This window comes from Panthera pardus, unplaced genomic scaffold (assembly GCF_024362965.1).
Source record: "Panthera pardus isolate Hobbes unplaced genomic scaffold, ASM2436296v1 HiC_scaffold_15, whole genome shotgun sequence".
Lineage (NCBI taxonomy): Eukaryota > Metazoa > Chordata > Mammalia > Carnivora > Felidae > Panthera > Panthera pardus.
The window spans coordinates 16,208,094-16,493,412 of NW_026526710.1; the positions used below are offsets into that span (position 1 = coordinate 16,208,094).

The 285,319-nt window shown below is 46.2% G+C and overlaps 5 protein-coding genes and 1 non-coding gene across 11 annotated transcripts; 2 read left to right on the top strand and 4 right to left on the bottom strand.

The window, feature by feature from the left end:
• Positions 1–14,472: 14,472 nt before the first annotated feature.
• On the bottom strand, positions 14,473–192,641 carry OSBP2 (oxysterol binding protein 2). Of its 5 annotated transcripts, none has more exons than XM_053902167.1 (14): positions 191,947–192,641; positions 158,838–159,046; positions 47,234–47,490; positions 33,928–34,120; positions 33,185–33,302; positions 30,900–30,951; positions 30,500–30,646; positions 29,163–29,408; positions 26,269–26,389; positions 25,880–25,983; positions 25,712–25,807; positions 25,446–25,630; positions 16,129–16,355; positions 14,473–15,906 (listed from the first exon to the last, which is right to left on the bottom strand). In XM_053902167.1, the coding sequence occupies exons 1-14, from the start codon at positions 192,621–192,623 to the stop codon at positions 15,764–15,766; spliced, it is 2,775 nt and encodes a 924-aa protein (XP_053758142.1). In that variant the 5' UTR covers positions 192,624–192,641; the 3' UTR covers positions 14,473–15,763. The 5 variants fall into 5 exon arrangements, with proteins under 5 accessions (XP_053758142.1, XP_053758145.1, XP_053758144.1 ...); XM_053902170.1 differs by lacking the exons at positions 158,838–159,046; positions 191,947–192,641 and adding exons at positions 96,104–96,200; positions 102,929–103,266; XM_053902169.1 differs by lacking the exons at positions 158,838–159,046; positions 191,947–192,641 and adding an exon at positions 101,977–102,052.
• A 15,074-nt stretch (positions 192,642–207,715) lies between these two features.
• Positions 207,716–213,769, bottom strand: CUNH5orf52 (chromosome unknown C5orf52 homolog). The gene is made up of 3 exons (XM_019426704.2): positions 213,383–213,769; positions 211,136–211,244; positions 207,716–208,035 (listed from the first exon to the last, which is right to left on the bottom strand). Exons 1-3 carry the CDS (start codon positions 213,646–213,648, stop codon positions 207,838–207,840), a joined length of 573 nt encoding a protein of 190 aa, XP_019282249.2. The 5' UTR covers positions 213,649–213,769; the 3' UTR covers positions 207,716–207,837.
• Positions 213,770–213,849: 80 nt separating this feature from the next.
• On the top strand, positions 213,850–217,694 carry DUSP18 (dual specificity phosphatase 18). The gene is made up of 2 exons (XM_019426705.2): positions 213,850–214,175; positions 216,867–217,694. Exon 2 carries the CDS (start codon positions 216,936–216,938, stop codon positions 217,500–217,502), a length of 567 nt encoding a protein of 188 aa, XP_019282250.2. The 5' UTR covers positions 213,850–214,175; positions 216,867–216,935; the 3' UTR covers positions 217,503–217,694.
• A 14,253-nt stretch (positions 217,695–231,947) lies between these two features.
• Positions 231,948–239,604, bottom strand: SLC35E4 (solute carrier family 35 member E4). The gene is made up of 2 exons (XM_019426703.2): positions 237,124–239,604; positions 231,948–232,907 (listed from the first exon to the last, which is right to left on the bottom strand). Exons 1-2 carry the CDS (start codon positions 237,740–237,742, stop codon positions 232,474–232,476), a joined length of 1,053 nt encoding a protein of 350 aa, XP_019282248.2. The 5' UTR covers positions 237,743–239,604; the 3' UTR covers positions 231,948–232,473.
• Positions 239,605–242,956: 3,352 nt separating this feature from the next.
• On the bottom strand, positions 242,957–257,361 carry TCN2 (transcobalamin 2). Of its 2 annotated transcripts, none has more exons than XM_019426701.2 (10): positions 257,249–257,361; positions 256,670–256,883; positions 252,538–252,730; positions 251,584–251,753; positions 250,392–250,553; positions 249,148–249,320; positions 248,824–249,010; positions 247,797–247,962; positions 245,931–246,046; positions 242,957–243,543 (listed from the first exon to the last, which is right to left on the bottom strand). In XM_019426701.2, the coding sequence occupies exons 2-10, from the start codon at positions 256,731–256,733 to the stop codon at positions 243,482–243,484; spliced, it is 1,293 nt and encodes a 430-aa protein (XP_019282246.1). In that variant the 5' UTR covers positions 256,734–256,883; positions 257,249–257,361; the 3' UTR covers positions 242,957–243,481. The 2 variants fall into 2 exon arrangements, with proteins under 2 accessions (XP_019282246.1, XP_019282247.1); XM_019426702.2 differs by having other exon boundaries at positions 256,670–256,880; positions 257,249–257,355.
• On the top strand, positions 245,111–245,183 carry TRNAK-CUU (transfer RNA lysine (anticodon CUU)). The gene has a single exon. It is a non-coding gene; the product is annotated as a tRNA-Lys (tRNA).
• Positions 257,362–285,319: the final 27,958 nt, after the last annotated feature.

Below are 285,319 nucleotides of genomic sequence, written 5' to 3' on the forward strand. Positions count from 1 at the left end.
TGTCTCAGGTCAGGGACGTGAATGTCGGCCCATCCAGCTGTCAGTCATTATGGCTGTGGCATTGTCCAGACAGCTTGGGGAAGAAAGAGCCTCCCATTCACCCTCCCCATCTACCACTCAAGTTCTCCCTGTGGCAGTGATTTCTTCAGTGAACTGTGGACAGTGACATATTCCACTGCAAAAATTTGAGTCCAGGTTGAGTAGTAGACAGATCTGACTCTGGTGGGTTGCACACTGAATGAATGTTTGAATTCCAAAGGATTCTTTTTGAGAAAGCCCCTTGTGACAGAACCCCTGGTGCTGATTTGGTGGTGACCTCCATCTGTGGGTTTGGCAGAGTCCGGAGAAAGCATGCTGCCTTAGATGGTGCTGGCTAATCTGGAGAACCTGCTGCTGCTGCTTTTACTGTTTTTCCCTGTACCTGGCCCCACCAGTCCCTGCTCTGGGCCAGACAGGAGAGGGGGTCACTGAGGCACAGGGACTCCAGAGGCAGCTCTTCAGGAAACACACCATGCCTTCCCTCCCTTCTAGTCAGGGCCTCACACAGCTGTGTCCCTCAGGCAACTTCTCAGGGTCAAAGACAAAGGCAAGAGTTGCTGAGTTTCTCTTTAGTGGTCATTGGAAAAATTTTGGTTTGATTTCCTCCAACTCTCTTCTGTCCTCTCTTTATCTGGGGACTTTGTGTTTTCTAGAGGCACGAGAACTATGACTTGGTACCACTGGTCTGTGATTCAAACCTTTCTTGGTGTGTTTCTGGCATCTACCTATCCCAGGTCAACAGTGGCCCACATGCCGCTCTGTGGAGTCTGCAGAAAACTGGGAGGCACTGGTGAGGGAAGTCTTTACCCATTTGTGTGTGGGTCCAGAAGCACCTGCAACTTGTGGGTTTGAGGCTTCCCCAAACCACATCCCTGGGGGGAGGGTTATTTAGGGAAATACCACTCAGAACCTGGCCTCTTCTTCTGGAAGATTCTCTGAGTCTTGGGGTTTGTTGAGCTGGTGATTCCTCTCCCATCCAGTTCTCTCTCATCATCCCAGGCAGCATGTGGTTCATTTTTGTCCCCAAACTTACTGTTTTAATCTAAAAGGAAGTTGGTTCTGCATTTTTACCATAGGATAATAGATAATACCCAAGTTTTTTATTTACACACCTGTAATCAAAATGCAATACTATAAAACTTGGTGAGACTCCTGAACTCAGTCTGTTTTCTTCTCTTAGTAAAATTCAGCACCTTATTTCCTCTTCATTCTTTCTGCTACTATGGCTTTAAACTGTCTTCACATTCTTCCTCATCACCATCTTCCTTTTTCTGTCTTCACCCTCCTTAACATCCACAGAAACAGAAATGCTGAATTTTTTAAACATTTTAGCATGAAATTCTCGATGTATGCACTTTGCTTTTTTTTTTTTTTTTTTTTTAATTTTAGTACAAGCAGGGGAGAGGGGCAGAGGGAAAGTGAGAAAGGATCAAGCAGACACAGGACTCGATCCCATGACCCTGTGATCGTGACCTGAGCCAAAATCTAGAGTTGGATACGCAAGCTGCTCGACTGACTAAGCCACCCAGGCACACCCCACCCCCTCCACATCCACTTTGGTGTTTATATCCAATCACAGCTGTACTGAATGCAGCCTGTTTCCCAGACGGAGCTCCTGTCATTCTGGGTGGGAAGATAAAATGCAGTGTCTCTCCCCTTTTCTGTCATGGGACCTGCTTGGGATTGTCTGAGGACTTGGGAGGAGGGCGTGGTCTGGATGGTCTGTGGCAGGAAAAGTCCATAGCACACAGCTGCAAAAAGGTGAATGTACAGCATCACTGTTTTTAAGGAATGGGAGCAATGGGGACTTTTAGTTTTTTTAAGTGACACATGCATACAGTAAAACTTCAAATAGTACAAAAATTTCAAACAGTACAAAATGCTACACTATGAAAAGCAAGGCTCCCTTTCACTCTTGATCCCTGAAAAGAATATTCATGCTGAGCATACAAATATACATCCACTCTGTTCTGTTTCTGCATGTTTCCCACTCAATGTATCTTGGAACCTGTTTCAGAATAGCCATATGGGTCTTTTTTCTTTAGAACAACCTCATAGCACTTCATTGTCTTGGATGTACTGTCATTTAAGAGTCTTCTACTTACAAACATTTGGGTTAACATTTATGGAAAATGCTATGATGTGTGTGTGTTCATTAATTCAGATCTGTATGTATGCATGGTAAATTCCAAAGAGAAGTGGCTGTGTCAAATGGTAGATACTAATATTAAAAATATTAAGGTACAGTCCAGAAAAACCCCCAGTTTTAACTCCTACCAACAGTGTATTCCCCACCCACCCTGCCTATACTTATCAGTATGCAGTCTCTTGCATCCTGTACTAATGTGAAAGGTGAAAAGTGAGGTATTTTTGAATTGATTTGGACTAATTTAAGGTTGAGCATCTTCATTGGTCAGTTGTGTCTGATGCAGGGCTGTAGTTCTGAATCTGGGTTAGGGACTCTACAAAAGAGCTTACAAAAAAAGATGAAAAACCAAGGAGTGAAGTCCTCAGGAAAAGGTTCACCTTGTATGATCCCTTCACACCCTAAGTGTCCCATGGATTTAGGATTAAAACCCCCCACTTTAGGATCAATACCATATTACCTACTAATAGTATTACTAGGTCAGGACAAGGGTTTGATATGTTTGTTTACTCAAGGAAGGCATGAGTTAATAGGTTGAGAAAAACTTTTTTATATCTGAGTAATATTTTTTAGCTGTTCTTGTTGGGTCCAGTTCCCCATGTCTACATGACCACTTTTCAGATGTGGTTCAAGCAGTGGTAGCCAAGAGTTCATAGCTCTAAGGGTCAATTAGTGATAAGACTGATAAAGCTCAAATTTCTTTGCCATTTACATATTCTATGTACTCTTGTATCCTACAAGTCTTGACTGGAGTGGGCAGTGCTTCTTCAGTACTTGTCCCTGTTGGAAGGTGGTTCTCTAGCTGGGCCAGACTGTAAGAGACCTGTTGCTGGGTGGTCACCAAGGTGCCTGAAACATCCCTCACAATTCCACTGGAGGGTTCTGGCCTTTTTTGGAGATGGAAGCTTTCTTTGGATGATCACATTGCTTTTGTTTCCCTGAATGGGTCAATGGCCAGCTTGGTTATGAGAGGCAAGAGCTCCAAGGAACATGCTTTCTCTGCTGCCCTGTTTGAGGCTGCAGACTATTCTCTACCTGTTCTCAGCACAAATAGGGTCACCCTCCAGTGAGCAAGAAAAAGACTGGGCAGAGGAAGGGCCTGGCAAGGCACATCTCACTCAGCAATGAGCCAAAATACTGGTCAGTCTGTGGCCTTTTTCATCTGGAAACTTGGCAATGTGCCAGGCCTAATTAGGGCTCCTGGTGGAACCTGTAGAAATTCTACCAGCTCACAAGGCCTGAGACAAATCACTGCCCATCCTGGCTTATTTAGCCTCAAGGCTAGTTCTCTACCTGAAAGTTATTCAGAGGCACATTATAAATAGCCACTTATCTGGTGCTGGTCTGACAAGTTAGAATGGGGGTCCAAAGCCCTTATTGCCCTGACCCCGAGTTTTTGTGTCCAAGATTCACTGGTCCCTACCTGCTACCTACCTCTAGGCATTCCACTGCTTACTCAGTGCCCATAACCCATAGCTATTCTCATGGCCTAAACCATTTGGCCTGTTTCAGTATATCCTAATGGTGAGGAGGGGCAGGGCTTCCATCCAGCTTCCTTTGGGCCTGCCCTTCAGGTTTCGTATGGTATGTTCTGGCGCTTTGATATTCTGGGTAGCTGCCAGCCAAGGCCTCACACCACTGGGGCAAACTTAGACCACTTGATAGATGGGTCTGACAGACCTATCCTTTCCCCTTTGCTCTTTGGACTCGGCTGAGATGCTTCCATGAGACTTGGTGGGTCCACCTCCTTTCCAAGAAAGCTGTGACCAGCTCTAATCCACCACTTTAAATTTACTTTCCTTCCCTTTACATTTATGTTTTCCTCTAGTGAAGCTCTGGGCTCTCACTCCCCTCCCTAATGCCCCCATTTAAGACAGTCTGCCACTAACCGGGTTTGGGGCCCTGCGGTGGGAAGAGAACCCCTATTTGTTAGAAGGGAAAGCGTTTTTTCCTCTAAATCCTCTATCACAATACAACATGGGCTGGAGAGCAGGCTGCAGAACTGGCTGCAAATTCTTAACCTTGTCCAGAAGACGCGGCCGGGACCCAGCCGCAGTCCCAAACAAGCGCCAGCCTTCCAACCCGCCAACGATTGTGGTCCGTCGTCGAGGGCGCCCCTACGCCTGTTCTCCAGACCCTCGAGGCTGGCACGTAACAGCGCCTGAGTGATGCAGCTGTCCAGCACGTGCGGCTGCCCCCCCCACCCCCCGTGCACCCGTCTGAGACAAAACGAGCCTGCCAATGGGGTTGGAGCCCGGAGGCGCTCGGTGGGGGGCGGGGGGCGTGGAGGAAGCGTTGTGACCTTACGCAGATGTTCGAGGCTGGTCTCAGGGTCGAGATGTGGGGACCTCGCTGCACCACCGCAAGTATCCAAACTGGGGGCAAACAGGGTGGGAGGTATCGTCCCCAGGGGTTTCATATCCTAGGGCATGGGGGAAAGGCCTTGGGGATCCAATGGCCTGCCCACAACCCAAGCAGAAAAGTGGTTATTTAATTTATTTTTTTAAATTCTGGCGCCTGCATATTAAGCCCGAGAGTAGATAAAAAAATTTTCCCTCGTTGTTTCTTTAACTTTTTAAAGCCACTGCAGAAAGCATTTTTTGCATAGATGACTTTGTGGTGTGGTGGTTTTATATCTGCAAGACGGAGGACCTGGAAAGGAAGCTGCATGTTTTACGTCTTAAAATAGCCATTTCCAGGTAATTTTCCTTGAAGGTCCAGCCTACTTGCCAGCCTGTTGGCCTCTCCCAGGACCTGAGACCTCTTGCACTTCACAACCTTGGCCCATTTTCTACTGGTTTGTCTTAGCTTGGTAGAAGACTGTTACTTGGAAGGTAAACATTTTTAGGTTTTGGGGTTTCCTATCATGCTTAGGAAAACCTTTCCTCTTCCCTCCATCGCCATCCCTCAAACGTTCTCTTACTCTTTGTTGAAATACTAAAAAAATTTTTTTTGTCAATGGATACATTTTAGTTTAAGCAGTAAGGCAAGAGTCAAGCTTTGCTTCTTTTTCCAAATGGAAATTCACTATGCTCGCCCCATTAAGTGAACCATCTTGGTCATTATTTATATTGCACTACTAGATGGCCTTGAGATGCCCCTTAGACATGTCAGTGAAGACATCCTGTTGGACAGGTGGTTCTGGTGTAAGAGGTGAGGTCCTAGCTGAAACTAGAATTTTGAGCATCATCAACATCTAGATGGATCAGTCTCCCCCCACCCCCCAACCTTTTAAAAAGACTTTTTTCCGGCTATTCTTAGAATTCATTCTGTTAAGTGAAATTTAAAATCATGTTACCCATTTTTTCCCATCCTTGCCAAAGAAAAAGTTCCATTGGGATTTAAATTATAACTGTATTAAATTTAGATGTAAGTTACGAGAAGGTTGACATTTTTATGACCTTAATTAAATATCCCCAGAGGATAAAAACTGGTTTTTCATTTGTCTGACTCTTTAAATTTTTTTTTTTTTTAACGTTTATTTATTTTTGAGACAGAGAGAGAGCATGAACAGGGGAGGAGCAGAGAGAGAGGGAGACACAGAATCGGAAGCAGGCTCCAGGCTCTGGGCCATCAGCCCAGAGCCCGACGCGGGGCTCGAACTCACGGACCGTGAGATCGTGACCTGAGCTGAAGTCAGACGCTTAACCGACTGAGCCACCCAGGCGCCCCTGTTTGACTTTTTAGATCTTACGATAAGATTTTATAATTTCTTCATACAAGTTCTATAACTTTCTCATTTTTCTAAGCATTTTATAACTGTATTTATCAGTATTGTGAATGGGTTATTTTTTCCATCTCTATTCCTGAGTATTAATATAGAGAAGACCAAACAACTTATTTTCTATGTTATGAACTCTAGCAGTTTTAAAAATAAACTGTGTGCGTTTTTTTCTTTTTAATAGATGCAAGGTGCAAATTTGCCAGTGTGTCAGTTTAATTGCCATTTTGCTTTGGCTAGAACCTCTGACGCAATGAAACAGTGTTGAATAATTATCTGGGTCTTGTTTCTGATGGGATGTAAATCTACATTAGGGTTGAACAGAATATATATTGGCTGTTGTTTTTGGTGAATGGCCTTTAAAATGTGGAAAGAATTTCCATCTTGTTTTAACTTGGGGCTTCAGTGGTGGAGCCGTGGCTGCCAGTCTTACCTGAGTGGAGCACCAGGGGGCACTAGTTACATAGACTGCAATGTGGGTTAGGGGCACACAACTGTCAGGCACACAACCTGGACTGTATGTTTTTTGTGTCTCCCCCCCCCCCCCCCTTAAGCTGCTATTTTAATAATTATTTTTATTAGACACTGAGTAGCTACAAAAGAATACTGTATTTATAAAATGTTTATATGGTAAGAATATGCAGTGTACACCTATCATCTTGTTTTTTTTTAAAATACTTTTTTAATGTTTATTTTTGAGAGACAGAGTGTGAGTGGGGATGGGCAGAGAGAGAGAGGGGGAGACACAGAATCTGAATAAGTCTCCAGGCTCTGAGCTGTCAGCACAGAGCCTCATGCAGGGTTTGAATCCATGAACTGTGAGATCATGACCTGAGCTAAAGTCAGACCCTTAACCAACTGAGCCACCCAGGTACCCCTCTGTCTAACTTATTTTAATAAATCCTTCCCTAGAGGCACCTTGGTGGTTCAGTTGGTTAAGTGTCTGACTCTTGATTTTGGCTCAGGTCATGATCTCACACTGATAGCACAGAGCCTGCTTGGGATTTTCTCTCTCCCTCCCTCTCTGCCTCTCCCCTGCTCATGATCTCTCTCAAAATAAATAAATAAACATTGAGAAAAAAAAATCTTGAAGTCATGAAGATACTATTTTATATTATAGAGGCTTTATAGTTTTGTCTTTCACATATAGATCTTTAATCCACCTGGAATTGATTTTTGTTTTTGTTTTGTTTTGTTTTAATTTTTTTTTAACATTTATTCATTTTTGAGAGACAGAGAGAGACAGAGTGTGAGCGGGGTAGGGGGAGAGAGAGAGGGAGACACAGAATCCGAATCGGGCTCCAGGCTCTGAGCTGTCAGCACAGGGCCTGATGCGGGGCTCAAACTCACGAGCTGTGAGATCATGACCTGAGCCGAAGTCAGACACCCAACCGACTGAGCCACCCAGGCGCCCCTGGAATTGATTTTTGTATATGGTCTGAGGTAGAACTCTAATTCCTTCCTTCTTCCTGATTGTCCCTACATCCTTTAATGAAAAGTCTTATCTTTCTCCATTAATCTGCAGTGCTACCTCTCTTATATATCAAATGTTTAGATATGTATAAATCTGTTTCTGGATTTTTATTGTTACATTTGTCTCTTGTTTTTTCTATGCCAGTACCACACTGATTTAATTATTATCATTTTACAGTAAGTTTTTATATTTAGTATAGCCAGTTCTACCACTTTTTATGCTTCAAGAGTGTCTTGACTATTCTTGGCCCTTTGTATTTCCATATAAATTTTAGAATTACTTAGTTAAACTCCATTAGAAAACCTGTAGGGGTTTCATTGGAATTGATTGTATGTGATCAGTTTGAGAAAAATTGATATCTTTTTAAGTCTTCCAAACCATGAAGATGGCATTGGTGTCCATTAATTTAGATCCTCCTTTCTTTGTATCTCTCAAGAAAGTATTATAATTTTCCCTTTAAAAGGTCTTATATTTCCTTGATTAGATATATCCTAGATACCTGTTGGGTTTTGATGCTACTGTAAATGATATTTTTAAAACTTCATTTGCTGATGGTTTGTTGCTAGCATATAAAAATGTAACTGATTTTCATGTTATTCTAATTTATCTTTAGATTCTTTTGAGTTTTCTATTACATATCATCTGTGAGCAATGATAATTTTGTCAATTCTCACATTTCATATATTTTTCTTGCCTTATTGCTTTGGCTAGGGCTGCCAGTACAATGCTGAATGTAAAGGGTAAAAGCAGGTATTTTTTTGTTCTCTATCTCACAGGCAAAGCTGTTTTTTTGTTTTTGTTTTTGTTTTGTTAGATACCATTCATCAGATTAAGGAAGTTTCCCTCTATTTCTATTTTAAAGTATTTTTTTTCCTTTTAAATATCATGGATGTATGTTGGATTCTATAAAGTGTTTTCTGCATCTATTGAGATGACCATGTCGTGTTCTCCTTTACTTTGTTAATGTGGTGAATTATATTTATTACTTTTTCATAGGGTAAACTAACCTTGCATTTCTGGAATAATGATTGTAAGTTTTCTATATTTCTAGACTTGTATATTGTTTTGAATTATAGATCATGTGACACTAGTTTGTAATTTTCCTCTATCCTACTGTCCTTGTTAGGTTTTGGTGACCAGATTATGCTAGTCTCAAGAAATGAGTTGGGGACTATTTCCTCTACTTTTGGGATAGTTTCTGTAAAGCTGGTTATTCCTAGGTCAGCTGTGTGTGGAGAATTTTGTGTATATATGTGAGAGGAGTTTTTTTTTTTTAACTGATTTAACTTTTTTTTAATGATTGTAATACTACTCAGGTTTTTCTAATTTTTGAGTCATTTTTAAGTTATATTTTTCTAGAACCTTATCTCAGTTTTTAAAGTTACTGTTATTTGTAGTGTATTTATGTATTTTTATTTCAAATATTGTTTTTTGGGGTTCATCCATTTCCTCTCTCCTTCCTTCCCTTTCTCTGTCTTCCTTATCAGTAAAGTCTTGTCCATTTTAGTTTTTCAAAGAATCAACCTTAGCTTAAATGGTCCTCTCTGTTTGTTTTTTCTTTAATTTCTGATATTTATTTCCTTTGAGTTTGTCTTAATGTTCATTTTCTTAGTCCGATTGGATGGTTAGCTCATCATTTTTAGTCTTCTTTTACAACATGAGCTTTTAATGCTCTAAGTTTTTCTCTAAGTACTGCTTTACCTCTATCCTAAGTTTTGATATATGGCATTTTAATGTTTAACTATTTTATAATTTCTGTTGTTTTCTTCTTTGGTCCACCAGTTATTTAAAAGTGTATTTCTTTTTTTTTAATTTTTTTTAATGTTTATTTATTTTTGAGACAGAGAGAGACAGAGCATGAACGGGGGAGGGTCAGAGAGAGAGAGGGAGACACAGAATCTGAAACAGGCTCCAGGCTCTGAGCCGTCAGCACAGAGCCTGACGCGGGGCCCAAACTCATGAACCGTGAGATCATGACCTGAGCCAAAGTCGGACGCTTAACCAACTGAGCCACCCAGGTGCCCCTAAAAGTGTATTTCTTAATGCTCAAGAGTTTGGTCTGAGAATGTGGTCTGTATATTAGTCTTTTGAAATTTGCTGAGGCATTATGACTGGCCCAAATATGTGGTTAATATTAATAAATGTTCCATGTGCACTTTAAAACTATATATTCTGCTGTTATGTGTAATACCCCATGTGTGCCCATTACACCAAGTTTGTGAATTGTGTTGTTGGAAACCTTGCTGATATGCTATGTCTGTCTGAGCTCTCACTACGTGGAGAGATATGTTAAAAAATCTTCCATTATGATTGTGGATTTATCTATTTCTCCTTGTGATTGTGTCCATTTATCTTGAGATGTTATTAGGTGTATAGGAGTTTTAGAACTTTATGAATTCTACCTTTTATCATTATAAAGTGACCTTTTTATTTCTAGGAGTTGACATACAGAAATACATTTTTGCCTTAAAGCCTATCTTGTCTGTATATTTATGTTTTTAGTGTATTCTTGTAAATAGCATATGGCCAGATTTTTAAATTCCAGATATTTTTGTTCTTACTTGAAGATTTAATTTACTTAAATTTTGTGTATTATTGTTGCATTGATAATTGACTTATGTTTGTCTTATTTTTAAATTTTTATTCCACCTTATCTGCATTCCTTTTTCTTCTTTCTTCTTGCCTTTAGATTGAAAAAATGTCCCCCCACATACAGTGTTCTCCTTTGTTTCATAAATGTTATTCTTCCTTTAGCCATTACTTTGTATATTTCACATAATAGTTAACTCATCAAAGTCTACTCAAGACTCTCAGTATTGTTTTAATAAGTTTTTATTAAAAGATTTATTTTCCTTTGGTTCCTGAAAGATATTTTCACTGGGAATACTGACATTATCCCCTCTACTTTGGAGATCTCACTTTGTCTTCTTTTTTTGTTTTTTAGAGTTTATTTATTTTGAGAGAGAGTGCATGTAAGTGGGGGAGGGGCAGAGAGAGGAAGAGAGAGAATCCCAAACCACACTGACAGTGCAGAGCCCAATGTGGGGCTCAAACTCATGAACCGTGAGATCGTGACCTGAGCCTAAGTCAGATGCTTAACTGACTGAGCCACCGAGGTGCCCCACTTTGTCTTCTTAACTAGGAAGTCAGCTCTAAGTCTGATTGGTGATCCTTGAAGGTAATTACCACTGCCCACCCCAAATCTGGCTGCTTTTAAGATTTTGTTAAGAGTCTTGCAATTTCACTATATTATACTTAGCTGTGAATGTTTTTTTATTTACCTGACTAGGATGTGTTGAGATTAACTCTGTATGTTGGTGTTTCTCATGATTTCTTGGAAATTTTTTAGGCATTCACTCTTTAAAGATCGCTTCTGCTCCATTTTGATTAGCGACATATGGGACCTTCTCACTTTATTCTCCATGTCTCTTTTATATTTTTCACTTCTTTGTGTCTTTATGTTGCATTCTGAATACTTTTTTTTTTAAAAATATTTGAGAGAGAGCACACATGTGGAAGTGGGGAGGGGGCAGAGAGAGAATACCAAGCAGGCTCTGTGCTGTCAGCTCAGAGTTGGATGCAGGGCTCAAACTCACGAACAGTGAGATCTTCACCTGAGCTGCAATCAAGAGTTGGGCGCTCAACCGACTGAGCCACCCAGGCACCCCAGCATTCTGAATACTTTCTTTAGGTCTTACTTCCATGTCACTAATATGCTCTTCAGTAGTGTAATCTGTTATAAAATTATTTTCAGTGAATTTTTTTCAATTTCTGGAAATTCCTTAGTTTATTTAAAAAAAATTTGAAATGTTTATTCATTTTTTGAGAGAGAAAGAGAGGCTGAGCGTGAGTGGGGGAGGGGCAGAGAAAGAGGGAAACAGAATCCGAAGCAGGCTCCAGGCTCTGAGCTGTCAGCACAGAGCCCGACGTGGGGCTCTAACTCACTAACCTCAAGATCATGACCTAAGCTGAAGTCAGATGCTTAACCAACTGAGGCCACCACAGGTGCCCCTGTAAGTTCCTTTTTTTAAAAAATACCCTTCATTTTTAGGAATGAGAATTCTAGAAACCTATTTCTAGAAATATATTACACATGCTTATTTTATATTGTGTCTGATAATTTCACTACATGGAGGAGTTTTATGTCTTATTCTGCTGTTATTTCTGCTGTCCTGTGCTCACATGCCCACTTGTGTGCTGTTTCCTTGTGTCTTTAGAGATGTCACATTGTTAGCTATTCATTTTCCTTGCAACTTCCCATCTGAGATTCCATAAGGTCTGGAATGAAGGGGAGAGCCTCCAGAGAGGCTTTCTTTGCTTCTCTTGTGGGACTGGGGACATTGCCATTTTGAGACCATGTTATATTCTCTGCTAGATGTTTTATTTGACCATCTGGGTAGTATATATTTGGGCTATAAAACCAAACCAAGTGAGGCCGTGCTCCTGATTACAAATTCTTAGGGGATTCTTTTCTGCTCTGCGTAGGACTGATCTTGTATTTGATTTTCCTGTATTTGATTTTGGATTCATCATTATATTGAAGGTATAGACCTTTGGGAGTCCAGCTTTACAGCAGACACCTCCTATTAGATACCCTACCTTGGTATATGTGCTGCCGAAGCGAGCACTAGATACCCTACCTTGGAAGGGGCATTTGAGGCAGTGAAAACTTAGGCTCGCTGGGTACCGTAAGTGGCTCTGAGGGAAAAACAGACTTCAGAGTTCTTTCCATGTTTCTACAGTCACTTAATATTTGGCCCAAGTATTCCTTATATTCTTTCCAACTCATGGATGCTTTTAGGGTATTTTAAAGTGTTATCTAGCATGCCTAGTTTTACATAAGGGAAGGTTATCCAGGTACCTAGTCTACCATATTGGCAGAAAGATAAGTCCTCCTTGAACTGGTTGATGTAATGAGTGATTTACAATGAGACGCTTCCAACACTGACCCATTCTTGCATTTCTGTGGTAAACCTAACTTGGGCATGGGTTTACCAACTGAGGTATCAGTCTTTTGTATGTGGCTGGATTCTATTTGCTCTTTGGGCTTTTGAAAATTCTAAAAGTGAGATTGAAATATATATTCTATTTTCAAAAATATTTATTTCAAGATAGAGCATGAGTTGGGGAGGGGCAGAGAGAGGGAGAGAGAGAATCCCAAGCAGGCTCCATGCTCAGCACAGAGCCCAATGCAGGGCTTGATCTCATGACTGTGCTGAGCCCCAGCCCAGGGGATAAGGGAACCTCAGGCCTCCTCCCCCACAGTCTGTCAGGAGCAAAGATTTGGACTCTGGAGTTTGTGGGAGGAGTTTCCTGGGACCTGAGGTTCAACTCTTCCCCGTTGCATCTCTGAGGGCCCCTTACAATTTGACACTGCAGTCATACTTCCCAGTGGCCCCAGGGAGTGTCCCCCTGAGCCTTTGCTCTGGTTGGGCCTTCTGGCCTGGAATTAATTCGACACCTATTTACTGAGCATCTCCTATGTGCCAGGCACAGGGGATGCTACAGTGTATAAGACATGATTCCTACTCTCATGAAGCTCACAGTCCACTGGGGGTGGGGGGTGGGGGAGAGAGTCAACAAATGAGTAAAATACATGGTATTACACATGGTGCCAGAATGCAGTGGAGAAAAATGCAATTCTTTTGGTAGCTTTCTAGCATGTTTGGGTATCTGCAGGTCAAGTCCACATCCCCTACCTTCTTCTTAAGAATTGCTCTACTATTTTTTGTTCAATTACTCTCTCATGCAAATTTCACAATCCACTTGTCAAGTGTCTGAAAAATATTGGTAGGATTTTGATTTGGATCATGTTGGATTTGTAGATTTGGAAGAACCCACATAACTGAGTTGGCCACCTATGAAGATGGTGTTTTTCCCTTTAACTCAGGTCTTATTACTCAGTAAAAATTTAAAGTTGTATCTATAAAGGTCTTTTGCATCTTTTTGTCAGATGTATTATGAGGCCCCTTATGGCCTTTGTTGCAGAATCTTTTCTATGACATTTTCAACTCAGTGATGGCTAGTGGATAGACTACTGAGTGTAGGCAGAACTTGTGTGATCTGGTCAGAGCGGTTTCTAGAACATCAACCTGATGTCACTCCCTGTTCAGAACTCTGTCTGGCTTCACTCTAGGCTCTTCCTTTACTTTGCCTAAGTGGACTGGCTTCTGTCACCTCTGGGCCTTGCCCATGCAGCCTATCTTCTCCCCTGGCAGACCTGCTTCCACTGCCCTCCCCCATCTCGGGGTTCAGGTTCATACTGGGGTTGTCTCACCGCCTTGCCTCTTCTAGCCAGTGAGAGCTGCAGGACTCACCAGTGCCTGCCTCCTCACAGATGGGAAAGCAAGGCTTGGGTAAGGAAGGAGTTGTGCAGGGCCAGCCTTGGATCCCACAGTGCTGGGGTTTCAGGGCAGGCAGTTGGAGCCTGGCTCTGATGCCCCTGTGGTGCCCTGCCCCACCACATTCTCTCACCTGGAAGCACTGGCAGTGGGAGGCCCCCACCACAGTGGGCCAGACCAAGCCGTTCTTGGCCAGTCCTGGGAGCTAGTAATCCGAGTTGCTTGGCAACCTGGGACAACAGAAGCAGTCCAGGTCATGGTTGTCCAGTAACCTTAGAATTCACCAAGGTGGGGGTTACCTCAAAGAGAAGAGTGTGGCAGGTGCCATGGCTTGGCTCTAGACAGTCCCAGGCAAAGCTGTGACCCCTCTCCTAGGTGCTGTCTCAGCCCTCCGCAGCCTACCTGGCCCTGACCCTACCAGGTCTTCCACCCCCTTCTCACCCCCACCCCCTCATTTAGACTAGCTTCCCATTGCTGGGCTCAGTGCTGAGCAGAATAAAGCCTGGGGGCTCCTCCCCCATGCTGCCATACAGGTGGTCACCTGTTCTGTGCATCAGCCCCAATCCACCCAGTCACAGACTCAGGGACAAGGCCTTGGAAAACTCCAAATCCAAGGTTTTTATTACCGGTCAGAAGGTGCTCCCTCACAAACAGTGTGGAGAAGAGGTACATTGCACAGCTCTGCTGTGGGCGTGGTGGGGCCACCCTGCCCGCCTGCCTCTTGAGTGGGCACCCTAAGGCATTTCACATGTTGGTGTTTTCACTTTTTTTATTTTTTTATTTTATAAAAACAAACGCAGTCCTGGAATATACAGAAAAAACCCTGTGATGAATTTTCAGGACCAAAGTGAAGTGGGAGGGTTTGGAATGGGGGTTCTGAGGGGCTGGATAATGGCCACTGTGGCCCAGTACCCCCCTACCATTGGCAGGAGCCCTTGGAAGGGGGTCTGAGGAGAGGGTAGGACACAGCTGACAGGAGAGCCAAACTCAGACAGGGGTGCCCTGTCTTCATCATTTTTTAACTTCCACATACCATAGAAATTTAAGCAAAATAGCTATTTTTTATATATTCATATATCATATATATATAAATCAGGCAAATAAAGAGTTCAGGGGGTGCGGAGATGGGCACCCCGGAGGTGCCTGAGGCCGAGGCAGGACACTGGGCCTCTGGTGCCTGGGGGCACCAGCCCAGGCTGAGCCAAGTGTTTGTTCTTATTGCTGATTTGGGGCCTGGTTCTGGGGTGGGGAGCACCTGCAGGCCCTGCCCCCAGCCCTTCCTGACCTCTCTGGGGCTGGGGAGCAGCCCCCGCATGGCCAAAGCTAGGCAAGGGGCTGTTACCCTCAAATCTATCTGGGGACCCTTGGGCATCCCCTCCCCCACAGTGGGTGCTGCTGTAGCTCTGGAGACAACTGACTTGTGCTCTCCTGGGCCAGGTGGCCCTTCCAGTTCCCTTCTCTCTGGAGTCCTGTGCTCCTGGTGACCCTGCTATGTTGAGCTACAAAATGCTCCCTGCTCAAAGGGGTCTAGCTTCCTGATGTCTTAAAAAGAAGGGGCTCTTGCCAGGACACATTTGTGGCAAGAAAGCACACTTAGAAAGTTGTCTGCTAAGTGCTGTACTAAAAATATTTACTAAACATCTTGGCTGGAAAGAAAATGGAGATCGTTTTTTCTAAAAAAGTCAAAAGTGGCTCCCCAGTGGGGGACAGTGCCTCCCTTGGTGGGGCTGGTGACTGGGGCAGCCCAGGGCCCAGGCCAGCCTGCCTGAGTTGTGGTAACTGGGAGCTGGGGTCCCAGTGGGACCCAAGTCCAAAATGATGGGGCTTGGGTGACCCAGGGCACCTGGGGGCTGGAGAGAATGCAGATCAGCACTTGCTCCTTCCAAGGTGGAAGCCCCAAAAAAGTGTTAAAAAAAAAAAAAAAAAAAAAAAGGAAAGGGAAAAGGTGTAAGGGGGAGGGCCACTGAGTACTAAATTGAGTGTATTAAAGAAAAGGTGGACCAGGCTGTACAGGCGCCTGTATTTGCAGGAGGGGATGGAGCTCAGAAGATGTTGGGACACATGTGCCAGTCCTGCCTCTCCTTGGCCTCCCAGTAGCCGCCCTTGTACATGCAGGCCGTCTCCCCGGTCAGTGGGTCCAGCCTCTTCTCGAACCACAGCGGCACGTACACATCGGCTTCCTTCTCTGCTGGGCAGGCACAGTGGGCGTGCGGGTGGGCGGTGGTGTACTCCCAGGCTCTCTCCCACCCTTCCCCCCACGCCATCCCCCCGCCCCTAGGACCCTGCTGCCTTCCACCCTGTCCCTGCGGTACCCCTTCCCTCCCTCCCCCACCCCATCCCTTTCTTGTGGGAACCCGCTCCCCATACCCAGGGTACCTTCTCTCACCGCCTCCCCGCCCAGCCTCACCTTCCTCCGTGCCACAGCCCCGTGAGCAGGCCTCCAGCCGCCGGCGCCGCGACACGCGCTGCTTCTCCTCCAGCCGCTGCTTCTCCGTGTTGGCCTCGTCCCAGTGCCCCTTCTCCATCAGCCGCTGGTCTGGCCGCAGGCGGCTGTCCGTGGGCGCCACGCCCTCCTCGTGCTCGTTGAGGGTCAGGGCCAGCTCCGAGAAGTAGTACATGTTCTCCGCGTTCTCCCTGCGGCGGCACGGCATGGCTGTGTGAGGGCTCCGCACGGCCTCTCCCACCCTGCTGCCCCCAGGGTCCCCGTGTCCACCACCACGAGGAGGTGTCTTTCCTCCTCACACCCTGTGTACTGGCTCCACCGACCCGCATCAGTTTTGCTACCTTCTGCTTCTCTGGGCATTTGCCTATTTCTATCAGTTTTTCAAGTAGATCAGCGTGACGTTGTTTCACCATCCCCTCATTTACTACTGCTTTAATATCTGTGACATGGCGACGTCCTCTTTTGAATTTGTGATGTGGGTTATATATGCCTTCCCTCCATTCCAAACAGTCATGGCAGAGGTTTGTCCGTTCCCTTCCTTCATTGGTTGAAGATGAAACTGTTGATTCTATTTTAGTTTTTTCTGCTTTACTGAGTTTGCTTTTATCCTCTCCTGCTTTGTTGGGGTTTATTTTGCTGTTCTTTTTCTAACTTCATGAGATCGTTGCTTATTAGCTCATGATTTTTCCGCTGTTCTTTTTGAGTATACACATTTTAGGTTACGCATTGCACTCCAAGTACTGCATTAGATGAATCTCACGATTTTTATATGTATTACTTTATCATGCAGTTATATTTTCTAGTATCTAATATCAGTGTATGTTCTTTGATTTGTGGATTAGTTTGGAAGCATATTTCTTGAATTTATAAACATCTGGGTTTTTTTTTAGTCATCTTTATTTCTAGTATAATTGCCATGGAGTCAGACAGTATGCCTGTATAATCTCAGTTCTTTAAAATTTGCTGAAAGGCCCAGTAAATGGCCAGTTTTTGCAGATGCTCCAGGTGTGCCTGAAGAGAATGTGTTTCCTGCAGTTGTTCAGTGTGTTCTACAACTGTCCAGTACATTCTATGGTTCAAACTCTTTTTTTTTTTTTTATTTCTAGCCATTACTAAGAGAGGTATATTAAAATGTCATCTCTTGTAGTTAATCCATTGTAAATCAATCCATTTCTCCTTATAGTTCTACCAGCTTTTGCTGTAAATATTTTGAGGCTCTGTTTTTAGGTACAGGATACATTCAAACTTAAAACTCATCTTCCTAGTGAATTGAACCTTTATCATTATGTCCCTTACCTCTCGTCTTACCTTTTGTTTTAAAATCTGTTTTTGTGACATTAATCTAGCTACAGTAGCTTTTGTTTGTTGTATCTATGGACATCTCTTTTTGTATTCTGTTATTCCAGTCTTTCTTTATTTTCTTACTTAGATGTATCTCTTGTAAATCACATATATTTGGATTTTTAAAACTTATCTGAAATCTTACATTCATAATGGGAGTATTTAATGTAATTACTGATATGTTGGATTTAAATGTGTCTTATTTTGTTTGTTTTTTTTTTTTTTCTCCTTTTTTGGACCTCAAGTGCACAGCTTTGGATTAAACATGATCCTTGCTACATGACACCCTCTTTTTATTGGTCCTTGCATGGTCTGCTTGTATTAATGCAACTCTGCCACCAGAAAATCCTCTAGACAAAAGGTAGAATCCTGACAAAACCTACATATAATCATATGGAAAACTCATCAATCCATCTCCTTCTCAGGTAGCCATCCACAAGACTCCTGGGTTCATCAGTCCCTTGCCTACCATTGAATGTAATTTTATTGCATCTTTAAATAGTCTTAATTGGGCATGTATGTGTGTACGTGTGTGTTCATTTACATATATGTACATACATACTTGTTTTTAACTGTATAAAAAGAATTCCATGATATATGTAACCTTGTGGGACTTTTTTCCCCTTAATATTACATTGCTAAAATTTATATTGTTGCATGTTTCTGTTGTTTGTTAATTTCAACTACTGTGTAATATTCCCTCCTGTGACTAATACCCCAGTTATTCATTCAATAAATCTGGGTTGTTTAAAGTTTTTGCTTTGGAGTAATCTTATGCATGTTTCCTATTGTACATTTGCAGGAATTTCTCTTGTGTATATACCTAGAAGTGGAATTGCTGGGCTATAGAGTCGGTGATGTTCTTCTTTAGGAGGTAAGGCCAACCTGCTTTCCAACATGGTGGCACCAATTCACATTCCCACTAGTGATGCATAAGAGATATTGTGGATCTGTATCATCTTCAACACTTGATACTGTCAGATTTTTTCTTTTTTTTTTTTTTCTAATTAAATGAAGGTAAAATGGTCTCACTGTGGTTTTGATTTGAATTTCCCTAATTACCAACGATGTTGATAACCAGTCCTATGATGACTGGTCATACGTGTTTCTTCTCGAGTGAAATTCTCGATTGTGACTCGCACTTTTTCTGCTGGATGTTTTTGTCTTATTCATGGGTTAGGTGTTCTTGATTTTTTTAATTATTGTTTTTAATTGTGGTCAAATACTCTTTATGTATTCTCCATACTAATCTTTTGTTGGGTGTTAAGTATTGTGATTCTCTTCTGCAAGTTTATATATTCACTTAAAAAAAATTTTTTTAATGTTTATTTATTTTTGAGAGAGAGACAGACTGTGAGTGGGAGAGAGGCAAAGAGAGAGGGAGACACAGAATCTGAAGCAGGCTCCAGGCTCTGAGCTGTCAGAACAGAGCTTGACGCAGGGCTTGAACTCATGAGTTGTGAGATCATGGCCTGAGCTGAAGTCAGGATGCCTGACTGAGCCACCCAGGTGCCCCATATATATTCACTTCCTTTAGACTGTCTTTTAACAAGCAAAGTTTCTTTTTTTTTAATTATTTATTTTATTATTTATTTTTAAAAAATTTATATCCAAGTTAGTTAGCATATAGTGCAATGATTTCAGGAGTAGAATCCTGGGATTCATCCCCTACATATAACACCCAGTGCTCACCCCAACAAGCGTCTTCCTTAATGCCTCTTGCCCATTTAGCCCATCCCCCCACCAACAACCCCTCCAGCAACCCTCAGTTTGTTCTCTGTATTTAAGAGTCTCTTATGGTTTGTCCCCCTCCCTGTTTTTATATTATTTTTGCTTCCCTTACCTTATGTTTATCTATTTTGTATCTTAAATTCCACATATGAGTGAAGTCATATGATATTTGTCTTTTCTCTGATTAATTTCACTTAGCATAATACACTTTAGTTCCATCCACGTTGTTGAAGCAAAATTTAATGAAAAAAATATTTTAATATAGTTGAATGCATAAGTACTGTTCTGTGTCTTAAGATGTATTTCTTTAAGGTCTAAAAGATATTCATCTATATTTTCCCTTAGAGTTTAACCTCTTGCTTAACAGCAAGTTAAGCTTAATACTTTTTGTAAGACCTTTGCCTTGAGTCAATTTCTGTTATAATGTAAGGGAGAGATTCAGTTAATCTTTTTACATAAGGGTAACCATCTCCCCAACCCCCTTCAGTGAACAGTGCCATCTTTCCACACGATGCCATGTTACTTTTGTTATACACCAAAGATATATACATCCATGGGTCCGTTTCCAGGCTCACTGTTCTATTCCAGTTTCAAAATAAGTCTTGATGTCTAGTAGGGCTAGTCCTTATTTCTCTGTTGTTCTTGTTTAGAAATGTTCTGGCCCTTTATTCTTAAGTATAAATTTAAAAATGATAATATCAAGCAGTGAAAAATCACCATTGCGATTTTGTTTGATCTACTCTTTAGATACCGATGTCTTTGTAATACTAAGTCTTTCTATTTATGAACACTGTATCTTTATCCATTGATTTAGCTCTTTTTTGATATCTCAGTAAAGTTTTATAATTTTCCCTATAGAGATCTTGAATATAAGATTCATCACAAGGTCCTTGATGTTCTCTGATATAATTATATTCTTTTTTAAAAAAAAATTTTAATGTTTATTTTTGAGAGAGAGAGAGAGAGAGAGAGAGCACAAGCAAGGGAGAGGCAGAGAGAGAGGGAGACACAGAATCCGAAGCAGGCTCCAGGCTCTGAGCTGTCATTACAGAGCCTGACACGGGGCTCGAACTCACAAACTGTGAGATGTTGGATAGCTGAAGTTGGATACCCAACCAACTGAGCCACCCAGGTGCCCCTATAATTGTCTTCTCTTAAATTGTATTTTCTAGTTGTTTTCTTTTAGTGTATAGAAATGTAATTGACTTTTGCATATTAACCTTATACTAAGATATCTAAAATGCTTTTTCTGAATCTACTGAGATTGGTTTTTTTTTTTTTTTTTTTTTGAGAGAGAGAGAGAGAGAGAGAGAGAGAGAGAGAGAGAGAGAATGAGAATGAGCCCAGGGAGGGGCAGAGGAAGAGGGATAGAGAATATATATTTTTAAAATTTTACTTTTCAATGTTTATTTTTGAGAAAGAGAAACACAAAGTGTGAGTGGGGGAGGGGCAGAGAGAGAGGGAGACAGAATCTGAAGCAGGCTCTAGGCTCTGAGCTGTCAGAACAGAGCCTGACATAAAGCACGAACTCATGAACCATTAGATCATGACCTGCCAAAGTCAGACACTTAACCATCTGAGCCACCCAGGCGCCCAGAGAGAGAGACAGAATCTTAAGCAGGCTCCACACTCAGTGTGGAGGCCAATGTGGGGGTTGATCTCATGACTGTGAGATCATGACCTGAGCCAAAATCAAGAGTCGGACATCTGACCGACTGAGCCACACAGGCGCCCCTTTTTAAAATAAAAAAACATTTTTTTCTTAATGAGATTTGTTAATGTGATGAATTAATTTATAGATTTTCTAATATAAAATCATCCTTGCATGCCTAGGATTAACTCAACAGGACTGATTAGTGTTTTCTTTTTTATACACTGTTGGATTGGATTTTTTTGATGTCTTGTTTTGGAATTTTGCTGATATATTCATGAGTGAAATAGGGCAGAACTTTAATTTTCTTACTACTCTTCTTGCTTAGTTCAACATCAGTGTTATCCTGGCCTCACAGTATAAGAAAGGGGGAACATTTCTTCTTTTCCTTTGATCTGGAAGACTTTTATACAATACTAGGATAATATAGTTCTGGAAAACTTGGTAGAATTCACCTCCAGAATTATCTGGGCTTTGTGTTTTCCTTGTGGGGATTTTTAAATTACTGCTTCAGTTTCTTTAATTATTATAGGACTACTCATGACTTTTTATTTCTTCTAGACTCAGTTCTTATTTTTCTAATTTGTGCTTCTGAATTTTAATGATCTCTTTGTACGTTATATGTCTTATTAAAGTCTTTTTTAATATTTATTTCTAGGAGCACCTGGGTGGCTCAGTAGGTTAAGTGTCCAATTTCAACTCAGGTCATGATCGCACGGTTCTTGAGTTTGAGCTCTGCATCAGGCTCTAGCACTGCGGAGCCCACTTCAGATCCTCTCTCCCCCTCTCTCTCTGCCCCTCCCCTGCTCATGTTCTCTTTCTCAAAAATAAATAAACATTAAAAAATAATATTTATTTCTATACTCTCTCTTGATCAGTCTTGCCAGTAGTTTTCTGTCAGTTTTTCCCCCCAAAGAATCAAATTTTGGCTTTTTAAACTCTATTTTATTTTTTTCTATTTCATTAATCTCTGCTCTTATTTAAAAAAAAGTTTAATGTTTATTTTTGAGAGAGAGAGACAGAGTGTGAACAGGGGAGGGTGAGAGAGAGAGGGAGACACAGAATCTGAAGCAGGCTTCAGGCTCTGAGTTGTCAGCACAGAGCCCAACGTGGGGCTCGAACTCGCGAACCGTGAGATCATGACCTGAGCTGAAGTCAGATGCTTAACTGACTGAGCCACCCAGGCACCCCTCTGCTCTTATTTTTAAAGTCTGTTTTCTTCTTTCTTTGGGTTTGTATGTTGAACTTTCTTTAATTTCTTCAATTAGAAACTCAGAAAAGAAAGTCTCAAAATTAATGCACTTACATGCCTATTTAAGGCAATCCATTTCCTTTGAAGCGTTGCCTTTGTTACATCCAGCCAGTTTTGATATTTCTTCATTCTCAATTATAGGTATTTTAGAATTCCCATTCTAATTTATTATTTTACCCATGCATTATTTAGCAGCGTAACAAGTTTTTCCAAACATGTGGAGAGTTTTTCCAAACACTGTGGGGCTTTTTGTCACCTTGTTCATAACTTCTGACTTACCGTCTTATCATAGATGTGGTCTGTACACTACCTATGATTTTGTTGAGTCTTTCTTTAGGGTTCAGTACATGATTGACTTTTGCCTACACTCCATGTCTACTAGGGTAAAAAGTATGTTCTCTGATTGTTGCACCTGCAAGTATGTTGGCATCCTGTGTTGTTTTGATCTCCTGCAGATCCCTGTTGGCTCCCCCACTGCCGACCGATCAACAAATGAGAGGGGTGTATTGAAATCTCTCTGTCTCCCACCACAGTGATGGATTTATCAATTTCTCCCTTTACTATCAATTCATGCTTGTATATTTTTGAAGCTGTTTCATTGCCTGCATAATGGAACTCTTAGATCTTCTTGAAGAACTCAGACTTTTATCATGCAGCAACTCTTCCATCCCTAATAATGTCTTTTTCTTATTAAAGTCTATTTTGTCTGATTTGAAGATAGTTATTGTAGCTTTTTTGGTGAGTGTTTCCATGATATGTCAATCTTTTACTTTCAACCTTTGCACATTTTTGTCTTTGACATCTCTTAGAAGATGCATGTATCTGGATTTTAAAAATCCACTCAATCAGTATTTTGCTTTTTGACTGGTGAGTGTCATCTATTTATATTTGTTATGCTTGGGCCTATTCCCACTGTGTTGATTTACTGTTCTTATTTGTACTTTTTCTTTTTAGTCTTTTCTTACTATTTGAAACATCTTATATTTGTCTCTTCCTTCCAATAAGAACTCAGCATTCCTTCATATCCCTCAGCCTCCTTTTCAACTCTCCTCAAACCCTGTCATGTCAACATTATCTACATCTTAAGTTCTGGATTATTATGGGAATATTTTCTCTTTTTCTTTGGTCATAGTAATTGTTAAAAAAAAAAAACTCACAGCTTTTACTTCATGTGTCTGTTGCGGCAACGTCTGGACTTTTTTCTCCCCCTTTTAAAGTACTATGTCTAATACCTTTTTTATTGTGGGTTTTGTGTGGCAAACCTTCTGAGGCTGTTTGCTTGATGACTTTTTTTTTATGTCGTCATATTTAAATGATAGCTTGGTTGGTTAAAAATCCTAACTTTTTAATTTTTTCATCTTCATTACCTTGAAAATACTACTCCAAATATTGGTTATTGAAAGATCTGATGTCAGGGCTCCCAGGTGCTCAGTTGGAGAACAGGGTCTAACTATTTCTCTCTCCTTTCCATTTTTCTTTCATTCTTTTCCTTCTGGGATTCCAATTAGACACTATTTTAGTGGTTATTGTAGGAATTACAAATGTAGGAAGTACTTCACATGTGTACTTCACAGAAAGTAATACATGTCTGACTTCAGCTCAGGTCATGATCTCACAGTTTGTGGGTTTGAGTCCCACGTCGAGCTCTGTGCTGACAGCTCAGAGCCTGGAGCCTGTTTTGGATTCTGTGTCTCTCTCTCTCCGCCCTTCCCCTGCTCATGCTCTGTCTCTCTCAAAAAATATTAAAAACATTTTTTTAAAGAAAGATCTGATGTCAGTCTGATTCTTCATCCTTGACTGCAATCTTCTTGTACTCCTCTCTGGGAGCTATGAGAATTTTCTCCTTGGTATTCTTAAATTTCACTATAGTGTGGTCGAGGTGAAAGTTTTTCTTTCTCTCTTCTCTCTGAAACTCTACTAACTCTTCAACCCAAGGTCTCCCATCTCTTTGTTTTTATTCTGGGAAATTTATCTCCACTATTTAACTATTTCTCTCTCCTTTCCATTTTTCTTTCATTCTTTTCCTTCGGGATTCCAAGTAAACATTATTTTAGTGGTTATTGTAGGAATTACAATATGCGTACTTCACACAGCCAAAAGTTCATGTGCATCTTGCCCTCCTTGGGTAACACAAAGGCCTTTGAGAAGTTTCCCTCTTCCTACTTATGCGATCACACAGTTGTATTTTTTTGTTTAGATTCTAAACCCCACAAGACATCGCTGTTCTTATTTACTGACTTAGGTTCACATAGTTTTTGTTCTTCATTCATACATCTCAGATCTTCCCTCGGGGATCACTTTCCTTCTGCAGGAGGCATATCCTTTAATACAGGCCTGCTGGTGGCGAAAGGAGTTTCAGTCATAGTCTGAAAGTGCCTATTTCAGTTTCATTTTGTAAAGGTGTTCTTGCTGGGTGTAGGATTCTAGGCTGGCGGGGAGTCTTCCTGCACGTGGAAGATGTTGTTTGACCGTCTTCAAGCTTCCACTATTGCTGAGGAGGACAGAGCTGTCTGTCTGTCCCTCAGAAAGTAATACATGTCTTCTTCAAATCTGGCTGCTTAATATTTCCTCTTTGATTTAGTGTCAACAGTTCCACTGTGTGGATTTGGTGTGGAAAATTCTCTGATGTTTGCTCTTCAGATATGGTCCCTTTCCTTCCAGACTCTAACTAGAAGGCTGTTAGACCCTGCTCTCCAATGAGACAGGCACACAGCTGCCCTGGGGATCTTCCTGACACTCTGCACTCTTACGGGCTCCTGGGCTGCTGGTGATGCTGCTCCAGTGACTCACTCCGGGTCACGAGGTGGTAAGCTTTCTCTGTTAGCTTCTCGTCTTTCCAGATTGTCTGTCTGAAGTGTTTATTTCTTCTGACCTGGGTTCAGTTGATGGATTCTGTTAAGCCTTCCCAATGGAGTTCTGAAATTCAGTTACTTAATTTTTCCTTTGTAGAGTTTCTGTTTTGTGCTCTTTGGAATCTGCTGTGCCGCTTTTTATAGTTTTCTATTTCTTGTACTTATTTTCACATTTGGTTTTCATTCCTTGGAGTGTGGGGACTCTGTGCTTATCAGTCTGCTTAAGGTCTCTGCATAGGACTCGCTACCACCCGAGACTGTCACGCTTACTTACAGTTGGGTGTCTGGCTCCCACCCTGGGATGCCAGGCACACAACAAGGTCTCTGCCTCCATGCGGACAGAATCTTCCCAACCCCAGGGCCCGCCGCTCACTTCTTGTCTGGCTGAGCAGGGTCCCCTGCCTCCGTCTCCCCCTCCCTCTCTGCTCTTCGCCAGCCCTGCAGCCCCACTCACGGCAGCGGGTACTTCTTCCACAGCAGCTTGGCCGGCAGCGTCTGGTACACTGTCTTCTGCTTCCCATCCGAGCCGGGGCTGCTGGGGCTGCTTTGCACGATCTTGGCGCACTCCATCTGTTCGTCCCACGAACCTGACAGCACGTAGTGGGCTTTGCCTTGGCTGTCACTCACCACTCCTGTTACCTGTGGACATTGGCACTCTGGCATAGGCCTGCACTTCCCCTGCTCCAGACCCCTGGGACCCTGAGAGGCAGCCTTGCTTACCTTCCGGGCGACCTCTTTGGAGAAGTAGCTGTAGGGCAAGAACTTCAGCTGGCACCGGTCCTTGGTCTTATGGTTCACAATCTCGATATCCCCTGTCTGGTGAGTGAGGGTAGTGGTCAGCGGCCCAACTCCGGGCCACACACCCCCTCCCTGAGGGCACCCCCTGACCTGGTCGATCCAGAGCTTGCCCACGATGATGTTATGCACAGTCGAGGTGCTCTTCCTCCACACGTAGTGATTCCCACTGGCCTGGAATTCTAAGTGGATGGCACCTGGAGGCCAGATACAGGGTCAGAGGTCAGGGCTTGTCATGCTAGGCCCCAGCCAGCCTGCCTGCCCACAGTCCCAGGGTCCTGACAAGTGGAAGCAGTATTCATGTAGACTGGGGACAGGACATAGGCCAGGGAGGCATCCAGGAAGCTTGGGGAGGTGGGGAGCAGACTTGCAGAGAGACTAATGTCACTCCTAGAGGCCCGAGATGACTTCTGGGTTGGCAAAACCCTCCCCCTTATCCAGAATGTCTTTCTGTCCTGGGAGAGCACAGGGCTCTAGCTCACCTAGCGGCATGATGGAGAGGTATTTTCCCCGGAACTTGCTGGAGATGGTGATCTCCTGCCAGAGGCTCCAGCCATGCTTGGAGAACACGTAGTGGGCGGCTGATGGTGGGTGGTGGCTCACCTGAGACCAGACCCACAGGACATGAGTGTCTGCTGGACATGGGCCCAGGCCTGCCCCCCAACCAGCCGGCAGGGACAGCCTGCCCTGTGCTCGGCATGAACGGCTCCATGGCCCTGGGAGCAGGCCTGGCTGCTCCTCTACGGGCCACAAACCCATAGCAGCCGCTGGGAAGGATGGTGCTCTGAGTGGAAAAGCAAGGGTGTGGCAGTGGGACCAGCTTGGGTGGCTGTCCTGGCCTTGCTGTGGTCGAGAGAAGAGGGCTGAGGCATCTCTATGCTGGACTCGGGCTATGAAATGGGGTGATGACAAAGCCTGGCCTCAAGGACGCACCTGTGACAGGCTGTGCCGAGGGCTAGGAAGTGAAGTATGATGCTCTCCCGAAGGCTTCTGTGCCCACTTTCTAGTTAGCCTCCCCACTTGCCTGCAAAGGGGAGCCTCTACCAGTGTGCCATGTTACACAGGAGGCCCAGGCTGGGGAAGCCATTTCAACTGAGGGGCAGAGTTGGACCCAGCCTCCCTCCTGGCCAGCATGCTCCGTCATGGGAGTCCATGTCCGTGTCCTGCCCCGGGGCTGGAGGGCAGTGCAGCCAGCTGTGCACACCCACATGGGGCCCCCAGAACCTCCACCTTCCTCTCACAGACACTAGGGTGCCCCTGATGGCTGTCCTACCTGCCAGGACACCCCCATCAACTTCCCCTTGTTTGTTTTTCCTCATTTCTGTGGCTCCTTTGGTCGCAGGCTGCTTGGGCTCAGCCTCTCCCAGGCTTCTCACTTCCTAGGGCACCTTGTCACTGTATCATGGCCTCAGGCTCCTGCCTCGCAGCTCGGCTGCCCGCTGGACACCTCCACTCAGGTGGCTGTTTGGACTGACCAGAGCTCCTGACATGCCCGCCTGCATCTCTCATCGTCTCCTGTCACTGTAAGTGGCACTCACTTCCTTTCTAGTCTCAGAAGCACAGGCCAAACCTGCCAACCACTTCTTGTTGCCTATAGTCAGGGCCCCACATGCCCTAAAGCCTACCCCACTGGCAAACTCAGGGACATGACCCCCAAGGGGCTGGCCCTGGAACTCTGTGTCATGGCTTCCTGCAGGCCAATGATAGAGTCTTTTTTTTAAAATTTAATGTTTATTTTTGAGAGAGAGAGAGAGACAGAGAGAGAGAGAGAGAGAGAGAGAGAGAGAGAGAGAATTAGCAGGGGAGGGGCAGAGAGAGAGGGAGACACAATCTGAAGCAGGCTCCAGGCTCTGAGCTGTCAGCACAGAGCCCGACGTGGGACTTGAACTCACAAACTGCGAGATCATGACCTGAGCCAAAGTCGGGCGCTTAACCAACTGAGCCACCCAGGCACCCCACAATGATCTAGTCTTAACAGCTGCTCACACCAAATTCTCTGGAGTCCTCCCTGGCCCTCTTTCTTGTGTTCCTCCTCTAATTCTTAGCAAATGCATCTAGAATCCATCCCTCCCCCTCACCAGGCCACAGTGGGTGGCACAAAGCCTCTTCGGGCTTCACTCTCTGCTGTACCCAGGGGGACCCCATAAAACAAGTCAGGTGTCATGATTCCTCCACCTGCCACATGGAGTGGAACCAGAGACCTCTGGCTGCCCCCCTGCTTCCTCTCTGACCTGTGTGCCTTTCTCCCTCTGTGCCTCAGCTGGCTTTCTAAAGGAGCCAGAACCATCTGCTGTACACAGTCCTATCCCTCCCTCCCCCCTCATGAGAACAGGTGCCCCATCTGCTCACTTCCCAGCAGCCTATATAGCACCTGGTACACTGTGGGCACTTCGTCAACTCTACTGAGTGAAGAAATGTGTTCACTTAGTAGTTCAGGCCAAGAACGCTGGGGTCATCCTTGCTGCCTTCCCTTGCCTCCCTCCCTTCCATGCCCTGTCTCCCCACATCCAAAGCATGGGCCAATCTCCAGGCTCTACTTTCTAAGCATGCCTGTGCTCTGCCTTCCAGCTTCCCCCTGGTGCGGCCACCACAACCGCCTCCTGTAGGGCTACACTGCAGCCAGAATGCGCATTTTAAACTAGCCACCAGACCGTAATCCCAGAACAGTGCTTGGCACACCACTAACATTCAGCAGCCCAAGCAGGAAGCTCTATTTTGGGTGCCTTTACACAGCACTTGCCTGTGTCCTCCCAGCACCAGGGAGGGACCAAGAGAACCACCCCATCTTCAGACAAGGGTGCCAAAGGCTGAGGTGCTACTGCTGAGGCTCCCAGACTGCAGGGCCCGGTTTTGGCTCTGCTCTGTGGGGAGAATACACATCTCTGCGGGGAAGGCTTGGAGAAGGGATGGAAGCGAGCTGACCTCTGTCTCCCCCCACCCCACCATGCCCAGGACAGGACCCCTGCGCCCCAGAAGCTCCTCACACCCCAGACCTGCACCGTCCCTGACCAGGGACCCCACAGGGTGCAGGCTTCTCTCTGCTTGCCACCTTCCCCACTCTAGCCCACCGGGACTCCCTAAGAGCACCCTCGCACATGTCCCTCGACGGCTGCCACATGGCTCCTGGCTGGGAGGGGGAACGTCCTCTTTCCGGCACACCAGCCCTGACTCTGTCCTTACCAAGGTGTCTCTGGGAGGCCTGTTGGGATGGCACGTTCCTGGACCTGCCCCTGTTGCAGGAGGCCCGCCTTCTGCCTGGACCTTGGTTTGGCCCCGTGGGCACCGGCACATTGGGGTCAGAAGCCGGTCCCATTCGTCTCGCCCTGCCCCCCAGGCCTGGCGGGAGCAGCTCGGGTGGAGTGTGAGTGGGCCTCACCTGCTCGCAGAGGGAGCGCAGGCCCATATCATCGAGGCGGTCCAGCTCAAAAGTCTCCCCCAGCATGGGGTTGAAGGGCTTGGCGATACGGTGCACCGTGGTGGAGTAGGAGGACACGGAGAAGGCGGCCACCAGGCACATCTGCTCCACCGAGCTGGTGCAGTGCACCGCCTTGTCCAGCAGGTGGTGGTACTCCAGGTCCTCTGTCAGCCGCTGGAGCATAGACAGGGGCTCATTAAAGTTGACCTGCGGGCGGGCGGGCGGGCGGTCAGGCCACTGCTTCCGGCACAGACCTGGGGTGGGCACAGCACCCTTGCCTTCCTCAGATGTTCGCAGACTGCTGCTCAGATGGCACCTTCACAGTGAGGTTCCTCTGATGACCCTGTCTACAGCAGCGGCTCCATGCACTCACCTCCCCAGTGCCTCCTGCCTCGGTTTCCTCCACAGCCTCACCACTTTCTGACCTGCTGTACCTCGTACCCTTCATGATGGTTACTGTCACTCTCCCGTCCTAGAATGTAAACGCCATAAAGGCCAGGGTTTCTGACTTGTTGAGCACTGAGTCATAGAATCAGGTAGTGAGTGAGTGAGTGAATGAACGAATGAACAGAGTGGGTTTTCCCTCTTATTCTGAGCTATTATGCAAGTGTTCTGTTGAAAGCTCCTGTGGATGCCCCTGCCCTCCAACCTGGCCTCAGACATGGCAGGGTTGCTCACTCCTTGTGATGCTGGGCTGCGACCTTTGGCCAGCCATTGGGCACAGCCAGTCTTCCCTGTGTTCTCTCCTTTAATCCTCCCAAACACAGTTATGTGGGTGCTGTTATTCTCCCCACTTTGCAGATGTGGACACAGAGGCCAGAGATGTAAGGGGTTTGTCCCGGCGCACACAGTGAAACCAAGTCTGGCCCAGAACCCCCAAACTCTTCCTCCTGGAGATGCCATCACAGCCCGGTGGCACGAGGATGGTGTAGGTGCTGGGGACAGATCCCAGCACAGAGGGGGGCCTACCTGTCCATACACACGGCCCAATCCTGCCACCCCCTTGTCTATGAGGTCAGGACAGCCAGGACATCGTGATGCTCTGTCAGGTGCAGAGGCACTCTGGAGGTCCCCACATCACTCCTTAGCTCCTTCCCTCAGAGCCTGAGACCTCTGCTGTTGGGGGATTTTGGCAATGTCCTTGAACACAATTTGATAATTTGTTACATGCTCCTTGGGTATCATCAAGAAAATGACACCCAGCGCCTCTTGCCCTTCACACAGGCCATTACTTTCCATCCACGCAGAGAAGAGAGCCTACCAGGACCCACTGAGGCTGCCCTGCCCCAGCCCCCTACCGGCATGGGGATCTTGGAGAGCTCCCGGCCGATGCAGTTCTTCATGATGCTCCAGAGATTAAGGCTGTAGTTGGGTTTGTCAGGGATGCGGACACGTCTCTTGACTTTGGGGGGGCCCTTGGGCACAAGTGAGGCACCATCTAGCACCTGCCAGAGAGGCAGAATGTGCCTGTCAGTGGAGGCCAGCATGCCCCTTCAGCCCTCCCGCCCTGGCCCTCACTTCTACCCAGTGCGGTTAGAGGACGGAGCTGGCCACTGGCATATGGTTGGCAAAGGGCCAGGCTGGCTCCACCTGAAGCAGGGGGAAGGCAGCCAGGGCACCGAGCCCACCCCAGCGGCCCTGAGCCCAAAGTGCCAGCCTGCCCTCCAGCCACCCTTGGGGTCTCTCCCTCTCACTCACATTGTCTGATGACGTCCAGTCCACTGAGCCTGTGGTTCCACCCTCGGCTTTTCTGCAGGGAACACAAAAGGGGAGGCAAGTTATTTATAAATCCTGAGGCCTCCTGGGGACATGGCCACCTTCTGTGCAGACACCTCCGGTGAGGTGCCAGGGGCAGCCACCCCAAGGCTGCTTCTCCAGTGGGGCATCTCCAGTTTGGGACATTCAGCTGGGCTGAGGGGCCCAGGGCAGCAATTTGGAGGGGCTCCCACCCACTGATGCCCTGTGGAAGCAGCTGCTCAAGCAAAGTCCCGTGAGGTCCCTGTACACAACCCCCTCCTGGAACTGGCTGACCCAGGACCCAGATGACGCTGGGGATGGCTATATCCTCTGGCAGAGCCTCCTAGGCCCTCTGTCACAGACAAGACCCCACTGTGTCCTCACTCTCTGCTGGTCTGATTCCTGCACTAGACTGGGATTCCAGAAGGGCAGGATGTAGATCAGATGCATCCCTGTGTCTGAGTGCTTGTGGAGGGATGGTTGGCCAGAGCAGCAGGGGGCGCTATGGCCAAGGGGCCCAGGCTCTGAGGGAGCCCCAAGGAGGGGTGACCTGGGCCAACTGGGACAGGGGACAGGCACTTGGCAGTCAGGGCCTCAGGGAATGGGAAGGATTTATTGGTCGCTGGGGGAAGGGGAAGGGGACCAGGGGCCACCTTGGCAGAGGACCTGCCTGATGCCCAGAGTCCTCTGCCTGATGTCCAGAGTAGCTGCACCACCAGGGAAGGGGCTGGTTTGGGCCTCGGGGCCATGTCGGGAACCTCGGGAGCCAATGAAGAGTGTTGAGTATAGGGGTCACCCTGTTGGTCGAGTGGCAGCAGAGGGGCCTGGGGCTGTTGGCTGAGGTGTGGCAGGTGGCCAGGATGGGGGCAGGAAGGAGGAGGCTGAGCCGAGGCCCCTGGGGACTGCAGGTATGGGAGGGGTGGGTGGGGACCTGGAGGGATCCAAGAGGGTGACATGCTAGGTTATAAAGTGAAAGGAAATTCAGAAAGGCTAAGCCAAGCTAATTTTGAGAGCAAATTTTAAAATACTACTGGAAAATGGAACGTGACTGAGTTGGAAATACAATGTTGATAGGACCAGAAACTCCGGAAGGGGTTAGAGAGATCCGAACAGCTCTTCCCCTGGAAGAAACCAGGACAGGGAGGTGGTGACACATGTTGGTCCACAGATACAAAAAAAGAAGCAGCCAGGGGTTTTTACCAGCCTCTGTGACCCCTGGACTGGGCTTCAGGGAGTCCATCCATGGAAGGCAGCGTGGGACGTGGCAGGCAGCAGAAAAGATTTGGGGAGTAAGGTTGCTAGAAAGCCTGCACTTCCTCATCCACAAGGAGCTGAGTACCCTGCCTGAGGGCAGCCTGTGAGTGAGCCCAGGAGACTCCGTGATTCTGATGTGCCCCATGGGGGAAGGTGGCAGTGAGCAGCACAGGCTGTGGTCAGTTAGGTCACCGTTCCAGGACTTGGAGCAGCAGCTCCTCCCCAGGCCATGGGGGTTGGGGGCAGACACCGGTGGGGCTCAGTGGCCTCCTCTCTGGCCCCCAGTGCTGCCAGACTCACGAGCCTTCTATTGTTAGGGCCTGAAGCAATGTAATGAGAATAAAAGATCCTAATGAGGGAACTCCTAATTAGAGCAAAATCTACGTTCAAGCCCCAGGGTGCTGCCCTTTGACTCGGCCTGCCCACCCACATCTCTGCTTGTCTGGCACCAGCACGATCTGACCCATGGGCACTTCCTGAGGACCCCAGAGTCTGACAACAGCATCCCAGTTACTACTGTGCTCTACTGGGTATTCAGAAACATCCTGAATGAGCAGGTTTTTATGAAAAAATGAAACCAAGGCTTGGAAATAGAAAATAAATGGGACTTCCTGCATCTCTGGTCTGTTCTGGAATGCTGATGTACTGGAGGGAGTGGCTGGGACTGTGTGTAGCTCCGGAGGCAAGAATGAGCAGCCACTGCCTTCTAGGCCCCGGCCCTTGGGTCACAGCCTCAACCCCCACCTCCTCCAGCTGGAACTAGATCCAGCCACTGCCTTGTTCTCCGGCTCCACTTAAAATTAAACCCTGATTCAAACTCTATTTGGGCATTTTGGATCAAAGGAAGAACAGAACAAATCTAACCAAAATATAATTTGGAGCAAGGCTCGAAAGAAAGCCCCGAGTACAGAGGGTAGGAAGAACAAGGCAGGGAAGGCTAACCCTGGGAGAGGCTCCTTCCAGGGACAGCCAGCCCTGCCTGGAGAACCCACCTGTCCTCCTTGGCCTCGGTGATCACGGTGATGAAAGATGTAGAGTCTTCCATGGCATCGAAGTACTCGGTATCTTCATCTTCCTCACTGTCCTCTCCTTTGGGAGTTAAGAGGCTTCCTAGAGACACATGTAAAACCACCGCCTCAGTCTGCAACTCTGAAAACTCAACTGCCTGAGGAAGCCCAGAGCCCAAAGGGTAACTTTCACTTTGGACCCTGCTCCTTGACCCCTCCCCTTGCCCCCTCCCCACTCTGGTCACCTGGTCCCCATTAACCTGGCTGTGGCTGCCCTCCCTCCCCTTCCTGGAATGAGTTTCCCTCTCGGTGCTCTGGCTCAGAGGCCTCCCTACTTCTGGAAGCCTCCCCTGATCTCTCAACATGCCATTCAGTCTGTCTAGGGCCAAGCTTCCCTTTGAAGGACCCCCTTCCTGGGGTACCTGTCACCCCCAGGCCAACCCCAGGGCAGCCCTGCCACAGAGGGCCAGTTAGGCTCACTGGACTCTTATGAGAACTAGAACTTAAACACAGGGAGATAATTGCCCTTTGAGGGTGGCTGTGGGACATACAAAGTCACATAGGCACATCCAAATGTGGGCATGTCAAGGGCTATGTGTATTAGTGGCCTGTGTAAGCAGAGCCGGCTGGCAGAGACAGGAGTAGGCGAAGCACCAGTTGGATGGACAGAGGCTGAGCAGCCCCGGAGCAAGGGACCTAGCCAGGCTGGGTGGCCTTCACCCACTCACCTTCGCTGAAGCTCTTGGTGGGGTTGGTGGCCCGGCCGGGGGCACTGCGGAAGGCCCGTTCGAGACTATTGTGCTGCTTGGCTAGCTGCTCAATGGTCTCTTCCAGGTGGATGCGCTGTTCTTGCTCATACTGTAATGCACGCTGCCATTTCCGGCTGTGTGTCTCTGCTAGTTCCAAGAAGTCCTTGCAGGCCTTGGGAGGGAGGAGTGGCGGTGAGCACAGGGCCTGGGGCAGCGGGCCTGTCCACCCCCACACCCCACCTGCCAGCTGCGGGTCAGCGAGGAAGGCCCTGGGGTGCTCTCACCCCTCCCCCTCCCTTAGTTGGGGTGCTCAGAAACACCTTTGCTGCCCCTTTTAGCTGCCATGGGGACATGGGGACCCTGGCTTTCTCAGAGCCAGCCGGGGGACTGGCATCTGCCCTGGCTGGCGTCCCACAGTCAGGATGCCATCTGAGAACACCAAAGCCGGGTGTGACTGGCGGATGCTGCTGCACCAGCAGCAGCTGGGGAGGCTGGGTTTCCATATGGTTGGGGCCCAAGTTCAGCTGCCACATCCTCACTGTGTGCTGGACCTGAGGTCTGTCACAACCTCTGTCCCCACTAGAGCCCAAGACCTGTGGTGCTCAGGCCAGTCCCCACCTTTGGCACAGAAGGAAGGAAAGCCACATTCTGCTGTACTTCCTGGTTTAGAGAGGTGAAGACTTGTCTGGCAGAGGAGCTGAGACTGGACCTTTCCCCAAGGTTGCCTTCAAGTCTGTACCACATAACTCTGCTTTTAAGTGAGGTTCCCCCTTCAAACTTGTGGCCTACATTCACATCCAGATTCTTTTCAGCTTCCAAGATTCATAGTGGTTCTACCACACTCTTATGAAGCAGGGGTTGGGCATTCTGCCCCTCTCATCCCAGCAGAGAGGAGGGCGCTGGGCTCAGTTGTCCCTGGAGGGCATTGAGGTCCGAGCCAGCAGCCTCTGGATTTGTCCCTTCTGGACTCCTTCAATGCAGTAGGAAGGGACATATATCCTCAGTCCCACCTGCATCACTGGTCTCTGGCCACCACTCCCCAGCTCTCCCTTCCCACTCTTGTTGCACCAGCCACAGGGCTCCACACACATTACACGCTGTCTGACCCTGAGGGTTAGAGTCACACTTTTCCGGAGGGACAGAGGTACACAGCCCCTCGTCTGTGACACAGGGACAACGTGGCACTATCTTGAGGGCAGTCGGGAGGAACCATGGAGGTCCTGTGCAGTGACTGGCCAAGTAGCACACCACAGACACTCCCTCGGGGACACCACAGGCATCAGCACCTGCCTACCGGCTACCCAACTGCTGCTCAGACCTCTCTCACGTCTCCCCCAGGAAAGGCTCCTGTGCCAGCTCAGTCAGGTTCCCCCAGACACTCCTACTCCCACCCCCCAATCTCACGTCTGCAAATTAGCTTCTCTAGTGACTGTGCTGGTTTCTCTTGGTCCCGCAGAACCCCCAAACTCAGCAGCGGCTCCGCACATTTGCTGGGTGAGGGAACACCCTCCTAGGGATGGGTGTCGGGGCCTCTCAGGAGAATGGGGAGGGACAGCGCCTCACCAGAGGGGGCAAGCTCCTGTGGGGAAGGGTCCCAGCCTGGGACCCAGAGGGCTGGCCGCCCAGCAGGCCCCAGCAGGCATCTCACTCCTCAAGCCCACCCCCTTGTGCCTTCCCGTCTCTCATCTCCCCTCCCAGCACCCATGTGGAGTGGGCTGGGCCAGGCTTCCTCCCCATACCCCCTCATCCCCACACACCATTCTAAAGATGTGATGGGGGCCCAAGGGAACCAGCAAAGTATAATGAAAAAGGCTTGTTATCAGGAGTGGGAAGGCCTGGGTTCCTGCACAAGCCACTCTGCCCCTCTGAGCCTGTGTCCTGTGATGCAGAACAGTAATATCGGATAGATCCTGTGCTCTCAGGTTCCCTGTCCAGCTTTGCCCAGGAAAATCCTTGAGGTAGGAGGAGTGGGATCATCCCCAATTAACAAATGAGGAAACTGAGGCTCAGTTTCCAGCAGCTGCCCTGCAAGGCTCTGGGGAGGAGGTGTATTCAGTCCGCCTCAGATTCAGGGGCTTCCCCACCCTCCCCAGAATGTTCCCGCCTGGCCATACCTAAGCCACTGTAACCAGCTTCTCCAGAAGGGGCAGGGATTTATACTGGCAGGTGACCTGGCACAGGGTGGGGCGGGAGTTAAATCCTTACAAATTTAACAGGCTCTGGAGACAGTAGAGGCCGCACCCAGGGCAGCCGCAGATCCGGGGCTATTTTGAGTTTGCAAATTAAGGATCTATGAGGTTCCCCCACTGGTGTGGAGCTGCATTCATGGTCTGTCATGCAATTTGGGGATGAGGCCACGCCTGACTGGCCTGCGACTTGGAGCCAAGCTTTCACCACCCAGGGTCCCACAAGGCTTCAGTCCTTGTCCTGGGTCCCTGCTCCTCCCTCACCACTGCAGGCCTCAGGCCACATGGCTACCCATTCCAAAGGCCAAAGTAGAAGACACCTCTTTGCTGGGTCTGCACGAGTGAGTATAAGAAGTAGTGGTAGAGGGGCGCCTGGGTGGCGCAGTCGGTTAAGTGTCCGACTTCAGCCAGGTCACGATCTCGCGGTCCGTGAGTTCGAGCCCCGCGTCAGGCTCTGGGCTGATGGCTCGGAGCCTGGAGCCTGTTTCCCATTCTGTGTCTCCCTCTCTCTCTGCCCCTCCCCCGTTCATGTTCTGTCTCTCTCTGTCCCAAAAATAAATAAAGAAGTAGTGGTAGAGGGTGGGGGGCGGAGTATCCCCTGGAGTCCTATGAAATGGGTGGGTAGGGACCCCCCCCACCCCATTCCAAAGATGGTGAAACCGAGGCTCCGAGGTCCCACAGCAGGAGGTAGCAGACCGAGACCCAGAACTCAGGTCCTCACCCCAGAGTTCAGTCCACCCTGAGCCGTTACTCCCTTGAGACTCCTGTCCCACATCCTCCTTGTCTCCCCACAGCCCTAAGCTCAGCCACGGTGCCCAGTCAAGCTAGTCTCAGTTCCTGCCACCTGTTTGCTGATCAAGTAAGGAGTCCTAACACTGCAGGGGTGCCGGCCGACTCTGCCACTGGCCCTGGCAGCTTGCTAGGCCCTGGCAGCTTGCTAGGCCCTGCTGAGCCGGGTGCACCGTGCATGTCAGAAGGAGGCCCAGTGCTGCTGGAGGAGGAGCACCCTTGTTTCCCTGGGTGGGCATAGGCATGGGGCACACCGCTCCAGGAAAGCCCCTTGCCGGGTCTCCTGTCCCGAGACTGAGGCCCAGGGAGAAGGGGCTGCCCAAGGGACAGGCAGGATGGGCCCCAGAGCCATGCTTCCCCCATAGAGCCAGGCCTGCATGTCTTGGGGTGAGGGTACAGAGGCCCAGGCTGTGCCGTACACACGGCCTTTTTATGGGCAAGACACACAATGGGTGCCTCAAGGTTTTCTGGGTTCTTCTCGGTCTGTGGGTGCTCTGCCCCGTGGCATGTTGCCTGTCCCCCTTCCCCAGATTGGCCTGGCAGTGGCACCACGCCCCTTACCTCCACCCTTGCCCTCCACCAGCACCACTCCTTCATACCTGCCACCATCACTCCCCAGTAGCCCTCTACAGTTCCTGTCGCCATCTCTCTGTCACTGGGCTTTGACACTGATGGGCACTTTGATATCATGTAACTGATGGCATTTAAAACAAGCCTGGTAAAAGAGCCACAGACCACAGTATAAAACAGTAGCCAGAGGTCATGGTAACTACCTCCCACAAATCCACGTCGGAGGACTCTATGTGGCCTTTGGGCTTTCTGGCTACAAAAGCAAAGAGGGAGAGATGATCATAGTGCAGAGATGAATTAGACTGCCTAACTCCCACCCCTGATGTTCTGATGTTCACGCACTCGAAATGCTTTAGAAGCTACCATCTTTTCTTCCAAGAGAAAATGGAATGTTTGGTGTATTTTGTGCAATAGCTGACAGCCTCTTACAGACCTGGCCTCCAATCCTCTCCAGACTCACCCCCCGGAGCCCCATCCTTCCCCACTCACATGTGGCCCATCAGACTCCTAGCTCATCTGCAATAAATGAAATGCCCCAGTCACTGTACGGGCTGTGGGGAGTTCATCCACCCCTTCCACCCTGATGTGCCTACCTGGTGTCCATCCTCAACTCCCAAGGTTTCCTCTGCCGCTGCCCACCTTCTCCAGGCCCCATCCCAGCCACGCCATGGAGGGAGGCAGGTGCTGGCCTGGCCCAGCTGCCCTGGAATGCTGAGCTGGTCTGTGCACTGTGCATTCACTAAGCTGGATTAGGCCTGGGGCCTGCTGGGGGGCCGGCTGGGGGCAGCTTCCAGGGCCCAGGGAGGGGCCTGGCTCACCCACACCCCGAACATGGTCACATTTCCTCTCTGCCACACGACTCTCAGAGAGCTGGGGCCCAGCCTTAAGAGCGGTGCCCTAGGCCACCACGAAGCCCCTTCCCACACTGTACATGCTCTTAAATGATGCAAGAGACGAGGAATGGACAGAACAAGGAGGCTGGCCTCTTGGGCCGTGGTGTCCTCATGGGAAAAATAGAGGGCTGAACCCCAAGACTCCTACAGAGTCCCTGATTCCATGGCCCATTGGGTAATTGCCCTCTGGGTGGAAACAAGGTTCCAGTCTCCAAGCCCTGACCCTTCCTCCTACCCTCAGGGCTATCGAGAGGGTGCCCGAGATGAAGAGGTGCGGGGTCCTGCAGGCAATGCAGTTCTACCTCTGTGTGGAGGGTGGGGAGCCTGCTGAGCTGCCCCAAAGCAGAGTGAGAACCAAAAAGCCCAGGACAAAAAAGGCAGCCTCCCAAACTGGGGCTAGCTCTGCTCAGCAACAGGCTGGGGAGCCGGTAGACCATTCCTTCCCACGAGGGGCTCTCCCTTCTCAGAAGCCTCGCCTTGTTGAAGGGGGCTGTGAGGCCTGCCCATCTGAGCCGTGTGAGCTCCAAGGGGAGCTGCTGCTGGTCCTCCTGACAGGGATCCGGGGGGATGGACGCCGGGTCTCTGAGCTAGAAACCTTTGTCCAGCTGTGGCCAGGAGGAAGGAGGACAAACTCTAATCGCTTTTGTTGTCCCTAATCCTAATCCTGACAACGATCTCACTGCTCCCCAAATATGGGCGGGTGAGCAGGGCGTGGGGTCAGCCAGCCTGGGCCCCGTGCCTGTCCTGCCTGTGGCCCCAGGCAGCCCCTCAAGCTCTCAGAAGGGTCTGCAGAGCCGAGACCCTGCTTAAGCCTGGCCCCTGTGCAGTCACTGCCATCCTAGATATGGGCTTGAGGAAGGAGCCAGGGGACTGCTGGACGCTGGGGCAGGTGGCCCTTGGGCTCATGGAGGAGGTGGGGAGATGGGACAAATGCCCAGAAGTTCTAGGCTGAGTGGGTTCCCTGGGTTGACAGGGGCCAGCTTGGTGACTGGCTCTGTATCTAGCCACCAGCGCACAGCAAATTCTGGTAACCATGGATGCAGGGAGGACAGGAGAAAGGGCCGCATTTCCACCTGCAGCCAGCCAGGACCCGCCAGATGTCTGACTTCCATGTCTGGCCTGCAGGCACCCTCAGGCTTTGGGGCTCCCAGGTATCTGCCCCCCATGCTGCTGGGGCTGAGGCTGCCCACCCACCATCTACCCCACCATACTGGTCCTCACATGGCCAGCATGACTGTAGTCTTGCCTCTAACTGGCCTGTCATCATAAAAGTAGCAAACAGGAGGAAGTCGTGCAGACTCACAGTCTCTCTGAGCCACTCTGCATGTCCAGAAGCTCACACCTGGGGACACACTGAGGTCAACAACATCCCCTCTCCACCCCCGGCCCCCCACCAAGAAGTAGTAGGCTGTCCTCAGTACACACATCCTAAAGGCAGGTAGGGGAAATGTCGAGGTTCACGCTAGGCCTGCACGGCTCAGAGGCCACTATAGCAGGAGACACACAGCCATCTCAGGCCTCCAAGACCAAGAGTGGGGACCTCTGGAGCCAGGACAGTAGTGCTGGGCTAACCTGGGGCTTGGGGGTAGAGTCCCCCTGGGTCAGGACCAGCCAAAATGCCATGCTGGGTGTTCAGCACTGTCCTGGCCCCTGGAAACCAAGCCTCTCAGCGGGGGCTGGGCCAGCCACCTGCCTGTTCCCGCTCCTCATGCAGCACTCAGAATAGACCTCGCGACTCACACAGGGCTGAGCCCTTCCCAGACACCGAGGGGACGGTTATGGCTTCTCCTTGATGTGGCTCACTCATGGCATTGGGGAGGCAGCTTTTCACTTCAATTCAAACTTTAAAATAGTCCTTTCCACATTCAAAATAGTTTACCCCTTGCACACAGGAACCAGAACCATCTGGCCGTCAGTTTGCCAACCGATTTTAAACAGTTATGGAATCTATTTTTATTCATCTCCCCAGGCCTCAAATGAGCAAGCTGTCAGGAGCAGAATAGTGGTCAGCTGGACAGGAACCTACCCACGGGCCCCAGAAGGACAAGGGAAGGCAGCTCCCCTCACCGCTGCTCTGTTTGGGTGGGCGCAAGGACCCCTCTGTGGTCTCCAAACAAGGCTGAGAGAAGCCTCAGAGCATTTCCAGCACAAATAGTTCCGATCTGGGACTTTATTTCTGTGGTGCCCCAAATCTGAGTGCTCTGAGTTGCTGCATCTATATCTGCATACATCTCCCACCTGGCCCTACTTGCCCACCTGTCCCCGTCTGCCCCCACCTGTCCCTGCCTGCCCTGCAGTTTGCTCTTACAGCTCCCTTCAACTGGAGTTGGAGGCCCACTCCCTCCCAGTCTGAATGTGCTGAGTGCCTCCCTCCACAGGCTCTCCTGCGTCCCTGCCGTCAGGATCCGCACCGTCATCCTGCTCAGCCAGCTCACCGGCAGTCAGCAAAGGGTGTCCCTCATGAGCCTCTTCCTTCCTCAGTAAACTGAGAGCCCCAGAGTGTGCTGTCTCGTCAGGCCCTTTGAGGTAGGCCTGATGGGTAACCATCTTCTGTTGGTCAGTACCACTTCCTGTCCCCATTGGGCACTTTTGGTCTTTGGTCTCCCGTGGGGCTCACCACTGCCCGGCTCTGCTCACTCACTGGCCGCACAAAACTTGTTTCTGGGAAAGGCCCTCCTGCATCCTACCTGAATCCATGGGACTGACCACTGAGTCCATGTCTAGCATTGTGAGGGTGGAGGTGGGGGTCAGACAGCAAGGGCCACCCATTCCTCTAGTGGCCCATGCCCACACCTTGCAGTTCCCTGAGAGCACTGATCTCTCCCTTCACATCTGATCTGCTGGCCCTACCGTCAACACACAAAGCAGCCGGGCTAGCCACACTAGCTCCTCGCTGCCCCCTCCAGTCTAAGCCACCACCCCACCACAGGGGACAACAGGGCCTGCTAAAGGGGCTCTAAGCACCTGCCCCTGCCTTGCCTGTAGCTCATTCTCCAAGCAGCAGGGGGCTCTTGCTAAAACATGAGTCAGATCATAGTCCTTGGCTGTGGGCTCATTCAGAGTGGAAAGCACAGTGTTCTCCATGAGCGCACAAAGTCTCCTGTGAGTGGCTCTGTCTCCCCAGGCCTCCCCTCCATGATGGCCAGCACTCACCCCCGCCTCCCATTGCTCCAGGACTGCCTGAAAACCCAGAACTGGCTCTTTCCCCACCTCCTTCCAGGTTCCGCTCCGCTCCCCTCCCCTCCAGCCAGTCAGTGCCTGGGACCTCCCACCCCACCCCACCCGCCCATTCTGAAGATCTTTTCGCCTCGGACATGCCCTATCACCTGCATGGTTACATCTCCCCAAGGGGATACAGGTTCTATGAGGCTGGGCTTTGTTTCCTGTGTGCCCAGGGCCTAGACCAGGGCCTGACTGGATCACGGAGGGATCACGGAGGGCCTCTTGTGCCTCAGTGTCCACCAGCAGCTGCACATCGCCCTGTTGCAAAGTGCTCAGTGGGTGCGAGTCAGGCTGACCTGAACTCATAGCTCCTAAGGGCCATGGGGTGGTCACGTGGTTGGAGGAGCCAAGTCCTGGGCCCCAACACGAGTCATGAACTCTGAGGAGCTTCTCACAACTCGAGGGTGGGGGCTGTGTCAGGAGCAGTCTGCCTTGCTTGGGGGCAGCTTCCGCACTGCGAGGGCCCGGAGGAGCAGCCAGTAGGGAACAGAGGCTGCCAGCCCACCGAGGGGGCTCAGCACTGGAGGAAGTTGACACCGGCACCTGCCACACAGCCCTCAGTGCCTTCCAATTGGACTGTGGCTGCCACGGCCCAGAAGAGGAGCTGTGAGCTGGTGGCATGAGAAGGTTCCCAGGGCTCAATGGCAGGGAAGTGGGCCGCATGCAAGTCACAGAAGCACCACTTCCCCAGCCAGGCTCTATCGTCTGGGACCTGCAGATAGAGTCTGCTTCCACAGGCCGGGGGAGGGGAAACTGGCACTCGCATCACTCCAGGCTGGCCCCCTGGAGGGTCTCTTCTGCCGGGGGCAGGGGCCATGAGGCTGGAACGCAGGGCTCAAGGGCGACCCATGGGAAGCCCAGGTCACCCAGGAAAGCCCAGGTATGCTGGGCCTGGAGACAGGTGATGCACTTCAGCCCTTGCGCACAGACCCCACAGCCAGCACTGGGGACTGCCCAGGGGCCAATGGCTGTGACTCCAAGTGTTCATGTAATAGCCAGGCCTGCCACTCTTGGGCAAAATGACTGTTCTGGGCCTTAGGGTGGCACCTGAATAGTACAAATGACGCTGACGACAAGGAAGCCATGATGACACCAACCTCAGTGGCCACTGTGAGGAGCAAAGTACCGGGAAGAAACTGGGGCAGGCTGCCACCTTCCTGGAGGCCCGCCCTACAAGCCAGGACACTCTGCTTTACAGCAAAGATAAATTTACAGGAAAAGAGAATGAAACTGGAGTTTATTCTTTTCACTTTATGGAAACTAACACCCAAAGCATGAGCTACTAATATGTATTAATTCAATCATTTTCCACCTTAAACCGTGTGACCAGCTCAATGCTAGTACACCAGGCACATCTTGGTTCCCAAGAGGGATGCTGTTACAACAGGTGCACTGAGGTTCAAGACTCCTCCATCTAAGAACCAAAGTCATTTAACAGTGCTGTGAGGCTCCTCTGATGGCAGGCTAATCCAGTTACCCAAACAGTAATCCATGCAGGGGGCTGCTGAGCTGCCTTTGATCAGACTCACAAAATCCCCCACCAGGGAGTGCTGCCAGGAAGACGCCATGCCACCGCGGCTCCTGCATTCTCACTACCTGCTTGCTCTCAGTCATTCGCTGAGGCTCCTGGACTCCGGGCACTGTGCTGGATGGGGAAGGTCCGGGGCTTCTGACAGGGTGCCCAGCCCAGCAGGAGGATGGGCAAGACGCTGCAGCACAAAAGTCCGTCAGATGCTGTGGCCCCACAGACAGATGTGGCCACTATTCACACTTCCCTTCCCTGCCTGTGAGTGACTTTCCTCACATGTACAGGCCCCACTCTGTGGCCACTACATTTCCAGGATGTGCCCTGGCACCCAGGATGTATAATTAGCACCCAAGGGTCACTCTCTTGGTGGGCTGTGGTCAGCTGGGCTTGAGCTCACCTTCCGGCCGACCGTGAACCTCCCCAGCCCTTCGCCAGGCCTTCTACACACTTGGCCTTCAAAAGTGGGCACGTGAGCTGCTATCCCTGCAGCTCCTTGAGAAGGATGCACCCACATGTGACAGGGTGTCACTATGTGAGTCCTCTGGACTGTGAGCTCTGGGGGTAGGGCGGAGTCCCTGCCTGGTCCAAGCCCTGGGAAGGCTCAGTGGGAAGCTGCTCAGGTCTGGGTTCAATTCCCAACAGGCAGGACTTTCCTAACTGCATGAACCATGTGGTCACGGCTTCACTAGGTGATAAGAAGAGTGGAAGGGGTTGCCCTGAGTTCACTGCTGTGCTGCGGGCCAATCTCTGAGTCCTAGCAACCAAACCACAAGTAGAGGGAGGGAGGCTGGGGCTAAGTATAGCCCTCCTGTGAAAAACGCAGTTAGTTATGAATTAATTTCATAAAGCACTGTTCCTATTTCTCTGTGACCAGGCTGGGTCATTTCTCTGCAAGGTGGAGTGACAACGATGGCATGGGGCAGTGACACATGGTTCTGCCTGCCAAGGGCTGGGTACAGGGCCTACTTTCTGACTGACCTTGTTCAAGTGGGGAAATGAAACAAGAATGGCTTTGTAAATGGTGAACAGCAGGCAAACATGAGATGTTGCTACTTAGAATTGCTTTTCTGACATGACACCCACTTTGGTTGGAACATCACATATTTGGTGTTCCCACTGGGCTACTGTTGGGGACACAGGTGACTTGAGATCTGGGGGCACAGGGATGCCTGGGTGGCTCAGTCGGTTAAGTGTCCGACTTGGGCTCAGGTCATGATCTCCTGATCTGTGGGTTTGAGCCACACGTCAGGCTCTGGGCTGACAGCTCAGAGCTTGCAGCCTGCTACGGATCCTGTGTCTCCCTCTCTTTCTGCTCCTCCCCCACTCACATTCTGTCTCTATCTCTCTCAAAAATAAACATTAAAAAAATAAAAAATAAAAGATCTGGGGGCACAAAGCCTGGTGAGGGGGAGATGTAGAATAACAGGGGAAACTCTGCACAGTGGGCTCAGTGAGGCACAGCAGTGCCCCTAGGTTCCAGGGGGTTCAAGCCAGAGGAATGGCTTTCCTGACAGGAAGCTTGGAAAGTCTTCTGGCCATGGTAACATCCATGTGGGGTTCTGAAGGATGAAAAGGGATCTACCAGGCATCTAAAGGGTGGAGAAATTTCTAGAAGGTACAGCATAGGCAAAGGCACAAAGAGGTGGAACACTGTGATACTGTTCAACCTTCCTGATCCAGAAACTTCCTCTGCGTGTCCTGTTCCCTCAAACACTTACAGAAAGGGCCATGCTTGACTCGAGGTGAGTCTCACTGCGCCTGGGAGCAACGGCACAGGAATGGGCTGTGTCACTAACCACAGTTCTTGGGGTCTTAGGAATTGTCCAGGGAGTGCTCTCTCCACCCTGTTAGGAGCTATGCTTGTGATATCAGTACCCTTTCCCAAATTTGAAAGAGATTTAATTGTCCCTCTGACTTTTCTCCTGAAGGCTGAACAACTCCAGATTCCTGGCCACTTTGGGGAAAAGTGAAGGCAACACAGCTGATCCCTCTCTATGTGGGAAGGGAATTTAGACATTTGGTGTCTGACAACCGTGTACTGCGCTCCCAGAGCTGACTCGGTTCCTGCCAGGTGAGGCAGGAAGCATCAGGAAGGGTCCCCAGTAGAAACACGGGCCTCTATACCAGCCTGGGCTATTAGCACAGCCTGTTGGGGCCAACGCCACACTTTTGTGTGCACCCCCCACAATGGAGGTAGATGGGAGAGGTCCTCACATCAGCTTCATGCTAGCAGGTGGGCAGAGCCCAGCCAGGAGTATGGCTCTTGGTCACTTGGATCGACTTTCCTGGTGCCAGAACTGCAGTCTTCTGTAATCAACCCTAGGGGCTTGCTTCCCATCAAACAATTCATTATGCACTTATATGGCAAACTGTTTTTATGGCTTCCTAAATACAGACAAGTCTCTGATGCCTGATAAAAGATTGCTATTAAAGACGCCAGTTGAGAAGTTCATTATCTGGGAAAAGCCAAAACTGCTTACTCAAGACAAAGCGGCTTCAGTCTCAGGAGGCGGAGAGGCAGAGCCAGGGAAGCCTCACGTGAGGATGGCTTCTAGGATGGACGGGAAATACAAATGTACCATCGTGTCATTAAATGCTTAATATCTGTGCCTGTCACTGGAAGAAGTGCGGTGACCCAGACCCGTAGAGTCTGGGGGCTGTAAGGAGGCCAGCTGGCCGAGAGGGTTAACACAGGAAGATGACAGTATGACCAATGATGGGATTAACCCGCAGGGTGGCCTCACGGCTGTGACCCAGCAGCCTCTCAGCAGGCAAGCACCAAATACCCCTGAGTGCTGTGGACAAAGGTCTGCACTTGCTGAGCTCAGGGAGCCAAGCACTGTGGATGCTGTGCCTGGGAAGAGGGGCGCACGTCCTCAGCCCCAGGCCCCAGGGTACAGATTCCTAAGGCTTCCTCCTGCACCAGGGGTGGCTCCAGTGGCAGGGTGGGTGTGGGTGGTGGATGTGGTCTACTCGCCCCAAATGGACTGCCCATTGTCCCAGTGAATCAGGCTCGGGGCAAGTCTCTGATGCCCCGGGGTCTCTTTTGCCCAGGGGTCTTGGCCTGCAGTGGGCTCCAGCCTCCACCTTCCCACCCTGCCCTGGATGTACAGCCTAGTCCCAACTCCTGACCCTGCTCTGGTATGAACCCCTTGACTTGGAGGCTGGATCCCCCATCTGGCGCTTGCTGGGCACCAGTACTGTCCATTGTCTGTGGCCAGCCTGATGGTCTGCCTGAACCACCTTCTCTGGACATGGGCCGCCTTCTCTGAGGTGGCCTCCATTTCTCCACATCTCCCCTTTCTGGTCCCTTTGCCAACATGCCACCCTGGTCCTGATGTGTTCCTCCTGGGGGCCGTCCCTGGGAGGAGGCTATTGCAGTGAGACCTGTGTCTGCATGGGAGAGGCCTAGAAGAGCATACACATCTCGGGGAAAAACTTACCAGGCAGAAGGGAGAAGGTCCCAGAAGCACAGTTAAGCATTATATTCTCTGCCACTATGAAAAGACCCTCCCAGCTCCCAGTCACAGCAATGTGATTTCTAGAAACCCATGGAAAGCAATGACCCCCAAGGCTGTGCCTCTTAATTTACAGACCGTGGCTACTCATTTGGCTACTATCAGGTTGGTATGACCCATGATGGCAGGTTCATCTTTAAGCTCTTCTGGCTAAAGGAACCCCCAATGCCCATCTTCTACCCGCGTACATGCCCCTGTGGTTACTGGGTCCTGATCCTGTTACATCTGAGTGGTGAATTAGGGGAAAGAGCAGTAGCAGTTGTTGTGGGTCAACGTGGCAGCTGTGTCCCTAATGTGTGGGCAGAGCCACCTGCTCAACTCGGGCCCTGGGCTTCCTCAGCTAGGCCCGAATCACCTGCAAGCCTCGAGATTCCAACCCCCACTCTGGTTTCCATCAGACAATCACAAAGAACACAGGAGGGAGCCAGCTTTGGGAAATGACCTGAAGCCACCAAGAAACGGAGTCCTGGTTTGTCAAGCACCCTGGCCACCCATTCAGGGACTGTGGTGCTGGTGTCGGGGAGCCGCTTCCCTTCTGGGGAGCCCTGGGCCAAGGCAGTGATGCAAGTGGGCACTTACATTGATCATAGCATTTGAGGTGATGCGGAAGAGGGTGGCCCGTTCGTTCACAACCTTCAGCTTCTCACTGCTCTCGTATGGGATTTTGAGGCTGTCCAGCTCACTCAGCGAGCGCTGGAGGGCGGCACCGTGCTTGGCGATGAGGTCATTGCACGTGCTGAGGTCGTCCAACTTCAAGGAGAGGCTCTTGATGGTGCTGTGTAGCTCGCTCTTGTCAGCTGGAGAGGCAGTCTCGTCGTCTTCGTCCCCAGAGTCATCTGTGGAAGGAAAACGAGTCGCCATGGTTATTAACCAACCAGCACAGCACCAAGGGGCCTACATGGCCTGGGCCCAGGAGGAAGGAGCAGATAGAGCCACTCAAAAGAGTGCACTGGATGGTGCCAGCTCCTGCTCCTGGCCAGCCTTCCAGGGTAGGCACAGGCCCTCCTGAGTCAGGGGGAGGGGATGCAAGGGGAGACCAGCTTGATGGACAAGGCCCGGCCTGCACTTTGGGGGAGAAGGCCTGCAGGCACCCGCCTGCATGTGGGGCACCAGTCCCCTAAGCTGCACCTTACAGGCCAGGGTGGACTGTGCTGGGTGGAGAGGTGGGGGCTGTTGTGAGGAGCAGCTCTCGTTGCAGACCAGGGACCCCGGATGAAGGCAGGCTCCTTTCCCTACATCACAGGCTCAGCCTAAACTGACCCACACTTTCCTGCCGGCCTCACTTTGCTCTCTGCCCATGCCCAGCCATGCCCAGCTGCCCCCTGTTCCCTGCGACACTTGAGTGCTTATGCTTGGGGCCTGTGTCTTTACAGCCTGAAACCTCCTCACACCTCCCCTACCTTCTCAGAGGTCTCACCCCTACCCAGCCCCAGCCCAATGCCACCCTATCTTCAAAGCCTGCCTGAAGACCCCCCAGGCCGTACTCCCCTGCCCTGTTTCTGCCCCATGTCATCTTCCCACAGGCCCCACCCAACTCCCCTGCAGTAGCCGGGCCCCTCTCATTTATCAAATGTCTTTTTGTCCAGACGCTGGTTGTAGCATCTCCATGGCCTTGTCAGGCGAGGGACTATACCACCCCCCAGGGACAGACAGGTAGCTGAGGACCAGAGAGGTGAAGTCATGCCCCAGGCCACCCAGCTAGTCTGTCTGCCTTTACAGCTACCTTCTTCATGCCAGGCTGCTGGGGCCTCTGTGAGTGGGCCAGGCTGGTGCCCACTCTCCTCTGTGCCAACCCCTCTCACCTCTCACAAAGCTGCCCAGGTGCCCTTCCTGGGAGTCCGGGGTGCCTTGGAGCCCAGCCCACTGCCAGCCCTGGCTGTGTCCAAAGGGAGGCGGGGCTATGGGGACCCCGAGGGGGTGCACTGCAGTGGGTGGGGTAGGTGGGCAGCTCGCCTGGCCCCCGCTGCTGCTTTAATAGACGGCACAGGACAATAAAGAACCCAGAACCTGTAACTCCCAGGGGTTTCTGAAATGTCTTTCTTCAGAAATAATCAGCACAAAACTTTTTTTTTTTGTAAAGGAAATCTGTAACCCAAGATACAAAATTAAAAAAAAAAGGAGTATACTGTGACAGAATAGAGTTCTTCCCACGGCAGGCAGGGTGCGTGGGGGTGGCCACGGCTGAGTTACTGCTCTTAGCATGCCCTGAGCTGGTGGCAGTGCCAGGACAGCCAGCAGCGTGGGGCCTGGGTGGGTTGGAGGCTGGGGGTGCAGTGTCCACTGCAACCCTGTCCCCACTGGTCATGGGGGCTAGTGGCCAGCATCCAGGCTTGGGGCAGAGAGGGCTCTCCCTCTGCCCACCACAGCCAGCCCAACTACAGCGCAGAAATGACCCAGTGTCAGGAGACCACACGTGCTGGGTCAGTGTCTGGGCCCCTCGCTTGATCAGTGTGAATGCTGAGCCTCATGGTGGTCAGCAGACAGTGAGAAATGAGAAAACGCAGGTTCTGAGACACCGAGCCACCAGTTTAGGGCCCTGCTGTCAAGGGGGCAGAGCTGTTTCTGAATCCAGGTCTGTCTGGCTTAGAGCCTGGTCTCTCAGTTACAATGCAATCTCCTGTCACCTTTCCAGGTTCAACATGTCCAACAACCAGATTGGTCAGCCACCGACCTGTCAGAACAGCTGCAGTTGTACGCTGGGAGGGGTGTGTGGGGACACGCTGGCTGCGGGTCAGCCTGAACGGGACCCTCTGTGCTCTAAGCAAGAACTGATGAGAGGCATGACTAGGCTACCTCTGAGCATCTGTCTGTGTGGTGGGCAGAGGTGGGTAACCACACCTCTACTTAACTCGTTGTTATGCAGTACACCTTAGTAAGCAGCTCTTAGGGTCCAAGTTCAGGTCCAGTGGCCGGGGACATGAGGATGTACTTGTTCTGCTCCCAAGCTGTGAGCTGTGTTGTTCAGGCAGGGATGGGAAGATTCTTGGGTCAGCGGTTACTGACCAGCACAGTGTATTCTATGGGGATGGGCAAGGAGAGTCTCTCCCAGAGGGACAGTGAGATCAGGAGAATGAGGGAGGGAGGGCGGGTGTGTGGGCAGGGCAAGAGGGAGGGAGGGAGTGGGTGAGTGACGGAATGAATGATCTTGGGCTTTTCACGAGGCCCATCCACGATTCTCAGTGGCATGCATGGAGATAGCAGGTCACGCACACCAGTGTAGTGTCTGGAGAGAGGCATGAGCAGCAGGAGTGAGGCACCGAGGAATTGACTGGAGAGGGGGGATGGTAAAGGGCCTCTGGCACAGCTAAGGAGCCTGGGCCTTCATCCCTTGGCAAGAGCGAGAGTGTGGGCATTTAAATAGAGGTCCCTGGGAAAGATGAGATGGGTGGTAAGTGGCAGGATGAGCAGACTGAAGGGCCAGAGTAGCCACAGGAGGCCAGGGGTTGGAAAGAACAGGACCCTTGAGCCCAGCCCAGATGTGCTGATGGCAGCACCCACCCAGCACCCACCGAGCCCCAAGGCCATGACCATCTAGTGATGGCCGCACTCCCAGGCAGTGCCCGTCCCCAGCCAGTCCTCTAAGAGGAGCGGGTAGATGTCACTCAGAAGCTGATGTGCGGCCCAGTCTCTCGCTTTCCCACAGGGTCATGGCTGTTCAGACACATTCCTGAGCATAGTGCTGTGAACCCCCACCCAAGCCTGGGTGGAAGCAGAGCTGAACCAGGAAAGGGACTCTGCCTCTAAAATGATGAACCCTGGGGCACCTGGGTGGCTCAGTCGGTTAGGCGTTTGACTTCGGCTCAGGTCATGATCTCACAGTTCATGGGTTTGAGCCCCTACGAGGGGGTTTTGTGCTGATAGCTCAGATTCTGCTTCTGCTTCTGTCTCCCTCTCTCTCTGTCCCTCTCTGTTTGAATTCTGTCCCTTTCTCTCTCAAAAATAAACATTAAAAGAAAATTTTTTTAAATGATGAACCCTGACCATGCTGAGTCCCCAGGTCTCAGTTTGGGGTCAGGGGTCCTTGCAATGAGCAGACTCACACTGGAAAGAGAGATGAAACTCATTATTAGAGATGTAAATAAAACTAATGTGATACTAGTCAAGTTAGAAAAAAGAATGAATGGTGCTGGATTAGCTTAGGCTTTCTGAAGGATAAACTGGCAGATACCCGTCAAGAGTTCTGAAAATGGCTCTTCAGGGGCGCCTGGGTGGCTCAGTCGGTTAAGCAGCTGACTTCGGCTCAGGTCATAATCTCGCGGTCCGTGAGTTCGAGCCCTGCGTCGGGCTCTGTGCTGACAGCTCAGAGCCTGGGGCCTGTTTCAGATTCTGTCTCCCTCTCTCTGACCCTCCCCCGTTTATGCTCTGTCTCTCTCTGTCTCAAAAAAATAAATAAACGTTAAAAAAAAAAATTTGAAAATGGCTCTTCAGCTTCTCCCTTTCAAGTTTTTTTTTTTTTTTTTTTGAGAGACAGAAACAGCAGAGGAGAGACAGAGAGGAGGCAGAGAGAGAGGGAGAGAGAGAGAGGGAGAGAGAGAGAGAGACAGGGAAAATCCCAAGCAGCCTCCATGCTGTCAGTGCAGAGTTGGACATGGGGCTTAATTCCATGAACCATGGAAATCATGACCTGAGCTGAGATCAAGGGTTGGACACTTAACCGACTGAGCCACCCAGATGCCCCCCGCTTCTTCTTTTGATGGGGGGACTCTATTGGTGGGGAATTTGGTCCAAAGGAAGGCAAACACTTGTATGCACAAAGTTGTTCAGACCTATGGCTCTCAAGTTTATGGTCTTGGACTCTCACGCTTTTTATGACCCCACGTATCCCCTCTGTTCAGTCCCCATCTCCACAAAACAGCAAACATGAAACCATCCACAAATGTAAAATCCTATAGAAATTTTGCAGTTTTGTATATTAATACAAGAACAGCAGGAACTGAAATCTAGGGCCAAGTCAAAGCCATGCTCCTGGGCACAGAGGGCCCCCTTGCCTGCCTCAAAGCCCACGTGAAGGCCAGGATTTAGTACGCTGAGCAGTTCTTGGGGGTGGGGGCTGCCAGGTTGTCCTGGGGTGGTATAAAAATGAGGTGGTCAGAGTGAACAGGCATGAATGCTGCTTTGTGTGGCTGTCTTCCTTCTCTGAGCCTTGGGATCCTCGGGTGGACAGCAAAGACACCAACACCCACCTCACAGGTCTGGGATGCAACTGAGTGTCAGGTGGGCCACATCAGGTGGGATTATCCCCAGCGACAGCAGCAGCCACACCGAGGAGATTTCTGTGCATCTGGCCTGGGAAACGAGATGCAACGTTCAGAGAAGCACACCCTGGTTTTCATGTGGTGGCTGAACCCAATGCCCCTCCATGACCTTCTAGAAAATGCTGGTCCTTTAAATGGAGGTCTACCTGAGCACTGGGAGGGTGAAATGTTTTATCAGCCAGGACCCGGTGCCGACCTGGGCTCGGCCCCAGCCGAGTTTCAGTGGAGACTGGGAAGGAGCCAGTGGATCCCTAGCAGGTGGTGTCTCTGCATAAAGCCCAGGGGTTAAGCCAGGAGTGGGGGATTGGGGGTGGGAGAGCTGCACTGCTGAAGTGCTGAGGCAGGGAGGGAGGCCAGCGGGCAAGGATGTGGCCCCAGGCTCAGAGCTGTGGTGGCACCTTCTAGGGCTTCTCAGGGCCACTGTGGAGAGCATCAGAAAATGTCCTACTTTTCTGGGCCCCTCCTCAGCTGCTGCTTTGTCTCCATTCAGAACAACTGGTAGAGCTTCTGGGGAGGCAGACTCTGGCCCTCAGATAAAGGACAAGTGTCTAACGGTGAGGGTGGCTCAACAGGACAAGAGGAGGTGATGGAGGAGCATGGCTCCCAGCCCTCACTGTCTCCTCCACTCACTTCTCCTGTTTTCTTCACAGTTGCTGTCAGCTGATACAAGCATGGCAAGAGCATTCTGGCAGCCTCTTAGGCTGTCGGATGACACAGGATGGTTGTGGCATGGCCAGGATAAACCCAAGAAGGCAGACTGGTCCACAAACTCCCTCCAGAGCATGGATGCTTTTCCGTTGTGCCCACTGCCGTCAGGCCCATGCCTTTGCTTTCAGATGGGAAAACTGAGGCCCAGAAGGAGAGAGGTGCTTGGTCAAGGTCAGACGCTGGAGCAGCAGCAATGGCAGCTGTAATTTGCTTTGACTGAGCCCCCAGTCTGTCAGATATGGCCTAGACCTTGGGCAGGCTCTTTCCAAGTGGCTAAGGTGCATTTGTTGAGGGCTCAGAGCCTGGGTTTTTGGGCAGATGATCCAGATACTTCTCCCAGGAGGGGAGTACCTGGGGAGCACTGCTGCTATCAGAGCCTCCTCCCCAGGCGGTGGGAGGCTGGCCTCTGATCACATGTCACGCACAAGCTGCTGATATCAGGAGCCCACAGCGCTGAGCGCGGGCACTCAGGTCTGCTGGGGCAGAGTGCTGGGGCTCACTTTTTCTCTCAGCACAGCCTGAGGGTGGGGGAAGATAGGAGAGGATGGGGACTGCCTCTACTGGGCAGCAGGTGCGAGCAAAAGGGCCAGTGAAAGGACCCCAAAGTGCACATGGCACCTGCCCTTAGCTTGGTGAGGATCCTTCTGCCCATCCTTCCTGTCAAATCTCTATCCCTTCACGGGGCTCATCTTTCCCCTTCTCTCCGGGACATGCACTGTCATGCTGGCCCTGCAGTGCCCCTCACTGGCTGCCTCCGCCAAGCTCCCTGCAGTCAGTTGCTCTGTCTCACTCATTTGGCTTCAGGCTGGCTCTGCGCCTCACTGGTGCCCTCCGGAAATGCTGCATGAGTTGCACTCAGACCCAGCTTGGGTCTCAGCAGCTCAGGAAGCAAGGTCTGGAAGAGGCAGCTTCCCGCAGCGATGAAGCAGCTGGATGAGATGGCAGCATCCTATCCTTGCACCCTTAGCACACTCATTTTACAGGTGAGGAAACTGAGGCTCAGAGCAGGATGGATCCTATGTGAGTGGCAGAGTTGGGGTGTCACGTCCCCCCTGCCCTGTCATGATGGCCATTTTCCACCCCTCAGTGCTGGCCACACTGCAGGGATCTCTGTGCATCTGGCCTGGGAGATAAGCAGTAAGGCCAGGAGAGACACCCTGGCTTCTGGGAGACCATGCACTATCCTCTAGTCCCGGAGCGAGTGCCCACCCTCACCCTGCACAGTGATTTCTCTTTATTGCAGGACTAATGCATCTCATCTTGCCCTGCTGTTCCCAGCCGAGGTCATCTCATGCTCCCTCCAAAACTGTCAGGTTTGGCAGGAGGAGGACAGAGCCAGAGTGTCTGCACTGGGGGGGCCTGAGGACCCTGCCACTCTGTGCCCTCATCTCCGCGAGACAGCTGAGGCTCAGGGCAGGTGGTGTCTGGGCCAAGGCCACCAGAGTCAGGGCAGGAGCCCACATCCCCACACTGCTGGCCTCCAAGGACACAGCTCACAGAGGACAATGACCCCAGGGAACCTAACTTGAGGAGCAGTGATAGGGAGTACAGGAGAGCTGAAGGGGGCAAGATGAGGGCCTCTGGCAGGATGCAGGCAGCATGGGACTTCTGCACGGGCAATGCTCATGCCCTACTTTGCAAAGGACCGGCTTCTCCCCTTCTGTGCCTCCCAGCAGGGCTGCCAGGGCCATCTTGCTGAACTCCCACCTCGCTTCCCCAGGCCTTTGCTCTATCTGTGTACGGCTGATCCCAGCACGCTAACACTCAGATCAAACCTTCACAGAAAAGCGACTAAGCAGGAATCCTGGTGAGTTGCATTGCCATCTAGAAATATCTAGAGATGTTTCAGAAGGCTGTGGCTTCTGAAACAAGGACGATGGACATGGAAGATGGAGAAGCCGACTCTGCTCTTCATCTTCCCCAGAGAGGGCGCTGGGCCAAAGAGGACCTGCACCTTCTAGCAAAAACAACTTCTCAGTAACTGCTGAGGAGGAGCTTGGCCTGACATTCCTTGGCCAGTGGCACTCCCAAGCCTCCTTCACTAAAGCAACAGAAGCAAATAGCAGCTCCAGACTATGAAACATGAAAGAACAACTGATCTGGCCTCCAAGGCAGACTCAGGACAAGGCACAGGCAGCTCTTGAGACAGCGAGGCCATGTAAAACAAATGTTCCAGCCTATTCTCAGACACCACCATTTCCAGAAAAGTACGGATTCCTAAAATACCCATCAGCTTTCACCAGCTACACACCAGAATGAACTTTTTGTTAGAAGAGAATAAATCCACAAAACTCAGGTTACCAGTGTTATAAAGGCAGCAGTCACAACTTCTCTGTCCAACATGGCCAGGCCAGCAGAGTGTGGCAGTGGCCTCCCATCCACAGCAAGCTCTCTGAGTGTATGAGTTTCCAACACTTAGTTGCTATACTAGCTTGGCTAGTGTTCCCTGACCCCCACCCCAAAATTCATGTCCTTCCTGGAACTTCAGAATGTAAAGTTACATTCCAGTTACAGAGGTAATTGGTTAAGATGAGGTCATACTGGAATAGGGTGGGTCCTTAATCTATGACTGATGTCCTTATAAGAGGAGGAGAAAAGACACAGAAATATACATGATAACAGAGACAGAGACCTAGGGGACGGATGTATTCACAAGCCAAAGATCTATGCCAACTGTTGTCGGCAACACCAGAAGCTGAGAAAAGCCTGGAACAGGTTCTCAGGCCTTTGGAGAGCACGGCTGTGCCAACACCTTGATTTCAGACTTCTGGCATCCAGAATTGTGCAAGAATAAACTTCTGTGGTTTTACGCCACCAGTTTGTGGTGATTTGTGATGGCGACCCTAGGACATGAAAAAGACAGCTTAAAACAACGCTTATTCATTACCTTATAGTTGTTGAGGTCATAAGTTGTAAAATCAAGGTGTTTTAGGGCCCTGATATCAGCCCTAAAATCAGGGCTGAATTCCTCTGGAGGCTCCAGGGGAGACTCTGTTCCTGTGGCTTTTCTGGCTTGTAGAGGCTGCCCCTGTTCCTCGGCCTGTGGCCCCTGCCTCCATCCTCAAAGCCAAGAGAGTAGCATCTCTGCGACTCTCAGACTCCTGCCTCTCTCCTATAAGGATGCTTGTGATTCTACTGGGCCAGGTGGATAATCCAGGAGAGTCTCCCTATCTCAACATTCCTAAATACATCTGCAAAGCCCCTCTGCCATGCACAGGTTCTGGAAACTAGGCCTTGGACATCTTTAGGGGCCACACCAAGTAGCTGTGGCTGAGCTGCACAGCAGGCCACATTCTCACCTGTCCTGCATCATCATGTTTGATTTGCTGCCCTGGGGTGTGGTTCCTGGATGCTCTCTCATTAAATGTGGAGACCTCTACCTGGGCACAGAGGCCTCACAAATTCCTCTGTACCCCCTTAAAGCCCGGCACATATATCTTCCTGACCCAGGGAGGAGCTGGGTTCTGGGCCAGGCAGTCCTGCTTTGACCCCACGTGCTCTGGGTTAAGTGCGCTCATCCATATGCTTGGGGATATCAATACCTACTCTGGAAAAGGATTTAAGCAGCCAGTGTGCAACCAGGGCAGAACTGGGAGTTACTGGTCTGTGGCCCACCAAGATCCCTGTCACCCTTATCAGTATAGCTCACTTTTGCACAGAACCAGTCTTGAGTTTACTTCAAATCGTAGAGGCTGGGAGCTACAGGGAGAGAGTCCCTGTATATTGGCTGTGCCCTGGCCCCTGCTCCCCACTCGGGCTCTCCTCAATGCCTTTAATATCCAGCTCTGGCTGAGGAGCCTGCTGGGGACCCGCACCAGGGCTGGGACCCTCATTCACCCTCTTTCACTGGGGGGCCTCCTGGTAAGGAATGGGTTGCTATGGAAATAGTGCAGTGGAGCCAGGTAGGCTATTTTTAGAAGTAGAGCTTTTTTTTTTTCATCTTTGGAGGAAAATGGATCAGGTTTCTGGGTGGGGAAGCCCTGTCAGGGGCAGCAAACACAAGCTTGGAACTAACAAAAGGCTGTGAAGGCTGGTTTGGAGAGGGCAGGGAGACACGGTGGGGATGCGGGAGTCACAGGCCCTGGGGCCACCCCATATTGTACTACCTCTTGCTTGTTTCTCTGGGAAGCCTGGCTTTGCCCTCACCTGCCCATGAACTCCTTGGGATCAAGGCACGAGATGGCCAGGGGACCCCCCCCTTCCCTCACATGCTATGCTGGAGATATGCTGGAGATGAGGCCCTGGCTGCGAAGGGACCTCAGGACAGGCAAGGCCAAGGCCAGAGGGAGCCAAGCACACACCCCTCCCCCTCTGCACGTGCACCCAGCACTAGACTGGATGAGTTTTATGAGGAGGTGGTGCAGCGATGGGTTCTGACCACATGGAAAGAGGACAGGTCTATGGGGGTGGAGGGACAAGCACAGAGGCCCCAGCAGGGTCCTGGGCAGGGAGGAACATTGAGGAACATTCAGAAGGCTCATCCATCTCTGGGTGCCAAAAAGGCAGGAACTCCCCGGCCCCCACGCTCAGGCCCCAGCTTGGAGCAGCACCTGCCATTGCCCCTCTTTGCTTCTCCTTCCCGGCTCTTCAGCTCACCCTGTGCCTCAGGTGGAGACCTCACAGCCTCGGTGTTTTTCCACTTTGGCCCCATTGCCTGGATTTCTTTCCTCCTCTACTCTGTCTGGCAGATGGCTACTTCCCCGAGGCCTAGGACCCACGTTGTCTCAGTGTCTGTGTGTCCTTGCTCGCCCCAGGCTGGCCCCACTGGCCCTGTCCTGGCCTTCCACAGGGAGAGAGACCCTGCCCCTGCCACATGGCTGGAGCCTGCATTAGTGCAGCATGGGCCCCACTGCACCTGGGGGCTGAGACCCAACTTCCCAGCGGCAGCTGCCGGGCACTTACATCACCAGCAGGACTAACCCTGACCCAGTGGTGCCCCCTTGAGCCAGCAACGCGGTTAATGGGGACAGGCACTGCTCCCTTTCCTCCCTCAGTGGCCACATCTCCCTGGGGCTCCCGGATGCCCCACCAGGAGGACTTTCATCCCCATCCTGAGCCAGAAGGACTCTGCGCAGGGAGCGCATCCTCGTAGTTTGCAGTCTGGCTGTGCAAAGAGACACCCCACTGCAGGGCCTCTGAGGAGACACAAACAAAGCAGGTATCACTTTCAAGTGAGAACCGCGGGGGCACTGCACTCTTGGCAGAAAACAGCCATTTCCAAGCTGCAACGTTAGTGCCCTGAAAATTCAATTACAGCAGGTTTGGTGGCTTTTCTTTAGATTTCGGGAGGTTTGTTAAGCTGCCGGAATTTGATCGCAGAATCTAATCAGCTGGCTGCTGAGAACAGAAACAGGCCTTGAGGCAGGTCTGCGGGATGTCAAGTGACTTCAGTGGGTCTGAGAATGAACAGCCTGGTTGCTCAGTGACTGCCTGCCCTGAGCTTCCATACGTTGTGTCGCTCCCACATCCAACACAGTACTCGGCAAGAATCACACCCAAAGAGGAAAGGATGGCGTGGAAAGCTAAGGATCATGCCCAAGACCCCAAGGCTCCCAAGAGGTGGAGCTGGAATTGGCAGCATGTACAGAGAGCCTGATGGCACCTCCCACTCCATATCCCTGGAGACGGGGGTCCTGCAGCAGCTTGCCTGCACCCAGCCCTGAGATGAGGCCCATGCCTGCCCTGGAGTGGGCAGGCAGGGAGGCGAGACTTACTGGGGCGGGGGGGGGGGGTGGAGGGGTGGCGCTGTGCCTCTGGTCCCCTGCCCTGGAGGAGACACACCAGCACTCTGCCCCACTCAAGCAAGGGGGAGAGGGAGGCTAAGAGGTATTTGGGTGCTCCCGAGTGCACAGGGAGCCTCGGACCTCTGACAGAGAAGGGGCTCAGGAGCCCCGGGGTGAGAGTGTTGGGGAGGGGACTTCAGGCTGGGGTAGGGCCCCGAGAGGCCTTTAGGAGGAGGTGGCTGCCTTACAGATGCATATACTATAGAGGGGTGATGCTACAGCGACAGGAAGGAGCCGGAGCACCAGGCCGGAGCACTGAGTATGAGCACTCCTGACATGCAGTGCATGAGGCAGGTCGGAGGCCTCAGTCCTGGACAGTGAAGCACATGGACCAGGTCACATGTGACAGGGAGCCACCGAGGGCTCATGGGCATGGGAGTGGCTGCCAAGGCACTGCCAGTCCTTCCTGACTGGGGAAGGTCTGCTTTCCCCTAAGTAGGTCCTGTGGGGCATTGGTCCTATAGGGAGTTCTGCAAAAAAGGAATCGATGACAGAAAACAAAAAACTTTGGAAAATAGGATGAATGACATCCCTCCCCAAAGGGGGGCAAGTGTGACTCAATGCTTGGAGAAGCTCGGCCTTTAGGGCACTAGAAGGTGGTCAGGATCTGATTGGACGGAAAAATCAGATAATAATAAATAATAAATTGTGAGATCCTAGCAGGCAGATGGAAAACACAAGCCAGAGTACCATCGTTGTCTTGGCCTTTGGTCTGTGACTCATCTCCCCTCCTCTTTCACTGGTGACCAGCACAGGGTGTGTTGTGGGCATCGGGGTCCCAGTGAGACATCTGGGCTCTCTGGCAACTTCCTCTGGAGTGGGGTACAGGGGTGGAACCCTAACTAGGGACAGCTATCAACAAGGCCAAGGGATGGGGGCTGAGGGATGGGTACCCTAGGCTGACATAGAAACTGGGCTTTCCTTCCATTCTGCTGGAGCTGCAAAGAGGCAGAACCCTCATCCCACAAACACATCTGTGGCAGCCAAATCTCTGATCTTCCCGGGAAAAAACACTCACTGGGACCCCTTGGCAGGCTACAGACTCCAGCAAGCAGAAGGCTGGCAAAAATCCCCAAGGGCAAAGAAACCCGTCTCCTTTCCTCTCACTTGGAGGGGGCTGGGGCACAGGGTCAAAGCCAGGAGTCACAGTGAAGGGTGAAAAATAAGTACACACGACTGACAGGATGCCCACAGAACCTGGTGCCTCCCCTACTCAGCAGAAGGCTGTGATCAGGAGCCACACACACAGTATTCTGAGGATACTGAACAGCTCTGGAAGCAGGGCCCACCTCCTCCAGGGAAATGAATACTGGCACAGAGATGGAACATAAAAATAGAGGCGCATGCTCCAATTATGGCAGCTGCTGTGATGCTGAGGCCAACCTGCCACCCACGGCCTCCTCCGTCCGGCAGAATGCCTAGCCTACCTTGAGCTTCCACTTCTAGGGGGTGTCCTTGAAGGAATAGGGGTGCTGTTCAGGCTCTAGCACTGCAGGGAGCTGACCCCCCTCCCAGGGCTTCTGGTTCACTTGCCTGCCTTGTCTTGCTTGGTTTGAGTCTCGCCCCAGGGTCCCAAGGTGCAGAAGTGGGTTGCTCCCCGGCCAGCTGGAGGCAGTTGCATGGGGGCTGGGCCCCATGCTACTGCAGCCCCCTCCCCCAGTGTAAGCTTACTGGGGCAAGAAGCTGCAGCTTTCACCTGAACCCTTGGTTAATGGGCATGGGACCAGGGAGAATGATCCTTTAATGGACCACAAGGAACCCCATCTGGGGGTTTTGCTCAGCGCAGACATCTGTCTCAAGGCCAAAGCAAGGGGAACTAAACTCTAAAGCAAGGTCTGGCAACCTACACGTGAGAGAGAACCCACTGATCTGTCCCAGACGGCGCCAGTGCTGTTGAGCAGGTCACTGGAAACTACTAGTTTACATTTTCCTGGCCTGTAGACAGCCACAGCTGCTTATCCTTGGAAACCATCTAATGCCCATGTAACCACACTAAAGAACTTTCCACATGCAGCTGCCTCTAGGCGTCAATGACAAGGAGTGAGCTGAGGCAGGGGGCCCCAGGGTGGGGAGAAGGGTCCCATCACTAGGAGCCATGTCTTCCTGGTTGATCCTCACACCCCCAAGCCAGGCACGGAGGAAATGCTAACTAGGAACCCGCTGAATGAATGGATGACACCAGAGACAATGGGTAGAAAAGTGTTTTGCGAGCTGCAGCAGCATGCAGGCATGAGTGGTGGGGAGGATTATGGTGCTCTGGGATTAGGAGAAAGGTCCAGGTTCAGGGTCTTCCTTTATGCTGCCCCTGGCTCTTGAGTTACGGCAGGAATCCAAAGTGAAGTGAATCACAACCCAGGTGCCCTCTGACTCACCCTCTTGGCCAGGCCTCACTACACAGTCCTTGCAAAGATCCTCTTTCCCACCCTGCAGACCTTCTCCGGGCACCCTTCCCCCTCTTCTGGCTGCAGGGGGGCAGGTGGGGCCCCTGGCCCTGGCGGAACTCTGCAGGGAGGGCGAGGAAGAGACCCAGGGTCCCTGTCAAGGTGGAGTCTCATACCATGTTCCACTTTTTGGCAGAGAGGCAAATCCGTGTCTTAAACGAACAAGGGGATACAGTAGCCCCTCTCATTTAATTGCCTGAGTAAGAGATGTTCTCCCCTTTCATGAGTCTAGCAGACCTGGAATTTATTACCACTGTGACCTTGTACAGCTATTTAATATCTTAACCTTCAGTTCGTCATCTGTAAAATGGGTTAATGCCTATAAAGTGGTCAACACAGCGCCACAAATAGCGGCCCTAATTACCTGGCCATAAAAATGATTCACATTTATGGTAGAAAAACTGAAAAGCTCTGTAGAGAAAAGCATAAAGTAGCAAAGAAACAATCCCCGGCAATTCTTAAGATAACCTCATCTGTCTGTTTGATGCCCGTTGTAACTCCTCCCTGCCTCACTCAAACGTGCTGTGCAGAACAGGGGCTGCCTCCCTCGTTTCAATTCCATGCCTGCCAAGTGACCAAGAACACCCAAATAAGAGACCTTTCTGGGGCCAGGAGAGCAGGTGGGAACTCTCATCACTTGAAAGGCATGTGTCCCGGGGGCCTGGAACCAGGTTAACATCGTTACCAGCTCCCCACCAGTCTGTGTCCCTGGAGGCAGACCCTGAGCCCCGGCCAGCCAGGCATGCAGAGACTGAGCGAACAGACGTGCCTGCAGAGCTGAGGACCGGGCTGGCAGAGGTGCCACCTAGGGAAGGCCTGTCTCTGATGGCAACACCAGAAAAGTACCCTTGGCAGGATATGTTTAAAGTAAACGGGCTCAGAGTGAGGCTGAGAGAAAGGGGTGGGGGTGGGGATTACTTTTGTGGAGGCTATTTTGGCTCCTCCAAAGCTCCTTTTATTCCTCTCCTAGTTCTGGGTCACTGTCCGTGCAACTGGGAGCCTGGCATGTGCTCTGTATTTGCCAGCATCTGAACATTCTTCCTGAAGGACACCAAGGACAGTGGACAGCCCTCCCTTGTGGGGGCTTTGGGGAAGCCAAAGGTGCCCTTGGGCTGCTAAGCGGGTGTGAGCCCTGACCCAGAACTGATGGGGAGAGGCCGATGTGAGGGTCAGTGAGGCCAAGAAAAGACCTAGAAGACTTTAAGGCCTTTCCAATTGCCAATGTAGTCCTTTGTTTTCTGTTTTCTATGTTCCTATATCATTAGGGAGGGTGCTGGGTGGGCACGTCCTTAGTTTAAGAGTTGGTTTGGACACCAAAAGACTGTGTGACTTTGAGCCAGTCCCTTTCCTTCCCTGGGCCTCAGTGTTTGCTCCTGTAAGAGGAAGGCCCTCTACTGGGCAGACCCCCTCACCTCTGCAGAGATGCCCTGTCAGCTGTGGTTAGATTCACACAGGCGTGCCCTCAACCCTGGGTCAGGGCCAGGGACCCCTCAGCCAGTTGCACTCTGAGGACGATATGACCATGTACACAACGGCTTCCTCTGGACTTGACGATTCAGCAGAATTGCTCATTTATGAAGAAGCCTTGTGAGCCAGGCCAGAGGCCAGGATCCATGGGCACCCCCCACCACTGTGAGATGGAGCAGAAAGCTGACTGAGGATAACTGCATCCAGCCAGGCAGGCTGAGCCCAGATCTACCAGCTGGGGATTCTGATCTGGGGCTCAAATCCAGAGTGGGGAGAAGGCGGAAGAGCTGAGGAAAGGTCTGCAGCAAGAAAGACTCGAGGGAATCATTCATCAGCACCCTCTCCCCTCTGCTCTGTGCCTTCCTCCATCAGTCAGTGTGGAAGCAGCTCCCAGGGAGGCTGTGTCCCTGCCCAGGTCCACCATTGCCTCCCTGCCCTGTCCTGTACCCGCATCTGCTGTACTGAGAGTGGGTGGTCACCGCCCACAGTTGAGGGACCCTACCAGCAGGACCAGCACAAACACCACTGCGGGAAGGTGGCTTCCAAGACTTGGCTTGGGGGGAAGCTATCCAAGTTGCTGCTAAAGAGGAAAATCAATCTGAAAATAATGAGGTCTCAGAAAAGTCCACATTCAGGAAGAAAGCTGCTTAACAGGAGCTTGGCCAGAGACAAACCACGTGGGATTTAGCCGGCCTTTTCCTCGAGAGGCTGAGAGTGAAGGCCATGAACCCAGGCTCCCCACAGCCCTGACCACCTGCTTGCCCAGCCTCCTTCAGAGGAGAACTGATTTCTACTGGGCCAGCGAGCTTCATTCTCAGGTTCTTGGCAGTTACATTTCTTGCTGTAAAGTAATAAATTGGTTTTTTATTTACTAAAAGAAACGGAAATTAGAAATTCCTACATGTGTGATCGTATTGGTCAAGAAACTAAAGGTGACTATTCCTAAAAACTAAAGGGAGCTATTTCTAACTGCCAAGTCCTGGTGACTAGGAGCTGGTTCCTAGGCAGGAAATACCACCTCAGGAAACCTTGACGGGGGCGGGGGGGGGGGGGGTGTTACACAGTGGAAGTGAGAGCTACTGTGGGGCCAGGGGAGGGAAAAATCTGCTGAAGGAGGTAGGAGTGATAGCCTGCTGAGGTAGAGGTGGGGGTGGTGCGAATGGGAGAGGAAAAACCTCATCTCAGAGCACAGCCTGAGAGGAGGGCCACTTGCCCACACCCCAGTTCTGGGGCCCCCACTACTCAGCAGCTGCTCTGAGTCAGCAGGGGGGCTCCTCACAGCCTAAGCAACATCAGGTCCCCAGAGCTTGGCTGGGACCTTCCCCTCAACTGTGGAGCCACTTTGTGCCTAGGTTCTTCTCGCATAGGCTGTGGGGCTGAGAGAGAAACACGGACACGCCCAGAGATGCACACACCACGCAGTCTGCGAGGTGTCAGAATATGATCCGGCAAAATCCAAAACCCCACAGCCAGGTGCACTTGAATTACAACCATTCTGCAGAGAGCCAACATCTTTGGGCCAAGTTTCCACACAAGACCCATTTCAGATAGGTTCCATGCTGGCCTAGTGGTGTTCCCCTTACACAGGTCATTCTGTGGCTAAGAATTTTCTGGTGTCCTTGCCCTAGGGCTACCCATGCTAGAAGGGGGAAAGAATGATGGAGCGTGTAGTGGGGGGCCAAGAGGCCTTTGGAGGGCTGTGCTGAGGAATATCCAAGGCCATTTAGGACCAGAGGGCCTCGGGGCCTTAGAATGGCCAAGTCCTAAAAAGAGCCCCTTTTCTGGAGCAGGTGAGCCTGAAGCAGAGGTCCCGGCAACAACGGCAGGGGCCACTGCTTGCTGACAACACAAGTTACTTTATAGTTCCTTAAGCACTCTGCTAGACAGTTTCCCCTGGGCTCACCACACTGCCGTGCTGTGGGCTCCACTTCCAGCCCCCTTAAATGTCAGGAGTGCTGAGACGTACCATGAGGTAAGGTTCCTGTCCACAGTCATCTGTGAGCAGTTGTGACTCTGAGCCTTAGCTACTGGGGTCCGAAGAAGGGATGTGCCAGGGCAGTGGGCACATAAGCCAGAAGACAAAGAAGAAACAACTTCTTCACAGTTTGAAAGAAGAAAAGACCCTAGAATTATATAGCTCACAAAAATGTCTTTCAAACTTAAAGGCGAAAGAAAGTTAAATAAAATCTGAGAGAATTTGTGGCTAGTTGACCTGCACTGTAAGAAATGTTAAAGCAAGTTCTTCAAGCTGAGAGAAAATGATACCAAATGGAAACTCAGATCCAGACAAAGGAATGAGGGGTGCTAAAAAGGATAAGTATGTGAGTAAATATAAAAGATTCTGGTTTTATCACTTTTAAGTTTCACTTAGAGATAACTGATTGTACAGAGCAAGAAAAAAGTATATTGTGGGATTTACATCATCTTCAAAAGTAAAACAGGATACAGCAGAGAGGACTGGGGCAATGGAAAAGCATTGTTTTAAGGTTCTTATAGCTGAAACAGTGTATGACCTGAAAGAAGGCTGTGCTACATTAAAGATGTGTGATGTAAACCCTAGAGCAACCTACCAAGGAGAGAGATGTATAGTTATGGGTTAATAAAGGGGGAAAAAATGGAATGCTAAAAATCATACCACAGATGGTAGGCAAAGAGGAAAAAAAAGTGCTTGAAAATAGACGAGACCAAAACATATAGTAAAATGGTAGATTTAAACCCAACCATATCAGTAATTACACTAAATTAAAATGGTCTCAACACTCTAATTAAAAGGTAGAAACTTTATTGGACTGTATAAAAAAACAAAACTCACGATATGCTATCTATAATAAAATCCCTTTAAATTTAAAAGCATAGATAAAATAATCAACCATACGCTTTCTACAAGAAACACACTTTAAATATAAAGATACCAATGGTTTAAAAGAAAAGACTGGAAAAAGAAACACCAGGAAAACAGCAATTATTATAAGACCAACATCCAAAAGGAGGCTTGAGGACAGAGATAAAGAGGAAAATTTCATAATGACAACAGATATCAATTCCTCAAGATGATACAAATTCCTGAATCTGCATGCATCTTAGGGCAGAGTTTGAAAGTACGTGAAACAAAACCAGAAATGAATGGAGAAAGGGACAAACCTACAACTACAGTTAGAGATTTCAGTACTACTTTGGTAGGAATTAATAGAAGTACAGAAAGTGAATGAGGATTTAGAGGACATGAATCTTCAAGTATCCTTTATTGGTCAACTTGACCTAATGGATATTTTTAGAACACTATACCCTACAATGGCAGGATACACATTCTTTTCAACAATTCACGAAACATTTCCCAAGTCAGTGCATATGCTGGGCCACAAATCAAATCTTAAATTTAAATTATAGGATGCATGTTCTCTGGTTGCTACAGAATTAGAAAGCAGTAACAAAAAAGTATCTGGAAAATACCCAAATACGTGGAAATTAAATCACACATGTCTAAATAACTGATGGGTCAAACAAATAACCACACAGGAAATTAGAAAATATTCTGAAATGACTGATGAAGAAAATGCAACACATTGAATCTGCAGGATGCAGTAAAAGCAGTGCTTGGAGGGAAATGCACAGTTTTAAATGCTTATTGTAGAAAAGAAGAAAGGTTTAAAAGATCTATTTATGATAATCTAAGATGATAATAGATCTGTAAGATCTATTTATGATGATCTATTTATGGATGATCTAAGCTTCTACCCTGAGAAACTAGAAAACGAAAAGCAAAATACACTCAAAATTAAGTAGAAGAAATAAAATGGATAACAGCAAAAATCAATGAAATAGAAAACAGAATAACAATGGAAAAATTAAATTAAAAACTTTGAAAAGATTTTCTTTGACATGATCAAGAAATTGATACTCCTCTAGCTAGAACAATCAAAAAAGAAGGAACATGCAAATTACCAATAACAGAAATGAAAGAAGAAACATCACTATAGCTCCTATTGACGTTAAAGGGGTATTAAAAGAATATGATGTAAAATGTTATGCCAATAAGTTTGACACCTTTGATGAAATGGAATATTTCTTGAAAGAACAAATTACCAGAAATGACATGAGAAAAAAAAAAGCCCTTTAGGAAGAAACTGAATTCAAAAATGAAAACCTTTCCCTTAAAGAAAACTCAGGTACAAATGGCCACACTGGTGAATTCTACCAAATATTTAAGGAAGAAATAGTACAATTAGTATACAAACTTTGTCAAAAAATAGAAGAGAGAGAAATAATTCTCATTGATTCTCTCAATGATCTTACGAGGCACTATTACCTCATCTTATGAGGTACCAGTAATATACATACCAAAAGTAGACAAAGACATTATAAGAAAAGAAAACTATAGCCCAAGATCCCTTGTGAATATAGAAGCAAAATTCCTTGACAAAATATTAGCTGATAAAATTCGGCTAAAAAGGATAAAACATCATGAACAAGTGGGGTTTATCTTAGGAATGCAAAGTTTAACATTTGAAATTAATACAATTCGTATTAACAGTATAAAGAAAGTATAAAGAATCAACAGAATCAACTCAATAAATATTTTAAAAGTATCTGACAAGGGGCACCTGGGTGGCTCAGTCCGACTTTGGCTCAGGTCATGATCTCACGGTTTGTGAGTTCGAGCCCTGTGTCGGGCTCTGTGCTGACAGCTCGGAGCCTGGAGCCTGCTTTGGATTCTGTGTCTTCTTCTCTCTCTGCCCCTCCCCCACTTGTGCTCTGTCTCTCTCTATCAAAAATAAATAAATGTAATAAAAAAAATTTTTTTAAAGTACCTGACAAAACTCAATGCCCATTTAAGACAAAAACTCAGAAAAAAAAGGGAGACCTTCTCACCATTACATAAGACATCTATAAAAATCCTACAGTTGTCTTCATACTTAATGATGAAAAGTTGAACTTTTTCCCCTAAGAACAGGAACAAGGCAAATCTGCTCTCACTACTTCTATTCAATATTACACTGGAGGCCCCAGCCAGTGCAATAAGGAAATTAAAAAAAAAAAATTAAATGCATATAAGTTAGAAAGGAAGAGGTAAAAAGTCTTTTAGGTACAGACAACATGATTACATATACAGGAAATCCTGAGGAACCTAAGAAAAGCCACTAGAACTAACAGGTGAATTTAGCACAGGATAGCAGAATAAAAGGTTACATACAACAATTGTATTTCTATAACACTAGCAACAAACAGCTGGAAAATAAAAATTTTAAAATACTATTTATAGGGGTGCCTGCATCGTTCAGTTGGTTGAGAGTCTGACTCTTGATTTTGGCTCAGCTCATGATCTCAGGGTCATGGGATCAAGCCCCACAACGGGTTCCACGCTGGCCTTGTTCTCTCTCCCTCTCCCCTCTCCCCCAGTCTCGTGCGCTTGCTCTCTCTCTAAAATAAAGTTAAAAAAAAAAACTATAAGAGCATCAAAACCAGGTAAATTTAACAAAATATCTGCAAGAAAACACATAGCTTAGAGAAATTAAAGAAAAATAAACAAATATCATATTCATGAATTAGAAACTTCAATCAGTTCTCCACAAATTGATCTATAGATTGAATACAATCCCAATCAACATCCCAGCAGACTTTTTTGTAGGAACTGACATGCCAATTCTAAAATTTATAGAGAAACACAAGAAAGAACAAGAAATAGCCAAAACCATTTGGGAAAAGAGCAAACCTAGAGGACTGACACTACACGATATCATGAATTACTCTACAGCTATAGTCAAGACAGTATAGTATTGGCATCAGTATAGATTTATAATGGAACACAACAGAGTTCAGAAACAGACTTATAAATGTGTGATCAACTGATTTTCAAGTAAAGTGTCAAGGTCAGTCAATGAGAGAAATGTTTTATTAGAAAAAAATGGTGCTTGGGCCGCCTGGGTGGCTCAGTCGGTTAAGCGTCCGACTTCAGCTCAGGTCACGATCTCACGGTCCGTGAGTTCGAGCCCCGCGTCGGGCTCTGGGCTGATGGCTCAGAGCCTGGAGCCTGCTTCCGATTCTGTGTCTCCCTCTCTCTCTGCCTCTCCCCCGTTCATGCTCTGTCTCTCTCTGTCTCAAAAATAAATAAACGTTAAAAAAATTTAAAAAAAAAATGGTGCTTGAATAACTGGACATTCACATGGAGAAAAAAACCAAAACTACTTCACACCATACACAAAATTAACTGAAAGTGGATCTTACACCTAAATGTAAAAGCTAAAACTACAAAACGTGTAGAAGGAAACAAGACTATCTTGAGGAGTCAAAAAATTCTTAGAACACGAAAAGCATTAATCATAAAAGAACTGACAGATCTAGTCAAAATTAAAACCCTGTGCTCCCAGAAAGATATCATTAAAAATGAAAAGGTAAACCCAGAGATTAGAAGAACTTTTTCTAAGTACATATTCCTAAAAAAGAACTTGTATTCAGAATATATAAAGAACTCTTGAAACTTAATAATAAAGCAAACAGCCCCCCTCCCCCACCACCAACAGATTGCTAAAATATTCAAAAAGGCACTTTATGAAAAAATATATACAAATGACTAATAAGTATGTGAAAAGATGCTCAACATCATTAGTAATTCATGAAAAATAAATTAAACCTATAATGAGGGTGCCTGGGTGGCTCAGTCAGTTGAGCATCCGACTCTTGGTTTTGGCTCAGGTCATGATCCCAGAGTGTGGGATAGAACCCTGCGTTGGGCTCCACAGTGAGCATGGAGCCTGCTTAAGATTCTCTCTCTCTCTCTCTCTCTCTCTCTCTCTCTCTCTCTCTCTCTCTCCCCCCCTCTGCCCCCTTCCCCCACTCATACCATCCCTCTTAAAAAAAAACTACAATGAGAAACCACTAAAACCACTAAATTCTCACTAGAGTAGGTGAATTTTAAAAAGACTAACAATAGCAAGTATTGGCATGATGTAGGGTAACTCACATACATTGCTGGTTGATGTAATGTGGTACAAGCATTTGGGAAAATAGACAGTTACTTACAAAGATAAACATACAATATGATCCATAATTCTTCTTGTAGGTATACCCAAGAGAAATAAAAATTTATATCCACAAAATACATGCATTTTAAATGCTCATAGCAGCTTTCTGGCTCATAGCAGCCCCAAAGTGAAAACCACCCAAATGTCCATTAACAGGTGAATACGGGTAATTGTAGTATATTCACACTATGAAAAACCACTCAGCAATAAAAAGGAACAAATTATGTATTCACACAAGAATGAACCCTGAAAACATCATGCTGAATGAAAGAAACCACACATACTATTATTCGATTCCGTTATATAAAACTCTAGAACAAATAAAAAGAGATCAGTGTTTGTATGGGGCTAGGTATGAAAGGCACTGACTGCAAAAGGACATGAGGAAACTTTTGGGGATGATAAAAATGTTCTGTATCTTTTTTTTTTTCTTTTTTGAGTAGGCTCCATGCCAGCACAAAGCCCAGTGCAGGGCTTGACCTCATGACCCTGAGATTAAGACCTGAGTTGAGATCAAGAGTCAGACGCTCAACCAACTGAGCCACCCAAGTGCCCCAAAAATGTTCTATATCTTATTTGGAGTGGTGGCTATATAGTTGTATACATTTTTTAAAACTTGCAGAATGGTTCAAATCAGTTCATTTGATTGTACTTAATACATCAATAAAGTTGATTTAAAAAGAAAAAAGAGAATAATCACCTACTGATCCAGTTGTAGTAACATATCATACGGATATGCAGTTACATGTGCAGATATGTGACCAAAGACTGATGTATAATAAATGTACATTTCAGCATTGTTTGCAGTAGTAATGAGTCTATAAACATCTTAGATGCCTTTCAGAAGGGATTGGTTATTAAACTATGATACATGCATATAAAAGCATATTGTACAGATGTTAAAGAGAATCTATGAGCTTCTGTGTGATGTGAAAAAATGTTGAAGACATAGTCAATGAAAAAGATTAAGGGGCAGAACAGTATAGTATGATTCAGTTTACTTTTTAAAAGGATATCTATAATACATACATTTTTAAAGAGCACATAAGAAAAACAGTAGATAATACCAATGAAACCAAAATCTGATTCTTTGAAAATATCAATAAAATCTATATACTTCTAGCCAGATTGAGGAAGAATAAAAAAAGTATAACCTATTACTAATATCAGCAATGAAAGAGGGAACATCACTACAGACTTTAAAAGATAATAAGGAAGTACTGTGAATGAGTCTGTGCCCACAGATTCAACAACTTAGATGAAATAAACAAATCCTTGAAATACAAAAATACAGCAAGTTACTCAGTTAAAAAAAACAAACAAACACACGAGCAGTCTATTAAAAAAATTGATTTTATAGTTAAACATCTTTAAGGAAACTCAGGGCTCAGAAGGATCTGCTGATAAATTCTACCAAACACTTAAAGAAGAAATGGTATCAATTCTATACAGAGTCTCAGAAAATTAAAGAGGAGGGAATATCAACCGATTCATTTTATAAGGCCAGAATTACCTGATACCAAAACCAGGCAAGGACATTACAAAGCAAACACTGAAAAACCCTATAGGCCAATATTCCTCATGAACAAAGACACAAAGGTCCTCAAAAAAGTATTAAACAAATATAATCTAGCAATATATAAAAAGGGTAATACATCATGGGATGCTTGGGTGGCTCAGTTGGTTAAGCATCGGACTCTTGATTTCATTCAGGTCACGATCTCATGGTTCGTGAATTTGAGCCTTTGCACTGACAGTGCAGAGCCTGCTTGGGATTCTCTCTTTCCTTCTCTCTCTACCCCTACCTCACTCTCTCTCAAAATAAAGAAATACACTTTTAAAAAAGGGTAATTCATCTTGATTAACTGAAGTTTATCCCAGAAATGCAAACTTGGTTTAACATTCAAATATCAATCAGTGAAAGACAATCTAATTAAAAAATGGGATTTGAAAATAATAAATAAAAAAATAAGTAAATAAATAAATAAATGGATCTGAACAGCCATATCTCCAAAGAAGATATACAGATAGCCAATAAGTACATGAAAAAAATGCTCGGTGTCAGTCATCAAAAGAAGAAAATAATAAGCGTTGATAAGGATGCAGAAAAACTGGAACTTTCATCCTAATGGGAATATAAAATAGTACAGCTGCTTTAGAAAACAGTTTTTTGGTAGTTATTACACAACTCAGCAATCCTATCTTAGGTATACACCCAAGAAAAACGAAAACATGTGTCTACATGAAAACTTGCACATGAATGTTTATTGTACAGTAGTGTTAGTCATAATGTCCAAAAAGTGAAAACAACCAAAATGTCCATCAGCTGATAAGGACTACAGAGAAAGGAACCAGGACAGTCTCGGCACCAAGGTTTAGCTCCAGTGACCCCATTGATCAGATTGCTTCCGTCATTCCTTGAGCTTCACTCCCAACCTGAGTCTGCGAAGAACCACATCACAACCTCAGCCTCTGGCTGACAGCAATGTGAGTGAGCAGCTGGAGCGCAAAGTCTGGCCACAAGCTACGCCTATAAACCAGCACACAGCTGGGTGGCATGGCCCACCTCCTTCAAACAGGGGTGTGGGAGGAACTCCCCTACAAGAGAGGTTTTGGTAGTTTCCTTGCTTTTGCATCACTGCAGGAGCACAAAACCACATCCCTAGCCCCCACCCCCCAACATGAAACAGATAAGGAAGCCAAGGTCCTCTGGAGCTAAGGACAAACTATATACATTGGGACTGGGGTGAAAACTCTGTCTCTTGATCCCCAGCACACTGCACCACTCAAAAATACTGACTGATGACAGCTTGGGAACACAGTAATTCAATTTAGCATCTTTAATCTGTTGAATTGGTTCCTTAATCACATTACTCACTTAACATGTGTTGACTGTTGTGTGCCAGCTACCATTTGGGGTGCTGGGGACACAAGCAGCAGTCCCTAAGGATCACTAAGTCCCCAAGCCTCATTCTCCAGCCAACATCAACCTACTTCTTGGGGTGTCTGGTTCTCTCCTGTCCCAACTGCCCACTCTGTCTGCTAACCCCAGGTCATCTGTCCTGCTGAATCTTACCTGCTCTAAGGCAGCTCTTCTCTTGACCACAACTGCATCTCTGCCTAGAAAACTGCCCCAAAATATCAAACTGGTGGTAAATATCTTTGGAAAACTTTCCCTGAAATATCTCAAGAAGGAAAACAGGAGATGATTAAACCTCAAATGAACCAGATCTTGTTACATTTAAATTTTACTTACTTTCCCTTTGCCAGGCAAAGAAGCAGAAAGGGGAAAAGTCTTAAACTTTCAATGGTAATGGTAGAGCAACTGTGATTTGTATGTGATTGTTGTTCAGCGATGCAGAGTTCAGAGGCTAAGAGAGTGAGCTGTGATCCTAACTGCCTGAGTCCAAACAAGCCTGGCTCTGTCAGGGATGTAACCTCTCTAGACTCAGTTTTCTCATATGTAAAATGGGAATAAATATAAAATCACCCTGATATGCTACAGGACTTGATCTACAAGATATCAAAATGTATTATGAAGTGCTTAAGACAGCATGGTACTAGTAAAAGGGAAAAGCTGTCCTATGAAGTGAGAGAAGAGTCCCAAAGAGATCCAAGCATATGTGGAACTCTGATAGTTGCCAGAGGTAATCGAGCAGATCAGTGGGGGGAAAAAGAACTGTTCAATAAACAGTACCAGGCCAAGTAATTGACCACATGGGGAAATATGAAATTAACTACACATTTCACATCTTATCCAGAAATCAATTCTGGATGTATTAAGGACTTCATTGTGAAACTTTAAAACTTACAAGGAGAAAATATAGAAAAATATGTTATCTTTATGTAGAAACCTAAGACTGAATATATCATTAGACTGATAAATTCAACTAAATTAAAATTAAGAGTGTCTCTTGACAGTGTGGTAATGGCATGAGGATATACATATAGATCAAAGGGACAGAACTGAGAATCTAGAAACAAATCCTTACATTTATGGCCAATTGATTTTCTTTAAAAAAATTTTTTTTAGTGTTTATTTATTTTTGAAAGAGAGATTGACAGAATGTGAGTAGGAGAGGGGCAGAGAGAGAGGGAGACACAGAATCTGAAGCAGGCTCCAGGCTCCGAGCTGTCAGCACAGAGCCTGATGCGGGGCTCGAACTCACTAACTGGGAGATCATGACCTGAGCCAAAGTCAGAAGCTCAACCTACTAAGCCACACAGGTGCCCCTATAGCCAATTGATTTTCAATAAGGACGCTAAGACAATTAAGTACAGAAAAAGTAATCTTTTTAAAAAATGCTGGAAAACACGCAAAAGAATGAAGTTGGGCCCCTACCTCACACCACAGACAAAAACTAACTCAAAATGGATCATCCCCCTAAATGTTAAGGGCTAAAAGTATAAAATACTTTGAAGAAACACAGAAGTTAATCTTCATGAGTTTGGATTAGGCAGTGGATACCTAGATATGACACCAAAAGCACACATGACAAAAGAAAAAAAAATAGATCAATCAGACACTAACAAAATTAAAACTTTTGTGCTACAAATGATACCATCAAGAGAGTGAGAAGACATGAGAGGAAACATCTGCAAATGATACAGCTGATAAAAGACATCCAGAAAATATAAAGAACTCATATAATAAAACTCAAACAGTAGTGCCTGGGTGGCTCAGTCAGTTAAGTATCTGAGTCTTGATTTCAGCTCAGATTATGATCTCATGGTTCATGGGATCAAGCCCCACATTGGGCTATGAGCTGACAGTGAGGAGCCTGCTTGAGATTCTCTCTCTCTACTTCTGCCCCTCTCCCCATGCTCTTGCACTCAAAATAAGTAAATAAACATTAAAAAAAAGTAACTTAAATAAAACATGGACAAAGGTTAGAATAGACATTTCTCCAAAGAAGATATATGAATGACCAACAAGTACATGAAAAAATGCCCAACATTCTTAGTCATTAGGAAAATGAAAATCAAAACCACAATGAGATAGCATTTCACACCCACTAGGATGGCAATAATAATAATCATAAAATAACAAGTGTTGGCAAAGAAATGGAGAAATTGCAACCCTAATACACTGCTGCCCGTGGTAATGTGAAATGGTACAGTCGTGGTAATGTGAAATGGTACAGTCGCGGCAAAAAACAGTTTGGTAGTGCCTTTAAAAAGTTAAACTGTATAACCCAGCAATATGATGGTATGACCCAGCAATCCCACTTGTGGGCATCTACCCAAGAGAAATGAAGGCACACATCCACACGGAAACTTATACACCAATGTTCACAGCAGCATTACTCATAATGGCCAAAAAGGAGAAATAGTACAAATGCGTATCAACTGATGAATAGATAAAATGAAATGTTGTATAACCACACAATGAGTCATTACATGGTGACAAAAAGCAGAGAAGTACTGATACATGCTACGACATGGATAAACCTTGAAAACATTATGCTAAATGAAAGAAACCAGACATTAAAAATATATGACATTTATATGAAATATCTAGAATAGGCAAACCTATAGAGACAAAAAGTAGGTCAGTGGTTGCTTGGGGTTGGTAGAGGAGGGACGTGGAATGACTGCTATGGTTTCCTTTAGGAGGGACAAAAATATTCTATAATTTAGATTATGGTTGTACACCCTGTGAATACAATAAAAAACACTGAATTATACACTTTATATTAGTGAGTTTGTGGTATATGAATATTCCAATGAAGCTATTTAAACATTAGTGTGTTTAGGGGCGCCTGGGTGGCTCAGTCAGTTAAGCATCAGACTTTTGGTTTCAGCTCAGGTCATGATCTCATGGTTTCGCGAGTTTGAGAGCCCCGCACCAGGCTTTGCGCAGTCGGTACAGAGCCTGCTTGGGATTCTTTCTCTCCCTCTCTCTCTCTAACCTTCCCCTGCTCACACTGTTTCTGTCTCTCTCAAAATAAATAAATAAAAATTAAAATAAAATTAAAAAAATAAGTATGTTTATCAGAAGACATCATAAATAAAATGATACAAAAATACAAACTAAGGGTGCCTTGGTGGCTCAGTAGGTTGAGTGCCCGACTCTTGGCCTCAGCTCAGGTCATGATTTCATGGTTCATGGGATTAAGCCCCACACTGGGCTCTGTTCCTATGGCATGGAGCCTGCTTGGGATTTTTCTCTCTTTTTGTCTCTCTGCTCCTCCCCTGTTCACACATGCTCTCCATATCAAAATGAATGGATAAACATTAAAAAAAATTTTTAAACAAATTTAAAAAAAAACAAACTAAAAGCTTATCGCTGACAAATGGTAGGTATCAAGATCATATAAAGAGCTCCTACAAAAACATAAAAAAAGACGAACTACCAACAGAAAAGTGCATTTCACATAAGATATATATACTCACCAATAAAATGCTTACACTATTCTGATATGAAGGAAATGCCAATTAAGGTTATACAGAAATACCATTTAAGGGCCATCAGATTTGCAAGAATACATGTCACAAAACCAAGTGTTAAAGAGAATGGCAATCAAAGGGAACTCACCCATATTTACCCAATGAGAAAGTAAATCAGTACAACCATTCTGAAAAACAATCTGGTATTATTTTTCAAAACTCATCCTTTGTATATCCCATGACTGGAAATGGCTTACCCAGGTAACCCCTTGGCAAACTTTTGTACTTGGAGATGTGTACAGTAATGTTCATAGCAGCAAAGCTCATTACTGCCAAGTATCAGAAACATATCTCATGTCCATCAACAGAGAAAGGGTACATGAATTGTGATATAGTCACACAAAAGAATATTAGAAGCTGTGGAAATGAACAATAGCCACACCCAACAATGTAGATTAATCTTAAAAGCATAATGGTGAAAGAGAAAAAAACAAGTCCTAAAAGATGCATAGAGTCTGATTTTTATTTGAGCTAAAATAAAAAAATAAACAGTATACCTTCCAAACAAAATGATGTTAGAAATAAGACTATATTTTTTAAAAAACCAGTCACATGATAAATACAAAATTTAGGATAGTGGTTCACTGCAGGAAGAAGAAGGAAGGTACAGGGGATAGGGTAAGAGGTAAATGGATATACGCAGGTAAGTGGTAATATCCTAGCTAATTCTTGGGCTAAATTCATTCACAGAATTATTCTATGCTTTGCAGGTGACATTCGTTAAATGCACATCATCTCTCTTTTGAATGTGTCCTCTCATGATGAGCCTAGTGTATACTTTTCTACATTCAGTACCATCCCATGGCATTTTTCCTGTTCAGTCAAGTACTTCTCTAAAAATTTACCAATATTTTAAGCTTCAAAACACATGTCAAACTCAAATGCATCTTCCCACGTTAGGGTTTAACAAAATTAAAATTATTTGTGGTTATCTCTGTGCAATAGAATTACAGGTGCTTTTTCTTTTCTTCTAAGTGCTTTTTCTTTACTAAATTTTCTACACTGAGCATGAATTATCTTTGTAATCTGGAAAAAATGTCAAAAATCATTTAAATAGCCAAATGGCAATGATTTGGGACTGCGTCCACTGATCTCACCTAGCAGTGGATGGCTGGCTCCGTGGATTCCCAACTGTGCCAACTGTGTGTTTCCAGGCCTCAGTTTCCTTGTCTGTACCATTAGCGCTAGGTGAATCACCTACAAGATCCCTCTAACTGTGACAGTCATGGATTCTGTGGCTACGTGATTTTCCTTCGTATGGGTAACTGAACCCTTCTCAACTTAATGTGTAATTCACATCGATACCTTCCTGATTCAAACTTTGAAAAATATAAAACATGGAAAACAAACAAACAAACGAACAAAATCCACGACTGTAAGGACACATTTCTCATGACAGTAAGAGCTAAATCAGGTCAAGGACCATTTAAGAAAGCTCCAAATTCTATGTAATTCATGGGGAGAATGCAGGAGGCACATTCCAGGAACTGTCCTCCAGGTCCCCTGCAGAATGCCACTACTGAGAACACACACCAGGGTTCACATACTCTCCTTCTTTGGAAACCCATCTGTTCCATTCAGAATGCCACCATGTTTTGGAGCCCCCTCTGAAGTTAACATTCCCCACCTCCACCCCCAGAACCCCTGCTGTTTGCAGGGGGAACATGGGGACTGGGATCAGGGAGACAGCTTGGCATTTCCAATTAAGAGCAAGTGCAACTAGCTACTGATTATCAGCAGCTATCTGCAGCCACTTGGATTAGCAACTTGTCTCTACAGAAGCAACAACTCCTCCTAGCCCTGGGCTGGCAAGAAGAGGCTCAGGAGGGGGAAGGCAAGACGGAAGTGGGAAAGGCAAAGGTGAAAGTGCACACAGGAAAAACAGCACAGGATGTTATTAAATATTCAGGGCAGTGAGGTACTTCTTGTTCTGCTTGGCAAAGGTAGATGAAGATGAGCAGGAGGGACAGCTCTCTATCAGAAAGAGCCACTAGGGGTCAGGGTGAGGTGTAAGTGGGCACGGAAATGGCCGCTGAGAAAAAGTCCAGGGCGGGGGAGACCTGGGAGGGTAAACAGCCAATGTCAGTCAAGAGCAGCAGGAGCAGGGCCTCATGTCAGAAGGCCATTCATATCTGGATCTGGAATCTCTGCATCTCAACTAGGCCTTAGGAAAGCTGAAGGGTGGATTCGGCACAGTCAGGCAAACCACTTCCAAACTCTCTCCACTGCCAATTAGATGACTCCAAGGAGTGGACGAATGGGGGCCACCACAGGCATGTGACCTGCACAGTCACACAGGGCCCAAAGTCAGAAGGTCCTCATGCTTGGTTTAATGTTCAGCTGCCTCCCTCTTGAAACTCTTTTTTTTTTTTTTTAATGTTTATTTATTTTTGAAAGAGAGAGAGAGACAGAGCATGAGTGGGGGAGGGGCAGAGAGAGACACAGAATCCGAAGCAGGCTCCAGGCTCTGAGCTGTCAGCACAGAGCCCTACGCAGGGCTGGAACCCACAAACCAGGAGATCATGACCTGAGCCCAAGTCGGACGCTTAACTGACTGTGCCACCCAGGTGCCCCTCCCTCTTGAAACTCTTAATAATTTTCAAACAAGGGGCCTCACAAGTTAGGCAGAGGATCCTGCTAGGGGATGACAGTTCCAAGGACCATTTCTCAGAACCTCACCCACCAAGCAAAGTGGAGCAGTGCCAGGGTCCCAGGCAGTTCTGTCTGGCTTGGGTTCGAGCCATGTCCAATGTAAACCAACAACACTCATAATGCTACCCTTTGGGTTTCCACACAGGGCAGGAAAAGATGTAGCTGATGAGCCACGGAAGGGTAACCACAAATAATAATGAAATTCGTGGGTAGGAGGAAATTCATCCTTTCTAGTTAGTTAAATGCAAGTTAAAACACTAATAAGGCACAATCTTATGCCTGGCTAAAAAATACTCTCTCAGAATGATGGAAGGCTAGTGCAGGGCAGGGGGAGAGGACAAGATGTCCACACCCAGCCCCGAGAGCATGATGGACCAGAACACTTTGGGCCCAGGGCCATGGAGTTGCCAGAGGGAAGCAATCACTCTCTTTGACTCAGCAACAGTACTCTTGGGAATTTGTCCGGAAAGAGACACCAAAGAAAAATCTTATGTGCCAAAGATGCTCAGGCAGCAGTTTGGCTCTGGTGACAATCTGGGAAGAAATGAAATGTCTAACAGAAGGAAAAGATGTTCCACAGCCATTCAACAGATACTTCTTAAGCCTGTGATAACGTGGGAAAGTGCTTATGATGTACAAGCCATGAGAAAATGGTATTTTTTTTTTTTTTGGTATCTCAATGATGTAAAAAGGATGTTTGCATAAAGGAAAAACACTGACTAAAAATAGAGACCTAAAAATAGCGATGTGAGTTATGGAAATACCAGGATCTTGAACATCTGGAATTGTTGCTTTAATGGTAAACAACCCTTAAAAATAATGAATATGCAGGATGCAGAAGATTGGCCCAGATGAACCCCAGTTTGGCTAAGAATAAAGTCTGTATGTGTGTCTGTTGGGGGAGGTGAAGAGTGGGTATGGGGAGGGGATTTCATCACACAGAAAAGCAGCTTCTAAATGGTTAATGAGCCAAGAGTCATGCTCTAGGGGCCCCTCCAAACAAACTGCGCTGCTTCTGATGCAGGCAGAGGGTGGGACCCAGGGGGCTTTGCTGGCTGTCAGTTCTAGCCTCTCAGGGAAAACATCTGTCCATGAACCAGCTCCCACCGATAGCCACAAGGACACTGGGACCACCAGGCCAGGACGCAGAGCGCTGCCCACGTGGGGATCCCCCTTCCTTGAGTCCGTGGCCTCCTTTGACCTCACCACACCATCCAGCCTGAGTAGCTACTATTTCTGAAGATGTGCGTCAGGTGTCATTATTCAACACACACGTCAGAGGAAAACAGGACATAAAAGGAAATTTATCTCTGGCAGCCTGAAGCCCATAACCTCATCTTTATTCATATTGTTCATCTATTTGATCAGATGCTGCTGCTGGTCTGTGCTGACTGGCACTTTACAGGAAAACCAGGCAGTCAGGGAACGACTTGTTTCTGCAGAGGGCAGTGCTGCACGCTGTAGGACACTCACTCATGAGGTCAGAGGAATAAGTACCTACTGCAAACCTCTCAGTCCCCATGAAGACTGACTCAGGCTGCCTCTTTCTCCCGTGGCTTGGAGGCCTCTCTCTCTATTTTGCCGGCTTCCCTGAGGCCTCTGCACATAGCTTCACATGGCATCTCTGAGTCCTTCTCCCACTTTGGCCTATGCCAGGCTCCCTGCAGTCATCTCTCTTGGCATGGCACCTGGACAGCCCTCTCTCTCTTTGCCTAGAGACAACAGAGGTCGTTGTGTAATCCTTGGGGCCAAACATTGCTCTTAGGAAGTGTTGATATTAACAGGGCTGTTGCTTATGGTTGAGCTGGTTGCCCACTGCACAACCATAGGGGGCACCTTTCACAACAGACACTGTAGATTTGTTTTTATTACAACAGCAAATGAAGAAAAAAAGAGCACTGCTCTAACAAAATTAGTATACTACAACAGTTTCAGGTTAAGTGGAAGTAAAAGATCTTGAAGGAGGGGTGCCCTTTTCTAAAGATGGGCACCAAGTGGGCTCACTGCAGCCCTGCACACCAACCTGTGAACAATCAGTGAACCAGCTCCCCAGAGAACACATCACACTCTCCAGGCTCCTTGTAGCCACCAATGGCAACAGAACCCTGGCTGGGGCAGCCCAGGGCCCATTACAGTCTTGTCACCTCCATGCTGCCAGTACCCTCCTTACTGGCATGCTGTTGCTCAAGGGCACAGCCATGAATGCACAAGCAGCTTCTATTCTCTACTGTCCTCCAAGTAGAGGCCACTTCTGTTCATGACCCTCTTTTCCCTCTCAGCCCTCAAATCCAGCACAGCGGTCCACTTGCCACCTAGGGGCTCAGAGTTTACACAGGAAGCCTATTTGCAGACAGGGGCTTCTGCACAGCCAGTCCAGAGCACTGGGGGAAGCCCACTCTGCCCACCTTTCTCCACTCTCCCCCCCTGCCATTAACTCTCTGTTCTCCCTACCCGAAGGCCTCCCCCTTACACATGGTGATACCCACATGCTCTCCCACGTGCAGCCCTCCTCAGTATCCCCAACATGTCGTTCTCTCTACCTGCGATGCCCCTGCATGCAGCCCATCCAACCCACCCACCTACTTAGCTGCCTGCCCACAGTGGACCCTCCATGCTGGGCTCCCTGCCTACCTACCTTTCTCATCACTGCCCCCTGGCAGAGCTCATGGACTCCTGAGAGCTTCATGCTGTGTGAATAGGCTCAAATCTTCTCCACAAGGCATGAACTCCTGGGTTCTGAATTTGGCCAGCCAGGGCCATGCTCATCATCCATTCCTTCCCAGGGGAAAAGGGGTGGCAGGAGAGGAACCCATGTGGTGGCTCGGAAGGATGTGGGCAGGGCTCCAGCATGCCCAGCCCCTTTGGGCTAGATTCCTGTCACCTGGCTGTGGATGCTGTGTGTTCCATACAGCTACTGGGACAGTTCTTAGCATAGAGTGAATGACTAACCAGATTTCCTGCTAAAATAGAAAAAGAAAAATTCTACTGTCTTCTCTTACCATTTAATGCTCTTCACTCTGACCCAAAAGCATTGAAACATTTAAAACTTCCCCCTGGCATTTAGCGTTTTCAATAAGGAATCCCCCCCCCAAATCACCACACTTAGCACTTCCCATGTTCTGCCCCAGAAATTGAGGCCCAGGCCTCACCAATGTGGCCTCTAGATAGGCCAGGCTTGTTCAGAGTCCAGCAGATTCTTGGTCTATACCATTCCCTTGCTGGCCTTCCCCTGCCCCTTGACCACCCATTCTACTGACACACGATAAATGCTGGCAGAGCATGCAGGCTCTGGGTCCCACTTAAGCCTGTGATCTTGGGAAAGTCTTTTAGCTTCAGTTTCCCCATCCACAGAACGATACAGTACAATGATACAATAATCATCATATTTGCCACTACTGATTAAGCCCCCTTATGTGTGCCAAGGGCTTCACATTCCCTTTCATTTCAAGCTCCACAAAGTAATAGTAATAAGGATGAGCAGCTACCATGTGCCGGGAAGGTGGGGGGAGGGGCCTCTCATACATATTGATCCCCACCTCCCTCCTACAGGTATGCAGACAGAGGCTCCCACCAGGCAACATGCTTGTGAGAGAATGTCCTCCTTCCATGCATCACACCAAGTAATGGTGACCACTCGTGAGGTCAGATGTCCTTCCCAGGGCGGACATAAATGGGGTCAATGCTACTCTAAAGCCTCCTTTGTATAAGCCATACACTACCTGCAGAGCCAGCAGAGCTCACATCCTTTCCTGCCTACCTGTCCTTTTGGATCCAACCCACCAGTGAGGCTTTGCTCTGCCTCTTGCCTGTCAAGGGCCCTGACAGCTCGCTCAAGCCTAACTGAGCACCTGCCTATCCCCACCCCCTACTTGCCCACTCATCCTCATCCTCCAACACCCATCTGGGCACCACCTCCTCCAGGAAGTTCCTTATGATCTCCTACATTTACCTAAGAGCCCCCCTTCCTCACACCTCTGAGCTTCCCTGGTTGTTCCAGGGGAGCCACTTACCATGGTAGGATGAGAAGAGGCAAAGCAGGACAGATTCCACCCCTTGCTCCAATATTTAAACTTATTTGTATTTTCTTTTAGAGAGTGTTTGTGTGTGTGTGTGTGTGTGTGTGTGTGTGTGTGTGTGTGTGTGTGAGCAGGGGACAGGGGCAGAGGGAGAGAGAGAAAAGAGAGAGAGAGAGAGAGAGAATCTTAAGCAGGTTCCATGTTCAACACAGAGCCTGATATGAGGCTCAAACCACAACGCTGGGATCATGACCTGAGCTGAAATTGAGTTGGATGCCTAACCAATGAGACACCCAGGAGCCTCTATTCCTTCAATCTTGAGTCAGGAGAGTTCCAGTGAACCAGGAGAAACCTGTTTCCCAGAGGGAAAACAGGAGGCTGAGAACCCCGGCTTCAAGGGGAAGACACCAGCCAAGAATGCTCCTGACCACTCAGCCTCAGATGGCCCTTCCCTCCATTCACTTCCATGCTGGTGGGTTGGTTATGGAATAGCAATTTGCAAAGGGCCAAGTACCAGGAGTAGGGGGCACATCACAGACACAGGTGGAACCCAGGCTCCACCTTTGGGAGCTTACAGCCTCTGAGGGGGACATGGCTTGTAGTCAAACAACCCGGGTCCGCTACAGGAGGCAGGCCCAGGAGAGGCCTGAGGGGAGAGGTAACCTTTGAGGGGTTTGGGGAAGCTTCAGGAAGAACTAGGATGGGCACAGGGCCTCCAAGGAAGAATCTGATTAACATGTGAGGGATGAGCAAAGGCATTCGGCTGAGTGGGCAGAGCAGAGTGAGGCTGGACTGGGTGGGCTGTGAGGCCAGGCCCAGTGAGGTCAGAGTTGCTAATCTCCAGGCACTGCACTAGGGGGCCATTCAGTACACACACAGAAAATGATTAGCACAGAGAGCTAGTCTTTCACTTTGTGCCTCAGTCCTTCTTCCCAAGGACCTCAGCAGACACCTGGGAGCACAATGCAGGGAAACACAAGATCAGTTGGCAAGCCCCAAAATGAACACAAAAGAACCCCACCTATGACTTTTTGAAGGACACCATACCCAACAGCAATTCTCAGCTGATGTTCCATGGGAAGCATTCTCTGAGAATGGTACCTGTTCTAGGCCTCAAAGATGCAAAAACAAACAAACAACCTTCATCAAAACAACAGGCCCTCAGAACAGTCAAGTACCTGGCACTATATCATACCTACACTCTAGAAGCTGGAGCATGCTTGCCACTGACTCTGTTGGGAGCCTGTGCAAAGATACCTGACTTGCCTGACCCCATAAACTTGCCCTTGATGATGGCTCATGTTGCTACCATTGCCCTGATCCCCTCCTGTTTCCGTGACACATCACCCAGTCTTCGCCAAGCTCAGTTCAGCCTCTCTCCACTGTGCAAGTGCTCCCAATCAGAGCTGGGCTCAGAAGATGGAGGCTGGCTCATGGGTACACAGGGGCTCTTTGAGGCCACAAATGGGAAAGTGGCAACCTCAGCAGAGCTGCAGACAGGCCAAGGTCACCTGGCTCTGACCTCTGGTGAGTATTCATGGCCAGGGCAAGGGGTCCCTATTTTCTGCTCTTTCAGAACTTCAGTTAAGCATCCAACTCTTGGTTTCAGCTCAGGTCATGATCTCACTGTTCTCAGAGTTCACTGCTGGTGGGGAGTTTGCTTAGGATTCTCTCTCTCTGCTCCTCCCCTTCTCTCTCTCTCTCAAAATAAGGTTTTGTTTTTTTTTTTTAAAAAGAGAACTTTACATTCCAAAAAGATGCAGAAGTTCTATATACAACGGTCCACATGTGCACACACAAACAAATAAGTGAACGGCCAATGGCTGAATTCAGAGCTTACGAGAGACCCTGAATGGGCATCTCCCCATCTGTGGTTCCTGGCTCTGTTTGAAACACAGGGACACACAGATTGATTGATTGACTAATTAGTAGGTGTGGATATATATTATCTTATTTCAACTTCCCAGCAATCTTGCCAGGTAAGTAGGTTTAATGCCATCTTTTAGACAAGAAAATTGCAGATCAGAAAGGTCAAGAAGCTAGCTGAAGGTCAGGCAAGCACTGGAGGTGTGGTTTGAATAGCCCATTGCCCACTGAGGAGCAGCCTCCCATCAACAGACCCCCCAGGGCTCCTTTTCACAAGCCCAGGTCTGAGGGCAGGACAGACACTAGGCCTTCTCAACCCACTCCTCTCTGTCATTTACAGAGGCAGGAGCATCCCCCCTCCACAGAGGGACAGGGACTTGCCCATGGTCACACAGCCCAGCAGCAGAGTCAGGAGAAGTACTCAGGCCCCCTGACACCCTGGATCCATGGTGGGAACCCACCCCACGCAGAGTAATAGCCCATGTGATGAACCTCTACAGGCCCAGATGCCACCCTGCCACCTAAATGATCACTACCTGGATCTCAGCCCCTAGTGCCTAGGGCAGGCTGCTAGCCCAGCTCTCTCTTCAACCTGTACAATTTCACCGGGACCCTTCTCTGAGGGTAGATGTGTCTGGAATGGCCTCTCATTGCAATACCCTTCAATGTCTCTGAAAGGAGAAGGCCAGTCTCACCTCATTTGCAAGCTGGGGATGAGGGCCCCACCTGTGCCTGTTACACCCACACTTGAGGGGCCAAGAGGCTCCCACCTCCCAGAGCTGACCGCTAACCAGGCCCCCCGCAGGGTCCATCTCTACGCTTCTCATTCCGCTCTTTCTAGCTGGCCAGGTTTGCAAGCATTATCCTGCCCACAGAAATGTTCTGTTTGGTCTTACAGAATGTTTACTCACAGGGCACCAGAGGGACACACTCTGCAGTCTGCCCCCAGGGCATCTGACATTGAGGCTGAATCCTGGCTGCTCTTGACCCACTGTGCTGGCTCCTGGGGCTCCTCCCACAGCCGAGCAAGCTCCCTTCCAGGTCCTGTTCTAAGCACCATGCCCACCCAACTACAACTTCCACAGCTCCTCATCCTCAGACCTACTGTGGAGAGTGGGACACAAGAGAGGTAAGAAGGAAGGTCTGGCCTGGAGGGGTCTAGCAGTCAAAGAGGTTACTCTTGGGGCGTGTGGGTGGCCCAGTTGGTTAAGTATCCAACTCCTGATTTCAGTTCAGGTCATGATCTCACAGTTTTTGAGTTCAAGCCCCGCATCAGGCTCTGCGCTGACAGTGCGGAGCCTGCTTGGAATTCTCTCTCTCTCCCTCTGCCCCTCCCCCACTCATGCCGTGTGTGTGTGTGTGTGTGTGTGTGTGTGTGTGTGTGTGTGTACAAAACAAAAGAAGTTACTGTCATCAGTCCTGAGGTACAGCTGCTTTTTAGCTTTCAGACAAAGATGAGCATCCTCACAACCAAGCAGATAGCAAGTGGATATGAGGCCCAATGCTCCCTGTCAGCAGCCAAATGTTCAAGAGAATGGTGACCAAGAAAATCATCAGCAGGACAATAGAAGAAAAACAGCTTAATACCTAACTGTATATTCTCTTCTTTTTTAAAAAATTAACTCCAAAATTCACCTTCAGAATAAATTCATCCAAAGTGATAACAGGAACATCATTTAAACTTTTCATTAAGAACATAACTGCATTAGAAATGACACTATATCCAAAATAAAAGTTGGAAATCAAAACCAATCTAAAACCAGAAGACATACTTTAGACAAAATTCACTTGGAAGTTTCTGTAAAGGATTCTCAAGATGGAGCCACAGCATCAGCTCCCAGTAAAATAAATTTCAAATGTTTGTAATTACAAACACTCCATGACTTCAGATGGTGTTTTCAGGAGACTCTGCATGATTAAACCTGACTCCAGGGCTGAGGCTTGGAGTCTACAACTTCAAGGATGTCTGCCCTAAACCAGGGCTTTATAAAGCTATTAGTGTGACCAGTCAGCAAAATTACAAGGCTCATTACAGATCAGAGGGAGTTAATTTCTAAAAGGAGCTCTTTCTAATAAATTCATGTTAAGTGAATTTAACTGCCTCTGTGTCTTCTAGATCTAGAGAGTCAAAGAACCCTATTTTTTCTTAGAGTTTGAAATTATAACAAACAATACGGTAAATACAGCAAGTTTCACTCGTGCAAAATCTCCAAAAATGCAAGTTTCAAGCATCAGGAACCGCAAGCAGGAGCTTCACCAGTTTGCAAGGCTTTAACCTTAACAACAGCTAATGTCCCCCCCCCCCCCCCACCGCAACACTGACAAAGGGCTCCCTGGCTAGCACGCCTGCACATCCCTGGGCTGTCGTTCAAGACACCCCTGGGCTGTCGTTCAAGACACCCCTGGGCTGTCGTTCAAGACCACAAGACCACATTGCCTGCGGGCGGCATCCTCAAAGCTGGTCCTAGCTTAAACCCAGGTGGCCACTTACACGGACTCTCCTGATCTGTCACAGCTTGCTCAAAGGGCAAAGAGAAGTTGGTTGGATCATGCACTGAGCACAGCTGACACCACGGTTAGCCCCAGGACCCCAGGACGAGGCCCTTGGGGGCAAAGCAGCAATTCTACCAGCGCTCCAGGGGCACGCGGGCCCCAAGCCTACTCTGGGGAACTAAGTGGGGGGGGGGGGGGGGAGGGGTTACACAGGGACCGCCTCTTCCTTATTTCCAGAAAGCTCTGTATTATACTTTGTTTCTTTTGCAGCTGTTAATCAGTCGGACGTGTCTAGAGCCACAACCCTCTCTCCAAAATGCCCCGCGCTTGAAGCGAGTCCGGAGCGCACGCTGGCTAGGTACCGGGACAGGGGTTTCCCGAGGCTCTCCGTGCTCCCCACGCAGCGAGGGAGTGACATCAGAGACTCGAGTGGACTGATCATGTAGCCCGCCCGGCGCCAGGCGGGCGGGCGTGCGCAGGGATCCGAGCCTTTAGGCGGAAGCCGGGCAGCACTAACCCTTCTTAAATTTATTCAGGCAGCCGGAGCTGCAGAAGGAGCGCACGGAGGCCGACTCCCAGCAGCCGCGTCCCTTCATCCCCGTGGCGGGGCAGCCTCCGAGTAGCCGGGCGCTACATGGCGCCGGCCCGAGGGCCCCCACAGACGCGCGCACAGCTTGGCGGGCCTCCCGGCGGAGGTGGCGAGTGCTCTCGGTCCCGGCGCCGCGTTACCACAATGCACCACTGCTGCCCGCCCGCCGCCCGGTGCACGAGCCCGTTAACCCCGTCGGCGCCACAGGAGTCGAGCGGAGCTTGAGCTGCGGCCTCCCGGTCTCTTCTCCCTGGAGCGGGGGCCCCGCCCGCCCGCCGCCAGGTACCCCGTGCGACCCCGAGGGCATCCAGGTCGGACTCAGGTGTCCGGCGGGCTCCTCAATTAAACGTCACATTTTAATGAGAAAATCCGGCCGAAGGTGCCGCCTCCTGTAGCAGCAGGATTGGCGTTGCTTTATTTCAAAGGGAAAGGTGCCCTTGAGAGCTAAGGGCACATGGGAAATGAGGATGGCCCAGGGCCTGACGGTGATTCCAAGAAATCGGGGTCACTTCTGAGACCTGGTCACCCTCTGATTCCCCTGTGGTGCCCGGTGAGCCTGGTGCACCTGTTTCTGACCACCTGCAGACACCTGTCCACCGTCCTAGAGGAAGGCAACAGGCGGGGCCCAGGGAGCCGGCTACCTTGGCACTGCTACCGCAGGGCTGCAGGCACCTAGGAACAAGAGTCTCTCTTCTCTCCTCAGACCTCTCTGAACACAATTCGCCTGTCCAGCTGCCGACACGAGTTCTCCGTGGGATGTCTGATGGACAACCCAAACCTAACTGTCCAAGTCTGAGCTCCCAATGGCACCCCCAACCTGTGACCTCATCCTTCCCGCAGTCCTCCCCACCTCACCTAGGACACTGCCATTCTTCCAGTTGCTCAGGACAGAAACCTGGAAGTCACCCTTGACTCCTATGTCTCTTAGACCCACCTCCAGTTGGTCAGCACATCCTGACAAGCCATAGTCTTAGAATACAGCCAGGATCTCATCCCTTCTCACCACCCCCACTACTGCCATCCAGGCCAGACACACCATCATCTTCCCTGCGGATTCTTCCAGAGCCTCCCAGCAGGTCTCCTGCTTCCACTTTGGTCCCTCACAGCCTACACTGAGTACAACAGCCAAAAGAATCTGTTCCAATGTATCTCAGACTCTTGTCACCCTTCCACTCTACATCCCCACAAACATACCTATCCTGTCTCCCTCCCTCTCTCAGCTTTAGCTACACTGACACCTTGGCTTGAACACTCACTGGAAGGCAGTCTAAGCCCAGGCTGGCCGTACTTATTGGCCCTGGCTCCCACCTTACTCTGCCCTGTTTGGATCTTGTTTCCCCCACTGGCCTACAGATTCTGGGCCCTAGGACTGGGTTTCAGCCCTTGTTCCACCCCTGACAAAGCCCTCCTCAACACCACCTCTTCACAGGAGTTCAGTCAAGGGAATTTACCAAATGTAATCTAATGCAACTGAGTCAAGTTTCATCAATTTAAAGGTTTTCAAATATTCAATGAAGCTCTTGTTATAATAAACTCAGGGTAAGCGGTGCCGGGTCAATAATTCCCTTCTGCGCCTTTGAAGCAACTGAGTATTTCTTCCACCTAGAGGATCAATCTAGAGCAATTGTGTTAGATTCGCTGGCCCAGGGGATATAAGGCATTTAGCCACTCTGGGCCTTGAATTTTTGGCTACGAAATGAAGAGCATGAGAATAATGCAAATGGCCGCCAGTGGAGGAGTGCTGACTGAATGCCACATGCTGGGCTTCAAGCTTTACCTACATTTCCTGCAGTGCCTCATGGTAATAGCCTTTGGTACAGTCCACCAACATCTTCTTTTACAGATGAGGAAACTAAGACTCTGAGGTAAAGTGACTTGCCTGGGGTCACCAGGCTTGGACCCAACCTGTTCTGGCTGACCTGGGAGGCACACTCTGAACCACATTCTGTGGGGTCCGTTAAGCAGAATATTGCTTCCCAGGCTCCCAGATGCCTCACAAGGAAAAGTGGGGTGAGACTGGAACAGTGCTCTGAGTGCTTTGGGAACCTTTCATGAACACACCAGCTATTTTTAAAAGATTTGCATGTAGAAGAACAATCCAACCCAGGATATTTAACCAGATACTCTGAGTTTCATGGACTCTGGAAGCTGGAAGAATCTTTCAAACTCAGAGCTGTGCCCTCCATCTCAGAGCTGAGGAAGGGGAAGGCACAGGGGCTGAGTACCTGGTGCCTATCCTCACAGTGAGTGGATGCTGGGGTCACCGACCCTGTTTCCTTTGTCCACTTCCCCTTACTTAGAGCTGTATAATGGAGAAGACAGGGAACAAAACACACCCAGGGAGGAAACTAAAACAGTAAAGAGAAATATGAAAGAAAATCATGCAGTCCTACTAAGGCAAACACATATCTTCTCCTTGCTACATAATTGTCTTCTGCTATAAGTGATGTCAAACAATTATCAGATTCTGCTCATGTGAAATACTTTAAAACTCTGCAACCTCGCTTCGCAGGCAGCCAGAACAGCATCTATTTGTCCTTAAAGGAGAAGATACACTAGCTGAAATGTCTTAGTTGACCCAGCAGCGAGAAATCCAAGAGACAGAGCAGGAGATGATGGATGGGTAATTCAGGCCCTGAGGCCTGTCAAAGTTTCCCTCCTGTCCATGTGTGGGTCAGGCTGAACCCCAGTCTGCTCCTGCCCCTCATCTTCATGCGTGCATAGAGGGCAGCTCCTGAACAGCTCCAGGTGGACAGCCACCAACATCTTAAACATGATGTCCTAAAATCAAGTGCACTAACTCTGTAACCTTCCTGAGATCCACTCACCCCAAATACCCTGCACTGACAATCCTGGAGGCAACTTCAACCCTGTCTCTAGGCTGTAATTGACCCTACATCAAGACCAGTTGATTTGGTCACGTCAGAGTTTTTGGCTTCCCCTCATGTCTATGGTGACCACTCCTTTGTCACAGCTCCTCTGGGCTGCTGCTGCTGCAACAGCCCCCCTACAGGCTGACCTCCTCACTTCTACTTGCTACCAGGACATTGTTACACAGGCTCTGTTTCCAATATGTTTCCTCCTTTGCTCAGTAATATGGCAGACACACCCACTCAGCCAAAATTCACACATACATATCTGTGTGTGTTTGTGTGCACATGCATATGTGGGGAAGATAGGTATACTTGTTGTCCATCCCAGTACTGGGGGTAACAGAGAAACTGGTCCCAGGCCTCAAGAGGGGTGGGGGAACATGTGGTAGCACACTGTAAGAACCACGGACACACATCCACACCCTCCAGCCCAGAATAATGAATCCCCTGGGATTCATCACAAGTGAACAGTGGGAAAGGAGCACAAAGTTCTGCATCCAATGCCATTTGTTGCAAAAACCTAGAAGCAACCTAACAATATAACAGCAGGCAAATGTTTATTTCATCAACTTCGCGGAATATCACGGAGCCATTTAGACTTATGTATGTGATGACTCTGCAGAAATAAGAAACTGTGCTTAAAAAGAAAATGCTAAGAGGAAAAAGGCAAATCATGCAATATATTTATAATTGTGTGAAAACTATCCATACATGGAATGTTAATATAGTAGGGTCATAGGCGAATCTCCCCCAGCCTGGGCTCCCAGAATGCCCCAAGGTTCTTTCTTTCCCAGGACCTAACTCGTCCTACTGTGGGGGTTCCTACTTACTTGTGTATCTCCCACACCAGACTGCAAACTCCTTAAGGGCAGAGACTGTGGTCTTTTCTTACTGCTCCCAGACTCTAGCATGGCCCAGCACATGGTAGGCACACACTGAATGAATGAACACAGGAATAAACAAATAAATCAATTCATTGATAAATCAATCAATGAAAGCAACTTTATCAGGAGCCCTATTTGGCCCAGCCTACACACTCACACACTACCTTCTTGCCTTCCCAAGCTTTCTGTCACCGTCCTTCCCCTCCCAGCAGGTGGCCCCTCATAGATGGCATTTCTGGTGCACACCATCAGGCAGCCCCTTCCCCTCTGCACCTCTGCCCTTGACTGGACCTTGACTAGACCATGCAAAGGTGAGCACAGGCTGAGGAGGTCCCCAAGGGCAGGATCCAATGGCGGCTTCCTGACCTGAGTTGGTCACAGCCCTCCACTGCTGTGGGACTTAGGGACCTTTGGTTCCCCCTCTGGGCCTCAAACTCATCACTAATGAAGGGCTCAGGCCCTCAGGAGAGAGGCATTGACCTCTGTGTTGTCTGGAGAATCAACCTCTCCAAGGGCCTGCCTAGCATACATGTTCCTTGTGGAGGTATCTTAAGAATGAAGTCCTTTAAAACAGCAGTGTTCTAAGAATAGCTGCTCATAGATGCTGACTGCTATCCTCATTAATAAATGATTCTGCACCAAAGCCAAATAATTAATTTCAGAGCAATTTATGATAATGTGTTGCTAGGCAATTAAAATAAACTTCCGAGGGGGGAAAACTTCAATTTGTTGTTGATTATTTTAGATCAGAAAGATGGAATAGGGGAGAGTGCACTTGGTCAAACTAGCTTAAAAAACGGCAAACACAAGATAGAGTTCACTAGGGACAGTGCCTTAGGCCTGACTCTGCCTGCATGTCCCTTCTGCTGCTAGTAACAGCCCCAGAGACCACTTCTCTGGGAGCTGAGTCTGGTGGGCTTTGCTCTGGAGTGAGCCAGGGGCTACTGTATCCCTGCACATGTGTTTGGAAGAAGTGGCCTGCCTGAAGACCAGGTCGCCTAGAGGACCCCGTGGAGAACGAGGGTCAGGTCCCACCAGGCAGTTCTGAGGATGCTTGGCCTCTTTTCAGCCCTTTTTGTTCACAGAAGTGGCTGGCCCCCAGCTGGCCCATTCGATTGCTTATACCACTTATTGACCAAAAGGCCTTTTGCTTGTTGAGGTCTAAATAACACTTTGACCAACAAATCCCTCAAGACATCCAAAGGGCTGGGATTCCCAGGTGATTAGTATCCATTTGTCTAGTCTTCAATTATTTCTTTTTCAAAAAACTTATTTTAAAAAAAAGCAACAAAAATGATTGAAAATACAAGTCTATTGCAGAATGTTCCTCCTTCATGGAAAAAAAAAAGTACAAATTAAAGCAGCTCGGAGGTAGGTGGCTTTTTAAGTATATTAAAATGGCCCAAAATGTATTGAATTATTAACACCAAATGCAAATGAGATGGCAGTGAAGCTGGCATGCTCATTCATTGCTGGTGGCATGGAACAACAGTATGCTCATTCCAGAAAGAGATATTACAGCTCATCAAGGTGCTGTGATGATGTTGCCTTTCTCAACTCAGTAATCCGACTCCCGGGAATTTTCCCTCAGGAAATAATTCAAGAGAAGCAAAGAGCATTCAGTACAAAGACATTCATTGCATCATTATCTATAATAGCATAAATGGGGAAACTCAAATGCACAAAAATCAGACGGTAATTCAAAACATTAGAGTACATCAACTCAGTGGAATATTACACAGCCATTAAAATGATCATTATAAAGATAGACTGTTAGTTATAATGTGGGGTGAAAAAGGCAGAGCATAAAGGCCATATTTAATACGATGCCAATGATGTGAAATACAAGGGTATGTGCAGAGTGGGGAAGAGAAGGTAATGTGCAAAAGTCAAAAACAGTTTTGTGAGGGCGTGAGATTACTGGGGAGTTACTCATATTCCAAATATTCTTTATCTTACTGTGGAATCTTTGTCCACAACAACAACAACAATTGAGCAAGCTACATTCAGTCAAATGAATTATTTGAAACCCTTTTCCAAGGGGCCAAAGGAGGTACAGAAGAGTCAGCCAGCCGGGAATAGGTGCCCTACCCTGCTTAGGGAGCATGGAGTATGAGGCAATAGGATGGCAGGGAACCAGGATGGGTGGGACCAATGAACAGGAAGTCATGGCAGTGGAACCAAAGCAGTCCCAGCATCACTCAGGCTGCCCCGGGGAGGCCTGCACTTAGGGTTCAGATGCATGGGTCTGAGCACAGAGCTGCAACCTGCTCACCAGGTGACATGAACCAAGTGCAGGAGCCTCTCTGAGCCTCACTTTCCTGATTCTCATCCAGATACAGTGCTCGCTCCCTATTATCGGCTGAATTGTGTCCACCCAACCCAAATTCATATGTGGAAGTTCAAACCCACAGTGCCTCAGAATGTGACTGTATTTGGAGAAAGAGCCTTTAGAGAGGTGACTAAGGTAAAATGAGGTCATATAGGTGGGCCCCTATTCCATACGACTGGTGTTTTTATGCAAAGAGATCAAAGGGCACCTGGGGGGCTCAGTCGGTTAAGCATCTGATTCTTTTTTTTTTTTTTTTTGATGTTTATTTATGTTTGAGAGAGACAGAGGGAGAGAGCTTGCTCCACAAGGAAGCGGAGGAGGGGCAGAGAGAGAAGGAGACACAGAATCCGAAGCAGGCTCCAGGCTCTAAGTTGTCAGCACCGAGCTCAACGTGGGCTCGAGCTCATGGAGCGCGAGATCATGACCTGATCCAAAGATGGATGCTCAACCGACTGAGCCACCCATGTGCCCTAAGCATCTGACTCTTGCTCTTGGCTCAAGTCATGATCTTTCAGTTTGTGAGATTGAGCCCTGAGCTGGGCTCTGCACTGACAGCACAGAGCCTCCTCGAGATTCTCTCTCTCCAACCCCCCCGCCCCTCCCTCACTTACTCTCTCTCTCTCAAAAATAAATAAATAAACTTAAAAAGAAAAGAAAGAAAGAAAATTAAAAAGAAAAAAAAGAAGAGGAGATCAGGACACACACAGACATGTGCAGACCGAGGGATGACCATGTGAGGAGACAACTAGAAAGCAAACAACATATAAACCAAGGAGAGAGGCCTCAGAAGAAACCAAACCTGCTGACACCTTGATCTCGGACTTCTAGCCTCCAGAGCTGTAAGGAAATACATTTTTGTTGCTTAAGCCAGCCAGTATGTGGTATTTCATGGCAACCGGAACAAAGGAATACACCTCCCTTTGCAGAGCCACAAGGATGACATCACCAGCACGGGGCAGGAACTCAAAAGACATTTGGGAAAAGTGAACCAGGTCTGAGGCAGGGTCTTGGCACCCCGAAAACCACTGCCTCAGACAAGGCCTGTGCTGAAAGACTGGGCCTCAATGTCTATCGGTGAGTTAGTTTAACTGTGAAGTTTAGAATGGCTATGGAGTTCTGCAAGACAGCTTCTGTGATCCTCATGGCAACTGGGATGAGGTTGGGCAGGAGAGACAACACTGTACATAGCTGGCAAAATGAAAGTTTAATAAAGTTAAGGGGTTTTATTCAAAGCCAAAGAGCAAAAACAGACCAGAGAAGGGTCACTAATGCAACATCTTAAACCTCCAAGCTCCACTTTTCCACACTACTAAAAAATAAGGCTCTGACTGATTGATCTTACAACACGAAAGCTTAGAAATTCCATAGCACCAAAGCCACCATAAATCAAGTTAAAAGATAAGCAACACAGAAAATACTTGCAAAATACATAATTGACAAAGGAGAAAGAACCATAACTCAGAATGAGCTCCTACAAATCAGCATAAAACCACAAATATCTAAACAGCAAAATGGCAATAAATATAAATATACAAGTCACAAAATGTGCATGGTCAATAAACAGATAAAAGTAGACTCAATCTCTATCAGTAATAAGAGAAATGCAATGACAACCCACACTGTTGGGACATATAAATTTATGCCCTCTTTTTGGCTGACAATTTGATAGTGTCTGTTGTTATCCATCATGGGTATCCACTGGATATAAATTGGCAATCCTACTGCTAGCAATCTATGCTTTGGAAAAACTTACACACATGCACAAATTTGCATGCACAAGAAGGTCTACTACAGCATTACAGTGAAACTAATAAAATGTAAAGAACCTACTGCCCATCAAGAGAGAGACAATTAGGGGCGCCTGGGTGGCTCAGTCAGTTGAGCGTCTGACTTCGGCTCAGGTCATGATCTCATGGTTTATGAGTTCGAGCCCCACATCGGGCTCTGTGCTGACAGCCCAGAGCCTGGAGCCTGCTTCAGATTCGGTGTCTCCTCCTCTCTCTGTCTCTCCCTTCCATGCTCATGCTCTCTGTCTCTCAATAATAAATGTTTAAAAAAGAATTTTTTTTAAAGAGGGAGATGATTAAATACATTATGACACACTTTAGAATTCCATGCAGTTATTTTAAAAATGAGATCGGTCTATATGTACTGACACATAAGGATCTCCAAAATATATCAGTAAGGGAAAAAGCAAGCTGCTTATCAATATGCAAAATACGATCTCATTTATATATATATAACTATGTGTGTGTGGGTGTGTGTGTGCTTACATGGCTTTGTAAAAGCATGGGAAAAATCTGGAAAAGTATCACTGGTAACCAATGCGTGTGTATATTCCTTGGGAAGGAGGTACTGAAAGATGACTACGTTGTATGTTATTTATTCTAGAGTCATTTAAATATTTTACAATTTTGTATTTCCTAATGAATGTTATCGCTCAACAAATTAAAATTGGCAAGAATCAACTCCTGCCTGTGTTGAATTCTGAGACCCTACAAAAGACTCTCTAATGGTGGAAGGTCAGGCATGAAGGGAGGTTCATAATGAGTGAGTTTTGGGAGCAGGAGGGTCCAGAAATCACATCAGAGAAGCCACCACATCAGTGCACACAGACCAACCTGGAAGGCAGCAATCAGAGAGGGGCTGGATCATTTGACGCACCCGTGGCACAATCCCCATGAGGCGGAGGAACAGAGCCGCCCATGGTGACGGGCCCTGCAAAGAACGGACACAGATGCAACCAAGTGTGGGAGGCAAAAGGCTCAGGCACCTGTCATTTGGCCAGGTTGCAGGCCTCATCCCACCCTCAGCCACCAGGCTGTTGGTAGGTGCTCTTGCCTACAGACACCAGTGACCTCGAGAGTAGTGGCTATGGCTCAGGGATGAGGCTCAGGAGGGGCCGCCATGTTGATGTCCAGGCATCCACCTGTGCTCACTTCACCAGGGCTGCTCTGGGTTGCATAGTCCAGAGAGGTGTTAGGAAAAATGTCAGAAAAGGAGAGAGGACGTTGTAGGCAAGTAGAGACTGCAGATACAGGGAAGAAGTGACAGATAAGCTGCTGCTCAAAAGAGTCACCCCTGAATGCAGCAGCCCCATGTGATGCCCTCTCTAGTGCCCTTACTGTGGCAGGCATGAGTCACACCAGTGGCCCCTTTTTGAAACACCCTGCTTCCTGCTCCTGTGGCCACACACCCATTGTCCTCCACCCTCCTCTCTCCCTGCTCCCAGGCAAGATTCAGTCCTCACTCCCATGTTCTTCCCACTTCATGCTGGGTGGGGCCCAAATGATGGTGTCCATGCCCACGACTCATTGTCCTGTCTCCCTGTTCATGTTTCCCCATCTGTACCATCACTATGGTCCTCCCCTTCAAGCCCCAGATATCCATGGCTACCTGGATGACACCCACACTCAACCTGTCCCCACTGAGCCCAGTATCTTGCCTCTGCTCCCTCAGGACAACCTTTCCCTCTCCAGAGAATTCTTTCTGCCCCCAGGTACCAGGCTGGAGACTTGAGGGTCAGCTCCTATGTTCTCTCCCTCACCTTGGGCCCCTACATGCAATGCATCCCAAGTCCTGAGGACGTTAACTTCATTAAATTTTTTTTTTAATGTTTATTTATTTTTGAGACAGAGAGAGACAGAGCATGAACGGGGGAGGGTCAGAGAGAGGGAGACACAGAATCCGAAACAGGCTCCAGGCTCTGAGCTGTCAGCACAGAGCCCGACGTGGGGCTCGAACTCACGGACCGCGAGATCATGACCTGAGCCGAAGTCGGCCGCTTAACCGACTGAGCTACCCAGGCGCCCCGGACGTTAACTTCAAAATAGCTTCCAAATTCATACCCTCTTCTCCCCCTCGGGTGAGTAAGCCACCCCCAGCTCACTTTCAAGGTCTCAGATTCTACATTTACCCCTTCTGATCCATCTTTCAAGCTGCCATGGAGACAATTTACTGAAAATACACCATCCACTCTGTCACTTCCCTTCCATGGGTCCTCGATACCCACAGAAGCAAGTTCAAGTTCAAACTCCTTGGCAAACCACAGCCAAACAGGAGGTAAGCCTTGTGGGCCTCAGCACTCCTTACTCCTTAGCTTCACCCCTGCTCCTCCCTCCCTTGCCTTTACTCACCTGGCTGAGATGCCCTGCCTTTCCCTCCCTTGGCTGGCTCCTGTCATCTCTGGATACTGAGTGTGGGCCCCTCCCTAAGGAGCCTTACTTGACAGCTGCCACCCCAGAGAGGGATGGAAAGCTATCTGGAGAGGGTCCTTCCTCAGGGTTCTCCTCACACCTTTGCCCATCACAAGCTGTACTCATCACACTGACTCATAAGGATCTTGTCTGTCCCCCTGCAAATAAATAGTGCCTTGAGGTCCGGGAAGGGGGCATACTCTCTGTATTAGCTTCCTAGGGCCACCACACACTAGGTGGCTTCAAACAACAGAAATTTATTCTCTCACAATTCTGGAGGCTAGAAGTCCACCATCAAGGTGTTGGTAGGGTCATGCTCCCTCTGAAGGTTGTAGGGAAGGATCTCTCCTTGCCTCTTTTAGTTTCTGGTGGCCCGGGGTGTTCTTTGGCCTGTGGAGGCATAAATCCAATCTCTGCTTCCATCTTCACATGGCCTTCCCCTCTGTGTATGTGTCTGAGTCCAAATTTCCCTCTTTTTAGAAGGACATCAGTCATATTGGATTCAGGACCATGCTCGTGACCTCATCTTAACTTGATTACATCTGTGAAGACCCTATTTCCAGTCACATTCACAGGTACTGAAGGGGTAGGTCTTCAATATATCTTTGGGGAGGGGGACACACTATAATCCATAGCCCTTACTTTGGTATCACTATTGCCAAGAACTGTTAATGGATGGCTGAGCCAGTGTGCTCTGGGTCTAGACAGGGGAGGAACAGTCAGATGAAGAAGGCATCTTGAAGTTGGACCTGGAGGAGATGGGAGGGAAGAAGCATGTCCAGGTGGAAGGAGGAAAACTGCATGGGAGAGGAGGGAGAGCTGGGCTGCATGAGAGGCCTTGGCTCTGTGCTTTGTGGTGCAGGGAGCTGGGCCAGTCTGCAGAAAGGCTTTCAGGCTGGGCTGAAGCATCTGCCCTGGTACTGTGGAAGCAGTAGGCAGCCATCAGGAAAGCAGTGACAAGAGCAGAATAAGTGTTCCTGAAAGATTAATCTTCCTGAGGCATAGAGGGGCAAGTCTAAAAGGAGCCCTCCCAATGCAGGGAGTTACCAATAATGAGGAACTAAACCAGGGCAGTGGCAGCGGGGCAAGGAGAGAATCCAGAGAAAATTGGTTGGGAGAATGGACAGGGCATGACCTCAGGCAGCAAGGAGAGGAAGAGGTTGAAGCTTGAAGGGGTTCAGTGGCCAGTGACTGAAAACAGCAGCCCAGGGAGAGCACTGTGCCTGCAGAAGCGGCAATCAGTTTAGCCTCATGAAATACCATTCAATTTAAAAAGCAAGCTCATGGGTACACTCATTAAGTAATCACTGAAGCAGGGCATGTGTGCAAAACAGCTGTAAGAGTCCACACACTTTGTAAATAACTCAAGTTTATGGGAAACAAACACGTCTTTTTATATCAATGCCTGGTACCCTGGCTGTTAGCAGCATGCATTTTGGAAGAAAGGTCTCAAGCCAAGGGAACTAGAAATTCAACTGAATAACCTTTAAATTACCTCATCACCTTGGGCAATGGAAATCAATGCAGTCTGCAAAGGGCTACCATGTGCCAGCAGAGGCCAGATGGAGCTGGTTCTCAGGCAGGGGATCCAGGGGCAGAGGGAGCTGTCCACCATGGGGGCAACTCTGGGATCAGTAGAGGTCCTGGGACTTCGGAGGCCCTTTCTGAGAGAGCTACCAGCAACACCCCAGACTTACCAGAGAGGCATTGCTGAGGCACAGCATTAGGAGAGGCTCTTGCCTTGGGGAATAGAATAAAGACCCTTCTCTCCACTCCCCCCACCTTCATGGATGATTCATTCCCTCTCTGGGCCTCAGGCACTTCATATCACCGGAGGATAGCCTCATTGATTTCCAAGGGCTCTTCTACCTTCCAGCTCTGCTTACGGCTGTGGCTACCACCCCTGTTGCCTGATCACAAGCCTCATCCCAGGTGGGGATGAGAAGATCTGGCAAACCTGAAAGGGAAGGACTCAGACACTAACTCCTCCAAGTTGTGATTCTGTACCGCTGATCCTAACCCCTGCTTTTTCTTCTTCCTCTGGCCACCCAGCGATGGGTGCTATCACCTCAGTGTGAGAAGGATGTACTGTGAGCCTGGAGATCAAGGTGACTCTGGGTGTGTTGCTCCCCTTTTCTGTGCCACCAGCTCATCTGTGAGGCCCTCTCCTCATGCTGGAGAGGTGGGTGCCACGGTCAGACCTTGGGCACCTATGATCTAACATCTGAGAATGTCTCCTCATTCACATGATAGGGATGGTAATAGTTTTATTTCACAGGGTTGTTATGAGGATTGAGTTACTACAGAAAAGCCTGGCCAGTGTTTGCTGCTAGTACCACAGGGTCTGGGGGACATAAGCAGGACGAGAAGACATGCATTATTGGAGGAACAGCAGCAGCCTCTCCCCACAAGAAAGCATCCCCTGCCACAAGTCCTTTCCTGGAAGGGGTTTCTCTGAACAGAGACCCCTCATGGCCTTTGACATTTAGGCTCCCTTCTTCCTGGAGGGAACACTCCCCTTGTCTCCTTTTGCCCAAGCTCCACTGCTGGTCAGCCAAGGTCCCTGGATGACAGCAGACCCAAGTACAGTCCCCACCTTGGGAACACTACCTCCAGCAGGACCAGGCTACCCCAAAGCAAACTACTGAGTCCTTTAATGGCCCTCACAGTTTCAGTATAAACATCAATGTGTGGGGATTTTTGTCTCAATATGCTCAGATTCTTCTAATAAGTGGTGATGGTAGGCCATGGCAAGAGATTTCAAGGATAACATTGAGCCCCTACAATCCTGTGCTGTTTACATACTAGGCAGCTGTTACTTTCTCTATTTTTCATATGATAAAACCGAGGCTCAGAGAGGCTCAACCACAGGATGTAGTTAGTAAGAGGTAAAATGGGAATTTTGAGGTCGCTCAATCTACAAAGCGAGGCCTTTTTTCACCTCCTTTACACAACACAGCTGTGACCACCATCTCAAACAACAAGATGAACTGTATTCACCAAAATGAAATTTGTTCAATTGCCATATATTCATTACTATATCATGTTCTGTTGCTGTATATATCTTTATTTCCTGCCTTGGCCTTGAGAAATCCAGTCAGAAAAGTTCTGTTCATGTTTTCCATGCACATTTTATAATTTTACATAGATGCTGGCTTGCATGTGATAAAACCAAGTGCAGGACTTCTGAACAGAGACTGTGAGCTGGATCTAGGACTGTGTAGCATCTAGACAACCGTCAAATGTTATCTTCCTCAGTTACAGAGGAGAACTTGAGCCCACCTTAATTATTGAGGAGGTTTTAAGTTGCTCAGATTGTGAATAAAAATAGGTAGCCTGATGGCATTACAGGCAGAGAGCATGCTAAATATATGCATACACACCCCAACTTGATCTAGTTACAGAAAACTTTGGGCCTATAAATGTATTTTCAAAATAAACAACATGCAAAGCTCAAATATATTGTTTTCCCAAAGCAAAAGCAATGGCTTGCTGCTTGGCCAGCCTGCCATTATGCATTTTGGACTTGATATTTTTATGAACGAAGTCAGCAAGGATCTCAAAGTACAGTTATGAGTCAGTCATCCTTCCTGACAACTATTCTCTAAAGAGGTTTACTCATCTGGCCAAAATACAAAGTGTTGACATGGTAGGTAAAAACTTAACTACTGTAAACAAAAATGCTTTTGGGTGGGAAAAAAGTGGTGAAGAATAATGTAAATCAAGTACATGATAGACATGCAGTTATTATACTTTCTCCGGTATGACTTTTCCTCTCTTCAGAACACTGGCCAGAGATAAATGGTACCCGGTACCGAATGGTACCCAGTAATGCTACCACGTCCTTGGCATACATTTCCATCAGCACTGCAGCACCATTGCAGCTCACACTGACCCTAAAACCAGCACATCATCTCATACATCTTCTCTACCTCTCCTTCATTTCATCAGCACCATCATCAGGCATCCGATGATCCAAGGAAGTTGCCCACCAGAGTCATTTCTGATGCACATAGCTTAGGCTAGACAGTCAAAACAAAACAAAGACCCCAGCCCTCCAGCATGAGCCTGTTGAGATTCAGAGGCTTCATTTACAGCCACCTGGTTACAATAAGCACTTTACAAGGCTTGGCATCTAGACTTCTTCAGGGCCCTGGAGGACAGTCCCTCCAACTCCACCCCTCCTTCCTTCCACCCCTTCACCTCCCCAACACACCAAAAGTCCTTTGTCGAGGCAGTAGAGCCCCCCAACAGCCCACCCATCAGGTTCTAGGAGTCAAGAGGTCTATCTGTCTGACCTTGCCAGGTGATGGAGATGGGAACCGAATGCTGGTGGGATCGAAGGCAGAGGTGACCCATCAAGTTTAAACACATCTCCCCCTTCAGTGATGGCTCAAGGCAGGAGGGGGGGCAGCTTTAAGGGCCGAGGAAGCTCAAGGCTCCTGGCTGGGTAGTTGCCCAGCCTGACCCCAAACTGCTTACTCAGAGGCACAGGCTGGCTGGAGAAGGGCTTTTCCTGTGACAGGCACCACTGGAGTTTAAAATCCCCTTTGCGTGCTGGGAACACACACACACACACACACACACACACACACACACACACACACAAACACATACACACACACACAGTAGCAGGAAGTGCCTGCCCAGTATCCACTCCAAAGCTCTTCTGCCTGAGTCCAGCTCACTTACAACAGCCAGGTGCACTGAAGTGACCCTTGCCCTTGAAGCTCTGGTAATGGCAGCTCAGGTGCCTAAAGAGACTGGAGGAAGGCAGGGAAAGGGCTTTACCTCTTGATTGAAGCCCCTGGGGAAGGCTCAAGCCTACCTTCCCTGCTAAAAGATGGCTGGCCTCTGTGTGGGCTATATTCCAGTGGCTGGTCTACACGGGGCCAATCCCCTGCACTGAAAGGGGAGAGTATCATCCCTGTGACACCAACCTGGGCAAACATCCCTTCTCAGTATCATATAGTGGGCTGCACCCAGGGTGGTGAAGGGGACATGCTTAGTGACTGCCCTTAGACTTCTAGCTAAACCCGTTGTCCCCTGGCTTGTGAGGGCAGAGGGGCCTGCCCTCTATCCCAGGACTGAGTAAGTGCCAGGGCAGAGATCTGATCCCTCAGTCCTGTAGGCTGCTCAAGATGAGGGCTAGAAGAAATTTACAATAGGTAAGGAAAATTTAAAAGCCCAAGAGATCCCATGCCTCAAGGACCCGCCTGCCCCATGCTTGCTCCGCTTGCCCCAACTCACCCCAGGAAGGGGCTCCCGGGTGTGGAAGTGGGTCTGGCCCCGAGGCTGTGGGGGCTCTTGCAGCTGCCGCCGCCGCCGCCGCCTTCCCGCCGCCGCGCTCTCAGTCCATCTCGGTGCAGTGCCGGCTGCCACCGCCGCGCCAAGCCCGGGAGAAGGACGGCGGTCCCCGGATTGGGTGTGTGCTACCCGGCGGCCCCGGGCCCGCCTCCCCGCCGCGGCCGCCCCTTCAGCACCGCGGATAGCGGCCAGCCCAAGCGCTCTGAGTGCAGCCCAGCCAAGAGGTGCCCTGCGCCCGGCTCCGTACGCCCGCCAGTCAGCCTGAGCGCGGCAGGGGCGCGGCGAGCCGCGTCTTCATTCCTCCAGCCTCCTTCCCACCCGCCTGAGGTGGCCGCCTCTCCCTCAGGGCCCCGCTCCAAGAGCGAAGGCGCCGCGAGGCCACCAGACAGTCCGCGGAGGACGGGACGCGCCTCCTCCAGCCCGGTCTGGGGCAGGGACTAGCGCTCTCCTCCCGCTCAGCGGGCTAGACAAAGGCGAGCTCTCGGTGTCTGGATGCCAACGGGCGGCGGAAAGCTCAGCTCAGCCTCTTAAAATGCGGGAGCATGGCCCGGAACCCGACCCGACCCTAACGGCGCTATCGCGGCTCAATCGAGGCCAAAGAAGGCTGGCCCTTCGCCTGAGTCCAGTGGGGGAGGGGCCCTTGGCTCAAGCCCTCATTTCTCCACTGTCATATGCCCCGAGGTTGTAAGGAGTTAACCAGTTAGAGTGTCTTGGGAACTAAGGGAGGGTGAGCCGTTGGGGTTCCATCCCCATCTGGAATCCAATTCCCTCCTCCACATCCTTGGTGCCAGAGCGTCAATCAACCAACAGATGGGACTGCTGGAGCCTGGTGACATCACGCAGAACGCTTCCACGTTTTTCATTTCTGTTCAAATCCCTCCTACTCCTCCTTGCCCCCTGCCAGGAAAGTTCCCAACTGAGAGCAGGGGCCCTAGTTCTGAGAGCCTCTGCCACAGATCAGAAACATGACCTGGGCCACCCTTACCTCTGCCCTCAGTGAGCCTCAGCTTCTCCTCTTGGCTTGTGGGGGTGGAGCAACCTTTGGTTCCAAGTCTGAGATAACTCATCTTGTCTATCTGGCCAGGAAGAAAGAATCCACAGCGTGGACAGCCACCCCCAGCCCTGTCCACTTCATGGCCCCTCTCAGGCCTTTATAGAGTACAAGGTGAGGGGGCCCTTCTTTCCAATCAGTGAAACTGGCAACTCTTATCTAATTCTTTCTAAAGCAACCGCAACTTTTATGCCTCATTAATTCAAATCCAAAGACATATTCATTTTTGCCATTTGGTTGAGTCCCCAGTTTAAAGGGGAAAACCAATGAAATGAGTTCAAGTCGAGGTTAATAAATGCTATCCAAGTAGGCATGAGGCACTCTGCTCAAACATTCACAGATCAAGGCTGCTACACAAAGAGCCCAGAGCTGAAACCTTCAGGAAGAGCACAGCAGGAACAGGACTGAACATTTGCCATCCAGGAAATGTGGCAAGGGGCTGGGGAGAGTCAGGTGGGGGAAAGAGGGGCAGGGACTCCTTTAGTTTCCACATCAAGGAAGAATCACAATCCACATGTGGTGCCTTAGAAAAGAAACAAAACCACTACCTGTACCTTTTAACATCTTTTTTTTCCTCCTTTGAAAATTACTTCCAAGAGGGTTTTTTTTGTTTTTGTTTTTTTTTGTTTTTGTTTTTGTTGTTGTTTTTTTTTTTTTTTTTTTTTTTTTGTAGCATACCATCAAAATCCAAAGACAAGAAACAAGTCAGGTTCCAGGGCACAGGTTATGTGGGCTTTCTGCTGCACTGGTCACAGGCATCAGATGGGGGAATGGGGTGCCCATCTACCTCCCAAACATCGAACATTTGCCCAGTGGACATGTTGACTAATAGGAGGAAAATCTCAAGTCTTTCTTTGTTCATTTCCTCATTTGGAATTTAATTTCTTGAGGATTTTGTGACAAAGGATTCCTTCAATTTAACTCTTTTAATTGTTTAACTTATGGCACATTCAGCAATCACCAGCATGTCTGCATCCTTACGTTCCAGGAGATCAGAGAGGGACCCAGTGAAGCCCATTTCCACGGACACACATACCACTAGCACAAAACCTACAATTTCTACTGACACAAGAGGCTCACAGATACACTGAAGACCATGAAACGTTCACGATTTGGAGCAACAGAAACAATCTAAGCCACACAACAAGATTTTAAATTTCAGTTCAGTTATTCAGTTATTCTCTAGGTTCTGGAAAAGCCAAAAAACTGGAATACATTCCAATGATTCTTAACCACAAAGGCAGGAAGACACATCTGCCCAAGGCCCCATTCCTCCCTCTGCCTCAGGGCTCAAACCCTGCTCTTTGACCTCACTACAAAATCTCTTCTTTGTGGGCAGACTATGCCTGCCACTCCTGCTGACAACTACCAGTGTGGCTGGTAAATCCCAACCAAATCCATTCTTCCCAGCCCAGCTATACTTTGCTCCCTCTGCTATGCCCTGAAAACATGAGCATGTCCTTGGATTGTCCCCTCCTCCTCCCTTACAACCAGCCTGTCTCAGGTTTCACCAGTGCTTTCTCAGCCCACTCTTTCCTTCTCACCCAACTAGGGACCTGGACCTAGCCTTCTTCCTCTCCCTTGTCCACCATAGCCACCTCTTCCCTGTCCCCTCTCTTAACCTCCTCTCTGGCCATATGACTCTTCTTAAGATACCTAGGACAGGTACCTGTCTCTACCTCTGTTACAAGCCTAAAATGCTACCATCCCACTACTAACCATGCAAGGTTCAACTTCCAAGCCTAACCCTCTGGATCCTAGGCAGACATACATTTTGTATTCCATTTCCCAGGCCGCCCTAGTGACAGTTCTGCTCCCTGGCCATGATGTCTCAGGTCTTTGCCTCATGACCCTGACCATCCCTTGCCAACTCTGAGAATCTGCTCCACTATCCCTTACCTGACATCCAAGTTCCTATCCACCCACTGGAGCTCCAAAGCTCTCCAGAAGTGCTCCCAAGTGCTGCTGTGGCCAATGCTGGGACTGGTGCTGGCAGTGCTTAGCATCCTGAGGCATGGCTTCTCATCTTGGCCTCCAGTTACACTTCCTTGAGTTTTTAGAGTACTCTCTGCCAGTACCATGCAGTACCAGACACTTAATCATTCCAACCATCTATATGACTACCTACCTGTCCCATGCCCAGGCATCTTACCTCTCCGGAAAGTCAATAAGAGTTCTTGCCTTCTGTTTTTATGGCGGCCTGTCGCTTCCTAGCAAAGTGTTCATAGCACTATTGAGAGGTCCTCAATAGTTCTTGAATGAGCAAACTCAGCATGGGTAATACCAAGAAAAGGATAATTTTAAATCTAGTTTTGAATTTTATCTAATTCATATTTTCTTTGTCTTTCCTCACTCCCAGGCCACATCCTGCCAAGCTGAGCTTGGGATGGCAGGCAGGGGAGAAAGAGGCTCTAGGTTGCCAGAGAATCACAGAACAAGTTCCTTGCCAGTGGGTGATAAAGACAAGACTGATAAGGCATTCTGTGGTATGTTATTGCATAGCTGTATTTGGGACTCTTCAAGTAACTCTGTAAACCAAACGACAGGGCAAATTGGAGCTCACTGACAGGCTGGGGAACAGATATTCTCACCATAGCAATACCTGAAAAACATAGCTGTTGCCAGTGACTGCTCCATAGGAGTGGTGAGGGGCTGGACAAACAACAATTCATTTTCTGAAGAGTGGAAACTGTATTCACTGCTTCTATCAAAGTAGTAACTGACAGTACTCTAGGAACAAAGCAAACTGGCAACCAGCTATAAAAAAGCATCAGATGTGAAATCAGGCCAGGGACAGACTCCTAGCTCTGCCATACACTAGCTAGGAAACCCAGGGCAAGTCAGTTTTGCACGTTGGGCTTCAGTTTCCTTGTCTGTAGTAAGAAGGCATTGGATTAACTAATTCTGGCAGTCTCTTTTACCTCTAAAAATTCAATAGGTCTTCAGAAATAAACCCTTATATGTATAGTCAAAGGTTTTTTTTGCTTTGTTTTGTTTTTTTTAGTCAGAGCCTTTTTGTCAAGGGTGCCAAGACCATGCAGTGGAGAAAGGACAGTCTTTTCAACAAATAGTGCTGGGAAAACTGCATGTCCACATGCAAAAGAATGAAATTGAACTGCACCTAACACTATGTACAAAAATTAACTCAAATGAATCAAAGACCTAAATGTAAGATCTAACAGTAAGACTCTTAGAAGAAAATATAGGACAAAAACTTCAAAACATTAGATTTGGCAATGACTTCTTAGATATGACACCAAAGGCACAGGAAGCAGAAGAAAAAATAAACAAATTTAAAAACTTCTGTGCATCTAAGGATACTATCAACCGAGTAAAAAGCCAATCCACAGAATGGGAGAAAATATTTGCAAATTCTATCTGATATAGGGTTAATAACCAGAATATATAAAGAACTCCTAAAACTGAGCAACAAAAACCCCACCTGATTCAAAAATGGGCAAAGGACTTGAATAGACGTTTCTCCAAAGAAGATATACAAATGGGCAATAAACACATGAAAAGATGCTCAACATCACCAGTCATTAGAGGAATGCAAATCTAAAACCACAATGAGATATCACCTCACATCTATTAGAATGGCTAATATTAAAAAAAGACAAAACAGGGGTGCCTGGGTGGCTCAGCCGGTTAAGCGTCTGACTTCTGCTCAGGTCACAATGTCATGGTTTGTAGGTTCGAGCCCTGCATCCAGCTCTGCACTGACAGCTCAGAGCCTGGAGCCTGCTTCGGATTCTGTGTCTCCCTCTCTCTCTGTCCCTTCCCTGCTTGTGTTCTCTCTCTCTCAAAAAAAAAAAAAAAAAAAAAAAAAACATTGAAAAAACAAAACAACAAGTATTGGTGAGGATGTGGAGAAATTGGGAACCACGTGCACTGTTAGTGGGAATATAAAATGGTGCAGATTATGGAAAACAGCATCATGGGTTCCTCAAAAAATTAAAAATAGAATTATCATATGGTCAAGGAATCCTACATCTGAGTACATACCCAAAAGAACTGAAAGCAGGGTTTTAAAAAGCTATTTCTACACCCATGTTCATTCATAGCAGCATTATTTATAATAGCCAAAAGATGGAAGCAACCCAAGTCTCCACTGATAGATGAAAGAAATAAAATGTGATATATACATATAGCATAATATTATTCAGCCTTGAAAAGGAAGGAAATTCTGACACATGCTACAACATGAATGAAACTTGAAGATGTTATGCTAAGTGAAATAAGCCAGTAACAAAAAGAAAAATACTTTACGATTCCACTTATATGACATATCCAGAGTAGTGAAATTCATAGATACAGAAAGTAGAATGTTGTCACGGGGGGGCGGGGGGAGGGGGCTGAGATGGGGGGGGCAGATTTATTGTTTCTTGGGTATAGCATTTCAGTTTTGCAAGATAAGAGTTCTGAAACAAATGGCAGTGATGGTTGAACAATATGACTATTTAATACCAATGAACTGCACACTTAAAAATGGTTAAAACTGAGGCACCTGGGTGGCTCAGTTGGTTAAGCATTTGACTCTGATTTCGGCTGAGGTTATGATCTCACAGTCGTGAGATGAAGCCCCGTGTTGGCCTCTGTGGTGAGCATGGAAACTGCTTAAGATTCTCCTCTCTCTCTCCCTCTGCCCCTCCCCTCCTTGCACTCTCTCTCAGAAAAAAAAAAAAAAAAAGGTTAAAATTTCAGGGGTGCATGGGTGGTCCAGTCAGCGGAGCATCCAACTCTTGATCTCAGAGTCATGTGTTCAAGCCCCATGTTGGGTGTGAAGCTTACTTTAAAAAATGTTTGGGGCGCCTGAGTGGCCCAGTTGGTTGAGCGTCTGACTTCAGCTCAGGTCACGATCTCACGGTTTGTGGGTTCGAGCCCCACATCAGGCTCTGTGCTGACAGCTCAGAGCCTGGAGTCTGCTTTGGATTCTGTGTCTCCCTCTCTCTATGCCCCTTCCCACTTGTGCTCTGCCTGTGTCTCTCTCTCTCTCAAAAATAAACATTAAAAAAAATTAAAAATAAATAAAAAATAAAAAAATAAAAAATGTTAAAATTTCAAATATGTGACATATTATAATAATATTATTAATATTAAAAAAATCTTATCTGAAGTATATATATTTATAGTGTGGAAGACAATTTTTTAAAACATTGAGTATTTAATTAAGCTTAATATTAGTTATTTCCCCTGTAAATACATTTTTAATGTTTAAAACAAATAAATTCAACCCTGAATACCATCCTTGTAGTTTTGACTGACCAAGGGGCTCTCAGTTAGGTGGATCCAAGCCCAAGAAATCAGATTTCCCTCAGCAGTTGCCAAGCAGCCACATCTACATATACTGGGGGCTCTGTGTCTTCATAGAGTCTGGTAAACTCTCAAAGACTTAATGTTCTCCCTGCATGAAGCCCACGGACAGTTAGGGAAACCTAAGAAAATATTACCAAAGAGAAATGTAAACCTTCAAATATGCAGATGGCTGAAATGTCAAGAGCCAGTAAGAAGAGCCACTTGGCATATCTAGTGTGTCCTAAGCAGCTTGATTGGCAAGAAGGTAACTTCAGAAAAACTATGATTAATAATTTTTAAAAAAATACAAAATGGATACATAGATGTAGCATTTCAACAGAACTGGAAATCTATAAAAGTAATCAGATAGACATTCCAGAATTTAAAAATACAATATCTGAAATTAAGAATTCATTGCATTGGCTTCACAACAGAATGGGTAAAGTAGAAAGCAGGATTAATGAACTCAAAGTCTGGTTAATTATAAATATCCAGAGAGAAAAAAAGATGGAAAAGACAGAACAGAACATAAAGGTCACATGGGCAATCATCAAAAGGTCTAACATACGTGTAATCTGAGTCCCACAGAGAGACAGATAGAGAATAAGTCAGAAGCAGTCATGGAGTGGTGCCTCCTTGGTGGCTCAGTGGGTTAAGCAACCAAGTTGATCTCAGCTCAGGTCTTGATCTCAGGGTTATGAGTTCAAGCCCCATGTTGGGGTCCATGCTGTGAGTGGAGCCTACTAAAGAAAAGAAAAGAAAAGAAAAGAAAAGAAAAGAAAAGAAAAGAAAAGAAAAGAAAAGAAAAGAAAAGAAAAGAAAAGAAAAAGCAGCCAAAAGAAAAGAAAAAGCAGTCATGGAAGAAATAATAACCATGAATTTTCCCAAATCTGGTTAGTCCACAGATTCAAGATGCTCAGTGAGCCCTAAGAAGGAGAACTATAAGTCAAACCCTATTTAGGCACATTACTAGCCAGTCCTAAAAATCAACAGAGGGAAAAAAAAAAAAACTTAAAAGCAGCTGGAGAAAAAAGAGATACATTATTTCAAAGGAGCAATAAGACTGTTGTCTTTTCAATATAAAATAGAGAAGAAAGAAGACAATGGGATCTTTAAAGCTTAAAAAAGGAGGGAAAGAAGGAAGGGAGGGAGGAAAGGTAGGAGGATGGACTGCTAATCTAGAATTCTATACCCAGGGAAAAGATCCTTCAAAAATTAAGGTGAAAAAGAGATATTTTAAGGCAAAATAAAAAACAAGAAGCAAAGAGTTGCACTGCTAGTAGACATGCATCACAAGAAATATTAAAGTTCTTTGCACAGAAGGAAAATGGTCCCAGACATAAGAAAAGTAATGCAGAAAGGGATAAAGAACATCAGAACTGGGGGGCACCTCGGTTGCTCAGTCAGTTGAGCATCTGATTTTGGGTCAGGTCATGGTCTCATGGTTCGTGAGTTAAGGCCCCACGTCAGGCTCTGAGTTGACAGCTTGGAGCCTGGAGCCGGCTTCAGAGTCTGTGTCTCCCTCTCTCTCTGCTCCTCCCCTGCTTACACCCACACACACTGTCTCTCAAAAATAAACAAACATTTAAAAAAATAAAAATAAAATAAAAGAACATCAGAATTGTTTTTTTTAATTTTTTAAAGAAATATTTGTTTATTTTGAGAGAGAGACACAGAGCATGAGTGAGGGAGGGGCAGAGAAAGAGGGAGACACAGAATCTGAAGCAGGCTCCAGGCTCTGAGCTGTCAGCACAGATCCTGATGTGGACCTTGAACTCACAAACCATGAGATCACAACCTGAGCTGAAGTTGGACACTTAACCAACTGAGCCACACAGGTGCCCCCAGAATTGACTTTTTAAATGTAGCTAAATATAAGTAAATATTGCTTAAAATAACAACAATTATAGTGATCTGTGGAATTTATAACATACAAGTGAATGCATATAAAAACAAAAAGAAGAACAAGAAGAGATAAATGGAATTTAACTTGTGAAGTTCTTAAATTGGGAAGTGGTAAAATTACTAATTTAAAGTAGACTCTGATATATCAAAGATTCACATTATAGCCTCTTTTATTAAAAGAATAAGAGAAAGGGGGCATTAGGCATCCAACTCTTGATTTGGGTTCAGGTCATGATATCATGGTCATGAGATTGAGCCCAGCATTGAGCTCCAAGTTGGGCATGGAGCCTGCTTAAGATTCTCTCTCCCTCGGGGTACCTGGGTGGCTCAGTCGGTTGAGCGTCTGACTTTGGCTCAGGTCATGATCTCACAGTTCATGGGTTTGAGCCCCATATTGGGCTCCGTGCTGACAGTGTGGAGCCTGCTTGGGATTCTCTCTCTCTCTCTCTCTCTCTCTGCCTCTCCCCCCTCAAAGTAAATAAACTTAAAAAAAAAAAAAAAGATTCTCTCTCCCTCTCCCTCTGCTCCTCTCCTGTTCACACTCTCATAAATAAATAAATAAATAAATAAATAAATAAATAAATAAATAAATAGAAGGTATAACTAAGAATGAATAGAGAAGAGAATAAAATCACCAAAAAATGCTTGATTAATAATAAACAATGAAAGAGAAGGAACATTAATGTTGTAGCATATATCGGAATTTCCTTTCTTTTCATGGCTGAATAAAATTCCATTGTATGGATAGATCACATTTTGTGTACCCAATTATTGTCAACGGACACTTGGGCTACTTCCACCTTTCAGCTATTGTGAATAATGCTTCTAAGAATATGAATATTTGTACAACCCAAATCACATTTTAAATCAACCTTTTAGCTGAAACACAACCTTAATCACTTGTACTTTCAGTGTTCAGACAATGTAGTAGACAGTATGAAGCAGAGAACCTGAAGTCAGATAGACCTGGATTCAAAGTCAGTCTCCGCCACTTGCTGAGTGACTGTAACAAGTTTCTTGGAGAGTTACACATAATGTATGTGAAAATGCCAGGCACACAGCAGGCACACATGGTAGCAATTATTCATGTTATGCTCATGAGGTCAGAGCACCCTTCTGATGTCAGGTGGGCTGGGGAATGTCCCAGACTCTGGGTCCTCAAAGTACTGATAGAGAAGATGCCTGAGGCTTATGATTTTCATATTGTTTGTTTTTTCCCCAACAGGCAAAAAGACAAAACAAAACTTCTAACAGCTGCCAATCAACTTTTATCCTATAAAACATGTTGTCAACCAATGAGAATTTGCCAAAGTGTACTTTACATTGTGCTTAAAAATATTGTTTCTCTTCATCTGACTTTAACTGCCATGTGCCGGTGGCAAACCCAGATTATGAATGATTCATGCACAGACACAATGACTAATTAAACCCAATAGAGACTATTCATTAAAAAATAGAAATGCAAACTTTTACCCAAGGGTTTGCAAGTAAATGTCTGCAGGAAGCATTTGAGGAAGGTTTATAACCTCAGCTTCTTCAGTAAACAACACTGCAGATGGTGGATGAAAAGAATACTTGCATGCATAAACAATTTCTTATCATGCAAACCATGGTGACCGAAGTTTTTGTATACAGTTCCTAAATACTCAGGAGCTGTTTTGTTAAATGCTTATGTATACAGTTCCTAAATACTTAGGAGCTGTTTTGTTAAATGCTTATGGATGTTTTAATCATGAGCCTTTTGACTTTATTTCTATATTTTGGTGATGTCTATCTATGTACCCATTGATTAGGGGATAGGGTAGGCGGCTAGCTGGTATCTTAATAAAACTATTTACTGCAAAGGCTCATGAAATCCCCACTGGCCTGGACCCAGCCCTGGGACATCACTGTGACCCTCTCAGTCTTGCTGCTCTCTGCTAGCTAAGGCATCTGCCAGGCCACACTTTGTTTTTCTCTATCCACAAAGTGAAATTATGATTGACAACATATTTCACAAGACTGTGGCACAGATATGGTAAAGAGATAGGACTGTTAATATCTGGGAACCTGGAAAAGGGCAGTGTTTGAAACGGGGATCATGTTGCTCTTGACTGTCAAAGACCTTCCAAGCAATGGAACTTAAAAACCAATGAAACAGATCCTATTCCCCCTGGTTTCAGGGCAGCCATATGATACAATGAGGCAAATACAGAGATAATAGAAGAAACATCCCTTAACTGATTTTTAAATTGTTGATCCAAGAGCTTATCAGTCTTGAAATGACCCTTAACCACATTTGCCAGTGGATCCTTAGCAAGTTACCACATCTCAAACAATTTAACATATAAAGTATTCCCCCACCTTTCTTTCTCTCTTCTCTTTCTCCCTTCCGCTCCCCCTCCCTCCCTCTGTCTCTCAAATACAGTTTGCTACATCCCTTAGGGGTTGTTGTTTGCATGTCTTAAGAGTCTTGCTGAAAGATTTCCTGAGAGCCATAGGCATACCGGTTATGAGAGCGATCAGCAGTAGAAACTGTGCTCTGTTTGTGTGCTCTATAAGACGTGTACACAACCTTTCTCTCTTCTCTCTTCTTTCTCTCTCAACCAGCCCTCAAAGTGATATCTACTTGATAGCTCAAGACTAATGTGGAGCTTCTGGCTTTGTCCTCTTTCCTATCTCCCTCCAAATCCATGATGGATTGTGTGTGTGTGTGTGTGTGTGTGTGTGTGTGTGTGTGTGTGTAAATTAGATATGCAGCCAAAACTCCTACAAATGGGTGATGCAGTTTCAAGTTGTCAAATCTTTTCTATCCCTTCTCTCCCTTTCTCCCTAAAAAAGGGGTCAAACAGAAGTGCCACATATTTTCATGGGGCAAGGTCTTTCTGGAACCTGGGAGTATGTGGAGGCAGAGGGTGACACTTGAAAGGATAGAGACAATAAGCTCTGCGAGTCATCCAGCCAACCACTGCTTCCAGCCCAAGGATCACATGCAGTCAGTCACGGCAACAAACTACTAGTCCACCAAGCCCAGGGGCCTGTGCCCTCCTTCTGAAGCCCAGTCACCTTGTAGCATGGAGACAGAGTCACCCCCCACCCCCACTACCCTCCTTCTGATGACAGCCATTGTCACATAGAGAGAGATGCACAAGAAACAACATGTGTTCTGAGATTCACATCCCTCCTACCCCCAAATAACATGGCACAAAATGAAATTAAGCTGTGTTCTAAATGGAAGCAGAGTTTCCACCAGAAGAGGAGGCAAAGCTGCTACAGAGAAAGACTCTCAAGGGCAGACTCTGTTCTTAGAGAAAAGTTCATCCTGCCTTGTGCTTTTGGGGTTAAAACTGAATGAAGTCTGTCTACCTTCTGGTCATTAGTGCTGCCTTCCAAAAGGCTGCATTCAAACCATCTCCAATCAAACCACTTCTTTCTCTTTAGGGTGACTTGGACTTGAGAGCCTCCAGTGGACTTTGGAGCCTTAGTCAATGCTTCTCCTATGTGGTGAACCCCAAGAGGGCACTGGGTTGTCCTGGGGCTCTTTTGATTTTTTTTTCTGATTTTGGTGTGCTCTGTAAGTTGATTTTTCTCTCTGAGAGTATCTGAACCGAGTTGGTGAGTTAATGGAAGGGAGACCTTGTTCCTCGTGTTAGCTACTAGATCCTGGAATTGGTTGGAAGATGTGCACTCTGGAAAGATGAGCCAGATAATTTATAAGAGGAAACAGATTTCACTGGCCTGAAATCCTGGTGTTTGAATGCACAGAGGATGCAGTCTCCACCTGCTGGCCAGTCTCAGGCCCTCCCTCTCTGGTCAGGACTGGATTTCTTCCAGAGCCCCTCCCCACAACCTCCAGCATGCATCTCAGAGATGGAAGAATAAACCTTCCAAGATCCTCCATCTAAGCTTAAAAATAGCACAGTTCTTTCCAAGAGGGTGCAACAACCAAAAGCTGAAGCTTCACCAGTCAATACCAGGAGCAGACATTTCACGTTCATTTTTCCTTTATGGCACAGTCTCTGAGATGGCCAACAGATAGTGCAGGCATACAGAGCAACGGCCTCATGACAAGTCATTTTGGCCCTTTCATGGTATTGCATGTAGATTTTCCCAAAGCTATTAAAAATTAATTATCACTCCCAAAGAAACCCTGAATCAAAAGTCAATATTTACAACTTACTAATTAACACGGTCTTTGGCATGAGAGACTTATTACGCTGGAGCCATGGTGCTAATCTAATTTTACATGAAAGGAGACGTGTAAATGCAGGAGCTCTGCAAGTCTGAGCCACAGCAAAATCATTTTATGCTCCTCTTTGAATCTGTCAGATTAAATCATACCAGAGGCCTTGGCTGGTTTGCCAGTCACCCCAGAGCACATTCAGCCTTCTGACTGAGGGCCCCAAGTGAAAGGGGAATAATGTGGCTAGAAGGTCAGGGCCTGGCTCTGAGCACACCATCCACCACCAGCTCTCCATGCTGCAGGGGGCTGGGTTTTCTCCACTGAAGGCTTCTCCTTGAAGGAAGATCTACCAAGGGAACTGGGTGGGATTCTGCATCCAGTGCCTCAGCAGCAATCTCACAGGGATCGACATGGCACTAGGGAAATAGTAGATAAGAGGGGATGGTATCACTCCCTTCCCCTCCCCTTTCCCACTCAGCAGGACATTTCACAGCTGATCAAACTGTCCCCCCTACCAGCATCATTGCTGTCACTTGTATTGGTGCCATACAGGCCAGGCACAGTGTTGATACTTTACACATCCTTACAACAGCCTGATTCTTCAAATAATGGAACTGGGGCTCGGGAAGATGGGGGGTTGGGTTAGATCATTTGTCCCAGGTCATGTGGCTGGAAAGTGACACAGCTGAGATCCCAATGTGGTTGGGTTCTGGTACTGAAGACACCATAAGGAACAAACAGGACACAGAGCTTGGCTCTGCCCCATGAAGCTCTCAACTCCCAGTGCTTCTCTCCTCCCCCACTGCCAGTGCACCCTGTCCCCAGTCCTGCCTCGCTCTGACACACTGTTCACCCCACAGCCAGAGGAGCAAAGCTGAGAGAGCCAGGTTCCAGAATAGCACGTTTCTTACAGACTCAGCCCTTCTTGGGATCCAGCGGGGAGTCTGGCTGGGAAGGCCTTTCATGATCCATGATCTGGCCCCTCCAGCCTCATGTTGGGACATCCCCACCCCATCCCAGCCTTCCCTGCTTGGGCCACTCTCAAACTATCTATAGCTCTCAGACAGTCATGTTCCTCTTCACCTCCAGACTCACTTTCACTTGTATTCCCCATACTTTACCAGGTCAATTCCTCCTTGACCTTTAGGCCTCAGCTTACACATCACTTCCTTAGGCAGCCTTCTCTGACCCTCCAAACTGGGCTAGGTGCCCTCTCCAGGTTTTAGCCTTATATGCCATCCACTGTGATTTTCTGTTGTCTGTTTCCTCATGGCAGGCAGCAAGGTCCCTGGCAGCAATGACTGGTTTTGTTTTCCATTAAATCCTCATCTCCTAGCACTGTCTAGCACAGAGAGGTGCACAGTAAATATTTATCATGTACCGACTTAAAATATACTAACTTCTATAAAATTTAGCAAGGAAGCAAGTTTTCTAACTCAGAAATATTAAGCACTGCTTTAGATATAAGAGTAAAATTATTCAAAGAACAAAACATGGCCTACACATTACATGGGTAGAAAGGAAAAATTATCTACGATTAAGATGCAACCCCAAACAAAATCCCAAGGGGATACTTTAAATAAAACATATACTGATTCTAAAATTGATACAGAAAGGGGAAATCCCAATACATTTTTGAAATTAAAGTACAGTGTGGGAGGATTTATCTGACCAGCTGTCAAGCTACAGGGACTTTACTGTGGGATATAGGCAGAAGGAATGATAAAGAGATCAATGAAGAGTAGTATTCAAATGCAGAATAAATTCTCCTGGGAAAAAGGAGATACACTTTTGGAACACATAAAATTAGATGCCTACCTCATATCTTGCATAAAAACAAATTCCAGAGGCTATAACTTAAAACATACTCATTAATGGTCTCTCTTTTCCCAAGTGATTTGAATGTCACCTATATCACTAAGTGAATTCCCATAAATACATAAATCTATTTCTGGAGATGACATTCTGGTTTTAAGAATGAAAAACAAGGATTACCACCTACAGCATTTTATTTTTTTTTAAGTTTTTTTTTTTTTTTTTTTTTTTTTTTTTGAGAGAGAGAGAGAGAGAGGGAGAGAGGGAGACAGAGAATGAGTCGGGGAGGGGCAGAAAGAAAGGGAGAGAGAGAATCCCAAGCAGGTTCCGTGCTCTCAGCACAGAGCCTGACATGGGGCTTGAACTCACAAACTGTAAGATCATGACCTGAGTCAAAATCAAGAGTTGATGCTTAACCAGCTGAGCCACCCAGGTGCCCTCACCTATAGCATTTTAGTAAGTAACCACAGACACGGCTCTGTGAGACTACTCACTCAGGAGAGGACTGTGGATGCTTAATGCCCACCTCTGAAAATGCTGTCCCCTGCTTCTGAAGCCTCTTCATGGGAGGAAATAGTCATTCTGCAGATACACGCTGAAGACAACTTTCAATTAACGCGGTCCTAAGTAATTACAGTGAACATTTCTGAGACCCACGCTCTCCCCTCCATCACCTGCCTGGCTGACCCAAGTAGGTGTGGCTCTGGGAAGCTTCCAGGGTTCATGGGCAATGTTGGTAAGGTACACCAAGTAGAGAGAAAAGGCACATTTTTCATCAAGGTGCCACAGTTTTTCTATTTCCAAAAGACTCTCCATGAATTGCATTCTTATGCAAACATTTACAAAGGCAAAGATTTTATATGATCAGTCAGATTTGGGGAACAACACTGTTAGGAGTATTATGGGGTTGTTTATTTACCTTTAGACAGACATATGCTCTCTGAACAGGCCTCCTGTTCTGAGATGTGATATTTCATGTCCCAGGGGAATGAAAACAGACAGAACCTGTGTCTGCAGTAAGCTGCCTTCACTAATTCCCCCAGGGCACCAACGAAGAGGGCAGTATGTGCACAGGTCTCCTACTTCTTGAAGCATAAAAAACAAAAACAAAAAACAAATTAAAAAATATATATAAGACACTATAATTCCTGACAAAACATATAATCATTTTTTTAAAGGCAAAATGATTGCTCATCAAGAAAGCCTGTGCTCAACATTTCTTTAGGTTGTCCTGGGATGGTAGACTCAGTGTCCTCCAGCCTGGCCCCTCCCACACTTCTGGCAGGCATTTAAATAGTACATCTACTTTGGAAGACAGTTTGGCAGTTGCTTAGTTAAACATGTATCTACTACCCTATAGCCTAGCCATTGCAATCTAGGTGTTTACCCAAGAGAAAAGAAAGCATATGTCCATACAAAGATTTGGACATGAACGTTCATGGCAGCTCTATCTGTGACAGTTAAAACCTAGAAAAAAACCAAATGTCTACATCAACAGGCAATGGCAGACATTCTGTCCAACAATGGAATACTGCTTGGCAATGAAAAGGGAAAAACTAGTGATATATGCCACAACACGAATGGATTTCAAAATAGTTATGCTGGGGTGAAAGAAGACAAATAGAGCATATACTGTACAATTCTATTTGTATACAATTCTAGAAAATGCAAACTAACCTGTTGTGGCAGAAAGCATAAGTGGTTATCTGGGGAGGTAGGAAGGGCTGAAGAAGAATTACAGAAGGGCATGGGAAGACATTGGAGGTGACGAATATGGCCATTATCTTGATTGTGGTGATGGTTTTGTGGGTGCATATGTATGTCAAAACTTATCAAATTAGGCACTTTAAATATAGGCAGTTTATTTCATGTCAATTATACCTCAGTAAGGATTTTTTAAGTTAGTTTAGAGAGAGAGAGAGAGAGAGAGAGCATGAGCATAAGCAAAGGAGAGGGGCAGATGGGTAACAGGGGGAGAGAGAGAATCTTAAGAGAATCTTATGCTCAGCATAGATCCTGATGCAGGGCTTGATCCCACAATCCTGGGATCATGACCTGAGCCAAAATCAAGAGTTGGGCACGACTAACTGAGCTACTCAAGCCCTCCAGTAAAGATTGCTTTAAAGACATATATTGAAGACCAAAATAAGTGGCTGTCCATCAAAGACCCCTGTGCTCCCCATGTCCTCCAGCTGGGACAGTGGCTGCAAGCCAGCAGGAACATAAGGCCTGGCACCTTCATGTTGTCGGACATCTCACGGCAGTTTCCCTGTCCACTGGGACTGCCAGCCCCAACTTCCCCTGCTGGGCAGGCACTCCTCCCTAGTCAGCCCATACAAAGCCAGTGCATAGTCCATCATCCACGCAGTGCCACCATTCACGTTCCCTGGGGGATCCTCCCCCAACTGGCTAGGACCTTTGTAGGAGGCAGAGGTGTTCTGACATAATTCAATTTGTGACCATAGATCACCTTCTCAAGATGCTTTTAGGCAGGACACCAGCACCATAGCTAATAAAAATCCAACTCACATGCTTTATTTCCCTCTCCCTGAGGTTCAGCGTAGTAAAACTGCTATTCCAAGAAAGCAAGAGAGTACCTGGACTTTTAGGAATCTGCATTAATTCTTTCAAGCCTGCAGAGCTCCATGGCCATCTACTGGGCAAATGTCCCTACCAAATAATAAACAAAATCATCCTTACTTGTTCCTGTCCTTCACTATGTTCTCATCCAGGGGATGCAACAAGGCCTAGCTTTGAAGCTGCAAAAGTCTGTGTTTGGATTTTGGTGCCACCATGCATTCACTGGATATTTCCTGAGCATCTCCTATGGCAGGCCCTGCACTCAGCACTCTTCTTGAAGTAGATAGTCTAGTTGCGCAGCCAGATGTCGATCAAAGTATCATTACTTCCTAACAGTGATTTCCAAAAAGGCACTGAGCTCCTCCTCTGTAAACAGGGAAAATGTTCCCTCCCTCTCAGTGGGATTACTTGACTCATGGAGATGGTGCCCCAGACATGCCCTGCACAGAACCCAGAACTGCCTATGGTCAGTCTTAGGACCTAGGTGCAGGGAAAGGACATCCCTTAATGGGTCTCCTTCCCTCCAAGCAGCCCAAGATCAGAAGGCTTCAACCCACTTCAGGGGCATTTTTCACAAAGAAACATGAAGAGTCAGTGTGTCTCTGGGGAATGCAGGCTCCAAAGGAGACGTGGAGAGGTAGATGATAGATTTCCTGGCCGAGAGATCCCCAGGCTCCACACTGGCCTCTCCACACCCACAACTCAAGTTGAGGCCTGAGCCAAGGGACAGATGACTCAGAGTGTGGCAGGAACCACAGAGTTAACCAAATGCAGGAATGGCTGCCTTTGGGGGGAGGATGATTTTTAATATTAAAGTAAAATTAATACATGGCATTTACTTTTGGGGTGCTTGGAATGAGTGCATGAAGCCTAAGGAATGGGAAGGTGATTTGACAGAAGTGAGATCCACAAATGCCAAAGAGATTCAGTGAAAATGGTGTAATGGTATCTTAATGGCCAGGGTGCCCTACAGCGGAATGTGGAAAGTGCCAGAGCTACAGCCCAGTGGCATCTTATAAGCATCGGTTTGTTACACAGAGTAGGGGCTGAGTAAAGCTCACTGATGACATTTGCAGCTGCTTTTCCACTCACCAGTGCCCAAATTTGTCCCCAGGAACTGCTGCAAGGATGATCACTTCACTGTGTTTGAGAAGAGATGGATCACTATGGCATACTTACTGCAAAAGCATTGGCATGGGCATGCAAGAAATGATACTGGGTGACTCGCGGTTTTCAGATAACTGCACCCTTCAGTTCACCCAGGGCTGTGAGCCCCTTAAGGGCTGAATGCTCAGCCTGAATAATCATTCAATTCAAGCACCTGTGTTTGGTTTTAAATAGACTACAAATAGATTAAAATTTTTGCTTCATGTTGAATGAAAATCTGACTGGCACACATGAAATACTCCTCTGAAAGGGAAACTGACAAACAAAGGAATATTGAAGAGCAAGGAGATAGCCTGAGGAGTGGGGATGAGCTGGATTTCTGTGTAGGGAGGAGCTGGGAGCAAACATGAGGGAGAGAGAACAAGCTAAGGTCAGTGCCACCAGGGATGGGCCAGGGCGGGTGGCAAGAACCAGGGAAAAGAATACCCAACCACCAAAGGGGCCACGGTCCTTCTGCCTCAAGTCTGTTCCTGCCGCTCAAGCACAAGACTGAACCCCTCCTTTGTTCCCTTGGCTCTATTTCAAATTCATTCTGGAAAGGAGCTGGGGATACTTAAAGGAAAAAAAAGGTGCTTCCTTTCTATCTGGAGCTTTCCCAGGGAAGGACAGGATATGTGTTGCTGTCAACCAGAGTCACTTCTGTCCAGCCACTGCAGCAACAAGTGCATCTAGGAGGTGCAGGGGGCCAAGGTGGTTAAGACAGAAAAGCATCAGTTTCCTGAGTAAGCTGAAGCCCAGCCGAAGTACAGAAGCAGGCCAGGTGGCAGTGCTTCCTGGGATCACCTTTTGGAAGCTTTGTCAAATGTCTGTGGAATGCCACTCGGTGCCGGGCAGTGGGCACAGGGAGTAAGTAGAAGGTGGTGCTGGCCCTCAAAGAACCCATAAGCCAGATGTCCAAGCTGTTAGGGTTATGCACAGTCCCCCAATAAAACAAGATTGACCAGTCGCCCCCAATTTATGAACAGTTATTTGTAAATTATACACATGTTGTACTATTTGACTTAACCCTTTATGCTCTAGTACCCTCCTGCAGGGCACTCATCCCCTTCTTGAAAACAACTGGGCTGGAGGGCAGTGGAATCAAGAACCACAGTACCGTTTGCACCCCCTCCCCAACACAACTTTTCCTAGGAAAGCATCACAGGAGAGGACAGCTGTATGCATGGACATTATATTCATAACAGGCCATAACTGGAAGCTGCTCGGTGTCCAGTCGAAGGACAGCAGGGTGAGAAAACTAGGGCTAGAAGCAAGCATAAAAAGTGATCAGCCAAGGCCGCAGAACAGCCTGGAATACTAATGCTGTGAAGCCGAGTGAAATGAGAATGTGTTGGTCACCACAACTTCAGCTGTGTGGGGGTAGGAGTGGAGGGTGGGATATGAGTGGGGTCTCAAAGGCATGGCCATGGCTGGAATCATGGCATTACTTTCATTTCTTCTTTCCATTGTCCTTTAATGCCACTACAATGTCTTTAATAGCACAGGAGGTCGTTTACATGAATGGCAGAGGTTGTTTTTTCTCACTAGTTCTCTCTTCCTCTCCTCTTCTGAAAGAGTATCGATTTCCTACCACCAGCTTCCTACTTCCTCCCTCACCTCCCCGAGCTTCCAGACTGATGAGCCAGCCCAGCTCCACTAATGGGGCCTCTGTCTTCCTGCACTTCGAGGCTGTGGCCATCACTCTCCCCGACAGCTCCATGCCCTCTTTCGGCTCAAGGTCCTGTGGGCTGTCATAGTGGACGCCACACCACAGCATTTTTCTCCTGCATTTGGTTATCAATCAATGGCCTTGAGCTGCTGTGGCATCTGAGAGACCCTTCGCCCAGTGTGACAGAGCATTTCTATACAAATAGGAAGTAGTGGGACTTTTACATGAGCTGTGGCAAAGGATTAACACACAGACATTTCCAGGGAGTACTTTCTCTTAACCAACACATCCATTTTCTGCTAAGGACAATGTAAACTGGAAGCTTTATGAGGGATAACTTGGCAATGGAATCAAAATGGAAAACACACACCTGATCAAGTAATTTCTTTTCTAAGAATTAACCCTTCAGAAATAATCACACTAATGCCAAAAAAAAAAAAAAAAGAAAAGAAAAGAAAAAGAAAGAACAGAAATGTTTGTGCCAGTACTTTTTTTTGATAATAAGGAAACATTGCAAACAGCCTAAATGGCTAAAAAGTATTTAATTAAATTATGCTATATCCATTCAGTGGAATTTATGCACCATTTAAAATTATGTTATAATTAGATACTTAAACAGGTGATATTAGAGAATTGTCATTTCAGGTGTATTAGTGGTCCTGAATTTACACTTTTACAAGAGTCCTTGTTTTTTAGAGATACACAGTAAGCTGTTTACAGATGGGGCTTTAAAAAAAATAATAGGTGGGAAAGAAGATTAAAGGAGATGGGGGAAATAGGGAGTGACTGTTTAATGGGTATGGGGTTTCTTTCAGGGGTAATGAAAATGTTTGGCACAAAAACAGACACTCAGATCAATGGAACAGAATAGAGAACCCAGAAATGGGCCCACAAATGTATGGCCAACTAATTTTTGACAAAGCAGTAGAGAATATCCAATGGAATAAAGACAGTCTCTTCAGCAAGTGGTGCTGGGAAAACTGGACAGCGACATGCAGAAGAATGAACCTGGACCACTTTCTTACACCATACACAAAAATAAACTCAAAATGGATGAAAGACCTCAATGTAAGACAGGAAGCCATCAAAATCCTTGAGGAGAAAGCAGGCAAAAACCTCTTTGATCTTGGTTGCAGTAATCTCTTACTCAACACGTCTCCAGAGGCAATGGAAACAAAAGCAAAAATGAACTATTGGGACCTCGTCAAAATAAAAAGCTTCTGCACAGCAAAGGAAACAATTGGCAAAACTAAAAGGCAACCGATGGAATGGGAGAAGATATTTGCAAATGACATATCGATAAAGGGTTAGTATCCCAAATCCATAAAGAACTTATCAAACACAACACCCAAAATACAAATAATCCAGTGAAGAAATGAGCAAAAGACATGAATAGACACTTCTCCAAAGAAGACATCCAGATGGCCAACCAACACATGAAAAAATGCTCACCATCACTCATCATCAGGGAAATACAAATCAAAACCACAATGAGATACCACCTCACACCTGTCAGAATGGCTAACATTAACAACTCAGGCAACTACAGATGTTAGTGAGGATGTGGGGAAAGAGGATCTCTTTTGCACTGCTGGTGGGAATGCAAACTGGTACAGCCACTCTGGAAAACAGGATGGAGGTTCTTCAAAAAATTAAAAATAGAACTAGCCTATGACCCAGCAATTGCACTACTAGGTATTTATCCAAGGGATACAATACAGGTATGCTGTTTATAAGGGGCACATGCACCCCAATGTTTATAGCAGCACTATCAACAATAGCCAAAGTATGGAAAGAGCCCAAATGTCCATCGATGGATGAATGGATAAAGAAGATGTGGAATATATATACAATGGAGTATTACTCGGCAATCAAAAAGAATGAAATCTTGCCATTTGCAACTATGTGGATGGAACTAGAAGGTATTATGCTAAACAAAATTAGTCAGTCAGAAAAGACAAATATATGACTTAACTCTATGAGGATTTTAAGACTCAGAACAGATGAGCACAAGGGAAGGGAAGCAAAAATAATATAAAAAAAAGGGAGGGGTAGGGGCGCCTGCGTGGCTCAGTCGGTTAAGCGTCCGACTTCAGCTCAGGTCACGATCTCACAGTCTGTGAGTTCGAGCCCCGCGTCAGGCTCTGTGCTGACAGTTCAGAGCCTGGAGCCTGTTTTGGATTCTGTGTCTCCCTCTCTCTGACCCTCCCCCGTTCATGCTCTGTCTCTCTCTGTCTCAAAAATAAATAAATGTTAAAAATTTAAAAAAAAAAGGGAAGGGGACAAAACATAAGAGATTCTTAAATATGGAGAACAGAGGGTTACTGGAGGGCTGTGGGGGGGAGGCTAAATGGGTAAGGGGCATTAAGGAATCTTCTCCTGAAATCATTGTTGCACTATACGCTAACTTGGATGTAAATTTAAAAAATAAAATAAAATACAATAAAATATTTAAAAAAAAGAAAAAGTGCTTTGGAACTAGATAGAGGTAATGGTTGCATGGCACTGTAAATGTGCTAAATATCATTAATGGTGAATTTTATGTTATGTGTATTTACCACAATAAAAAATAGTAATAGGGAGTACAGAACATGGGGTGAGATAAGATTGGCTGTAATTGATAATTGTTCAAAAGTGAGTGATAAGAACATTGGGCTATATGTGTGCATTTATATACATTTACGTAACTTTCTAGGAAGTTTATGCAATAAGTGATGCCGTAGATGTATATTTATTAGCATGGGATGTCCACAACATGCTGAGTTTAGGGACTCAATTACAAAACTGAATACTGGGAATTTCCCCCAATGATGTGAAATTATATATCTAGATCTAAATGCACATATATGCATAAATAAAATGTTTGTGGGGTGCCTGGGTGGCTCTGTCAGTTAAGCATCCGACTCTTGATTTCGACTCAGGTCATGATCTCACAGTTTGTGAGTTCAAGCCCCACACCAGGCTTCTTGCTGACAGCATGGAGCATGGTTGGATAGATCTCCCCTTCTCTCTGCCCTTCTCCCATGCGTGCGCTCTCTCTCTCTCTCTCTCTCTCAAATAAATAAATAAACCTAAAAAATAAATAAAATGTTTGTAATTCTGTTCAGTAAAGAACATTTCAATTTCACAGCGATCATTTCTGGGTTAGTAGATTTGAGATTTTTCTCCCTTTTATCTATTTTTTCAGTATGGTTTACTCTTTTCTTTTTCCACCGGTATTTTTTATAAAAAAATAAAGCTTTTTTTCTTAAAAGGCAGAAATGCACTTCTAGAATCCTGATGGAATGGTCCTGGATAATGGCACATTCCTAACAAAAGCCACCTGGAACCTGGCACTTACTCCACCAATGACAATGGCTGTCTATGATGACCATCACCCCATGGAGGGGCAGAGGAGGGCCCAACTTTATTGTTGAACACCTCTGCCAATGACAACCCCAACGGTGACCCCCAGGCACTCTTTCTTGACCATATTCCTCCAGATTCATAGCCACCCTGTGAAGTCAGCTGGGCCAGGACCAAGGCTGTCCCTATTTCAGAGATGATGATGCTGAAGCCAGTGCCCACATACCACAGCTGAGAAACTGAGGCCGGACCCAGCCACATATGGACTCTTCCTTCTCCCAGGAATGATTCCTCATTAGTGGTTAGGACCCTGCTGCTGGGGGCTGAGGCCAGCCGCCTACCCAGGAGGTAAAGACCACTATACATTGATCTTGCATAAAGAAGCAAAACCCTAACACATGTAGTATTGCTCACAGCCAAGTGTTTCCAGCCCCTACTGCATTTCTTGTGAACAGCACCCACTGGAGGGCTAAATACGGTGACCACTGTTGGTGACTTAGCAACTGCCCATTCCTAAGGACACTGATGCTCCCTTGCGGTCTCTCTAGATTAGCTGCCTGGAGTTACCGTGAAGTCCCTCCTGATCTCCCACATTCCCGGTAATGCCCTTCAGAAGGACATGCTCTTCAAACTCGGCTCTGTGAGGATCCCCCTGCAACTTATCCGAATGGCCTGAAGGCTCCACACCCAGAAAGTATGAATGAAAGGAACCACTGTGTCTGGTCAAAGCACTGGACACCCTCTTCTACATTCATTCTTTCATCTATTCTTCCTCCCTCCATCCCTTGCTTTATCCACCCAACAAATAGTTGCTGCATGTCTACTCTGAGATGGGAGAGGCCTAGGCACCAGGATTATCAGGGAAGTCAGACATTAAACAGATAAGCACACAAGTGTATAATAACCACAGTGTGGTGAGCTCTACGAAGGAGAGGCACCAGGGGCTGGGAGAGCACCCGCTGCAGGTGGGAAGCAGCTGGGCTGGGCTGGGCTGGGCTGGAAGGTGTCCTACAGAAGAACACTCGTGACATAACAGCCATTCTGTATGTGCGTGACACTGCACAGTGTGTGGGGCTCACACCAGCTGTCTAACTGCCTAGGGGCTCTCGTTTCCCTTCTACAGACAGGAACCTGAGTTCCAGAGAGACAAAGGCAACAGAGGACAGCATTCAGCTGAGGAGAGGGAAAATCAGACCTTACCATGGCATCAAAGCCAGGCCTAACCAGTCACAGGCTTCCCTGGAGCCAGCAGGAGGTGCTAATATGATGGTGGGGCTCTAGGGCTTCTGTGGCCAGGCCCTGAAGGTGACTCTTCTGGCAGAGCTCACAAGACAGCTATGAATAGGAGCTCTCTGCAAAGGCAGAGCTGCCTCATCAATGACAAGATGTCTCATGGGCCAGTCTGGCCTCCCTACTTCTGGTATTTAACAGAGATGAGGAAAGACGGGTTCATTGTAGCTGCAACTCTTCCAAAGAAGGCATGGCACCATGACTCAAGAGCCTAATTAAAATGAAAATCCCATTCCTCAAGAGAGGCCGCCTCATCTCTGAGCAATCAAGTGTTTCCGATTGCCTTCTACAGAAAAATGTAAGTTAAGGTATGCTAGCAGGAGAGGAAAACCTACCACTCAGTCATCTAAAAGCAGAACTCGCCCACCAGGATCTCAGCTTGCAGTCTCTATCCTGGCCCTGCACTAAGAGGATTTCTTCTCTTTCTATAGAAGGCTGCGTCCCAGGCTACAGGAGCTGCCAACTCCTGTCGGGGCAGCCAGAGGTAGCCCACATTCAGCCTGGCTCTCAGGGCTTGTGGCTGCCTGTTGGGTCAGCTTCACTCTTCCCTGCTCCCATCTGGACTAACGCAGCCTACAAGCATGCAGCACTGTGCACACCAAACATCTGAGTGCTGGACAGAATGTTCTTTCTGCATCCAGGCATTAGGGGTACAGCTTTTGTTCTTTCCATGAGAGAAGAAAGGACCCCTAATGTGGGGGCCCCTGGAGAGCAATGCCAGCTAAACAGGCAAGAGCAAACCCAGACCAAGGCCTGTGAAGCCTTCCAGGGAGGTGGGGAACAGGGAGATCATGAAAATGGCCAGGCCCTGCCCCCTGTCCAGCCCTTGCCACCCTCAGGCTCAGCCTTGGTTTCAAAGCTAATGCTGACCTCGGGTGACAGCTCTGGACCAATGGTTCTTAACCCTTTTGCAGTAGAATCTACTTTTCAAATAGATGTCCTTCACCAGACACCACCAGAACAAGGGAAGCTACTTAGGCTGACAGAGTGGGAAGAGGCCAGCCCAGAGCCCCCCAACACTGGCCCAAGGTGCAGGAATTATGCCAAGGCCCTGGGCTGCCAGGGCCACTGTGCCCAGGTGTGCCACACGTGGACCGTGCTGCTGAGAGCCAGTCTCCATTGAGCCCAGCTCTTTCCATGCTCACAAGGCCCTCCCTGACAACTCAGCCACTTTTGAGGAGGCTCCAGAAGTTTCCATGACTCCTGCCTCTGCTTCCAGGGGACTTGTCTTGCCCCCCAATGATTCTCTTCCACAATTCATGGTTATCGCACCCACCTGTTGGCCTGGCCTCCCTTCAGAGCCGGGTGTGAGCTCACTGAGGCTCCTGGATCTGAGCTGGATATGGGCAAGAGGCAGCCACAGAACATGTAGAACCCATACAGCTGCTGTCTACCCTCTTGTTCTTTTTCCTGCTCCTGCTCCTGGTGGGGACAGTGAGGAGCCACTGGATAGAGGCTGGAGATGGTCAGGGTAGGGTCTACAGAAGAGGTCATATCTCAGAAGGATTTCAGAGGGGGCAGGATTTCTCCCTCACTAAACACATTCAGGTCTCCCTCAGGTATGACCCTGTCCCCTCTAGCCACACTTGATGGGACCAGGACTGGGTACCTGTTCCAAGCTGCTCTGGGGCCTCTCACCCAAAAATTTGAAACTGGGGCACAGAGACAGCAGCACAAAGCTGGGCACAGCCAGGGCAGGGCAGGCCCACTGGCAGAACAAGGTTATAGGAGGAACACAGAAGCCCACCTGCACAGGGGAAGAAAACAGAGGGGACACCAGAAAAAAGCCAGAAATGGGACAGTCAGAAGCAGCAGCTGCCGACACATTCGGTCCCTCTAGGATACACTCTGGGCATAACTCCCTACTTTTCCTTAGGATAGTTTGAGTGGGTTTTAATTCTCTGCCACTGACCCTGAATAGAAAATCATGACAAAATAATTTTTTTTAATGTATGTTTATTTTTGAGAGAGAGATAGAGTGTGAGCAGGGGAGGGGCAGAGAGAGAGGGAGACACAGAATCTGAAGCAGGCTCCAGGCTCCGAGCTTTCAGCACAGAGCCAGATGCTTGAACTCAAGCTGTGCGATCATGACCTGAGCCAAAGTCGGACACTCAACCGACTGAGCCACCCAGGCTCCCCGACAGAATAATAATTAAAAATTAGTAAACAGGTCCCTGTCTACAAAGGTGCTTCCAGTGCAGTTAGGAGACGTCCCCACATGCATGAGACCATCACACACAGATCTGTTGCCAACTGGGGATATGGGCTGAAGAGCCAAGGAAAGCGGGTGGTAGTAATGACTGACATTGATCAACTGTACCACATGGTCCCCTCTCACCTAGAGTTGTTTTGTATTCTTTTATTATTGTTGTTCTTGTTATTTATCCTCATAACCATCTTGTGATACAGATATTATTCTTTCCTTTGAGAGGCAGGGAAATTGAGGCTTTGAAGGTCTCATCCAAAGTCACAAAGTGACTCAGAGCAAAGCCAGGATTCCAAATTTTGCACCCCTTTTACTTATCCACACCCCTTCACAACACCATGCAATTGAGACTCAACAACTTCCTGGGAGTCCAGCAGAGCCCAGCCTTCCACATCTATATCCCAGAGTTCCTAGCCTTGACCTTTCAAAGTTTATCTCCAAATCAAATCTCAAACTGGCAAAGTAAGGTGCAGAAGGAACCCAGGAAGATGTCCCAGACAATGTGTCTTGGGCTTACATCACATGTCCTGACCTGGCCCCCTGAGCCCTCTGCCTTGGGAGCTAGTGACATAGTGAGCTGACAGCCTCACCTGTGTCCAAGCTTGGCACTCATGCCCACAGATACACAAGCAGGTTAATATCTAGATGGTAACAAAATATAAGCCTATGAATCTGATAATTACAAAGGAGAGTGCTATTATGTCCTTCAGTTACAAAGAAAGCAATTAGTAATCAAGGTAATTCCCTGGGCAGGAAAACAATGCTTAAAACCATCTTAATGGTAAGACTGTATCAAATGTAGACAGTGACTGTTTTGTCTACTTTTTAGTCAAATGACTATGACCTACTAACCCTCTTATGACGACCACCTCCCAATGCAAACACATTTCAGAATTCCTAGTTTCTGCTGAAATAAGAGGGGCATCTTTAGGCTGGCTCCTGGGCTTAGGAGGCAGGCAGAGGGTCTTAAAGGAAGAGCTGTAAGTCAGAACAGACGCAGCCTATCATCCTCACTGTGAAAATCCAACTCAATTTCTCTGAGGACTGAACATCAATCTCTTTAAATTCTGCACATACGTTCAAACTCGCCGGTGACCCATTTACCCTGAGCCTCTTTCAGCTAGCACTGATTTATATGAGTCCCTCGGGGGTAAGCTGCTGCCATCTGTGTGGGTCACAGGGTCACATCTAAATCCAAATTGTCAACACCCCCTACAGAACAAATACCATCACGTTGCTAAGTTCCCTTCTGGTGCCTCTTGCCCTTGTTACTTGAGAACTGACTCTAGCTCATGACCTGCTCTTTACCTTGCAGGGCCTCCTGGCAAGGCCAAACCAACAGGAGTCTCCATCCTTCCATGACCTTCTGAGCCATGCCACGCCCTGCTTCTTTATGAAGGGCCAGAATTTTCTCCCAGCTGAGGGATGCTAACTTCCTCTTTGGGTTTTTCAGACTCTGAATAAAGCCCTGCCTTCTCTGCTGGAAGTACAGGTGTGCCCCCCTTTCTCAGTCACTGCATTCCTATTTCTAATTCTTTTCTACCCTCTTGAGCACCAGTGAGAGCACTGGTTCCCTTAAATAAACCTCATTCCAAAGCACTGTTAATTTTTTAGATGTGATAACTGTATTTGGGTTATGTTAAATTTTAAAGAATGAGTCCTTACTCTTTTAAAGGTGCATCCTGGAGCACATGGGTGGCTCAGCCAGTTGAGTGTCCAACTTCGGTTCAGGTCATGATCTCACAGTTCATGAGTTCAAGTCCACATCAGGCTCTCTGCTGTCAGTGTGGAGCCTGCTTTGGATCCTCTCTCCCCCTCTCTCTCTGCCCCTCCTCCACTTGTGCTCTCTCAAAAATAAAATAAAATAAGATAAAATAAAATAAAATAAAATAAAATAAAATAAAATAAAATAAAATAAAATAAAATAAAGGTACATCTGAAATATTGACAAATGGAATGACATAATGTCTGCAATTGGCTTCAAAATGACACAGGATAAGGGAAGAGGATGGAGGTAGAGACAAGGTTGAAGGACAGGTGTGTGGGTTCCTGAGACTCTTCTGTCCACTTCTCTTTATGTGTTAAATTTTCCATAACAACAAAAAGGTTTTACAAAATCCCCTCCCTGGGATTTTACAGCATCCTTGAGTCCAACTGTCCCACCTGAGCTTTTCTCTGCATCCTTTTCAATTGGCGCATGTTTACTGAGCAACTACTACACTCAAGGTATTGCTAAAGCTGCAGCATAAAATTGACTGGCCCTGCCAATGAGCCCTCAGGATGTTGTCCTGTCCTGCAGAGTCCTGTCCTTTGTTTTAACAAAGTCTCCAAAGCTTCATTTCTCCAACTGGGACTGATTTTTCTCTCCTCCAAGCCAAGGTGGACAGTCAGGGCCTCCCCTTCCCTGGCCACATGGAATGGAGTGAGCCCAGCTTCCTGTCCTGGCATCACTAAGGGGATACCAACTCCTGTTCTTCCCTCACTCCAACTGAATGAGGTGGCCCAGGTGTGGGGCAGGGCAGAGAAGAGTTTCAGAGAAAGAGAGGCTGACTCATCCACATTTTGGAGGGTTTGGGTGAGGTCATCCACTCTGTTTAGCAACTTGTGGACAAAGGACCAAGGGCCAGGACATGTCCTGCCTCCCTTCAGGACCAGAAGCATAGAGAGAAGTACTGAAACCACTAGAGGCTCAATGCATGGACATAGGACACAGCCTTGTCCAAAGAGCTCCAAACCAGAAACCAACTTCCTTTCCAAACTAGGCACAGATATGTTGATTTGTTAAGAAGTCTGTGCAGTATTCTCAGGGAAGTCTGAACTCACAGCCAAAGTGGGGAAGGAATTTCCACCATGAGCTGTTGACCTATCAACATGCAATTTGCTGCCCTCCCTCCCAGGTAATGTTAAATGTTTCTCCTGGGGCCACCATAGAAATGGAAGCCAGTCCCGTCAGTCAGTAACACCCTTCACTACCATCAACTTCAATAACCAATAATTCACACCCATATTCCCATTCTCTCAGTTCAGTAAGGACCAGGAAGAGAATCTGATGAGTAAAGGGTATAGCACTCCCAATATAGATACAATCTCTCTTCTCAGGTAGAAAAAAGGCTGCACCTATGCCTGGAAAACAGGGGCCAAGAATTTGGATACGAATGCACCTGGTGATCACCTTACCCTGTCTCTTTTGCCTCTCTATATCCACTGCATTAAATAAAAATGTGGGTAAAACAGAACTAAATCCCCATTCAATGGAAACCAGGAAATTTGGAAATGGAGGAATCAAGCCAGCTGTGGCAAACAATGCAGGGAGTCTGAACAGATGATATTTCTTTCTTTTTTTTTTTTTTAACATTTATTTATTTTTGAGACAGAGAGAATCAGAGTGGGAGCAGGGGAGGCTCAGAGAGAGAGGAAGACACAGAATCCAAAGCATGCTCCAGGCTCTGAGCTATCAGCCTGACGCAGGGCTCAAAACAATGAACCATGAGATCATGAGCTGAGCCAAAGTTAGATGTTTAACTGACTGAGACACCAAGGTGCCCCTGAACAGGTGACATTTCTTAACATGAGCATTGTGTGGAACACTTATTAAAAATGGGGATTCCAGAAAAACACAGGGGTTCCCAGGCACCACATGACCATGACATAAGAATCTTGGTGGTCCTCCCCTAAGACTTTTAACATGCTCATCCCAGGGTACTTTATGCCCACCTACCAAAGTTAAAGAGAAGTTACTCAGGTTGTGTGTGTGTGTGTGTGTGTGTGTGTGTGTGTGTGTGTGTGTTGTTTAATCAATGCCAGTCAATATTTTACTAACTTAATAAGCTCACAAGAGACCTCATTACACCTTCTGGCCAACTAGGCAGATAGGGATCTTCCTCTTTGGGACTGAGGGATCTGAGAGCTAATAACTTGAACGTGACTGCATTTTCCCTTTGTGCTAAAAAGGGCACAGCCCTGTCCCCACCCAATCTCTAGGGATTGAAGATGGAGGCAGTGGCTACAGAAGAACCCACCATGGCTCAGTACTTGCAGGCATTCTCCAAACATTATAGGACATCTCCTTGCAACAAGACACCCTGCATTTGAGGAAGTCATTCCTTCAAATGGAAAGAGAAGAGTGTTGAGCAGTCCAGGAAGAGACCACCATTTCTCCAGGCCACTTGCATCCCAGCACACAAAGGCAGCAGGTTTTCCAGGAACTATTTACAGAGCCAGAACAAACCCACGTTCCCCAGGAATTTATTTCCACCTCTGGAGACCAGGGCAAACAGGGACAGAAAGAAAGCCTTTGAAGTCCTACCTTTTAGAGGATTTTCATTTTGGAGCAATTGGATGGCAGACTGCCCAGATACTCTTTAGGGTCAACCCCTAGGGCCAGCAGCCACCCATACCCCCCTCACCCCCTTGCTCAAATGCCAGCCTTGGTTGCTCTACAGGCAGAATCTGGGATGCCTGGGATAATTCCAAGCACTGGGCTGTGATGTCAGAATAGGGCTATGACATCAATGTGTAGATAGGCCAGTCTGGGGAAGCTGGGTACAAGAGAGGGAGCCCCTGAGGGGCTGGACTAGCCCCCTAGAAGTAAGGGCAAGGGAGAGAGGTGGCTGGCTCTGTGGTCACTTATTGTTTCTCTCAGAGCCACACTGGGAGGCAGACCTGCAGATCTTCTAAAAATGATTCACAAGTACTGAGAGGTAAATTGCAAGCATGCTTGCCCATGCTTCCTTAGATAGCAACTTAGGAGCAGAGAAAGTGAACAACCATCCTCTAGCTCCCCCCTGCGTCAAGTGAAAAAATACTCTCTATTTTCTGACTGGGAGGTTCAACTTTGGACCCCACCCAGGGAGTCAGGAGCACAGCTCCCAAATGGGTTGAATATCATGGTCTCCCAGGATATAGTTAAATGCAGAGACATAAAATGCAAGACAATCCTTACATTTGAATTCCAGATACACAATAAATAAATTTTAGTATATGCCCCAACTATTGCACAGGACATACTTATATTAAAACATTATTTGTGAGGCATCTGGGTGGCTTAGTCGGTTAAGCATCCGACTTCGGCTCAGGTCATGATCTTGCAGTTTGTGGGCTCAAGCCCCACATCGGGCTCTGTGCTGACAGCTCAGAGCCTGGAGTCTGCTTTAGATTCTGTGTCTCCCTCTCTCTCTCTCTCTCTCTCTCTCTCTCTCTCTCTGACCCTCCCCTGCTCACACTCTCTTTCTCAAAAATAAACAAACATTTTTTAAAAACACCATTATTTGTTGTGTATCTGAAGTTCAGATTAAACTAGGTGATCTGTATTTTATCTGCTAAATTTGGCACTCCTACCTAAGGAGATTTTTTTTTTTTTAATGCAGGTACCCTCCCCCCACCCTGCTCAGGACTGTTCTCATTCATTCAGATTTATCAGGGCAGGGAGGCCTGGGAACCTGTATTCTTTTAAAGCTGCCAAGATGGCTATTATCAGTAACTACAGCTAATTGTTCTTGGGCATTTGCCAAGCCAAGTGCTAAGTTCTTTCCATGCATTACCTAATAAGTTAGTCCTCACAGCACCTCTAAGGGGTGGTTCTATTATTAAGTTCATTTGACAAAGCAGAGAATGAGGCAAAAGACAGCAAGCAACTTGCCTAAGGTCACACAGCTGGTAAGTAAGGTAGGTAGCCATGGTTTGAGCCCAGGGAGGCTGGCTCCCAGGGACTTAGAAATCTTTTAACTGGAAGGACCCTGGGAGGCACATAATAGAAGCCTCCAGTGAACTGACAAATGGGGAATCTGAGGCTCTGGGAAGCCCATATTCATATTAACCGCTAACTACTGTGTACACAGGGCTAAGCCAAGTTGCAGAGAGCAAGCATCTGGCCCCAGCAGGAGGCTGGCTCAGGGAAAGTTTCCAGAATGGTCTCTCCTTGAAGAAGAAGCAGATTTAAAGGGAAGCAAGGTGTGGGAAAAGGGCTGGGTGCTAGGGAAAAGGGTTTTGCAGGTAAGAGGTTCAGCATGCCTGGCAACAAGCAGTGTGCTGATGAAGAGAGGGGAAGCTGGGCAGGTCTGGAGGGCAGGGGAGAGCCAAAGAAGGAATACGAATCAAAATTGCATTTCGTTTCAAATTAGCCTGCAGCAAATTTTACTTTTTCGTCAGTTTTATGCATTTTAACACACGTGTAGATTCATTAAAACACCTCCACAACTAGGACATAGAGTAGTTCCATCACCCTCAAAACACTCCCTCATCCTGTAACTTTGTATCACACCCTCCCTCCACCCCTCACCATGGCAATCACTGATCTGTCCTTCATCTCTACAGTTTTTACCTTTTCCAGAATGTTATATAAATGGAGTCATACAACTTTTTGAGAATGGCTTCTTTCACTTGGCATAATGCCTTTGAGATTCATCCAAGTTGTTGCATGTCTGGGTAACTCATTCATTGTTATTGCTGAGTGGTACTCCATTATGTTGTGGACCTGAGTTTGTTCAGTCATTTACCCATTGAAAGACATTTGGGTAGTTTCCTGTACTTTGCCATTAAAACCAATGCTGTTCTGTATGCAGGCTGTTGAGTGAACCTAAGTTTCCATTTCTCTAGGATAAATATGCAGGGGTGTGACTGCTGGGTCATATGGTAATTGCATGTTTAGCATTATAAGAAACTGCCAAACTATTTTCCAGGGTAGCTGTACCATCCAATATTCCCACCAGCAATGTATACGACAGATCCTTGCCAGCATTTGGTATCATCACTATTTTTTATTTTAGCTCATGTAATAAGTATGCAGTCATATATTATAATGATCTTAATTTGCATTTCTCTAATAGCTAATGATAATAATCACCTTTTCGTGTATTTGTCAACTTTATCTTCTCTTCAGTGAAATATCCGTTCATGTTTTTTTTCCCCATTTATAGTTAGATTGTCTTTTTATTGTCGACTTTTTAGATTTCTTTATATATTCTAGATACTAGTCCTCTGTTGGACAAGTAGTTTGCAAATATTTTCTCCCAGTCTGTACTTTGTCTTTCTATCCTTTTGATAGGGTCTTTTGCAATGCAAAAGTTTTCCAATTTGAATTCCAATTTATTAAGGTTTTCTTTTATGGAGTGTGCTTCTCATGTCTTAGACACGATCTCATCTCTGAGAACTCTTCATCTATCCCTACATCCCAAAGATATCCTATGTCTTTGAAAGTTTTATAGTTTTACATTTAAAACTATGCTCCATTTTGGATTAATTTCTGTATACTATATGGTGCTTCGGTTGAGGTTCATTTTTTTTGCCTATGGATGTCCAGTGACTCCAGCATAATTTGTTGAGAAGACTATTTTGCCTGCATGAAATTTCTTTAGTATCTCTGTCAAAAAATCAGTTTGGTGTATTTGTGTTTATTTCTGCTTTTTTTTTATTCTGTTAGTTTGTCTATAGGTCTCTGTTTCTCCACCAACATCATATTGTCTTGATCGTTCTAGCTATATAGTAAAGTCTTAGCATCGGGTAAAGAGATTTCTTCCAGTTTATTTTAATTCAAAATGTTTTTTGATTTTTTAATGTTTATTTATTTTTTTAACTTGTTTTATTTTTTATTTTTTAAAATTTACATCCAAATTAGTTAGCATATAGTGCAACGATGATTTCAGGAGTAGATTCCTTAGTGTCCCTTACCCAGTTAGCCCATCCCCCCTCCCACAATCCCTCCCGTAACCCTCAGTTTGTTCTCCATATTTATGAGTCTCTTCTGTTTTGCCCCCCCCATTTTTATATTATTTTTGTTTCCCTTCCCTTATGTTCATCTGTTTTGTCTCTTAAAGTCCTCATATGAGTGAAGTCATATGATTTTTGTCTTTCTCTGACTAATTTCAGTTAGCATTAATACCCTCCAGTTCCATCCACATAGTTGCAAATGGCATGATTTCATTCTTTTTGATTGACAAGTAATACTCCATTGTATGTATATATAGCACATCTTCTTTATCCATTCATCCATCGATGGACATTTGGGCTTTTTCCATACTTTGGTTATTGTTGCTAGGGCTGCTATAAACATGGGGGTGCATGTGTCGAAACAGCACACTTGTATCCCTTGGATAAATGCCTAGTAGTGCAATTGCTGGGTTGTAGGGTAGTTCTATTTTTAGTTTTTTGAAGAACATCCATACTGTTTTCCAGAGTGGCTGCACCAGCTTGCATTCCCACCAACAATGCAAAAGAGATCCTCCTTCTCTGCATCCTCACCAACATCTGTTGTTGCATGAGTTGATAACATTAGCCATTCTGACAGGTGTAAGGTAATATCTCATTGTGGTTTTGATTTGTATTTCCCTGATGATGAGTGATGTTGACCATTTTTTCATGTGTTGGTTGGCCATCTGGATGTCTTCTTTGGAGATTTTTTTCAAAATGGTTTTAGCTGCTCTAGTTCCTTTGTGTTTCCATATAAAATTTAGAGTAAGTTAAAAAAATATCTTGCTAGGATTTTGATAGAAATTGTTTTAAACACATAGATCAATTTAGGGAAAACTCACATCTTTACTATGTTGAGTCTCCCAGTCCATGGATATGGTATGTCTTTCCATTTCTTCAGATATTTGATTTCTTTTCATAAGCATTTTGTAATTTTTAGCAAACAGATCCTGTACAAGTTTTGTTAGATTTATACTTAAGTATTTCATTCTGAGGAAATAATAAGTGGTATGGTGTTGGTTTTTTTAAGTTTAAGAGAGAGAGAGACAGACAGACAGAACGAGCAGGAGAGGGGCAGAGAGAGAGGGAAAGAGAGAATCCCAAGCAGGCTCTTCACTGTCAGCTTGCAGCCGGACTCAGGGCCTGAACTCATGAACCATGAGATCATGACCTGAGCTGAAACCAAGAATCAGACAGTTAACCGACTGAGCCACCCAGGTGCCCCAATGGTATTGTGTTTTAAATTTCTGTTCCCATATGTTCTTTGCCAATATATAGGTATATGATTGATTTTTGTTTTTTGATCTTATATCCTACAACTTTCTTGAACTCACTTATTAGTTCTATGCACTTTGGGGAGTTATTTAGGTTTTTACTGTTGAGTTTTAAAATTCTTAACATAGTTTGGATACAAGTCTTATATTGAATATATGATTTGCTAGTCTATAGCTTAACTTTTTTGGTCTCTTTGCAGTGTCTTTTGCAGAGTAAAAGTTTTACATTCTTGATATATATCAACATATCAATTTTTTTCTTTTATGGATTATGCTTTTGATGTCATGTTTAAGAGATCATATTTAAGAACTTATTGCTTAATCTTAAGTCACAAAAGTTTTCTCCTATGTTTTCTTCTAAAAGTGTTATAGTTTTGTGTTTTATATTTTCAGTTAACCTTTATATGAGTAAGGCTTAGATCAAGATACTTTTTTAACATATAAATGTCTAATTGTTCCAACATTACTTGTTGAAAAGATTATCCTTTCTCAATTGAATACTGCTTTTGTAACTTTGTCAAAATCCTACTGCCCTTATTTGTGTAGGTCCACTTTTGGACTATTCTGTTCCATTAATATACGTGTCTCTTTGCCAACACAACACTATCTTCATTACAGTTCTTTATAGTAAGTCTTAAAATTGGGAAATTAATCCAACCTTATCCTTTTCAAAATTGTTTTAGCTTCTCTAGTTCATTTGTCTTCCCATATAAATTTATAATAATCTTGTCTACAATGAAAAAAAATCTTGCTGGGATTTTTATTGGAATGGCATTAAATCTATTGATCAATTTGGGGAGGACTGACATCTTTGTCAGTCTGTTGAATCTTCTGAACCATGAGCATTGTATGTCTCTCCATTTATTTTGGTCTTTTATCTGCATTTTATAGTTTTTGGTACACAGATACTATATGTTTTGCAATATTTATACCTAAGTATTTCATGGGGGCACATTATAAATTTTAAAAATTTGGTTTCCAAAGGCTCACTGCTAGTACACAGAAATATATTGGGGCACCTCGGTGGCTCAGTCAGTTGAGTGTCCCAACTTTGTCTCAGGTCATGATCTCATGGTTTGTGGGTTCGAGCCCTATATTAGGCTCTGTGTTGACAGCTCAGAGACTGGAGCCTGCTTTGGATTCTGTGTGTCTCTCTCTCCCCATCCCTGCTCACACTCTGCCTCTCTCTCAAAAATAAATAAAACATTTAAAAATTTAAAAAAAAAGAAATACAATTGACCTTTGTGTATTGATCCTGTATTCCATAGCTTTGCTAAACTCACTTATTCTAAGAGTATTTTTGTAGATTTCTTAGGATCTTCTATATAGCTATCTTGTCATTTGCAAATAGGGGTAAGTTTTTGTTTCTTCCTTTCTAATCTGAATGTCTTTGATTTTTTTTTCTTGCTTTATTATACTGGCTAGGACTTCTAGTATGAAGATGAATATGAGTTATGAGGATAGACATCCCTGCCTTGTTAATGATCCTAGGAGTCTTTCACCATTAAGTACAATGTAGGTTTTTTAAAGTTGCTCTTAATCAGGTGGAAGAATTCCTTCACTTGGAGCAATTCCCAGTTTGCTGAATGTTTTTACCATGAATGATACTGAATTTTTTCAAGTGCTTTTTCTGAATCAATAGACATGATCATGTAGTCTTTATTCGGACCATTAAGATGGTGATTACATCGATTCATTTTCAAATACTGAATCCATATTGCACAGCTAGTATGAATCCCACTCAATCATTGTGTATTATTCTACTTATATATTGCTATATTCAAATTACTAATAGTTTGTTGAGGACTTTATCATCTGTGTTCATGAGAAATATTGGTCTGAGGTTTCCTTGTACTATCTTTGTCCAGTTTGATATCAGGGTAATGCTGTCCTCATAAAATGAGGACAGATTAATGCAAATGGTGTTATTCCTTTTTCAAATGTTTGATAGAACTCGCCAATGAAATCACCTGGGCCTGAAGATCTCTTTTTTTTTTCCTCAATGTTTATTTATTTTTGAGAGACAGAGAGAGACAGAGCATGATCGGGAAGGGGCAGAGGGGAGAGGAATACACAGAATCCGAAGCAGGCTCCAGATTCTGAGCTTTCAGAACAGAGCCTGATGCGGGGCTCAAACTCATGAACTGCGAGATTATGACCTGAGCTGAAGTCAGACACTTAACCAACTGAGCCACACAGGTGCCCCTTGATTTCTTTTTTTTTTCTCTTTTAAGCTTTTAAACTATGAATGCAATTTTTTTAATACTTAAAGGAGTATTCAGATTATGTACTTGATCTTGGGTACATTCTGGAGTTTATGATTTTTGAAGAACCAGTTTATTTCATCTAAGTTGTCAGAATTGTGGGCAGAGTTACTTGTAGTATTCCTTTATTATTCTGTTATGTCTGCTAATTGCTTCTTTCATTCCCAATGTTGATACTTTGATATTTTCATTTTAGTAGACAATTGACCTAGTTGGGTTCAAACCATAAGTTCTAATCAAACTCCTCCTGGTGATGGTTTCATTGTCAATTCCCCTTTCCATACCTTTGTAGTGCAGTGAATCGCTCCCTCATATATGCCAGCCAGTGGCCACTGGGACCTTGGTATTCACGTGGGTTTTAGGTCAGTTCTCAAAGTATGCAATTTAGGATCTGAATCATGCATGTGCAGCTTGGATGTGAACCTAGAAGTTCATAAACAACTTTATGGGGTCACTTTACCAAGCTCCTCTCTGTAATATCTTGGTGTTTCCCAGTTCCCAAGGGCTCTCTCTTTCTGTCCTCTGGCCCACAACTGGGGCTTAATTTACTTATCTCCCCTGCCCATTTCCCATAACTGCACCCACATCTGGGGCCAAGTGGATGGGAGGAGAAAGAGAAGACTGCAACAGGTCCTCACTCACCCTCTTGGGACCATAGTCCTTTCTACTGGAGAGGAGAGTTCCCCTCAGAGCTTGAGGGGCCTGCAGCTCCTGCTGCCACCATCACTGCCAGGAGAACTTTCCTGTTACTTGGGTCTGAACAAGAGGGCTTGTCCTGGAGCTCTCTCTGTCTGCTTACTCAGTGGTCTCCCCTGAGTCCAGACTGGAAAATACTGGAAGGAAAAAAGTTATAAATTCACCACCTGTTCAGTGTTAATTCAAATTATGGTCTTCTCCAATCTGCTTGTGGCTATTTAATATCTAGGGTGCTTAAACAGCTCCCCCACGCATTCTGTCCAGGTTTTCTAGCTGCACAAAGTGAAGTATTCTCATTTCATCCTACTCAGAACTGGAATTGGGCTGAACTGAATTTTAGAAGACTTACTCTGGCTGTTGGAGTCTCTCGAGTCCACAGTCTGGGAACCCAGGTGGCCGAACCAAGGTAGAGGCCATACAGGTGAAGGACAGCAGGCAGATACAAAACTGTTCAGGGCTGGTGCTCACAGGATCTCATGACAGCTGAATTTGAGAGGTGAAGGAGGGCAGGAGTAAACAGGACACTCAGGTTTACTACTTGGCCAACTTCCAGATCTGGAAGATAACCTAAGACTACGATGAGGGCAGTTTCAAGGCAGTGGGCAGTGGGTCAGGTGGGGCAGTGGGAAGAAGCCAGGAGAGGAGTTGAGGCTACAGGAGAGAAAGAACAGCAGTGTAACCAGGTCCCTTTGGAGTCACACAGGGGTGCATGCAGGGAGGTTGCTAAGTCTGACGGTAGAGAGCTGAGGTGGTCCGGAAGGTGGGCTTTTTGGTTCTATGGAATGAGAAGGAGGCAAGGTCTTTTTCTGGAGTGTAGTGAGGATATGTAGAGTGGCAAGGACTTCAAGAGTCACTAGAAGATAGGGAAGGAGGCTGTCAGGGGAACCCCTAGAAGGGCTGGCACTAATAAAGGCCCAGGAGAAGCCCTGGGTCTGAGGGTGTGCTATCTATATGGTTGGGAGGGATTGACCCTAAAGCTTGACTGTGTGGCATGTGTACCTTGGCTCAGCAAAGGGGCCCTACTAATACTGCCTGAAGGCAGAATGTGCAGTACTGAAGGGTCATCACCAAAAGAGCAACAGCCTCACTGCTGTCAACTGAACAGCTACCACACTCAAGCTGCTGAGCTGAGCAGTTTGTGATATGATTTAATTTATTCCTCTTGACAACCGTAAGTGGTCTTTATCAATAGACATGCTTTGAGGGTAAGGAAGCAGAGTCACAAAGTGGTCAAGCAACACTGCCAAAGTGACCCAGCTAGCAAGTGGCACAGCCAGGATTCAAGCCCAGGGTTATCCATTCCTGGGCTGCCACACAGTTAGGCAGAGGATACGTGGGTGTGACAGAAGCTAGACAACCAGGTGAGGGAGGAAGACCCTTCCAAGGAGGAACTGAGAGATAGATACTGGGCCAGGCTAAGCAAGGGAGGAAAAAGGAAGAAGGCAGCTGCAGGAGGAGGAGCCAGGGTCTAGAAGGGAACTGGGAGGGTAGCTACTATGGCAACCAGAAAAGGGCCAGCCTCTGACTTCAAATTACTGAGCCAGAGCCCCAGGGTCCAGAGGTAGTTGTGTCGGGGAGGCGGAAATCTGAAGATGAAAGAGTGTGCCAATCAGAGGGCAAGGCCCAGGAGCTTGAGGACAAGCTCCACATCCAAGCTCCCTGTTGGACCTGAGGGCTGAGATGGTGGAAAGCAATCCCAGCAGGGGCACCAAGATGCCAGGATTTGGATGAATGATGGCCTTGGGGAGGTGAATGCTGGAGATGGGCATGACCCTGGTCCTAGTCCCCAGCCCCTCTCAGACCTAGGGGGCTGCCTAGATGTAAGTTCATTTTCCTGATTGTGTTCTTCTCCCTGGAGGTACCACATCTGATGAACCCACAGGGACCTTTTTAAAAAGATGAGTGATTGAGGGGCGACTGGGTGGCTCAGTCGGTTAAACGTCTGACTTCGGCTTAGGTCATGATCTCACGGTTTGTGAGTTCGAGCCCCATATCAGGCTCTGTGCTGACAGCTCGCAGCTCGCAGCTTGGAGCCTGGAGCCTGCTCCCAATTCTGTGTCTCCTTCTCTCTCTGCCCCTCCCCCACTTGTGCTCTGTCTCTCTCTATCAAAAATAAATAAATGTAAAAAAAAATAAAAAAATAAAAAGATGAGTGATGGAGCAAAGGCACATGTGCAAGCCAGCCCTAGCAGGCCCAGCACAACCTCAGAAGATCCAGCCACTAGATGGCAGCTGTAAACATCAGATAAAGCCTTCCATAGTCAAAGGACACCTGCATTTAGAAGCTACTAAAAGAGCAGATCATCCAGTCCTGGGGTTGCCTGATTCCACATCAGAATATCAAGAAGACTCCATGCCCTTCCTTACACAGATTCTTCTAGCAACACACAAGAAAAGGCTTGTGAATCTGAGATGAAGGAAAGACTCTCCTGAAACACTGGTGAGCTCTGCTCTTTCTGGTGACATGGGGCTCTGCCCATCTCCAGCCCGGCCAGAAGGTCCCCTGATCAGCTGCCCAGGACATCACCTGAGGCCCCAGCCACCAGCCTCCTAGAGCTCCATGTGCTCACTCTTCCCAGGCTCCCCTCATCTGGCATGCTGCCTGAGGCGGGAAGCCTGACCATTCACTAGCTGCAGCCTATGCAGGCGTAGATGTTGTCTTGAGCATTCCATGGCAACTGGGCAGAGGCCCACCGGAGTACACAAGCAGGATGATCCCAGATTGGGGTTTGGCAGGTGGATATGCTGAAAGGTCAAGAGGCCAACAAGGGCCTGGCAAGGAAGGGGCTTCATGGGAGACCCATGGGAAAGGCTGCACAGCGGGAAGGGTGGGTGGACAGAAGAAGGCAGGGGGGTCAAAGGACAAGGGTCTTCGGGAGCTTGAAGACAGATGTGGGGACGATCAGTAATGGGGACAGCAAGATATGGTCAGCAATGACAAAACAATGGAAGACTTGTGAGGGGTAGGGGGAGAGGGGACAGTCCTAAGAGATGGCCAAAGATGATGCTAGAACTTGCAACCTTCAGTGAAGTTGCAGGAGATAAGGGTGAGCAGCAGGAGCCCTGCATGCAGAGCAGCTCCACGTAAAAGGGTCAGGCACTTCTGGGGCAGACCACCACCTGACACAGGCTTCCCTGAAGCTGAAAAAGAGCCTCCAAGAAAGAACAAAGGACAGGGGGAGGGGAGCAGGGTATGTCACAGGGTGCGGTGTAAGTGAGGGGCACAGAGAGAAGGCTAGGGAGGGAAGAGCCCTCCAGCACAAAGGAGAAACAGAGGACAGTGGCTGAGGATAGCAGGGACAGGTGGGTTCATTTCTTCCTAAGAAGCAGTAAGGACAATAAATAAGGAAAAAAGAACTCCATTTAAAACAAGCCAATAAGTTTTGTTGGTTGTTTCCTTTACTGTGCAGAAGCCTTTTATCTTTATAAGGTCCCAGTAGTTCATTTTTGCTTTTAATTCCCTTGCCTTTGGGGACGTGTCAAGTAAGAAATTGTTACAGCTGAGGTCAGAGAGGTCTTTTCCTGCTTTCTCCTCTAGGGTTTTGATGGTTTCCTATCTCATCTTCAGGTCCTTTATCCATTTTGAGTTTATTTTTGTGAATGGTGTGAGAAAGTGGTCTAGTTTCAATCTTCTGCATGTTGCTGTCCAGTTCTCCCAGCACCATTTGTTAAAGAGACTGTCTTTTTTCCATTGGATATTCTTTCCTGCTTTGTCAAAGATTAGTTGGCCATATGTTTGTGGGTCTAGTTCTGGGGTTTCTATTCTATTCCATTGGTCTATGTGTCTGTTTTTGTGCCAATACCATGCTGTCTTGATGATTACAGCTTTGTAGTAGAGGCTAAAGTCTGGGATTGTGATACCTCCTGCTTTGGTCTTCTTCTTCAAAATTACTTTGGCTATTCAGGGCCTTTTGTGGTTCCATATGAATTTTAGGATTGCTTGTTCTAGTTTCGAGAAGAATGCTGGTGCAATTTTGATTGGGATTGCATTGAATGTGTAGATAGCTTTGGAAGCATCTGCACAGCAAAGGAAACAACCAACAAAACTAAAAGGCAACCAATGGAATGGGAAAAGATATTTGCAAATGACATATCAGACAAAGGGTTAGTATCCAAAATCTATAAAGAGCTCACCAAACTCCACACCCGAAAAACAAATAAGCCAGTAAAGAAATGGGCAGAAAACATGAATAGACACTTCTCTAAAGAAGACATCCGGATGGCCAACAGGCACATGAAAAGATGCTCAACGTCGCTCCTCATCAGGGAAATACAAATCAAAACCACACTCAGATATCACCTCACGCCAGTCAGAGTGGCCAAAATGAACAAATCAGGAGACTATAGATGCTGGAGAGGATGTGGAGAAACGGGAACCCTCCTGCACTGTTGGTGGGAATGCAAACTGGTGCAGCCGCTCTGGAAAACAGTGTGGAGGTTCCTCAAAAAGTTAAAAATAGACCTACCCTATGACCCAGCAATAGCACTGCTAGGAATTTACCCAAGGGATACAGAAGTTACTGATGCATAGGGGCACTTGTACCCCAATGTTTATAGCAGTACTCTCAACAATAGCCAAATTATGGAAAGAGCCTAAATGTCCATCAACTGATGAATGGATAAAGAAATTGTGGTTTATATACAAAATGGAGTACTACATGGCAATGAGAAAGAATGAAATATGGCCCTTTGTAGCAATGTGGATGGAACTGGAGAGTGTGATGCTAAGTGAAATAAGTCATACAGAGAAAGACAGATACCATATGGTTTCACTCTTATGCGGATCTTGAGAAACTTAACAGAAACCCATGGGGGAGGGGAAGAAAAAAAAAAAAAGAGGTTAGAGTGGGAGAGAGCCAAAGCATGAGAGACTGTTAAAAACTGAGAACAAACTGAGGGTTGATGGGGGGTGGGAGGGAGGGGAGGGTGGGTGATGGGTATTGAGGAGGGCACCTTTTGGGATGAGCACTGGGTGTTGTATGGAAACCAATTTGACAATAAATTTCATATGTTGACTAAATAAATAGATAGATAGATAGATAGATAAATAAATAAATAAATAAATAAATAAATAAATAAATAAATAAATAAAACAAGCCAATAAAAACAAGGTAGTTGCCTGGGCGCCTGGGTGGCTTATTCAGTTAAGCATCTGACTCTTGATCTTGGCTTAGTTCATGATCTCGCAGTTTGTGGGATCGAGCCCTGCACCAGCATAGATGCTGCTTAGGATTCTCTCTCTGCCCCTCTCCCTCTCTCTGCCCCTCTCCCTCTTGTGCTCTCTCTCTCTCAAAATAAATAAATAAACTTAAAAATAATTTTTTAAAAACCAAGGTAGTTGCCAAAATGAGCACTGCCCTCGACAGAGATTTTGCGAGGCATCACCATCGCATGGACAGGGAGGACTGTAACAGCATCTCTGGGTCCTGTGGATGAGATGCCACAGTAGCTGCATGCCACCAGGGCAGGCAATCCCAGCCCTAGCAAGAACTGGTCCTGTAGGGTCTTGGCCTTCTGACCTCATCCCTTGAGGCATTTTTAGAAGTTACAGTCAGCCTTGGGGCCCGGCTGCCTATAGCACAGCAGGCCAAAGGGACCAGGTATAGCAGCCAGAAGGCCAGGACCCAATGGGAAAGCAAAGGCTGGAGAGAAGTGAACCATGTGGCCTGGAGTCAGCGAGGGGCAGGGCTCAGAGTACACCATCAGGGTGGACCCCACATCCATGCCTGCTGTTGCTCTCAGTTCAAGTGTCCTCCTGACGGTGGCCCTGTCCTGTAATCCTTCCTTCCACTGTTCCCTTGTGAAAGGCTCCTCAACCTGCCCCATCTGATAGGGGGGCTCAGCTTGCCTCTCTCATCCCATATCCTCTGTCCCCTCCTTTGGGAGTACTGGCCTAGGCTGGGCTGCCACTTAATCCAATGCCAGCTCCCTTTTCCCACAATGGGTTCTGGGGCATGTATCCCTGTGTCCTTGGCCTCCTTCTCACTCTGCCTTCAGGCATAGCTCATCTCAACCTCCAATGGGTCAGGGACACCATGGCTGCCTACTCTCAACCCCAGTCAGAGAGCTCCTCCAAGGCTGGGTCCAAGCCTGTGCCTGCTCATCTCTGACTTCCCCACACATGGCCCAGCCCCCAGTGTAAGAGCCTTCACTAAGCAAAAAGGAAGAAATCTAACATTGATTGGAGAAAAGACCATTGGATTTTAGGGCATTTGACAGGACATGATGCTTCAGTGCTTCCAAATCCTTATGATAATTTGAAACATGTGTAAGTAATTTGCAGGCAAATAGGACCTTGCCCAGGAAAAGCCCAATGATAGCTGTTAGCCAAACCCTTTTTCAAAGGGGTCCAAATAACTGAGGTATTCAAATCTTCTGATGCAAGGTCCCTGGGCAAAAAGTTCATTCTGCTGTATGGGGGATTCTGCCACTGACCAAAGGTGCTCAGGCCTCCTGGGACGGGCACGTGGCTTCTGTGCTCTGGCTGCTGAACCAGTCAGTCCTCCTGGCTAAACTCTCCCTTCAGGAGCCCTGTGCACACAGCCAGATGGAGGCCCTAGCCCCAGATATTCCCAAGCCCACCCCTACCAGACTGTTCTCAAACCTCCCCTTGGTGACTGCCAGGCTAAAGGATGATGCAGCCCAAATGCATGCCGTGTCCCCAGCCACAGAGAACCCCCACAGTCCCTGAACACATCCTCTCCTCTGCTCCAGACATTCCCACTGCCTGGATAGTCTTCCTTCTTCCCTTCTCTCCTCACCTCCATCTCCATATTTCAAGCTCTTCTCTGTCCCTCAAAACCCAGCTCAGGTCTCAGCTCCTACAAGTAACCTTCCCTGACTTTGTTCCCCTCTCCCACCCATCCCAGTGGTGACAGCCTCCTACCTTACACTGTGCTAACTCACCTGCAAATTACTCTAACCTCCATGGGAACTGTCACGCCTCGTTCATAAAGTTTGAGTTCATGTAGGACTGTGCCATTTGAATGACATCCATTCCCTCTGAAATGTTAATATACAAGAGCACATACTGTGCAGAGGTCTATTAGGGGTTATTTTTTATATAACAAAAATTATTGTGGCCTGGAAATAGGTGGTTCCCTCCTTTTGCCCATTTTAATCTTTTTTTTTTTTTTTTAAGTAGGCTCCATGCCCAGCATGGGGCTTGAACTTACAACTCTGAAATTGAGAGGTGCGTGCTCTACTGACTGAACCAGCCAGGTGCCCCCAACTTTTGCTCATTTTAGACAACTGGCAGGTTAAAGCCAGAAATATAAAACTGGAAGAATATTCCAATATACCAATATACTCAAGAATACAATATTCCAATATACTCAAGAATATTTACAAAGATAGCAAATAAAAATATAGATTAATATTTTAAAAAACTGGAAGAGCTCAAAAGGCCAAGTTTCAGGTGCCCAAGAGATCAGTTACTTCTACAGAGAGCAGGGGAAGATATGCACAGCTGAGGGGTGGGCTCCAGGAGTGTGTCCAGGTCCTGGGCTCTGCAGAAGGTCCACAGCTAGGGCAGGGCTGGCAGGGGAAGGGCCACTGCCACAGCACCCAGACTCCTGACACAGACACTCCTTTAGGAGGTGCAGGCATACCCCCAAGGTGATCATGACTCGTCCCTCTGCATCCACCAGTGACATGTCCCCACCCAGAGGGGAGGGCAGCTGCCTTCTCAGAGATGCAGCCCCCTGGGGCTGCTGTGCCACATTTCATGCTGTTGGAGGTAGGTCATTTTAAGACAGTGAAAGAATATTTTTCCCCTTCCCTTTTCAAACACCCTGGGGTGCTTGACCTTCTGCGGTTGATTCTGTCATATCACTTACTACCAGCTGTGGGCAGGATGATTTATGAGTGCTGGGGCACACTCCCCAACAACAGTGCTGGGATGAGTGGAATTACTAGCACCCATAGCAGTACACACCTCCCATGTGTTATCACATAATCCTCCTGGCAACTGAGCAGGAGTGCCGAAGATGAGGAATCTGGAACTCAGAAATATTCACTGGTTTGACCAAGGCCCCAGGGCTGGATGGGAGCTCACAGAAAAGCCTTGCCAACCACCCATTTTATAGATAGAGTGAGGTCCCAAGGGACACAGTGACTTGCCCAAGGTCAGATCTGACCCTCCTTGACTCAGCACCCTGTCCATAGTACCACAGAACATTCTACCAAATTTGGAAAGTGAATGGCAAAAGAAACACAAAGTAGCCCAGAAAGACAACCTTGGAGTCATGAAGTACCCTTGGGACACCCAGCCCCAGCCCAGCTCTGTGCTGGAACCTCCCATCATGTCCCCTACCAACACTTTCCCTTTTGTAGTCCACTGATTTGTTTCCCAGACTAAGCAGAAATCGGTCTCACCCCTTTTTCCACTGGTTCTGCTTATGTCTTCCAGTGCCACAAAAACAAAAGCAAAAACAGAAACACAGGTCTGCATCCTTGTTCACATTCTCTGACCCTTCAAAATTTCAATATGAGTAGGCTCTACCTGGCCTTCCCTTCTCCAGATTAAACGTCATCAGTTCCTTCATCTGTTCTAGTGGTGACAGGTATAGAGAAACCACAACACCCCAATCCTCCTCTCCAAGGACGATTCTAGCATGGACAAGGGTGTCCTGGCTGCTCTGCACACTGGCCCCACAACAGATCCTCCAATGCCAAGCCCAGTGGTGGGCCCTGAGGTCACCATGGAAACAAGATACACAGGATCTCTCTGCCCTGGAGGAACTAAGGTTTTATGAAAAGGATGGATAATAAGTAAATAAACAAGTCAGTCAACTAATAATGAAAAATTGCAGTGGAGAAAATAACAAGGATTCTGTCATGAAGCTGTCCTAAGAAGGGAACAACTTAAAACACTCTTAAGTGTTATTAAGCTGAGACCTGAAGGATGAAAGCCAGGCAGGCCAAGAGTAGGAGCAGGAGTGTTCTAGGCAGAGAAGGCCAACGAGTACAAAGGTCCTGAGGCAGGAGCTGAGTATAGTGAGGAGGGAGTCAGGCGGGGAAGGAGGCCATAGACTGTCATACAGCATAAGGAGCTCAGATTTTACCCTAAGAGCACTGACAAGCCACCTGAGATTACTGTGTGTGTGTGGTAAAATTTAACATTTTAAACATTTTACGTATATAATTCAGTGATATTTAGTACATTCACAATGTTGTGCAACCATCACAACATTTTCACTACCCAAAAAGAAATCCTGTACCCACTAAGCAGACACTTCTCAACCTCTTTCCCCAGTTCCTGGCAACCACTACTCTGCTTTCTGTCTCTCTGGACTTGCCTATTGTGGACATTTCATGTGAACAGAATCATAAAACATATGGCCTTCTGTATCTGTCTTCTTAACGTGTGTTCAAGGTTCATCCATGTCATAGCATGCATTAGTACTTCATCCCTTTTCCTTGCTCAGTAATATTCCACTGAATGGACATAGCACACTTATTCATTCATTCATCTGATGATGGACATTTGGGCTATATTCACCTTTTGGCTCTTGTGGATAGTGATGCTATTAACATTCATGTACAAGTTTTTGTTTGAAAACATGTTTTCAGTTCTTTTTTGCTTGAAAACGTGTTTTCAGTTCTTTCAGTGTTCAGTTCTTTCCACTGAATGGAGTGGAAGTGCTAGGATCATAGAGGTAATTATGCTTAACTCAGTGAGAAAGCACTAGAACATTTTCCATAGTAGCTGCACTATTTTACATTCCTACTGGCAATGTATGAGGGTTCCTATCTTCCATATCCCTGTCAATGCTTACTTTCCATTGTTTTGTTGCTGGGTTTTTGTTTTTGTTTTGATAATAGCCATCCTAATAGGTGTGAAGTGGTATTTCCTGATTCAGATTTTCATTTTCTTAATGACTAACAATGTTGATTATCTTTTCATGTGTTTATTGGCCATTTGTGTCTTCTTTGAGGAAATGTCTATTCAAGTACTCTGCCCACTAATATTCTGGATACTAGCCTCATCAAAAACATGTCTTGCAAATATTCTCTCCCATTCTGTGAGTTGTCTTTTCCCTTTCTTAATAAATGTCCTTAGATGCACAAAAGTTTTAAATTTTGATAAAGTGTAATTTATGTATTTTTTTTTTTGTCTTTGGCTGCCTGTGCTTTTGGTGTTATATCTAAACAACCACTGCCAAACCCAAGGTCATGAAAATTTACTCCTTTTTCTTCCTTCGGGTATTATGGTTTTGGCCCTTATATTTAGGTCTTTGATGCATTTGAGTTAAGTCTTTGTATATGGAGTGAGGTAGGAGTCTAACTTCATTCTTTTACATGTGGACATCCAGCCATCTCAGCACCTTTGTTGAAGAGACTATCCTTTCTCCATTGAATGACCTTGGTACCCTTGCTGAAAATCCATTGATCATAGATGTATAGTTTATTTCTAGACTCTTAATTTTATTTCATTCATCTGCATGTCTGTCCTTAGGTCAGTACCATACTGTTTTGATTTATAGTAAACTAGCTTTATAGTAAGTTTTGAAATTGAAAAGAGTTCTCTTAACTTTGTCTTCCTTTCCAAGATTGTTTTGGCTACTTTGGGTTCCCTGGAATGTTTTTTTCTACCTCTAAGAAAAAAGGTCATTGTAATTTTGATATGGATTATACTGAATCTATACATTGCTTTGGGTTGTATTGTTGTCTTAGTAATATTAAGTCTTCCAATCCATGAACACAGATGTCTTTCCATTTATTTAGGTTTTCATTAATTTCTTTCAGTAATTTTTTTAATTTAAAAATTTTTTAAGTTTTCAGTGAAATTTCATATTCTTGGTTAAATTTACTCTTCAGAATTTATTTGTGATGATACTTAAAGGAAATTGTTTTCTTAATCTCTTTTTTTTGGATTGTTCATTGTGGGTATATAGAAATATAAGTGATATTTGTTGATCTTGTGCCCTGCAGCTTTGCTGAATTTGTTTATTAGCTCTCATAGGGTTTTTCTGTGGATTCTTTGGCATTTTCTATATGTAGAATTGTATCATCTATGTGCCAATAGAAAGTTTTACTTCTTCCTTTCCAATTTTTCCTTTTGTTTCCTTTTCTTGTCTAGAACTTCAAGTACAATGTTAAATAGTCATGGTGAAAATGGGGATCCTTGTCTTGTTCCTGATCTTAGGGGAAAACTTCAGTTTTTTACCATTGAATATGATGCCAGCTGTGGGTTTTTCATAAATGGCCTTCATCATATTTGATGTTTTTATCAAGAAAGGGTGTTAGATTTTGTCAAATCCTTTTCTGCATCAATTGAGATGATCACATAAGTGAGGATTTTTTCCTTCAATCAGTGAAGTATACTATATTGATTGGTTTCTTATGTTGAACTGCCCTTGTAACTCCTGGGATAAATCCCACATGGTCATGGTGTATAATCCTTTTGATATGCTGTTGGATTTTGTTTGCCAGTATTGTGTTGAGGAGTTGAGGGGTTGAGATGTTGAATCTATATTCATAAGGGATAATGGTCTATAGTTTTCCTTTCTTGTGATGCCTTTGTTTGGCTTTGGTATAGGGGCAGACTCACAGAATAAGTTAGAAAGTGTTTCCCTCCCCTTAATTTTTTTGGAAGAGTTTGAGAAAGACTGGTATTAATTCTTCTTTAAGTGTTTAGTAGTGGGGCGCCTGGGTGGCTCAGTCAGTTAAGCGTCTGACTTCGGCTCAGGTCATGATCTCACGGTCCGTGGGTTCGAGCCCCGCATCGGGCTCTGTGCTGACAGCTTAGAGCCTGGAGCCTGCTTCCGATTCTGTGTCTCCCTCTCTCTGACCCTCCCCTGTTCATGCTCTGTCTCTCTCTGTCTCAAAAATAAATAAATGTTAAAAAAAAATTTTTAAAAAATGTTTAGTAGAATTCATCAGTGAAACCATCTAGTCCTGGGCTTTTCTTTGTTGGGAGACTTTTGAGGACTGATTCAATCTCTTATTACAGAACTGCTAAGATTTTCTATTTCTTCTTTAGTTGGTTTAGTAACTTGTGTGTTTCTAGGAATTTGTCCATTTCATCTATGTAGTCTAATTTATTGGTGTACAATTGTTCATAGTATTGTTTTATAATCCCTTTTGTTTCTGTAATGTCAGCAGTAATGTCCTCACTTTCATTTCTGATTTTAGTAATTTGAGTCTTCTCTCTTTTTTTCCTAGTCAGTCTAGTGGAAGGTTTGCCAACTTTGTTGATCACCTTAAAGAAGCAACTTTTAGTTTCATTGATTTATTTTATTATTTTTCTATTCTCTATTTCATTTATCTCAACTCTGATATTTGTTGTTTCCTTCCTTCTACTAGTTTTGGGTTTAGTTTGGTCTTCCTTAAAATGTAAGATGTAAAGCTTGATTACTGATTTGAGATTTTCTGTCTTTTTTAATGTATATTTTATAGCTATAAATTTCCCTCTGAGCACTGCTTTTGCTGTATCCCATAAATTATGGTATTTTGTGTTTTCATTTTCATGCTTCTCAAAGTATTTTTTTAATTTCCCTTGTGATTTCATTTTTGAATCAAGGGTTGTTCAAGAGTGTGTTATTTAATATCTACATATTTTTTAATTTTCTTCTGTAATTGATTTCTAGTTTCATTTCACTGTGGTTAGAAAAGATACTTTGTATGATTTCAATCTTCTTAAACTTATTGGGACTTGTTTTGTGGCCTAACATTTAGTGTATCATGGAGAACTTTCTACATGCACTTGAGAAGAGTATGTGTGTCCCACTGTTGTTGGGTGAGTGTTCTGTATATGTTTGTTAAGTCTAGTTGGTTTATAGCACTCAAGAGGTGTAAGTAATGCAGTGATATGATCATATTCCCACTTTTTAACATGTCATTTTGCCTGCTGTTTGGGGAACTGACTGAAAGCAGGAAGACAGTGAGGAGGTTTTCAGACATTCAGGTAAGAGGGGATGGTGCCTGGACTGGGGTTGTGAGGGGTGGCAGAAAAGCTAGAGAGTAGGCTTCCTGATGGATGAGAGATAGTCCATAGCCTAGGAAGGGACAGATAGGCCTTGGGATGACCTGAAGGGGGTCCATCTGGAGCACCATCTATGCCCTTGACCCAGCTGGTAGCTATGAGCCAGAGTCAAGGAGAACCACACTAGGCTGTCTTCCCTTATTTGGGGTTACCTGAATCTGACCCCATGTGAAAAGTTGCAAACCACAACTCTTTAACATCAGCCTGAGAACTGTGGGAGAAAGATATTGCCTTGCAGAGATGCCACCACAAGAACTCTTTTTCAAGAAATAATCAGGTAACCCCAACCTTTTTATAAAAGCACAGTACCTTTTTGAAGTCTTCACCTTCACATGCGTTAGTTCATTTATGTTTCAAAACACCAAAAGGAGAGGAATCCTACCATTTCTCATTAACACAGAGCAAGTGCTACCTTGAATTGTACCTGAATGTTTGCCCTATGTTCCTACCCAGGAGGCTAACCCCTTGAGAACACAAGACATGTGCTATGTCTCCAGCCCCTGACCATGCCTAAGGGGTATGAAACGAAGGAAGGTGAGCCTGAGGCAACTCCCTCAGGGGTCTCAACCCTCTTAGAGGAAGTCCAGGCTTAGAAATTACTAGCACTTCCCAGCTGAGTTAACAAGTACTTCCACCCCAGGTGCAGAAGAAACTCTGTCCATTGGCTGTCCCAGGAAAATTGTTCCAGAATGATGAATCCAATAAATACTACCTGCTACGTTATTTTCAGAAGGTTCCTAGAATATGATTCAATTATTTTTTTCTTTTTTTTTTAATACGAAGTTTATTCATCAAATTGGTTTCCATACAACACCCAGTGCTCATCCCAACAGGTGCCCTCCTCAATACCCATCACCCACTTTCCTCTCCCTCCCACCCCCCATCAACCCTCAGTTTATTCTGTTTTTAAGAGTCTCTTATGGTTTGCCTCCCTCCCTCTGTAAATTTTCCCTCCTTCCCCTCCCCCATGGTCTTCCGTTAAGTTTCTCAGGATCCACATAAGAGTGAAAACATATGGTATCTGTCTTTCTCTGTATGACTTATTTCACTTAGCATTAGAACTCTCCAGTTCCACCCACGTTGCTACAAAAGGCCATATTTCATTCTTTCTCATTGCCAAGTAGTATTCCATTGTATATATAAACCACAACTTCTTCATCCATTCATCAGTTGATGGACATTTAGGCTCTTTCCATAATTTGGCTATTGTTGAAAGTGCTGCTATAAACATTGGGGTACAAGTGCCCCTATGCATCAGCACTCTTGTATCCCTTGGGTAAATTCCTAGAAGTGCTATTGCTGGATCATAGGGTAGGTCTATTTTTAATTTTTTGAGGAACCTCCACACTGTTTTCCAGAGCGGCTGCACCAGTTTGCATTCCCACCAACAGTGCAAGAGAGTTCCCATTTCTCCACATCCTCTCCGGCATCTATAGTCTCCTGATTTGTTCATTTTAGCCACTCTGACTGACATGAGGTGATATCTCAGTGTGGTTTTCATTTGTATTTCCCTGATGAGGAGTGACATTGAGCATCTTTTCATTTGCCTGTTGGCCATCTGGATGTCTTCTTTAGAGAAGTGTCTATTCATGTCTTCTGCCCATTTCTTCACTAGATTATTTTTTTTTCAGGTGTGGAGTTTGGTGAGTTCTTTATAGATTTTGGAAACTAGCCCTTTGTCCAATATGTCATTTGCATATATCTTTTCCCATTCCATCAGTTGCCTTTTAGTTTTGCTCATTGTTTCCTTTGCAGTGCAGAAGCTTTTTATCTTCATGAGGTCCCAATAGTTCATTTTTGCTTTTAATTCCCTTGCCTTTGGAGATGTGTCAAGTAAGAAATTGCTGTGGCTGAAGTCAGAGAGGTTTTTTCCTGCTTTCTCCTCTATGGTTTTGATGGTTTCCTGTCTCACATTCAGGTCCTTCATCCATTTTGAGTTTATTTTTGTGAATGGTGTAAGAAAGTGGTCTAGTTTCATTCCTCTGCATGTTGCTGTCCAGTTATCCCAGCACCATTTGTTAAAGAGACTGTCTTTTTTTCCATTGGATATTCTTTCCTGCTTTGTCAAAGATTAGTTGGCCATACTTTTGTGGGTCCAGTTCTGGAGTCTCTATTCTATTCCATTGGTCTATCTGTCTGTTTTTGTGCCAATGCCATGCTGTCTTGATGATTACAGCTTTGTAGTAGAGGCTAAAGTCTGGGATTGTGATGCCTCCTGCTTTGGTCTTCTTCTTCAATATTACTTTGGCTATTTGGGGTCTTTTGTGGTTCCGTACAAATTTTAGGATTGCTTGTTCTAGCTTCAAGAAGAATGCTGGTGCAATTTTGATTGGGATTGCATTGAATATGTAGATTGCTTTGGGTAGTGTTGACATTTTAACAATATTTATTCTTCCAATCCATGAGCACGGAATGTTTTTCCATTTCTTCGTATCTTCTTCAACTTCCTTCATAAGCTTTCTATAGTTTTCAGCATACAGATCCTTTACATCTTGGGTTAGATTTATTCCTAGGTATTTTATGATTCTTGGTGCAATTGTGAATGGGATCAGTTTCTTTATTTGTCTTTCTGCTGCTTCATTATTACTGTATAAGAATGCAACTGATTTCTGTACATTAATTTTGTATCCTGCGACTTTGCTGAATTTATGAAACAATCATTTTAGTTATTTCATTTTATTTTACTCATGAGAAGCTAGAAAGAGGAAACTCATTCTTCCATGACCATCAGTGCTCCTACACTTAGCCAATGGGTGTCTTGAGCCATGTCATCCACACCACCAGCCACACCACCCACCATGTCATCCACCACAGTGGCTTTCCATAGACCTCCAAACAGAAAGCACAGGTCCTACTGGGGGTCCCAGCACAGCCCATGCCTGAAATGGCTCCAAAACCCTCCTTCACTGAGAAATGGAGTGGTATCTTGGGGATCCTGTGTCAAATTCAGCATCACTGTTGACACACCAGAGTCACATGAGTGATGATCCCAAGGAAAAATCACCGGGGGTAAGGGGGAATCCATGCTCCAAATATGTGAGACCAAAAGAGAAGGTCAGAATGATATTAAACGACCACCAATGTGCACTGAGAAGCTAGTGCTGGGGGAGACCCCAATACAATAGACCAGGTATGGGGCATGGTGACTGACATTACCAGTCCCTCTCATCCTGTTTTGTGCTAGAGGTCCTTCCATAGGACTCAATGTCTCCCCAACCAGCCTGTGAGATAATCCTGGAGCGGAGAGGCTGTGATTTGTTCTCACATGGAGCCCTGCCTTCCTAAAAGAACCCCACATAGGTCTGAGAAAACACACGCCATTTTGCTTTAACTTCAGAAGAGTTACAGCTTCCCAATATCTCCTCCCCGAGTGTGTGTGGACCTAGTTTTCACCCATCAGAAACATTTGCTATCACTCTGGGTGGACACGGCTATGGGAGGCAGACATTCTCACACACTGCTACAGTCATCTGATATTACAACCCCTATGGAAGTTAGCTTGACAATCTCTCAGAATTACAAAGGCACACTGCTATTAACCCAGCAACCCTACTTTCTAGAATGTATACTTTATACTTTTACAAATGTGAAACAAAATGCAAGATTACTCATTGCAGTGCAGCATGTCATAGCAAAATAAACAACCTAAATGTTCATCAACAGGTTTTGGGTTAAACAAACTATGATACGTCCATACAACAAAGTACTATACTGCTGTAAAAACAAGGAGGAAGCTTTTTATGTACTGATAGGGAAGAAATTCCAAGATACATTACTAAGTGGAAAGAAAGGAAGGTGGAAGACTGCATTTATTTTAAAATAAGTACCAATTTTAATAAATATGTAAAAGACACAAGGTAGCTCTGGTTGCCTCTGGGAGGGATAATAGGGTGGTTGGCTGGGAACAAGAGTCAAGGGCAGGTGTCACTGCATGTGCTTTTGAAACTTCTGGTTTATGAATCACATAAAGACATGACATATTAAAAAATAAATGCATGTATTAAACAATTAAATGTCTTGCTCAGGATATCTGAGCTTGTCTACCACCTCAGCAAAGACAACAGCTCTGGCTAAATAGCTTTCAATCTCCATAATGGGCCTGGGAAAAAGTCTGGCCCACGGCACAGGTACATGATCCTGGACTCCCACCTCTGCTGCTGCTTCTGGATCTCACTCACTGCAGCATCTGAAGGTTCTGTTAAAATCTAGGAACCATACTTGCCCAAAGAAAGATACACACAGCCCTCCTCATCACAAATATTTCTATCCCAAGACCTGTCCACCCAACCTTGACCACCTAAGCATCTCATTGCTGAGGACACACAGAGCTGAATGGGAAGGGTAAACACATATCCCAACCTTCCAGGGTTGGTCTGGACTAGCCTGGGTCTCCTGGTCACCACCACCCCCCAAACACTTTCAAGTCCCACTCTCTCTGGATCCATGACACTGCATGTATACCCGCTCACCAAGTGCTCACTACCTGAGTGGCTGCTCATCATGCAGACAGCCTTGGCCTTGGCCAGCTCCAGGGCGGTGATCCACTGCTGCCGCTCTACCTCCGAGCTGGCCTTGAGGTGGTAGGTCCTTGCCCCACTGGTCAGCACGATACTGCAAGAGTCCTCCGTGTCAAAGTGCGCGGTGGACAGGTTGATGGTGCCACGACAGGTGTGGGCCATTTCACCCTGATTTCTGTAGGATGCAAGAGAAGGTATGGGGTGAGGCTCCCAAACTCAATACCTCTAGACTGCTCAAGGCAAATCCTCAGAACCTCAGACCCTTAGAACTGAGAGAGTCCCTGGAGTCAGAGCAGGGAGATAATGTCTGATGGGATTGACTGGTAGGGGCTTGGCTGAGGGGCGCTCAGTGGGGAGATAGCAAAGGGAGGAGGGCCCGCATTAGTGCCAACTGCAGGGCATGCTGGCTGTGGGTTAAGCCCTTGCAGACATGAGGAAATGGAGAAGGGTGACTGTCTAGAGACCTGTGAGGCAGCATAGACCACTAACTCCAACCCAGCCTCCTTCCACTAAGTCTCAGAACCACAGAGCTGGAGCAGGATGGCAAATACCACTGAAACTGAGATTAGAGACCCAGAACCCCAGAGGGTGGATTTGGAGGCACACCCTGCCAGGAGTGACCTAGGAACAGAGATCCACAGAACAAGGATGCCACCACACTCTTCTGGCCCCACAACAAATGGGAAGAAGGCAATGGCGGGACTAACACAGTGCTGCCTCATGACGGACATGACCTTAAAACCTTTGCTGGTTATAAGATTATGGAGCTAATGGTACCAAAGTAAGGGGAAATGGAAGTGACTGAAGTGCAGGCCATTTCCAACTGTGACCAATGTCTAAAAACAGATCCAACCATCATGACTGGATCTACCTAACTTAGTCCTTCACATACTTAAAGGAAATTTGGAACCATCACAACATACCAAATCTCTTTTCACAGAGAGTATTGGAAAAGGAAGAGCAATTGGTGGTCAGCATGTAACACAGCCAGTGGCAGAAGCTCATTTGGCAAATTCTGCTGCCCTTTGATGCTGGCTGTTCCTCATGTTATTTTCTTGATTCTTCTACCAGTTCTAAAGTCAAATGACTTGACACTCAACAAGACATTCAGCTTTTATGTGAACAGCTTATGCCTTTTCCAATTCCCTCCTGCTTTGGCTACATTCCTTAGAGAAGATGACATAGTTTATACTTGAGGAAAAGTCCCGCTCCTAGGTGCTGACATGTTCTACTTGAAGAAAACTTCTAATTAACAAAGCTGGCAAAGATGAGCATACCTGTTGGAAGCCTGCCCTTTTTGATTCAAGGACTTTTTGGCTAGAGGCTGTTTAGGTGTTAAACAATACAGTAACTAACCAAAAAGGCCACTATGGCTCAGCTCAAAAAGAAGGCAGGGAGGTGGTGACCATTCTAGGCAGGGGGAACAGAAAGGGCAAAGAACATAAGGGAAGGTGAACTTTACAGGTTTCAAAAAAGAAGAAAAGTTTCCATGTAGTAAGAGCATTGAGAACAACAGAGTGAATGAGAAAAAGGTGAAGCTAGAAAATTACATAGGGGCCAGATGCAATACCTTGCGGGTTATGTTAGGATTTAGACTTTTATCTCAAAATTAAAACAGTGGGCCTCCTAGGCCTAATGTTAGGAAAGAAGCAGAGGTGGTCAAGAGTTACAGAAATTCCTATGGAAAACGGGGAATAGAAGTACCTGGTATGAGATGGGATATGGAAGCCAGGCCACTGTGTGGTATCAGAGTGGGATGGAAGTTATCCAGTGGCTATTGTATTGGATTACAACCCATCAACTAAAATAAATACCCCTGAGTTCATGCTGATATAAGCAAATAGTTGAAGGGATAAATAAATGGGGGAGAAGGGACAGATCTTCTTTAATAAAAGTAGATGTGATCACAGATATAGAAACTCACTAAATGCAATGTAGGATTCTAGATTGGATTACAAGATAGAAAAAGACATTAGAGAAAAACTTGTGAAATATGAATAAAGTTGGAGGTTTAGTTAATAGTATCATATCATGTTAATTTTCTGGTTTTGATAATTGTACTTTGCTGAGATAAGATATTAACATTAGGGGAAGCTAGATGATGGATACTTGAACTTTTCTATAAGACTCCTCCTCCTCTTCCTCTTCTTCCTCCTCCTCTTCTTCCTCCTCCTCCTTTTCCTTCTCCTCCTCCTTCTCTTCCTTCCTTCCTTCCTTCCTTCCTTCCTTCCTTCTTCCTTCTTCTTTCTTTCTTCTTTCTTCTTCTTCCTTCTCCTCCTCCTTCTCCTCCTCCTCTTTCTTCTTTGTAGATCACCAGTTTATTTTAAAAGTACACAACACAGGAATAGCCAGATGGAAGAGATAAGTAGGAAAAGAGTGTAGAGTTTCCATGCTCTCTGAGCATGCCACTGTCCCCATATCTCCACATGTTCACCATGAAAACTCTGGAAACTCTCCAAACCACAGTATAAGTTATTTCAAAATTAAAAATAAAAATTTTAATGCTGCCATCACACTCTTCCCAGAGTCATAGCTGAAATGAAGTCTGGTGGCCAGAACCTGAACTCACTTGCTGTCAGGCTCAGTGACAGGGTGGGTGGGATATGTTCCCAATGTTACTGAAGAACAGAAGCCCTAAGTCCCTATTATAAGGCCTAGCTCTGGACTGGGCTCTCCAGAGTGAGGTGCAGGAACTTTGAAAATCACTAGAGGGTTGCCTGTGTGGCTCAGTCAGTTGAGCATCTGACTTTGGCTCAGGCCATGATCTTACAGTTTGTGAGTTTGAGCCCCACATTGGGCTCACTGATGTCAACATGGAGCCCTCTTCAGATCCTCTGTTCCCCTCTTTCTCCAACCTTCCCCAGTTTGCACTCTCTCTCAAAAATAAATAAACATTTAAATAAATAAATAAATAAATAAATAAATAAATAAACAAAACTTAAGATTTTTTGTAAGGTTTATTCATTTTTGAGAGACAGAGCATGAGCAGGGGAGGGGTGGAGAGAGAAGGAGACACAGATTCTGAAGCAGGCCCCAGGCTCTGAGCTGTCAGCACAGAGCCTGACCTGGGGCTCAAACCATCAGCCACAAGATCATGACTTGAGCCAAAGTCAGATGCTTAATGAACTGAGCCAACCAGGTGCCCCTTAAGTAAAACATTTTTAAAAATCACTAGACAAAAAGTAAAGTTGTGGGTAAGGGTCAGGGAGGGAGAGAGAAACTCCCCACTCAAGACAAACTGGAAACCAAACTTTAAAATCAATGAAGAAAATCAATGCTAACAAAGAAGCCAACAAAGTCAAATGCTCAGCAGATGAATCACTTCAGACAAAATGGATGTATCAGAACAATATTTTAAAAATGAATGTAAATAGGTTTAATATTCTAAAGATGAAGGAATAATATCAATAAAAGAGAAATAATTTGTGAAACAAAGCTGGTAAAAATGAAACAAGAACAAGTAGACATGACAAAGTAACAGGGAATTTCAGAAAATGAAAATATAAGCAGATAAGCTTTACCAGTCACCCAGCATCCACATCTAAATTTAACCTTAACTCTTTGTAACTAGAGTTACTTTTCATTAAAAGATTTGAGGGGAGATTGATTTTTCGTTTTATTTTTCTGCATTATTGGAAGAAATTATGTAGCAAAACATAGGAATTTAGGAATTAAAGGTCCATTAAAATCATCAAGGTCCAATATATTTACTTGTCTTGGAACTTAACTCTGTTCTTTTTTCTTTCGTTTAGATGTTTTGTGGTCAATCCATTTTCCACTAGTAGCCAAAGTGATATTTTTTGTCCTGTTACTCAGTTTTTAAGATTTCAATGCCTTCAAAGTAAGTCACAAAAGGGTCCAAAATTCAGAGTCATATCATAAAATTCAGGTTGTTTTTTCGGAGTGGTGCACCTACCCATGTTGTATATAAATTTTTGTTTCTCCCATTGTAAGTTCTGGCTGAGGTAACTTCTCCTATGAGAGTCAACCTTCCAGGGCCACCCAACAGTCCAGATGGTGGAAAGGTTAAAGTCCCACTCATGGCACACTGTGGACTTGGGTCTGCAAGCTGCAGTGGCAATTCCTATCCTACCCACCCTGGAAGGAGAGCTTTGGAGGTGTACAACAACCCAGAACCGTCTATTCTCATTGAGCCCTAGGCATATTTAGTGCCTCAAGACAAACCAGGCCATGTGATAGGGTTTGCCAGTTATATGAGAGCTCATATCCAGCACACATGATCAAGTATCTTCTGCCAGTTTTTAAAAGAATATGTTTTGTGGCATTACTTTACATTCAGTGAATGTTTTAAGTATTTAGAACAAGTAGAGACAAAATATGGAACACCTGTAGTAAAGTTAACTGTAAGAGAGGCTACCATAACTAACATTCTTCTAAGTGAGTCACACTGACTCTCAACCAAATAATATTCAGCTGTTCTGATGGCCAGTGTCCTTTCCAGAGATAAGAATATGACATCAGCTATCAGAACTTGGAAGCCCGTAATGGTTTATATAGGACTTCCTAAGCACTAACTGAGCTGTAATAGTTAATGTAGCATTTTGGCTAGTGACTACCCACCTGTATTGGATATAAACCTTGTGCACCAGCTCAGAGACCCCTTACCACCTCCTTTATTATCTCTTGGTACCCCATGTGGCTTGGGACACTCCTCCATTTATGAGCTTGGAAGGATGCTGAATCTCAGAGTGTGGGATCTGGCTTCTTGAGTGGCCATCAAGAGGCTAGATTTTTGCAATCCACTAGTTTAGAAAGGTTTTCACCTCACAGGCTGAACAATGACCAGTGGGAAGTGGGAAATAGATGGGAAGCAGGCAGATAAATACTCCTCATTCTTCCCTCAGTGGACCTCTCCAAAGTATGCTTTATGTTTGAAAACCTTTTGGAGAAGTCCATGAGCCCAGAGAACGAGTAGCTCCTATGACCCTTGCAGTCTGCTGTGAGGTCATAGCCAACCTATTAAAGTATTGCATCATTTTGTATCTTTCCCTTACCTTTACCTTTTTGCCTCCACATCAACAATGCTCGTCTCGCTGAGTGTCCAACCTGTCAGCAGGAGGGACTGACACAACCTTCAAGGCATAACCCACTCTTTGGGAAGAATAAGACATCCATCAACTAGATCAAACCGCTTTCACCTTGGTGGGGCAGGGGGAGGGGAGACTGAGCAATTTGTCCTTACTGGAATCCATGTGTTTTCTGGTAATAGGGTTGCCTCCAGCAGCCCTATAGTCCATAGTTATCAAATCCTCATATGCCTGCCTGGATTCTCATAGGACACAGCCTCAGATTAAGTCACTCACTTCAACTAAGGAAGTGAACCAATAACTCCTGATTGGAGTTCGCCTATCTTACTGTGAACCCTGCTGCCACTCGGGAGCAGCCAACCTGACAGAAGAATGGAATGGCCTAGTGAAGGCTCAGCTGGGGCACCTACTGGGGAGATGTCTATGGGCTTGAGCATCAATCCCCCAGGATGAAGTATATGCCCTGAACTGACAACTGATATCTGGATGACCTGTATAATTACAGAAGATGGGTCCAGGAGTGGCCCTGTTCACTGTTACACATAGTGACCCCTAGCAGAGTCTATGCTTCTCATCAGCTGGGCTAAGCTGGGTTAGAGGTTCTACTTCCAGGGAAAGGGGAAACACAACACAATAAGGCTTCCATTAAATCGGAAGCTGATGCTACCCCCTGGCCACTTTCTGCTCCTCCTGACAGTGACCAACAGACCAAGAAGGGAGTGACAATACTACTGGGTCGCTAATACCAACTTCCATGAAGATTTAGGTTAGTGGTACATATGGGGATGGGAGAGGAATGTCTGGAATAGAGCTGAAGGGATTCCCCCAGAGACTCTCTTAATACTTTTATGTCTGGTAATGGTTATTAATGGGCAAGGCAACAAGGAACTCAAACCCCTCAGGACAAATGTCACAGACCAGCCAAAGTGCTAGCAGAGAATGAAGAGGATCTAGAATGGGTGGGGGGGGAGGAAGATGATGAATATCAATTACAGCATTGGGACCAGACATAGCAGCAGCAAATGAACTTGTTTCATAGCCTTCTTACTTCAGTTTTCCGGGCAACCTCAGTTAGCCACCAGGAAGGGGACTCTGTCATTGATTGGACTTGCACCTCCAAGGAAGGGGTAAAGATGTCTTCATTCTCTCAAGAGAATGGATGTCCCCACATCGTAGTAGGAAAGCTGACACCATGGGAGGGCACAAGAGGACCTGAGTAGCGCAAGGTGTGAAGCATATTGGACACAAACCTTGTGCACCTTCTCAGATTCCCTCGACCACCTCCTTCTCTGTCTCTCTCGGTCGGTACCTCAGCCTTGCCCAATTGTCCTTCCGCTTCTGGACTTTCATGAAATGCCACAGTGGGAGACAGGAGGTGGAAGCAAAGGGGGCAGATAAATTCCACCTCCATTCTTCCTTCTGCAGACTTCTCAGAGGTGTGTTTTCTCCTTGCATATCTTCTGGAGAAGTCCATGTGCCAGACCTGCTGTGTCTCTCTGCAGCTCACTGTGATGGGACATCCATCCTTCCACTTCCTGTTTCTGCCTCACCACCTTGGGACCGCATCTCTCAAACAGAGTGTCAGCCCTTTTATCCTTGCCTTGGCTCTGTTGTCTAGAGGACCTTCATAAAAATTGTCCATAGGCAGGAAGAAAATTGATAAGCAACAAATTTGAATCCAGACACACAGAAAGACAAAATCTACTAATTTGGAGCAAAGCACTTATCCTTGTGTGTGACTTTCATTCAATTGCTAGCTCAAGCTGAGTCTGATTCACCCGGCAAATTCCACTCTAATCTTCCAAATCCAAATTCAGCAAGTACTTCCTATGGGCTACTATATAAAGGAATTGTGCTAGAAACTGGAGAGAGGGTAAATATAAAGATAAATGAAACACATTTTCGGGCCTCAAAGAACATTCCATCTTGTGAAAGAGACAGACCTGTAAATGGTAAACTGCTATTTAATAGGCAGGGGAAAATAAACTCAAAATAAAAGGAGCATTTACTTTATGAAAATTCATTGAGTTGTGTCCTTATAATTTACCTACTTTTCTGCATGTATGTTACACACATACAGTATGTTGTATGCTACATACATAGCCATTGTTAATAAACAGTTTGCTTTAAAAACAAACTCAAAATGGAAGGATAAGTCGCCAGTGGTGGGAGCTCAGGAGACAGAATGACACTTTCCTTTCCAGATGGATCAAGGAGGTACATACACTGGAGCAGAATTTCAAACAATGAGGGGACTCTGCCCAGGCAAAGGCTAGGAGGAGGACCAGGCCAACCCAGAGCAGCGATGTGGAGGCATGTGGCTCTGGGAAAGCCCAGGGATCTAGGACAGCCAAAGGAGAGGGTCTACACATGGCCAGGCTTGACGATGAGTATTGAGTTAAACTGTGCCCCCCCAGGAAGATATTGTGAAGTCCTAACCCCTAGTACCTGCAAATATGACCTTATTAGGAAATATGGTCTTTGAAGATATAATCAAGTTAAGATGAGGTCATTAGGGTGGGCCCTAATCCAGTATGACTGGTGTCCTTATAAGAAGAAGAGAGAGAGACAGAGGCACAGAGGGCAGTAGAGATGGGAATGATGCATCTACAAGCCAAGGAGCACCAAGGATTACCGGCAAACATCAGAAGCTAGCCAGGCCTGGAAGAGAACCTCCCCTACAGCCTTCAGAGAGAGTACAGTGCTGCTAGCCCTTTGATTTTAGACTTCTAGCCTCTGGAAATGTGAGGCAGTAAATTTCTGCTGTCTTTAGCCACCCAGTTTATGGTGTTTTATTACTGCATCCCTAGGACACTAAACATGATGGCTGAACAGATGAGTGCAGGAAGGGCCCTTTGGAAGTTCCCATACAGCTGAGCTGGTTTATGTCTACATATCGATCATGGGACTGCATTTCAACCCCCACCCCCAATCTCCACTGAGAACACTCAGTCACCACAGCACCCATATGGCTCTTTTTTCCCTAGAACAGCCCTGCCCCCAAACCACCCATCGCAGCTCAGAGCTTTCCCCTTTTCCTATACCATTGAGGTTGGAGCACCCAAAATGATCCGCAGCAAAGATTCCAAGGATTCAGGTTCCATCAATGACATGACACGTATTAACTGCAGAAGCAAGTTAGGATGGAACTGAGCAGGAGAAAAGTTATTCATTGTGGTGGCAGGAACTGTGACAGAGGGAGCAGGATTTTGTTGCCATCGGCTTCCTGATTCCGTGGCTCCCTGCAGCAGCAGCCGCCTACCAGCAGAGCTAGTGAGAGTCTGGGGACCCTCAATATTCCTGACTTTCAGCTTCCAGCTGCTTTTCCAGCCCTCCCAGCAACTAGGAAGCTACCTCACCCATGGCAGCATAGCCTTTCAGCTAACACTAGCCAGACTCATTTCTGGTATGTGCAGCTGAGTCCTGGCCAAGGCACCTTCCCAGAGGCTACAACATCTCAGAATGAATATCCAAGACTGCAAATAAGGTTTGATGTGTGCTGTTTGGGATCTCTAGCTACCAAGGCACCCATAGGCTCATCCCATGCATTTGCAAAGATTTTAAAATCTGGATCCAGAGATGCAAAATGTATAGCCAACAACCCAATTTAAAAATAGGCAAAAGAGGGGCACCTGGGTGGCTCAGTTAGTTAAGCATCTGACTTTGGCTCAGGTCATGATCTCGCGGTTCATGGGTTCAAGCCCCACGTCGAGCTCTGGGCTGACAGCTCAGAGCCTGGAGCCTGCTTTGGATTCTGTGTCTCCCCCTCTCTGCCCCTCCCCTGCTTGTATTCTCCCTCTCTCTCAAAAATAAATAAACATTAAATAAAAATAAAAATAGGCAAAGGATTTGAACAGATACTTCACAAAAGAGGATCTCTGAATAACTAATGAACATATGAAAAAGGGCTCAACCTCATCAGTAATTAGTAAACATACATGTGCACCATGATCTAGCAATTCCACTCCTATGGACCTCCCCTTTAGGGATATATGCATGTGGTTACCAAAGATATGTGCTGGAGTGTCTGCAGCATTCTTCTTAAAAGCCCCAAACTGCAACAACCCACATGTCCATCCATACTAGAATCGATAAGCAAATGGTGGCTTATCCAATTCATGGCTTATCCAATTGGTAGAGTATTATACAGAAATGAGAATAAATCCATAAGAACCACACAAACGACCTGGAAGAACCTCAAATATAATGTTGAGCAGAAGTCAGACACAAAGAAAACGTATTGTGTGAGTCTACTTAGACAAAGCACAGTTACAGGCAAACCTAAGCTCTGGGGTGAGAAGTCAAGGTAGCAGTTACCCTTGAGGAGCAATGAGTGGAGGGGAGACAAGGGGAGGCTCCTGGGGGTGGGGGGAGCTGGTCATGTTTTATTTCTTTAGCAGGGTCAACGGCTATCTAATGTGTTCATTTGGGGAACATCTCCTGAGCTGTATATATATTTACCACTTGTCTCTATGCATATCAAACCTCATTAAAATGGCATTTAAAAAGAACAGAGATGCAGGGAATCCTTTCCTGGCAGTGGAGGCAGCAACAACTGGTTCTCTAGGGCAGCAGAAGTAGCAAAGCCTAGGGAGCATCAACATCCAGTGCCCAGGTGGCAATGTCCTCTCCAGGATAGTTTTGTGACATGATTTTGGTCATAGACCTGGCTACTAGCCTTCTTGTTCTCACCTCCCCCCCTCTGAGACCTCTGTCCTCCTACCTTTCCAGGAATCCTGTCTGTGAGTTCCTGAAGATCCTTCCAGTAAATACATCTTTTTTTTTTCCTTAAAATATCCAGAGCTGGGTTTCTGTTGTTCTGCTAGGACAGGTGGACAGCGGCCCCAGAAGGGATGTCAGAAGGCAGAGAAGACAGTGAAGAAGGTCGTACAAAAGACACATGCAGGAGAAACAGATTTCGGTTCTTTTATCTCTCAGGTCATGGGGATGCTGTTAGGATCCTTCCAGACCTAAGTAACAAAGCTCAGCTTATTCATTCTAACTACCACATCCTGAGGACTTACCTTAGAGGTGTCTCACATGGAGTAGCCACTTAAGATGTGATAGGAAAGGCAGGAATGACCTCCCTGTTCCAGAGGCAGAGGCTGAGGCTGAAGCTTGGCTAAGTGGGCAGCTCATTGCAGGTTCCAAAGGGGACCAAGCCAGTCTCACCCATTCACCTGCAGCCCTGTCTCTTACCCAGAGGGGTGCATGGACTTGTCCCCAGGCTTCATTTCTACTCTTAAAAGTCATCAAAGCTGGTTAGGGGCACCTGGGTGGCTCAGTTGGTTAAGTACCCAACTCTTGATTTTACCTCAGGTCATAATCTCATGGTTCATGGGATCAAGCCCCTCATCAGGTAAACATTAAGAAAAAAAGTCATCAAAGCTGGTTAAATGGTGCCATCCAGAAAATGCTCAGTATGGCAACTGTCAGAAGTGGCCAAACAGAAGCATTTACTGTGCAGATGAGATTGTCACCATGAGACCTGACACCGTTTCACTTTGCTTCTGGCCTCATTCTTTTCCATTTAGAGCTTCCCTCGAGAAATGCTCAAAAAATGCTGCTGCAAATTCTACAGGAAGGACATTTCCAATGTAATTTTTTTTCAATAAAAAAGGAGACTTGGGAGCCATTCTCCCGTATCTGAAATTCACATTGCTGCATGTTTACACAAATGGAGGATGACAGATGGTGATTTACAAAGGCCAGTACAGGGGCGCCTGGGTGGCTCAGTCGGTTAAGCGTCTGACTTCAGCTCAGGTCACGATCTCGCGGTCCGTGAGTTCGAGCCCCGCGTCGGGCTCTGGGCTGATGGCTCAGAGCCTGGAGCCTGCTTCCGATTCTGTGTCTCCCTCTCTCTCTGCCCCTCCCCCATTCATGCTCTGTCTCTCTCTGTCTCAAAAATAAATAAAACGTTAAAAAAAAAAAAAACAAAGGCCAGTACACTTATTAATACAACTTACATCTAGGTAGTACCTCACTTTCCATGGGAGGCTAGAAAACAGGATTCCTTCAATCCTCGCAAGAACACATAAAGTAGGCAAAGCAGACATTGATTTGTTTAGCAAATATTTATCAAGTATATTCTAAATGGCAGGCCCCTGCAGGAGGGAATTAGCCTCATTTTATAGCCAAGAAAGGGGAGGAGGCCAGGAAAAGGTGACTCATGTTTCCCTGTCCATAAAACTGGTAAACAATAAGGGGTACCTGGGTGGCTCAGTCAGTTAAGCATCTGCCTCTTGGTTTCAGCTCAGGTCATGATCTCACAGTATGTGAGTTCATGCCCCACACCAGGCTCTTTGCTGACAGAGTGGAGCCTGCTTGGGATTCTCTCTCCCTCTCTCTCTGTCCCTCCCCTGTTTGCTTGCTCTCTCTCTCAAAATAAATAAACAAACTTAAAAAAAAATTTTTAACTGTAAACCAATAAATCCAGGCTGGAACTGAGTTTCTCTGCCACCAGCACAGGGCGCTGTCCATGCAGAATACTGGGGTATCCATCCAGAAAAATGTTTTGCTTTACCTGGTCATTGTTTCTATTTGCCACTTGCAAGTGTGAACACACTTGTGACCTATCCTGTCCCTGCCCAGGTCAGAGCTAACACGTGGTGAGAGCTCAGGGATGGTGGGCAAGCTGAGTGAATTAATACAGGAGTGTTACACAAGCAAAGGAATAAACCCAGGGAGATGACCCAGTCCTGGAACCACCCAAAGTCCTGTCAAACTCACATTCTTAAGGTAGAACAGTAGGGTAACACCCTACCCTTGAACATCACTCACTGAAAAACCACTAGACCCTTTTTGTGGTTCCACCAAAATGTTAGAATACCATGTACTAGCCACATATAAGGTGGTTCCTAAGAATATTAAGTGAAAATCCTGTCACAGAATATTAAGCAAATACTTTACATCTCAAATTTAGACTAAAATGTCTCATCAGGTAGAAAATGGATAAACATGCCACTTTTGCTGCCAATGCAATAACAACAAACCACAATATTTTCCCAAGTTACTGCACTTTTAAAGTGTGATGTTAGTCAGGCAAAAGCCTGACCCCTGGACTTCACCAAGCAGAATTCCAAGTCCTCTCCAGCATGCCTCCTCAATCTCTCTCAAATCCACCCCCTTCACTGAAGCTGTCCCTCTCAGCCCTGCACTGGGCCATGGTCATCTCTCACCAGGACATACCCACAGCTCCTCCATCAGCCTCTGCCTTGCCCCTGAAAGTCCACTCGTGCTACATTTTTCTAAAACTTCAGTCTGAGTCTGTCAATATGCTGCTTTAAACCTTCAACTAATCTCCTCTTTCTTTTCTTTTTTTTTCTTTTTTCTTTTCTTTTCTTTCCTTTTCTTTTCTTTTCTTTTCTTTCCTCCTCCACCTCCTCCTGCTGCTGCTGCTGCTGCTGCTGCTGCTTCTCCTCCTCCTCCTCCTTCTCCTCTTCCTCCTCCTCCTTCTTTTTTTTTTTGTGTGTGTTTTTGTTTTTTTTTTTTTAGAGAGAGTGATAGAGGGAGAGAGAGAATGCTAAGCAGGCTCCATATCCACACCCAGCACGGAGCCCCATGTAGAGCTTGATTCCAAAATGCTGAGATCATGAACTGAGCTGAAATCAGGAGTAAGACACTCAACCAACTGAGCCACCCAGGAGGCCCTAATATCCTCTTTCTTCGGGACAAATTTCTTGCTCCTGAATAAGACTTACCAGCTCTTCCTGAGCTAGAGTAAAGTGCCACAACATTTTTCAAGGGCTGAAAGTAAAGAACTGTCAACTCAGACTCCAGTGAAAATATCCTCCAAGAATGATGGAAAGGTAAGGTGATTCTCAGATGAAGGAAAACAAACATTCTTTTAGACCAGCAGACCTACCCTAAAAGAATGGCAAGAGAAAGATTCTCTAGAAATAAAGGAAATGATAAAAGAAGGAATCTTAGAACATCAAAGAGGAAAAAAGAACATGATAAACAAAAATATGGATTAAGACAATAGATATTTCTTCTCTTGAGTTTTTAAACTATGTTTGATGGCTAAAGCAAAAATTAAAACACTGTATGATGTGATTCTACATATATATAGAGGAAAATGTAAGACTACACTATCCTATTAATAGGGGAAGGTAAAGGAACTTACAGGGAAGTAAAGTTTCTATACTTCATTGAAACTAATTAAATGACATCAACAGATGTGATACATTATATATATATATATATAATATATTTATATTAAATATATTTATTTATATATTATTTATATATTATTTATATATATTATTTATATATATATTTTTTTTTTAATTTTTTTTTTTTCAACATTTTTTATTTATTTTTGGGACAGAGAGAGACAGAGCATGAACGGGGGAGGGGCAGAGAGAGAGGGAGACACAGAATCGGAAACAGGCTCCAGGCTCCGAGCCATCAGCCCAGAGCCTGACGCGGGGCTCGAACTCACAGACCGCGAGATCGTGACCTGGCTGAAGTCGGACGCTTAACCGACTGCGCCACCCAGGCGCCCCTATTTATATATATTAAATATAAAATAAAATATAATTATATATATATATATATATATATATATATATATATATATATATATAATGTGTGGAGGAACCACTAAAAAAGTTATCCAAAGATATATACTCAAAAACACTTTAGAATTATTAAATATAGTTACCATATGATCCAGCACTTCCAAGAGAAAAATAACAAAGAGAAATGAAAACATACGTCCACACAAAAACCTGTACACAAACTTTTATAATAGCATTACACATAAATGGTGGAAATAACCCAGATATCCATCAGTAGATGAATGGACACAAAAAATGGTATGTTATACAGTGAAATTATATTCACACAATGGAATATTATTTAGCTATAAAAAGGAACAAAGAACTGATATATGCTACAGCTTGGATGAACCTTGAACATAGTGCTAAGTGAAAGAAGCCAGTCACAAAAGTCCATGCATTGTATGATTCCATCTGTATAAAAGTCCACAAAAGGGAAATACATAGAGACAGAAAGTATATGAGTGGTTGCTTAGGACTGGGGGGAGATTCAGGGGTGGAGAGATGGGTAAGGGAGTGATAGCTAAATGGTATGGGGTTCCTTTGGGAGGTAATGAAAATGTTCAAAACTTGACTATGATAGTTGCACATATTGGTGAATATATTAAAAATTATTAAGTTGTAGACTTTAAATTCATGGTATATGAATCATATCTCAAAGATTAGAACAAGAATAACAACTGCAATACACCAAAAGGCACCAAGTCAAGAAGTTCATAATGATGCTTAAAAAATAAGTCATTAGTGACCCTGGAGAGATGCTAGAGGTCCAACTCATTTGTCTGATAACTGGTGAATAAAGGAAATCATGGTGCATTTTTCCTACTGTTTCCATAGTAACTAAACTATTGGGTAACCAAATGGTTAGATGAGGGGAAGTTTCTCTTTATAGAATTATTTTCACTAATAACTACAAAAGGAATGATAGAATATTATCATTTTGCAACCTGTACTGAACTAATGGGTCTAGGAATTTGTCCTCAATGACTGCTGGTGTGTATGTGTGTATGTATGTGTGTGTGTGAGAAAGAGAGGGAAGAACTAGACAACACGTGTCCCCTTTTAATATATCTATGAATCATTTTGCCAATATAATTGAAACTTACTCTGCATTTCTATTCATCAGTTTACAGTAAATAAAGGAGATAGAAGGGTATCATAAACAGCATTATGGAGATGAAATCAGCAAAATCCAGTCTGTGGGAAACTACAGAACAAATGACCTATTTTTTTTCAACCAATAAATTGCAAGAGAAAAATAAAGAGATGGGGAGAACCTATAAATCACAAGAGACTGGGGAACTCCTTCTCCTTTCCCAGGCTGTGCTCAGCCATGAGCATCAGGGCAGCCAGGCCCTAAGGCAGAGAGGTTTGGCTGGTATAACCAGCAATATCAGCAATACCAAGGTCAAGAAAATTCATCCAATATGACTGGGTGTGGAGGAACAGAGGAGATTTGTTCAGCATGGCTGGAAGAGTAGTTTTATATAGGAAACTGAGCAAATAAGTAAATATATTAAGGATAGTGGGAGCCAGAGCTCTTATTGTTAGATTCTGAAGTTGGAAATATGGAAGGGGAACATGAGGAAAAAAACTGTCTCTATCCACATAGAAAGCCTAGAAGTAGTGATGTCCCAATGACAATAAGCACACCCAGCACTCAGAATTTGGCTTCTAGATACCACTTTCTACTAAAAGGAACCAGGGCTCATCAGAGAAACACACAGTCCAGTACAAGATAAACCAGGGACATTTTGTTGTGCCAAAAGTAAGGAAATGTCCAGAGTGATAGGAAATGTCAAAAGGACACAGGAGCAAAAGACTCCTCCTATCCAAAGCTGGGACAATTTGAGTATCAGTATAAATGAGAGTTACTGATAATAACTCACTGGATGAGACAGAAATCCATGAGGTCATATTGATAAAAACAGATGAGCAGACAAATAAATAAAAAGCTCCTCTTTATAGTACAACACCTTCTAATAAATATGCAAAGAATGGTTATAAGAAAAACCACCAACTGGCAACCATCAAAATGATAACTTATTTGATTTGGCCAAGAATAACCAAAGTGTACTAAAAACCAGGGGATGTGTTAAAGAACAGGGTTTTACCTAGCTTCAAAGTGTCTCCCCATAAAAATACATTCTAATTCTGGGGTGCCTGGGTAGCTCAGTCAGCTGAACTTCTGACTCTTGATTTTGGCTCAGGTCATGATCCCACGGTCATGGGATTGAGCCCCATGTCAGGCTCCATGCTGGGCATGGAATCTGTTTAAGATTCACTCTCTCTCCCCCTCTGTGCCTCTCCCTGCTCACATGCTCTCTCTCTCTCTAAAAATATAATACATCTTTTAAAAATACATTTTAATTTAATTCTAATTAATTACACATTATTATATCAATTATATTCTCATTTCATTCTAACTAATCATCCCAATTAACTACACTATAATTTAATTCTAATAAATTACTTATTGATTCTAATTGTTTATAATTCCAATTATTTATTAATTCTAATTAATTAGTTCTTAGTTCTGATTAATTACTTATTAATCAATAATTATAAGTTAGCTTTACAGTAGAGAAATCTGGCAAACACCATCCTAACCAAATGATAAAAGTTACATCACTAGTAGTAGGACAATCAACATCATGTGCCTCTTGATATGGTGCACTGTGAAGGACACAGTAGTGTATCCTGTGGTGTTCCAAAACAAACGCAGGCCCTAAATCTAAACATAAGGGAACACTGGGCAATTCCAAATTGAGGCACATTCTACAAGGTAACTGGCATATATTTATCAAAAATGTTCATGTCATGAAAGACAAGAAAAAATGGAGGAACTATTCCACACTGAAACTCAAGTGACAAGACAAGACAACCAAATGCAATCGATGATCCTGGACTGGCTCTTGTACCACAAAGGACATTATTGGGACAAATGGAAAAATCTGGATGGGGTCCATGGATTAGATGGTAGCATTGTATCAACGTTTACACTGTGAGTATAGGAGAATGCCCTTATATTAAGGAATACACACTGAAGTATTAAGTGATAATAGGTATCATGTCTGGAACTTACTTTTAAATGCTTAAGAAATATTATATATAAATATAACATAGAAAATGATAAGGTAAATGGAGTATAGCAACAATTGGGGGTTCTCAGGGATGAGTACATAGGAGTTCTCTGTGCTATTCTTGAAACTTCCTGCTAAGTTTGAAATTTTTTCAAAACAAAAAATTTATTTCAAAAATCTGGTGAGAAATATCAACAACTGCAATAAATGGACCTTATTTGGATCCTGATTTCTAGAAACTGTAAAAAATGTTTTTAAGTCAATGGGGAAATTTTAATATTGACTGAATATTTGATAACATTAAGGAATCATTGTTAAACTTTTGGGCTTGTTAATGCCATTTTGATTACGTTTTTTTTAAAAACCTGCTATCTCTATAGAGAAACTGAAATATTTGCAAATGTTTATTATTAAAATTATTTTTAATGTTTATTTATTTATTTTTGATAGAGAGAATGCACACGCTTTGGGGAGGGACAGAAAGGGAGGGGGGAAAGAAGATCAGAAGCAGGCTCTGTCTGTGCTGACAGCAGAGAGGCCAATGTTTGAACTCACAAACCTGTGAGATCATGACCTGAGCCAAGATCAAGAGTTGGATACTTAACCAACTGAGCCACCCAGGCGCCCCTCTTTATTTATTTTTAAGCAAATTCTACACCCAACATGGGACCCCTTATTAAAGTTATTTTTAATTTAAATCATTTTTAACTTAAATCATTTTTAAACTTAGTCATTAAAATTGGATTAAAGGTATCTTGGATCTGCTTCAAATTAAGTGAGGGTGGGGAGACCATAGACTGATCCAAAAGTAAGACTTGCTCACATTGAGTGATGGGGACACGGGGCTCATCATACCAACATCTCTACTTGTATGTGTTTGAAATTCCCCATAGTAAAAAATAAAATCCATTTGAAATCCATTGCATTGGGTGCCTGGGTGGCTCAGTCGGTTAAGCATCCAACTTCAGCTCAGGTCATGATCTCACAGTTCGTGAGTTCGAGTCCTGTGTCAGGCTCTGTACTGACAGCTCAGAGCCTGGAGCCTGGTTTGGATTCTGTGTCTCCCTCTCTCTCACTGCCCTTCTTCTGCTCATGCTCTCTTTCTCTCTCTTTCTCTCTCTCTCGCTCTCTCTCTCTCTCTTAAAAATAAACATTAAAAAATTTTTTTTAGTTAAAAAAAAAAAAGCGATCCATTGCATTTTAAATTCTTCCCTGTGTCGGGGCGCCTGGGTGGCCCAGTCGGTTAAGTGTCCGACTTTGCTCACGTCATGATCTCGCAGTTGTGAGTTAAAGCCCCATGTCAGGCTCTGTGCTGACAGCTCGGAGCCTGGAGCCTGCTTCGGATTCTGCATCTCCCTCTCTCTCTGTTCCTCCCCTACTCTCACTCTGTCTCTCTCTCTCTCTCAAAAATAAATAAAGATTAAAAAAAATTTTAAATTCTTCCCCGTGTGTAATGGCAACCAACAGCAGTGCTGAACTGTTTTTTTAAAGGATTTTTTTAAATTTATTTAATTACTTACTTATTTTTAAAGTTTACTTATTTATTCTGAGAAAGAGGAGAGAGAGCATGTGCAGGGGAGGGACAGAGAGGGAGAAAGAGAATCCCAAGCAGGCTCTAGGCTGACAGTGCATAGCCCAATGCAGGGCTTGAACTCATGAACCCATGAGATCATGACCTGAGCCAAGATCAAGTCAGATGCTTAACTGACTGAGCCACCCGGGCATCCCTATTTATTTATTTTTAAGTAAACTCTACACCCAACATGGGGCTTGAACTCACAGCCCTGAGATCAGTCATATGCTCCACCAACTGAGGCAGCCAGGCACCCCTGGGCTGAACTACTTTAATGATGAAGGGGACCTCTTGAGTCCCAGTGAACCTGGCACAGGAATGAGGCTGTGCACTGAGTGTCTCAGGAGGAGACAAAAGATGACAGGTCCCCAGGGCAAAGGGATGGATCTATTTCAAGACCTAGTCATGGGTACAGAACAATTCAGGATAGTTGAACAGATTTGTTTTTTTAAATCATCGCACAATCTCTGTAGCTGCAGCCACAATCTACAGAATGTTCTAGCAACCTAGATTCTTCCTTTTACAAGTGATCTGTTAGCTTAAAATTTCAGCAACACTAAACATATCCCCCTACCAAATACTACCTAAACAAAGAAGGTTCTAAAAAAGAAAATCAGCTAGCAAGCTAAGCAAAAGACTAGAACACTACAAATTAGAAGTCAATTAAGGAAACACTTAGATTGAATTTTAACACACCAAAACCAATTACAAATTTAAATGCACAGATTACAATATAAACTTACAGATCTGATGGTGAGACACATAATTTATTCAGGAATTCTATTCCTTCCTTTCATGGCCTCCAGTATTATGAACACTGATATTAATATTAGATGGAATAATCTTATGTGAAAGTGACTCCCACTGAGCTGCCAGCAGAAATGGCAGCTAAACTCCAATCAAAACATGACAGCAGCCTGCAAAACTGAAGGTCTCACACCACAGGCAGCCACAGATTTCCCAAACAGAGACTGTGTTTAAAACAACTCTCACCCCCACTTGTCATGTTCACTGTTTCATTCAGTCAGTGTGGCAGGCCAGGCAGTAGGTTCAGACCATTGAAAAAAACAGCACAGGTCCAGGCCTCCATGGGGTGGTGGCTCTCCTGGGCCCCCAGAGAATCCAACAAGAGTGAATGACCTTCTGTCTCTCCTCCACCATTTGGACTGAATGAGGGAAGGGCCCTGTCAGCAGAGAGGTGTCTTCCTACGAACACGTTTCTGAACTCCAGAAGGATAGTACACAGCATGGCTACACCCAAAAGAGCCCTCAAATATGTCTTCTCCATCCTCTGGGAAATCTAGCCCTGCTTTCCTTGATTGTACATGTTAAACAGGAGTGTGAGGTTAAACAGGAGGTTTTCACTAGTTAAGCATTTACTACTAGCAAAATCCTTACATTCAAAACATCTCTTTCACTTATGAAAGAGTTTACCAAGTACTTCCTCATGGTTTGTTTTGAACAGTCAAGTTGGGCTGTTTATAGATCACAAAAGTGGGGGCCACAGAGGTTTGGAGACTTTCTCCCACATTGGCAGGGACGATTGTGTAACTAACAGGGTACTGTGGAAATTACATAGTCAAAAAGGTCAAAAAGGCTTTAAAAATTGTGATTTCTGCTTGCTCTCTCTTGGATCACTCTCTCTGGAAAAAGCCAGCTGCCATGCTGTGAGGACACTCAAATAGCTCTTTGGAGAGGTCCAAAGAGAGAGGCACCGAGGCCAGCATCACTTTGCAAGGCACATGAGTGAGCCATCTTGAAAGTGGAGCCTCCAGCCCCAGTCAAGCCTTCAAGTGAGTGCAGCTCTCATGAGACATCCCAAGCCAGAATCACCCCAACTAACCGCCCACTCAGGAATTCTAGACCCACAGAAACTGTGAGATAATGTTAATTGTTGTTTTAAGCACTAAATTTTAGGATGATTTGTTATGCAGCAAGAAAGAATACACAGAAACACAGAGCCAGCATCTCTGAGGATGAAGAATATGCTGCATGGAATGGATAAGTCCATCCCTGTGGGACAGAGAAACATTCCATTGAGCATGGATGTTGCCTGGAAACCCATCTCAGCTCAACAGAGGGAGAACTTTCTAACAGTCCAAGTTATCTAAGGAATACCAGCTTGTCTTGGGAGATAGGTCTGTTCTCTGTCACCACAGAGGTTTGCTCAGAGGCTGGTGCTGATGGGGCAGATATGCCATAGGAAGAAGTCAATGAACAGAGAGATGGTTAGATTGGATGACTTTTAAGTTCCTTTCCTACCAAAGATTCTTCCACTGCCACACCATGCAGGGACCTGGAGAACCTTGCTCACCAGCTTCCTAGGCACCAATGACATGCCCGTACAATGTGTGTCTGGCTAACAGTTTCTAAAAACTGATTCTTTCTGGGAGGAAGCAGACAACACATGATCTACTGGTCCTGCCTTCAAACAGCTGTACATGCACATGAGTGGCATATTGCCACCAAGTACAATCTAGGGCTGACAGGGGAAGGGAGGCAGGAGGGCTTCAGCCCGAAGTCATTAATGTCTAAAAGGTTGCAAAGGCAGGGCACATTGTGAGGCACTCAGGTAAATGCAAGTGACAGAAAACACTATGGAAATCTGCTCAGGGGTTAAGAATGCCCTAATCACATCTCCTGAAGGCAATGACTCAGTAAACTGGCAGGCAAAATAAATTCAAACTTAGAACTGCAGGACTCAGAAGGAAATTACTTCTGTGCCTGCATCTGGCAAAATAATTTCATTTTCTAAAAATGGAAAATTCAAGGAAAATGTCTTTTTTTATGTTTGTTTGTTTGTTTGTTTGTTTATTTATTTATTTATTTAGAGACAGAGAGAGACAGAGCATGAGCAGGGGAGGGGCAGAGAGAGAGAGGGAGTTACAGAATCCGAAGCAGGATCCAGGCTCTGAGCTGTCAGCACAGCAGGGCTCAAACTCACCAGCCGTGAGATCATGACCTGAGCTGAAGTCGGACGCTTAACCGACTGAGCCACCCAGGTGCCCCAAGGAAGGTGTCTTTCTTGTCACAGCATGTGAACAATGTAGCAAAAGGTGGTACCCTCCCACACTCAGCCTGCTTGCAAGTCTCCCCAAACTGGGAACAGGAACACACCATTAGCCCATCTGTGGCTCAGCAAAACCAGCCCCAGCTCCAGCTGCCTGGACTCTGATCTCTAAGCCACTAAGTCAATAGACATTTCCATGCCATGCCCAGATCATCTTTGATATTTCATATCTCTTCCAACTTCTTTTAATCAGCTCCCCATCAAATTCTCAGGAAGCTGGGGCTAAAAGGAACCCCATAGGTCTCCCAGTCCAGCCCCTTTATTTTACAGATGATTAGTGGGATCATTGGAAGGAAGGTTAGAGGCTGGGATAGACTGAAGTATTTTCCCCAATTCCTAATGTCCTTCATGAATTACAATTACATGTCCACACCCTTTGTCATTGGACTTTGGAGGATCACTCACTACAGTGGGGAGTGGGTCCCCACTGGCCCCACTGATATTGGAAGAGGCCATATGCCTTGATTCAGCCAACAGAATGTGGACCAGAGTAAAGGTGTGCGGGCTCGAGCCAGGGTGCTTCCTTTCCTGCTCGGCCTCCTACACTTCTACCATCATGGGGAGAAGACTGACTCTGCTAGCCTACTTGTTCAAAGCAGAGGAGTGTCCCAGGTGCTGCTGCTGGAGGCAGAGCTGCCCCAGCCATCTGCAGATATGCAAACAAGAATAAACCCCCCTTGCTTTAAACTTCTGAATTTTGGGGTGATTTATTTTGGGGCTGCCTGATCCAGGAGTACAAGTGAGATGAGGACCCAGTTCTAACTCTCATCTACCCTCTCCCCTGTTAAGAATACACATGGGGCGCCTGGGTGGCTCAGTCGGTTAAGCATCTGACTTTGGCTCAGGTCATGATCTCACAGTTTGTGAGTTCAAGCCCCGCATCGGGCTCTGTGCTGACAGCTCAGAGCCTAAAGCCTGCTTTGTGGATTCTGTCTCCTGCTCTCTCTGCCTCTCCCCTGCTCGTACTCTGTCTCTCTCTCAAAAATAAATAAAACATTTTTAAAAAATTAAAAAAAAAAAAGAGTACACAGAGCCCACTGTCACTGTGGTGTGACAGTAGAGGAAGAAACCAGAAGATGATCTTGGAGAGGCAGAGACGAGGCTGGTCCTAAGAATAAGCAGTGGTTGTATGTATTTGGGATGCTTAGAAGATGAAAAAGGAGTCTCTTGTGCCAAAATGCAGATACCTGTCAGCAATCTTTGTCAGCAACCCAACTGAGTGTTTTTGATTTCAACCCACTTTCTCTTATGCTATCACAATCATTTTTTTTTTTTTTTGCAAGTGGGGGGCTTAGTAGCTGGTTACAGCAACCTAGAGATATGGGAAGGGAACTTAGATGTCTGTTTTCTTGGATAAACTTCCCACAGTCCCAGACAACGGAGCTGCAGGTGGACCCTGAAATGGCACAATGTCCTATCCAATAAGTATACATGTTTTCCAAATAGGTTTGATTTTCATCCTTGCATATATGGTGCCAAGGGTACTAAGACCACTCAATGGGGAAAGGACATCTTCAGCCAATGGTTCTGGGAAAACTGAATGTCTACATGCAAAAGAATGAAATTGGAGCCTTGACTGACTCCAGGGTTGGGACAAGACAAGTGCAAGAAGAGCCTGGAACATGTTTTCAAGCTAGACACAGGAAACTCTTAATCCCATCAGAGTCCTATCCAAAGGACTCCAGAACCAACTGAAGAGGCCCCCCTGAGGGCAAAGACAAGGCAGGACAATAGAAACATCATTAAGTGCAATACAACAGTGGGCCGACACACGGCAAACGTGTTTGTATCCATGAGATGATAGTGGTTTTGAGAAAACAAACCAAACAGATTGGTCACCATTAGAAGATAAGAACCAACTCATGATTTTGAAATCTTGTGATTAAAGGGAAGAACACATTACCTCCTGGATCAAGTTTCTAGATCCATCTGCTGAATTAAAGAACTACAGAGGACACAGGAACTTGTTAACTGACACGAAGAGAATGCAATCAGCAACACCCAGACTGTGTGAAATTCTATGGGTGGACCTCATTTTGGTCCTTGTACAAACAAATGTATCAAAAAACCATTCACAACATTTGAGACAATTAAAACTGTGGACACTGGATATTTGGTGATAATAAGGAATTATTATTATTTTTAGTGTAACAATGGTATTGCATATAAGTTCTTAAAAATCCTTATCCTTTAGAGAGATATACTGAAACATTTACAGGTGAAATGTGATATTTGTGATTCACTTTGAAATGGTATTGGCAGGAGACTGAGATGAAATAAGATTGGCCAGAAACTTAGTAATTGCTAAAACTGGGTAATGGGTGCACGGGGGGTTATTATACTATTGTCTACTAATGCATATGTTTAAACTTCTTCACCAAAGTTTTATTTATTTTTTTAATGTTTACTCATTTATTTTGAGAGAGAGAGAGAGAGTACACAAGCAGGGCAGGGGCAGGGAAAGAGGGAGAGAATCCCAAGCAGGCTCTGCACTGTCAGCACAGAGCCTGACATGGGTCTCCATCCCATCAACCATGAGATCATGACCTGAGCCAAAATCAAGAGTCCAACACTTAACTCACTGAGTCATCCAGACACCCCCCTCCAAAGAATTTAAAAAATTTTTTTAATGTTTTATTTATTCTTGAGGGAGAGAGAGAGAGAGAGAGAGAGAGAGCACGAGCAGAGGAGGGGCAGAGTGAGAGAGGGACACAGAATCTGAAGCAGGCTCCAGGCTCTGAGCTGTCAGCACAGAGCCCAGCCTGGGGCTTGAACTCACAAGCCGTGAGATCATGACCTGAACAGAAGTCAGATGCTTTACTGACTGAGCCACCCAGGCGCCCCGATTAAATACAAATGAGTACAATGAATTCTCAATAATGTCACATATCCTTGGTTCACAATAAGCCTCAGGAAAGGAGCGAAAATCTGAGCGATGTATAGCCTCTGTGGTCACTCCATTTCTCCTGGCAATTCAGTGATGTCCCCTGGGCTATTGCAATAGCATGTTGAGTCTTTATAGCATGTAAAAAAAATAAATAAATAAAATTACAAAAGGTCTTCTATTAAAAAAAAAAAAAAAAGACTTCACAGGAATTTGAGACTCTACTAAGTAGAAGACACTATGCCCAGAACCCCAGGGAACACTACAGTGAGAAAACACACCCCCAGGCTATGGAGGGGAGGAGCCAGGTATTAATCTTATAGAGGGAGATAAACCAAAATCCTGCTAATAGGGGTGCACAGCCAAATGATATAATACGAAACAAAAGAGCGTCAGAGGAAGAATGGTTCTGCCAGCCCAGCTCGTCACAGGGGAATCCAGGCAGGTTCATCCTGAGATGACTTGGAATTAAGACTGTCAGTTAGGATGTCTATAGCAATGAAGAGGGGATGAAGGGATGGCCAGTATAGAGATTTGAATAGGATACTGAAGGTCATGTGGTTTGCAGAGGGGAAATAAGGCAAATTAGATAGAAGAAGGGTCAAGGCCAGGGGATTGAGAGAGAGGGAGGGGGAGAAAGGGAAGGGGCACTCAGCTGGGAAGGACAATGAATGGTGAGCCCAGGAAAGTCACACACTATATTTCAGGAAGACAGTACCTACTGCTGCTTCAGAACAACACAATCTGGCAGTTTTCTATGCAAGCTCAGCAATGCCATATGCCCTCTTCTTGGTTTAGGCAATGGCCCAGCAAAGCAGATCAAATGGTATGAGTCAAGATTGTTAAATCAGCCTTCAATGCGCAGAGCTGTGGCTGAGCATGTGATGAGGTGTCAAGAGGAATGAAGCTTAGTGATCAGAACTCTTAAAAACGGAAACAGACGCAGGAAGTAGTCCCATATAAAAGAAAAAAAAAAAAAACATACAACACCCAGCATGACCCTGAAACTCACTGACAGTTTGCTTCATGTGTATGATTATGAAAGGAGCCTCTTAAAGCCACATCTCTGTGTGGTGACACCTGGTATGTGTGATTCACCACACATCAAGCTGCCAATTTCAATTTTGTTTGGGGTGTTTCTTACCATCTCCTACTCCTTGTATGTGAGTTTACAGTATAGTGTACTTCTTTCCCCCTAGGACAAGCAGACATTGATCCTAGTTAAGGAACCTCACACCCTTTTCACAGACCTGTCTTTCTTTGCTGACATAGTCTATGAACTATACCCCAGAAGACTACAGAGGCATGAAAGCTGCATGCTTGGATACCCAACTTCCTGGGAGCTCCCCCACAACACTGTGTCTGAACTGCTGGCCTTTTACTTAATGGCCAAGATGGGTATGGATTCCCCTCCTCCCCTTCCTCCTCCACCCAGTGGTCTGATTGTGGTATGCATATCTATCTCCCACACTGCCTTATAGATCGTTGGCCCTCAATAAAAGATACAACCAGAGCTGGTGTATGCTTACTGTCGCAAATGTTCCAGACTGCTCATCAGGCCCCAATCTTGGATTAACAGACCCTTCCCGAAGAAGGCACAAGGGTCAGTAGCAGCTGAAGAACTCACACCAGACATTCCATCAAAGGCACAAAAGTACTTGCAGAGGAAGGAAGTCCATGTAGCAAGTGTACCCTAGACATATGCAAAATCCAAGTCACCAAAGGGTCTTGGGGAAGGTCTAGATTACAAAAGTGTCTTTGAAACGATAAAGGGACAACCAAGTGACCAGAGCTCCATAGAGAAGGCCCTCAGACATACAGAGCAGCAGGCCACACCCATACCCTGCACGACTGGCACATGCTTTCTCCAATAGAAAATAAGAAGCCACTCTGCCACTCAAAGCCAAAGGTAAGCACTTACTCTCCTTGAACCAGAGCAAGTGTTGGCCCTTACCCCTGCCTGACATCACTGAAGTCTGCAAGGAGGAAGGAAGTCAGAGCTGTGCAGAAAAGAATTAACACGGCTGGCCTGAGACCATTTATCCTTTGAAAGGCCTGCACCTGAGATTTGCCCTTGGCCGGCATCTGGGAACCTGGATTTGGGGAAGGCTCCCCCCATTCACTAACTGCTAAAGGTGGCTCACTGTGCCTAAACTACTTGTACAAAACTGTGGTCTCTGCTGAATACCTTCTTTCCTTCTGGGAGTCTGGACTTTGGGTATATGCCAGGCAGAGGGTACCCATGTGGTCAACCCCCAGTAAAAACCATGGCCACTGAGTCTCTAATGAGTTTCTCTGGCTGGCAACATTTCACATGTCATTGCTGGAGGAATTGAGCATGTTCTGTGTGACTCCACTGGGAAAGGACTCTCAGAAGCTTGCACCTGGTTTCCCCAGACTTCGCCTCATGCCCCCTCCTTCCTCTTGCTGATGGTGCTTTGCCCCCTTTCACTGTAATAAAGCATAGCTGTAAGCACAAATAGATGCTGAGTCGTAGGAGTCCTCCTAGCTCCTTATGTAACCTGGAGTTAGTCGACACAAGACCACACTAGGGGTCTCCCCAATGTGAGGTGGTGGAGTTCGTGAGCTGTCCCTGGTGCTGTCCATGAGCTCCTACTTTTTGTTCCAAATAATAGAACAGCACTCCTGGTCTGCACTCCTCACTGAAACCATAAGCTGGAAATCCCTCTGATATCTGCGGAGAATCCCACAGATGTGAGGGCCTATTACCTGATTGGTTCTAACATTTTGGGGTGGGAGCCTCACCTCTGATTCATGGCCTGCTTCCCACAGGGTCTTACACATGGAGCGTGTGCAAAGCAAACCTTCTGGTGAACATGAAACTAGTTCTGAAGGAGCGATAAAATCACAAAAAGCCCTTTTAATAGCTTTATCTTTGCTCCCCATTCCTCCAACTTTATGAAGTGACAAATCGTCTTAGGTATATAGAGACCATATGCACAAACACTTGTAACCCTATGGGAATACAAATGAGGAACACAGAAAGAGGTTACTGTTTCATTGAAAAGCCTATTTCAACACATTCAAATCTGTCAACATAATATATCCAGATAATCTCTATTTTATGACTGTAGCTTTTCTGGCACGCCAGGCTTAAGCCAGTAATCTCCCACTTATCATCCAAATCTCCTTCCAGCAAACAAGTTTTTAAAACTGAAAACAAATTAAGAAAACCCAAGTTTGGCACTAACATACTTGGCTTTCTGAAATCTCATAAAATTGCTGGCAATTCTCATTCATTCACTTACTCATCCATTCAGATTAACCAAGCTACTGAGAACATACCAACAGCAAAGCACCCTGCTAGGCTCTATGCAGAATACAAAGATGCTGCACTTGGCCATGATGTTCCTTTGCTGCAAAGCTATCTGCAGAGATGCCTACAGGCACACTGTGTGTATGTGGCACCCAGAGAAGGAAGACATGGCCCTTGGATCAGTCAGGGGCCACTGTGGGCATTTCAAACAGGAGAAAACCAATGCAGGGATGTATGAACACAAGGGATGGAACTGTTGAAAAAGAATCCTGGAGAAGACAAGGCAACTCCAGGGCCACTGGGTGGGGATGAGCTGTCCAGAGCAGAATTTGGAAGCTGGGACACCAGTGAAGCAGAAGGCAGACCTGAACCACAATGTGGCACTAGGAATGGAGAGGAGGGACTAGAGGAGAAAGACAGGCAGAGCTCACAATTCCATCTGATGTCAGAATAGGGAGGGAGGAGGCAGCAAGCATGACTCAGAGGTTTGCAGCTATTCATAGAAAGAAAAGTTAGCAGGAGGAGCAGGCTTGGTGGGGAAAATTACAATTCGTGTCACCAGACCTTGCTAAGAATGTTGGTGTGTACTGTGCTTCTCCAAAATATGCTACCAGTCCACTCACGACCTTTTTGCCACACCCTTATGCTAAATGTGAAGAAAATAGACTTCAAACAAATGTGGACACATTAGCAACCAACGCATTTCTTCTCAGCTTCCTAACGGTCTCATGGTATGAAACACTGAATGATATTTTAAAGCCGAATCCAATGTGGTAAGGCCACCATCTTCTAGGGTAGAGACCCCAGTGGCTTAACCTGCAGACCTGCACTCTTAACTTCACGTTTTTCAGGGACATTTTGCAACTTTCCCATATCTGTCCTATGAGTATTACCTAAAGTGACACTGAGGACACTACTATTTCCTGGCACCCAGTCTCTGTGATAGTGGCTTTTGAGAGATGGTCTCGCTGGAAGAATGAGTGCATGATCCATCCTAGAGGCAAAGATGTCTTAGTGTGCCATCTTCTCTCACCTGGCCACAACCCCACAATGGGCCCAGCTCACCAAATGTTCAATGGTCTTCCTCACCAAAAGGCTTTCAAATTTTACTCTCACTTGACTGAAGCCTTCTTTCCTACAGACCCAGACTAATTTCTTTGAGGCCTCCCTTGCTAACTGTCTTAGCCATGCCTACCTGCACAGATCAGCCTGAACAACAAATAAATTAAAACAAATGCTCCTGTTTCAAATCATTTCCTGGGAAACAAATGTCATTTATAGTGTCACTGAATAGGCAACTGGTATAAACAAAGCTGAATTTTGCTTAACCAAATCAATTTTGTCATTAATGTCGATAAAGCAATATGCGTGAAATGGTCTTTCCCTAAGGACTTGCTGAAGATGATACCTTTGAAAATTCCACATCATTTATGAATTCTTCCTTAATGTCATGTAATCACATGTTCTCTGTGAGATGAGAGAACTAGGGATACATGGGAACCAACAACCAAAAGAAGAAAAAAAAAAACTGAGCGCAAACCATATTCTCTTTGTTTGTATCCAAACAGATATGTGATTAAGAATGCCAGCAATAGAGGGGCACCTGTGTGACTCAGTCAGTTAAGCTTCCAACTCTGAATTTTGGCTCAGGTCATGATCTCACAGTTTGTGAGTCCGAGCCCCACATCTCCACTGTCAGTGCAAAGCCTGCTTGGGAGTCTCTCTCTCTCTCTCTCTCTCTCTCTCTCTCTCACTGCCCCTCCCCTGCTTGTGCTCTCTCTCTCTTTCAAAATAAATAAATAAATAAATAAATAAACTTAAAAAAAAAAAGAATGCTAGCAATGGAATAAGAACCGTAACTCCTGTATTTATTTATATTCCTAGCACATTGTTGGAAAGAAGTAAATACCTGCCAACAATTCCTGATACTTCCCAGAAATTGTTTTTACATGTGACAATATTTAGAGTATTTTTTTAATCCTGATAACATGACTGTTACTAAGCCCAGCTGTTGGCACTATGTACTTTCTCTCACTATGTACCTAGAATAAGCTTAAGTGATCAAATGAGCTTCTCAAGCAAAATCCAGGACAGAAGTACCTGAAGAAGTCACACTTAATAGAGAAATTCTAATCCAAACCTCCACTAACTTTCCATTAAGGTAAAAATAATGAGGAATTCAGGCCAAAATGACAAGATACCATAGTATGCCTATTTGATTGGTAAAAATCAATGCTGATGATACCAAGTGTTGCAAAGAATACAAATCCACAAAATCTATTAACTGCCGGTGGGAGTCTAAATTGATACAACCGCTTTGGCCAACAGTTTGGGCATTATATAAGGGGAATTTTCACATTCCTACAACCTGGCAATTTCACCCAAGAGAAACCCCTGCATGTGTACTAGAATTATCATGGTCACCCATCAACAGGAAAATGCATAAATGAAAGTGGCACACTCACATCCTGGACTGTTATACAGCAGTCAAAATGAGTCCCCCCTCTCCAAATCATATATTGTACAATACTCTTTTTATCAAGTTAAAAATGGCTGAAATGAAAAATATGGGGCTTTTAAACTGTACATAAAGGAGATAAAACTAAATAAGAAGGAAAGAAAGAGGATAGTGAGCAAAATTTGGGATGGTGGCTACCCTGGAGGGAGGGAGGCTGGAGGATGGGATTAGGAGAGAGAGCACAAGAAATGTGTGCCCACATTTTCTCTGAAGACATTTCTCCAAACACCAGGCTTCACTTAGTTAAAAAATAATAATAAAATAAAATCAGAGTGGTCTTTCCAAAAGGGAAGCTTGTGAGAGAAATGGCTCTGATTCCTTCTCCACCCGGGCGCATCAGCCCAACAGGTTAAACCTGGCTCTACCTGGCCCCTAAGGAAGAGAGATCATGAGCAAAAATTCTCTCACCCTGTCTTCAGTCCACAAGCTTGTACCTTGCCTCTCTTCCAGCCACACACACTTAGAGAACTACTGAGAGCCGGGGTTCCAGGGAGGGTGAGGAGAGAACACACATGAGCAGGCACAGACAGAGCCCTGGGTAACCCACCCCACTGCTGTCAGCACCGTGAGCAACAGGCCTACAGGGCACTCAATCCTTGACCACAGCAGGCGGGATGGCAGGATTCAGATCAGAAGCAGAGACAGGAGAGCGGTGTGGTGTCAAACATCTGAACTGCTGAGAAGCACGAGGAGGGCCAGACCAAAGGGTATTCCAGAGGGCAGAACAGAAGTGCCAGGAAGATGTGGCAATTTTGGCTCCGCTTCAGAAGGGCCTTTTCTGTACTTGGAGACTTACCCATCTCCAGTGGCACCACGTACAAGTGGGCACCTCTGGGTAAGCCACTGAAGTTTGGTCATTTGGCTTCAGTTTCTCTTCCTATAAAATGGGAATGAGGACATATTCATGGAAAGGCTCACATGGGACTAAATGATGGCACAGGGCTGTACAAATGTCAGGAATCATTCACTCCACCCAGACAAGTCAAATAACAATTCTGCCCATCTTGGAGTCTAGAAATGTCCAAAAGCAAAACTACAGAGCCAGACTATCCAAGGACACACACAAGAAACTTGTTCCCTCCCCCTCCACCCCACAAACCAGTATCTGTCCCCACAACCTTATCAGCAAGCAATAAGAATTTTTCTTGTTACCCAAAGAATCTGCACATTTAAGATAACCTTGAAATGCCAACTGTCTACACACAGTTATTTTTAAGAAAAGAAAATGGGACATCTTTGCCCTTTCAACTAGAATAAAACAAAAGTGAATGCAATCAGGTTTTACTTCCACTAGAACTGGGGGACCCCATATTCATAAACATTACCTTGATCCCTATAGGTTAGTAATACCTGGTAAATACAGATGATTCAACAATGCTAACTCAGAGATGCGTGGGCATCCGGACACACATCTGGGACAGGCACAGACCATGGAGTACTAAAGGCCCAGGTCAGAATCTCTCTCCATTGCCTATTGGGCCAGTGACTCCTGACAAGCTACATCCTCCTGTCAAACCTCAGAACCCCTCATTTGTACAACAGTGTGGTGGTGAGGACGATGTGAATGTAACGTAAAACTGTGCAGTCTATAGCTAACAATGACATATTTATAGCAAATCACTGATGATCCCTATCATTGCATGTCTTGGTGAAGTGTTTATACACCTGACAGAGAATGGTAAGTGGGATAAAACACCATTTGGAAAAGGGTCTCTTTTCATTTGGTTGCCTAACTCTAAGAACACTGTTCTGTGTGATCCAGATGGCACAGCTGTGTGAGCTTAGGGGCACCAAGACATCACATGAGAAAAGCACATGAAAAGTGTCAGCTTTCTCCCTTTTCAGGAATTAACAACAGTGATCCCCATTTTGGAGTGGGAGCCATCACTTAAGTCCAGTGGAGCTCTTGAATTCTCAGGGGCATCATAGACTGAAACATCCTCTAGAAGCTGTGTCCCAAGAAAGCTGGAGAAGGTCATATAAATCCTATAGTGAGTGACCTGAAGGCATACTGCTTGGCCAAGTGAAGTGACCAAGGTGACCTGAGTTTCAGCAAACAGCAAGGCAGGGCCCTCATGTTTGCAATGACAATGGAGCAGTTCTTCTCAGACCGTGGTCCAGAGCAGCCGCATCTGGGAACTTGGGAGAAATGCCAAATCTCAGGTCCTCCTAGACTCACTGCCTCAGAAACACAGCAGAGGGGCAAGTACTTTGTGGCCCTTCTGGGAATTCTGCTGCTGGCTCAGGTTTGAGGACCAATGGCATAGAGTGATCTAAGACCTCGATGTTGAAACTAACCATCCCCAGGAAATACACTAAGGCAATAGCCAGTAAGAAAGGAGAGAAAGCCTTCAGTATCTTTCCCCCTTTCAACCATTTCAGTGGGCAGTGTTAGCTATCTCACTACCCGACTTCAATTTTGAAACCCATGCTGCTTGAAACCCAGCAGGACACTTCTGGTTCTCCACAGAACGCTAAGATGGGCCCTTAAAATGCAGACACTGTATCTGACGCATCTGTGAGTCTGCTGTGCCCCTCCCAAGGCCTGGCAACCAGGGGTGTCAGGAAAAGTGGGAAATAAACTAAATGACCAACTAAGGGGGGAACAAACAGTCCTTCCCATAGTGGGTCCCAAGGACTGAACAAGGTGACTGTCCCCCTCAGTCCTTAACACAATGATCTTAGCTCCTGAACCAGAATCAAAGACTTTGGGGGAACTGACTCTGATTGGCTGCCTGAGGTTCCACAGTTACCAAGACCAGAGGGGCCTGGAGGCCCCAGAACACTCTCTCCCTCCATGTCCCCACTCACTCCTTTAACCCAAGCTTGTCAGAGGTCCTGTCAGAGGAGGTGGAGGTGAGGGGCAGGGAGCTCCCCCATTAGAGGTCAGAGCCCCCAGCCTTTAGAGGTTGGCCAGAGATATTATTTCTCCTGCTAGGGGCTTGTTCCCAAACATCCCTAGGCTAGTGGCAGTGTCCTCCAACCCTAGACGCCCTCTGTCACCATCACTGTAGCATCACCACCCTCCAACGTCAGATGCCCCAACTTGGCACATTCCTACCTGTAGTAAGACAGCAGGCCGTTGCTGAGCACGAACCAGCGCCGCTGGTAGCCTTTCAGGTAATTGGTCCACTTGAGCAGCCAGCCCTTGAAGCTGTCCAGAGGCAGTAAAGCCATGGGTGCAGTGGAGGTCGTGCCAGTCCCTGACACTGGAACCCCAAGAGGCGTCCTCGCCTGTCCTGGCCGCCCAAGGGGTAGCGGCTTTGACGCCGGCAGCGACCCGGGCTCGGGTTTGGTCCAGGGCACGCTCCCGGCTACTGGCCCGAGTGCCGGTAACTGCTCTGGCGAGGTCTTGGGAAAGGGTCCAGCCCCTACACTTGAGCCCAACTCTTGCCAGGGCCCTGACCCCCGCCCCAATCCCAGCAGCAGTTCCGTTCCCGGTCTGGACTCTGGCCTTGGGTCGGACGTCTTCTCAGACGCAGGCTCCAGTCTTGGCACCGGCTCAGAAACTGGCTCCGACACCTGTTGTGACACAGGGTGCCGCTCAGGCTTCGGCACTGGCTGGGGCTGAGGCTTGGGCTGGGGCTTGGGCTCCGGCCCGGGGCCAGGCGTGGAAGCGCTCATGCTCGGCGCCGCCGTGTGGCAGGACAGGCAGGGGACAACCGTGAACAGCGACGAGAGTCCGCGGGAGCGGCCGCCACAGCCGCCGCCTCGGCACAGAGCGGCCGCTTTCCCCATAGAGCCCGCCGACCGGAGCGCGGCCGAGTCGCGGGGAGGGGGAAGCGGGAGGCGGAGGCCGGGGGCGGGGCCGGGGGCGCCGTCACGAGCGCGCGGCACGGGGCGGGGGCACGCGCAGGTCCCCTCGCGGCCCCGTGCGCCCCGCGCTGCCTGCGCCAGCTGACTGTTGTCCTCCCCGCGCTCAGCGGGCCAGACTTGGACCCTTGTCCTTCTCTCGCGTCGCCAGCGCCTGGCTCAGGTTTGGCCCTGGGAAGGCTCTCTGGAAACACCTGTGGCGCTAGAGCTTGGCGACGGGCGACGCGGAAGGGACCGCGCGCTTCAGGCCACCATCCCTGCCTGCGCCCCAACCCGTGCCAGGCGCTGGGGGAACAATGATGAATGCGGAGCCCGCCGGCTTCCAGCGCAGCTCTGCCTGCCGCGCCCAGCGCCGGCGTTCCCTGTCAGGGGTGGGTTCGCTCCCCAAAACCCAGGAAAGCGGGGGTGGGGCGGTGCGGAGAGCAGGTGGTGCCGTGCTCAAAAACCGTGAAATGCGCCCGAAGCACCGGGACCCAGCCGGATGATGCTAAAAGCTGAGGAGGACACCCACCGCCCCCAACGGGAGCCATTACCTATCTGCGGGTCCTTACCACCACCACCACCCTCCCCGCCCCCCGACTAGCCGACGATCTGTCTCAATGGCCGAAGCCACGGCCGCCTCCGCCTCCTGAGCAAGCTGGCCTCTAGTTCAAGGCCAGCAGGGCACTTCGCTGCAAGTGGCGACATAGTTCAGGCTCTCTAAAGAATAGAGAGTTTTTGTAAACTGAGCGTTTTAAGTATATATATAAAGGAACATCTAAAAGCAGAGTTCTTAACTGGGACCTCCTGGATATCCTGGGTAATCTTGGCTGGCTGGCTGTGAAGCTTCTGCCATAGGCTGCAGAGTTTTATGTATCTGTGCGTTTTTCTAGGGAGATGGACCACGGTTTTCATGAGATTCCTAAAGGAGTCTGTGATACCAGAAAAGTTAAATATCACTGATTTTTTAATGTTTATTAATTTTTGAGAGAGCACACGGGGGCGTGCTCTCTTAATCTATTAAGTATTAGTATTAATATTACATATATTATTATATTATATATTGTATAATATTAATCTATTTAATTAATCTAGTAATAAAATAATAAATTTTATTAATTTTTGGTGGGGGTGGGGCAGAGAGAGGGAGAGAGAGAATCCAAGCAGGCTCTGCACTGTTAGCGGAGCCTGACCTCACCAATGGTAAGATCATGACCTGAGTTGGATGCTTAACCGAATGAACCACCCAGGCGCCCCTAAATAATACTGATTTTTTTTTAATTTTTAATGTTTATGTTTGAGAGAGAAAGAGAGAGACAGAGTGCAAGCAAGGGAGGGGCAGAGAGAGAGAGAGAGGGAGACACAGAATCTGAAGCAGGCTCCAAGCTCAGAACTGTCAGCACAGAGCCCAGTGTGGGGCTAGAACTCACAAACTGTGAGATCATGACCTGAGCCAAAGTCAGATGCTTAATGGACTGAGCCACCCAAGTGCCCCAATAATACTGATATTAAAGGGAAAGGTTCATGGCTACCACAAATAATGGGAAATACAAATGGAAATGTTAGATTTGGAACTCCTACCCAGACCCTTCCATCTCTAGACCTCTGTGCAGGCTCCCCTCTGTTCATCCTAATGTGTCTTACCTTCCCTTTGCCCAGTTCTTTCTTGATCTTTGCTTGTGATAAGACTGCCTGTGCAGGGACCATCCTCCTGCATGAAGTGATAGACTGAGCAGAGCAAGTTGGAAAGTCCTAGAAATGGGTTGTGTAGGCACTGCCCAAACAGAACTCCTTGCCATCTTTGCTGGTGACTCTGGGACCGGCCCTTGAACGGTGATCTTACCTGCAGATTTTTGTGGGCTCTGGAGTGCAGACACCTGCTTCTCTTGATGTATCGGCTAAATACAAAGATGGCCCTCAAACTTCAGTGTGTGGAGTCAAGGAAAAATGGTTGCCTCTGAGAACTGGGCAATTGGGGAATGGAGCTGCCCCTCCCCTGTTTGCTTTTTTCATTTATATCCTTTGAACCTTTTGAATGTTTTAACTGTGTGTGTTTCACATATTCAAAAAATAATAATTGTTTCAGCTCATCCCAAGGAAGCTTATTAGAAATTCAGTTTTCCATCCCCATCTCCCTGGGATTCTGAGTCAGTAGATCTGGGATGGAATCCAAGAGTGTGCATTTTAATGAACTCCCCAGGGGTTTCTGAAGTGGGTGGATCATTGACCACACTTTGATGGACAGTGATGTGGAGGGAAATCTTGGGCTTTGTGCGTCAGATCCACTACAGAAATCCCAGCCCAGCCACTACCTAGCTATGGGAACTTCAGCCACCTCACTTAGCTTCCTCTTGCTCATCTGTAAAATGAGGATAATAATCCCTACCTCACTGGCTGAGAGTAATAAAATCATGTCTGTAAAGCACATTTGGCATAGTAGGTGTTTAGTAAGTATTTTCTAGCTATTTAACTAGAGGGTGCTCTGTGAAATGTATTAAACAGAAGCCAGAGCAGGAAGAGATGAGACCAAGGTTAATAAGCTTGGAAAATAGCCACAACGATAGGAAAAGCTCAGTGCCTGCTATGTATGTGCCAGATGTGTTTGCAACCCCAAGGAAGGAAGCCAACTATTAAAAGTTTAATGATCTGTTTTGACTACTTCAATAAATGGATGATAGGATCTAAGTCACCTGCCAGAGTGAGTGAAGAAGGTGTCACAGAAAGGGCAAGGTTTGGGGGGTGGGGCGCCTGGGTGGCTCAGTCGGTTAAGCATCTGACTTTGGCTCAAGTCATGATCTCACTGTTCATGGGTTCGAGCCCCATATCGGGTTCTATGCTGACAGCTCAGAGCCTGGAGCCTGCTTCAGATTCTGTGTCTCCCTCTCTGCTCCTCCCCCACTCGCCCTCTGTCTCTCAAAAATGAATAAACATTAAATTTTTTTTAAAAAAAGAAAGGTCAAGGCTTGCACTGAGTCAGAGGGGCAGGAAGTGGAAGGGCATTTAAGACAAAGGAATCAGTGTGCACAAAGTCCCAAATCAGGAGAGAAGACCTTGTCTGGGAAATGACAAAGAGCTCAGCATATTTGAAAAAGCTGGAAAGGAGATAAAACAGGGAGCTAAGCTAGATGGGCACCATACAATCAGGAATACCCTATATCGTACAGAAAGTGGGCCTCCTGGGCACTGGGGTCTCCTGGGAGATTTTTTTTACATTTAAAGTGCCAGATTCCACCTAATGGAGAAATGGCTGTCTCCAAGTCTGGGGCAGGAAATATGCGAGATGAGCCTGCCTGAGATATTTTGTCATGCCAGAAAGTAAAGAGGCTAGTCAAGACCGCTGTGTGTCAAAAGGACTCAGATGCCATCTTTAAAGGGACTCCCACAGGCCAAAGACAGGACAACTTGAGCATCCAAAAGAATAATGATTACAATGGGTCAAAACACCAAATATATAAAGATCCAGAAGTTAGCCCCACAAGTTCCTAAAGTTACAAAAAAAAACAAAAACAAAAACAAAAACTTATAGGTTGCTTTTGGTGACCAGCACCAATTCATTTTTCTGAAAACTGAAAATAAAGAGAAAGAATTAAGTCTGTATCCTTCCTTTCTTATACAAACCCTATCTCATAGTGACCAAAGAGTTTATGAGGGAAAAATCTTTACAGACGTATTAGCTAATGAATACAGAAGGAATAATAAAATTAGTGGCGCCTAGGTGGCTCAATCGGTTAAGTGTCCGACTTCAGCTCAGGTCATGATCTCATGGTTCATGGGTTCGAGCCCCACGTTGGGCTCTATGCTGACAGCTCACAGCCTGGAGCCTGCTTTGGATTCTGTGTCTCTCTCTGGCCCTCCTCTGTTCACGCTCTGTCTCTCAAAAATAAATGTTTAAAAAATAAAATAAAATTTAGAAGAAAACATCATCTTTTGGCAACCCCAAATGAAATAATGGATCCAGGCAATGATCATCAAAGCTTCCTAGTGATGGGGTATATGGGCAACTTCATAAAGACTGATCAGGCTGTTGTCAGCTGAATCTACAGATGAATCTCACATCACTGAAAGTGAAACCACAGGATATTATGTGCTTCTGGATATGACCCAGTAGGAAACTCATAGCACCACCTATGAAGTATTTTTACTTCTCCCTCCTTTTCCCTCCAAAAGAAACCTCTAAACCTGAAACTAATCAAGCTTCTGGCTTGATCAATACAAAAGAAATGCAGAGGACAGAGGAACATGCTAAATGACCCAAGGAGTCAATCAGTCAAATTCATAAAATAGGAAAATCTAATCAGCAAAACTAAAGGGCAACCGATGGAATGGGAGAAGATATTTGCAAATGACATATCAGATAAAGGGTTAGTATCCAAAATCTATGAAGAACTTATCAAACTCAACACCCAAAAACCAAATAATCTAGTGAAGAAATGGGAAAAAGACATGAATAGACACTTTTCCAAAGAAGACATCCAGATGGCCAACAGACACATGAAAAAAAATGCTCAACATCACTCATCATCAAGGAAATGCAAATTAAAACCATAAAATAAGAAAATCTATATTCAAATGACCTATTCAATAAATACATGGCCTAGGAAAAATGATGGAAAAAGGAAAATGTTATCAATTTTAAAGACTTAAGAGACATATCAACCAGATGCAGTATGTGAACCTTGTTTGGGTCTTGATTCAAACAAACCAACTGTAAAAAATATATTTCCGGAACAGTCGGGTAATATTGAACAAAGAGTGGGTTTTAAGAAATATTAAGAAATTGTTAATTTTGCTATATGTGTTATAATGGTATTGTGATTTTTTAAAAGGATTTATCTGTAGAGATACATTCTGATGTATTTATGAGTGAAATTATATGATATTTGGATTTAATTTAAAATAATACAGTTTTAGGGGCACCTGATTGGCTCAGCCAATTAAGCATCCCAACTTCCCTTAGGTCATGATCTCATAGTCCGTGAGTTCGAGCCCCATGATGGGTTCTGTGCTGACAGCTTGGAGCCTGGAGCCTACTTCGGATTCTGTGTCTCCCTCTCTTTCTGCCCCTCCCCTGCTTGCACTCTGTCTCTCTCTCTCTGTGCGTCTCTCTCTCAAAGATAAATAAACATTTAAAAAATTACAAAAAAAAATAATAATACAGCTTTAAAAAGAATGAGGTGGGTGGGGAGCAGATGAAAAAAGAATGGCCAGATGTTGACAGTGTTGAAGTTGGGTGATGAGTACACAGGCATACATTATATTGTTTTCTCTGTTTTTGTGTAGGTTTGAAAATTACCACGAAACTGCTTTTGTTTTACAAATGTTGGGCCTTTTACAGAACTCACCTCCTACCTTTCCAACAACTCTGTAAGTTCCCCTATGTTTACATAATAGGAAATTGAGGTTCACAGAGCTAAAGGCCTGCCCCCAGTCACACCATGGGCAAAAGGGAAGCCAAGATTCAAACAGAAGGTTTTCTATCCACAAAGCCTGTCCACCTGTGCCAGAATAGAGATTCCAGACACCTGCCTCCCACCCCCAAAAGAAGCCTTCCCTGACTGTCCCTGAGGACCTTAGGAACAGGAAAATCCTAAGAGTGACAGTCAGTGAAGGCCCTTGTGAGCTGAAAGACCCTGGGATAGCTGATCCAACCTCATGCAACAGAGCTGGCCACAGCCACCACTTACCCCTGAGGTCAGCTCAAGGTCACATTGCTAACTGGATAAGAACTAGGCCTTTCGGTTCCCATTGGTCTTTGTTCAAAATCCAGACAGATTCTCCTATAGGCTTGTAGGCACAGATGTTGACAGTAGTTTGTGCCTCATTTTCCCCAGGAAAGGATATGCATGAGCTGAGAGGGAGGCAGGACGGCAGGTAGCTAAGAGCACAAGTTTGGAAGGAAGGCCTCTGTTCAAATCCCAGGTTAACCACTTTCTGGCTGTATGGCCATTAGTGAGTACCTCGTAAAATGAGTTGGTGTGGGTTTCTTCTGCTATTACACAATTAGGTCTGTTGTACCTCTGGCCCTTTTGCTAAATGAGAATACCTGGCTGGAAGCCCTGTGTGAGGGAGAATCACAGATAGCAGAGTCAGGAGGCCTCTATTCTGTGGTGCCAACATCCACACTGCAAGCTCTAGGTGACTAGTAAAAAAAATTTTTTTTCATATTTTATCATTTTTTTTGAGAGCAAATATGAGCAGTGTGTGTGTGTGTGTGTGTGTGTGTGTGTGTGTGTGTGTGTGTATGTTGAGAGAGAGAATCCTAAGCAGGCTCCACACTGTCAGTGCAGAGCCAGATGTGGGGTTCAATCCCATGGACTGGGAGATCATGACCTAAGCCGAAATTAAAAGTCGGATGCTTAACCGACTGAGCCAACCAGGAGCCCCTGACCTCAGATATTTAATTCAATTTCTTTAGAGAAGAGCCATACTGTTTTCTACCTGGGAGAAATGTTACCTGCACTTTGGAAACTTGAGTATAGAGAAGGGTAGGACAGTAGGTTGGAGCGGTTATCCAACCCCCCCTCCATTCCCATCCACCCCAGGTTGTGTATGAGTTTATTATATACTGAGTAGATACAAAACAATATTATAAACTATGTGTAGGGCATACAAATAACAGTACAAGTGACACCCATGAGATTACTAACTAGCTTAAGGAATAAAATGTCCTATTTTAGTTCCCTTTTCTTCCTCCTCCCTTCTTCCATAACCTGTTGACTTTGAGCCCAAAGCCTCCATGGATTTTTTCAAGCCAACTGACTCCTGTCTCCTCTTTAGTTGGCTAAGAGAATATTCTCGACTGCTACTTCCACCTGATACATTCATCAAGAGCTCTCATCCTCTTCCACATTCCAAGCACCTGTTGAAATTTCTCATTCATCAGTTATCCATCTTTAAAACTGAAACGCCCCAACATGGCCTTACCAAGCCCCCTTAACTGTTTTCTTTATCTCCGACAGAATTTGTCACCTTCTAAATGATTTCTTTGGTTTATTTATGTCTCCTCTTATTAGAATATAAGCTCCAGGATGTCAGAAATTTTTATCAGATTTATTTCACTGCTCTACCATCAAGGCCTAGAAGAAGACTCTTCATATAATATGACTTCAATGAATACCTGTTAAATAAAGTCTTCTTTCTAGTTCTCTTGGCTGTTGAGTGTTTAGTACTTTTAGAATTTACTATATTTCTATTTCACTGGAGTCTCAAGAAAGATGGGAGCCCAACATGGGTGCTACTGGTGCCTCCTGAACTAGAAGTCTCAAAGTCAGTGGTTCTTAATGTGTGTGTGTGGGGGGGGGGGGGGGAGGGATTGTGGACTCTTATAAGATTTTGATGAAACCTACAGAATCTATAAATCAGCATTTACATCTAAAATTTTACATATAGTTTATGAAGACCATGAACTTCATCTTAAGGACCTGTGATCTTAGAACATTTCTGGAAAGATGCATAGAAACTGTTAACTTGGTTGTCCCAGAGAGGAGGAAGTGGGAAGTTCTCATTTCATTATGTACCCTGTACATTTCAATTTTGTATAAAGTGTAAGTTTAAAGTTGTAGAAACTAGTTAAATATTTTAAAGCAACCTATGTTCTGGCACTTAGGGGTGATCACAAACTCACATGTCTTCAGGGGCCAGGGAGGTAAACGCACTTGGCCAATGGTGGTGGTTGGGGCTGTTGCTAATCAGAACTTGGATATCCCACTCAAAGTGCTTAACTTTCACAGCACGGAAAACATGGTGTTGATCAAACTCGATATCCCCACTGTCAGCCCTGAGAGGACTATTGGTTAGCAACCTCTGTTTTGCCCTCTGCTTAGAGTGATAGAAATCCTAGGTTGTGTTTGAAAACCTTTCTGGGTAGTCAAAGAATCCTCAGTGCTAGGGTATGCAGAATCTCTGAAGCGGTAGAAGGAAAAAGAAAATAGAAAACCTCTTGGAAATGACTTGGGAGCTCCAGAGAAAATGGTGGTGCATGACACAAATTTCACAAAGGGGTAGCCAAGTCTCCCTTTTGCCTATTTGTCCAACCCCTGCCTAGTGGGACCTCCCAGTCCCATTAGAGAACAAAGGGAGGATGGTAGACAATGACAACACCAGGTATGAGAGACAGATGGGGTGGGTCTAGGTCCAGGAAGGAGAGCTAACCTCAGGGCAGGCTTCATGAAGGTGGACCAGGAGTCAGGCCCTGAAGGGTCTGGGCTGAATATCAAGTGGAGAGGTGGGAGGGCTGTATTCCTAGCAGAGTAAACAGTAGGATCAAAGGTTCCAGGTAGAAAATCAAGAGGCCTCTTTGGAGAAGAGAATTCATGAGGTTTGGCTCATGGGAAGAAACACAGGAAATAAGCTTGGAAAGCTAGGTTCCACAGGATGAGGTGCTCCTGGTCCTCTAATTTACATTTGGAATGAAGCTAAGGAACTGTTTTTTCCCCTGTGACCACTTCATCCTGCAGAGCCTGTGTACTTGGCCCCATAGAACCACCAGAGGAAGGCTTGGTTGGGGTCCCCCAGTGACTGACCACTGCTCCATGACCAGGTTCCCCCAGGTAGTCATTGACTTACAGAGGCTCTGAGGCCCTGAATGGGTTATAGATGTATCTCAGTCCATCCTCTTCCTCCTGAGCAATTAACTAGAATTCAGGGAAGAGAGAAGTCCATCAAGACCCAGAGATGGGATGTATGTTGCCCAGGGTCTCAGAGCAAATTGGGGGGCTCACTCTCCTCTTTTTTTCTCTGGCTGTCTCTTAAAAATAAAAAAATTTATTTATTTATTTATTTTGAGAGAGAGAGAAAGAGAGAAAGCATGTGCACAAGCAGGGGAGGGGCAGAGAGAAAGGGAGAGAATCCCAAGCAGGCTCCTCACCGTCAACATGCTGCCTGACACGGGGCTCGATCCCACAAACGATGAGATCATGACCTGAGCTTAACCAACTGAGCCACCTAGGCACCCCGCACCAGGCTGCCTCTTGAGGTTTACATGTCAACTCCAAGTACATCTCAACAATCGCCACCACAATCCTCTTCATATTTACCCCATGAGGTGCCAGGCCTCATATCATGTTCCTGATGTGAGCATTAGCTCACTGAGTTCTAAGAACAAGCCTATAATGTAGATACCACAATTATTCCCATTATCAGATGAGGAACTAAAGCTCCAAATGGGGGGGGGGGGGGAGGGTAAAATAGCTTTCTCCTGAGAGATAGAGCTGAGATTCCGACTCAGAGTCATGCAACTACAGAGCCCATGTACATCAGATGAATGAAACCTCACTGTGGCAGTGAAGAGTGAGGACACATGAATCCTCAAGGCTTGTGGGCAGCATTTCCAGTGGCTAAAGGGTTGAACAGGGCAAGCGCAGCCCCAATAGTTCTTCCTGTAGAACCCAAAGGAGGTACCAGCCACCAACAGCCAGGATTTTCATCTGATTCATTTTCCCCCACTAGGGACTATTCAAATGTAACCTCCATGAGGGCAAAGGATTTGAGCCAGCCAGCAGCTGAGAGATCTAATGTGAATGATGGAGGGCAGGAGGGCATGTGCACTTGAATGACAGTGACTTGGTGACAGAACCTTTAAAATGCTCCCAGATGAGCAGAGTGGCTAAAGTAATCTCATTAGGAATTATTCTGCCAAGTGATAAATAACATTAGTAAAGCAAAGTTCAGCCTGAATTATCATTTGGGATAAACCTGGATTAGCTAAGAGCAGGAGTTTCTCCCATCCATTCAAATGCAGTTATTTATGGGGCATTATGTGTGCAAAGCCCTTTGCCACATCTCAGAAGCTGAGAACTGGAAGGAAGTGCAGGTATCAGCCACCAGGTTGCAGGTGGGAAAGCTAAAGCCCAGAGAAAGTTTACTTGAGAAGGTAGGGAGCCCCAGGCCTGCTTCTAGCTCTGCCTCCTCAGCCCTCACAGCTGGGCAGAATTCCAGTCATCAGCTGGACCAGGCTCTGTACTACAATACCCAAAGTAACACTTCTCAATTCAACAAGGGGCTGGACTGGGATAGGTCCCCACCTCTCTGTGCTATGGGTCCCCAGGAATTGAATGACTTGGCCTCCCTCCCTGACCCCAGCACACAAGCTCCTGCCTTCCAGCAGATCCTGACTGAGCTCACAACTGTCTGCTGACCCCTTGTGGTCACTGTGGGATCTGTCCTGGCCCAGTAGCCTGGGCCTTGGTTGCTCCTCTGGGACATTCTGGCCTAGTAACCTCACTTCTCAAGGCACTTTCCCACCACTTACCTTGTGGGGTCCTCCCTACAATCCCAGGAGGCTAGGAGAGCCAGGATCCCCACTCCCACTTTACAAATGAGTGGCAGCATCCTGCAATCCAGTCCTAAATCCACCATGAATTCCTTACTTAACCTTGACAAATCAGTTCCCCTCTCCCTGCCTCACTTACCCACCAGTAAAATAAGAGAAGTGACCCGCACCAGGCAGCCCTAAGGTTTTTTGAGCCCCACAAACTCCCAGAGTGGAGAGGTGACTTGCCCACCCAAGGTCAGAGTGAAGCCAGGCAGAAGCACTCCCAGCCGGCAGGCCACCCCACTTCTCCCCACTGATCAGGAAAACTGAGAGGCATCATAGCAAACAAGAAAATGAGTTCTTCCACCTTTGTGTTCTGATTATGTGCTGAAGGGCCACATGGATAGTTGAGTGGATGGATGGATGGATGGATGGATGGAGGAATGGATGGATGGATGGATGGATGGATGGACGGACAGACGGACTACTGGGGTGGATATGTAAGAATTCTGGGTTCACTCTGAGCTGTAGCTGTAGCAGCCAGCTGCCTCCCCCTGCTCCCTGAAAAGCTGTGGCTATAATTCTAGCTGTCTAGCCCCTTGGCAGCCCACATTCCCCTGCTGGGGTTCCAAAGCCACTGCCCCTGTCTGACAGCCTGGAGTTGGGACCCGCCATGAGGGGATTGAGTCTTCTTTTAAGACTTCCACCCCGCCATGTCACTGACCACCGTGGCCAACAGCAGTAGCCAGGAAGAAAGTCAGGGGCCAAGGCCATGAATAGGCCCACAACATGGGTATCCCTCACAGAGCAATTTCTGCAGCCAACAATGGCTGGAATTGGGTTCGGTGCTGACAGTGAGGCTAAGGATCACCAGAGTGACTGGATGGTATGGAAAGAGTGTGCCCTATGCATTTCATGGGCTGGATCAAACCTACTGACTCTGAGCAAGTTCCTTAGCCTCTCTGTGCCTTGGTTTTCTCACCTGTGAAATGGGCATCATACCTGACAACTATTGTGAGGATTGAATGAGGTAAAATATGAAATGCCTTGCATGAAACAGGTGCTCAGTAAATAGAAGCTCCCTCCTTTTGTTCCAGGTCATGGAGAAATTCTGGAAGGAAAACAAGGTCCACTGTGCACCCAGTACATTTTATACACTGGGAATTTTTTCCAAGTACTCTAAAGTAGTGACATGCATGTGGTGATAGAGGAGGAGGGAATGAAATGTATTTTCAGCAAGAATTAAAGGTGTGCTGAAACAGACTCGATCCCTTTCAGAGAGATTATATTCATCTGTGCCCTGCCCTCAGCATAGCTCCTCAGACACAAAAGATATCCCACAGAGATTTCCTGAGGGTGAAACTGGGAACATGTCTTCACAGCTAGTGGGCAGTAGGTGGGACTCCTGTGCCCTACTTCATCTCGCTCATCTCTATCTCCCTAGCCCAGCCTAACTCTCCTTAAACAGACTATCCATCCCAGGATCACTGACAAGGTCTTCTTAGCCACCTGGCAGAAGGCAGACCTGGGCTTTAGTCCAGCTGCTATTACAGCTGAGGCTCCTGCAACACCATCTGTGAAATCATGCTCCAGAAGGCTCTAGGTCCCAGGCCCTCCACTTTCAACTAGAGTAATAAAGATGGGGAACTTAACACATGGTGGTTAGGAGATGGTCTTCAGAGTGAGACAGGCTTAGGGTAGCTTTTGTCACTTATTAGGTGCCCAACCTTAGACAGGATTCTTACTCTCTGAGCCTTCTCACCTATAAAATGGGGCTAATAAAATTACCTACTTTGTCATTGGGAGGATTCAATGACTCATTTTTGAAAAGAGCTGAGCCTTGTGCCTGGCACATGAGTGCTAAATAAATGTTAATATGGCAAAAGTCTTGATTACCATAATGGGCTTCCAGGCAAAATTTCATTTGAACTAATAGTTTCACACGTGTGCATGCATGTATGTGTATCCACTGAACTAAAGAATCTCTAAACCTCCTTAACTTCAAGATTCTATTTCTTGAACAATATCATCCCATCCAACACCCCTCCATTCTTTCCTTGCTGATTTTTCTTCTCTTTAAACTTCTTTTTCCACCCAACAATTAAGTGGAGTCTCCAGAATTCTACCACGTCTTGTTCCCTGCTTAAATGCAACATCCCGTTTTTTTTTAATTAAAAAAAAAAATTTTAATGTTTATTTATTTCTGAGAGAGAGGGAGACAGAGTGCAAATGGGAGAAGGGCAGAGACAGAGGGAGACACAGAATCTGAAGCAGGCTCCAGGCTCTGAGCTGTCAGCAGAGAGCCCAATGCAGGGCTCAAACTCACGGACCTCAAGATCATCACCTAAGCCAAAGTAGAACGCTTAACTGAGCCACCCAGGCACCCCTTTTTAATTTTTTTTTTAACATTTATTTATTTTTGAGAGATATAGAGAGACAAAGCATGAGTGGGGGAGGGTCAGAGAGAAAGGTAGACACAGAATCCAAAGCAGGCTCCAGGCTCCGAGCTGTCACCACAGAGCCCAACAAGGGGCTCCAACCCACAAACTGTGAGATCATGACCTGAGCCGAAATTGGACGTCCAACCGACTGAGCCACCGAGGTGCCACAACATTCCCTGGTTTTTAATGTGAAAATGGGAAGACTAAGTCCACACAATCAGAGGTGAAGTAGTGACCTATAACATGACTCATTAGGTTGACATCTCAGCTCCACCACCTGCTCCACTCCCAAGGATCCCCCAATCCTTCCAGCCACAGCAAGAGGATGCAAAGACCCTCAGCCAAGGCCAGCCATCCAGGGGAGAAGGGTGCATGTGGCTGGAGGCTAGACTGGGGTAAGGCTCAGAGAGAATGCATTAAATGAGATCCAGGAAGCAGGGAAACCCCGGGCACAGTTTGGAGAAAGAGGGGCTGGGGCTTCTCTGTGTGTCCTGTAAAGACTCCAGGATCCCCAGAGCCTTTCCCCTTTCCTGGTACATCAGCTGATGGTCAAGGGAAAATATTTGTGGAAAGGAAACAAATACACCAAATTTAGGAAAGACACCAAAGCGCTAACAGTGGTTGATCTAACAGAAGAGGTCTTTGGCAAATGTGGTCATATTGCTTGTATGATAAAATTTAAACATTGAAAATATTAAAATAAAATTTAAATATTGAAAATCAATTATTCTAATCAGTTGTGATCAGCCAAGGAAACAGATAAGAGTCTGGGAAAAGACTGCTTTTACCCCTACTGAAAAGCAGCATACTCCAGTTCTCAAAGGAAGACCATAAAGGAGGAAAAGAAAAACATGATGAACATCTCCCCCTCCCCCTCCATCTGCAGGCTACCTGGGCTGGGGATTCCTGGAGATTCAGCCTAGAGGAAGGTCTGCTGCCAGGCAGCAAGACTGGAGAGGGCATGGTGAGGACAGGATGAGGACGAGTGAGGAGGACTTCCCCAGGAAGACTTCCGAAAGCCACTGAGAGTACTGATGTCCTTACCTAGCAGGTGTTGTGATGCAGAATGACCACTCCATGGCAGTCAGGAAACCTGCTTCTAGTTCTCTGCCATTAACTTGCTGCATGACCTTGGGCATATCAGGTCACCTCTCTGGCCTCAGTTTCCTCATCTGGAAAATGAGGGGACTTGGTTAACTTAAAAAAAATATATATCCTAGGCCCTTGCTCTATGCACTGTGCTAAAGCTATAATACAAAGAGGAACTGGTCATTTATTAAAAAAAGCAAAAAAACAAAAAAACACCAAGTGGCTACTCCATTTACTAGGCATTGTGGTTACAGATGAGTAAGTCAGGGTTCCTGCCATTAAGACATTCACAATCTGGTTAGGGAGACAGTGAGCAAACAAGAAATGGCCAACCACATACTCAGTGCAGACAGAGGTGTGGGCACAGGAAGGAGTGGCCTTTTCCACTGGGGCCAGGTGGGTCAAGTGTCACAGAAGAAGCCTGGACTGAATCTTGGAGGATCCTTCGTCCCTGCTCTCGAAGTCCGTACCATCTAATCGGGGTTAGGACAAATGCCCAAACAGCTACCACATAAGGCAGAATGAAGCCACTCTGGGTAATTCAAGTTCAGAGGGGAGAAGAAACCCATGTGACAAAGGCAGGGTGGGAGAAGGGTCAGGCAGGAGGCAGAGGAGGTCAGAAACACTTTGCAGGAAATGGCATTGAGATAAACTTAGAAAGATGAAGAGTTTTCTGACAGCCCTGGGGGGCTGAAGGAGCGTTCTGGATAAGGGGCCTGTGCATGTAAAGGCACAATGTGAGGACTGTCAAGAGTGTAGTCGGAACAGCAGGCAGGCCAGGAAGTGAGAACTGGCAAGGCTGGAAGCCAACGGGACCCATCATGATAAGAGCCATCAGCAGGCCCCAGGCCAACCACACCACACACCACATCCTCACACCAGTTCTTGGAGGTTCTAGCCCACTCTTTCAGATAGGAAAACAGAGGCTCAGAGAGGTTACAAAGTCACACAGCTGAGGGATAGCAGATATAGCCCTTAACCTAGGTCTGTCCAATGCCCCACCTTGACCCCCTTACCACTAGGCAGCGACACTATTGAATCCTTCCCATCTAAGGTACTACTGTCCCAGGACACCTGGCCTAGCATTTCACTTCAGACACATGGGTACCAGAGGTCGATGTTTGCCTTAACCATGGAAACCAGCTTGATTCAGCCTCCTCCCAGTTAGGCAGCTACGGGACCTTCAGGATCACCTTTACCAGAACAGATGGGATGGGTAGGGGAAGGAATATTACAGTGGCTGAGGGTTTTGGTGCTCCACTGTCCGCTGATCTTAGTTTATTATGGTTCTGTGATGGTGTAGGCTGGCTAGTTTCTACGTCTCCTCCTCCTGTAGTCTAGTGTCATCATGGTTCAGGGGCAGATTATTCTGCCTTGACTAGGGTGGCTGGCTTTTCCTGTGAGGATGGAGGTTGAACTGGACCTTGCATACCTGGATGCTATCCAGGTACTGCTGGATGTTCATGGATTCCCGTCTCCAGCACCCCAGCTTTCTGAGCTGGTCGGTCATGAACTTTTTCTTCAGATGGTCATACAAGTGGCTCATCTTTCTCTTGGTCTTGTCTGAAGCTCCTATCTGACAAAAAACAGAGGCGACGTTAGGATGAAGAGGCTACTTCACAGAAAGAGAAATGCTCATGCTGCTGATATGGGGGTGGAAAATGTGCCAGACGGACCCAATATTCCATAAATATATTGACTCATAGGGAACCTCAGTTTCCCTATTTGTAAAATGTGGGCATTGAGCTAGATTACCCCTAAAGTACCTCCAACAGTCTGCAGCCCAGGGGCCTGATTTTGACCTCAACATCTCTATTTGAAAACTGGTCAGAAAGAGGTGCGGGTGGGGAGGGTGGAGGAAAAGACCATCTTGTTCCTCCTCCTCCTCAAATCCTATCACCCCGTCCCTATGATTCATTCAGTGCTTACCACATACTGTCTGCGACATCCTCTGTATCACACTGAACTCTACTTATTTCGTCTATCATATCATTTCTGTCCTGTCCCCAACAAGACTAGAAGCTCTGGGAAGGCACATTCTCTATCTTACTCACTCATGTACTTATTCCAATGAGCTAGCTGTGAAGAGGATACTAACAAAAATCAACCACAGGTCTTCATAACAACTACAACATAGTCAGGAAGGTGGGGCACATGCCCAAATATTTCTAAGTGAGGCACAGAGTGCCATATCCCTAAAAGTACAGAGTTCAAAGAAGGGAGATATCAAGAAAAGCCTCCTGTAAGAGTGACATATAAATTGGGGTTGGGTTTTGAATGATGGGGAAGCGTTGGGCGTGTGAAATAAGAATCAGGTGGGAGGTGATCTTGGGGTTGACATTTTCACAAACTCTCCCAGGGACTCTAAAAAACGGATGCTGTCTCAAAACCCAGCACAATATAAGCAAAGGAAAACTCCATAAAGGCCAGTCAGTGTTGCCATGATTATGTGACAAAGGGAGTTAAAGAACCTAAGTGGATCTTGGGAACAAGGGATAAAGAGGGAGGGTGGGTGATTTCTCTTCGTGTGCTCAGATTATTCCCAAGACACAAGGCCTTTGCTTTCTTGTCAAGGTCCTGAGAAATCAGTGGCTAGTCAAAGCTGCCTCTTTTCCTAATGTGCCTTTTTTCCTTTCTGTGGGGAAGACTGCCATGCTGGGCCCTTAGCAAGTCACCAGGTCTACAAATAAGGAGAAGATAGTCTTTGTCCTTAAGGGAAGATGTCCCATACTGTGGTCAGTCAGACCCAGGTTTGCAATTCTACAATGATGCACTGTATGATCTTAATGAATTTACTCCATCTCTCTGAGCCTCAATTTCCTGAACTAGTAAGTAGGTTAATAATACATAATGGACACTGAGTATCTAAAATACATAAGGGCTCGATATAGCTTTAAAAGGAGAACTTCTGGGGGCGCCTGGGTGGCGCAGTCGGTTAAGCGTCCGACTTCAGCCAGGTCACGATCTCGCGGTCCGTGAGTTCGAGCCCCGCGTCAGGCTCTGGGCTGAGGGCTCGGAGCCTGGAGCCTGTTCCCAATTCTGTGTCTCCCTCTCTCTCTGCCCCTCCCCCGTTCATGCTCTGTCTCTCTCTGTCCCAAAAATAAATAAAAAACGTTGAAAAAAAAATTAAAAAAAAAAAAAAAAAAAAAAAAAAGGAGAACTTCTGGATGGCTTGGAGGGTGTTTGGCACAGCCCTCTGGTACATATAAAGCACCTCAGGAGAGTCTCCAGTTACAGTATCTCAGGGATCCTCAACCCATTTGCCAGAGGTATAACATCCCCTCCCCCACTGGTTATAGGAATTGACCCCCAATCCATCCTGGGCCAATCAGAATAGCTCATACCCGCTGGCCACACTGACCGGGGCAACAATGGACCAGTGACACACCCTGGGCCAATAGGAGTCCTTCTCCAGGAATTGTCTAATGTGAGCAACAGTGGAAACGCTCCATTTCCTTTCTAGGCTACAGGCCAAGGTTTCCTGGGGCCATGCTCCCCAGGGATAGCCAGCCAACATGCAAAAAGACACAGGAAAGAGATGAAAAGGGAAAATGGAAGATACATCCAATGGTATTGGAGCTCCTGGCTCCTCTCATCCCAAACATTGGTGATCCTGCCCTACCTATCCTTGATTATGTAAACACATTGTTCTCCATTTACTTGTACTAGTTCAAGTTCAGTTTGAGTCACCTGCAACCAAAAGGATCCTAATAGATCCTAGTTTACAAATGAGAAAGAGTCCTACAGGAAATGTGATTCCCCAAGCTCACACAAAGCTGGCTTGCCCATTGCCAAGTCCACCCTCTTTCCACTAAACTGTGCCACTGAAGTTTAGCAGAAGGAGAAACACCCAGACCCCTGCTCTTCTTTTGGCCTCTAAGACCTTTAAGAGGATTTAGCATCATCTCCCGAGCCTCTTCTACTCTTTTTAATGTCAGAATCTCATAGGCCCATCCAGATTTGGGCCTGGAATGTTGGAGAGAAGTCAGTAGAGTCAAGAAGGGGGCAGCAACTCAACTCTGGGCTGCCTGCTCTGCTTGAAGAAATGAGTACATTCTCATAGTCCATTGTGTTCACCAGCCTCTTCCTAGTGCCCAACACAGTGCCTATCCCCAAAAGCCCCTAATGATATATTTAATGAATTAATTGAGCCTGTGTGGTGAAAACACTGTTTTCTCTCCCATTCTTCTGTGGGCTTTTGGGTAAGCAGGTCTAACCCTACTTAAAAGCAAAAAAAAAAGGGGGGTGGGCTTCAGTTCTCCTCCAGAAAATAGGGGGAATCTCTGAGGGAAAAAACAGACCTAATAGTGTTGATGCCACTTCAAACTCTAAGACCCAAGATTTCTTTCTACAGGATATAGTAGAATCCACTTATGGATTCCCTAAATAGAGAAATAACATGATTGGAGGGGGGGAAATGCCACAAGAGCCAAGAAACATAGAATCCTCTTCCTAGCTCCCGCAGCCCAAGAATAGCTAGGACACCTGGGGTAAATCAGTAACCCTGAATCTCAGTTGCCTCCTCTGTAAAATGGGACTAGCTTTAAAGCACCTTGATGGCCCCCTATCACCTCTGAGATCTGTAATCTGCACCCCCCAAGGCTACTGGGGAGAGTGAAGTGAACACGGGTCAAGCCACTAATGCCCTCTAAGCCAAAAGCTTTTGATGACTTTACCTCCATCTCATAGACTCGTTGTGCACTGAGGTTGTCACGAATAATCACCCGGGGTAGGTTGCTCTTGGGTAAAAATTTTTTCACTGCTGCTTCACTGGAATTCATTAAGCTGGAAATGGAAGGGAAAAGTGGTGCAGGGTGAGATGGCTGGGGCCATATGGCAGGGCTAGGACAGGGACTGATTTGCTGGGGTCCTAGGGGAATGACTAAGGCTTCTCCAGGATATTCTTAGGAGAGACACAACTCTGTCATAATTGTCAGAGGAGCAAAGGAGTAGGCCTAGGCTACTCCTCTTGCAGAAAATGCACTAAAGGGGTATTTCCTGGATGTTGAAAGGAAAAGCCATCCTGAGAAGGATGTAGAAAGGCCCAGAGCAGTCCACAAGAAAAGTGTGAACAGGACTCAGAACTGTCCTCAGAAGCAGCCATCTTAAGGAGAAAATGTAGGATGAGATGGAAGGTGGGGGTCTTAGTGGAAAGGAGCAAAATTTGTATGATAAGGGTCAGAGGGAGGCGAGGAGGGGAGCATTTGCTCCAGAGCCTAGGTCTAAGAAAGACTGGAAGGGGGAGGGATCAGGGGAAGCAGGGAAAAAGAGAGGTTTGGAGGTTAGGCTGGTTAATAGGGAAATTCTAAGGGAAGAAGGTTTGGAAAAAGTCTAGAAAAGTGAGGGAAGTCTGTGGTGGAGAAAGGTTTGAGAAAACTCTCTGAGATGAGAAATAAAGATGGGATGGGAGGGAGGCGGGTGGGGTGGGGAGGGGAACAGAATGGAGCCAAGTGCTCCAGGTGAAACTAGAGATAAAAATTTGGCCAAAATGAAGAATTTTGGTCAAAAATGGATATGCCAAGTTTTCACTTTTTGATAATTTGGTTGCACCATGAAATGGTTTTGCAAATATGTACCTTTAAGTGTTTTTGCCTGTTTCAAAATAATTCTTCATATTTTGTTTCTAAATTTTCTTTCTAAAATTTGTAAACTAAATGTACAATAGGGAAGCAATTGAATAAATCATAATTAGGTCATGCAATAAAATACTATGCAGCCATGAATAAAACAGACATCCCTGGTGTATTAGAGGAGGGGGGAGAAGATAGGTAACACAAGAGTGAACTTTGTTGTGACAAAATTTTCCCCTAAAAGATGTATCACTATGTTGTGGTACATATATATGAATGGATCTGGAAAAATATACACGGTGGTTGTATGTGGCCATACATTTTGCTTGTTTGTCTGGTCTGGTTTTCCTGTAAGTGTATATTACTTTGATAGGACAAAAAGGGCAATTTTTAAAGGTTAAAACATTTTGAAGGATTAAAAAATGTTTTTCTAGTTTACTTTCAGCCAATTTCAAACTATCGTTTTATGAATGTTTTTACATTTTCAGACTAGTATAAACAAATGTCCCCAGTCCCGCATTTACATTTTTCTGACAGCAAAGGCATGAAATGAAAAAGGCTCACATACAAAAAGATGCTCACATACGAAAGTCTCCTAATTCCTATTTTTTTTAAAAAAAGAAAGACCAAAAATATTTAAAGATAATATAAAACACTCTTCACCCACTCAGTGGTGCACCAAATTTACCAATACTTCCTGGGAAAATTTAAAAAGGGGGGGCGGGGGCAGTGACTGTACATATCCCCTTTCAAGTAATAAGTGGTCATTTTGAACCAAATTGCTTTCCAACCCAAGGCCTTTGTGGGAGCCTAGAGGATGCTGCCAGGGTTGTGGAATGGACGGGAAGGAGGGGAAGTTGGAGTCTGTGGGGACTGGAGCTGAGCTGAGGGGCTTTGCCAGGACTACTGGGGAACAGAGGCTGAGGACAGGGATGTCAGAGGCCTGAGGGGGCCTGGGATTTGCTAGGCTCTAAGGAAATTCAAGGCTGGCCCAAAGGGCGCTGGGGACCCTAGCGCCACGTGATGTCAAGCTTGGGTGACTGAAGGGCCCGGGAGATTTGGAAGACATGTGGGTGGGAGATGGAGATTCCAACTTCTCCTGGGAGTCTGGGCTGAGGGCGTTTGGGCTCCCGGGGATGCGAGGAGCTGGACTGGGAAGGAGCTGGGGGGCTCGCACCTGCGAGAAATCCAGACTCTCTTGTAGTTTCACGAAGTGCCAGGCTCTGAGGGGCTCGGGGCTCTGGGAGAGCCGGGGGTGGGGGTGGGGGGGGGGGGAGTCCCAAGGGCTGCTGGGGGAGCAGGGATCTGAGAGATTTCCAGGTCTGAGCAAAGCCCTGGGCACCTGGGCCGCACCTGAAGAGCACCGGCAGCTGCGCTGTCCGCGGCCGCAGGAAGCAGATCTGCGGGTGGGTCCCTACGTTGATTTCGGGGTGAGAGCCGAGCCTATCGCGCTGGAAGGTCCAGGCCGGGGTGGTGCCGGAACTGGTGGTGGCCTGGGCGGCGGTCGAATAACCCAAAGGCGAGCCCAGGTTCCATGTGACCGAGGGCCTGGGTTGCTGGGCAGCCGCGTCTACCACACTGGAGAACGACTCAGAAATGGTAACCAGATGGTAAGCCATGCTCGGAGGGCGCGGGCGGACACAGAGTGAGTCCCAGGGCACACATGTTGCGCAAACCCATGAGCGTTGCCCGGGGGACTAGGTGGGACCTGGAGGCGGGACTTGTGCCGGGAGCCCCGGAGGCTGCGGACGCGGCAGGATTGTCCCTCGGCGGCCGCCGTGCTGCGCCGGGCGCGTTGCCGTGGAAACGAGCTGGGCGAGACTCAGCGGGCTGCGGAGAGCGTGGCAGATACTACCTCTCCGCTAAAACTGATGTGGCCCGGGCGTGATCGAGGGGCGGGTAACCTGGCGAGGGCGGGCGGGACAGCTCCAGAGAGCGGAGAGGAGGCCGGGGTTTCTCCGAAGACCCGGCCCTGAGGATCCCTCACCTCGAGGAAGGACCATCGCTATGGAAACCAGAGCGTGGGGCGGCCCGGGATTGTGGCTCCCGGATGGTGGTGACCGGTCTTCTCTCTCCCCGAGACACTCGCCCACTTCGGGCGAGGTTGCTTCCTGAACGAACCTGCTCTCTCGCCCACGAGAGAAAGGTAAGATTATGGGGGTCTTAACACCCAACAGGCGAAAGAGCCTATTCCAACATTAACTCCCCCCAGGAAACCTATGTGACTCACCCCTGGAAGGGGCTATTTGCTATTGTCAACCCGTAGACCTCGTTCCATGCTTTTAACCCAGTATTAATGAACGCCCCGCGGTGTTTGCCGACTTTTCTCGCCCATAATGAGACCAGAAAGATCAGCTTTAGGACCTTGCTTCGTGACCCTAGATAGATCCTTTTCTCCTCTCTATCTCACTTTCCCCGTGTGTATAATGGAGATACTAACTCCAGACACCAGCCTGTTATGTTGGTTTGAAGACGGAACCAGATGAGGGAAGCCAAAGGCTTTGTAGGCTATAAAACGGTGAAATTAATCTCCACCACCCTCCCCTTCATGCTGAATATTTTTCAAATCTTTGTGTCATTTCTTGAGGCAATCATTGCGACTCCCTCACCCCCAGCCTGAAATAAATCCTTTTACTCTTCACTCCCATAATCCCCTGCATTTCAACGTCCTTAACAGCAGCTAGTTACCATAGCTTACTCTGTGCCAGGCCCTGTGTTAAACACTTTACCTAGGTTACCTCATTTCATCCTCAGAAGATCCTTATAAGATAGGCACTATTTTCCCTGTTTTCCAGCTCTGTTGTGCTTATTATTGTCTATTTAATGTCTTCTGTCTCTCTTACTGGACTTTTTGCTCTGTGAGAGGAAGAGCCATGACTCTCTTTTACACTTGATTTCCCCGGCACCTAATACAGACCCTGATAAATATTTCTTGACTAGCATGAAAATGTCTCCTCCCATCACTACCCTCACCTTCAAGAGAAGTGTCTTCTCTGCAAACTTTTTGTCACTGTGATCAATAGCATCCTCTATACCTGTTGCCCACTGGGCACTAATTTTGGGGACCCTCAGTCCACTTTTCTCTGGATTTTCGGGCGATAAAGATCCTTCATTTTGGGTAATGGACATCCCATAGCATTTAGGCTTTCAACTGAGTTTTGAGGGGATTTTTCTCTGCCCCCCCCCCATGACCTTTACAACAAACACCCCATCTGCCATTCCTGAGGTGAGCCTCATGCTTTGGGGCATTGGCTAGTAGGATTTGCCTATGTAGCCTTTGGCCATCCTCTCCAGCAGCTTAGGAATCATTCTTACTTCTACTAAGCTCTTCGCCCAAATTCTAGACAAAAAAAAAGCCAGGGAACTCATCTTTTCCAGAAGATCTCTCAGAAGGCAGAGTTGTGGCTGTTAGAGTCATTCCTTCGTTTAACAAATATTTATCAAGCACCTACTTTTAGGGACACAGAACTTAGCATTAGTGATATGGTAGAAGTAAAGATAGTTACAGTGAATCTCAATAGAACTCACAGACAAATCAAGGCAAAACCCCATCTTCAGGAAATGGTAGGAAGAACACCACTTAGGGCTTAGAAAGCCTGGAGCAGGGACTTGATCAAATGTGGGAGAGGGGTATGGTTCCAGGAGGTTTCCCTCAGGAAGTGACCCTTGACTAAGATCCCAAGTCCTCTGCTGAATGGAATAGATCAGGATCTGATAGGCTTGTAGGGAAAGAGGGTTCTGGGCTGAGAAAGCAGCAAAGGCCCTGGGCCAGAGAGAACCAGGTGTCCATAAGGCACTGCTAATGGCTCAGCCTAGCTAAGGCCCTTCAGGATGTAGGAAAAGCTAATAAGAGGCTAGAGATGGGCAGGAGCCAGACCACAAATGGCCTTGACAGCCAAGCCAAGGGGCTCTATCTCATCCTGACAGTGGGCATCCAGTGAAATATATTAAGCAGGGGAACAGAACTTCTGCTCCTCATTTGTCTATGCCTGATGAAGGCTGCTATTTGGCCTTGAGCAGTGTGCTTTAAATATGAATACTCCTATTTCAGTGGAACATGTGAAAATGTGCTATTTTTTTACAGCTATGTTCAAGACTAGGAGAGTGAAGGGCCAGGGATTTCTTAGGAGAAAGCAGGCCTATGCCCCTCCATGGGGTGCATGCCACAGCCCTGCTGCACGCAGCATCATGCTGGTGTAGCTTGTCTACCTGAGGCCCCTCTGCTTCTCTGCACTTGCTCCTGGGAGCTGCTATATAGTGTGCCTTATGCTGGCTTCCAGGAAGCTTTCAGCCACCCTCTTCCCCAGGCATTCCTTAGAGGCAAGGTGTAGGAACTTGGTTAGTGATGTAGTACTCTGTGATTTACGTCACTTTTACAGGGGCACATCTGGTCTCTTCAAAGGGATAGTTCTTGAAGGGGGGAAGCTGAGACCCTACGTCCTCTTATACCACTAGTGACTCCCAGCACAGTAGGCTCTGGTACCATATCACTGGTTCAGAGTCTCATGATTTAAGCATAAAGTCAGAAGAGAAGGAAAGCTGTGTGAGTAGTTCCCACTTAGAGGGAGAAGAGGGCCGTGTGAACCTAGGTAGAGAGGCCAGGCCACATCTGATGGACACCAGTCAGCCTACCCAGCTAGAGACATGGAACCCTCAAGGGAGGCCTTGAGTTCCAGACTTGAAGATAAGTTCTCTGGCTAATTCTGCTGTGATGGCCAGAAGACCACCTTGGGGATTCTGCTGTAGATCCATCCATCCATTTCCCAGGAATCCCCTGCAGTTGGCTTTCTGGCCCAGCTGGGCTCCTGCTCTCTAAACATTCTCTCCCTCCTTGCAGTTTCCCATGGCACAGCCTAGCAGAAAGATGCAGCCTTTGTGCCTCACTGGCCGCTGACCCACTGGCCTGATGACAGCACCCCCGTGTACCTTTCCGGTTCAGTTCCGGCAGCCATCAGTCAGCGGCCTCTCACAGATCACCAGCAGCCTATACATCAGCAATGGGGTGGCTGCCAACAACAAGCTCATGCTCTCCAGCAACCGGATCACCACGGTCATCAATGTCTCGGTAGAAGTGGTGAACACTTTATACGAGGACATCCAGTATGTACAGGTGCCGGTGGCTGACACACCCATCTCACGTCTCTGTGACTTCTTTGACCCCATTGCTGACCACATCCACAGTGTGGAGATGAAGCAGGGCCGCACACTGCTGCACTGCGCTGCTGGCGTGAGCCGCTCAGCTGCCCTCTGCCTTGCATACCTCATGAAGTACCATGCCATGTCCCTGCTGGACGCCCACACGTGGACCAAGTCATGCCGGCCCATCATCCGGCCCAACAATGGCTTTTGGGAGCAGCTCATCCACTATGAGTTCCAGCTCTTTGGCAAGAACTCCGTGCACATGGTCAGCTCCCCTATGGGAGTAATCCCTGACATCTACGAGAAGGAGGTCCATTTGATGATTCCACTGTGAGCCATCTCACCAGCCTCTGTGCCCAGGTCAAAGGTGCAGATCTGCTGTTCACCGAGATCTGAACTTAAACGTTCTACTGTTGTTACAGAAAAAACAGATGATGCCTTTTATAAGGATCAGAAAAAAAAGGAAAAGTGCTGTAGTTTTTAACCTTATTATCCATATCTTCAAAGATTAAATTCACTAACTGTACGATGGTGCAGGTAAGTTTCCTACCCTGTGAGTGACAGGTCATGGCTGCTGGCCAGATGGGAGAGAGAGGCAAGTGCCCAGGTCAAATGGACCAGTGCCTAAAGCATATGGCAAGCTTGGAAGCCTGCTGCCCTCCCGCAGACCGACCAACCCACAAACGAGTCAGCCACCATTCCACTTCACTCTTTCAAACCCAAAGCCAGAGCCTTAAGCATCATGGCGCCTCCTGTGCCACTCACAGTCAGTGCCAACCTACTAGATAAGTGGCCTTCAGGTGGTGCTCTGGGAGCCCTGGGGACCCAGGCCAAGCCTGCTTCTACCTTCAGCCACAGGGACCCAACTCTGGTTTTCTGGATTGGATTTACACATGACATAGTTTTCAAAGAAAGCATTCCATTGTATAAAACTAAAAAAAAAATTTTTTTTTAGTGCTATTGTAGGTGGCAAGGTCTCAAAGTACCCATGGCAGTCCCCTGCCGGCCTTTGATGGTGGCATTAGTTTCCCTCTTAGCGGCACACGTGGAGAGCAGGCCTGACATCAGGCTTCAGGGGTTCCTCTCACAGGTCTTGATTTGGAAGGCCAGAGCTGCCGACTGGAACCTAGCCTTATCACCTCCTCCCTATATGATTTGGGACCTCTTGGAGCCTCAGCTTTCTCATCTGTCCAAGCAATTACAGCCCTTTTCTCCCAGCGTTGTCATGAAGATTCAGCAATTCCTTAACTTGGTGCCTGACACATGGTCAGGGCTTATGGTAGCAACTCTAGGCATGAATGATGCTTTGGCCCTGCTGGTCCTGGTTATCGCAGTCATCCTCACAATGGCATTTCCCCTATCTTTGCACAACCCTTTACTGTTTACAAAATGTTCTTCCAAAAAGTCCTCCTGTGTGGAAAAAAAAAAAAAATGGTTTAAGTCCCTTCACACCCTACTTTAGAAGAGGCCTAGCTTCTTAGCCTTTTCAGAGTTCCCATTGCATTTAATCCATGCATGCCCTGGGGGTCCTAAAGCAAGGGGCACTCTTCCAGATTCCCCAAAAAGGCCTTGTTTAGATTGCTGACCACTAAAGCCAGTGCCCTGGTCTGGCTAACCACCTGGGTCTATGAGGGCACATGACAAAGGGACAAATGAGTGCGCCCAACCTATAGACCCTGAAATCCAAGATGGTTCAAACCTCCCAAGGACCTGAGGATCTGACTCAAGACCAGCAATTCTAATCCAGAGGTTTTCAAATCAACAATATAGGAGACAAAAGCACAACTTCTCTGTGGGTCGAGTCCAGTGGAAGCCAAATGCCTTCTACCCCACCCCCACTTCCATGACAGGCATGCCCAAGGGTACAATTTTAGAGTGTGGGGGAGAAGGAAAATCACTGCTGTAGACTGACTTCTCATTTTATAGGCGAATAAACAGACCCCCAAACACCAGGGCTGGTGTGGCAGAGCCCCCACAAAGCAGACTTTCTGGAAGAAACCCAAGTGGAAAATTTCTTCTATAGCCTTCTTAAAAAGAAATTGATTGGGACATGTTTTATCTTCATTTTTAAAAAAAACTTTGAATTAATATACCATAAAATTAACTTTTTTGTATGTACAGTTCTGTTTTAACACATTTGTGTAACTACCTCTGCAGTTAGAACACAGCAGTTCCATCACCCAAAAAATTATCTGATGCCACCTCTTTGTTGTCAAACCTTTGCTCCACTCAAGCCTCTGGCACACACCAATCTGTTCTCCATTCCTGAAGATTTGCCTTTTCTAGAATGTCACATCCATAGCATCATAGAGGATGTAATCTCTGGAGACTGGCTTCTTTAGTATGTCTTTGAGATTCATTCAGGTTGTTTTTTATAGCTAAGCAGTGTTCCAATGTGCAGATGTACCACAGTTTGTTTTTTAACATTCACCCATTGAAGGATATTTGGGTTGTTTCCAGTTTGGGGTGGTTTTGAATAAAACTGCTACAAACATTTGTGTATAGGTTTTTATGTCAACATAAGTTTTCATTTATCTAGGGTATATGCCAAGAGTGGGATTGATCAGTTATATGGTAAAGGTTATATTTAACTTCATAAAATAACTACCAGACTTCCAGAGTCTGCAGACTTCCAGAGTGGCTGCATACCGTTTTGTGTTCCACTATGAGAGATCCACTTCCTCACTAGGATTTGGTATTGCCAATACTTTTTATTTTAGCCATTCTGATAGATGTGTGGTATTAGCTCAATTTGCATATTCCTAATGGTTCATGATGGTGAGCATCTTTTTGTGTACTTAATTGCCTTCCACCTGCCTTCTTTGGTGAAATGTCTATTCAGCTCTTTTGTCCATTTTAAAATTGGACTGTTTTCTAACTCTTAAGGGTTGGGAATTCTTTATATATTCTGGATACAAGTCATTTGTCAGATATAGATTTGTAAATATTTTTCCCAGTCTGACTTGTCTTTGCATTTCTCTTAGAAATGTCTTTTGCAGAACAAAAGTCTTTCATCTTGATGAAGGGCTACTTGCCAATTTTTCCTTTTATAGATTGTTGTTTTGGTGTCATGTCTAAGAATTCTTTGCCTAGCCCCAGAGCACAAAGCTTTTCTCCAATATTAAAGATTGGGGGGTTAAATTTTTCACTTATTTTTATTATCCTTTGGTATAAGGTGTGAGGTTTAGTTTGAGGTTCATATTTTTTTCATATAGATGTCTAATGGTTTCAACTACATTTGTTGAAGACTGTCTTTATTGGTTGCATTTGCTCCTTTGTTTAGGTCTATTTTGGATTCTTTATTCTGTGTAATATATGTATCTTTCTCTTCACCTGTACCATAACTGTCTTGATTACTGTGGCTTTATAGTAAGTTTTAAAGTCTGATACTATGAGTCCTCCAATTTTTATTCTTTAAAAAAAATTGTTTGGGTTATTCTGGTTTCTTTGCCTTTCATGTGAATTTTAGAACCAACTTGTCTGTATCAACAACAACAAAAATAAACTACTGGGATTTCAATTGAAAATGTGTTAAATCTATTGGCCAATTTGGGGGAGAATTGCCATCTTTACTCTGTTGAATCTTCTGATCCATGAATATAGTATATCTCTCCATTTAGTTAGTCTTTGATGTCTTCCATCAGTGTTTCGTGGTTTTTCAGTATACCAATCTTATAGATTTTACTGTATTTATACCTAAGTATTTCACTGAGAGGGGGAATTGTAAAAAAAAAAAAAATTTTTTAATGTTGGTTTCCAATTGTTCATTGTTGGTACCATATAGAAATACAATTGATTTCTGTGTGTTGACCTTGTATCCTATGACTTTTCTAAGAACATTTTTGTAGATTCCTTGGCAATCTGCATGTAGACAATCATGTAATATTCAAACAGAAATAGTTTTATTTCTTCCTTTCCAATCTGAATGTCTTTATTACTACACTGGCTACAACTTCCAGTATGATGATGAATATGGGATGAAAATAGACATTCTTGCTTTGTTTCTGATCTTAGAAAATGTTCAATCTTTTACCACTAATTATGATGTTAACTATATGTTTTTGTAGTTAAGGAAACCCTTTATTAAGGTCAGGAAGTTAGGGATGAGTAGGAAAGTATTTTCTCTTCTTCTATTTACTGAAAGAGATGTATGAATTGGTGTTATTTCTTTAAATGTTTGATAGAATTCACCAGGGAAACTGTCTGGACCTAGAGATGTCTTTTTCAGAAGTATTTAACAATGAATTCAATTCTTTTAATAGTTAGAAGGTTGTTCAAGTTATCTCATCTTGGGTGAGTTTTGGTAGTTTGAGTTTGGTGAGTTTTGAATTTTGAGGAATAGCTCCATTTCATTGAAATTGTCAAATCTATGGATGTAGACTTATGTGTGGTATTCCTTATTAGCTTTATTATCTGCAGGGTCCACAGAGATATCACCTTTTCATTCTTTGTGCTGATAATTTGTCTTCTCTCTTTATTTCTTTATTAGTCTGGCTACAGGTTTATCAACTTTCAAAGTCTTTTTAAAGAACCACCTACCGGGGCACCTGGGTGGCTTAGCCGGTTAAGCGTCCGACTTCAGCTCAGGTCATGATCTTGAAATCTGTGAGTTCGAACCTGTGTTGGGCTCTGTGCTGACAGCTTAGAGTCTGGAGCCTGCTTTGGATTCTGTGTCTCCCTTTCTCTCTCTCCCCCTTCTTCGCTCGTTCTCTTTCTCTCTCTCTCTCTGTCTCAAAAGTAAATAAACATTAAAAGAAATAAAGAACTACCTATCTTGTTTTTTATTTTCTCTATTGTTCTTCCCTTTTCTACTTCTTTTTTTTTTATTTTTTATTTACATTTACTTATTTATTTTTGAGAGACAGAGAGAGACAGAGCATAAGCGAGGGATGGGCAGAGAGAGAAGGAGACACAGAATCTGAAGCAGGCGCCAGGCTCCGAGCTGTCAGCACAGAGCCGGACGTGGGGCTTGAACTCACAAACCACGAGATCATGACCTGAGCTGAAGTCAGATGCTCAACCAACTGAGTCACCCAGGTGCCCCAATCCCCTTTTCTATTTCTTGATTTCTGTTCTTTATTATTTCTACAATTCTGCTTGTGTCAAATTTATTTTGTTCTTTTTTCTAATTTCATGAAGTAGAAACTTAGATTATTGATTTCAGACCTGCATCCCGTAAATTTTAATATGCTGCATTTTCATTTTGTTCATTTCAGAATATTTTCTAATTTCTCTTGAAATGTCCTCCTTTACCCATGTATTATTTAGAAGTGTATAGTTTTAATTTGTAAGTATTTGAAAATTTTACAACCATCTCTCTGTTATTGGTTTCTATTTAATTCCATCATGATGAAACATCATAAGAGGACATCATAAGTCGTATGCTTTCATTTCTTTTAAATTTGTCGGGGCTCCTGCGTGGCTCAGTGGGTTAAGTGTCCAACTTCGGCTCAGTTCATGATCTCTCAGTCTGTGAGTTCAAGCCCCACATTGGGCTCTGTGCTGACAGCTCAGAGCCTGGAGCCTGTTTCCGATTCTGTCTCCCTCTTGCTCTCTGCCCCTCCCCCGCTCATGCTCTGTCGCTCTTGCTTTCAAAACTAAATTTTAAAAAAACATAAACTTTTTTTTAATTTGTCAATGTTTACTTTATCATGTAAGATGTGGTCTATCATGGTGAATGCTTTATGTGCACTTGAGGAAAAAAGAAGGTTATTTTCGATAGAGTGGTCAATAAATGTAAATTTATTGATTGAAATTTATTGATTGATGGTGATGGTGGTGTCAGTTCTTTTACACTCATCCTGATTTTGTTTACTTATTCTACTGATTACCGAGAAAAGAGTGTTGAGATATTTATCTGAAGTTGTAGATTTGTCTACACCTCCTTTCAATTCTATTAATTTTTGTTTCATGTATTTTGAAGCTTTGTTGTTAGGTACATACATATTTAGGATTGTTATGTCTTCATGGTGAATTGACCCTTTTTCAATATGCAATGTCTCTTTATCCTTCTTAATTTTTTGAAGTCTACTTTGTCTGATATTAATATAGCCACTCCAGCTTTGTTTTGAGTAGTATTTGCATACTTTTACATCCTTTTACTTTGAACCTACTATATCATTATATTGAAAATGGGTTTTTTTGAGACACAATATGGTTGCGTTTTGTTTTTACACATCCAATAGGTCTTTAAATTGGTGTGTTTAGACCAAAATTATCAATATTTGGATTTAGGTCTACCATTTTGTTTTCCATTTGCCCTCTTTTCTATTTGTTTCCCTTTTCCTGCTCTCTTTTGGATTATTGAATACTTTTAAAGTATTCCATTTTAATTTTATATAGTTTTCTTAGAGGTTACACTAGAGAATATACATACTTGACTTTTCAGAATCTATTTAGAATTAATATCTTAATCACTTCCCTTTGATGTTCAGTGGATAATGTATTAGTTTTCTCTTGCTGCTGGAACAAATTGCCACAAACTCAGTGGCTTAAAACAATACCTATCAATATTTCACAATTTCTGTAGGTCAGAAGTCTCGTTGGGCTTGACTGAATCCTTTGCGTAGGGTCTCACAAGGCCAAAATCAAGATATTTCATAAGGCTGAAATTACATGCATTTTTTTGTTGTTTTGTTTTGTCTTGTTTTTTACTGGAGGCACTGAGGAAGGATTCTGCTTCCAAGTTTATTGAAGTTGTTGACCGAATTCAGTTTCTTGTAGTTGTAGCACAAAAGACCCATTTCCTTACTAACTGTCAGGTGGGGGCTGGTCTTTTCTCCTGGAAGCTGCCCACATTCCTTCAAAGGCTTTCCAGCAGGTTGAGTCCCTCTCACACTTTGAATACTGTGACTTTTCCCTCTGTTGCATCACTCTAAATCTGGCCAGAGAAAATTCTCTGCTTTTAAGGATTCATGTGATTAGATTAGGCCTGCCCAACATTCCAGATAATATTCATATTATTTTTAATGTTTTCATTTATTTTTTATTTTTGAGAGAGAGAGAGAGTATGAGTGAAGGAGAGGGGGCAGAGAGAGAGGGAGACACAGAATCCAAAGCAAGCTCCAGGCTCTAAGTGGTAAGCACAGAGCCCGACACAGGGCTTGAATTTGTGAACCTCGGGATTATGACCTGAGCCGAACTCAGAAGCTTAACCGACTGGGCCAGCCAGGCACCCCCGGTAATCCTCATTTTAAAGTCCATAAGCTCAATTAGATCTAAATGTTCCTTTTGGCATATAAAGTAACATTCACTGTTTCCAGAAAATTGGGCAGGACATCTTTGAGAGGGGTGGGCATTTCACCCACCACGGTTAATTTCTATTGATCTATCTTCAAGTTTACAGACTTTCCTCTATCATCTCCATTCTGCTACTAAGGCCATCCAGTATATTTTCTAATTTTGATGAATATAATTTCTTAGTTTAAAACTTTCTATTTAGTTTTTTTCTATAGCTTCTATTTTTCTGCTAAGTTTTTTCATTTCTAAAGTCTTTTTCCAATAATTCCGTCCAGGTCATCTCAGTGTTCAGACTTTCTTCGTTCTTTCTACATAGAGTAATTTTGGATTGTATCCTGAACATTTTGAATACTATGTTATGAGGCTGTAGGTCTTAGTTAAATCCTATGGAAAATGGTGAGTTTTTGTTTTAAGAGGCAGTTGCCCCATTGAGGTTCAGTTCTGATCTGCCTCCTATGGACTGTTAAAAACAACACTACAAACACAAAGCACAAAATGGAGTCATTTATGCTGAGCCGCATGTCACCAAACTGAGACTTTATTTAATTACAGTTTTGGCTCTACCAGAAATGGAATATTAAACCAGTCAATCAGAAGTTGCCTGATCAGTACTAGTTAGGTAATCTGCCTGATAAATCCCTGCCATCCCCTAAAGAAAAATTACCTTGCAATAACCTACCCACTGTTTTGCCTAAAATAACTTTCTTGTACCTGCTCCTGTTTAAAAATGTCTTTCATTTTGTACAATTCCTTGGAGCTCCTTTCTTTCTGCTAGATTGGATGCTGCCAGATTCATGAATTGTTGAATAAAGCCAGTAAGATCTTTAAAATCTACTCATTTGAAGTTTGTGTTTTAAAAGAGCCATTGTTCCAACGTCATTTCAATTTTCAAAACTTTTGCAATGTAGTTTAGATCTGTCCTAAGTTTGTGCCACTCAGGGGCCAGTCTGAAATCTGGGTAGTCTACCTAGTTTAGTTCTGGAAGTCATTGGAATACTGTTTAGAGTCAGATCCATGCATGGAGCCTACCAGTTCATATGGAACTTTATGGGATCTATTTCTCAAGCTCTGTCTTCTCCACGATCTCTGCCACACTTACGAGTTTTCAAGACCACCCATTCCCTGTTCCTCCAGCTAGAAATCAGGGCCTTTTGGTCTGCCTGCTCTGCAGCATACATTCTGTGACTGGGTCTGCTCTGGGGCCAAGCAACAGGATGAAGAGATAAAAGGTAATGAGAATTCCTCCCCCTGCCCCTCCCTTCCTCCCTCCATACACACTTTTCTTATGGCGACAGTTCTTTTGGTCAGAGAGCAGGATTCCCCTCAGAGTTTGGTGTGCTTTCCCAGCTGCCACTGCCACTGCTGCTGCCCTGAGTTCTAACTTAAGTATGAGGCTTGCCTGGGGATAGGGCAAAAGAAGAGAAAAGTCGGGGGGGGGGGGGGGGGGGTAGGATTTCCCTTACTTTGTCCTAAAGGGGCCCTCCTTTCTACTCCTCAGACCAGGAAGATGGCTTCTCTTGGACTGTTTTCTTCCACATCCAGTGCACAGGTCCAGGAGTCACGCTGCCTCTGAGACCAGGCCAGGAGATACAGGAACAAAAAACAAAACAGGAAGCTCACCGCCAGATTGTTAATACTTCAAGATCTGATTCCCTTTCCCAAACCACCTGCTACACTTTCATTTTCAGAGTCCTCAGAGAGCTGCTCCATTCTGTCCAGTGTTTTTAGTTGCATTTGGGGGAAGGACAGATGATGCTTACTCTATCTTACTCAGAACTGGAACCCTAAGAAATTTATTTTTAAAAATATGTGCCCATTTGCAGAAAAAGGAAAACAAATATAGTCCACCTACAATACTATCTTCAGGCAATAACGAAGTCAGCATTTTAGTGTACTGGTATATTTCCTTCTATGCATTTTTTTTGTAGTTGGAGAAATATAATTTTGGATCTTCCTTTTGAAAATAATCTTTTTAATTTTCAGAACTGGTTGTGGTAGGACCAGGATTTCACATACTAAGTGGAGGAGGTTGAGATCAAGGGCTCTTGGGAGGGTTCAAGTCCTTTTCCCAAAAAGTTCGCTTCATTCCTTCAGACTCAGGAGAGTAGCCCTTTACTCAAACAACATAGGAAAAGTAGGTCATGTTGGAGCTTTGACATAGTCCTGTAATAGGAGACAATGAAGTGATCCTCACAGCCCAACATCCTGGCCTGGAGCAGGGATTCCAGGTCTCTGTGAGACTTTATGAACCTTTAACTTTCCCACTTTATTTTTTTTTTAAGCTTATTTATTTATTTTGAGAGAGACAGGGACTGTGAGAGTGGGGGAGGGGCAGAGAGAGAGGGAGAGAGAGAGAGAATCCCAAGCAGGCTCTACACTGCCAGCACAGAGCCTGATTCAGGGCTCAAACTCATGAACCTGTAAAATCATGACCTGAGCCAAAACCAAGAGTTAGACACTTAGCAAACTGAGCCACCCAGGTGCCCCTAACTTTCCCACCTTAAAAGTCCAGAATTACTTTCTTTCTTTATGATGAATTAAAGAATTAATGTGGTTTAAGAAGTTTCTGTGAAATTCATAATACCCTGTCAGATAAATAGTGACATGATAGTGGCCCTGGTGATTTCCCTGAACAACATGTGTTAAGATGGTGATCCTATTACAAACCCCAAGGACAGTTAGCTCTCGACCCTGAAGCACACAACCCTGCTTACCTATCTCTGGGATGTTACATCCAAATGCCCTAAGAATCCTTCAAACTCCACCTCTGGATTTAGGATCTATATCACGTAACAAGCTTGAAAGAGAATCAAAAGATGGATTTTCATCCTGCTTTGTGAGTTCAGGCAGACCCTGGAATTTTTCTGGAATTCTGCCCGCTCTATAAAATGTGAGTGACAATGGCATCTATGGTGATTCTAAGAATGTGTCCCACAGACCTCCAATAACAGAAAGAAAAACTGACCAAGGGCAGGGTGAAATCCATCACCATGTTTATGCTGAGGCTTGATTTCCCTCAAACTCCTTCTAACCAGTTCCTGAGTACAGCAGGGATGTACTCAGTAAGGCAGACCCGGTCCTAGGAGACGTGGGACTCTTCTGGTTGGCTTCTTTGGCTCAAGGACTCTGATGGCCCTGCCGAACCTTCCTTAGACTGCAGCATGGCCAGGAACGTTTCTCCCCAACCATGCTCCCCTCTCTCCTCCACTCAGAGTCTGATTTAAATCATGATCTGACAACTCTCCCAGCCTCCCCAGCTTCCTTCCCATTTTCTCTCACAAACATTTGCCCTCATAAAACCCTTGTACTTTTCATTCCACCTTGGTGTCTCCTTCTCAGAGGACCCAGAGTAATACACCATCCTACCCACCTCTCAGAGTTTCCAAGAGACACCCAAAAGCAGAAAGCTCTCAACACATGTAACAGCCTCTTGCCACAAATCTTTTTAGACTTTCCCTTGACAAAACATTTGTAATTCTTTCCCCCTGAAGACAAAAATGTTTTGTTGACTGAGCTGGGGGATACCTGGCTGGTAGCTTCTATGACAGACACTCCCTGTCAACCTGGGCCAGACCCTGCATACCTCCATAACTTCACACCCTGGCTCTGTTCTCAGAGCACAGTGGGGAGCAGGATATGGCAGAATCCAAAAACTTAGGAGGTGAAATCCTAGCCCTGCTGTTCATTCTTTGCACAAGATTTTTGCTATGGTCTGAATATTTGTGTCCGCACCCCCCACTCAATTCATATGTTGAAAACTTAATGCCCAAGATGATGGTATTAGGAGGCAGGGTCTTTGGGAGGTGTTGGGGTCATGAGAGTGTACCCATCATAAATGAGATTAGTGCCCTTATAAAAGAGGCCCTAGAGAGCCAGCTAGCCCCATCTGCCTTGTAAGGATACAACAAAGTGACCCAGAAAGAGGCCCCTCACCGACCATGCTGGCACCCAGGTCTCAGACCTCCAGTCTCCAAAACTCTAAGAAATTTCTGTTGTTTATTTCTTACAGTTTTGGAGCCTGTGGAATTTTGTTATAGCAGCCTGAACAGACTAAGATAATCATCTTGGTTCTTCCTCCTCTTTGGGCTTTAGTTTCCTCATATATTTGACAAGGACTGAATTAGATCTGTGGTTTTCAAACAGGGTTCCGGGAAATTTAGCAGCAATGCCTCAGGGGTAAGAGGTTTCCTGGTTCATCTAAGGCCACTCAGCTTTCATTTGCTCTCCGACTCCAGCATAGTATGCAGGGACAAGTGTTCTTCCACCAAAGAAAGTTTATGTACAAAGAGAAATGGCCTAGTCCAGGCAGCAGGTGCTGCTGGGCCAGAATCTACCCAGTTGGGATGCTTGGCAGTGCTTAGAGAAGGAAGGAGGGGCACATGAGGGTTGTGGCTGTCAGGAGCAGGCAGTAGGAGGTCTAGATACTGGAAGGTTCCATCAGGCACCGGGAGCAGATCTGGCCTCATATAATTGGAAGAAATCAGAGGGAGGGAGCTTGGAGATATCAGAGCATCCAGGGCTTCAAATAGACCAAGGAGTCTGCAAGTGGGGAGCAGAGAAAGCAGCCTCCAGCCCTCATTGAGCAAACATTTGCCAAGTGACCATGGTGGGCAGGATCATATAGTATTTTATCAGGGAGGATGCAGAGGTATGGTTGACAAGATCCACCTGGAGCAGGAGGCTCCCAGACTAATTCCCCATGGCCCCAAGCTGTGTCCTCCTCAATCACTCACTCAGCCAACATTCACTAATGTGGTAGCCAGCCTGAGATGACCTCAAAGATCCTCTACTCTTGGCATTCATGCCCTAATGGTAGTCAAGGTGGGAGGGCCCATACTGAATGGAGTTGACCTAAGCTAGCAGAGAAATAACAGTATTAGAATTAAATAATAAATGAAGTATTAGAGAAATGAGTGTGACTTTTGAGATTGAGTCAAGAAGGACATTGTGGCTTTTTGCTCTCTTTATCACTCACTCTGATGGAAACCAACTACCATGTCATGAGGACACTCAAGATGCCTTGTGGAGAGGCCCATGTGGCAAGGAACTGAGGCCTCCAGCAGCCATGTGAATGACCCATCTTGGAAGTGGACCCTCCAGCCCCAGCCAAACTTGCATATGACCACAGCCCTGGCCGATATCCAGAATTATTCCACTAAGCCACTGCCAAATACCTGACACACAGAAACTGTGAAATAATTCATATGTGCTGCTTTAAGCCATAATGTCTAGGGATAATTTGTTACCCCAAATGTATACAATTTATGGTACTCTGTGCTGTGCCCAAAACACTGTTCTCGTTGTCATCTGAACCACTACAATACCTCTTCCCTGGTCTTTCTACCTCCTGTCAATTTCCCCTCCACATAGGATCCAGACTGTACTAAAGGGCCATTATCAGGACATGCTTATTGAACATCATGGCTCTTACCTGCTCAAAACCTCTCATGGCTCTCCATCACATTTTGTGTTATTTCCAGGACGTATTGGCAACTGAGCAGGAGCAGTGAGATGGTGGAGTTTCTGGCATCCCAGAGCTGATTTTGGAGCAGAGCAGGAGAAGAGTCCTTGTTTGCACTGGCTCCCTGGAATGACAATCCAAGGGCCCCCTGGGGAGGCCGGGAGGGGCCTCCTGGCAGCTGGGGCTAAGACAAGGCAGCAGCTTTGTTCTGAATCCACAATGGCAGGATGCCCAGCACAGACCCAGCTTCCCTGGCTTCCTCCAAAGCAGGGCAAGGGGGCGGGAGCTAGGGCATCCACCCCGCTGTGCTCCAAAAGCACTCTCTGGGGGCTCTCAGTGTGCAGTGGAAGGCTGGGTGGGAGGGGGATGGCTAGTGTGAAAAGCCTTGGGAAGGAACTGTGAAGTGTCTGTGTGAGTTAGTCTGCTAACATTTCTTAAGGCCTATTAAGTTTCAGGCACTATTGCTAAGCACTTCCTACACATTAGCCCACTGCAGCCTCCTGGAGCTAGACAGGGTTGGGTTCTACTGCTGCCCCCACTTAACACACAGAGGCACAGGCGAAGGCCTTTTTCCCGGGTCACGCAGCTTAGACACACCAGGGCTGGGGTTTGAACCCAAGTCTGACCCCTAGTATTCTCTTCCACCTACTCTATCCATGCTAGGTATTGGTACTGGGGAGACAGCCGTGAGCAGGACAGCTGTCTTGGCCCTCCCAGAGCCCCTCCTGGTGGAGAAGAGAGGTGATAAACTAGTTCTGAGAGTGGGATGTGCTCAACGCCCCACCTGAAGTACAGGGAGCTGGGCTGACCTTTAGCTGTGGCTCTCAACTCAGCTTGGCATGGGGCAGGGCAGCAGTGCAGTTAGGAAAGAGTTTCCCAAGGAAGGGGACATCTGTTCTCCTGGGTACAGACATTGAGGTGTGGAGAGGCAGAGTGACTTGCCCGGGGCAATCATCTAGTAAGAAGCAGAGCCTAGAGGGGCAGGGGCCCTTGGTGGGGATCACCTCCCACTAAGCCTTTCCTACCAGTTATTCTGGCAATCCTCACTACCCACTCCTAATGAAATGACTCTGTGATGCCAAGAGAGACCAAAACAGGTCACACTATGAGAAAGGGTTTTCTGATGGGGGGGTGGGGTGTGCTTTAAACATGACCTTGAGGGAATCTCCTCAATGCGGGATGGTCCTGAGTCTGGTGACAAGCCAGCCCCCCGCCAAGCACAGCTCCAATTCCCCCCTGCCCTATCCCCACAACCACCAAGGGCTGGCTTTGATCTGCCGGGTTTGGGGATGGGGGTGGGATAGGCTCACTCTTCAGCCAAGCATTCCATGAGGACCCAGGAGCCAGGGCAAGGGTGCTACAGGGAGGATCTTGCTATGGCTGTGGGCTCTCTTGAATGGGGGAAGGGTCCTGGGTACCAGTGAGGTTCTGCCGAACCAAAGATATCTAATCTGTCCTCTCTGGCCAAGCCTCAGAGCGGAGGCTGGAAATGCCCAGGCTGCACAGGGACTGGGCTGGGCCAGTGGCATCTCTGAGTCACAGGCAGGGTGGGTAGTGAGTGACTCAGTCTGGGCCCACTTCCCCTCCACAAGGCCAGCAGGGTGGAGGCCAGGGCCAGGAAACCCTGTGCCTGTCCTTCCCAGGCCAGGTGCCTGAAGGAAGTCAGTGAGGATGGAAGGTAGAGCCCAAGGAGAGAAGTGAGACAGGAGCCTGGTGAGGCCACAGGGGCCAGACCCCGGGGATCTTATGGTCTGGGGCAGGAAGTTCTGACTTTGTCCCAGAAGCAGTATAGAGCCCCAGAAGGTGTGTGTTTTAGAAAGATCCCTCTGGGGCTATGTGGAAGGTGGAGTGGAGGTGCCAGAGCAGAGCAGGGAGGAAGCTACTGCCACCATCCAGAATATGAGCAATGGTGGCCTGGCCAGTGGAGGGACTTTAGAGAAGGGGGCTAGGTTGGGGACCCAGACAGGCTATGACAGGTGAGGAAGGATGTCCCCGTTTCTGGGTGGGTGGCTGGTCGCCAGGAGGCCCAGAGCTCTCCCTGTATTTCCTTGGCTGTAACCCTGAGCAATGACACAGGTATACAAGCAAAAATAGTTTATTTAAGGATGGAAGACCCAAAATTGGGGGGCCCAGGGGTGAGGCTACAGCAGCTGCCTGGAATTGGCATAGATGACCCCAATCCCCAGGGGATCCCAGCAACAAAGAAGCCCTTCCCTGGGCCTCCTAGCTGCCTCCCCCACTTCCTGGAGGAAGGATTGTGCAATCGCCAAGAATCATCATCGTCGTCATCAGAACGTGGTGAGGTTTTCCAAATTTTTGGAGTAGTAGTTGATGCTAATCATAATAATCAGTCCGACAAGCACAGTGACTGTGCCAGGTCTGGACCCACCATCCAGTGGTGAGTGAGGTCTGTGATGAGAGGCAGGCAGGGACAGGAGGTGGGTGTCTGGGAATCCCCATGCCAGCTTCCAAGGTGGCCTTTCCAGAAGGCCCCTCTCTCTCCCATGGCCCCAGTAGCTGCCTGCTCTCCACTTTTCCCATGGCCACTGGCCGAGGTTGGATTCAGGCTGGGGCTGTTCCAGGAGCCCACATATTCCCCTAGATGTCATAGACCCTTGCCAGTCTGGTCCCTCCGCCAGAGGCCACGGCGGGCAGCCCAGGAGGCCACGAACTCGCAATTGTGGTAAAGGAACATTCCTGAAAGGGTGAGTGCAATGCCCACATAGCTGAGGGCGCTGAGGCGGCTGCCAAACAGGAGCCGGGACAGGATGAGGTTGCCCACGACAGTGAGGTTGCCCAGGACATGGACGGTGAGGGCAGAGGTGAGAGCCAGCAGGGAGAAGCTGGCCAAGTTGTAGAGCACGGACAGGAGGCAGCTGATCAGGATGCAGGCCCAGAGGTGGGAGTTGGTGGGAGCGGGCGGCGGTGCCACACCAGCCTCCAGCACCAGGGCCGCGCCCGCCAGCAGGCAGAAGCTGGGCAGCGAGGTGGCATACAGCAGGGTCACCGCGTCCAGCCTCTCCTCCTGCAGTAGGGCACCTGCAACCAGGACAGCAGCCATCAGCAATCGGAGGCAGACAACCCCCACTTGGCTAATCCGGCATGGCCTCCGGGGCCCATCACTCTGGAAGCCTGCCTCAATCCCTCTGGCAGAATCAGTGGCTCCTGCTCCGTAACATGACGGACAAGAACCCAGTCACACCACCTGGGTTGTGACCTGTATCCACTCCTTACCAGCTGTGACCTCGTACTTAACCTCTGTTATCACCTGCAAAGTTCGGTGATAACCACACCTAATACGCAGCATTGTTGTAAAGATTAAAATAGATAACATTTATAAAGCCTTTGTAAGGTAAATGCTCAGTAAATGTAAAAAGATATGATCAATAAACATGAAGCATGGCTCTAAAAAAAATCTTCAGGGGCTCCGCAGCCCCTGGAGAAAAACATCCGAGGTTCTTAACCTGCTCAGAAGGTCCTGTGCCAAGGGACGCCGACCCACCTTTCTTGGCCTTAGTCCTTACCACACCCACTACCCCACACCACAGCTCCCACCACCAAAGCAGGGACAGACCAGTAGAAGGTCCCAGCTCCGCCACTGACTAGCCAAAAAAAAAAAAAAAAAAAAGGAGTGTTACAATAATGAATTGTTTGAGTCAAATGGTGGGTTCATTCATTGCTTCATTCACTTATGACCCCTGGGATGACTAAGAACAACAAGAAAGTCATTGTTTGCACTTGGCTGTCACTCACTGTTTATAACTGATCACTAAGGCTTGTCAAGATGAATCCAGGCCTAAGAGGAAACCTTTTAGTTTTGCAGAGGAGAGGATCCTACCAGCTTGCATACGTGTGATCGTCTGCCTGCGTGTGTGTCTGTGTGTGCACATATGTGTTATTGCCCAGCTGGTTCGCAAAGGAAGCAGTGCCCATCACCAAAGTCAGACACTGCTTCGGTGAAATGATAGTATCTGCACGGGCAATGATGTTTTGGGGCCTCCTCCAAGCTTTAGTGGAGAGAGATGAGTAATTGATGGAGGCCCCCCTCCCAGGGCTCTTGGAGCCTCTGTGCATTTTCTGACACACGGTTTCCAAAGAGCTACAGGGGTGCTTACTCATAGGCTAGAAGAGGAAAACTGTATTTCTCTCTCTCGATTTCATTTTGATGTTTTGGCTTTGTTCTCTAGGCAACAGTTCCTCCAGCGTTTCTAGAAATGAACAGATAATTGAAATGTCTCCTGCTCATTCACTCCAAATTTAGCACCATTACAAGCAGTGTGTGGCTTGTATGTTTAAGGTCCAATCGTTGGAAAGTGTTTAGGGTTTCAGGTGAACTTCACCTCTGTGAGGCAGCCAGGGAGGAAAGTCCTAACCTCCCCCCACCATCCCCAGCCCCTTGTGCCTATTCTACATCCCACCCAGCCCTCTGCCTCCCTTCCCTGCAGCCCGGGGGAAAAAGCAGTGATCCTCCACCACAGGCCACTCACCCCACCCAAGCCCCCCCAAATGCCAGCCTCTCATCCTGCCTCCTTGATGACCCCTCCCCTGTTAGCCCCACCAAACCCTCTATCTCAACCTCTCCTTCTCTAAAGGCATTTTTGTTTCAGCATCTGAACATACCCAGGCTTCTGCCACATTCAGACAAACATGTCCTCTAGACCCTCTGTTCCACTGCCTGCTGGCTTATCCCATTTTTGTTCCTTCACTTGTTGTGTGACATCACACAAGTCACTCTGTGTCTCGTCTCCTCATGTGTGCCTGGGGAAGGTGACAACAGCCCCCTCACTGGAGTGTGTGAGATGCTGAGCTTAGGGACTGGTGCCCAGCAGCAACTGCTCACTATGACAGCTGTCATGATCCCCCACAGAGCTCCTGCTGGCTGACACCTGTGCCCTGGCAAGGTCTGCTTCCCACTCCCAGAATGCCCTCCTGCATAGAGTTGGGCACAGTGGGGGCACATAGTGAGGGCTCAGCAAGTGTTCACTACTACTATGATCTTATTTTTATCATCATTGCATGCCTCCTCCCCCAGGTAGCCTCCCCTGGTCTCCCCAGGAGGAAGAAACCGCCCCTGACCACACCTGTGCCCACCTTGGCTCTAGAACTTTTCTCTTGCCATAGTAATCTGTTTCTGAGTGCATCTCCCTACCAGCCGGAGAGCTCAGGCAGGGATCAGGTCAGGTTGCTCTCTGATGCAGGTGGGTACAGCTAAAAGCAAGTTCAGCAAGCTGCCCCCCCACTTTCCAGTCTTTTTGTGAGTGTAGACCCCCTGGGCCTGCAACTGGCCCAGGTCGGAAGGAAGCTACTGGCCCTGCCTGTGGCTGCCTGGATGCTCCTCTTCCTGGACTTTCATGCCTACTGCCATGGAGTCTGCTCTCAGGAAAGGAGCTGATATCTGTCATTTACACTCTAGTCTGAATCTGGAACCCCTGGAAGTAGACACCTCCTCTTGTCCAAAACCCAACTCATTTCCTGGCTCCAGTCTGTTTCTCCCCATCCCACCTCTGTTGGTGAGGCCTCCTGCCTCCCAAGCGCTCTCCTTAACACTCTAGGCCATGTAGCCTAACCAGCCTGCCAATTATTCTGTCAGAGCCATTACAACACCACCACCTAAGGAGTACTTGCCCTGTTCCAGGCCTCAGGCCAGGTGTTGGGGACAAGGAGATGCCCAAAACCAGTCCATGCCCACTCAGAGCTCCTGTCTGGGGGGACACAGACAGGTAACCAAGTGGGTACAATACAGGACATTCAGAGTTGTGATAGGGGAAGTAGAAGGTGCTGTGGGAGCCTGGAGGAAGCACCCAACCAAGCCACCTCGAGGGCCAGGCAGTTGACACTTGAGAGAGAAGGCTGGCAGCAGCCAAGAAGCAGCCCAATGCCAGGCACCTGCTGTTCCGTGCCCGTGTGCCTGTGGCCTGGGCGAGAAGCACTGGCCTCAGCAGGCATGGCATGGGCCTGGAAGCTGGGGTCTTCCCAGGTAAGGTGGGGGGGCAAGAGGTCAGGTTTCCCATTGCGACTCCTGCCCAGAGCTCAGGCCCGAGCTTAGTCACCAGCTCTCATGTAACTGGGAGGGCAAAAATAGAACTGAGCTTTGGCCATGCCTCAGGGCCCAGTATGGGGACAAGGCCTCTGAGTGCTGGCTCTGAAGATGCCAGGGCAGGGGCTGAGCTCTAACTTCAACTTTCTCTTGCCTTCAGGCTGCCCCAAACCCCAGCCTAGCACCCTTGGAGCCCCCTCTTCCTTCTCCCAGGCTTGGGTCACAGATCTCAGAGCTGGAAGGGAGAGAGAGCAAGAGACCCCTGGGACTCCCAACAAATCCAACCCTCCTCCACTGAACAGATAAGGAGACTGAGGCCCAGATAAGACCCAGATCTGCTGAAGGCTGACCAACAAGTATGAACAAGGGTGTGGCTAGAACCCAGGCCTCCTACCCCAAATGGGCACCTTGCCTTCCCCAGCCTCTCCCTTCAGTTGAGGAAGAGAGAGAGTGAGGACTGTGACTTGGATGCCCCTTGATAAGCCACAGGAAGGCGTCCTCCACCATCAGACACAGTGATTTGGCAGGGTCTAGGCCTGGAGCCTCCACTTCACCTTCTCCCAGAGCCCCCTGGCTCCTTTCCTCAGAGGTGAGGTGACCCGGGGCACCTCTAGGTCTCAGTTCCATGGGCTATAAAACAGGGATGAAGGTGGTGGTTGCCATGACAATTCAAGGTCAACACCCAGCATGGGGCCTGTCACACTGCAGCTCCCACTAAATATCACCTCACCTCCCAGATCCCGGCTCAAGGTCTTGCCCTCTTTCTCTCTCCCAGGCCCCCACTATCAGATTCCCCTCTGGGTCCACAGCCTTATACCACATCACTTGGACAGCATGGAGTCTGACTGCCTGGGTTCAGATCTTGTCTCTGCTGCTCACTGGCCACATGACCCAGGACAAGTCTCTCTACCTGTCAGTGGGAACAATACTGTGCCTCCCTTAATCAGGGCAGTATGGAGATCCAAAGAGATAAAGGGCTTGAAAAAACACGAGACACAGATCAACGGCAACTATTATTAAATATCAGTTGGGGTCTAGAGCCTAAGTTTGGGGCCTGGAATTCACTGAGCTGTTGGCCCTTTCTGAGTCTCAGTTTCTGCCTCTTCCAAAGTTATGAACCTCAGTTTCTTCATCTGGAAAATGGGATAACAGCCATGCCCCTCCCAGGATGACCCAGGCCACACAACCACCCCAGTCCCCACCTCCTCAACCACTCACTCTGCTGAATGGACTTGAGGCCACGGAGGCAGGTAGCAGCCAGCAGGAAGCCACAGCCAGCAGGAGGTGTCCGGAGCTCACCAGCCAAGCTGCAGGCAGCCCCCAGGCAGAGTGGGCCCATGGCAGCAAATTGTAGCGGGTGGTGGCGACGGCCGAGCAGCAGCGCTGACAGGGCCAGTGTGATCAGTGGTGTAGTAGTGGTGGCCAGTTGTGCCAGATCTAGGGGCACAGCGCTCAGGCCCACGTTGCCACAGGCCATCGAGGTGCCGAAGGTGAAGCTAAGCAGCAGCACTTGGCGGCGGGTGCGGCTGGGCATGGGGCGCTGTGCTCCCCAGCGGCATGCCAATGCTGCTGCCAGCATGTGCAGTGCTGAGAGCAGGAGGGGCCGCCCGAAGCCATGCACAGTGAAGATCCACTTGTTGAGGCTCGACATGCTGGCTCCTGCCAGCAGCCACACCAGCGCTGCCACTGCCACCCTGACCCGGCCAGGCCGACCAAGGGCCTGGGGAGTGTCGGGGGGCCACTCGGGGGACCCAGCCGCCCAAGCACCACTGGCCACTGCCACTGCCTCCGCTGAGGTCATCCTGCTGTCATGGTGCTCCAGTGGGCAGCGACACATCCGTACCAGTGGGTCTGGGGCAGAAGGACAGCTCCCCAGTGACCAGCTCTGGGCCACCAGAGAGTCCCACTCTGGGCCAGGCCTGATCCCAAGTTCCTCGGGTCCTGGGCCCAGTCTCAGACAGGTTAAGGCACTGCTTCTTGTGCCAGGCCTGTGCCAGCCAAGGTCCAGGAGCTATGCTGTATTCCTGGCTCGGGCAGGACAGAACCCAGGTCGTAGCTGCTGGGATGCCAGGCTCTCTGGTGCTCCAACCTGGCCTAGTAAGCTGCAGGCACCTCTGCTCAGTCCTAGGTGAAGTCTCCACTCTTCTTCCCGCTTTTAAGCCCACTCCACAATTAGATGGAACCCTCGTTCCTTTTTCTCTTTGGTCCAGACCCCGCGACCTAATGCTTGTTCAGGCCGGGCCCAGGCCTGGCAGGGGCGATCCGGGCACACGCTCCCGGTGGTGCCCGGTGGTCGCGGCTCGCTCCCTCCGCCAGTGCGCCCAGGCCCTGCGGCTGGCTGACACACCGGCCCGCGCTCAGGCTGGTGCCAGGCGACGAGCTCGGCTCGGTTAGGCTGCGGCAAGGCCTGTATTTTAGCCCCGGCTCCGGCTCCAGCTCCTGGCGGCTCCGGCTCCCGGCGGCTCGGGCTGCGGCTGCGGCTCCGGCTCCGGCAGCACCTCCCGCCAGGCTTCAGCCCGAGCCGGCGCGGCGGGCGAGGCCCCGCGCCCTAGACCCCGCCTCCACCGCCGCCGCCCGCGCCCCACCCGGAAAGTTGGGGGGAGCCCCCAGCACCGCCCCTGGCCAGGCACCGCCCCCGGAGCCGGGAGGGCGGTCTCGCTCCGCCCCCACGCCGCCTGCTCACAGCCCCTCCTCCATCCTCCAAGAAGTCCTCACCTCAGCCGAGCCCCCCAGCTGGAGTGTTCAGGCTGCCTGTTCCTTACTCCTCCCACCAGTGCGGGATCAGACCCCTTCACACCCAGCGCCAAGGCAAGCCCCCATAGAGACCAACACGAGGCGGGGACAATAGGGTGCCTTTCTGAGGGATCTCAATAAAATCCCCCAGCCTCACAGGAGACTGCACCTTCAAGGACCCCCACCCAGGAACCCCCATTCCAGGACCAGTCTCGGGGCCACACGATCTCTGGCTACAGTTACTCCGTGGGACCTCGGCATCCAGATGAGTTGGACCACCGGCCCCTTAGGCCCCTCCATAGCCCCTCCCTACTCTCAGCACCTCCTCCCTCTCCCAGCCCAGGGCCGGCCCCTTCTAGGCAGGCGCAAGGAAACTGAATCACCAAGGCCACCGACATTTGTGGAAGCGGGGTGCCAGCCAGCATCTATCCCTAGCCAACAGCCCCTGTCCCGTCCCCTGGGCACTCAGAACTGACTCATAGCTGGACTTTCTGGGGTCCACCCTCTGCCCCCTAACAGGACAAAGAGCCCTGGGTGGGCTGGGAGCCAGAGCAGCAGCCACTAAGCCCTTGCCCCTGTTTCGGTCTCCGTTTTCCCATCTGAACAACGGATGCTCTCTGAGCTCAGAGTTGGGTAAACAACGCACCCCAGAACAGAACAAACTGTTTCGGATTCCAGGCTCGACTCTGAGCTCTGAAGTGTGCGCCAAGAACCAAGGTGGAATGAATGCCTGGAGCAGGTAGGTGCCCACTGCCAACTGTGAGCCTCTTTCCTGACGTCCGGCTTCCTTTCCTGCGGAAGCTCCTGCCCACTGGAACACGCTCAACCTTGGCCTGCTGTCTGACAAGCAAGTCCTGATGACCACAGCCTGTTCTGAGGAACAAGATCTCAAAGGGGAACCACTTAGCTCGGTCCGCTGCGCCCCGCCGTGGTCAGACCGCGGGATGACAGCAAGCGTCCCCCAAGCCCCATCACAATCACGGGCTGCTGCACCGTGTCCTCCCCCGACCCTTGTCCCCAGCTTCACTGGAGGCCTGCTGAATCATACGGTTTCTGGTGGGCCCAGGACTCTGCATTTTTACACTTGCCTCTGGTGATTCTGATTCCTGCTGGAGCCTGCAAATAGCTGCTTAATAGCCCAAATTGTAGGGTAAGGGATTTCTAGGTCAAGGACTAAAATAAGGGAGTATTTGGACAGGGTTTCTCTAGGAAGGGTTGTGGGAGAGAAACTGAGCCAGCCAAGGGGGCAACCTCCCTCCTTCCATATTTCCTGAAGAAGAGGAATCAGTGCCGCCTAAGAGTTATATTCTTTTTGAGATTCTGTCAGTTTTCCAGTGTTTCCTTTAATTAAAAAAATAATAATGATGATTTTAAAGATAGTAAATACCCTGACCTTCTCAGAGCTGAGCTCCCAGGGAGTGGTAAACAGTGTTTACAACTCCTCCAAGACTGCCACAAAGCAGCTCGCCTCCTACCTGCCCTGCCTGGTAAGGGATGGGCTATGAGTAATGAAGATTAGTCAAGATAAGGCCTGAGTGGGCCATGGCAGGATAGAGAGAGCTGCCCCTGTTGTGGTGGGAGGCGAGGCAGAAGCTGAGAGCACAGCCCAAAGCAGGGGTTGTGCAGCCTGAGTGCTGGTGAGGGCATTCAGATTAGTTTTGCCTGGGTCCAGAGCCCCAGTTTTTTAACCTGCCTTGACTTGTAGGCAGCAAGATTCTCTATAGAATATTTCCTTGTGCAAAAATGGGAGCAGGGGGCTCCTTCCATATCCCTGGGGTCCACCCAAAAGCCCAGAGCAGCCTCTCCTTGCCCACAGACTCCCAAATCCCTTAGATCCAAGTTCTGCCCATGGGAGGCCCAGGGTACTATGGGAAGCAGGTAATTCAGGGAGGGACTCTGGGTGGCACCAGGGGCAGGAGAACCCATTTCTAGCAACTGTGCTACAGAGGCTGTGGGAAAGACCTCTCCTCTGGTCACTGCATGTCCCTAGATAAATCACTGCTAGGACCTCAGTTTCCCCATCTGTGATATGATTATGATAGGAGAAGACAGGATTCAGTAGGCAGAGAGGAAAAGATTAGGGCCTGAGGTCCCTGTGTGGGGAAAAGCACCTATTTTGGAACAATGCCGGGAGTGTCCAGGTTCCTCTTAAGAGTGTAACAGGCCCCAGCTACTCCACCTCAGGTTTCCCTTCTGGAATTTGACAAAAGACCTAAGTATGGCCATTGACCATCCCTCACCACCAATCAGGAATGGACAACCCAGCACCTAGAACTATCAAGCCAAAAAAGGTAGAACTTGGAAAGGAACAAGGGGGAAAGGAAGGGGGAGGGCTGACCAGAACCTTATAAAACAGGGACCCTTGCCTTATAGTCCTCGGGCGTTCGCTTTTGAATGTCTCTTCTCTGTAAAGAGAGCTTTCCTATTCTTCTTCCTTTCTAATCTTATATTCTAATAAACTTTTGCCAGCTGTTCATTTTGTGTCCACCTCTTCATTCTTCAAAGCAGTGAGACAACGAATCCTGGGTATTGTGGTAAAAAAATCCTGCAACATGATGAGCTGATAAGCATGAACATGCTATGTAAACCCAGGCACCATCACATAGCTGTGAAAGAGGGGAAGTGGTTTGTCTGGAGGTCTACAGATCTAAGTTAAGGCTAAATACAAACCTGGTCCCCAATCCCCAGGGAGGGCCTCTGTTTATCTCTGTTTATCTCTTACGGTGGGGCCCTGCACCAGACATGATTGTACTCTCACACACACCCCTTCTCAGGGGACCAGTAGATTGTGCCAGACTAGACACCTAGCCCAGAATCCACAGGTGGGCTGGGCTGGGCAGACCCCTCTCCAGGCTATGGGACATGGGCTGAGAAAATGAGAGGGGGCTGGGAAATTGAACTGGAAAGTGACAAAGTCACTGCTGGGGCCACATTCAGAAGAAGCTGACTGAGGGGGAAGATACAGAGAGTAGGGAGCATTAGCAGAGCTGAAGGAACGTTGAGCCCCAACTTCTGTTTCTCTACCACCCTTGGCTGCCCCTGAGTTGGTGAGCTGGGTTTTTTCAGCAAATAGCCTTTGATTTGAGCAGGACTGAGTAGTCCCTGCTCCTCAGAGCCAAACACATCCTTGACTACAATAATCCCTTTGGAAGGGGTAGATCACACCTAGTACATATGCCCTTGAAAGCCTGTGCAGGGGGCTCTCCCTAGCCTGGCCTGAGACCTGCCACTGCAAGCTGGTGAGGAGGCAGCAGGGTGGTACAGTGGCAAGTGCCCGAGGGCTGGGATCAATGGCTCTGACACCTCCAGGCTATGTGACCTAAGGCAAGCCTCAGGCCTCTCTGAGTCTCCACCCTTCTTTGTCAGGATTGTAAAACCGAGGAGCACGGAGCAGGTTCTGAAGCCTCTGAGAAGTGCTCCTGATGGTGACTAAGGTGGGGCAAGGGAACAAGCGCTCTGGGGTTCTGGGCACATACATTTCACCTTCAAACCAGGCTGCATATCTTCATTTGGCTTTCTGGTACTTTGACGTTTGTTTCAATATAAGAATTTTTAAATCGCCTACTTCCCCTTCCAATCCAGATGCTAAATATTTGAAACTGGAGCCCTAGGAAGAGGCATATATGTAATATGCAGGTTTGATAACTTTGTAGCGCTGTAAAACTTGACATGCTGTCTATCAGAAAGCCCCTCTGAGACAAGCCCCCTTCCTAACCTCGGTGAGGTGGGGCATGTGGGGTGCCTCCTTGGCCTGAACCCCACTTCCTGAGGTTCCCGAGGTCAGCTCGGGGTTCAGGGCCCTCCCACTAACAGGCAAGGTTCTGGGGCCTGGCTGCTGGGGCCTGGGGTGGTACCCTGACTGTGTGTTGGGCAAAGCAGAAGCGAGAGCCCAAGCTCTAGGGTCCTGGGCCTCAGGTTGCCTTTGGATTCTGCCATATAGTCATAACAACCATGGGAACCCCCAACTTTCAGTGTTTGTGTGGAAGAGCCAGGAAGCCACCCCAGGCCAGGTCTGTCTCCTAAGGCACGTCCCCTGCCTGACATTGTGGGTGAGTCGCATGTCCTCTTTGAGTACCAATTTCCTTAACTGTAAGGCAGAGATGGAAACAAAAATATCTACAACCTCAGAGTCATGCAAGAAAGTGTCTAGCAAGTACATGCTCCCTAAACAGCAATCACCTTTGCTACGGCCTGCATCACTCCCCCAGCACCCAGGAGAAGGCTCACCCACCTTCCTTTGCTCCCTTGCAGGTACCTCTTCCTTCTGTGTTCCAGCCCCCGGCACTCACTCGCCAACTTGAGGCATCAGGACGCTGGGGCAGGTGCACAAACACTTTAATCATTTCATAGGCAGGGTTTGAGCGTCTCTGCAGAGCCCCCACCAGCTACTATGCCACAGCAAGCACTGGGGCCACCGCCATGAAGGTGGAGTTGAGAGCTGGGATCAGGGCTGTAGCCCCTGGGCCATAGAGGTCTCCTGGCAGGGCTTCAATCCCAGAGGGGCAGTCCTCATAGCACCAGTAGCCGGTGACTTCTCCTCCTTGTGTTGAGGAGTCGGAGATGCTTTATACCCTACAGACCATGAATGGCCTTCAAAGGATGCCTGTGTGGCCAGACTGAGCCAGACTGGAGCAGACAGCCCTCCCAGGGAAAGCGCTTGGTTAACTGATCCAGGGTGGATGATAGCTTAGGACCTTCGCAAGGGTGGTAGCTGGAATGATCCAGGGGACCCTATCCAAGTGCACATGAGGTAGCAGCAGGGTTGGGCTGTTACAGCGATGTCTGGAGGGAAGGCGGAAGCCCAGGGAGTGGGCAAGGCTGCTGGGGTGAGTGAGCGCAGAAGCTACCAGGTAGCCAGCCTCAGCTCAATGGTTTCTCCATCCTTGGGGGTGTATTCAGCAATACCTGCAGAAACAGATTGAGCAGGGGGGTTAACAGGGAAGAGAATCCTATCCCCAACCTCTTCTTATGGACAAGCACCCTGAGGCCAGGGTCTATAAGATCCACTCAGGGCTTGGTGGTGGGAAAGTGGGAACTATCCAGAGCCAGTCTGGAAACTGAAATTAGCTGTAACCTCGGGTCCCTAAGGCCCACAGGCTTATTTTAAGGTGGGGGAGCCCCCCGCCAGGGGAGTATACAGGACAGCATTCTGGATAACTAACACAGGGTGAAAGGAGCCAGAGACCCCTTGACAACACCTGGTGGGCAGGGTCACTGTCTTCATAGTCCCCTGTGGGGCCAATGGGAAGAGGGACTTGCTCAGTGTGGTCTGAAGGAAGAACCAAGACCATGTGTGAAGTCTCCTTCAGGGCCAGCCTCTGATCACTAGAGACAAACCAGGCTCCAGCATGATACCTGGGTTCAAGCCCCAGCTCTTCACTCATCAGCGGTATGACTTTGAGCAAGTTATTTAACCTCTGTGAGTGCTAGTTTTCCCATCTCTGAAATGGGGACAATAATGGTATCAACAACCAGGTATTCCTTTTTCCCCATGAAAGGGGGTTCAAGCTGGACTGGAGGGCTAGGGGGTGAGAGATAGAGGACACATGGCCCACATCTGCCTCATGATTGAGTTGTCCCAGGCTACCCTCCCTGCGCCACCCCCTTCCTTCCCCACAGCCCAGCCTCAGTAATTAGAGGCCAGATCTGGGGTCTCCATATGCCACATCTTTGTTTTATTACTCAATCTTCTCAGAAGCCAGGCAGAGAAAGAGAATGCTTTTTCTTGGACTCCTTCAGAAAGTCCCACATTCTGGAAAGCACTTAGCTCAATTCCTGGCACATGACAGGTGCCCAACAGAAGTTCCAGGTAGCAAGAGCAGGGACAGATGACCCTTAAGAGTCTGCCTGGTGACTGGGGGCTGATGCACAAGGATGCTCATGACAGCTTGAGGTGTAAGAGTTAAAACTGGAGACACCCCAAATATCTAGCAGAAATCAAGAAGCTGCAGCCTATCCATCTCACTCCATGCCCCACCGCAGCACCCAGTGCCAGGGCAGGCCCTGACTGGCCTAAACCAGGTGTGTGGCAATCCTTGCTCTCCAGCCAATGGTGAGTGCAGAACCTGAACCAGCTCCTAGCAACAGGGATGGGTCCAGGAATGTACCTGTGTCCCAATTCCACCTTTGTCTGCTGGGGGCAAACAAAGTTCTAAAAGGGAGCAGCTCTGGGAAGACATAAGAAGGGTGTGGAAGCCAACAGAGAAAGGAGTATGGAGTCACAGGGGAGCAGGGCTGGAGACCAGGTTACACCAGCCCTGAAGTCCTCACTCCAAGACACTCTGGACTTGGGTCACAACAACCCAATGGATGGCATACAGTGGAAGCTAGTTTGCATCATGTTTCCTGTTACTTGCAGCTCAAAGCATCCTCGTGAGTGATATATTCTACGTGGCTATTACAAAAGAAGGGGGAATATACATACAGCAATACAGAAAGATGTCTACAATACATTAAGAATGAAAAAAGGGGCGCCTGGGTGGCTCAGTTGGTAGAGCATGTGACTCTTGATCTCAGGGTCATGAGTTCAAGTCCCACACTGGGCACAGAGCTTACTTTAAAATAAACAAACAAACAAATAAATAAAATGTTTAAAAAAAAGAACAAAAATTAAAAAAAATAAGTTGCAAAACAATATACAGGGCTCTGCCATGCAGTATGCTAGCACTAGCCACATGCAGCTATTCAGTGTTTGAAATCAGTACAGAAAAAGCATGCAAAATGTCACTAATAATTTTACATTGATTATAACTTGGAATGATAATATTTTGGACATATTTGGTTAAATAAGATACATTATTAATATTAGTGTCACCAACTAGAAAATTTAGAATTACACATGTGCCTTGCATTTTACTTCTGTTGGACAGTATTGCTACAGAGCATGGCTCCATTTTTATGAAAAAATAAACTTATGTATTTAAAAAATTAGGTATAAAAAAATACACCAACAGTTAAAAACAAGAAATAAAAAGCAAAAACAAAAATAAACAAAGAAAAGAAAAAAGAAAGGAAAAGAAAATATATCAATAATTAAAAGAAGTTATTTCCGGGTAGCAAATTATAGGTGATTTTAGCTTTCTTCTTTTTTGCCTGATTTCCTAGAGTTGCCACAGTAACTTACATAAAAATTCTTAAGCATTCAGTTAAATAACGTACAAGCAACCTTGAGCATCAGTGATTATCTGAGGCTGAGGCCCAGAAAGATTCAGAGGAAAGCTGAGGTGTGCTGGCCTCACTGCAACAAGGCTGGATGGGGGAGATGTCCAGAGGTAGCTGGCCACCAGACCTACCCTGTAGCAGTGGGGTGTCAGGGGCTCGGAGGAGCTGCCAGAACTCACGTTCCCCAGCTTCTTTTCCCATCACAGAGGTCAGGAAGGGGCCTGACAAGGTGTTCTGCGTTCCATACCTACCAAAGGGACAAAGAGAGGGAGAAGTGACTTTTGCTTCCACTGACCCAACAGCAGGAGCAGAACTGCCCCCACCAAGAAAGTCCTGGCCTCTCCCTTAGGGCCAGAGTCCTTCCCAGGCCATAGCCCTCACCTCCATGCCTCCTCTGCAGCCCCCTGACACTGCCCACCCAGGGGACTTCACCCCCTCTGCATTGACCAGGACCATGGCCTACAGGAAGGGACGCCTATTATATTAACAACTCAGCAGCTGCCCCCTCTCTGGGAGCTGATGTTGCAGGGGTGACAGTCAGAAGATGCCAGCCCCATATATAAGATGCCAATGCCCAATGAGAGAGGGTGAAGCCAGCATGCAGATAAAAGCAGGAACATGGGAGATGGAGACACCTGGTGGTGGCATTGGGTCTCTGGTTCTGGAAATTTTATGACTCAGTGGCACTCCCCTCTTCTTGTGGCAAGATTGCTCAGTCTTCTCTCTGATTCTACACACCCCATGCTCCCCGTTACCAGAGAGAGTTGGAGTTAGATTTCTGACCTTTGCAACCAAGAGACTCCTTATTCATACCACCCCCACCCTGAGCTCCTGGTCTCCAACTCTGTGTTTCTCCAAACCATGTGGATGCTGCTGCCAAAGGGATCCTCTTAAATCCATAGGCCATGTTCTTCCTCTCCCCAAAAGGCTTATCAACGTTTCTGTCTTAGAGAGGGAGGGTTTTTACAGTTTTAAGAAACAGAAAACCACTCATGGTGACTTAGTCAAAGGGAAAGTGTTATTTGAGGGGGTGTCATGGAGCAGTCCCCATTGCCCTGTCATTCCCTAACTCTATGGGTCCGTGTGGCTGCTTGGAGCACGTCTCTCTGTTTCTCTCTCCTCTCTTTCTTTCAGGAATCTCTCTGCAGTCCAGCTTTCCCTGCCATGCATTCATGTGCCGTCAGACATGGCCTTCCTGCCTGGCCTCTGCACCCAGTTCAGACACCTACTTCCACTAACAGAATTGCTTCTCTGATTAATATCCCTGATGTCTTCTCAGAGGCTTTGGAATTCTGAATTAAAACGTTAAGTTCTTTTTTTTTTTTTTTTCATTTTGATGACATTTTACAGACAGGAAGGCCAGCAGGTTCTGGGTAATCTCAATGCCTGCTGGACTGTGGCCTGCCAAAGGTGCTCGGTGCGTGTGGCCGTCTGGGACTGTGTTGGCTCCCAGCAGTATTGCTGTATGAGCTGCAGGCTACCAGGAAGAGAACTGAGGTGGGCTTAGTAGGTAACTCATCACAGGGAGTAGACCAAGCCCATCTGACAATAAAAATTCTTATTCTTATGAAAGCTAACATGTATTGAGCTTACTAAGTGTGGGACCCTGCATATATAATAAGCATGTTCCATGTCTTCTTTGTGCACTAATTCCTGGACTATTTGCATGGGCCCCGTGAGGAGCAGGGCACAGCTGGTGTCTTCAATGGCTCATTGCAAATAACGGGTTCTGGGCCGGTAGCTGGGGAGTGGAGGAGCTGGGATTCCAGTGTGGGTGCTCTGCCTCCAGAGCATGTTTTCATAGCTACGGAACAACGCTGGCCCATGGCTGTCTGTTTCCACTGCAGCGTGAGCTATCAGGGGTGGAGAAGGTGGAAGCAGAGCCTGGGCCGGCACCTCTCTTGAGGGAACATTCTCTTCCATCCTCGTCCCATCCAAGTTCTGTTTCAGGGATGTGGGGTCAGGAGGGGGTGAGGGCTGGGAGGTGGGGGTCTCACATGAATCCTCTGAGCTTCTGGGCCTTCTTAAGGACATCTTCCAAGGAGGACCCAGCAGGGACAGAGATGGAGTTTATGTATGGTGGCGAGACACTGGGGACGTTCAGCACGACACTGATGACCTCTTGGGTCGGTGAAGGGGTCTCCACAACTGGTTTCAACATGACTATGTCAGGGAGAGAGGAAGGGGCAGTTGGTGTGAGGGCAAGGAGCCAGGTGTTGGTCTTCCTTTCTTCCCTCGAAGACACTGTGGCTCGTCAGAACCCCTTCCTGCCCCTTGGTCCCATCTCAGCCACCACCACCACCTGCCATCCCAGCCTCCCCTGTCCCTTAGCCCCCCAGTCCCCCAGCTGCCCAAAGTTGGGCCCCTCACTGGTTTTTCTGCCTCCGGTATCCCCCTTCCCACATAGCACCCCACATAGCACCCCAGAGGGCTCTTTCTAGAACATGCATTTATTCATATGACCTCCTGTTACCTCCGAAGGTCTTCCCTCTTCATTCTCCTGCCTGTAAGCCCAGCTGATTCTCCCAGACCCTACTCTCTAGTAAGACCTTCCCCAAAATTTCAGTCTTTTCCACCTCGGTGCCTTTGTTCTTGCTGCCTCCTCTCTCCTCTGCCCTTGCTACTTTCTTCCTCCACTAGCAGATCCCACTCTCCAACTCAAGTCCTTCTCCCACATGAAGCCCTGATTCAAGCTGCTAATTGGAACTCATTACGATGTATCAGAGCTACCCAAAATGTGTCTCTCCCATTCATTCATTCAAACATTTCTATACCGGGCATCATGCAAGGGGCTGCAGATTCATGGCCCACCCAGAGCTCTCTATTTGGTATCTCTCTCCTCATACTGTGGCTTTCTAGAAGCTGTGACCGCATCTTAGCTGACAGTATGTCCCACGTGCACCCCCAAACCCCCGTTGACTCAGCAAATCAGGACTAAGCAACTTCCCTTCCCTGACACATGCAGACTTCAGGAAGGGCCCTGCAGACTGAAAAGAACAGGGCTCCCCTGAAAGGCCTAGCTACCTCTTGGTGCCTCACAGTCTGGGGAGATGAGATCCACATAGCTCTTGCCATTCAGGACAGGCAGCAGCTGGGAAATCATGAGAGCATTCTGGAAGGCCCCATCCTGCACACTGGCCAACAGAGCAGCCCTTGCCTTAAGGCACGCTGTGCCCAGCTCCACCCCAGGCATGGAGGACTTCATCAGTAACTGGTGACAGAACGGGGAAGAGAAGGAGGAGGTGAGGTGGGTCAGCTGGCATGGAGGGGGCAGGTCTTCCAGCCTCTGACCAGGCCACCTCCCACCAAACACCAGGGTGGGCTATGGCCCCAAGCTCTCCTTCCTACCTGTAGTGCCAGAGGGGTGCTGTAGACATTTCCAAAGTAGCCCTCAGGGGTCTGGGCCTTTAGGATCTTCTCTCGTATGTTCTCAATGGCCCGGGTGATCTGGTGTTTCCGATTGGGGTTGAGGTTGGAGTGCTCTAGACAGGTGAAGGCCAAGCCTGCCATGGCCACTGTGTCTGCAAGGGACAGAGCCAATTGGGGTCAGACCAGGCAGGGCCCTGGAGCAATAGGTGACCACCCAAGGCCTCGAAGAAGGGCCATAATCAGATCAGCAGTTTAGAAAGTTTTCACCAGCTAAAGGGAACAACTCAGTCCAGTGTGCCTAGAGTTTGCTCAGTTTGGCCACTGTAAGTCCAGAGTCCTGGAAGCCCCTTAGTTCCAGGCAAATGGGGATGATAAGTCACCCTACCCCTGTCTATTATTTAAGGGTTAGAGGTTAGGGAGAGAACCTGGAGGAGAGAGATCCAAGAGGACTTTATCTTACACCACTCATTCCCAAACCTGCCTGCCCTTTGAAATCACCAGGGAAGTCTGGAACTCACTGATAGCTGGGTCTACCTCCAGCTAGATTTAATCGGTCCAGGGAGCTGCCTGGGCCCCAAGGTGATTACTGTGTCCACAGTGGTTTTTCTACAAGCCTCGGGCAGAGAAAGCTTCCTACTGCCTTCTTTCTGGGGCACCTCCTTGCCCTCCCAACCTACTCCATCCTACCCCCACCCTATGCGAGGCACACACACTCACTCACAGAATGCCAGAACTGAAAGAGACCCTGAATCACAGTGACAAGAAAGGGCACTGGAAGCCCAAGGTCACATAGTGAGGTAGCAGTTCCAAAATCCACATCTCAGGCTTCCAAGCTCATATAATGACAAGATCATAACTATGTATCCAGAACCTCTCTGTGCCAAGCACCAATCTAAGTCCTTTATTTATAAGGCATCTTCTATCAAGATACTGCTGGGAGGTTATTTTACAGGACAGGCTGAACCATAAAGGCCAGCTGGCTTGCCCAGGGTACCCTACAATCAGTGTGTGTGACAGAGCAGGGGTCAGGATCTCAGTTCAGCTCCAACACTGGCTCACAACCACTGTACCACACTCAAGAGTCCTCACCATTTCACTCCTAAGGGACTCATGAGGAGGGGCCCCAAGGAAAGGTGATCTTGGGCCAAGGGGTAGAGGCCCTCAGTTGGGGCTGGAGACTGGAGGAGTGCCAGCCTGGCTTTAGCAGGGTCTAGCCCACTCACCCACAGAGAGGTGGCCCTGGCGGAGATGCTGTTCATGTTCCACGGCATACAGGAGCTTTCCCACCACACTGTCATGGAGCCGCTTCTGGTGAACACACAGGGCCAGGATGCCCAGGCCATACTGATAGTAGCTGGTGTGGGGCTGGCCCTTGTTATTGTGTCCTGGGAGGGAGAAAACCATGGGGCAGGGGCTTCATACCAGGCCTGAGGGGTTGCCTCTCTGCCCACTCCCAGCAACCAGCCCAGCCGGCACACAGGACCCCCTTGCCTATGCTTCCTGACACCCTCCTTTGGGTCGCGAGATCCTTCATTCCTTCATTCCCTCAATCCGTTCTTGCTGAAGATCCACTACGTGTCAGGTGCTGTGCTCAGAGTGATGACCAAGCTGGTGGTGACCGGCCAGGCACAGCACAGCCAGGGTCTCCAACAGTAACACAACCTGTACTCATGACACCATGATTAGTACTGAAATGTGGACCGAAGTCTCTGGGGCCATATGGTAGAGGTCTTTGACTAGCTGGGGAGTCAGAGCAGGATTCTCTAAGACAGTGATGCTGGGATGGTGGGTGGGGGGGAGCTAAGGTGGAGCAGGAGTAAGCTAGAAGGGGAGGGAAATCTTCTAGATAGAGAAAACATATATTAAGACCTTGATCTGCAAGCTGAGAGATCAGTGTGGCCAGAGCCAGAGGGGCAGGTGAGTGGGTGAGCCAGAGAATGGGAGAGTAGGTCTTAGAGAGGAGAAGAAGGGCAGACAGACTGGGCTTGAGGTGCTGTGGACACAGCAGTGGGCAGCCTGTGCAGGGTTTGAGCAGGGCTAATAACATCAGATTTATATTTAAAATGCTTGCTCTGGCTGTCATGTGCCGGGCCGAATCAGGAGGCAAGACAGTTGGCAGAGAGAGGCTGAGGAGTAAGTAGTACAGGGGCTGTGCCAGGGGTCGACAGTCAGGTCAGTCATGGTGGCTGAGCAGTAGAACTTGTCAACAGAGTATATGTAGAGTGCAGGAAAGGCTTGATCAAGGATGGCAACTGCAGCAGGCCCAAGCCTCTAGGTGGATAGTGACACAGGCAGAATGGGGGGTAGGAAAGAAGCCTGAGGAGAAAACCCAAAGTTCTGACTTAGATGCTTCCCCACAGAATACTATCTGATGAGCCCCACCCCCCAACACTCGGCAGACCACGTCGCCCTCACCAATGGCCTTTTTCTCATCCTCCAGGAACCGCTTCAGCTGCGAGACCAGCCTGTCCCCCTTGCGGCCCTCAACAAGCTCACAGTTAGCCCTGAGAGCTAGCAGGTAGAGGGCCAGCTGGCCCATGGAGGGCTTGTCCTGGTAGTCACTGTTGTCATCGTTGAAGGTAAGCCTAGGAAAAAGCCAGTTAACAACACTTCTGTAAGAAAGTGCCACCCTGGTGAGCCTGGCTTGGGGCACCCCCCTCAACATCATAAAGTGAAAAAAAAACCTAACAGTAAGAAACTTTCCTAGAACTGCCCAAAGCAGATGTAATCAGCTGTGCAAGTTGTAAGGTGCATGCCACACATATTTCATAAAGATGAAAGATTAGACTCAAGGACAAACCCTGAGGGTTCTCACATCCAAATGACCTGTGATTACCCCACCATTTTGATCACACTTTGCCTACACAGTCTTCCCTTTCTTCCCTCTCCCTGCCCTGCATCCACTCTTTGAGAGGGAGTCCAAGCAGGACAGGCTTCATGGTATTCCTGATCCTTCACCTCTCATTCAAACTCCCACAGTGAGCCTCAGAACAGGTCTTCCTTAATGCCCCTGGAAAGGGAGCACAGAGTTAGATGCTGCTAGATGCTGCTTCTGGGCTTAGTATGGAAGATTGCAGTCATGGATTAGTGATGTCTGCCTCAGCATGGGAGGGAAGCACAGACGGATGCTGCTTCTGGGCTCAGTATGGGGTGGGGGGCAGAGGGGGAACTGTGGTCATGGATTAGTGATGTCTGCCTCCAATCTGGTCAAGCCAACACCATTCTACAGATGGAGGAAGTGCCAAAGGAGACAAACTTGCCCAAAATCTCCCAACAAATCAATGGCAGCCCAAACAAGAACATAGTTCTCCTGTCTTTTAGGATGTGGAGCAAGGTGTGGGGAAAGGAGAAGAAAGTGAACAGCAATACCCCAGGAGGCTGTGCTGGTAACTGAGTTTGAGGATGTGCAGATAGAAGGCCTCCCTGGCCCCAGCCTGCAAGCTGGAGAGGCGCAGACCCACGTAGATACTGGGGTTCAGGTGCTCCAGAGAGAGCCAGTCCATCCAGGGCAAGAGGCGCTGGCCCAGCCTCTCCACCAGCTTGCTATCCACCTGTGGTATTTCTTAGGAAAGAGAACAGACCAAGTGAGGTCACAAGGCCAGGCCACCAGCAAGGAACTGCTTTTACCTTACCAGGGCCTTCTCTGGGGTATAAACAGCTCTACTCCCTCTCCATCCAGTACACACCCTACTTGTATGGGGAAATATGGCTGTAATAAAAGGCAGTATGTAAATAGGGGAAAGTAGATTTCCCAGAAGAGCAGTTGGAGTGGGCCAGGGAGAGGTGGCGGGCTGAGGGCAGAGGAAGCTGGTACCGGGCAACCAGTCTGCCATCAGGAGTAACAGAGAATGGAGGCCAAGCCGTGTGATATGCCCCAGCCACTGTGCCCGACCTCACCTGGTCCTCATGCCAGCCCTGTGGCATAAGTACTGTCATCATTGCTTTGCACAAAAGAGGAAACAGCCATTCAGAATTAGGTTGTGTCTTCCAGAAGGTTGCACGGCCAAGGATAAACCTGCCTACAAAACCCCTGTTCTCTGGTGCTTGGCTAAATTCATGTTCTATCCATTTACACAAACTGCAACCCACATGCAGAACATGTTACATACCCAGTTTTAAAACTCTGCTGGCTGCCTATGGCTAACTGGGGCTGCCTGGTGAGCTTCCTCTGTATAGATCTCAAAATAATGCTTTTCCTATCACATCTATTTAGGTGAAGGGGACCTGAGATTGAGGGGTGAATCCTTGGAAAGCCATCATCGTTTACAACCATTTCTCTGTGTGCTTTGGGATTTGCCTGAAACTGTGTAACCAAAATGCTGACATACCAGGGGAAGCCTCAGGGATATTTTCTAGCTCCAGCTGACTGCTGCGTTCCACCCTTAGGGAAGGAAACTTGAGCTCAGTAGGTGGCCCTGGAGGCACTTTGGACTTTTCCCCATTTACTGCCTCCCAGTTGCTGTAGGGCTCCAGCTACTTCCACTGGGCCACATCTCAGGATGCTGGGCAGGCCACCCCTCCCAGGAGATTCAGCAATGAAACTGCCAACCAGAGCTCTTCACCTGCCTCTTGGGCCTTCTGATACGAGGACAGGGTTCCTCTCATACAGGCCCACCTTTCTTGGTTTGGGTCCCACCATTTTTTTTTTTTTAAAGTAATCTCTACCCTCAACGTGGGGCTCGAACTCATGACCCTAAGATCAAGAGTCCCATGTTCTACAGACTGAGCTAGCCAGGTGCCTAATGGGTCCCACCATCTTATGCCTCTTTTCCCAAAAGTCACAGGTATTTGTTGCTACCTGTGGAGGTGGTGGGGGTAAGGGGTAAGGGTGACTTTTCTTTCTCTTTCTCTTTCTCAGTGCCTTTCTGTATCTGCTTCCATTTCTGTAGGTATTTCCCTCATTCTCTCTGGACCTGTCTTAGTCTCTACCTCTTTCAGCCTATCTCTCTGGTCATCTGTCTCTCTGTAACTCTCTTTTCCTCTCTCTTTTCTTCAAACTGGTAGGGGAGCCTCACCCCCACTCCAGGCTTTGACCTCCAGCAGATGAGTCAGCCCTGGGGTTACAAGTGATAAAAAGAGGAGCCAGAGCTATAAAGAGAGGCTGATAACCACAATTCAGCCTCCTTAAAAGGAAGGAGCCAGGCAGATTCACCTCAGTAATAAAAGTGGCACTGGGCAAGCTCCCTCCCATGGTGCCTCCTGCTCACAGGGCCACCCAGCGTTGCCAGCTGACTGGCTTTGACATTCAGAAGCATAGAAGCCTACCCTGGGCAAGCATTAGTGCAGCATCCTTGTCAATTTCACAACTGCACAGAGCTTTAAGCTGGTAAAGCAGATGTTGTGGGATCCTTCACACCACACCAAGGAGGAAGGCCAGGAAGCATTCTTAGACCATTTTGCAGGTGAGGGAATGAGGGTTGGGCAGGTAAGTGGCTCAGCAGTAGTGGGCTGTACCCCCAAATCCTGTCCAGGGCTTCTGTCTAGACTATGGGCCCACTATTGAATGGTTCATGCCCAGTGAGGATGAGGACTGGGTCCCAGGTCTCCCCTGGGGACTATCTAGACAGGAATCAAGATCCAATAGTGAGGGGTCTGGCTGCACTTATGGAACACAGGTTGGAGGCTCCTGGTGCTCAGGGAAGACCCTGGCCTGGAATTCTGAGAACTGAGTCCAGCAAAGCCCCGACAGGTCACCAGGCTCCTCCAACCCTTGACAGACTCATCTGTCACTTGGACATGACTGAACCTGCCTCTCAATTTCTCCAAAGATCACAAGAGACACTGGGAGTGAAAGCATATTGCACAGTGTAAGGCCATGGGCAGAATATAAGGAGGGAGGAGAGGTGGGTAGCCCCAGAACACAGAGGCTTCCCTGCCTGCCTTCTGCTTTCTGCCCATCACCAGTGCACAAATAGCCCCAGGCCTGTGTGCTCAGACTCCCAAGGGTTCCCAGAGAGACTCCTGGGGACACAGGCACACAGAGCTGAAGCAGCCAGGCTCCTATGCTAGTATGCAAATGCCTTGCCATGACCTGCCACCTGTGCCTCTCTCGGGCTTGTCTCCTGTAACAGTGACTGCATACTAGCTTCCCTCTGCCTGGGATGCCCGTTCTACCCCCCAAACACACTCCTTTTCTTGCCAGCTCCTTTTCTTCCTCTGGGCCTCAATCCCCCTGTCACCCCTGGTCCTCGGAAATCCTTTCCTGAACACTCTTCCTGAATCAGTGGCCCCCAGCTCTCCACCTCCATGCCTGGCTCACTTCCTTTGGTGCTTACCACGGCCCCCAAATACAGCACTGATTTGTCTCTTGACTTCTTTTGTCTGTCCCCTTTACTAGAACAGATGGACTAGGAAGACAAGGACGGGACCTGTCTTGCTCCTTGTTCTTTCCCTAAAGTCTAACACTGCACTGACACAGAGAAGTCTTAGTCAATGCATGTTGAATGAATAAATAAACCCATGAGTGAATGAATGGGAGCATTTTTGCATGGTGGGCTATCAGACATACACAGTTGACCCTTCAACAACACGTGTTTGAACTGCATGGGTCCACTTATATGTGAATTTTTCTTAATACAGTATAGTACTTTAAATGTATTTTCTGCAGTGCCTGGGTAGCTCAGTCACTTAAGTGCCTGACTCTTGGTTTTAGCTCAAGTCATGACTTCACAGTCTGTGGGTTCGAGCCCCAATCTGGCTCTGCACTATCAGTGCAGGGATTCTCTCTCTCCCTCTCTCTCTGCCCCTCCCCTGCTCACACTTTTTCTCTGTCTCAAAATAAATAAACTTAAAAAAAATGTACTTTCTTTACCTTGTGATTTTCTTTTTTGTTTTTAATATTTTTTTAATGTTTATTTATTTTTGAGACAATGCAAGAGACAGAGTGCAAACAGCGGAGGGGCAGACAGAGGGAGACACAAAATCGGAAGTGGGATCCAGGCTCTGAGCTGTCAGCCCAAGGCCGACGCAGGGCTCCAACTCATGAACTGTGAGATCGTGACCTGAGCCAAAGTCGGACGCTTAACTGACTGAGCCACCCAGGTGCCCCTATGCCCCTACCTTGTGATTTTCTTAATAATATTTTTTTCTAGCCTACTTTATCATAAGAATTCAGTATATAATACATATAACATACAAAACATGTGTTAATTGACTGTTTACCTTATCAGTAAGGCTTCTTTCCAGTCAACAGTAGGCTATTGGTAGTTAAGTTTTAGGGGAGTCAAAAGTTATACATGGATTTTTGGCTGCATGGAGGGTTGTCAGCCCTAACCCACGTTTTTCGAGGGTCAACTATAACTAATCTCATTATAGTGTGTCAAACACTGAGGTCCAGCTAAGTCCCAACTGTTAATGAAGCCCAAAGGGGCAGATATAGTGCACCCTCCCACACACCCCAGCCTACTTCCCCAGGTATTATATAATCAGGGGCTCGGACATTATAGTCCTCCCTCCTAAGGACCCAGGAGAAAAGAGGCGCAGGGTAGATCTTGTTACTCACCGCAGATATCAGCGAGAGCCCCCAGGCCCCCAAGCAGGAAGAGGAGGACCCCAAGGTGCCCCATGGCAGGAGCAGGTGGGTGAGCAGCAGGCGGGAAGCTGGACAGACTCCTAGGGCTGGTCTTGCAGAGGCTTTCCTAACCACAGCTGGTCACGGCTCTAGAAGAGGCAGCTTCCTGTCACTGATTAATCCCTCCACACCAAGCAGCAAACTGCTAAGTCAACAGAGAGAAAGAGGAAAAGATCTGTAGCTGAGGGAAAAGGAAGGGCAAAGAACAGAGGAAGGAAGGGCAGACCAGTCTTCCTGGAGGTAGGGAATGGCACCGGTGGGGGGGGGGGGGGTGGAGGGGGAGGGGGGGCAAGTAGGAATGGTATGAGACACCTTGAGGCCAGCCACATTCTGTCTTGCTGCCTAAAGAGCCCTGGGCAAGCACAGAAGGCCTGACATCTGATCTGCCCAAGTTTGTCCAACTGTGCCTGTGTGGTATCCCTTTCACTGTTCCAGCTGTGGACAGGAAGGACTGGGGTGCCTACCTGGTACCCCCCACCCCCAACAGAAGGAGACCCTGGAAGTGCTCACCCAGTTCTGGGACAGGGAGCAAACAGAAAGCTGTAGTGGTCACATGAGTGACTGCTGGTGTCAGCTGTTCTCTGTCTGCCCGCCCAGAGTTGGGGGTGGGAGGGGCTGGACCCAGGCCAGTTTTCTCAACCGGCCAGGAAAGCTGGAGGCCTCCTGAAGACAAAACGAAACAAGGAACAGGATTTAATCATTTGAGACACGAAGCCCTGGGTAGCAGGGCTACTTGTTAGGTCTAGGAAAGTAACCTTAAAAAAATCTGTAAGGAGAAGAGAGAACAAAGGATTCCTCATCTGCCTAACTACACAGGAGAATCAATGTCTAAAAGTTAACCCTGGTGGTACTGTGTGGCCTTGGCCGGGTCACTTAACCTCTCTGAGTTTGAAATAGTTTCTTCTGTGTGAGATGACAGGGTTGGATGAGATCATTCTAAGCTCCTTTCCAGCTCAACTTGTGAAAATGTTATGATCTTAAAACACCTATAATCATTTCCTCTAATGAGGAATGCAGTCCTATTATGGCTAATTGCCAAGGTTTAGCCTTTCAAGATAATCTGGTTTTGTGCCTGACTTATCACAATTCAAGCTCTTGACATTGATAAATACAAGTATATGTATCTGTTTACAGAAATACTTTACAAATTAAAATTAGATTCTCTGGTGCAAGAAGACTGGGTGTGGCCCATAGGAGTGAGGTTCTCGGGAAGGAGGGAGGCCAGCTGGAGGCCCAACATCTGCAGATTCTCAGGTTTGGACCTCCAGGGGACCCTCAGCAATTTCTGTGCAATGGAGTTGTCTTGATCTGGGACAGGACCGTCCTGGCCCCCCAACCCTCTGCCTGTGGTGGGTGGTGGTGATTCTGATTCCTGCCACTTCCAGGAAGGCAGCCTGGAGGAGGTGACCATGATGGAGGAACTCCCCATCCCCCAGCCTCTGGTGAGAAACAGTTTCCTTTAGGAGGATCACCTCTGATTCCCACAGACTCAAAAGTACTGTGGTGACCAACCAGGGAGGAGGCACATATCCCATAGCTTATCAGAAACAGAATCACTGGGGGCAAAGCTGGGCTGTTTTAGGTAATACCATCTAGAAAAGTGAAAAAGAAAGATGACTAAAATGTTTGGTTCAGGATTTCTACTTAGGGATATACACCAAGAAAGTAAAAGTTAGCTTGGAATGAACAAGTGAAAGTCTGCCCTGTCCATGCATCGGGACAGGTACCGATAAAGTCAGCTGCAATGTTAACAGGAAACATTTTTCCCAAGGTCATGTTACAGCTATAAAGTGTCCCAATAATCATGTTCTTTGAGTGACTATTACTTTTTTACTGAGATTTCTTTGTTTTCCCTCTAAAATCATAAATTTGCTATTTGAAATCATAATTATAAGAAAGAAACATGCCTGGAGGAGCTAACTCACTTTGACACAGAGAAGCAGCCTCAGGTCAGGAGTTTCTGGACACAACATTACACACTCATCCTTGTAATCTCCAAGGGAACAGGACTCTGGGTCCACTTTGCTGTCCAGGTCTGAAGTTGACCCCTCTCACGCAGCTCTGCAATGCATTGAGTCTATCAAAACACTGCTTGGTTTACGTTTCATCTAACCACAGCCTTTTGCCAAATACTTCAATAACCTCTCTGTTTGTGTGGTCAGACCCCCATAGTTGCTCTGCTCCACAGAGGAGCCTGCAGATTCAAAACAGTCCCAAGGATCTGTCTGAGAAGTTCTCTTGGGACCTGCCAGCAGGGATCCAGTGTGTTCTCTCCAAGGGTCCTGGTCAGAACAACCAGCCTTTGAGGATGGAGGGAGTTTCAGGTGAAAGAAGGAAAATAGCACTGCTAGGAATTTAGCCAAGGGATACAGGAGTACTGATGCATAGGGGCACTTGTACCCCAATGTTTATAGTAGTACTCTCAACAATAGCCAAATTATGGAAAGAGCCTAAATGTCCATCAACTGATGAATGGATAAAGAAATTGTGGTTTATATACACAATGGAGTACTACATGGCAATGAGAAAGAACGAAATATGGCCCTTTGTAGCAACGTGGATGGAACTGGAGAGTGTGATGCTAAGTGAAATAAGTCATACAGAGAAAGACAGATACCATATGTTTTCACTCTTATGCGGATCCTGAGAAACTTAACAGAAACCCATGGGGGAGGGGAAGGAAAAAAAAAAAAAGAGGTTAGAGTGGGAGAGAGCCAAAGCATAAGAGACTCTTAAAAACTGAGAACAAACTGAGGGTTGATGGGGGGTGGGAGGGAGGGGAGGGTGGGTGATGGGTATTGAGGAGGGCACCTTTTGGGATGAGCACTGGGTGTTGTATGGAAACCAATTTGACAATAAATTTCATATATTGAAAAAAAAAACTACAATAAAAAAAAAAAAGAAGGAAAGGCTGTCAGATAGGATTACTCAGATTGTCTGATGTTGCCCAGCATTGCATGGATTAAGATAGTCTAACAGTCTTGTGTCACGTGCAAGTCTGTTTTCTCTTACTAACCTGGAATCCAGACCTTTGGAGATGGGAAACTTGCTAAGTGGACATTTAACTCTTCCCCTGTAGCATTCTTTCCTGGATTTTGATAGTTAGCCATTAATAAGCACTAAAATGGAATGAGCTTGAACCATATGCCTACCACTGTGCTAAGCAGTTCACAAACATTCTCATCTGATCCTAATGAGAAACCTAGGAGTACAGTATTACACTCCCATTTTATAAGAAATGGGCTTGGACAACCATCTCAGCACATGGCAGAAGGAAATGGTAGGTCTTTAAGAATGTACTTCAGGGGCACCTGGGTGGCTCAGTCAGTTAAGTGTTCAACTTCGGCTCAGGTCAAGATCTCGCCATTCGTGGGTTTGAGCCCCAGGTCAGTCTCTGTGCTGACAGCTCAAAGCCTGGAACCTGTTTTCAGATTCTGTGTCTCCCTCTCTCTCTGCCCGTCTCCAGCTCGCTCACTCTCTACCTCAAAAAATAAAAAAAATAATAAAAAAATAAAAGAATGTACTTCAAACCTAGGCTTCAAAGAATTCCAAAAGTCAAAGAGATAAGACAATGTGAACAGTAAACTGAACAAAATATGTATGGGATTGGAGCTCTGGGCTGGCTCAGTTGGTGGAGCATGCAACTCTTTTTTTTTTTTTTTTTTTTTTATTTATTTATTTATTTTTTATTTTTTATTTTTTATTTTTTAATATATGAAATTTACTGTCAAATTGGTTTCCATACAACACCCAGTGCTCATCCCAAAAGGTGCCCTCCTCAATACCCATCACCCACCCTGCCCTCCCTCCCACCCCCCATCAACCCTCAGTTTGTTCTCAGTTTTTAACAGTCTCTTAAAGCATGCAACTCTTGATCTTAGGGTCATGAGTTCAAACCGAAGCCTACTTAAAAAAAATGTATAGGATCTATACGTAGAAAACTCTAAAATATTGATAAAATAAATCAAGGAAGATCTAAATAAATGGAGAAATATCCTGTGTCCATGGACTGGAAGATTCAATATTGTTAAGATGTCATGGTGACACTGATGTCAATGTGATCTAGAAATTCAAATGACCCCATTCAAAATCCCAGTAAGCTATTTTGTGGATGTTGATAAACTGATTCTAAAGCTTGCATGGAGAAGCAAAATACCAAGAATAATCAACTACTGAAAAAGAACAAAGTTGAAGGACTGACACTATCTAATTTCAGGATTTACTATAAAGCTACAATAATCAAGTGGTGTTGGGGCACCTGGGTGGCTCAGTCAGTTAAGCGTCTGACTTCTGCTCAGGTCATCATCTCGTGATTCACGGGTTTGAGCCCTGTGTCAGGTTCTGAGCTAATGCTGACCACTCAGAGCCTGGAGCCTGGTTCAGATTTTGTGTCTCCCTCTCTCTCTGCCCCTCTCCTGCTCACGCTCTGTCTCTCTCTCTCTCTCTCAAAAATAAATAAACATTAACAAATATATATATGGTATAGAACTGGTGAAATAATCAATGGATTGGCTAATGGAACAGAATAAAGACCCCAGAAATAGACCCACACAAAAATTGTCCACTGATATCTTGACAAAGAAGCAAAGGAAATTGACAATGGAAAAAGGATAGTAATTTTGTGTTCTAGTACAACAAATGTGCTAGAACAAATTGGATGTCCATAAGCAAAAAAAAAAAAAAAAAAAAAAGTCTATGTAGGGATATGTCTTATTAAAAAAATGAGAGCTAAATGTAAGATACAAAGCTGTAAAACTTCTAGAAGAGGCAATAACTTTTTATTTCTTATTTTCATTTTTTAAGATTTTTAAATTTTTTAAAAGTAATCTTTACCTCCAACATGGGGCTCAAACCTATAATCCAGATCAAGAGTCACATGCTCTACTGACAGAGACAGCCAGGCGCCCTGAGGTGATGACTTTTTAGATACAACATCAAGGTCATGATCTGTGAAAGAAATAACTGATAAGCTGAGCTTCATTAAAATTAAAAACTTCTGCTCTGCTGAGAACACAGTCAAGAGAATGAGAAGACAAGCCATAAACTGGGAGGAAATACTTGCAAAAGACATTTATGGTAAAAGACTGTTATCCAAAATATACGAAGAACTCTTAAAACTCAACATTAAGAAAACAAGCAATCCATTTTAAAAATGGGCAAAAGACCTGAACAGACACCTCATCAAAGATGATATATAAATGGCAAATAAGCATCTGAAAAGATGCTCCATGTCATATGTCATTAGGAAATTGCAAATTCAAACAACAGTGATACCACTACACACCAATAGTGCTCAAAATCCAAAACACTGATAACATCAAATGCTGGTGAGTCTGCAGATCAACAGAAACTGACATTCATTGTTGGTGGGAATGCAAGGTGGAACAGTCACTTTGGAAGACAGTTTGGCAGTTTCTTAAAAGCAAAACATAGTCTTACTATCAGATCCTGCAGTCATATTCCTAGCTATTTACCCAACTGGAGGTCCACACAAAATTCTTCATGTGTAACTTTACAACAACTTTATTCATAATTATCAAAAACTGGAAGCAACCAAGATATTTAAAAAAAATTTTTTTAATGTTTATTTATTTTTGAGACAGAGAGAGAGAGAGAGAGAGAGAGAGAGCATGAGTGAGGGAAGGGTAGAGAGAGGGAAGCAGGCCCAGGCTCTGAGCTGTCAGCACAGAGCCAGAGCCGGGGCTCAAACCCATGAACCGCGAGATGATGACCTCAGCTGAAGTCAGATGCTTAACTGACTAAGCCACCCAGGCACCATCCCCCAAGATATTCTTTAATGGGTAAATGGATAAACAAATTCTCACACACATATATAATGAAATATGGTATAAATTTAAACAGCAATCAAAAGAAATGGGAAAACAAGCCACAAAGACACACAAATGAAACCTAAAGGCCTATTAATGAGTGAAGAAAGAAGAGAGTCTGAAAAGTCTACCTAGTATATGATTGTAATATAACATTCTAGGAAAGGCAAAACTATAGAGATAGTAAGATCAGGAGTTCCCAGAGATTAGGGGGAAGAAGCTAGGGTAGGGAGATTGAATAGGTAAAGCAATAACAGGGCATTTTTTTAGCACAGTAAAACTATTCTGTATGATAGTAATATGGTGGATACATAATATATGTATTTCTCAAGACTTATAGAACTTTACAACACATAGAGTGAACTTAGTGCATGCAAATTAAAAAAAATGATTGAGGAGATCAGGAGATTCCAGGATAGAAAGCAGAATGTGATAAGCAATCTAGTCTGTATTACCAATATATGAAACAACCTCACTGAAGGGGTGGAGGAAAGGATGCTGACCTAAGAAACTTTGAAAATGAGTGGGATCGTAAGAATAATGGCAAAAGGATTTGCACATAAGCACTGTACTCTAAGTTGTATATCATGAGGGTATGAGTTAATTCTGATACTATTAGGCATGTGTACTGGAACTGAACAATTAAGTAAATGGATGGCAGATTATGGAAGGTAGGTTTCTCACAGCTGGAGTGGGAATTTACAGATAAGCAAGGGGAGGTTAGAATGATCCAGATGATAACGGATTAGCGCTGGAGACATCACTATGAAGTCATATTTAGCTCAACGTAGACAAAGATGGTTACATATAGAATATGTATAGATTTGTGTGTACAAAATAGAACAGTATTGTGAAAATTAAAAAAAGGAAACCTTGTTTACAATGGCATTGGGAAGCCAGCAGGGGGAGCTCTCGTGGCCTACCACTTGTCTTCAGTTGCAGACCCTCTAAGAGACTTTGCACGTGGATACCCTAGTGTCCTAGCTGGAGGAAGGAAGATTTCCTCCTCCCCTGGCAACCACATAGCCAATGAGAGACAGTCAAAGTTCAGCAAATAAGAAGCCACTATTCTTAGAACTCCCAGTCTACTCCAATGGACTATTTACAACAGCCCTTCCAAATCCCCCTTTTCTCTATAAAAAAGTGTTCCTCTCATTTGTTCTCCTGACTCACTTATGGTTTTGCTGTAGCTTGCCTGTCCTGGATTGCAATTCTCAGCTATTCCCAAATACAGCCATCTTTTGCCGGTAAAATAATTGGCACTTTTACTTCTAAGGTTAACAGCGTACATACATATATTTTTTGCTATCAGCTGTGAAGGCCTAGAAGCAAAGACACCACAGTAGCAATAAGATTACCTAGTGCCCAGATTTTGATTTATAATACTATTCTCCAATAAGAGAGAGGAGGGCTCCCTGGAAAATAGCCTGATTCTAGGACTGGGGCAAGAAATATACAAGATGAGCCTGGAACACCTTATAGTGCCAGAAAGTAAAGAAGTGTGTACACGCCAGCCCTCTCTCTCTCTCTCTCTTTCACACACACACACACACACACACACACACACAGAGGCATGTATGCATCTGATGGAGTGTGCCAAGGGAATAGAGAAGTCAATGAAAAGAACCCCCTAATGGCCTAAGCTGGAACAATCTGAGCAACAAAATAAAGAAGTATTAGAATATAACTCCCAAAACAACAATATCATTAAGTCCATACTGATTTAATAAATGATTGAATAAGTAAACAAATGGTGCCATAGGCTGCACATTTATGTCTTCCCAAAATTCATGTATTGAAACTTAATCCAATCTGCAACCAATGTGATGGTATTTGGAGGTGGGGCCTTTGGGAGGTGATTAGGAGCCCTCATAAGTGGAATTAGTCCCCTTATAAAAAACACCCCAGGAAGCTCCTTTACTCCTTCAGCCATGTGAAGAACACAGTGAAAAGACAACTGTCTACAAACCAGAAAGCAGGTCCTCCCCAGATATCAAATCTGCTGGCATCTTGATCATGGACTTTCCAGCTTCCAGAAATGTGAAAAATGAATTTCTAGTGTTTATAAGCCACCTAGTCTACAGTATTTTGTTATAGCAGCCTTAACAGACTAAGACAAATGGATAAGAGACAAATATCTTATGCAGAAGAACTCCAAATAATGTGTGTAGATATTCTGCCTTCTTGAAGGGGGAGCATAACTCCCCACTCCACAAGTATGGGCTATGCATAGTGACTTCCTTCAGAAGAGTACAGTATGGAAAGGAAGTGGGAGGAAGAGCAACTTTACAGTTGAGAAAAGATATAAATCCTCAGAATGAGGAATACCAGTGAATCTCAAGCCAGAGAAATATAAACAAATCCAAACTTAGATACACCATAACAAAACTAAAAATTCAAAGATAAAGAGAATATCCTAAAAGAAGCTAGAACAAAACACATTTCCTACAAGAAATAATAATTCTACTGACAGATAACTTCTCACTAGCAACAATGGAAGCCAAAACACACTAGATTAATGTCTTCATTGTGTTGAGAGAATACACCATTGGAATGGTATTCTATACCATTGGCTGGAATTCTATACCCAGTGGATCTATCATTCAAAATAAAAACTGGGTAAAATGAAGACATTTTAAGACAACCAAAAATCAAGAGTTTACCTGAAACAGAACCTCACTAACATACCTCCAGAAGAAGGAAAATGTTTACAGAAGGAAAGTCTAAGATGTAAGAAAGAACAAGAGCAAAGAAAATGTCAAGCTTGAGGACAAATGTAAACAAATATTGACTATGTAAAACAATGCAAATAATGTCTAATATACAGGGCATAACATCAAGATAAAAATAAAGTACAATTGTATATAAGTGTAGAGGGTTCAGATTGGAATTAAAGGAAATAAAGGTCTGTGTATTTTTCCTGAGAAGAATAAAATAATGATTAACTTTAGGATCTGCTAAGTCAAAGGTGTAAGTTAAAATTTGGGGGTAATCATTAGAAGAACAGAAACAGTATATAAACTATTAGAGAGAAAAACAGAATTAGTATGGGGAGAATGAATCCAAAAGAAAACAAAAAGCAGTAGAGGGATGGGGGGCGAAACCTAGAAAAAGTGAATAGATAGAACAAAAGTTAGACAGAAGACATAAACCCAAATATATCAGCTATCACAGTCCATGTACTAACAGTGTCTTGAGTCTACAAGGAGAGGATAATTTGAAACTCTACCTTTGGTACTTTCCTAGACTCCACCCTATATGTCTCATCTCTTGGCTGATTTTAATCTGCATCCTTTGCCTGTAATAAATTGTAAACATGAGTATAACAGCTTTCACTGAGTTTTGAAAATCCATCCTTCTAGTAAATTATCAAACCTGAGGATGATCTTGGGAACCCCTGAACTTGTAATTATTGTCAGAAGTGTGGACTATTCCCTATCTTCCCAGTTGGTGAACTTTTTGCACTATTTAGTCTCCACCAAAAATAACATGGATAAAGTATGGCATATTCTGTATAGCAATGAGAATGAATGGACATTCACACAACAATAAGGATGAATTTCATAAACATAATGTTGAATGAAAGAAGCCAGGCAAAAAAGAAAACAACATGGAAGGAAATAAAACGTCCATGGCTGTCTCGCTGCTCCTATAGAAAACCCTAGTCTCCTAAGATGTGGACATGTATATGATATAAAGATAGGCAATGCTCACTTTCACTTCAACATTCAACTTTTCAGGTATCACGAGAGTTTAATCTGTAGCCATTTGTCTAGTTAATTTAAGTCCTATCCAAAAGCATAATAAAACTTCTCTTATTTCCCTGAGAAGGCCACTTGGGTACAATCTAACTAGGCCCCTGACTTAAGCTCCCAAGGTTCCAGGAAGACTGGAGTGCTATTCTCCCCATGTACTTACTTGTCAAAATGGATAAAGCCCAGATACCCCAAACATCTCTACATCATAAGAGCCAGATACTAGGGCTTATCCAGTTCTTGGAAGGATGTATTTACAATCTGTCAGATTAGGGTAAGTACCTAGGAGCTTTTGCATTCAGTGTCCAATAAACAGAGATGTTTCTCTTTCAAGAGGGAAGAAGAAGGCAGCTGCTTTTTTCCTACATATAGAAGTGGGGAAAATCCATTGTTTTCCATCTCTCACTTATGAAGTATGACTCACCACTCACACAGAAAGCCTCCATTAGCTGTTACTGAATTGTCTGTGGGTCTAGGTGCAGGGAACCAATGCTACAGTGCTACTCTAGCTATTGATCTGGTTGTGGGTATCAAGAAAAATTCTTTCCCTGACCCAGAGGCCTCATGTTTTTGCAGTGTTTATATATAAAATTACATATCTGTGAGAGTGGGTTAACACCTTGGACCCTTCACAGTTCTTAACAAAACAATCCAGAGTCAATTGATACAAAGTTCAAAAACAGGCAATGCTAAGGTATAATTTGGGAAGTCAAATTAGTGATTCTCTTTGAGGAATAGGAACTAAAAGGAAACACAGTTGGGAGGGCTTCCAGGTTGCTGGTCACATTCTGTTTCCTTATCTGGGTGCTGGTTCTATGGATATGCTTACTTTGAACCATCAACAAGCTATGAACCTATGACTGGCTATGTTAGTCCAGGTTCTCCAAGAACAGATGCCAAGATGAGATTAGGGGTGCACAGGATTGACTGGGGAGAATTCTCTGGGAGGGAGCCAGAGGAGGCCAAGGGACCCATCAGCCTGGGGTACAGGTCTAAACCCTGTGAAGGAGAGAGGGAAAGAAGGAAATAAGTAAGGGAGATCAAAGGCTGGTGTATAGCTCTAAGAAAGTTTTAACAAGACTGATAATGAGCCCTCAAATCAGTCACTACAGTGTCTGTGTCTGAAAATAAGCTTTTTAAAAATTGTAATAGAAGTGCTTGACATTAAACTTTTGATTGCCAAGGCATCCATTTCAAGGACATTCATCTGAAATAAACATATTGCCAACTTATGTGATCCAGTTACTAGCTAACCAAACAGATAAGGAGAGAGGCAGTCCCCATTCATGCAGTCTCCGTGTTATTAAGCCCTGGATAACCTATATGACTGCCCATTGAGCGACCCTGCTTTTCTCCTCTGGTGCCCTATTTCCTGTTCTTATGTTTTTAATTTGCCAATGAAGAGTGAAACCTCAAAACCACAGACAACCCATCCTTGACCCTAATAAAGGCAAAACCCCTCGTGCATGCTCTATCTCCCTCTACCCATGACCTTGCTGTATGGCCCTGGACATGTCATGTACCCTCTAGAATCTGTGAGTAATAAACCTTTTTTTTTTTTAATCTCCCTGATGGTTATTGTTGAGGTATGTTTTGCAATCATAATAGGAAGCACAAGGGCCAGTCTGACCACAACACTGGCTCCAGTCTGGGCAATGTCTGTGGGGGCCCACCACAAGTTGTACAGCCCCAGAGGAGTGCCTCACATTCCTAGCTGAGAGCATCACTATCAATAGCTGAGATGGACACAAAACAATCACCCAGTAGAGGAGTCCTGTGATCCTAAGGAACAAGTCTGTATCCTTGCTGTGCTCAGTCATTGGCTGAGAGCAGCCCCATGGGAAGAGTCATCTTGGCACTAACATGTGATAAACCTCATAGCACAGCTGGGGCAGTCAGACAATTGTGCTTCCCACAGTAGGAGATCTAAGGGGTGTGTTTTGCAGCCATTACAGTCCACCCCTTGTGCTATATATATTGGCTTCTCCACACAGGTTCAGGGAATAGCTCCACAGGCCTCGTTTCCTGAGCAGAACTTTAAAAGAGGGAAGTTTGTGGAATAAATTACAACACCCCATTGTTTCAGTTGTTCTCGGGGTTGCAACTGGTACTCCTCCTCTCTGTCTTCCACTATCCATTCTAAATTTACCTGACCCTCAGCTCTCAACTCAGCAGGTCTTGATGGCTAACTCGGTGGTGTAATCCAAACCTTATTGCTGAGGGTCCTGAGCCCTTGGAATGCTGTCTTCATGGCAGGGCATTCCATGTGTCCACTCACAGCTGCAATGGGCAATGGAATACAAGGAAGCTCCCACAATTCACCTGTGCTCTGTACATATTGCCCCATCCCCACTGAATAAAGTGACCTGACCTCTTCTTCCAGCTGGTCAGAGTCAATTACTCCTACCAGTACAGTGACTCCTTTTCAAACCCAATGGTCCCTGGACAACAAGAGGTCAAAGCATCCAGGTGGCAGCCATAACTTATAGTTCAATGGGACCTTTTCTGTGGATCCTGGAAAAAGCATGTTCCCTTTGAGAACCAGGGTCTCCAGCTCTGCAGAGCCCAGAGTTATGAGGATGAGAAGTATAATATCCTCCCAGTGGGTCATTGGGTATAACTGGAATGAATTCCCATTGTTGCAGAGTATTTTCTCCAACCTGATGCTTCAGCTATGCCTGTAGAAGACCATTCCAGTATTCTGTGATGCTGGCTGCTTCTGGATGGTGCAATAAGTGATACAACCACTGAATCCCATGGCCACCTGCTGACTCCTACATAACGTTACATGTGAAATGGGTCCCCTGGTTGAATGAAATGACATGTATCAGGAATTCCATAGGCTGCTGGATAATGATGCTGGCTGAGTCTCTCCAGGCAGAAAAGACAAACCCTTACCCAGATTATGTATCTATCCCTGTGAGGACAAACCAGTGACCTTTCCAGGACAAAGAGTGTACACTGTGGCTAAACTGCCATTGAGTGGCCAGTTGTCTGCCTCAAAGAATAGTGGCATATTGGGGGATCAGTGATTTCTCTATTACTTTCACCATCACATCCATCAACATACATCTACCCCACAGCCAAACCATTAATTACTGCCCAGGAATCTATGTGTGTTCTTCTCTTGGGCCACTTTATCTTCCATACAGAGCAGAGCACTGGTTACTGCCCCACCCATTGGGAAGATCTTCCATCTCTACTGTCTTTCAAGACCAACCCTGAAAGTAGCTATGATGTATCATCTATGGTCTATTTTTGCCTTGTACCTGTATACTGAGCCTAGTCATCCATAAATCAAGCTTGAGTATTTTCCTCCTCCTTCAGCTAGTCAAATGGGACCTCCATACAGCCTTTGGTACAAAGTGAGGAGGGATTCTGGAGCAACTGTTGTGTGTAATAGAGAGGCCTTAGGCTACCTGTTCATGTTGCTTACTTGTGCCCTCTGGTCCCATAAAGGCTTGGTTATACTTCCCACCATGAAAAACACTATGGAGGTTCCTCAAAAAATTAAAAATAGAGGGGTGCCTGGGTGGCTCAGTCAGTTAAGCATCTGACTCTTGATTTCAGCTCAGGTCATGATCTCACAGTTCATGAGTTCAAGCCCCATGTTGGACTCTGTGCTGTCAGTGCAGAGCCCGCTTAGAATTCTCTCTCCCCCTTTCTCTATGCCCGTACTCTCCTCTCTCTCTGTATCTCTCTCAAAATAAATAAATAAACTTAAAAATTTTTAATTAAAAATAGAAATACCATATGATCCAGTAATTTTACTACTGGGTATTTGCCCAAAGAAACCAAAAACACTCATTTGAAAAGATATATATACCCCTATGTTCATTGAAGCATTATTTACAATAGCCAAGATACAGAAGCAACCCAAAGTGTCCATGGATAGATGAACAGATAAAGAAGATATGGTATATGTTGTGTACAATGAAATATTACTCAGCCATAAAAAATAATGAAATCTTGCCATCTGGGACAACATGGATGTACCTAGGTTGTACTAAGCTAAATGAAATAAGTCAGACAGAAAAAGACAAATGCCACATGATTTCACTCATATGTAGAATCTAAAACAAACAAAGAAACAAAACAAAGCTAAACAGACTCTTAAAATACAGACAACAAACTGGTGGTTGCCAGAGGGGTGGCGTGTTAAATAGGTAAAGTGGATTAAGAGATACAAACTTAGTTATAAAATAAATAAGTCATGGAGATGAAAAGTATAGCATAGAGAATTTTAAAAAATAGTTTGGTATAAGGATATACATACAGACCAACGTAATAGAATGGAGGGACCAAAGATAAACCCTCGCATATATAGCAAATGATTTTTGACTTGTTACTTGTCTCATCACCTTTTTTCCCCATTCCATTTCAGCAAGGTTGTTTCATACATTTGTAAAACCTTTAGACTGTTTTGTCACATTCTGCCTTCCATGCTGGGATTCCACCAGCCTCCTAAGTGGTTCTTTTTCTGTGGTTAATTTGCACACAGTAAGATTCACTCTTTGTGCTCTGACATTCCATGGGTTTTGACAAATGCATAGTGTCATACATCCTCCTATACCGTATCACACAGGATAGTTTCACCACCCTAAAAAACTCCTTGTGTTTCATCTATTCAACCCTCTTTCGCCCTTACCACCAAACTGCTGTCAACCATTGACCGTTTAACTGTCTATAGTTTGCCTTTTTCAGAATGTCACAAGATTGAAATCTTAAGATATGTAGGCTTTGCTGACTGGCTTCTTTCGCTTAGCAATGTGTATTTAAGATTTATCCATTCTTCTCATGGCTTGATGACGCATTTCTTTTTATTGTGGAGTAATATTCATTGTACAGTTTATACACAATATACCATAGTGTGATTTGTTTATCCATCCGCCTATTGAAGGATATCTTGGTTCCTTTTAAATTTTGGCAATTATGAATAAAGTTGCTGTAAATATTCAGGTGCAGGTTTTATGTGTATATTTAGTGATGAAGGAGCATAAGGCAAGCTGACAGGCTGCAAATACCCCCACACACCCCACACACCCCACACACCCCACAGGGGGGATATGTGTGATATTCCTCAGGCGGCCCAAGAACAAAGGAAAGGGGAAAAACAAATGGTTAACTGGGAGAGATCACAGTCATGCAGGACCCAAGTCTCCATCTATTTACAAATATCTTAGTAAATCACAAGAAAAAAGCAATCTCATCAATAGCCTAATCTCCAGAAAACTATAGACTCCGTTTCCTGGTGCCCCAACATCACCCCTCCATAGTGATGTGAGAAACAAAGGCAGAAGGAAATGACAGGTAGAACTAAATTTCCTTATAACCTGCAGCCCATTGAGAAATACTTGAGGTTGGCAGAGTAAAAAGTTTCTCCAGGAACTCCTTATGTCTTAATGCTAATGCTTTGCTGGAGGGAAAAACCTTAGCCTGACAATAGGTAGGCCTCCAGGATCCTGCGAGTCCTCTATAACATATGAAAATCCCATTGGAAACTTCCCCAGGACTTTGACCTCCACAGTATATAACCAGTCTCTTCTCATGTTCCCCGGGCAGCTCTTTTCTGCCCACGGGTCCTTTCCCCGTGCTTTAATAAAATCACCTTTTTGCACCAAAGATGTCTTCAAGAATTCTTTCTTGGTCATCAGCTCCGGACCCCACAAACCCCACTGTCACCCCAAAAACCTCATCATTTTGTAAGGGTTAAATTGTAGTGTAGGGCTAATGCTTAGCTTGAAAAATAACAGCTTTGTGTTGACACTGAAGGTTAAGAGCTAACAGCCTTGCTTTGCTCTGGTAAACTACACCTCATACTCTTGTAAATTAGGCTTCACCAATTAAGGAAACAAAAGTTCAAAGAAAAGAGCATCAGAGGCAGGGTCAAGGAGATCGACTGGTTGCAACTTAGAGGCAGAAAGTCTAAAGTAAACACCTCATTAGGCAACTGTTTCTAACTCATCTGGAAACTGTTTCTTTGTTCTGTTCCCAGGTGATGATAAAATGATGTGATCAGTTATAAAAACTCTGTACCCCAGCTGTTCGGGGCCGCACTCTTATCAAGAGTGTTGGTCCCCGATCGGTCGGCCTTGCCTCTCATTGTAATAAACTTTGTTGTGACTGTCACTGGTGCCCGTAGCATTCTGTTTCAGGAGTCGTGTGGATGCAACAATTTAATATTCACATCAGTTGAGTAAATCCCTAAAAGTGTTGTTATTGGATAGTATGGTAACACCACATTTAGTTTTGTAAAAAAAACAAAACCTGCCAAACTATCTTCCAAAGTGGCTGGATCACAATTGTCTGTTTAAAAAAATAATTTAACAATATTTATATCAACAACTACTTTGTGTTTTCCCCATTTTACAATTGAGGAAGTGTGGTACAGAGGGGTAAAGTGGCTTGTCCATAGCTTGGGGATAAAGCCAGATGTGTCTACCTGCAGAGACTGGGTTCTTCACCCACAATGGTGAAGAATGAATTCTGTGAGTGCACAGGAGGAAGAGAATAAAGGCAAAAGGAAATGTAACTAAAATTAAATTTCCTTACAACTTGCAGCCCATTAACAAATACTTGAGACAGGCAAAGTAGGACATTCATCCGGGAACTGACAATTGTCTTTTAAAGTTAACGCCTTGCTAGAGGCAAAAAGCAACCTTAGCTTTAAGATAGCAAGACCTCCAGGATCCTATTAAGTCTTCTTTAACATAGGGAAATTCCTTTGGAAACCTCCTTTCTCTGTGTCCCTCCTCAACTTAAAAGTGTATAACCAATCATTCCTCACAAATCCTGGGTGGCTCCTTGTACCCATGGGTCCTGTCCCCATGCTTTAGTAAAACCACCTTTTGAAAGAGCGGACCTAGGCCAGCCGACTTCATTTTGTTCTGTGTCCTCCATCTTGAGTGACTATATCCCCGACATGGCCCCCTTTTCCGGGAAAACCACAGAAAGAAATTCCAGCTCAAACTTCAGACCACGCCTCCTCCCCTTGAGTAACTTCCCGCTCACCCGTTCAAACTTCCCATTCAAGCCACACCCAGCCACCTGCGCAACGGAACTCTGACCCTTCCCCAGCCAATCGGCTAAGGCCATGACCATTATCCCACCAACCGCCCCTAGATCCCTATAAAACCTTTGTGCTTTTGAAACTCGCTCTCTCTCTGGCATCTCACCTCTGCGTCGGTGCAGGTATGGGATTGAGCTCGAACTAGCTTGAATAAAGGCTCTTTGCTTTTGCATCGGACTCGGCTCCCTGGTGGTCTTTGGGGATCACGAATTCTGGGCATAACACTTTTTTGCACTGAAAATGTCTCAAGAATTCTTTCTTGACCATTTGCTCCCAGAGCCCACATCATATTACATCAGACAGATCTAATGATTAAAAACCTCTTCCCTCACCCTCTTGCACTGTTGGTGGGAATGCAAACTGGTGGAGCCACTCTGGGAAACAATGTGGCGGTTCCTCAAAAAACTAAAAATAGTACTACCCTATGACCCAGCAATAGCACTGCTAGGAATTTACCCAAGGGATACAGGAGTGCGGATGCGTGGGGCACATGTACCCCAATGTTTATAGCAGCACTTTCAACAATAGCCAAATTATGGAAAGAGCCTAAATGTCCATCAACTGACGAATGGATGAAGAAGATGTGGTTTATATACACAATGGAATACTACTTGGCAATGAGAAAGAATGAAATCTGGCCATTTGCAGCAATGTGGATGAAACTGGAGGGTATTATGCTAAGTGAAGTAAGTCAGTCAGAGAAAGATACCGTATGTTTTCACTCCTATGTGGATCTTGAGAAACTTAACAGAAGACCTTGTGTAAGGGTTAAATTGTAGTGTAGGGCTAACCTGTAGCCTTAAGAAATAACAGCTTTGTTTTAACACTGTAGATTAAGAGATAACAACCTTGTCCTATCAATCAAGGGAACAAAAGTTCAAGCAAAATCAACTGGATTAGTTTGATTGGATTGGGGCTGTTTCCACCCCCATCTGGGAACTATTTCTTTGTTCTGTTACCAGGTGATGATAAGATGATGTGGTCGGCTATAAAAACTCTGTACCCCGGCTGTTCGAGACCGCGCTCTGGTCAAGAGTGTCGGTCCCAATCGGTTGGCCTTGCCTCTCATTGCAATAAACTTTGTTGTGACTGTCACTGGTGCCCGTAGCATTGGGGGAGAGGAAGGGAAAAAAAAGTTACAGAAAGGGAGGGAGGCAAACCATAAGAGACTCTTGGATACTGAGAACAAACTGAGGGTTGAGGGGGGTGGGGGAATGGGGAAAGTGGGTGATGGGCATTGAGGAGGGCACTTGGGATGAGCACTGGGTATTGTATGGAAACCAATTTGACAATAAATTATATTATAAAAAAAAAGACAGCTTTTCAGGCACAGAGGTTAAAGCTCTGTCTTATCCCTACTTTTAATAAAAAATAAGACAAAAAAACTCTTCCCTTTATGGAACTAAAATCTGCCTCACATTGTCCTGGAGTTACACAACACTTTCCATAAGACAGGAGGGAACTAAGCCTTACATGCCTGAATTGAGCCTGTCTACAGCTCTTCAGGCAGTGGAATGTGAATTCAGCAGTGGGTTCTTCAACCAATTTACCTTGGGTGCAGTGACCTTGGGTAAGTCCTTTCACTTCCCTGAGACTCAGATACCTATAAATATCTGGTACCTATATGACCTCGATTTTGAGCTCTGCACCTAAATGTACAACTGCTTTCCTAGATACCTCCACTTGTGTCTTCTACTGACCCCTCAAGGTCAATGTAAGCAAAACAAGGTCCCTCCTGTGAACAGGACCAACTGATACTAAGAATAAAGGCAAAAGAAATGTAGAAAAAACTAAATCTCCTTACAATTTGCAGTCTATTGACAAGTACTTGGGACGGGCAGAGTAACCTTCCTCCAGGAACTCAACTGCCTAGATGTTAATATTTCACTAGAGACAGAGGCAACCTTAGCTTGACATTAGCTGACCTCCAGGATCCTGTAAGTCTTCTTTAACATATGAAAATCCCCTTGGAAACTTCCTTTATCTCTAACCGCCCAAGATACAGGTTAGCAATCATCCTCCAAGCCCACTGATTACCTCTGAAGGGTCTCATGACTTAAGAGTTTACTAGACAGTAGTAAATGACCTTACTTAATAGCAGCTAGCCCCTCAAGGTGCTGGAAGCTTTGCTTCCGAATTCCTTAGAGACTTACACTATCCCTAACTCCTAGTAACTAAAAAGTATATAATCTCACTCCTCACAATCCCAGTGCAGCTCTTTCTACCCATGGGTCCTGTCCCCATGCTTTAATAAAACAACCTTTTTTGTACCAAAGACGTCTCAAGAATTCTTTACTGACCGTTAACTCCTGACCCCCATAATATCACATCACCAGCTACATGATTTATCAGGGGCAGTGTGAAATGAAAATGCAGGGTGCCTTGTTAAAAAATTGTTAAGAATTTCAAGACAGTGGGACAACTGGGTGGCTCAATCGGTTGATTGTCCAACTCTTGATTTCAGCTCAGGTCATGATCCCAGGGTCGTGGGATCAAGCTCAGTGTCAGGCTCTGTGCTGAGCATGGAGCCTGCTTAAGAATTTCTCTTTCTCCCTCTGCCCTTCTCCCCCCACTCGCATGCTCTCTCTCAAAAAGAGAGAGAGAGAGAATTTCAAGATAGCAATGGAGAAAGTACTGGATCAAGCACAGGGCCAGGAACAACTGCCCAGGTCACATGTCTCATACAGGTCTCACTCCCATCTTCCTTTTAGGAACCAGCCACTACTGACCTCTTGTGTCCATCATCTCCTTTTGTCCAGTCACACCCTCCAGGCTCCAGTCATAATGGACTTCTGCAATCTGTCATTCTTCAAATCACCCAAACTTTTGCCTCTGGCCTGGGCAGTCTCTTTTTCCTTCATCCTTGCTCCACTCCTATTGTCCTCAGATTCTTTGTGAAACACTCCTCAGTCTTCTGCTGTTAACATCACATGCCCCTGGTTTTCCTCACACTTCTCTCTGGCAAGTTTCTTCAAAGTCTTTGCCAGCTCACTTTGCCCTACCTGGTTTTTATTTCATTTTTCATTGTTTGTGAAATTGCTGGATCTTTATTTTAGCTTTAGTTTAAGGTAGATAATAGACTTCACATAGTTCAACACAAGCATCAGCCAGTGTTTAACGTCTGTCTCTACCTCTAAAGGATGAACTCTGTGACCATGACTTTGGGCTAGGTCAGATTCACAAAAGCATCAAAGTTAAACTTTCAAGGCAATATCTAAATGGGAGTTTGGAGGCCTTAAAATTTTTATCTACTTCCCAAGACCACACTGATGTGGAGAAAAAAGGCAAAAGGAAAAAAAATTAAACTTCCTTATAATTTATAGCCCATTGACAAGTACATGGGACAGGCAGAGTGACCTTCCTCCAGGAACTCAACTGCCTTAATGTTTTGCTAGAGACCAAAGGCAAACTTAGCTTGACATTAGTCCAACCTCCAGGATCCTATAAGTCTTTTTTAACATATAAAAATCCCTATGGAAACTTCCTTTATCTCTACCATTCCTCCCAAGATATATGTTAGCAATCATCCTCCAAGCATATGGCCCACTGATATATATCTGAAGTGTCTCATGACTAAGGGTTTACTAGACAGTAGTAAATGACCTTACTTAACAACAGCTAGCCCCTCAAGGTCCTGGAAACCTTGCTTCAAAACTCCTTAGAGACGTACACTATCCCTAACTGCCTCCCAACTTGAAAGTATGTAATCAGTCACTCCTCACAAACCCATTGCAGCCCTTTCTGCCCGTGAGTCCTGTCCCCATGCTTTAATAAAACCACCTTTTTACACTGAAAATATCTCAAGAATTCTTTCTTGACCATTTGCTCCCAGACCCCAACATTTCACATCTTTCAGGGCCCAATGTGGGGCCTGAGTCTTCTCATCTGGACTCTGAGGCTAGGTGCAAGATTCATGAGTATCTCCTCTTCTATTCCTTTACTTTCATTCCAGGAGCTTTTCAAGGAGTATGGTCTTATCGGAACACTTTCATGTCAATTGTTCAGGCTGCAATGCTCTAGCCCCTGGCTGCTTTATGGGGAGGAATTAAAAGCCTGCCTTTTGACTCGAAGTTAGTACCATGGCCAGAATGATAATAAGACCCAGAAACTTGTTCCCCTCTCTTCATTCATGTCCTTATACAAAGGTGTCTGTCTTGGGCACAGGACAGCCACCTAAGTCACAAGGACAGCTGCAAATCTTGACTCCCATGTGAGGTTTCCTCCTAATTGGTCTAATGTGATCCCCTCCACATCTCTGGTTTAGCCACTTCTGATTTAGCCACAAGACCTCCACTCAGAGCCAGCCCAAACTAGTACCCAATTGAATTAAAACCCAACCAGGAACCATTTCTTAGGGAACGTGGCTTTAAGGATTACATGTGTTAGAAAGTTTTTCAGACCATAATGGATTTCTACCTTTATTGTTTCCCACCAATGCTCCCTATTAACTACTTAAATTACAAAATTGGGTAATTTCCCCTTTTAAAACTTTTCTAGTGTTTTCCATGGGTTAAAAAGGGTAGGTTCTTTAAGGCATGGCATGGCATGGCATGGTGCAGTGTGTCACAGTATCTCAGCCCATACACCAGCACCCATTTGTAGTCTAGAATGCAATAGGGAAGCAGGGGACTGCTGGCATCCCTCCTACAGGTCAGGGCACTGATCATAGTGATTTCATTTGAGGGACACCTCAGGTCACTTTGACACCAGGAACTTCTGACATATCCTGCATGGGATGCCACCTGGGAGTTGGAGGTGATTTTTTGGGTAATGGACCCTCTCTACTTTTCTAGGATCTTCTTCAGTTCCCAAGGACTCTTCCTTTTAATGCACTGGAAACAATTCAGATTGCAAAATTTAAGAAAAGCCTGATCTTCTTCTGTAACATTGGATGGCTTTAATACTCCTTAGGAGACGAGGAAAAATGGTTCATTAAAGGAACATTAAGCTTCAATAAATCAGTTAGATTTCTTCTGCAGGAAACAGAGTAAATGGATGGAATGTACTCTATGTCCAGCCCTGCATGGCCCCAAATCAGAACCCTGATCTAAGGGCATTTTGCAGAATGTGTTTGGCCACTAACCAGGCTGGTAAACTCCCTCCTGACAATGGATAATAACTATCTAAATAGGTTTCCTCCTAAACCCAGGTTGCTGGAGGAAACACAGACCATCCCTAACGAAGGGGATGCTGACCCTCTCTCACTGTTCCTCCTAGTAGATGTGGGGGCTTCTTCTTCATTCATTTCCTGGGTTAATGGCTATGATCATTGGAGCCAACTGTGGTTAGTCTACCTTGGGATGGGGACTTTAAAGAATATTCCCAAGCAGCTGCTGAAACTCCTTGTATCAGGGAAGTTTTCTGTTTTCTCTGGCCTGACATAAACAGCCTACTTTTACTTGTTGGAAGAAAAAACATGGCATCTGCTCATCTGTCTGAGATGATAAGCTTTAGAACCAGAAGTCCTCTTTCTGGCCCTCAGGCAGCCCCTCACTTCTTCTGCCTCCCTCTCCCCCTCTTCCTGTTTCTGTACCACGTTGGGTGTAGTCTGCATCACTGGCTCCTGTACCATTCTGCATGCCTCTGGCACCATGGGCTCCTCCTCCTACCCTCACTGTCAAGGAGTGAAGAGCACCCCCTTGAAGTGGGTGAACTCCACCCACTTCAGATTTCCCCATTGGTGCCCCAGATAAAATTGACATTGGGGAACAAATTGACTGACTTTTAAGGAGACCCAGGTGGAACATAGTTGGTATTTAAACTAATTTAAGTTTGTTGGTTTAATTAAGATAGACATGTCTTCGGAGTTATCAGCATTAAATTTGAAACTTTTATTCTACCCTGGTTTACTGAAGGTCAAATTAGCTCATGTTACCTGTTGCAATTTGTCAGCAAAACAGTGACTTAAAATGGTTAATTTTGTCTGTCTCAATGTTTTCATGGGTAATTAAGACAGTCTTTGGCAACTTGAAACTTTAAAGTTTTGCTTGGATGATAAATTGGATTGAATTCATTGGACATCTAGACCTTTTCCAAATAGGAGGGAGTGCTAAAGCACTGATTCCTGCATGTAGGTTTGTGCTTTTGGCTTCTTATTGCAAAGAAGCTAAGGATATTTGCATCTGTTGGAAAACATGCTTTGTGCTTAAATGTATTCATAAATTTGCTATCTAAAGAATTCTGGCACAACAGACAGTTCACAATTGATTAGTACTTAGTTTTCACTAGAGACTAAGATTTCTAAGAGTTAAAATTCTGCTAAATGTAATTAAGACTGATAGATATAAGGGAAACAACTCTGTATGTAGGGAAAGTAGGAGATGTATGAGAAAGATATAAGGAACAGGAATACATTTTTGTTGAAGGAAAAAGAAAGTAATTTTGTCCTAAAATGAGACTGGCTGTTTGGAGAGAAATGAATTGGGGCAAAATCTGAATACAAAAGCAACTTGTAGAAGGTTTGTGAAGGCAAATCTTTGGAAAGGAATTTTATGTGTGGTCAGGATGGACTAGATTGAAATGAATGGATTTAAAAAACAATTTTTTAAAATCTTTATTTACCTTTGAGAGAGAGAGAGAGACAGAGAGAGAACGCAAGAGGGGGAGGAACAGAGAGAGAGGGAGACACAGAATCCAAAGCAGGCTCCAGGCTGTCATCACAGAGCCCAACACGGGGCTCAAACCCACAAACCGTGAGATCGTGACCTGAGCCAAAGTTGGACATCCAACGGACTGAGCCACCCAGGCTCCCATGAAATGAATGGATTTTAAAAGTACACTTGTATAAGACTGAAAATCTGCTTTCTCCTGTTAAAAAGACAAGGTTTTCTTGGATTGCTGATCTGCTCTTGGCAAGAAAATGTAAACAAAGTTGTTTTTTCTTTGGCTGCCCAGAAAAACCAGTTTCTATGTTTTGTTTTTATCAGGTCTTTAATGATTCCTAATCCTACTTAGGCTTGTGCTTTAAAACTTTCTGAGGTTTTTAAACAAACTTCCCCAAGATTTAAATCTTAAACTCAGTCTCTGACTAATTAGGCTTGTTTATTTGGTATGTTATGTTCTGGTATAAGGTCACCACTTGATATTCTGATTATTGAAGTGTTATGTGTCACAGAAATAACTGAATTTCCTTGTCAATTGCATTATAGTCCTTTTGTCATTTGTGAAACGTGTTTAATCTCCAAGGAGATTCATAAAAAGGTCTTTTGACAAATACAGGTATTTGGTATCTTTACGATCCTAAAACTGAAGTGGGGAATAATTTCCAGAACTAACTAAAAAGCTGCATTCAAACTGAACAAGAATTAGTAACATGGGACTAAATGAATTAAGGAAGAGGATTACAGTTGTTGTGACTCTTGTTTGAAACACTGCTGGTTCTCTAATGTTGGCTCCTCCTGATTAAGGAAACTTTCTCTTAAGATAACTATGACTTACAAAAATGTAATGAAAGTATTCATTTGTGAACAAATGGAAGCACTTTTTCTCCCTACCTGAACCCTCTGAAATTCAAAAAGTCTCAGTATTTTTCCCCCATGGCAATTATAATCCTTTGCATAAGTTCAGTAAGAAGCTGCTCTCCTTGTAACAAGACACCACTGGAAACACTGTTTTGTTGTTGTTGTTGTTGTTCTTGTTGTTCTTGTTGTTTTAATTTTTTTTTTTTACGTTTATTTATTTTTGAGACAGAGAGAGACAGGGCATGAACGGGGGAGGGTCAGAGAGAGAGAGGGAGACACAGGATCTGAAGCAGGCTCCAGGCTCTGAGCTGTCAGCACAGAGCCCGACGTGGGGCTTGAACTCACGAACCGCAAGATCATGACCTGAGCCGAAGTCGGACGCTTAACCGCCTGAGCCACCCAGGCGCCCCATTGTTGTTGTTTTTAAACCAAGGCTTTGACTGGAATGTCATATTTGAGAGAGACATGCATAGACTCAGATATGACCAGATGGCTTTAAGGAATTAAGGTTGGCTTTATGGAGTCAATAAAGCCCTTAGAAATGTTGGCCTGATGCCTTGCTTATAGAGTTCCCAGCAGACTTACCAGGTAAGTAAAGAATGTCACTTCCTGGCAGGTACAGAAACCTCAGGATATTGTGGGGATCTTGAGAAGAAGAATTTGCCCAAATCTACAGCTCTTTCAAGTATGTCTGATGGCAAGTGTTCGGCTTGGCTATTGGCCTAGAGGGGCTACTAAAAGTTTAATCTAGATTCCTTATTAAAGCTCCAGCCAGGGGCGCCTGGATGGCTCAGTTGGTTAAGTGTCCTACTTCAGCTCAGGTCATGATCTCACAGTTCATGAGTTTGAGCCCCATGTTGGGCTCACTGCTGTCAGCACAGAGCCTTCTTTGGATCCTCTGTCCCTCTCTCTCTCTGCCCCTTCCCTGCTCATGCACGCACTGTCACTCTCTCTCAAAAATAAATACACTGTAAAAAATAGAAAATAAGAAAAGTTGATTAATAAAAAAAAGGAAAAAAAAGAAAAAGAAAAAAAGTTCCAGCCAAACAGATTTTGAAAGATCTGTACGATCAATCACTATTCTTGCCAAACTTATGTAAACAATTAGGCCAAGTTGGTTAAAATTGGACTTGTTTTACAAACAAATAAGTCTTGATTTGGCTATCTCTGGAAATAAGGGTGAATTTAAAGAAAAATTATGTTTCAGGAACACACCTTTGCAGATGTTAAATTCTAGTTTTGATTGTCTTTGAATATTTGTTAGTTGTCTAAGGTAGACAACTTGAGGTTTACTTCCAAAAAATTGCCACAATAGCTCATGTATAGACAATCTTCATGTTTGTTATTCTGTGGGGATAATAACAGGACCCCATGGGCATATGATTATTTGAATAGCCAGAAAATGGGAGGGATTCCTCAACAATTGTATAACTCAACTATAATCTTGACCAATTCTGTGTGGCTGGGATGAAAAAATCACTTCTTAAAAGCTGTTGTAGACTCTGGGTCTAAAATTCTCTTGTCTAGCAAGAGAGCAGAACACAGGATTAAAAGCGAGAGACAGCTAATGTCCTGGAAAAGACAAGAGCCCCAAATAAGGGTCCTTGCCCTCTATTTATTAAGATCAGAAGGCTTACAAACGTGATGGGCGTGCACAAAGAGACAAAGAAACTAGGAACATTAACTTGGGGATGTGAGGGAAAAGGGGGTTTTGAAGATATACGGTGTTTGGGGTTTGGGTCTATGTAAAACAAAATCCTGGCACCAGGCAGATGGGCAGATTGTTGTTAACAGCAGACAGGAGGCACCCTGTCTTTATCTTAGCTAGCCTAGGGGATAAGGCAGATAGGGGGAATAACCTGAGGGTTAAGACAACTTTTCTTTTGTTAACCATTTCCACTCTGGGCTGCTTCACCTGCAGTGCAGAGGTCTGTAGCTCAATTTACCAGTTAACCTAACTTCGTCCTTTCCTCCTGTGAAAGCAGCTTTTTGCTATAGTACTAAATTGGGGGATGCTTCCACCCTGAACACCTAATCTTGTTTACCTCATATACCTTTGTATTGGGTGCTTTTGTGCCCCTCCCTCTCTATTCTGGGGGCTCTGTGCCTCCTCTATTTGGGGGTGCCTTTGCACCTCCCTATTCCAGGTTGCCAATCTTATTTACCCAAACTCGGGTGTAAGCATCCTATGGCTTTGTATTTCTTTATGCCTTGTTAACCTACTGGTGAAGCCCAGGGGATTCCTACGTTTATTCCCCACAAAAATCCAGAGTGCACCTCACTCCATGGGGTTAACTATGGACTTGTGGAGATAATGGATGGCCCCACTTTCCTTATGACTGTATTGGATATTGCACTTGGGGATGCCCATATCCCCAGACAAGTCTTCTCCTACTTGCCAGTGATTCTTCATAATTAGGATATTGTTAAAGTTAGACATCAAACAAAGAGGGTTTCTTGATGGTTTTATCCCTTAGCCATATTTGTCCCAGGAGTTGCCTCTAATGATATAAAATTGCAAGTAGAGGCTTCAGCCAAGCATACAACAGCCGCCTTCAACCAGACCCAACTCGTAGTCAACCACAAATTCAAAAGGTGGCCCTCTAAAACCGAATGACCCTTGATATCCTGACTGTATCCCAAGGAGGCCCAGAATTAGATGGCTGGCTCCTAATGAGACCCAATGGCTATGCAGCTCTAACCTGTGGTCATAGTTTCCCCCAAGCTGGATAGATTGCTGTACTCTGGGTTTTGCCTGGATGCACAGATGCATTATTAGAACCATTACCAACCCAGCCAACCTTCCAAATTTAAAACAACCATGGACACATTCTGTTGCAACAAAAATATTACTGGGTTTCTAACTGGCATGAATACTCAAATGGTCACTTTATTATTTTTTAAGTTTATTTTGAGAGAGAGCAAGCACGTGCCCAGAAAAGGGGCAGAGAGAGGAAGAGAGAATTTCCTTTCAGTGCAGAGCCTGATGTGGGGCTCAGAGTCACAGTGAGATTGTGACCTGAGCTGAAATCAAGAGCCAGATGTTCAACCAGCTAAGCCACCCAGATGCCCCTCAAATGGGCACTTACAAATGATCCCTCTCTTTCCTTTAATGATTGGTTAAACTCCTAGACTGGAGATGATTTTTGTCAACTATCAAAGGACTCTTATTTGGGCTTCTTCTTCTGTTATTCTAATCATGTTTTGCTCTTTTCTCCCATACCGCCCACCTGGTGAGCAGGCTCCTTCACTGCCATATCTTCAAGTTGGCAGATGATCCCTTCCACTCAGGGAGATCCATATATGCAGTCTCCCTTAGATTCAGCTGCCTCTACTTTTCATAACTCCTATATATATGTCTCCAAGTGACCATAGGTAGGGACATCTCTACACCCCTATTCAGCAAGAAGTTACAGAAGATAAGACCTTCCAACCTCAGCAACCTTAAAGATTTTAGGGTCAAGATTATTCGGAGGGGTGGGGCAATGATTTGGAGAACAAAGGCAAAAGAAAAAAAATTAAACTTCCTTATGACTTACAGCCTACTGACAAGTACTTGAGACAGCCAGAGTGACCATTCTCCAGGAACTCAACTGCCTCGTTGTTAATACTTTGCTAGAGGCAAAAGGCAACCTTATCTTAACACTAGCCCAAAATCTCCAGGATCCTGTAAGTCTTCTTTAATATATAGAAATCTCTATGGAAACTGCCTTTTTCTCTACCCTCTCCCCCAGGATATATGTTAGCAATCATCCTCCAAGTATACGGCCCACTGATACACATCTGAAGGGTCTCATGACTAAGGGTTTACTAGACAGTAGTAAATGACCTTGTCTTAGCAGCAGCTAGCCCCTCAAAGTCCTAGAAACCTTACATCCAAATTCCTTAGAGACTTACACTATCCCTGCCTCCAACTTGAAAGTATATAATCAGTCACTCCTCGCAAACCCAGTGCAGCTCTTTCTGCCCATGGGTCCTAGCCCCGTGCTTTAATAAAACCACCTATTTGCACCAGAGACATCTCAAGAATTCTTTCTTGACTGTTGGCTCCCAGATCCCAACATTTCACATCACACACCATCTGAAGGTGGTGTGAATATTTGTATAAACCTTGTAATTATCCTTTGAGGAACACATACGGAAGACATGTACATTTAAAAAGCTCAAATGTGCTGAATGTACATTTAAAATACCACAAGTTCCATAACTCTACTTGGCCTTTTGTCATTTTTCAATCCACCGCTAAGGCTGGGTATATATGAGTGGCTTCTCAAGTCACTATATTTCTGTGAGGAAAAGTCTGCTTTTGATCTACTTTATCCCCACTAAGAGCCAAAGAACCAAAGGAAAACCACACAGGCCAGCGGGGAACAGAGTCCAGCTTCACTCAGCGCCCCTGGCGGTGGCTTTTCCTCCACGGAGGCCAAATTCCCAAGTTCCCACGACGCCTAGCAACCGTTACCGGGACA

Coding starts and splice junctions, on each gene's coding strand:
- OSBP2 (XM_053902167.1), bottom strand. CDS start 192,623: ATGGGGAAAGCGGCCGCTCTGTGCCGAGGCGGCGGCTGTGGCGGCCGC. Junction 30,952..33,184: donor ACCGAGGCCAAGGAGGACAG/GTGGGTTCTCCA, acceptor TGTTCCCTGCAG/AAAAGCCGAGGGTGGAACCA. Junction 15,907..16,128: donor GGGCTGTGGCACGGAGGAAG/GTGAGGCTGGGC, acceptor CCTGCCCAGCAG/AGAAGGAAGCCGATGTGTAC.
- CUNH5orf52 (XM_019426704.2), bottom strand. CDS start 213,648: ATGGCTTACCATCTGGTTACCATTTCTGAGTCGTTCTCCAGTGTGGTA. Junction 211,245..213,382: donor CAGCTGCCGGTGCTCTTCAG/GTGCGGCCCAGG, acceptor TTCCATTTCCAG/CTTAATGAATTCCAGTGAAG. Junction 208,036..211,135: donor AACGAGTCTATGAGATGGAG/GTAAAGTCATCA, acceptor GTTTTTTGTCAG/ATAGGAGCTTCAGACAAGAC.
- DUSP18 (XM_019426705.2), top strand. CDS start 216,936: ATGACAGCACCCCCGTGTACCTTTCCGGTTCAGTTCCGGCAGCCATCA.
- SLC35E4 (XM_019426703.2), bottom strand. CDS start 237,742: ATGTGTCGCTGCCCACTGGAGCACCATGACAGCAGGATGACCTCAGCG. Junction 232,908..237,123: donor CCTCAAGTCCATTCAGCAGA/GTGAGTGGTTGA, acceptor TCCTGGTTGCAG/GTGCCCTACTGCAGGAGGAG.
- TCN2 (XM_019426701.2), bottom strand. CDS start 256,733: ATGGGGCACCTTGGGGTCCTCCTCTTCCTGCTTGGGGGCCTGGGGGCT. Junction 250,554..251,583: donor GGATGAGAAAAAGGCCATTG/GTGAGGGCGACG, acceptor TCTCCCTCCCAG/GACACAATAACAAGGGCCAG. Junction 249,011..249,147: donor GCACCCCTCTGGCACTACAG/GTAGGAAGGAGA, acceptor TTCTGTCACCAG/TTACTGATGAAGTCCTCCAT.